This window comes from Zonotrichia leucophrys, chromosome 8, assembly GCF_028769735.1.
Source record: "Zonotrichia leucophrys gambelii isolate GWCS_2022_RI chromosome 8, RI_Zleu_2.0, whole genome shotgun sequence".
Lineage (NCBI taxonomy): Eukaryota > Metazoa > Chordata > Aves > Passeriformes > Passerellidae > Zonotrichia > Zonotrichia leucophrys.
Window position 1 is genome coordinate 3,375,085 of NC_088178.1, and position 220,877 is coordinate 3,595,961.

A 220,877-nucleotide genomic window follows, 5' to 3' on the forward strand; every position below is an offset into this window, starting at 1 on the left:
ACAATAAGGAAATTCTAAAGAAGTTATGATTATAATTAGGGCAACTCTAATGGGATTTTGTAGACTGTGATTGGCATCCCAAGCACAGCATCAGACAGAAAGTGGAATGTACAAGGGACAAATCTCCAGGACACCGTCAGAATTAGCAACTGCTTGGGTAATTGGAAAGCTCAATTTTATAAAATCCAGGAAACAAGATTAATTTATAAATCAGTTTATTTACAGAATTTGTTCTCTTAAAGTACATTTCAGTTACCAAAGATATTTACACTGGTGTACACAGGGACCATCCTGGTTATTTTACAGTTCTTAATTACAAAAAAACCTCCCCATCCCCTTCCACATCCTTGGATCTGTCTACTGTGCAAAGCTGCTGTGGATGTGAACATGAGCTGAAACTGGCCCAAACCCCAAGTTACCAGGTTATTTACACATACACAGTAAATGGGTTTCTTTCAGCATCTCCACAACACAGTACATGGGGAGACCGAGCCTCCCAAAAGGCGGCTTTGCAAATGTGTATCAAAAGGCTCTGCAAAATCAAGGAATAAAACCCCCTAGTAAATGCAGGTTAATTACAGTATTCCTTTTTCATCTGTATATAATTTTGAATTTAACACTTAAATTACAAATAAGTTCAATAGTTTGCTTTTCTCCATTTTAGTTGGTTTGTAAACACTTCAGATGCACTAAATACCTTGTAAGATTCAACTGTTTGTCTGCTGAAAAGTACTTTGTTTTCCTAATATTCTTAAGGTAGCAAAGAGATATGAAAGTTGGAACTGCACACAGTTCCTCGCAGAATAGTCACTTAAAAGGTCTCTGTCACTGTGCTACTTCTGCAGGTACACACTTATTCAAGTATTGCAGAAAGCTAAGGCCACTTTTTCAAGAAAGGAAAAGGAACAAGATGGGATTTTTCAATCCCTCATTCCACCTTGTGAGCAACAAGCCTTCTCTGAAAGGCAGAAGCACTGATACTCCAGGGCTCGGCTCACAGAGCATCCTGCTGTTACAGAGGTACCCACAAGCCTGGGCTTTCCCACTGGCTCTGAGACCCTTCCAGAGATGGAGCAGCATGTCCCCAGTGATGACAGCTGCTGCTGCCCCAAGCAGCTCAGGAGTCTCAGCAAAGTGTCCCAGCCTTCAATCTTCTTATGTGGTTACACCGAGATAACCAGGACGCAGAAATATCATCTTGTTCTTACAAAGGGAAGGTTGGGGAGAGAAGCAGAGAATTCAGCCTGTTTGTGGGACCCCAGGCTTCCCCATATCTCCTCACTAGCAGCCTGACCCAGCCTGACCCTTGCTTCATTGCAGTAATCATCAGTCCACAAGTACTCAACCCACTTGAGGTTTTGAACATACACTCAACTCAAAGCAACTCAACACACGTGAGGTATTGAGAAGGGAATTCACGTACGTTCAAGTCATTCTGGGGTTGCTCCTAGCAAGGATTGCTACCAAAAATAAATCAGTGATGTCTGCAAAGGAACAAAGCCATTACTTAGACACAGCTTGCTTCTGTCCAACACCTGTTAAAAACAGTTAGTGCTTCTGTGGAGGGTACTACAGCCAAAAGACAGCTGGCATATGGTCTCCAATGGGACCCCATGCCCTGACTGCACAACCTCCCCCCTCCTGCTGGACACACCAGAAACACCCCACGAGCCCCTCAGAGGAGCAAAAAGCCCTGGGGATGCAGGACAACCTTCTCAACACTGGTCACAGAATCTACAGAACAGAACCTGACCTGACGCTCCAGGTACAACTGACTCTGCAGGTCTGTGTCCTCTTTCCATAATTGCTACCTATAAAAATAGCAATCCTTGCTATTGAAAGAGATACACCCAGGAAAGGGAATCTGAGGTGGTGACCCAATCAGTGACACCATGCTGGTTAAATCTAGCAGCTTTAGTTTGCTTCTGTCTTAAGCATCCAAGGGTTTCCTGGTTCAGCATCATGACATTTTACATGAACAAATGAATCACTTGAGAAAAAAAGCTGAGCAATGCTCCACCAAGACTATTTGACTTCCAGCCAGCCAAAAGGCCCACTACTGAGGGACAGACATGCATATTCCCACTGGAGGTGTCCCTACCCACCATTACCTCCTCCTTGTTCTTCCACTCACAGAGCTCCCATGGATTTGGCTCACCACTAACTCATAATGAGGTGCTGGCAACACTACATCTGAGAATCTGTATGGACCTCTGGCAGATCCAACATTTCCCAGGGCTGTCCCTGAAGAATTACCAGCCGTGTGTCATTGTGCAAAATGCAAATATTCCAATGATAGCTTTCAAAAAATCCCAAACAATAAACAACCCAACCAAAAAAAAAAAAAAAAGGTGGAAAAGAGAAACCAAACTGGGGCATAGCAGAGGTATGCACAGCAGGAAGCCCAAGAACCAAGCAGATGAATGAAACAGTTGAGATGCCTGATGTGGGCTGCAGCATCTTTGGGGCACCTCTGAGGGCTTCAAAGTCTCTGTCTGCACTCCAGGGCCTGGAGAATCCGACTTCCCTCTGGGTCTTGTCCCAGGTTAGCAAACAGGGACATCCACTATTAAGGCATCAACGTCTGACCCCAGATTGTCCGTGTTCCTCCAAGAAAAACACAACAACAGGTCAGGAACCAGCACTCAGCAGAATGACACTGCAGATGAATCCAGCCAAATCAACCAAAATCAACCACATAGTATGGTGCAGAAGCTCTGGGAAAGGAAGGGAATAGAAAGAGCTGGGAATTTTCACACAGTTTTTCAGCTCAGCCCCCTCAACTCTCCATTGTCTCTGAACCAGGTGTTTTGGTTTTCAAGCTCCACTCCTAGACCTGTCTTTGCGTCCCAGCCTTGGTCACTGAGGTTTGGTTGTTCCTACCTTCACCCCCTGTATCTGCCTCATGAAGCTGGAGGTTTTGTGTGAAGAATATGGGGCTCTGGAAGTTTCTAAACCAGATGCTCTCTCAAGTTTGTCTGTCTCAAAACACAGGACAGTGCAGCCAACTGCACAGGACACTCTCCTGTAATCCACTTAATAAATTATCTGAAAATAAATAAAAAACCCACAAGCACAAAACATGCAGACAGTCAAGCACCAGACACTGCTTTCTTTGGTGAATACACTCTGTTCTCTAAATTGTTCAAGTAACAGCTTCTCCAATTTCATTAGGTGACAGTAAGGGAGAAAGCTGAGGGATTGAAGGCCAAATTTTTGTGAGGAAATATTTTCCACTCCTGCATGTCTCGTGCCTGAGAAAATCCTGAGTATCCATTCTCTGGGAGCAGCTGGTGCTCCAGGAAGAGAAGTGCTACACGGTAGGAGGAAAGTTGTCCACGGGCTCATCTTTCACGCTTGACATTAGGCAGGCTTTAGCTTGCTCTGCCTCAGAGCAAAGCAGCAAGAATTCTTTACTTGTAGGCAGGAAGAAACAGCATCTAATTTCCCTGGACTGGGCTGGCACCATGCTTGGTACCACATCACAGAAGAAAGATGAAAACCAGCTTCACAGAGAAGTGAATTAAATAGGCTCTGAAGCAGAAGGAACTGATGCACATTGTTAGGACTGCAGGAGAAGATGTGTTAGGATTATAACACTGTTCAGTATGGTAAGTCTCTGGTTATGACCAAAACCTGACCAAACTGTTGCTTCTCCAAATTACTCACATTTCTAAAGACAAGTTGAGTACTGATGGCTGACCACCATTCCAGCAAAACAGCCAACACCCCAACTTAACCCAAGCCTTTCAGGGAACAAACCAAACATGTCAAAGCCCCGGCTGGGGCCCTGGGCAGCTGCTGACAGTTATGAGACATAACTGCATTGGCACATGAACAGTCTTGAGCACTCCTCAAAGCAGCCTCAAGTGAGGGATCAGCTTGTTCCAAACAATAAATCTGGTGCAAGGTCTTGGCAGCCAGTTCAGGTTCTTTTCATCCATCTGAACTGCCTGGGAACCCCACGATGGAAGTCCAGCTGCAGCACATGCAGGGAGGAGAGCAGGTCAGGAGTCAGGGAGGCCTGTGACTCCATGGTTGCAGCTCTGAGCTCACTTCAGCACTGTCAGACAAGCAGCAGCCTCCTCTGTTTCTCGTTTATCTGGTTCAGTACATCAACAGTGTCTCTGATTAAGGCCTCGAAGATCCCATCTGCCAACTGCATCTTGACACACAGCTCATCCTCGTCGTAGTTCACCCACTGCGCCTCTTCCTCGTGGAGTTCCTGCACCTTGGAGGGGAGAAAAGCAATAGAAACATTACAATTCTGTTGCTTTAAAATAATATTGCCTGCAAAGTTCCAGAAAGAGTCCAAAGCAGAGTCTGTCTGTCAACAACATATCTGTCTTTGTAAGAGATTACAGGAAACGCTTGGAATAGCAAAACGAACACAGATCTGTTTGAACCAGGCTATTTCACTCTATGAATGTTTTCTACTTTTCATTCTAGCATCCATTTTAAAGGCTTTCATATTCCTGCACAAGTTTTTCACTTGAAAGGACTCAGCTAATGGGAAAGTCTTGGCCAAGAGCAGAAGGTCTATTAATTAATTAGTCCCTAAGTATGTTTTTGCAAGAAGCTGATTTTTTGTAGCTTAAACTGGTAAGAAGTAATGGAAAGGCCTTGAACAGGGCAAGGGTGAAAAGAAGAGATTTCACTGCAGTTCAGTTTATAAAGTAACAAGAAAACTTTAGGGAAACAACTAAAGTTGCTTCTGCATAGGAAGAATGCTTACATGTGTTATAAGACAGCATTACAACTCATTTGCACAGAACACTCCATGCTTCATTGCATTTGACAGCATTACTACAAATGGAATTTTGCACCAGTACATTCAAAGAGTACTTACTTCCTTCTATTACTAAATTGTTGACAAAGAAAATCCCCTTTTACTGCTCACTGACAAATAGGTGGTTTAGCATCAGAATGAAATATATAATTTCATTCAGCAAATCAAGTCTTATTGAGAGTCTCTCCAAACTGAACATCTTCAATTAAACTTATTAAAAATTTGTCTTACTGACCATTTCAATTAAACTTATTAAAAATTTGTCTTACTGACCATTTCAGTATCACAGACAAACCTACATGCACTCAATCATTTTAGAAAAGAAGGAATGAATGCAAACATCCCTTGTATTTAAAACGACAACAAAAACTTGTAACAAGATCTGTCTCTGCTCAGCTTCAGCAGAAACCTCCTCTGCCCATAAATCTTACACTCTGAACTCAAAATACATTTACAGTGTAGAAGTGGGGCAGACACCTACTCATTGCCAAACTAAGGTTAAACACACTGAAAAACCCACTAGCCCAGGATCAGTATGTAACAGTGTTGTTTTCTGAGACAGAACTTGCTGTGTGTTACACAGCAAGTGTAACACAGTGTGCCTCTTTCCCACACAGCTGTCAAGGAACAGGCACTAATGGCTTCATTAGGCTTGTTACTAATAAGGAAGAAGCAACACTCTTTGCAATCAAACTTGGAAGGAGTGCTGTAGGGGAAATATAATTTAAATGGTGGATAATTTGGTGTGGGTTTGTGTGGGGGTGAATGTCTGAAAGAGACTCCTGAACTCTCACAGAGAAAAGTGCTGCCTGTAACCTGTGTATGTGCTGGTTGAAAATTCTGATAAACAGCAGCATGTCCCAAGTCCTGCCATCAATAAAGAGGCAAAAGACAGAAGCAGCAATTTGCAGTCTGATCATGTGTTCTGTGTCTGCTTCATAGATTATTTAGATAAGGAAGAGGTCATGAAAAGAAGAGGGGATACTGTAAAAGGATTCCCTAAAAGCAGAAGTGATTTGGGAAAAAACAACAGGGGGCTCAAAGGGAGGGGATGAAAATGGCTGCTGCAGGAAAGATCTTGGAAATGAGGGAAGAGCCTGAAGATGAAGGAGGTGGGTGGAGACAAATGCCAGGGGATGCCCAGGGACCTCCACTGGTGACATCCAAGGCTGGTAACCTGGAGCAGCTGCATGACAGTGACTGATGGGATTTTCTGCCCAGCCCTCCCAGGCCAGCAGCCACTCCACTGCTGAAAAGTGAAGTCAAGACTTAGTTAAGGTAACGCTGAGGGTGGGGAAAGCCAGTGAGAAAAATAATCAAGCAGGTTAAAAGCTCTGATCTCACTGGCCTTGAACAAACCTCAATGTCCAGATCCACACTAAGGTGCTGTTTATTCTGTCTCCCTGACAACTGTGTGATGAGACAATTTCTTTACTGTGCTCAAGCAGTGAAAAGAGATACATGGAATAAAGAAGTAAAAGTAAATGAGAGAGGAGAAGGTACTTGATCCAGGCAGAGAAAGGCTGGATGTTTAACAGCACCAGAAGGAAAAACAGTATCAATGACTAATTTTCTCTTGCCTGTATCATTCCTCCCTCTCTCAGAGGCAGAGTGCACAATTTCCTTTGGCAGTAGCAGGACTTCCTCAAGCATACTTTTGGAAAGCTGTGAGAATGTGCAATCTGCAGCTGCAGGCAAGTCCTGTTTATAGTGCATTCAGAACACGTGTGGCAACTGCTGTGCTGCTCTGCAGCCCTGGCTGCAACATCTGAGCAGCTGTGACTCCTTTGTCTGGGAAAGGTTTGATCCATTTGTTGTGTTACCACAAACTGCTCCTAAGTAATTGAGACAGTTTCTTTAATAATGGACAACTATCATGGCTTGCACGGAAATGGACTTTGTCCTTTCTTCAGTACTTTGCACTTTTTTATGACAAAAGTACAACTTGACATGTTTGATACCAGGAAGCAAGATCTCTATACCAGAAAGAAACTGCATTTGGGTGAAGTCAGGAAAACTATAGTTTTAATTAATTCAATCTTAATGAAAACATAAAGAGCAATGAAATGCAGAAGGCTGTGTGGTATTTTTTTCTCTGTGTCCTTTTTTTTTTTTTTAATATGCACACTTTTTATGTTAAAAAAAAAACATTTAAAGAAGGGGGCATACACACAAAAGAAAAGCTAGGAGATAACATGGTCACATGATCCTGCTGGCAATGTCCCTAAAAAACCCCACATGAAGTAATATAATCAGAAGGAAATTTAGAGAGTGACTTAGCATGTTTTGATTTCTCAAGATTCCTGTTCAAAAGCAAGAATATCTCTAAAATAAACTACATTTAAGGAGTAAGGAGACTATTAGGGAGACTGAAAAGAATAAGCATCCAGATATAAAGTAGCATCCTGGCTGAAGGCCAGCAGGAGGAAGGCAGGCAGGTGCATTCTCACAGCCCTGTGCTCTCAGAGTGCCTGGAAACCTTCAGACACAGCAGACAAACAGCCTTTCACTCTTCTTACTGTGCACTCCCTTGGGTTTAGATCTGGGGAGCTGCAGCGGTGGCACCTCCAGCTTTCCAATTAAACCAGCTTGGTAGGAACAGTCCTGCTTTATTGCAGAGCTTCTGCACAGAGAGAAACATTTTGGCTGTTAAATCAACAGGTCAGAAGATCAAGCACTTTGCAGCACTCTGCTGGCAGGCTCCTCAGGTGTGAAAACCAAACACATAGGTTTGGCAGTGTCATGTGAGCTCTGCTTTCTCAAGCTCCACATAAAAGAGAAAGGGGCTGGCAGGGAAAGCAATGGCAGAGTTTGTTCTAGCCCCATGCAAACAGATCAGCACAGGCAGCTTTGGCTGAAGACCCAAGTGGAAAAAAAAGGAGTGGAAACAACCTATTGTCAGCACCTGAACTTAAATAAGGAGATATGAGGGTTCTTGCTGTAGTTTAAAAACAGGTTTTGAAAGATTCTGGCAGCCCTGATGTACCAAAATGTACATTTGACATTCTCCACAAAGCACAGACAGCACACATGTGATAAAGGAACAACATGGAGGGACAAAAAGGGAAGAAAGCAAATACTTAGACATTCCTTTAACTTGATTTTAAACAAAGTAGCTTTTCATAAATGTGAACTCCTGTGCTTGTTTATTGAAAGGCAAGATTTGCCTCAAATGTTAGTAACTGGAGCAAATATCCAGCATATCAGAGGGATCCCTGAAGAATCCCAATATAAATTCTTTTCTGAGGACAGAGATGCCTGATTGAAAAAAAAAGAATGCTGCAAAAAGGAGAAGAGGAAGATGTTCTTTTGTCACTGGCACTAAAACATGACTCACCACATTGGTGTCAATGCTGGGAAAGCACAGACCAAAGTGAAAATGTAACTAAAAGTGCAGCCATTGGAGGAAGCTGCAAAGCTCAAGACAGAGCAAGGAGGCAAAGGATGAATCCATCTTGTTCTCCCTTTTGTTCCCAGGAGTGTGATGGCCAACCTAGAGGTCCCAGTGTCACAGAGATCATCAGAGCTGCTTCTCCTGCTGCGCCCCTTCCCACAGGGATGAACCTTCCACTGGGAATTAAGTTGAATATGATAAACCCAGAACAGAGTATCCGGGCATAATCAGGAGAGAATAAGTTCAGGCAAACAGCCTGGCATTTGTTTCTGTGCTTGCAGAAGAAATAAAAGTCACACCCAGCTCCTGGGTCAGACAGAACTGGACAGCCAGGTGTGTTCAATCTCCTCAGTATCACTAAAATACACAGCTGTCTCAACAGAAAACTGTGAAGGGATGTTGTCGTTTTAAGGTTAATTTGACTTAAAATGGAAACAAAGAAACTGGGAAGAAAAACTGTGCTCTAAGTTTAAATGCAAGTAACAGAAGGCTAAGAACATTAATCTCTGTTTTAAAGAGATCATGTTTTATTTTAACAGTCATTGTCTTTACAAGCATCAAAAGAATGTGGGGGATCAATGAGCTCATATGTGTATTCGCATGACATCCCCTACACACTGCAGTGGTGTATACTGGCTACACCTTCACAAAAACTGAACTAAGTATTTTAAATTGTGATTTTCAAAGATGACTCTTTTAGACAGCACCTAAACCTACAAAAACAATCTCACTTTCTCTTTCAGGAAATTTCTCTCTTGTACTACTTGAACACAATTTCAACAAAATGTGAAGAATCCTAAACCTGGCCTCTCAGTTCAGGGCTACCCCATGAGCTGCTGGGAATAGGCAGCAGGTCTTGCACCTGTATTTCCTCTTCTGGCCTTGCATCTGGGTTACCACAGAACTCATGACCTTAAGCTGGGGTTGACTAGGAGACAGAGAAAGCTGTCCAATACTTCATATTTCACAGAGATTTTAATAAAATAGAGTTCAGTTTCTCTTGCCTTATCTCCTTAGGTTTTCAGTTAAAAGTTCCTCTGATAGTGGCTCACATCAAAGTATAAATTTGTAAGAAATGCCCCTGGGACTGCCTTATTCCTAAAGCATGGCATGCTGCAACCTTCACAGAGTTATTCCCAGTGTTCAGCTGAAGTTTTATTACCATATTCTTGTGAGAACAAAATAAAATTAAACACATTATTTATTAGGCCAAACTTGTCAAAGCTCCATTAATCTTTGAGGCCTGGCTCTGCATGTGAATCACAGACTGGATTGTCTGAACTTCAAACATCACCTGAAGAACTCTGCATGCCTTCAACTAGAAGGAATCTTTCTTTCTAGCTATGGTGCAAATACATTAGGAAGTTGGTACACATGCATAATAGCTGTAATATTAGTTCCCTTGGGGATCTAAACATAAAACTTTTCTGTGCATGCTTGAACAACCTCTATCTCCCTGAACCAAGAGTATCAGGATGTATTGGGATCTATAAATATATATTCTATTTACATACAATTAAACCCCTGTGTTGGAAACCCTGCAGTGATGGGCAATTAAAGACCACATGACCCACAAATCCAAATTACTCATATGTGCTCGTTGTGTGGAATCAATTCCAGGTGTAATTAAGTGAAGCAGTGTTAATGACGACTCATATTCCCAAGCAGAACCTTCACTATCATTACAGCCAATAAAGATGTTAACCAGGCAATACAAGACAACAAAATAACTTTCAAAAACTGTACACAGCCAGACATGCTCCATCTCAGGCAGTTTTAACACTGAACTGTCTCTGCCCCAGTGGCAGTTGCATTCACTAGTTTAATTACATTCTATTACTGTCTCAAATTAAATAATATTACTTCAAAATAAAAACATTTTATATTAAAGTAAGAGGAAAAACATATTCCCATCTCAAAGAAAAAATTTATTCTCAGTCAAATATTTCATTGTTTCCTTCAGGAAATTCATGCTTTAAACTTTTTGGGAGTGAGTGAATTTATACTGCAAACAAGTAGGCAGAATTAACTCAAATCACCTTCCCTCACTGGCACTGGACTTCTGACAGCTCATGTGCACTTTGTATTTTTTAAACAGCAAGACTGAATACTGAAAATACATTCATGTGCCACACTTCAGTCAGGTGGACAGTACCTGACAAGACTGTTTGTGTTCATCCACTTACCAGTATGTGATCCACCCGGTCTCGTTTCTTCCGCCCAAATTTCATCATCTTCTGCCAGTCTGTTTTGTGGTTAGGCTCCTTCCTCAGGCTGAACAGCTTCAGTACTTCAGCTGCAATGAAGTTCTACAGAACAGTAAAGGTGAGATTTATCACACTTGAGATAAGAAATTAAAGGTATGCACAAAGCAGCTCCCATAAAAAAGTCACACTATAGAATTCACATCAGCTTGGCAGGACAATTATTTAACCCAGAAGTGGGGGGGAAAACAAGACACCCACTGCTGCTTCAGCCTTGGAAACAGACACTTTCAGCACTACACAAACAGAGGATTCTGACAATTTATTTTATGGGAAAATATTAAAGAAAAGCAGGGTGGGAATTTGGTGTCCTTGTCCTGTGTCCCTGCTGTTCCCAGGCACATGCTTTTGAAAGTCTTCTCGACTGACAGAGTGATTTAGATACTATTTCTTTCTTTGCTTTGCTTTCCTAGACAGTTAAGATGCTGTATCTTCAGCAGGTTGATCAATATTTAGTCAACTGCCTCAATTTCAGAAGAAACAGTGCAGGTGGAAGCTTTCATTTGTGTCCTGATGAGCCATATGGAAGGTTCTTTGTGGAGGGCTTTAAGGGACACAGGTTTTTTCCCCAATGTCCAGCCCTGCAAGTTTAACCTAGGTCCAGCCAGGGTCTCGTTTGCCCCCAGGCTCAGTGATTTTGTCCTTCCTTGAGCACTACCACCAATACATAGAAGCCTCCTCTGGCTTGCCAAATATGACAATGCCCTCACCAGTCAAAGTCTGGGTTCCTCTGAGCAACTCCTGCTGTCCTCAGAGAGGTTGGTATAGGTGTGTGTGTGTGAGTGAAAAATCTAGCTCATCCCATTTGGCCCAACCCTACCGTTGGATCCATTCCAATTTAGCCATACAGAAATCTGCTACAGCAGCAGGCTGTCAGGATACCAATTTTATAAGATCAAGGTCATCCTGGCAGTTCTGCACAGAGGACTGAGGTTTAAAAACAACCAGCAGCAGTCATAAGGACAGGGAGTATCTGCTGAGTAAAAAAGGACCATTCTGACAAATTTTCTTTCCTCTTGCATCTCTTGCTGGATACACCTCTTATGATCTTTTAACACTCAGGTAAGTGGCAGTTTGGTGGTTTTCATCTTACTTTCCCTGCTCAACAAAGATTTCATCCTACCTTGATTTCATCCAGATCATTTGGATCTTTGACTCGGCGAAAATAAGCAGATGCGATCCTACATGGTTTCATCCAAATGGGCTGATTCAGATTAGGATCCTCAGCAAAGATTTCCCCAAAGATCTCTCTTGTTAAATCAAATACCACCTGAACAAAGGAAAAAGTAAAGGTTATGGCTTTTTTTGTCCATGATAAAATTTTGGAGGGCAAGACCAAATGCCTGAAGACCGTACCTTTCTATAAACCTGCTTGTTTATGGTGTCTGTGTCCTGCTCTTGGAGGGTACCACTGAGATCTGTTTTAAGGCTGCAGCTTTGAAGATCATGACCCAGCTCTTTCAGTTTCCAGAGCTCCTCAGCTGCTGCATGCACCATCCCTTCCACCTCCACTGCAGTGTGAGGGACCGCCAGGGCCTCCTCGCTCGGCTTGGTCGGCACTTTCTGCGGCTCTGCCGGGGGCAGCACTGCTGGTTCCTCAGCTTGCTTCTGCTGCAGCTTACCAGAACTCAGGCCATAGTCCTCATCAAACCAGTCCTGATCATCTCCCAGCACACTCAGGAACTCCCTGTTGAGCTCCAGCTCTGCCAGTCTCTTGGCAAGCTCCTCCTGGCCACTGGCACCAAACACGGGACTCTCCTGCGAATCAAGAGCCACAGAGTAAATAAATGCCAAAGTGCTGTCACACCCTTGTGTCCCTCAGCTTACATTTTTAAATGCTTTACTGATGTAGGTGGCAAGAAATGGCTACCAAAACAAGCCATGCACTGGGATACACAAAAACGTATGAGACACCTACAGAACATACAGGTAATCTCCACATCATCCAACAGAACCTGGGAGAACAACTGGTGCCACCCCACATTCCTGATTCAATCATCCCCAGCCAAAGGCACAATCAACTCTTAACATCAGTGCAAGATGTCTGCTACTCACCGGTCTGGGGCACATGTCTGGAGAGGAAAGCTCTTCTCTGTCATCTTCCAAATCAGAACTCAGGAAGAAGTTATTCAGTCCGTCTGGAATCTGCTTTTCCACCTGCTGGGGTGGAGTAGTGGCTTCCTCCTTCACATCACAGAGCTCCTGGTTGCTCAGCTGGATTTTCTCATTTTTGATCTTCTTTATTTGCTGTAACTGATTGACTGTGTCTTTCACAAAATCTCTCAGCAGACTGTCAGTCAGCAAACTGACCTTTTCCAGTTGGTCTTTTGACTTTTCTTCCTCTCTAAGAGGCAGGCTGAGCTGTGCTTCTAACTGGTTCTTTTCTTTTGTCAGCAAATCCAGCAGTGGGGTTGCAGGCTTCTCCACGACACCAGGAGAGAGATCATCTAACTTTTCAGCACATTCCTCTCCCAGTGTCTTCTGCCTCTCCAGTTTTTCAGAAAGGAAATCCGATACATCATCCACCTGAGCAGTGGAAATCTCATCCACAACACTAGCAGTGAGAGGAGTGTGTCCAGCCTCCTCTTTTACAGCATCCTTCAGGTAATTCACCACTGACTGTTCTTGGGCAAATGAACCAGTAGCTACAGAAATGTCTTTTATGCTGTTTGCTTTAGATGACAACTCCTCTTCAACCCTTTCCTCAGCTGAGGCTTCTGAAACAGCTGTGTCCACAGGAGCTTTATCCTGGGAATAGTTCTCTGTTGCATATCTGCTCTGGCTTTCAGCTTCTTTGCCAGGTTTAGAACTTTCTCTATCTTTCTGCTCAGCTTTGTGTTGCTTCTCCACTCTATCATCAAAGAATGAATCTTCATCATCCTTATTTGTGTCTAAGTGCCTATCAATACTTTCTGTAATGTGAGAGATTTTCTGAGGAGGAGCAAAAATACCATGCTTTTCTCTGCAATCAAAATACTTAATATCATCATAAGTTCCATTATTGTTCCCTTCAGGTTTATCCAACTCCACACCAGCCCAAAACCCTTTGGCAAATTTAGTGAGCCCTTTGAACCGCAGCGTTCCAGGCTGGACTTTACTCACAAGTACTCTGTCTCCAATGTTGAAATTGGACAAGCCATCTGCTTCCTCTGTGACTGAAGCTGAGGCCCACAGTGGTGAACAAGCAGGAGCCTGTTCTTGCTCCACATCTCTGCGTTCAGCATTTTTCAGCAGCTCTGTTGGGGACCTCAGTTCCAGCAGCCTGTCTGAGTGTGTGCTGCCAGAGCCAGACCTGTCACTGAGGCACTCGCTGATCTCGCCATCGCTGCCCAGGCTGGTGGATCTGCTCCGGCTGGCCTGCGTGTGCTGGGACTGCTCCCTCAGGGACTTCCCGTCAGCAGAGAGCAGGGATCCCTCAAAGTCATCTCTGTAGCGCTCCCCAGGCAGTGTTTCTTCAGATGAGGCTTGTTTTCTGGAAGAGGATCCTTCAAAGTCATCAGGGTATGATGGCTCTTTTTGACTCAAGAGCTGCTCAGAAAGCAGATCACCTTTTTCCTCTGCTGATTTGCTGAGTTTGTGAGAAGCCTCCTCTATGCTTGGGCCACTTACAGCATCTTTACTGGACTGTCTCTGTTCTAAGATTTCTTCTGTATCATGAAGACCTTCCACAGCTACATCTAACAGCTCCTTCTGAGAGAGTTTGTTTTCAGAGCAGTGATCCAGTGAACTCTCCCGTCCTTCATCTAACGTCAGCAAGACGTCAGAACTGTCCACAGGCTTAACATCAGAATCTCCATTCTCATATTCCTCTGACTTTATGTATTCCAGATCTTCTGTAATCTCAGATTCATGGCTAATGGTAGGACCAACACTGCATGCATTTACCACTTTGTTCACCGACTCAAGACTCCTGCTAATGTCTTTCATTTCTTTGAGACGATCTGAGGAATCACCAGATCCTGCTCTGGAACTCTTTGGTAACACTGAAGCCAAGGAAGCTGTTTCAGAAGGTTCTCCTGCATGGATAGCTGTCACAGCCACCTTCTTGGTGTGCACAGACACAGATCTCTCAGTCCTTGATGACACAGCATCTTGAAGGAAAATAAAAAGGGAATTTCAGCAGATTGTATAACCCATATTGTTTTATTGCAAACTGCAATCACAGGGAACTAAATTAATATCAAGTTTTATGTGTTAAAAGAAGATACAAACTGGTGCCTTGGAAACATATACTTCTGGCAGTTCTATGAACATGAGCAACTTCCATTCAGTTCCAGGGTTATAAAGCTTGCTTTCTACTTCTGTTCCTTTAACCAGCATCCCAAGGTAAGGACTCCGTTATTTGTTTGCAAGCCACAAATAGAATGAAGATTAGAACAGGAGATAATGAGATAATCATCAACTGCAAAACAGTGAAAAGTGTCTGAACTCAAGTGGTAAAGGAACAAGAAACAAAGTAAAAAGGCTGTCACTTAATTCTGGTTTCATATACACCTCAGAAAGAGTAAACTAAATACTGAATACACAGGGTATTCTGCAAAAGCAGAATCCTGCTGCATAAAACTCCAAAAAATACAGCTCCATCACTGTTGCTTTATGAAGTCTCCATCCTCTTTTAAAACCTCTTTGTGAATCAAGAAGGAAAAGGTTCAAGAATTTTAAAACAGTCAGTTTTCAAGATCTTAATCTGTAGTATGGATTCTTCCAGTTACCTACCTGCATGTTCTGAAACGGATTCCAAAGATGCTCTGGATCTCTCCGACTCAGTCAGTGATTTCCAGTTTTTAGCTGTCTCAGGCCTAAATTGGAAAAATCAAATTGCATGAATTACAGTTACACCAGAGGGTGATGTTTGGTTGGTTTTCTTAATAGATAAAAATAGAAATACAGGCATGTATAATTGAAACACCACATCAAAGTGGCATTACAATTATAACATAAGTAGTTTGCTTTGTCAACATACTATGACCTTAGAAAATGGGAATGGGGACAGAGGGGAGGCTGGAGAGTCCTGGAAACAATTTTTTTTTTAAAAAGACTAATCAAACTTTATCTCTTCCCAGAAAAAGATAAAAAGGAGAGAAAAAAGTTGGATTGTTTCTATTATTTTTTTCATTTGAATGCACTAAAATTGCACCATCTGCTGGAGAAAATGAACACTTAAAATACAGTAGGAAGTGCAAAAGATCAGTTGAATTCTCTGCCCTTTAAAACCTAAGATCTAAACCAGATTTAAGTTGCAAAGATGAACAGTTTGCCTCACACACTGCAGTGGACATAATGAGTGGCCAAAATGGAAAAAAATAAAGCATTCAGGCAAATAATCCACACACAGTATCTGGCAGAATTCCTGCACAACAGAAAATTATTATTCTAAAAAAAATTGAAAATAGAGCCTGAAAGGCTGGGCAGGAGAACAGGGAGGTACATAAGATTACAGACATGGTAAATCTTATCTGTTTTGGGTCTGGTGACAGCAGCAAAGAAGTCAATTGGATACTGCCAATGTCCAGTGCTTTAAGGCACAGCAGAGTTAGCAGCTTTCCTTGCATCTATGGTTTTGGCTAAAACAGTAATCAGTTCCAAAATAATCTCAAAAAAAAAACCAAAAAAAAAAAGGAAGGAAAAATCCCAGCTACCTATGGAGTGGTGGTGCCTTGATCTTAGGTTTTTCAGCAGCAGCTGAGGATGGAGTTTTGATCTGAGGTTTGGCTGTTGGTGATGCCTCCAGATCTTGGCTCAGCTCTGCTTCAGTCTTCTTGATAAACTCATCATAGGACTGCACATGGAAAACAATTCCAGCTGTTAATACACTACACCACAACTACAATTCAAAACCAAAACCTAGTAAGGGAATAAAGAATACACTCAGTTTCTCTATAAACCAATCTATTTAACTTTCCCAAAATCTACAGCTGCAATCCTAGAAATTTCAATATTTTACTTCCAAAACCAAATTCCATGAGCACTCATCTTTAATCCCAGCTAGGACAGTAACACATAACCCCCAGAATGCTGCTAGCAATCCATTACAGATACACATTTTAAAAGGAAATAGCATTTTTGCCTCAAGGCTCTGGCTCTGGATTGGAAATGGTTAAATAGCCAGGTTGGATGGGGCTTTGAGCAGCCTGGTCTAGTGGAAGGTGTCCCTGCTCATGGCAGGGGGACTGGAATGAAAGGATTTTCAAGGTCCTTTCCAACCCAAACTGTTCTGTGATTCTGTGTAATAGTCACACTTCTATCACAACAAGATGTCTTTCACAGCTGTTGATACAATATTTTGCCATCAAGATTTATCTAAGGCTAACAATCTGTTACTTTGCCCTTCTTTCTTCTATTCCTGACCTCAAGTTGTTTGATCAAACTGGCCTCCTGGGCCTTCAGTCTCTCCTTTTGTCTCTTTTTCTGCTCCTTTTTCAGCTGGTAAACCACAGATTTCCTTTTCCGTAGCTCATCCTTCAGGGCCCTGATGCGTCCTTCGATGTCACTCTGATCTGAGGTGGTTTCTGAAAAAGTTGTTTTTAGTCTTTACAAACTTGCACTTCACAAAACAATTCTGAACAAAGCAATAAACAGTCATTCAGTAATTACAAAATATAGTCAAAGAAAAATGTCAAAGAATGCAATGTCAACATATTATTTAACATCTTAAGGTGGGATTTCAGGTTCTAAACTACTATGTGCGAAAGATATAAAAAGGTGTTGCATGTTGCTTAATTTAAAAGACATGGTTAGGCTGTAACATAATACAGTAACTTGTTACCAAGTTTATTCACACCAACCACACATTTATGCTCTTCAACATTAGCTGCTTGTCATGTTGGGTATTGCAGAAATTAATTTTCTATGTATTTAAAAATACAACTTGGAGCTCCACACCAAAAATCTGAAAACACCAAGTATCTGAAACACAGGCTTACAATTATAATACAGAGTTTGAAGTTGCAGAGTGCCCTTCATTGATGAGAAAGTCACTTGGGACAGTGTACTTCAAACCAAGTATAAGTTTTGGGCCATTCAGATTTTCTGTCACCTAGACTAAATACATCCATGAATACAGAGCTGACTGGCCAACAGCTGGAAGGGAAGTCAACTTGAACAATGCAGAGATTGTCACTGTCCCCAGATACTCAGATCTACTCTCTGCATGGTAACCCAGTTCTACCAATAACTCAGCTCTAACAGCTTTCCTTATTTCCTCTTAGTCTCTCAGACTCTATAGTCAGACTGCCTCAGTCTCTCATTAGTTGTTTTTTTCCACCCACCTGACCATGTCCACTTGTTTCTTGCTTTAAATGTATACCAACATAGTGCAAAACAAGATCCTTGTCCCAGACTGCTGCTACCACAACTAACTATCAAAAACTCTTCAAAGTATTACCTGACACAGCCTTACTGGAGCTCCTCCCTGAGCTCATGTGCCCCTTCCTCTTTTATAGCTTCAGCTCCCAAAAGGAGGATTTTGGCTGGTTTGTCTTTCTAATGCTCAGTACCTCCTGTCCTGTTTTCTGGATGCTTATAAATGCTGATTACTTTACTTGGTAGTTTAGAAAGTCAGTTACCAATATGCTTTGGTCATCAACAGCTGACATTTCCCTAATCCATCTCCTCTCTGAACATAAAATGAAGGATTCCATTCTTAATAACAGCCAGTAAATGCAATCAAACTACTGTATTCTTTTTGCATTAACAACAATTTAAAGAATTTGAAAAAACCCAAACAAAAAGAATGGAATCTCACTTGCTAACCAGGAGCACTTTGTGATGCCTCTGTAATTAACAGCTCCTCCCTAACAGTAAGTGACCACTATGTAATTACAGCATTTCTTGATCAACTCACAAGGGAAAGATCTGCACATGCTTTCATCTTTGACAGCCTTGTCTACGCGTGCATCAGACTGACAGGGCAGTGACTTCACTGTTAGTCAGCAGGCTAGAACATTTGTCTCTTTACAATGGAATGATTTATTGTGAAACCAGTACCATCAGCTTCCCACCTCTTATACCTTTCTTTAGAATTTGAAGTCAAAGACTGTCAATATTTTGTTTTATACAAACTTATTTTTGTGATCACTGTTGACTGCTCTACATTTCATAATGGCTTCCTTATAAGACTGCTGAGTCAGAGCTTTAAAATAACTTTTATCAAGGTGCTGAAAGCTTCACTGTGTTGGAAACTGCTCTCCAAACAGAATCCCAACACAGATTACTCAGTGCAAATACGTAGGTGTTTCCCACAGTAAGTTACCAACCATCACAAACAACAGACAGTACACACAAGAGAATCTGCTAATTCTTTTTCCACTGAAGACTTACTATTAAAAATCCCAAGAAGGAAAATTTCTCATTTACCAAGAAGTATTTTGTGGGGCTCTATCAACTGCACTGTGGAAAACAAGATGTTCTAGAGACTAAAAGTGACTTCCCAGGTGAACAGAGTGGATGATGGTGACCCACTGGAGGGAGCTCAGGATCCCCTGCACTCCACATGACTGAGCACAGCAGAGAAAGGGCTCTGAACCACTTCACTCCCAGTATTCCTCCCCTCAGCATTTACTGGCAGGCAGCTTGGGTACTGGATAAAGGGTATAATGAGTCCATGCAGGAGATTTTATAGCTCTAAATGCCTCCTTAGGCCCTATTTTACTGCACACAGACCAAACCCTCCTCCACAAATAATTCTTTGATGCTTCTGTGTCCTGAAGCATCCATTGATTCTGCACATGGCAGACCAAAGGTCTCTCCCATATTGCCATGTAACAGAGTTGTTCTGCTTCTGGAGCTGGGTGTAGAAGGAAGAATTTTAAATCCTAGGATCACCTTAACTATTGACTCTTATCTTCTTCACAGGTGTTTGCAGAACCTGCACCACTTTCTAACAAGAGGATATAAAGTATAAACCTTCTTACATTAAGATCTTCTTCAGCTGGAGAGATCAAATTACATAATGGGAAAAATACTACCACCAACCCCAAGCCTTGGCAATTTCCAGGAATTTGTCTGCCTCTCCACACCTATGTCTGCATTTCAAGTTTGTTACAAGCAAAACTTTGAAAAAGCAACATAAACCCAAGTGAGTATTACACTTACCTGACTGTGTCATAGATAAAGATTCATCAGACCAGTTGTGAGAAGTCTGGTGGGACTTCACAGGTGAATGTAGCTGCCCTCCAGTTCTGTGGCTGCCTTTGCTGGAGTCTTGCTTTGATACAGATATGCTGCTTTTGGGAGGAGACTGAGAGAAGAACAGGATAAATAAGTAATTGCAGTTTGAAAGTAAAAGATCACTGTCATCAGGAGCCACTTAAAAGGAAAAAACAGCAGGACAAGAGGACATCTCAAACAGTGGTACCTATACAATAATCCTAAGAAAAATTTAATCCTTGCTAGAGAATAAAACAGTAATACCAAGAGCAGCAACAGCTGACTGCTTACTTTGAGCCCAGATTTCAATAAACCTGCTTAGACTACTCCACTACCACCTAAGTGAACTGACATGGCTCTGACTCACATGTGTTCAATACATTTGTGTCATCTGCAGCAATAGCAACTCCCAGTAAATAAACTAATAAAATTAACCACTTCAGGGAGAGGGTGCAAGACAACATTCTGAATCAGTGAAACACCAGAGCACTATTCTTTCTGAGGCCAGGCAAAAACTCAAGGAGCAAATTTCTTCTAAAATGCTGCTTAATGCTTCAACATTATCCTACAAACCTTGAACACACCTTGGACATAACCTCTGGCACACATTAAACATTTTATTACTATCTCCTCAGCAAATTTGTCAAGAAAGTATTTGTAATAAGTCTAGATAAGCAGTTCTTTTACCCCACAGACACTGAATTTTCTGTCTTATTGAGCACAGGGCAAAGTTATCAGGATGAAACTCATTAAAATTATCATCCAACTAGAAATAACAATTGGAATAGAACAATAAGGCAGAATTAAGCAGCAAGCAGACACAATCTGAAACCCAAAGGACTGTGTATGAGGTTACAGGTCTGCTTCTTCATCCTATAGCTACACTTTGGGATACATTACTTGCAAATAAGGCAAAGTGGAAAAACAGAGCATAGCTTCCATGGCCTCAAAGAATTTATAAAATGGCAACAAGCTAGCCCACAGCTAATTCACACTCTAAACTGGGTCAGTATTCCACCACTTAGCACTGCATACTTACGTGACATACGTAAAATGTTTTGCAAGAGTACACACAATTTTAAAAATATCTAAACTCTGTGTGGAAACAATATTTCCTCAAGACTTCAAAGCACATGTCTGATCTCAATGATTACTCACAGTAATGTGAAATGGTATCATAAACACAGAAAAGAGATTTAGTGAATAGTGTAATCTCTACTTTGACAGCTGGGATGGCTGTACTTGCCACTTCTCTGATAGTGTGTAGAGTACATAAGGCAGAACAGCTCACTCACCAGTTTGCCAGGTGATGTAGAGGACTTGAAATCTTCAGAATAAGCTATTTCTTCATTAATTGTACTCTGATCTGGGCTTTCTGGCTGTCCATGGCCCATGGGCTCTGAAGGGACAGACTCAGCAACCAGACTGCCAAGATCTTCTGGGATAGAGCTTTCACTATTCAGATGAGAGCAAGAAGGCACTGGAGACTCTTCCTCACTAGCTGTTTCTGAGATTCAGTGAGAGAAAAAACAAAGCACATCAGAACCATCTCATATGCAGAAGCTGAAGGCATATAAGGCTGAAGGCATAAGGTTGAAGGAAAACTTTCTATGCTGTCTGCAGATAAAGTAGTAACTGCTAGCAGTACATGTCAAACAAGCATTATTTCACTCACCTATAACTGGTGGTGAAATATTTAGCAAGAACAAGCCAGTTTACCAGAGAAGTATGATTTAAAACATGATTTGTGTTCAAGAAACAACTGGATGTGGCACTTAGTGCCCTGGTCTAGTTGACAAGGTGGTATCAGTAAGAGGTTGGACTTTATGATCTCACAAGGCTTTTTACAATCCAAATGATTCTGGGCATCTGTGAGAACTGCCCAACATTCTTAGTGATTGCTGAATATCTAAAATAAAGAGGTTTTCAGGATATTCTAACATTTTCCAGACAACACACCCTGAAAAGATTATTAGGGAAACCTGTCCTTCCAGTTGACCATACAGAAGCAAGAGGCACTATTAGTCTGAAGAAGTCATGGAAGAGCATATAATCTGCAGGCCAGATCTTGAATTTAGAATTGATTGCTTCCTTTACAGTAGTTGCAGAAAACATTTTAATGTTATGATTTCATCATGAGTCTCTCAAATGGCAACAAACAAAATAATAATTTGGGTTTTCAATATTCCTGTTTACTAAATTCTGCAGGAGTCATGGCATTACTGAGGCAGCCACGGAGAACTCTTCAGTGTTTGAGTAAAGGCTGGGGAGAAGGACTTCTCCTTCTGAAGCAGGGCTGTGCTCCAGTGTTTACTGGTAGATACAAACAGCTCTCACTTATTGATAAGAATTCAGCATTTGTGGAATTCACTGGAACTTACTGACCCATACACATATACACATATCACTTTTAAAATGTCTTACAGTGCCTAAAATCCACATCAAATGTAATAGGGCATTACTCTGAATTCCCTTTGTACACTCAAAGGATGTGCTGCTTACTTTCAGTAAAGTGGGGGAAAAAAGAAAAATAGATACGTTTTCAGAACAATCCCTGAGATCACTTTCTCTCACTGCAATTCTGTTCCCTGTGCTTCAGCATGATCCACTTAGAACTGTAAAGTTGTAGCTTCCAACATCTGGGAATTCAATTTTTCCTCACAATAGCATCATTTATACTAATTACATCCTAGTATACTTTACCACAGCTACACATTTCAAACAGGTGGCATTAACAACGGAGGGGAGAAAAAAATTCTTTCAATTTTTTGAAAACACAATGGTAAAGCAGCCCCTGACAGGAGTCATCCTCACCAATAATACTAAAGCTAACAAGCAGAGACACTTTGCTCACCCTGGGGGAAATGGTTTTAACGGAGTAAGTTCAGAAGACGACCAGCAAAAGATCATGTGTGGGAAATTCAGGACTCCTGGACAACTAACTAATATGATTAAGTAGAAGCTGTTTATTGTTTACATTGTGCACTTGTTTATGCATTCTAACTCTACTGCACAGGCTGATAATGTATTTCTGATTGGTGCCTTCGCTTGTTCACGTGTTTTGCATTCACTTCTCAAAATATGTGATTGGTTACAGTCCAGGTGCTTTGCTGCCCCCCATTATCGAGTTCTCGTGGTTTTGGAATTTGGTTTCTGAGCTTCTTCTTTCTTATTTTAGCACAGTTTATGTCTCAGTAACCTTGATGAATTCCAGAGGGCCTTGAGAAAATCCTGGTAAGAACAGCAACAAGTGAAATGGCTGGTGTACCTTGTAGTCTAAGTTGTTCAGATACATTGCTACAATCATGCCATACTGCAATATTTCTGCTTTGAAAGACAGAAATACAGTTTAAAAATTGTATATAGAAGTGACTGATGGGCTTATGCTGCACTGTTCACTTGGGAGGATACAAAGCAAAGGAGAAATACACATTTAACTATGGTGTGAAACAGGGAACAAAGTGCAGAAATTGAGATTCCAAGTGTCCAGATAACAACCAAAATAACAGAAGAGGAAACAACTGCAAACCTAAGCAATCCTTCACTCTTATCGTATGTGTCACTTCCCCCCAGTCCCCATTACCTTTGGGCTCAGCCCTCTGATCCCCCAGCTCTTTCTTGGCCATCTTGGTTTTGAGCAGCTCCTTGTCCCAGGCAGCCAGAGCCTGCTTCTCCATCCTGCGGATTTCGGCCTCCTCGGCGTCCAGGCGCCGCTTCCACTGCAGCAGCTCCTCCGCGTGCTGCCGCCGCTGCATCAGCTTCTGCTCCCGCTTGGTCAGGAACCTGCCGGGCACAGCACAGGACAGTGCCAAACCAGCCAGCAAACCTGAGCTCCCAGCACCCAGATACTCCATTGCCACCATTCCCACAACTGCAGTTCTTCAGTCCATTTTCTAGGATCATATCCACAATAATACATCTCCCAGACTTCTGATGTGCTGCTGCAAATACCCCACAAGTAGACAAGGGTTCTTTTCTCTGCAGGAAGTAATCTCTACATCATACTATAAAGAGGCTGTTTATATTTTAAAAAATCTTCAAAATCATTAAAATCCTACACACTAAACTAAATAGAAAAAAGTTCCCTATTTCAGGACATGAAATGTACCTATGGTATTAAACTGGAACCTTCTAGAAAGCTGCAACAATTTGAAAAATGAACTTTTCTTTTCTGCCAATCCCAGTGACAGAAAAATTGTAACCTCAGTTGCCCCATGGTTTTTTCCAAATATATTATAAGAGAAGATGATTCTATATGAAGAGTCCTCCTGGAGCTTTAATCCTTCTTCCTTTAAGCATCACCTCTATGGACTGGTACACTTGGAAGGTTAATTGTGAGCTGACAGCATCAAGAGAATAACCATGCCAGGCTGTTTCTTCCCAGCTACTAACATATCTAGCTGGTAGTTTCAGAAAAAATAAAAATTAAAGCTCATGCTGAAAATTTGTAGATATTTTCTTTCTGACAAAGAGCTCTTAAGTGATCCATGAAACCTTAGAATTGATAAAACTCTCACAGGATTTGGTAGGTATGAATAGGTTTGTGTGCACACCTTTGTTCTCTTTGCCAGCTCCTGTCTCATTTCTGAGCACTGAAGTAACCATAGCACTTCACCTTTCAGACAAGCAAGTTCAGCATCAATTGCACAGCACACACTTTCTCTGGCATGCCAAGTCTAGAGAAGAGTGTCTATCAACCTATTAATCTCCTCCACTGAAAGCTTTAAGATGCCACAGAATCACTCTGTAGAAAGTCTATAGTTTGCCACTGGTAGAGAAGTTGTGGTGCTATACAAGGCAGACTTCAAAGACTTGTGATACTTTGCTTTTTGCAAATGTCTTTATAATTTTCAAGCCATCCCAAGCACTTAGCATCAAAGTTTTTAAGCTGCAAAGCACATAATAATCTCATTTGTGCTTTTTAAATCTCTTGGGTTTCATAAAACCCTTTTATTTACAGAGTCTGGAATGGCCAAGTGACTAATGTGCAGGTCTTGCCTGCTAAGGGACATTTCTCATTTGCTCACTCAGTGTTTGTTCTGTTCCCTGGAAAAGTGAGCTGGCAGTTGATCAGAAAGGTTGAGATTCAGATAAGTCCTCCTCTAAGATAGATTCAGACAAAGGGAGCAAGTTATGACATGAAGAGAAAAGTTTCAAAGCCAGTTAGAGACGCTCACAATCTTCTTTCTGATGGCCAAAACAAGAGGAGGTGAAAAACAGAAGCACCTCAGAATCTCTGGAACATCTGTCACCTTCAAGCTGACAGATTCCATGATTTTGTGCATAATTTTATCCTTTCTATAGACAAACATCAAACATCATCCACACTTATGCAAAACTGACAGGCTGATGTCATTAACAGAGCAAACTACCAACAGCAATTGCATTACAAACATGACAGGGACAGTCATGATAATGCTGTGTCTTTCACCAGCACTATCAGACCTCTCCACTCTTACTCTCACACACACATCAGTTCCAATGAGTCCAGCAGATCATGCATGTGGAACTTGTTTTAGAGGTCATTATTACAATGACCTCAATGCAAAAAGCAACAACTTCTTCTTTCTTCACCTACTGTTTGATTTCATCAGGAAGTTTTGCAGTTTACCAGGTCCTGAGAGAGGCATATCAAGTTGAAATAAAATGCAGAGAAAGGCTGAAATAAATGGATTCAAAAGAGCAGGACTCCTTAAAAGCAGATGTCAAATGAATTAACCCAAAAGAGCACAAACAGGAGGAGAATTAATGAAATTGCCATGAAAATAATTACCACAGAAGAACTACTTAATAAGAAAGATAAATCAACAGAAGTGATGGGAGAGAAAGAAGATTCCAACAAAAAACCCACAAGAAGAGGAGAATCAAAGCAGCATGGCCAAAGATGCAGACCCTTTCATAACCCTGGGTTTTAAAGGCTAGAGCCACAAAAGAGCAGATGCATTGCCTTAATATTTACTGCAGTCTAGAGGGTTCCAGTTGCAACACCAAGCGTACACATTTATCCTCAAAAGCAGAAAAAAAAATTGCAAAAGCACATCTGGCATCTATGCAGCTGGAAATGTGGGGGAGCAATGAGGAAGCAGCAGCACTCAGATTACAGCAGCATGACTTCAAAGTCTGTTTCTCTGATGCTAACATCATACATTTTATCCATGCATTTCAAATATTAGTATTAACCTGCTGCTCTAAACTGTATTTGCACATTTTAAGGGATATTGATTGTAAGCCCAAACTGTGAGGTTTCAGCAGCTGAAGTAGGAACTGATTCTGAAGTAGGAACCAGACAGTGGGAGCAGAGTGAACTGTCTGTTTGCCACTCAGAACACAGCAGGAATAAGAGATTAGAATCCTGGGATGGTTTGGGTTGGAAGGGACATTAAAGACCATCTAGCTTCACTCCTCTACCACAGGCAGGGACTCCTTTTGCTAGACCAGGTTGCTCAAAGTTCCTGCTGACCTGAACACTTTCAGGGATGGGACAGGTTGCTGTGCCAGTGCTTCACCAACCTCACAGCAAAGAACTTCTTCCTTATATTTCATCTAGATCTACCTTCTCTCATCCTAAAAACATTACCCTTGCCCTATCACTACAGGCCCTGGTAAGTCTCTCTCTATTTTTCCTATAACCTCACTGTACATGCTGAAAAGGCACAGTAAGGTCTCCCTGGAGCCTTCCTTCTCCAGACTGAACAAGCCCAACTTTCTCAGCCTTTCTGCACAGGAAAGGTGTTCCCTCTCTTTCACTTTTTTGTGGATTCCTCTGGATCTGCAGGACAGATTCATGTCCTTCTCACACTGGAGACCCCAGACCTGGACACTGCACTGCAGGTGGGGTCTCACCAGAGTGGAGCACCACCTCCCTTGAGCTGCTGTTTTTCCATAAATAGAGTTGTTTTCCTGGGCTGCAGGTGCACACTGCAGAGTCAAACCCCATTTTTTGGCCAATCAGCATCTCCAAGTCCTTCTCTGAAGAACTGCTCTCAATCCATTCCCTCCCCAGGCTGAACTGATAGTGGGGATTGTCCTGACCCAGCTGCAGGGCCTTGCACCTTGTGGACCTCCATGAGGGTCACACTGGCTCACTCCTCAAGCTTGTCCAGGTCCCCCTGGATGGCACTCCTCCCCTCCAGCAAATCCCTGCACTGCTCAGCCTGGTGCTGAGGGTGGAGTGATCCCCCTGCCTATGTCAGTGGCAAAGATCTGCAAACAGAGAGGCAAGTGCCAACCATGTCCCCTGCTGAAGCACCTCTGCACTTTCTAGGACTGAACAGAGCATGCTCTATCAAAGAGTCTATCACTGGAGAAATATACAGTTACCTGACCAATTGGTTGTAGATATACAGCTGGAATTTGGGGTGGAGGTTGGGAAAACAGACACTGAGAGAGGCCCAGTGGTGAGACGTAAAGACAGAGAAGAAGTAGTGAACAGGAGAGCAGTGTCTACAAAATAAGGAGGAAGAGTTTAAAACTAAGATAGCAATTAAGGCAGAAAGAATGAGAAAAGGATAGCATCTGGCAAAGAACTTGAAAATTAATTGCATTTAACATTGTATAGTTAATACCCAACATCTGCAGTACAAAAACTATACACTGTTATGCAGAAGGTTATAGAACATACACTTGCAACACTTGGTTTTCTGTTAATTAAAGACAAGCTACTTTCACACTGCTGTATTTTTCTTTAAATTTTGGAGAGTTTTATTACTTTGATGCACAGGTACCAGTTAACTTATCTCAGTCTGACCTTTCTCATGGTATTCTCTCAAAAGAGTGTGTTATTGGTATTAAAGAGCATGCTGGTTTTGCAGTATCAACAATTTCCTGGTCTGAAACTTTAAACACATTTTCTTCACCTGGCGAAACCTCAGTAAAATTAGTTCTACAGTAAGGTAAGCACCAGTGAAAGAACAAAGAAAAAAGAGATGAAATAGTTTACTTTTAAAACATAGACAGCTCCAGATACACCTGCCATTCACATTATAGCTGCTAATTGGGATTTTTGGCAACAAACTTGATCTCAGAATACTCATATATTTCATCTGAAGTATTAACTGCAGAAAGATAATATCTATTGTTTAAAAAAACCCTACATAATTGAAAACAGCTCTGCTTAAAATGGTATTTCATAAAACTATTACCATTTTAAGCTAATTCCGAATGAATTATCAAATTTATAGAAAAATATCATGCTCCATTTAGCTCTACCAACTACAATGCAAGCTAAGAAGCACACTAAGGAAAAGCAAATGAAAATAAGCATTTTATTTGTTATTGCAAAAAATTATCATTAATGCTGCATATGCAAGGAAAGCCAGGGGAAAGTGGTTAATTCTCTTTGACAGAGCATGCTCCTGTTCACATGCAGGCTACACAGACTCATCAGTTAAAGTGAAAACAAAACTATCCATTCATTCCCCTTTTAGCACAAGACAAATATTAAAGCTGCCTCCTAAGTAAGGAAGCCAAAGGATTTCCACCTTGCTGTGGAGTACAGCAAATCCAGCATAGCAGGCTTTCCCTCAAGTTCCTTTTATTTATCATCCAGCTTCTTCCCTTGAGCCCCATTTCCCACCCTGATTCCCCTCAAATCCAGCTTGCTACCATTAAACCCCAAGCCAAACATCTTAATGCTATTTTATGTGGTTTACAAATCAAGACATTTAAAAAAAGCCTGCCAAGTCAGCAGTTTTTCAATCAATAAGCACTACCAAAACACCTGCCAAAGGTGTGCAAAAACTGTACAAGAGGGAAATCAAGTTTTAGAGAATCATTTCTGCTCACACAAAATACTTCCTCCTTTGAACATATACAACAATCCAAGTCTTAAAACCATAAAACTAAAAAAACACATGACCATATAGATCACACACAATTTCCACTTGTTCTGCCTAAAAGTTATTGTTCCATCTCAAATCTTGGCATCCAGCTTTTGAAAAGTATTCTCCAGGTGAGAAATATTTCCAACTACATAAAATAATAATCAAATCATGACTAAAATATTTTTAAAGGTAGAACATACTTGATATCTGCTGCTATCCCTTGTAATATATGTCTTTATGCAATTTTAAGTGTGGCTTAGGAATGAATGTATTTTGAAAAAATAAGATTTCAAGAACAATATTGACAAAGCCACTAGCTGATAAAAAAAAGCAAAGGAAGCCTTAAATATACAAATATATTTGTCATCTCTTTTAGTATTAATACTGTATCTCAAAAATCATAACCTACAGATTGTTTCGTATCACCATTTGAAATTTGTTGAACTTGTTTGTGGGGAAAAAATAGGATAAAGACCCTCTTTTAACAAAAAAATAAGATCAGAAGAGAAACATTTCTTGCTTGAAACCCTAGAAGTCAGCATGGCCTGCAACACACATGCTTTTCAAGTCTCTATCTTAAGTCATTTACCAGTCTCAAAATATACTTTGAGAATTTGCCACTATGATGATGGGGTGGTTTTCATACAATTTGGAATGCCATGAGTTTAGGTTTTAGAAATATGACACCTCAGAAACTTTTAATTATCACTGATTTTGGCTGTTCAGTTTATCAGATGCCACCAGAGGAGTCAGAATAAAACAGCAATCAGCTCAGGCTAGACACAAAGGCATGAAACTACAACAGGTTTTGAGTTTTCCCTGCTCACACCAAAGCCTCCCTTAGTGCTGTTGGGTTTTATTTTCATCACACTCAAATATATGCATGGGTGGGAAATGTGCTTCTCAAATGATTGCAGGCAAACAGGCTGCTAAGTGTGACAAGGCCAGCTGGCCTTTACATGGCACTGCTTGCTTTGGGATGTTTTATCCAGCTGTGCTGGAGCCTCAGGGAAAACACATCCCAAAGAGCACCCACAGGGACTGATGTGCAGTGACTGTCTTGGTTCTAAGAAGAATTGTTTAGGTTCTCAAAAGAATTGTTTAAGCTAAGACTATTTCTTGTGGCAACTGGCAGAAGCCAGACTTTCAATGAATCAGTCTCAAATAAGAATTTAGAACTCCAAACTAATGAGCACAAGCAGGTAAAGTGTTTGGGATGTTTCATGCACACAATGTAATTTCAACACCAAAAGGATGCAGAAACAATTATCTAAAACAACTTCATAGGCAAAATCAGAAGATTCATTTTAGGTTTTCAGACACAGGAACTGCACACAGATTTTGTTATTTCCTCTAGAGCATAACAAACATTTTCAACATTCTTCCAACCTATAAACCAAATATATTCTCAGTCACATACATATCATCTCCATTAATAAAAAAATATTTAAAGAGTTCATCCTAGTTGATTTTAATGCAATCAGAATTAAAATTCAGCAGCTGGATAGTTAGATAGAAATCACATACCTGAAAACCTCAGTGTCTTTCTGTGAGCCAGATCTGAAACTCAGTTACTAGTTTTTCCATAAGATGATTGCTGTTATAAATTACATTTCAACTCAAAAATTTGCACTGTAATTCCAGAGTCTCACTCCCTATATTTTTTCACTCTAAGTTTAAAGAGGAGATACAAAATACAGGCACCATTTTGACCATTTGACTTCAGGTCTCTAATTTCAAGAGAAACTCTGACAGGATGTGCTGTGAAGCCACAACCTGGCCTTATTTCTTGTACCTACAAACATTGACATCTCTTAACCTCATGTGCTTTTACCAACTCTATCAAGTACAAAGAATATTAAACCAAATCTTCTTCAATAAAACTTTGACCACATGGTCTGCCATAATGTTGGAATCATGCAAGAACTGTAGCCTTTAAATTATTATGTTCAAAGATTAATATAGTTTTATTCATGCTTCCAATCAGCTGTTTTTCAGGCAATTCAGACCAAGGTGTGATATTAACACCACCAATATTTCTGGTGGCTGTTTTTAGTGCAGATTTGGGCCAAACCAACTTGTTCCATTAAAATAGCAAACGTTTTTAAAAGAAAAAAAAAAAGATATAGTTACTTTTCATCCATTCTGCTGCGCATTTTTTTAAGTTTCTGCATTATGCTGCTGGTCTCACTGCTGGAGATGGAGATTGGGGAAGGGCTGCGTGTTTCTGCATCAGTTGGAAGTGGGCTGGAACCATTGCTCTGCTTGATGTCATCCTCACTGGGAAGCTCCTGCAATTAAAACAAAAAACCCCATTAAAAGTCTATTTCAAAATCCTTTATAAATTGTGTTAATTTTTGTTAATTTAGCTTGTAATTTCTAGATTACATGAAATACTGCTTCTGTCCACTTGCAGATTTAACTTCATAACCTCATTTTTGACACACAGCTTCTAGCACATCCTTTCTCTCCATAATTTAAGTTTACCCCTAACTCTATCCAGAACGACAACAACAACAAAAAAACAAAAAACCAAAACAAACCAAAACAAACAAAAAACCCCCCAAGAAAAACAAAACCAAAAAAACCCCACATAAACCAAAAAAATCACCAAACCCCAAAACAAAACAAAACAAAAAAACACACAAAAAAAAAACACCAAAACAAAAAGCCCCCCAAAGCAACAAACCAGAATTCAGCTACCCAAACAGGAAATCAACCTTTTCTACAGTACTGCTATTAAACTTTTGTCTTCTCAAAAGTTTGTAAGGAGGCAAGTAGAGGCAAGAAACTTAGCATAATTACATTAGCACACAGCAGGAAGTTTTGGGGTTAGTGCTTATACTTAGTACTTTGGGCCTGACAAATAATCAAACAGAAATCAAAGCCTGAGAGATCTAAGCATCAAAAAACTCACATTCCCAAAGTCATTAGTTCGGCTTGAGAAAGAACAAACACATCTACTGTTTTATAACTTCTCCAAAGGCATTTCCTTAAATGATGTTCTAAAGAAATGAAGCATAAATTGCTGAGATAAAGGGGGGAGATCACTTCAGGCAGACAAAACTTCCAAATGATAGGTCCAAACTGGTATCCCTCCATTCCTATAAACATGGTGAAGAGGAGAGACTCCAGTTTCTGTGCTCAACACTCACCAGCTTGTTTTCTCCTGCAGACTTCAGTTTTTCCTGCAGCTTCATCGTGGTCTGGCGGATTCGCTCGATTTCCGCCTGCTGCTTGAGGATGAGCTGCCTCTCCTTGCGAGCAGCCTTGTTTGCCTCCTGGAGACGTTTAATTTCTGCCTGTTAGGTGTAAAAATTCAGCATGAGAACACTGACAGACCTCTCTCAAGAACACACTCAAAGATGCCCCAGTGCCCTTGCTATGGGTTTGTCAGGACTGCAGTTACATGAGGAAGGAACCAGGCTGAACTTCAGTAGCAAAGAACTGGAGATCAATTAATCAGAGTCTCAATTATGAGATTACAGATGGAGAAGGACCCTTGAGAACAACGTGCTGAATATGATTGAAATGCAAATAAAAACTAACAGGTAAGAAATACTGCTGGTTCTCCATTTCTATATTAACAGTGTCTGAAACCTTTAAAGAGTACACATGGCTTTCAACAGGACTTTCCCAAAGGGCATCCCTTACCTTTTCCTGCTGTAATCTCAGCAGCAGTCCACGCTGCCTCTTTCGAATAGGAGGCATCTTATCATCCTCTCCCTTGTCTCTCAAATGCCTGCAAACAGATTGAAAGAAACAAGTATAAATAAAGTAATAAGACTGCTTTATAACAATAAATAATTGCTTTATAATAATAAATAATAATAAAGCAATATTTTAAAAGTGCACAATAAGCCTTTTACTCTTTAAAAGTGAAAAAAAAGTTTACTTTTCCTATTCTGCAGAAGAGTATATACCTTAATCCTTGGCATGCTCTCTGGTGGAATATTTTGCATTGTTTTACATGCACAGTAAAAAGGCCAGTGCAGGTAATAGGAGATCACAAAAGAATGGGCAGAAGCTCTGCAGAGGTAACACACTCACCATTTGAGAAACACAGAAGGAAGGGCACTTGGCTCACTATCTAATACTCCTATGTCAAATCCACAATAACAAGAAATTGTAAGAAAATGTCTGCTGAACAATGGTACTGTCACACAGAGAAAATTACTGATTAAATCTGGCCACTGCTGTTTACTAGTATCAGTGGGTACTTCAAGTGGACTTCAGGACAAAGCATATCTGAGACTGGGAACAAAGCACTAAGTACAACATGTATCCAGATTCACAAAATGTGCCTGAGTCAACTAAAATGACTTCAGGTAGACATCAAGCAAAGAAAGGTCAAACTGTTTGACAGTGTTACATCTTCCTGAATTAAGATGTGTAGAGGAATGGTTGGCAACTACCTCCTCCAACTGACAACAAACATCTGCTCTTCTACTGTTTCAGTGAAATTCTTAATCAAACCCCATTCAATGCAAATATCAAAGCACATTTATAAACTGAGTCCTGTTCTTCCCAAGTCCCAGTAAGAACTGCACAGAATACTGATGTCAGAAGATTAGTTCAACCATTAATACTTAATAAGGAGCAGTAAGGTGGAAACAAAGCCTTGAAAAGTAGAAAGGAAATGGTCAGTGAGCATTTTTGTATATTCAGAGCTGCCTTACTTTTTCTGGTGTTCCAGCCACGCCAGCTCAGCCTTGGTCTTCTCTTTGAGAGCCTTCTCCCGGAGCCGGAGCAGTGAGGACTGATGAGCTGCCCTCATTTCCTCCTCTTTCATGTACTGCCTCACCATCTCCATGGTAAACTTAGAGAAACTGTCTTGCCCCCCTGAGAACGGCATGCTTAGCTCCTAGAAGGAAAGATAAAGTTGGCACAAAATCACAGAAATGCCATGGCTTTTTTTCACTTACAAAGTGCGTGTCTGTGTGTGCATATACACAGATAAATAAAAATAGATGTAGGAAGGGAAGCTGGTTTTAATCTGAGCTTTGTGCAGACCAGCTATTTTTGCCCTATGTGACAGTTTTGGGAGGTCCCCACTCTGGCCAGAGAGATGAAACATCCTCCTGTATTTCCTAGCTGTGTGTTAGCATAGTTGGAGAACTTAATCCACTTTTAAAACCTACCTGAAAAAGTCACTCCTCCTAAGCCACAAGGTAGAGGCCTGGATGGATTGTTTCATAAGTCATCACACTTGTACAACAGTGACATACAGCATGATTCACACATCTCTGTTTTGAGATGCTCAGAGAATCACAGGGAGGAGAAGAACTCTCAACCCAGCAAACACAGCTAAGAACAGCTCACTTGAAGCTTATCAGCTTGACCATGTCAGCTGAGTTAATTTAATTTAACTTAAAACCTACCTTGATAGATGACAGAGCTGTTTTGTCTGGGGACACTTCCTCATCAGAATCATCACGAGTGCCTCGCTTCTTCTCCAGATTATTTCTGCGATGACTCTCAGAGGGCAGCAAAGACCGAAAAGATTTTTCTTCAATCTCATCTTCTGTCATGGACTCATCAAATTTCAGGGAATATTCTGTTGCAACAGAAGTGGAATCTGAGGGAGAAATCAGGGAAGCTGCTTTCCACTCAGTTTTGCACCACAAATGCAATTTTAGTCTGTCTCATCTCCCTGATGTTAGGGGGGTCAGAAAGACAGGGAGATAACTAATGTAGAAAAATGAGTGGTTAGGAAAGAGTGATTTTGAGTTAGAAAACATCTATTATCCAGCTTTGAAGGACCTAACAGATTTGTGCACACAGGTATAAACACATCTGGAGTTGCTGAAGCATTTGGCATTGTGCCTGCAGGTTCAGCACGTGAGCATGTGGCTAAGCCAACACAGCAGAATCTCAGAGGTTCCCATCTCACTGTGCCATTCTGTTACCTCTTCAGAGACCACAATTCACCTGGGGCTCAGCTTTCTTCACACACTTTCCCTCTTCACAGCACCACCCTCCCTCCCCACCTCCAGAGCCATCACACACCAGCAGCAGAGCCAACCTTTTTCATCTGGCAGGGACAAAACACTGTCACTGGGCAAGGAATCATCTGCAGCAGTGTGAGCCTGCTCCTCAATACTGCTGGCTGTCTTCTCACGACGGGCAAGCCTCTTCTCATTCTCCTTAGAAGATGGAACTGAAGGGCTCTCCTGGCGGCTGCTGGTACTACTGGGTTATCCAGAGAACATGTTTTTAAAAACACTTGGCACATTTTAAAATGTTTATGTTACATTACTGCTGTACGCACCACAATTAACATCACAACAATAAACAACATGCAGAGAGTTTGGTTTTGGTTTTAAAATGCAGTTTGGATATTTTAAAATTCCAAGTTTCATCAAATTATTGATTGTTGGTTTTATTCTAGCTTAAAATCCATGTGGTTGGAAGGTATGCACATCCTTTACCTGGCAGTGAGTAGTGATGATAAACAAATGCAAACAAATCTTCTTCCAGATTTTAGAAGAATGGGTAAGTTAGAAATTCTGTTTTAGAAGTTAGGGGAACTACAGAGGACAACATTTTTCCAGAGGACAACAAGATCAGAGAAGGGCTGTGAGAAACTTCAGGGCACCTAACTATATCACGTAAGTGAACAGGACACAAAAAGCTTCTTACCTCTGATCGTGAACCTTTGATCTTGAGGACTCAGAGTAACTATCAAACATTGGTGAGTATGTCTGTTTTGAGTCACCAGTCTCCTCTTTACCTTGTGATATGGCAGTAGATTCACATTTCCTGGAAATGAGAAGCATTTGGGGTCAATCTGCATTGTCTTAAATATAGGATTTTTCATGAGCTTTTATCAGTTTACTAGAAGTAGTAACAGCTAAAATTTCCTAAAGATTTCCTAAAGCTTAAACTAGGTTAAATCATCACACAAAACATGAAGATAATCTTTCTTTACTCTTTTTATGTACAGTTTCACAGAACCAGTTAATGTCACCTTTGGTGTGTGCACACTATGAAGGGCATAAAGATGGAATCCAAGCTCATTTGAAATGCTCACTCATTATGACATCTTAACATTTTCTGCAAAAATAGGTGAAGCAAAACCTAACAAATGCCATTTCCCCACTCCCAAGATGTGGAACATGAAGCCAAACCTGTTTGTATCAGCTCGGGCCCTCAGCTGCTTCATGAACTCTGAGTGGTGCTGCCGCTGGTGGTCAAACAAGGCGGGGCCGGGAGCAGCCGGGGCACTGACAGCGTCCCGTGCTGACTCTGTCACCTGAGCACAGCAAAAACATGGCACTACAGTCAGCTTAGCAGCATCAAAATGCTTCTGGAAGAGAGAATGATCATTCTGGCAGGCAATTTAGTGATTTGTAACAAAGGTGTAAGCCGTGAGGTTACAATGGTTTGTAACAACACATGTCACTTCTGGTGGTAAAGGTGCATACTGCTCTGTGAATGCATATTCCTCCATACTCCATTCCTTTACACACAATAAATTACAGTGTACAGTCAAAAATATTCCCAGCACATTGGGACAGGTGTTTCCACTGCTGCATTCCAGTTAAAACAAATGGCTGTTCAACTGAGTACCTGGAGTCATTTGTGAACGGAGATGGAAAAGCTACTCTGCTGGCCCACCCCATCAGCCTCTTCAGCACCTCTTAGACTACAAACTCCAGTCAAAACTTGATGAGGTTAAAACCCCACACAAAAATAAAAGCTGTCTTCTCTGCTTCATTTCCATTGTTTCTTAACTGGTTTCTACCCACTTTAGCTCTGAAAACTACAAATGTTTCCTTGTCTTTATTCAAGACTTCACTACCTACTCTCAATGACCAATACACTGCATCTATTTGAGGTGTCTGAGCTTTTCTGCTCCTTTAACCCATTCTTGTCTACTCAAATATTATTGAAACTTCACATATTTGGCAGAGCCCAGAACATGTACATCAGTATTATTCTACAATTCCATTACTCATCATAAAACCAGACTTGGTGAGCACCAACATGTGCACGAGCTGTGAAGAAACAGTTCTGTTCACACTCATCAGCTTTTTGCACTCAATCCCATAACTCTGACCCACAGTCACATTTTTAAACTGTGATGGACTAAAAGCAGTTCTTCATTACTGTATTCCTTACCCATGTTTGCAGCAGCTGCTACATACTGGAAACAAGAAGTATAAAAACTGATAAAAAAACCTGAAAACTAATAAATATTCTGTACAGCACAAGATGAACAAAGAGATTCAAAATGAGGAAACTTCAAACTCTGTACCAAGTCAAGAGTTTTGCTAAAGATTCTCCCTTCTCCTTTTTTTTTATTTTATTTGTTGTTGTTCTACCTTCAGCAGTAAGCAAAACTGCAATTCTCTGCGCTTTTCTAATTTAATTTGCACACAAAACAGATATAGGATCAATTCTTGATGGAGAGCGACTCTTACAAACTGAAGATGCTGTGTTAACTGTCATCAATCTGTCCTGAAGAACAAACTTCTTAACAGTTCATTAACTGGAAGATCACAAGAATATGGAACAGGGATTTAAAGCTGCTGATTGACTTCTAAGTAACGATGCCAGAGCAGCTCCTTTGAAGTCCTATCATTTGTCATGTTATGAAAGTGAAGAAGTTGTACCAAGAATGACACCAAACAGAAAATAACTTAAAAGGCAAAAAAGTAGTGCAATAGCTTTTCTCTCTCCCAGGGGCCTCACCTCACGGAGCTGCTGAGCTGCATCTGTAGAGAGCAGGGCAGGCTCTGCCTGTTTGGCTGCAGCCTTGCCCGGGGGCTCCTGCCCAGCCTCCTGCCGTGACTGCACCAGCTGCTGCAGGGACTCTGCATGGACCTAGGCAGGACACACACACAGGTCAGCTCTTCAGAATGGTCTGGCCATAGGAACTACACATTTATTTCTCAAAATCTGGCAGAAAAAACTTTGAAGCAGGCCATTGAGAGTTTCTTTTAATGTATTAAACCCTTTTGGCACTTTCATACGTTCACAGCTTCAAATTAAGAATACCTGTAGGCATGGATTTACTTACAACATTTTGCCTCTTACACACTCTGTATTTTTAAAGGGCAGTCCTACCTGGGCTGCCTTCTGCCTTGCCTCTTCCATTTGTCTCTGACTTTCTAGAGCTTCTTGTTCAGCCTTGATTTTCCAAAGAGCCAAGTCCCGTTCATGGCGCTGCTGTTGTGCCTAAGTTTTAACCATACAAGTTAAATACAAAGATGTGACTTGCTTCAGCCACTGTTTGCAACTAACATCTTAAAGATCTGAATCTACTCTTCTGGGTGTGTCTCTTCTGCTGGAAACAGAATTTTTAACCCACTGACCCTCTTCCTTTTTGAGGCAATGCACATTCCCCATACTCTACGACCACAGTGCAGAAAGGATTTAGGAAATCAATTAATTCAACAAACTAGAATAAACAATCTTGTCAACATAAGGAAACTTCAGCCAAAAATATTGTTTTTGTGGACTAAACAAGTCATCCAGCCCAAACAACTACACTGCATGGCACTGGAACTCAACATCAAACCCAGTAAACAATCATGCTTTTATCTGAGAGATATAACCAAAACAAGAAACACAACTAAAACAGTGATTCCAGCTAAGAGTATATTAATGACATGTATTCCAGAGTAGCTACTTCCTTGGTGTCAACTTAAGAAAGATAACAGATGTTCATCCTAAAAAATGGCCACTAGCAGAGATGCCCCATCATGCCCATTACGATTTCTCTGCACTGCTAACAAAAGCTTAACTTGCCCTAACTCGATAAATTTTTTTACAAACAAACAATAAAAGAAAAGAAGAGAAAGGTTCAGACAAAGAAGCATTCCCCCATTACCTTGAGAATGTGAGCCAAGGAAACGCTCTCCTGCTGGGCGAGGGAGATGCCGCGCACACGCTCCAGGTCCGAGAGCTGCCGCACGGACTCCTCGATGGCGCTCAGGTAGTTCAGCTCTGCCGACAGCCGGTGCTGCAGCCCCGCCGGGGAGAAGCGCATGCAGCCTGCAGGGCAACAAACACTGCTCACCCTCACACAGCCCGGGCTCCCACGCCAAACACTCAAGGAAAAATGCTCCAGCTGCACTGGCATCGTCATGGTGTGTAGTAAACCCCTCAGGTTTAGCCAGGGCCCCTTGGAGAATAGAATGCTGACACAGCGGCAAAGAAGTTTCCTGTCTCCAGGGACATCCGCCTTGTACCTTATCCCTATAGCCATCTAAGGCAATATTGTGTTAACCCTACTATTGGTCACTTATGGTCACTCTAACACCTTTGCCATTGGTCAGGATTGGATCCAGGCCAAGGGTATAAAAGTAGCATACTGTACCCCTACTAACTCGGAAGAAGAAGAGCTGAGACCCTTCACGGACCCCTACAATAAAGCCATACTCGTGGAACAGCCAGTGTCTTCTGCTTCTCCTCTCTCTACCATCTGCTGGAGCCTTAGGCCAAGGAAAAGCTACCTAGCAAGGAAAGCTGAAATCACAAGAGCTGCCTAATCACTAAGAGCTGAATATCTCCCTGCTTGCTAGGGGCTAACCCGTGGCCTTGGTCTGAGAGCGAGCTGGCTTCTAGCACCCAGTCCCCTTGGGGACTGAGCTCTGGAGCTGTAACAGTTTGCATAGGATAAGACCAAGCAAGGCTCATTTAATGGTGCAGTATTTTACAAACACTCACCGCTCGCTGAGGCTGCTCCTGCTGCAGACCTGCTGGTTCCCAGGCCCCCATCAGGGAAGGCCACGTTTGGCTTCAGCCCTGGGGCTGAACCTCCAGAAAAGCCAGCAGGTGACTTGACTCTTTCTGCTGTATTGCCTGCAGAATCCAACTGCAACATTTTCTGGGAGCCAGAAGATGGGGAAGAAGTTGGTGTCTTCTGGGGTCTTCCCTTGTCTGAGAAACTGACAGTGAAACAAAAACCAAAAGGAGTCAATAGTTCTCCTAGTCCAGCCACTTGATAAAATAAAGGAATAACCTTGTTCTTCCATTCCTACACACAAACAGATCCATGCAAAGGGCACAGTCTGTTCAGTTTGCATAGGCCCAGTCTATCTTCAGGAAATGGCCTGATGAGATGAGTTTAGTCCCTAAATCCCAGTACAGAGTTATGTTTCTAGAGCACCCTATTTTTCCCCAATTATTAAGCCTAGCTAGCACATACAAAAACATTAATTTTTTTAAAAAAATTAACATAGCATCTTCATGTTCTACACGACCAGACAAGCAGTTTCAGTGCTTCATGTCAGGAATCTGGCATGACAAAGTCAGGACGCAATCATCTGCACCTGCAGTTTAAAAAGTGAACAGTCTACATGGAAGCAACTGATTGTGACAAGCCACTGCCTTGAGTCTTAATCTCTCTCCTAAAATGCAATAGAGACCAAAACTTAACTTGAACAATTCTTAAGATACTGTGGTAACACTTTTTGAGAAACGACATTTCTTTTTTAAACAGAGAAAATGATACAGATGCTTCTTAAATTTACAATTTCAATTTTATTAGCCTGAAGAGGGTTAACAGTGGCTGTTTAAATCCTTTGGGAAGACATTCTCCTTTACTTGGCACATCTCAGGAGGCCAAAGGACCTTTCCAATCCAATCCTGGACGCCAGCAACAGTCACCAACAGAAGCCAATACCTCAGAACTGCTCTAAACCAACACAGAATGAGAGATCACTGATATTGTTTGATGCTTTTTAGAAAAAAAGTGTAGTGAAAACCAAGTGTTTCATAACCATCTTCACTGGACAATTAGCAGAAAAACTGCATTTTCAGCTAGACAAAATGAGGTTGCAACAGAAAACATGTTTCCCTCTTTTTTTAATGCATTCTTTTCCAAAGATGGGTTAATATCTGAAAAGGCAAAGACTTACAGAGCTGCATAGGCTTTGTGAGCATTAGCTGAACACAAGTACAGCCAAAATTGTCTGTGTATCTACTGAAAAAAGAAAGGTGACTGCACAGGTTGAATAAACCTTGACACATTCCTGACTGACCTTTTCTAAAAGAGGGAAACAAAAACTCTATTTCAATGCTTAAGGTACTGAACATGACAGGACATCAGGTTTCATATTTAAAATACAGGGAAGAAATGTTTTCTGCATGCACATCCTACTCACATTTGGTCATTTCTGTTACTTCCCTTTTGCATATCCCAAGACACAGTCAGTAACATTACCAAGCATCATTATATTTGCATAAAGTTTCATAACAATCCTGTTACCTCAGGAGGGAGTGTCCAGACAAGTTTTCCAGTGTGCTGTCTGTATCTGGGTTCTGCTCATGCTCTTTATTAGAAATTCTGCTACTCAGTAAGGATTTCTTAGCTTGTTGGGATCCCCTCTCTAATTCAGACAGTATTTTATCTTCTTCCACAGAAAAGTGGTGAGAACTTCCATTGAAAGCATCCAACCCTAAGAAACAACAATAGTGTCAAAAGTTTGTTTGGTTCTACTTGTGAATACCTTACCATCACAAGCCCCAAAAGAATGAATTTAGAAGTTTTTCCCCAACTAAAGAAGCCTTTGAGATAGAAGTCTATAAATCCAACAAACAAGAAATGTTGGCAAGAATTGGCAATGAATTCTCTTCTGTATGTTGTGTTCACTGCCAAAACTGTCAATCAGCTTTCATTCCAGTATAGTATCAGTTTAAATAAGGAAAATACACATTTGATCCTTTACTACTAATAACCAGAATACAGCCTAGCTTTTGAGGGCAAAGGTAAAGAATTTTGAAAAAATAGGAAGAGAGATAATTTAGAATCCCTAATCCTATTTTTGTCATGATTCTATTGGCTTAAACCTAGCTTTTTTTACCCATTGCTTATATACTACAGGTTCACCAAGCCTCAAGTTTCTTCATGCTTTTGTAATGTACAGCTTACCACAGAAACCAATGTATTTATTAATTTGTGCACTGGTGAAAACTAATGCATTCAGGCAAATTTGCTGTCCCCTTCACAAACATGGCCATCACTCAGAAGCCTATCTGCATTTTCTCAGCACAGAATCTAAGGATAGTTCCCACACAATATTAAAATTAACTTATTTATTAGAAGGCTGGCTTAGGAAAGGAAACTTTTCAATGCTGTTAACAATCTCTTGCTTATTCAACTTTAAATTACTGTGTTTCAAGGTCAGAGAATAACCAGAGTAAAAAAGAACCTAAGAAGGAATCACTGGAGGAATGAATAAGTCATTCTATCAGTATTAGATTACAGTTTCCAGATATGTAGTACTGCAATTTTCCTAACAAGAAAAGCCTTAATAAAAAAGGATCCTCCACAGCCAAATGTTGCACTTACTTTCCTTTTTCCCCCTCTTTCTGGAGGAAGCAGAGGAGCGAGAGGACGCCGCAGACCGGGGTCCAGATGAGTGCTGAGAGCCAAGGGGAGGCTCAAGGGGAGACTTCCTGCTGGGAATTTCCTCCTGAATGCTTGAATTGCTGCTGCCACCAACACTAGAAAGGAGCAGATTGTTGGTGATTAAGGATTTCCAGCTTCCATGTTACACTGTGCACTAGGAAACTACCACACTTTTGAATTAGAGACACTGCACTACTCAGCCCATCTGGAAAAGCATTGGTTTTGAGATTAAAAGCTGGGACAGCTAAGGCATTGGGAAGTTTGGTATGATATTGAACATACTGAAACATGCTTCCAATAATATGGAACACTAAAAGATGGATAACAAGTGCCCTCTCCAATTTTAACTCTTAAGGGCTATTTGACTCCATACTTGAACAACATAAGAATGACTCAAAATGTGACTGCATTTCAGATAATCTCTGGGCGTACAGATATCAGCTGCCAGAAATAAGAGCAATTTTCAATAAAGGATTACAAAAGGCTTGCAAAAAAGGGATGTCAATGCATCATACACTAAGTAATACCAGGAGAAGAAAGAAGTGTTAATCAGAAAGAATCATTCTCCATGTGCAAAGTGACATTTAACTTCTTTTCTTCTGAAGTATCACTGGCACAAACACACGTGTGGCCTCCTCCAAGGTGCCCAAAAGATATAAATATAGCTCATTACACAAAGGAGGGTCTTGGAAAATTCAGGAAGCCATGTAGTAGACATGGGGAGTCTAGGATCTACAGTCTTCAAATTTCAATCTGAACAAAAGCTTTTCAAAATTCTTACAGACAGTTTATGTATCCATTTCTAAGTAAGCACTGACAAATGCTTACTGAAAGCAATTAGAGATTTACCACAAAATTTTGAAGAAATAAAGGCATTTTCAGACTTAAAATAGCTTTTCTAATTTTTTTTAATTACAAGACTACCCAATTGAGCATTATTGCAGCCACACAAGTTAGAGAACTAATTTTCACCAGACTACAAAGGATCATAATCTTGTCTAAAGCTACCTGTCCAGGCTAAAGAACAGCAAAAATTAGGGAACAGGAATACTGGACTCTAGAAGAGAAATACTTGATTCCAACTGAACTATCTTGGCTGCTCTATTAACTGCAAGGTTCTAAGAAAGAACTTTAACACTTAAACTAGTATAGTACAGCACAGCAGAAAAGATTCCCAGCATATTATGAACCAAACCTTGTATTAACTATTTTCTCTTGAATTCTGCATTTTTATCTTTCTGGGAAGTCTAACACAGTTACCTGAGGTCACGTGAAATCTTTCTGTCTGTTAAGGTGCTGCTTCCCTGAGAGGAGGCAAAGTCATCCTGGTAAGAGGCCACGCTCTCGGGAGGGCTCATGGCAGGGAGCAGAGGGCGCAGCAGGGCACAGCCCCCGTTCAGCCTTTCTTCAAACACTGAGGTGTGCAGAGAGAGGGGAGAGGACAAGGATTGTAACAAATACAAACATGCATCAAGTAGTAATAGGAATTTAAATGCTCTCAACTGTGAGTTACAATGACTTCCTTTCTCCTCAGGAGAACAGCAGTACAGCTGTTGTAACACAATAGCAGTTTTAACACAACATCACAAGCACAGTCTTCCTATTTTTGTAAATTATCAAATTCTTTACTTCATTAACACACTCCAACCAAAACATTCTTGAAGAGCACTGTGCTTTAGAGTAGAGCCATCAGCAGAAAATTTCATGCAATCATCTTTAAAGAAAATAATATGAAGGTAAAAAAGAAGTGAGAAAAACTACAAGACAAAAATCAACTTCTTAGGAAACATTCCTCCTCAGAATGAGGAGTTCCAGGGTAGAGACAAAGTACTCAAAAAGAGGAAAAAAAATGTACAAAAAATGAAAATAAAAGAGCATTCTGCATGAGACAGTTGTAAATCATGTCTTACACAGATTCATGTTTGAGACCTCTGAATGCACATTCCTTAACTGTAAAGTATCAAGTGCATGGAGCAGTAGGACTGGGAAAATTCACAAGAGCTTTGAGAAATGCTTCCATTTTTACCTTTTCCATGAAGTTGGTAATTCTTTGCAAAGATGTTGATGACACTGTGGGGGCTTCCCTTTGCCAGCTCCTCCCAGGGCCCCTTGCTGTGTGTGTCACTTGTCTGAGTGAAAAGTGGGGAGTATCTCTCAGCTGCTTTCTGAAACTCCTTGATGGGCTCAAAAGCATTTCTCTCCCGAATGCAAAAATCCTTCTCTTTTAATGTCTCCAGCATCTTCAGTGGCAGCTGCTTCTGCTGGCCTCCTTCCTCTTCTGAGAGGTTTTCATCACTCAGGAGAGGCCCTTCACTGATGGAGTCAATGCTGGACTCGTGAGGAGTAGCAGCTTTGCCCAGAGGATATGCCTGGCTCTCACGCCCTGGGGAGTCCATCTGCCTCTTGGATAAATGTCCCAGCATCCCTTCATGCCTGTTAGCAGCAGGAGCCCTCAACCCAAGGCTGATTACATCAGTAAGAGGCCTGATGGTCTCAGGCAGCTTTTTGAACTCACTAAGGTTGCCTACCCCAGGAAGGCTGTCATCAAAGGCTGTATGAGACACGCAGGCACCCAACATCCTTTGAATTCTGGCTGAAAAAGTATTTTCATTTTCCTCCCTCACAGGAGGACTCACAGCCTTTGCCCACCGCCCCTCATCCTGGTTTTCTTGCATAAATTCTGAGTTCCACGTGGTACCATAGTTGATGCCAGCACCGGCCAACTTTTTGGCTTCAGTTTCAATCCTGCTAGAAAGGGAAGCAGCTGTAGCTTTCAAAGCTTCAAGGCGATCTAATTTGCTCTTATACTGGCTGGCAGAAGGTTTTACCAAGAGGTTTTCCTGTGCAGCAGATGAATTCATGTACAGCTGAGGCACCAGGGACCCCACAGGGGCAGAATGGCTCCTCCTGCCTGCCAACATTGCATCACACTCCTTTGACAGAAGGTCCATCTGCTCCAGACTCCAGGGCTGGGAACAAGGGCCTCCACTTGAGCCCAAGAGAGCTTGTGGGTGGGGGAGCTGAACTCTGGGGCTCAACCTGTCTGGCTGTACCCATGGAGGCTCCATCAGATCGCTCCTGAAATGAAAAGCCAACATTTAGTTGATGATTTACAAGAGTATTGATGTCTTAGATTAAAGCATTGTTGCCACAGATTTAATTTCAGGACAAAATACTTTTTGGTGGAATCAGAGGGGTGGGGAATGGGATAGTAAACACAATGTTATTTAGTAAAAAAACCAACAAACCAAACAACAGCACCTCCCAAATCTGAAATGCCATTGATGGTGTACTCTTTGTTTCGGGGTTTTTCACTGTTAGCTTCCTGGCTCCAAAAGGGAGAATTTTTTTTTCTCATCACCTGCCCATGTCCAGAATACCTCATAAGTCCCCCCAAAAAACTTATTTTCTGATTATTATGAGGATTTCTGAATACCTTAAGCAGTCCTGTGAGTCTCATCTCTCCTCTACTATGAGTAATTACATTTTTTCTTTATGATGTTACACTAACAGTATTCACCATATTGTTTATTTTATTCTATACATGGTAGTACATGGCATTCCTTGAACTGCTCCACAAAGGAAACAGGGCTCATTGCACTTCATAAGTCAGAGTACCCATACTGAAGCAAGTACACATTTAAGAAGCAGACATGATGTAGTTAAAAATGAAGACATTTGCACAACAGGGATATTAAGGATATCCAGGAAACTTCAGGATTTTTAGTTCCTTACATCTAAGTGGTTGGTCAGGCACCTTGACTTGCTATAAGAAAACTTTGATAATACACTGAACAATTCCAAATTGGGAAAGCTGCATGAAAAGAAAGAGGGAAAGGCTAGTTTCAAGAAGCAGAGGTGTTTGGTACTTCATAGAGAATAACTAATGGCTGAATCCGAGACAATATATCAAACAGCAACACTGAGCAAATCAAGTAAGAAAAATCAACAAATACATTCACATGATCTTGCACAATGGCAGAGGAAATAAGAGTGTCCCAATATGAAATACACATCCCACTGCTGTCAACAAAACATTATCAGCAACCACTATTCACTTTATCTATTTACACACTGGTAAATCAGCCATAGCCAAAATTTTCATATGGTTTCCTGCATCAGCTTCCTCTTTACTGCCAGGAAAATGCTGTAGTTGACATAAAGACAATTACTCTCACTGGAGCAGGAACTCAAGAGCCAAGGCTATTTTCCCCTCCCAGAGATGAAAGCAGGAGCACTTTGCTCTCTCCCCCAAGGCCCCATCTGCTCACCTCAGCAGCGGCAGCTGTGGTTCTGAAAGGGACATGTCACTGCTGGAGGATGCACTCGGAGGACGCTCCTGAGCCTTGTTTTCTTTGTCAGATTCCCCAGATGGTTGATAACCAGGTCTGGGCTAGAGATGAAGACAATCAGAAAAATGCATTTTCAAAAGTGTGTAAGAGTTTAGGAGCTCTTGCTTCATTACAATTGAGAGTGCTAATATCCAGAATTCAGCTTCTCTTTAAAATAGAAAGATGATTTTCAGTCAACTTTCTAGTAGGCCTTGCTGGGCCAAAAAAGAGCCACTAGCAAAGAGGCTGTACATTGAAATCACTCTGTTTAAGCAAAGCTACACATTTTGATTTGTTCTTTTTTCTTAACTGATAACCACCAGAACAGCACAAGTCCCAGCCTCCCTAAACATCCGAGCTCCTATTCCTGCAAACAACTGCAAGACCCTAAGTGAGTGAATCAGCTGTACCTGTGCTTCCTGCACTGTAGGCTGCTGAGGTGGCTCTTCTAAAAGTGTTCGCTCCAGCAGGAGTTTGGAATAGGTTTCCTGTAACCGTTTGGCTGCTGAAGGCTCAGGAGGAGGCACATTCTTCACTTTAGTGACAGCCTCCTTCTGCTTTCTGTAGAGCTCTTGGAGCCTTTTGTTCTTCTGTTCTGTTGCCTCCTTTTGTGCTTTCTTCTCTTCATTCTGCTTCTTCTTCCTCTCCTCCTGCTGCCTGATGATGTACTGCCGAACCTCATCGCTGTCGTAGTGGCGTTTCTTAGAGATCACCTGAGGCTCCTCACTGGCTGCTACCTTGTCTGGTTTCCTTTTGGTTGGACTGTGGCTCCTCAGAGTTCGAGTGGGCAAAACAGATTTTTGATTCTGCTTTTCCACATCTGTCTCTTGCTTTGTACTCATGGAATCCAACTGCAGGTCATCAAGAATCCCACGGATCTCCACGGGCAGGAAGTCCTTGTTTACAGAGGCATGATCTTCTTGGTTATCACCTGGAAGAGCAGCTTCCAGTTTTCTCAGATTGGTCTCAGACCGAACTTTACTTCTTGACCTTTCAGAACTTCTTGAAGAGCTTTTTCGGGTAACATCCAATCTAGAATCAGAACCTGTCCTTCCAATGCAGCCTGCTAAAGAATGAGATGTCAAATATGTCAGGTAACAATCAAATCTGGGAAACAGCTGCAAAAAGGAGGACGAGGGAGAAGTGCAGATCTCACTGTAAACAGGTCTTTGCTTCATCTGGTGCCACAATCTGAATGTGGCAGACTGAGCCCACACCCTTTCTACGCTCACCAGCCTCATCATCTCACAGGCATAAGCACAGCAGCTCCCAGCATGCCTTATTTGTCCTGTCTGAGATTCTGGATAAACTCTGAAAAAGGCTGGTGGAGGAATCAATGAATATTTATGATGCCCATGGATGACATTATACTGCATCTGGAAGAACCACAATCCCTGTTAAACTGGGACCATTAACCACAGCTTATGGGTTATGCACAGCACACTTTCAAAATTCATCTGGCCATCTACCCATTCCCTTCCCTACTGGTTTCAAGAACCAAAGACAGATTGCAGGTGGTCCATGTTTTTAGTTGCAGCTTATATCTCATCTTTTCCAGATACCCCAAGCACCCCTGCAGCACATATCACCCCTCAAGTCCCATGTGCAGGGGCCATGACACCAAAAATGTCCATAATGCACACAGGAACAGAGTTTATGCATGGTTGTGAGCAAAATTTTCCCCCCACCTCCCTCAAATTCCAGGTTAAAAATAGGAGCAATTTTGATAAGAAACTCCTATCTCAGAAGTCTGCTCTAGTCTGCAGACATGCAGTGTTATATAATAAAGAAACATGAAGTAAGTCCAGTGATAAAAGAACAACTCACCAGACTTGGCAGCTCTCTCTCGGCCTGTTCTGTCACTGGATACAGCTCTTCTGTCCTGTTCTATTCTGGGAGCTGGACCCAGGATCTTTTTTACCAGCTTTTGTCCTTCCCGCCAGGAGGATGCACTTATCACATAGCTTCCACCTTCAAAATAAAGAATAAATAAAAGCCAAGCTCCAGAGGATTTGCCAGGGTATCAGAAAGAAGCATCATTGCAGCCATTCATCATTTCTGTACCATTTAATTCTGCATTAGTGGTACAGCTGCAGTTACACAAACAGCCAGAATGTCCCAGAGTAACACCCAAAACACACTGCAGCACATTAAAGCCCTACAAAAACTGATTTTAAAGAGAAGAATGAGTTATGCAGGTATCAAATATACAAACAAACACTATAGGGACAGGGGTAATATTTCTAGAGCTGTTCACCACCACTGAAATATGGAAAATAAGAAATAAAAACATAAAAGCAACTAAATTGCTGTAATGAGAGGAACAGTAATAAAGGTGAGTTATTAAAATCCCTTAAGCTTCCTATCAAAACAATATTAGCTAAAACTCTGGAAAAAAAACCCAAAACTACTTGAAAGGCTTTTACAGATAATTAATTGGTGAGATATATGTCTTGTGAGGAGGTTAAAAAATATCAAACAGCAGATATTTTACACCAATGCTAACTCACTGTCCCTTAGCTGGGACTTCTGTTCCAGCACTGAAAACAGTTAAGAATAAACTCTATTAGTTGATACTTAATTCAAGGACAAAATACCTTGCAGGTGACAGAAACCCAATCAAAATGTTCTAGGATTATTTTATCATCCTACATATAATTAAATTATAACAACTGGTGATGGTGGCATCTTTACCTAATATTGGGTAGATTAAATGATAGGTTTTTCAACACACTAACTTCAATACTAATTTTTTTTTTTATTTTTAATAATGACCTGAAAATGGCTTTGGAGAAAAACACAGTATAAAAAAGAAAATTTATTTAGGTAATTCACATAATTAATGATCTGTAAATTAATCAGACCTTTCAGGGGTATTAATTGCCAGAAAAGCACCTAACTTGAATATATAATTTGCAGTTGATTTTTAACAATTCCATTTCAGGCTCTACCTCCAAGTGCTCTGCCTAAAGAGACCCAGGACTGCAGCATGAGATCACCACAGCCACACAAAAAAGGCACTGTACTGGGCCCAAGAGCACTTTGAGACAGGATACCAACAATGTCAAGTGAAATCCAGCACAGCAGAATAATTGTTTTGGCAATCCCAGTCCTCAGTTTCCAACCCCTTTTCTTGTTGTTATTTTAACCTAGAAGTCTGCAGCCCACTACTCAACCCTTTGCTAGCAGAACTCCTTGCCTGCATTGTAAATTAGCCAAGTATTTTATAAAAGAGCTGTCACTTGAAACATGTCACTACAAGCCTCTCTGAAACAGAGGCATCAGCCAAAGGGGCTCTCTGCAGAATTCACTGTTCTCCCTTAGCTCTGTGTGTGTTTAAAGAGCCAGGGTGCAGTGTCACCTTCCATCTCCAGTCCCTGTTTAACTCAAACATGCCAAGGGGGCAGAACATGAGCCATGGCTATTCATAGCCTTGGCCATGTAAGCACTTTCCTACTGCAGGGACTGGAGGAGGATGGACCAGCATGGACATGACACTTGGAGCTGGTTCTTGTCTTCCAGGGATTTCAGGCCATCATCTTCCATGGATTTAATCCATTATAACAGGAGTTGGCTTTGTACATAATGGAGGGGCTGGAGCTTACAGCTGTTGGCTCCCTCGAAGGCAGAGAGGATTTCCTCACAAGGGAAAGCAGGGGGGTGGGAACTGATCTCCCCTCCATGGTAACCAGCGACAGGACCTGAGGGAATGGCCTGAAGTTGGGTCAGGAGAGGGTTAGGTTGGATATTAGGAAAAGATTCTTCATTCACAGGGGGTTTGGGCACTGAACAGGCTCCCCAGGGAACTGGTCACAGTCCCAAGACTGATGGAGCTCGAGAAGGGTTTGGACAATGCTCTCAGGCGCAGGGTGGGATTGCTGGGGCTGTCCTGTGCTGCTCTCTCACTTGGAACTGTCATAAACACATAAGACAGCTGAATGTGATTCCTTAGGTAGGGACTGATCAGCACAGGAGGGAGTAAATCCATGCTTATCACTTGAAGCATTAGTATTCCTTACCAAAAATATTCACAAGCAGGATTTAGAGCATGCAGAAGCACATATTCACTCTCTAAAAATCCTTTGTAATAATTTTTAAAGCTGCTTTTTATTTCTACAAAATGTTTACAGATTATGGGTCACTGTACATAAGGAAAAACAGAATACCTTAAGAGGGGTTCAAAAGGTGCCTTAACTTGAATATATTTAAAGAAAAGAAATTGCTCGGTGTGTGATTGCAACCATAGCTACTCACTTTATAAGAAAACTAAAACCAACTATGAAACATATCTGCAAGTCCTCCTAATTCTTTTGCTGCCACTATCAAAGATTCACACTACTAGGAAACTAAGAAGCACTGTCAGAATTCCACATGTTTAATTTCATTTTCTTCTATAAGGTACTGCTCTACAGAAACCTGCTTGCATCATCTTCTCTAAATAATTAAATTTAAATTGTATTTAACAATCAGTGGAATTGTCAGACAACAGTGGGGAAAAAAATTATCAGTTGGTAAAAGAAATAAACATTTATTTAAAAATACCAAGATTTGGAAGGCTACTCAGGGAATGTGTGCTTACATTATTTCACCAACTGAAAAAGCCAGGAGTGGGTTAAGCCAGAACTGAAGGTGCAGAACAGCAATAACTATGGGAACAATAACCAGAGAAAAACCAGGAGCATCCTGTTCTCTGCTTCCCCACTGAGAAACCATCCCAGAGAACACCTTTGACAGCAGCCCCTCCTCACCTGACAGGAAAGCAACTCAGCAAGTGCCACTGGCACTGATTTTAGCCATGAGCCATGGCTCAGGCTTTAACCAGCTTCATCACAGCCCAGACACAGACAGGATCCAGGGCAGAGCTACTGCTTCTTTTTGTCCACACAGCCCTGACACATACCTGAGGATACCTCTCCCCACAAGAAACTCACACTCTGCAGCACTTTCCTCAAGCTGCACACAGCAAGTGGAAAGGCAAAAAATTAAAATAAACCACAAAAAAGGTGCCAACAACAAAACCACACACAACCCCCAATGCAGCACAGTGTACAAACTCACTACAACAGCACTGTCACACATCTAAGAAGGCTTTTAAAGAAATGCACTTCTGTTTTTCTTTCTTGAGACAAAACTCATCTCTGAGGGACATGTAACAATCCTCCCTCCACAGCAGAAATAGTCACCTTGTTTGGACTCTGGACTTGACAATCGTGTCAGTTTTTGCACTTTCCGCACTGGTCTTGTAGATTTCTTCTCTTTGTTTCGCTCACTAGATTTTCCTTTCACTGCTGCATCCTCTAAAAACAAACAAAAGCTGTTAAGTGATATCCCACAAGGGAGAACACAGAATAACAAGCTTATTTCAGCATTTGAAAAACCAGAACTCAGAGAAACACAAAAGAATTCACTGACTTTCCCAGATTATACACTCAGATCAATGACTTCCAGTCCAGCACTTTAAAATCCTCACAGAATTTTGAATCAAGGTCTGTTTACCTATGCCCTGGTAGGCAGTGAAGCCACAGCAAGGCCATAGAGATATTCACAAGGTTAGTTTTCAATACTAAAAGCAATGTTGTCAGTTTACATTAAACAGTCTCATTTTTGCATAGCAGTTAGGCTAAAGGATATTGTATGGACCCCAAGTTTCCAGTAATTTTGTCTTAAAGTTGTTCAGGATTTGCCATAGTAGAACAAAATTGCTGTAGTGGAGCAGGGTGGGAAGCAGCCTGTTCTTTCCTGGAGTCAGGAAAGGGCTGTTTGTTGCTAAAAGAGATGAAGACATTCTGTATGGTCTATGCTTACACATAAAAATCTTTTTCTTGGAAAGAAGAGCAGATATTAGAGATATAAGAGATTATTTCAGCACTAGAGAGCAAAGAACAGTTCTGATACAACTGACTGTACACACCCAAAACACCACATGGTGTAAATTTAATACAGAAGTAACACATGGGTAGATAATCTGACAACCTAAAAATACATTTACAGTACATATTATGTGTAGCACCAGCATTTGTTTACTAGCAATCAGATATTCAGTATAATCTTTTCAGCTCAGAAAGGAGACACGTTCCACAACAGCTGTTCTACACATGGCATCAGGACAGAAGTGTGGATCAACACACACACAGCTCCTTCCTTTTGTAGGCACTGGACACATGATCCAAATGCCTTTTAATTGGATCTCTTCAACAAAGCTTTTTTAAAAAAAACTTGAATTTCTATAAACAGCTTGTTATGCTTGCCAAAATTAAAATAAAAATGCTAGTGTAGTTAAAAGTCTGTGGAAATTTGGCATTAATTTCACAGACTGATGTGAACAGTGCAAAAATATTTGCAAAATAATTTTACTGGAAAGGAGCATCTCTTCTTTCTGAAGTATTTTTTATGAGTGATTCCATAAAAAGTCCTTGGTAACTTATTAAGTTGTACAAGGAAAAAAGACAAATTGGTTTATTACTACACAGATACCTACAGATTTAAATCTCAATGCATTTTCCTTCAGTCTTAAATGTTTTGAGCAAAGAGAAAAGTTATTCTTAATAAGTAAGCTCTTACTGCAAAACCAGAGGTTCTCTGGGGTTTTTATTTTCCATTCCCACCCATTTTATTCACCTGATCTCTGCCCCTCTCCCAGCTCAATCAGAGGCAATTCAAGCTCACAGCACTTCACTGTAACCAGCCCAGCAAATTAAAAAAGCACACTTGGGCATCCCACTCCAGCTCAGCAAAGAAAAGAGCTGCCAATGGTACTGCAGTTTTTCAGAGTGGAAGATGAATAAAGATTGTGTCTTGGAGCAGTACATTTGAAAACAGAAACCTAAAGTGGGTTTTGTCCTTTTAACCAGGAAATTGTACTCATTCATGCAAACATGTATAAAAAAGCAACAAAATTAAACAAAAGTTATTCTAATGGAGTTTTCTTTTTTCCTGTTTCAAAGAAATGCCATTACTTGGCATTCTTTTTGGTACTGTTTTTTTATTAGAAGTACTTGAATGAGAGAACTGGGAGAAGGACTAATTTTGTTGTTGTTTTAGTGTTCAGTAAATTATTCCTCCCGTGGAGAGAATTACAACATATCCAACACCCATTCCTTCCATTTTTTGTTCCCATGACTTTGTAGACTTGTACAAAATATATTTCTCTGCCTTTCAGAGAAAGTTTTGTGGCTTAATCAATTCTGCTTGTGGCTCACCTTTTAACTGGAGTGCAATATCTCTGTAAAGCTCCCGACCAATACGAAACTCGTCTGCGTGCCAGATCTTTCCATCTGGAGTGCGAATCCTTGTTTCAGCAGGATTGAACCCTGAAAGCAAAAGATCCAAGAGTTGAAAATAACTCCATTAAATGTAAATACAGCTTTGTTAGAGGGGAAGGGATGGGAAACTGCCAAGTAAAAAAGTAACCGTGTGAATATCTAATGCTAAATTAGAAGAAAGCAATATACCAGTCTGCCTCTTGCTCGCAGTTGAAAAACAGCAGAATTGGTGAGGAAAAGATTATTAAAATTGTGAAAAGTTTTTTCAATAAGCTCTGAGACAATAAAAAGATATTGCAATCAACCCAAACAGCGATACAGCAAGATTCTTTTTATAGTAATTCTAATAAGAGACAGGAAAAATTTCAAAGGAATTCCCATTTCTGTAATTTAACAAGAATTTCTTTTTACTTGTGATCTGTGATCAAACCATGCACCCTCAGATTGCCCAAAGAGAGGGTCCATGATTTGAAACGCTGCTCAGTGGATTGAGCTCGGCTCCCTCAGCCTGTACACGCAGCAGGGAGGGGATCTGCACCTCCGTACCTCTGTAAGATGGAGCAGCAGGCACAGCTGTCACCTTCCTGACCTTGGGAGTCACCGTGCTCTCCACGTTAGTGACCATGACAGGCTGCTCAGCATAGCCCAAGTGCTGCCCTCTGCCACTGAGCTCCTCAGAATGCTCCCACTGCTTTCGGATCCTCTCCTTCAGCTTCTCCAGCTTGGCATCGTGCTGCCGCTGCTTCAGGATTTCCAGCCTGTGAGCGCTGCAAATACTCGAGGCAGAAGGGGAAGACACTTTCAGTTCACTGTCCTGGGATGTGACACTCTGAGAAGCTCTAGTGCTACTCTCATCTCCCCTGGAGCCACTGGTTTTTTCTTCTTCCAGTCTTGACAGTGCTGCCAGCCTAGGAAAAGGCTCATTACTCTGCAAGGTGTTGGTGGTGGGTCGGCCATTGAGGTACCTCATAGCGGTCTCGTCTGCAGCATAAGGGATGAGGCTGTCAAAGGCTCTGTTGTGCCAATCCTGCTGGTCCTGCTCGTGTGCCAGACAAGCTGGGAGCTCACTCTTCCCTTCTGCTTCACTCAGCTCCAAGCAAGACAGCAGCTGCTCGGCCTCAAGCTGGCTAGAACTGTGGTAAGACAGAGAACTATATAAATCCCTGATGTAACAGAAGGGGGGAAAATTCACCGTCAGACACACAAATGTAGGACCCTAAAACTCAGCAATCAGCACATTCATCAACTAAATGAATTATTTCCCTCTACCCTGGCTCCACTTAAAGGCAAGTTCTTTTAAAGTCTGACCTCCTTATATTTAATAGTGTGAGTCAGATCAAACAGAGAGAGACTTCTGTTCAAAATTTCATTTGTTGCGCTCTCTGTCTGAAAAGAACTATATATAACGTTGAAGACTAGGAAATCAGCAAGCAGTAATATCACCCTTCAATTTAAAAGAGAAAAGCCTTAAATAACAAGTATAGGCTTAGAGAAGCATCATTAGTACATGAGCTATTCAATTAACAAAATTGACCCAAATCAGGGGTCAATTGACCCCTGTCACATGCAACAAGGAGGACCACCTCACAGCTGACTCAAGTAATGGAAAAAGAGACCAAAACTTAGATGTCAGGATAATAATCATGTCCTATGGCCCCTTCTGTGTTCTGTACCACTCTTGTTCCATGAGAAGCTGTTCTTATAGGAGTTTCTCACATTCACAAAAATGTGACTTTAGTACTAGCCCTAGTACTACTACTACTACTCTTACTCCACACTGTCTTGGTAACACATTTGGGAACATATGCTGAAGAACTAATGAAACAAAGCTGGAAAAGCATAAGGAAACAGTCTTCTTGGTTCTTATTACTGAAACTAAATACCTATCAAACCCATCAGGTCGCTAATGCCATACCACTTGATGATCCAGCCCCCTTTCAAAACAGTTGACTTTGAACTAATATTCACTAAATAAAAAATAAATTTGGAATATTTACTAAAAAGTTCAACAACACATGCTCTCATGTGGGTAGGCGATGGGAGGAAGCAAACCAATTTTTGAGGAGGTGTCAAAAACACCATTGTTAGCTTAAATCTAATCTGAGCATGTTTTTCTTCAATAGTCAGCTGTCCCAGCACTGACCTGTAGGAAGCCAATGGCTCACGGAATTCCACACGACTGCATTTCTTCACATTGCTCTCCAGCGTGGTTGCTCGAAGAGGACTGCGTGAGGATTTCTCCTTGCTTGATTTATTTTGGCTGGAGGACCTGGAACCTGAAGCAGAAAACAAAGAATGCTCTATGTATCCACCTCTGCAGAAAGAGAAAGCTCCTGAGGCTGAATCATTGACATTGTCTGTCTTGGGTTTGAGCAGCTCTCTCTTCCAACAAGCTGATTTCAACAACCACGAGCAAGGCAGGAAGTGCTTGAAACAATGACCACACTTAAAGAGAGACAATAATGCCTAAAGATTAATTAGAAGTAATTAAATCTCTGAAGTTGGCTGTGTTGCCACTAGAGGTCGATCTGTCTGTTCTTCAGTAGCACACTACCAGAATGCTCTTAGGATATAAAATGAGGGCTTATTTCCTATAAGCAAATGCTCTCCTTCAGTCAGATAACAGAAGCCTCAGATTTAGCAAATTTCCTGTCAGAGTGGGATAAGCACTGCGTGGGGCAAGTCCTGTCACCCCCTCTAACCAAAAGACTGGGATAGAACACTCACCTTCCTAAGCTCAGGGAAGGAAACATCAGTTTCTTCTGGGCAATTAGAGTTTCAGGAATAAAGAGCACAGGCAGGAGAGAAGCTGGGGGCAGGGAGAAGCCAAGCTTTCCCAGAATGCAGTGGCTTTATGCTGCCTTACACATTCTCTCCTCAATAATACATACCCTTCCTGCTGCTCTTCCTGCTGGCACTAGCAGTGGGCTTCTTGGCATCCATGACTGAATCAAACACAGCCGTGCTGCTGGGAGCTATTTCCAATTTGTTCTCTATGTGACGTAGCTACAATTGGAAGATAATGCAAATTAGAACACAGTTTTCTATTTTTAAGCTATATTTTTATTTCCCCCCAAACAAAAGAAGTTTTTCCTTTTTCACAACAAGTCAAATTGCAAGCAAGAGCAACTTCACAAGGCTGACATTGCAAAACTGTATGGTCTTATGGCCAGAAACTACTATTAAGTTTTGTTTAATAAGATTATCTAAATCAGGTTTTGTTGCATAGTTTTGTTCCCTTAAATGGGCTGTTTTGAAAAAATTAATAACATGCCATTCAGAGACTTAATGCTTGGCCTGAATAAAATATTAATTCCACTTGGAAAAAATTCTGTAATACTCCCTTATAAATGGAGCATGATAAAAATTCCACATGTAAAACCCCAAACTGATGCTCAGCTACTGAGAAAAAAGAGGGACATGGTTATGGGAAAGAGCTGAATTCCATGCAAACCCAAACTGCTTGGCCTCACTGAAGCCAGGTTTCAGACACTACTACATCATCTGATGCACCTAAGTTAATTCCCACAGAAATACAGCAACTGCAATGCTCAGAATGGAAAATTATTAAATACACTGGTGTTGCCCCAGTTTCTGACTGGTTTGAGTAAGCAGAGGAGAGGTATTTTCCCAAGTTTTCAGAAAAATGTGACATCCCCTCTCAGTTAAATAAAAAGGTATTAAGCTTGCTGTGGCAAAAGCTTCTCCTTGTGTGCAGAAAACTTTCCAAGATAAAGCAATGTTCAACATTTACATACTCCAATGGCTTTGTGCTATTACAGCTTGTTGAAGAGACAATCCCTGAGGAAAATATTTTGGTAAAAGCTTGTGTAGCCACTAACTGATTTGAAAATGAGTAAAAAAAAAAAAACAAACTAAACAATCCCAAAGGAACAAAAAAGAAAGTAAAAAAAGTACTTACAGCAGCCTTAGTCTGAGAAATAGAAGCCCATGCTGCAGTTAGATCTTCCAGGGCAGAAACAAAGAAATTAATTTCTCATTAGTACATGAAAAACAATGAAATAAAATGTTGCCTCAAAACAATTTTAATTCTCTTGCTAATCAAGTTATTTTCACAACACAGTTCCCACCTGTAAATCTCCTCCATGAAAGACTGTTTTCAGTCAAGGCTCATCTTAGCAAAGCTATAAAGCATTTAACGTAACATATTATGAGTTTACTAAGTTAGGTTGAATGCATGATGACCCCTGAAATCAAATCCACCACATTTAATAGAAGATGTTTATTAGATAAAATGAGGCTGGTTATCTACCCCAACATAAATACTTTCTATTTTTCTATTATACTACAGTTTAACTACCTTTTTTTTCCCCTTTCCATTTTCTTCTTCAGTAAACTAAGCATGAATACATGGTCACTGAAAGACTCTACTCAAAACCCAAGCTCCGAAGGGCAGAATTATGAACAGAAATCTTTCTGAACTGTACATCCTACAAACAAAACAGAAATAATGTTTGTGAACAAGCAGGGGGTACTAACCCAAGCCTTGTAATCTAAACAGACAGCACCTACTCCATAAGCAATTGAGCTCAGGAGGATGTAGTAGTGTTTTCCTCTATAAATATTTACTTCCTCAGTTCCCCTCTTTTGTTTCCTAATGGTTCTTACAATCTAATGGTTTATAAAACACAACATCCTCATGTCAGAACCATGGAGAGTAGTAGTAACAGCTGAAAGAAATAATCTTTTTCTCATAGCAAAAACCTGCCAATTTCATTTCAGGCAAAACACAACACCACAAAGGAAAAGGGTTAGAGAAGCAGCACAGAAACAACTTTGCTTTGACTTTAGAGATGGTGCTTCTTGTCCACAGAACAGTACAGCTTCAAAAAGTAGGCAATTTCAACAGAAACTGGATATACCACAGGAAATAATCAGCAATAATGTTCTCTTACAGATAAAATAATAATCTTTCTCTGCTTTCAAAACAACTTCTGGAGTCCAGTTTTGCCACACTGGAGATCATATGATTGACCTCGAAGCACAGGCTTAGCAAGCCACTCAGCTGCTCTACAGACAAGACCTTTCTCCCTTTCTGGGAAGGTTTTTTTCAGGGAAGTACTGTCATGTTCAAATTTTTCTGTCCCCTCCTTTCCTAAATTAGAGTAATCATAACAGTAAAAAGCTAAACAATTTCTCCAACTAAGGGAGACAAAAGTGCTGTAAAACTCATCCCAGCAGAGATGTACTGTTGCTTTTCAAGTGTCTTCACCACTCTGGAACTGAGCAACTGGCAGAGGCCCTTCCTCATTTCCTTCCAGAGCCAACAGTTCCCAATTTCTGCTCCTGCACTGCTCCTCCTCTACAGCACTTAAAAAAAGATAAATCTGTCTTTGTGCCATCTTGGCAACCATATCCCAGGCTGGCAAGTGCTAATGCAGATCAGCAAATACTCCAGAGATCAGAGTACAAAACTGCAATCTGCAAAAGGAAGCCACAGAACACATGCTCTTACTCCCAAACCGAGGCAGGAGAATGCTTTCTGGAACAATTCCCCAAAGTTTCAAATAACTCTTGACAAAATATCTCCCAAAACAAGGCAGCAGACCAGAGAAAACCCTCACCTCTGGTGGAATCCTTGCTTTGGTTATGCCTTGGATTTTGTAGAGGCACCTCATTAGACTTGCTGCTCCACATTGTGTCAATTTACCTAAAAAAAGAAAGAGTCCTGTAAGAATCAAAGAGATATAAAGTAAAAACAAATCTGTCTTGGTCTAAAGAGAACATAACCTTGATCATTATGATGAATGTCTACCTCATCTGATGACTTCAAACCTTCATCATGAACAAGGTCAGATAATCAGCATGAAATCACAGATGTGGTCACAGCTTCCTGCAGAAACCACCTAATTCCATGCATAAAGAAGGGTTTCACTTTGTTCTCTGTCATCAAGAAACATTAACTTGATAAAAGGAGGCCCAGAGGTTGATGCAATTTAGATCAGAGTAACAAGTATTGCAGCAAGTGTGAAGAATTCCACACTGGAATAGTGCACACACAGGCCTAACAGAGACAGCACCACATGGCTTGAACCTACAAATGCTTGGGGAAAATATCAACCCCACCAGGGAGAGAATGAATGGAAAAGGAAAAGGGACAGCAAAACTGCATGGCAGGACACCACAGCCAGGAAAAAAGACAAGCCTGGTGCCACCATTGCTTTCCTGTGAACTTTGAATTTAAGACTCACAGTGAATCTAAAATTAGCGTGAAGTCCCAGCCACTATCACCAAAGCAGTTTTTATGAAGGAAAAAAAGCAAAAAACCCCAAATAAAAAAAAGAACCCAGCACATGCTTACTGAGCTGTCTTCATAACACACTGACAACACTTCTGTTATGGAAAGAAACAATCAGGTGACCACAGAATTCCACAGGAAGTTCTAGACCTCTGAAGGAGTCATAAAAGCACATTTTCCTCTCTCTTCTTTCACAAACTCCCAGATGTAATTTTCCTTATTTTTTAATTACTGAAAATTTCTTTTGCTCTTACTTCTCTACACTGTGTGCCACATAAAAAAGCAATCAAATATAAAGATCAATCTTCTGGTAAAAGCAGACCAAAATTAACACTATCTACTACTTCCTGAAACAGATTTTTGCCCATATATTTTTTGATAAGGAATTTTATCATATATGGTTTTAAGGATACTCACAGTGACCAGCAGTAAAGTTTGGTCTAACATTTAGTCATAAATCCTGTATTTATAGCAGTAAGTTATCTCAAAAAATTCCTCTTATGCCCCAGGAAAAACTATCAATAATAAGAACACAGGTCTTCAAATGAACTTTAGTTGTGACTTTCTTTGATGAGTTCAAGTAAGTGTTTGAAAGAGTAAGGAAAAGGCATGAAAGCTTATATATGTAGGTACAGAAACCCAAGTCCACAATAATTCAGAAATTCTAGAAAAGAAGGTGGGTGTGTTAATTTTTAAGTATCCAATAGTTATGGGCATTAAGCCAAGTGTAGTTAGAAAATTCTGCTTCCAGGACAGGTGCTGAAGAGCTCATTGCTGCAGAACAGCACTTTGTGCCTCACATCATTCCTGCTGTAAATCACAGCACTGCCCTGCCCTGGAAATCATCCAGCTGATCCTCTCCATCACTGAGGAAAAGAGCTGTTGGGCTAGAAATGTAGAAAATAAATATTAATAAAAATGAGGGAATTTTCCATAGAGAACTGCTGAAAACACTGGATCATAGCAGTATCAGTTTCTTGGCCAAACACTCATGTAACAAAACCTACTCCATATGTAAATTTAATTGGATAACTTCTGGACAAGCAAACATCTATTAAAGGATTAAGTATCCATCTTCATGTAATTGCTAGGGATTCATTCTCATCATTAGAATTATTAGTATAGATAAGAAAACTTAATCAGGGACTATAATTGTTCTTTTTCTTTTACATGCACAAATATATACAGTTTATTTTAGGAAGCCATGCAAATGTAGAATTGCAACACACTCTATGTATCTATATGAGAAGTACCAGATTAAAAATCTGAAATTGCTTGTTAATAGCCTTCATCCCAACACTCTAAATTGCAGATATAAAATTGTAACACACTCTATGTATCTGTATGAGAAGTACCAGATTAAACAATCTGAAATTGCTTGTTAATAGCAATTTGCTAACACTCTAAGCTGCCAGTGCTTTACCTGAGCTGAACAGAACCCAGCTCTGGAGCTGTCTACAGTTTCAGCAAGGCAACACTGCAGAATTTCCAGTCCTGATGCAATCATAACTCTGAGGGTTTGGGGTTTAGCTGTCCCTCTCCCAAGCCTTTGGAAGGGTGGGAGAAATTTATGAGCTTTTCAAAACCTACATACAAATAAATTATGTTGATTCCCATAAACTTTGAATTCCTTCTAAAATAACTTCTCTCTATTGTTACAGCTGACATGAATAAGCAGCACCCTCTTAAAAAAAACTTAAATACTTTTACAATGGAATACCCTGCCTGTGCATAACATTCAACCAGACAGAGAAGATTCTTTAACGTTACCAAGAGTACAAAAAGGGATGGGGAATAAAAAAGAAATAAATCCAGACAGTTACCATGTCTGTTTATAGGACTTGCATGCAGGGTAATAGACCAGGTAAACACTAAAATACATTGAAATGAATATTGATCAGAGAATAATTCTAAGCAAAAAAATTATATATTTTCCATCAATACAGAAGTTGTCTTGAAGTCCCATGAATAACTTTTAGATAAAATACATAAAAGCTAAAATCATTCTGAAATGACTGCTTCAAAGAGATCTCGTTCTGCTAAACTAAATCACCATCTCTATTTAATACTGACCTTAAACAAAGAGACTGAGCTCAAAAGATGAAACACCAAAGAACTTCTGAGAAGACAGCACTGATGGCACAAGGTTATCTGCAGGCTGGATAAGGCTTTGAGAACCTTAAGGTTGTTGGAAAAAAGGTGGAAGACTGCAGAACCAACAGAACTGATGTGATGGCTATGGGAGACACAGACATCCCACACAGGCCCAGCCAGGGCTGCCCTGCCCAGCCCCTTGCTGGGTCAGCATTAAGATACAAACACCACTGTATTTTTTGTATAAGATACAAACACCACTGTATTTTTTGTATAAGATACAAACACCACTGTGTTCTGATGTTTCAACCCCACATCAAGTGCCCATCTCATTCTTTATTCACATGCCCAAAAAATAAATCAAAGTACACAAGAGAAGGCACAGCAGAGCTGCTACAGATGAGGCCCTAGGAGGAAACAAACAGGAAACAATATACTGCAAACTCCTGGAAGAAACTGCATGGGGGGATGGATACAGGACCTGACAACCACTCTCCTCTACAAACACTGCTCCTACAAGAAGACACTGAAGAGAACTGACAGATCAGAAAATGCATGAGAAAGCACCAGAAAGGAGGAAATGAAAACAAAGAGAAAACCACTGCCAGCATGTAAGAAAGGAACATGAGAAATCCACACATTTAATACTAAACATACCAAGGATGGCACTGAAAGGTACAACAGACAGCAAATCAAGGGGTCAACATTGTTAAGAGCACAACATTTAAAAAAAGAGTGGGAGATATGAAAGCAGATTATACTTAGCAAAGATATATAAAAATGTAGAAGAGATTAAAAACAAGACTGGGTAAAAGAGAAAGAAAATTGTGAGAGAAGCAGGATATAAAATGGAAGAGAATGAGAAAGCTAGGAAGGTGAGAGAAATGCAATGAACTTCTAAAGAACTGGCACAGAGAGCAGCAAAAAGGAAGAAAAGAAGCTTGTGTATTGGTCCAGTTGTGAAGTTTTCAAAGATCCTTGGTAAGGTTTTTTCCTTAGTAGCACAGACTTGGTAAGAAAAGGAAAGAGGAAACTCATGGCACTGAATCAAGGGAAGAGGAGAGGAAACTGAATTGTGCAGATTCAGAAAAGGAAGACAATGTGAGCAAGAGATCACCCACTGCTGTTTTCACTAATATTTTGTGGTTTTAGGGGAAAAAACCAAGTATGCACAGGGAACAGTATTCCTCAAGACTTTGTTTCTTATAAAAACACAAGGGATATTAAATGAAAGGGATAGCACAAAAGGAAATATGAAAGTTTGCTATGAGTATGGAATGAAACAAGTTATTAACATTGACTTCTTTGGGATATTCTCAAATGTTTTATCCACATAGTGACAGATTTTGCTACAAACTGAGTACACAGTGCACAAGGACAACATTTTATGCAGTTTAAGCAAAAATAATGCACCAATGCCAATAAAAGAAGCAATCTTTTCCTTTCTTTATGCCTCTTTGCCTTATTCAGGCAGAAAGTCAATGGGCTTATGTGGTAAAGCAAAGTGAGCAGGGAGTCTGGTACAGGCTGAAAGAATTCTGCCTGGTTTTTTGCTTTATTGGTTTTACCTCTGTCATACTGTAAACAGCACCCTCCATGCAGGAATGAGAAGGGGTGGAAACACTGGTGAACAGTGGGATCAGTCTCAGGAGCAAATGTGGGAAGCTGCTCCTGCCTTTGCCTCGAGGAGAGCAGAGGGACTGGGCAAAACAAGAACCATTCATTCTCTCATTGCCAGTGGAGCTCCAAGGCACCCTGACCAGCGTGTCCCAGTGCCCCCACACCTCACACACTGCACACTGCTCTGTGCAGGAAATGGGCACACACACAAATCATCATTTTCTCCTGTTTGCAAAAGCATTTTCAGTTTCCATGAATAAATACAAAGGTGACTTTTGAATCTTAAAGGAGCCTCTGGAGCTCCTGTCTGTGCAGCTAAAGCTCTGCACTGCTGGCAGAACAGACAAAGGTGCACAGGCACAGGCAGACCCAGCTGAACAAATTGTTTTGCTCAGTCCACTGAAAGTGATGGAAATTATATTTAAAGATGCCAGGAACACTTTCAGTGTCTTCTCAAATACCACAAAACACAATTTATTATGATATGCTTGAGTCTGGAATAAAAATAACCTTAACCTACTCGTTTTTCCAGAACCCAAGTCCTTACCATATTGCATTATCTCACTTAAATGAGAGTTAAAAATATCCATAACACACTGTTCTGAGACTTGTTTTGGTTATGTATATGGGCTTTAAAAATGTTTTTTGGTACAAGAGTGACATATTCTTTCTTTGGCCAGAGCATATTTTGAGCAAACTTTGCCTTTCAACGGTATCAGATGCAGGCAATGTGCTGACCTTCCTCAGGACTGAGGACAAATTCCAGCACAACAAACAACATGACATGTTTGTCCAAAAAGCTCCACATCTCCAGAATCCACAGCTGACCCTGCAGAATGAGGCAGGTCCTCCCTCCACCTTCTCCCAATGCTCATTTATACAATAAGCTTTCAAATGAAATGCCCAAAGAGCTGCTCTGAGTGATCTAATTTTAGATAATATTCAATATTTTGTCTTGTAATACAAGCAGTATATATACCAGAAGAACTCACATTCCAAATATCATTACTTTGGAAAATAATTAAAAGAAAACAAAAGCTTTATAAGTCAAATAAATGAAATAAAATTTGATCTGTCTTAAACTAGATAACAAGAAAACTTTAAGGATACTAAGGCAGTACAAAAAAAGAGCAATCAAGATACAGCACACACTTGCAGAGAGAAGAGCACTTAAAAAATTGCAAAGCATGTGTCACTACCTCTAGCTTTTAACCAGGAAGATAAATGATATAAACACACATCCATCAAATGTCAAAAAAACCCTGTAGAAAACACAAATATGCTTCCTGAGTTCTATGATTAAATCATTGGCACTAGTCAGCTACTAAATTTGCATCCAAACTATAGTGAAGATTTCTCTATAAATGAAACATTTCTGGATCTGATTCTTTCCAACTGTATGAGAATGGACATTTACCACATTCTTTTGCTATGAAAAGACGTGGCAACTTGCAAAAGTGATGAAGAAGTGATAAAAAAATAAAGCTGGCCCTAAAAAGGGACTAGTGGTTGTACTGAAATGGAATGTCTTCCTCTGCTGCACCACGTGCCAGGAGGCACTCTGAGGAAATCCACTGAAATGAATGTTGTGACAGCTAGTGTAACTTGAGTCATTGTTCATGAAGAAATCAGAGCACAGAGGCACAGAGAATGCATCCATTTATTAAGGAGATGCACACAAGGCTTTGCCTATCCATTCACAAGTTCTGTATTTTTTTGACTTCAAAGATCTTAGCATTTATGACAGAGAAGAAAACGCCCCAGTTCCTAGAACCAATAAAGTACTCCTGCATTTTCCTTCCTCAGCATCAAAACCAGACTTTGTTCACTCGTTCCACCTCCAGTGACCAGAAACTGCACATTAGAAGGTTTCAATTCTTGTAGCCCATAATAAATCCAGAATTTATTCCGCAGAATATGCTCAAATTCTTCAAGCTCTGTCTCATCTCACAAGGAACACCCCACTGTGAAGGAGCCTTCCAAGAACTTGCAGGCAATGCCCTCAGCCAGGTACAAGAACCAGACCTGCCAATTTTGGGGACAGCAGCTTCCCATGCCTCAACAGAACCATGAGCACAGAAGCAACTTCACCTGAGTCAACTGCAGCATGATTGCTATTTCCTTCCAAAGCAGACTAAAGCGCATGAAAACCTCAGGGAAAATGTTCCAAATGCCACTTTCTCACCTTTGATGCCTCTGCTCAGAACTGCACTCAGAAGGAGCATCTAAGAAGTGCCTCAATAACAACACAAGGAGTCAGAACAGCCCAAACACAAAAACCTCCCAACAAGCTGAACAGTGACCACCAGTTCTGTTTCTGACCTGGCATTACAAACGCAGATACCAGAACTCTGCTAAAAGAATTTTTCCTGATCTAGCTAAATGTAGCAATAAGATATTTTCTCATCTTTAAATAACACCATCCCTTTCAAAGTTTTTCTGTTTCAGTTTGAGAACTCCACCTGGTGCCTTGCCATGGATGTGACTTAGTGAGAAATTCTGCCATCACTGAGAAGTGCTCTTAGGAAGCTAAACCAGCCAGTATTCATGTTAGAATTCACTAAGTTTCAATTGACCTGGTATAATTGATTAGTTCATTTATTTGCTCCATTCTTTCTCTAGCATATTGACAAAGGTTTCACACTTAGGCATACAAGTAATTTTATTCTCAATGGAGCACTCCATTAAAGCCTATTATATCATTAGCACAATGATACACATCCATCTTCCAAGCACTTACATCTATGGATAAATTTTACACTTCTGGTGTAATCCAGCCACATGCTTAATATATTGACAGCACTGGGAAAGTTTTCTTTGTGCACTCAACCACCAAAGTCCTTCTGTTTTCATTACTGTATCACTACACCTGATCTTCTATTAACACTCATATTGATTTGAACAGCATGAATTAGTTTAAGTTCATCAATAGCAGAGTTAAACAGTTCTGCTGTACTGATAAAAAGGTGGCTCTCTGATGTCAGTTTTCAAGGTGGACTTGAGCAGATTTAGCAGCTCCACAGTGATGAAGGAATCCAAATATTCCTTGCTACTTTCTCTAGCAATCACGTCACTCTGTCATAGATGCAATGCTCACCTGACTGCATCACAGTTCAACTCACTAAACTGGCAGCAAAATAATAATTTTTCTTTTATAGTGACTTTTCTTTCAGTTTATCAGTTGCTGCCAGGACAGTCAAAGTGGGAGGAAAGAAGCAGCAGCACCATTCATGTTATGCTGTGCAGCTTCACCCACCTCCCAGAGAGGTAATACAGAACAGATCCAGTGCTGTGTGCACTGACCCTCCTGATTTCAAACCTAACTGGAATCACATTAATAGCACTGCAGCCTTGTCTGAGCACTTTAAGTCAATGGGACTAAACCCATTAATGACTTTATCCACAAGTCTGCTTGATACAAGGAAACTTTTTTAGCAGAAAGCAGCTGTATGTCTGGTAGAGGGGTGAAAGGAGACACCAAGTTCATCACATCCAAGTGAACAAAACCTTCAGTACAGATGTAGCAACTCCAAGATTAGATCCTTATCCATTTAAGGGATGCTTATGCTGTGGTGACAGAAATTGCCAACAAAGTTATTTCAAGAAAGAAAAGACATGATCCACATTGGGACTGGTTTATCAGGACAGTGTTCAAACCTCAGCCATGCACCAAAGCTTAGTAAAACAAACCCACGCAAACGAGATGCTCATAATTTTAAAATCACTTTCTCTCAGTCACCACCACACCCAGCCTAGGCAGCCTGCAAGGTGATCCATGCCAATCAGCAACCCAGCATCCTACAATGGTTTGGGTTGGAAGGGACTTTGAAGATCATTTAGTTCCAACTCCTGCCCATGGACACGTTCTGCTATCCCAGGTTCCTCCAAGCCCCATCCAATCCAGTCTGGAACACTTCCAGAGAAGGGGCAGCCACAGCTCTGTGAGCTCTGTGCCCCCTCACCACCCTCACAGGGCAGAATTTCTTCCCAGTGCCTAAGCTAAACCCAGTCTCTCAGTTTGAAGCAATTCCCTCTTGTCCCACCTCCATAGCTGCCAACAAAGAGTCCCTCTGGTTTCACTGTAGGTCCCTTCAGACACTGAGCATGCTGTGAGGTCTCCATGCAATCTTCTCAGCCTGTCTTCACAGGAGAGGTGCTCCAGTTCTCTTACCAACTTTGTGGCCTCCCCTGGACCTGCTCCAGCAGCTCCATGTCCTTCCTGCGCTGGGGACACCTGAGCTGTACACAGCTCCCCAGGTGAGGTTTCATGAGAGAGGACCAGAGGGGCACAATCACCTCTCTCCAGATGCTGCCCACACTCCTTTGGATGCAGGTGATTTCCACGGTGCCCTGGCCCCTTGCAGAAATGTTCCATTACTCCATAAATTAAGCTGCTCTGCTCAGCGGGAGCAGGATACCTTCTGTTTAAATAGCGTCACTCACAGAAACCGAAGCCTCCGACAGTTTACAGTGTTCACGTGGCCACACCCTCAGTTGTATCTAATTATCTCAAGCATTACCTAATGAAACTGTTGCAGCAACCAGAACTATAGCGAAGAGACAGCAAAACTTAGCCCGTCGGTGCAGACAGCCCGACTGAACACTGAGAACTTGCAGGCAAAGCTGTGAATCACTTACAGCTCCACACGTCGGTCCCACAAACACTTCTGGTCACTGTACTTTGAGTTTTCAAATCAGGAGAACAGCTGAAGCAGCTTAAGATGACAAAGCCCCCCTCCCTCCAGAACCGACCAGTCAAGTGCTAAATTTTCAATTTCAAGACAGTGGATTGTTCATCTACACAATGAAGCTGTTTGACAGACAAACCTCTACCTGCAAACTTACTCAACGTGCCAGGAGATGCTCAGCTGCTGAGCTACAGCTTACACCCAGAGACACAAACAATCAGAGAATCAGAAAATCGTCAAGGCTGGAAGACACCTTTAAGATCACCTCTGAGGATGGTAACTCCACCACCTCCCTGAGCAACCTATTCCAGTGCCTGACCGCCCCAACGATTCCACCAAACCTACACCGACAGCAGGCAATACACCACCCAAAACTGCATCCACAGGGGAAAAAAACCCAAAAGCCAACAAACCAAGCCAGTCATACCCGTCTGGAAGCCTTTCTGCCTCCGAGAGGCACAGAGAATGGCAGCGATGGAGTCCGAGAGCGCTCGGGGCAGCTGCTGCCGGGGATGTCAGCAGGACTTTGAGCGGGCACACACCGAGCGATGCCGCAATGCCGGGGCAGGACGCCCTGGCACGGCACACGCATTTAGCAAAGCGCACATTTAAACTTTAAAAGCGCCCTCCCGGTGCTCGGGGAGGCTCCGAGGGCAGCGGGGCCACCCCGGGCTGCGGTTCTGTTTGTCCGCGGAAACACCCGGGATCGGTGGTTTCCCCCACAACGCGAAAAGACAACAGCGAAACGGAGCACCCCAATCTTCTCCGTTCACCCGCCACCCCCCAGTACGCCAAGCAGCGGAAAACAAATTAAAACTAGAAAAAGAAAGACACTTAACGGGTGAAGCGGATGCCGCGGAAACGCCGGAGCCGGGCGGAGCGGCCGAGCCAAGTGACAGCCGGCAGCTCCTCGGGCCGGGCCCGCCCCGGCCCCACCTCGCCCGACGCCCCGGCGGGGCGGCACCGCCGGCCGAGCGCGGCCTGGGGCGGCGGCGCGGGCCGCTCCCGCCGCCTCCTCACCTGGTGGACGCCCGCTGCGCCGGCGGCAGGTCGCGGCACATCCCGCGGAGGGCGGGCGGAGGGAGGGCGGCCCGAGCCCGGTGCGCGGCCCGTCAGCGGCGGCTCAGCGCCGCCATTACCGGCCCGCAACTGACACGGAGCGGCGGCGGCGGCGGCGCATCGGGAACTCTCGCGAGAACCGGCCCGCCGGCCGCCGACCTTCCCAGCATGGCGCCGGCCCGCCGGGCCCCCTCAGCGCCCGCCGCCATGTTGGGTGCGGCGCGGTCGCCCTGCCCTGCCCTCCGTCGTTCTCCGGGATTTCCCTCGGAGCTTGTCTTGTTCCCCTCACAGTTGTACAGGCCTGACCTGCCGGGGCAGTCCCCTCGCGTTCCTTATGCAGAGCCCTGGGTGTTGGTGCAAGGCCAGGACTTGGCAGTGCTAATTAAACCCAGCGCTGATGCTGGCATTCCTGAAGCGGCTCCAGCCGAAACTAGGGCACCGCTTTTTAGTCATTTGTGTTCACAGCCTTCATCTTTAGAAAAATATTTTTTTTTTTGGTAAATGAAAGAGCCTCCAATTACACTCTCCCAAATTTAAATTTAAATAAACATTTGCAGAACTTCAGAGACATGACTGAGTTCCATGGGCTTCATTTCACTTTTATCACTCATTATAAACATGAATTAAGAATTTGTTAGTATACTGACTTCTAATGCATAGATTCCACCCTGAAGATGCATTAAAACCACCCACGCTTCAAAAATAGGTCTAAGATATTATCCAGCTCTAGCAAATTATTTCCACTGAAGAAAGAAAGTTATTAGAATAGGAAAAAAGAATTTCTTCCTACAGCTATTTTGGGAATGCTCCCTTCAGGGCCTGTCTACAACTTCCCCAGTCTGGTTTTCAGTCATTAGTGAGATTGCTTGGTGCCAAATTTCTTGGGGGAGCACGGGGGTGGAGAGTTATCAACCCCAAACACTAAAGGATCATGGTAACTACCATGATAACTACTTTTTTTTCTTTATTTTTTTCTTCCTTTTTTTTTTTTTTTCTTTACTTGACTAGAAAGGATTAATCTCTTTGTACATAGCCTCTCCTCTAGTAAATGGCCATCATTTTGCATGTAAATTATTCCAGTATGGGAACATCATAGGAAAATACCCCAAGTACTGAGAGATTACAGCTATGAAGTTTAGGTAATGCAGAATTTAATCACATTACAATTACAGGCTTCTCATTTAGCCTTAATTTAGGTCTTTTGCATATACAAGCTAATTACAGAGCACATTTTCCTGCATAAGCATACCTCCTTTGAAAGAAGAGGTAAACTCGAGATGTCAGTGGTTAAACCTTTGGAAATTATTTTTATTTCCAGCACTGTGCAAATTGGACTGGAAATGGTCAAAGTGCTCCTGAGGCACTTTTAAAATTTATTTTTATTTTATAATTATTTTGATTTTGCCAGCTGAGGGGAAAAAAATGTCTGAACATGGAAAGACAAGCACAGGTCCAGTGGGAAAGAGTGGCAAGTAGTGCCAAATTCCCTCCTGAGTTCTCAAAGAGCAAACTCGTTGCTCCCAAAAGCAGGAGACTGAAAGTAATAATAATAATAATAATAATAATGGCAATTTCAGTCAATGAAAACAATATTACTGCAATGCATGGGAGCCCTGATTGCAGACTAGGGCAAATGAAATTATTATATTCTCCATCATCACATAGTGTTTGCTTAAATTTACTGCTTAATATTGCTGGACTGGCAGCCTATTTAAATTATTCAGCACTTTCGTAATGTACTGCCTCTTTAATTATGCTTTTAAACAGAGTTTCTCTTTTCTGCTTGGAAGCAGTTAGTCTAGTTTCATGCTCCTCCTTCTTTCTCATCTCCAGGCAAACTAGGCATCACATTAGGATTTTCTCAAACATGGAAATCATTTGCTTTAAGTGGAATTAAAAGGCAGTGTTTGTATTCTGGTTTTGCTCCTGTTTGCTCTCTGTACCTGCCAGTGGGACCCAACTGGTTTGAGAGTGAATCTTTGTCACTTTCAAAGATTCTCTTGCAGTGAAGTGGAAAGCTCTGATGGCCAAACACCAGACACGAGGAGAGAAAGAAAAAGACATGAGATGCAGTCACCTTGTGAAATTCAGAAATAAAAAAAAGCTTTTACCTGCACACAGCCCCAGGTGGGAGGACAGGGATGGAACCCTCTGCAGCAGGACGAGCTCCCTACAGGGCAGAGCACGGCGGGGAACAGCAGCCCTGGTGCTGGATGGAGACACGCAGTGAGGGAAAAGCAAAGAGCCACATTCTCATCTTTCACTCACTCGCTCATTGCAGCTTTAAGAAAGAGGTTTGGAAAGTTTTCCACTCCACACTGTTCTTGCACACCCCTTCTAAAATTAGAAAGGGGCAGCTGGCTCCTGCAGCCCAGAGCCCCCAGACTCCCTCCCCCTTTTCCCTGATTGACGTGGCTCCCAAGAGCCATGCAGGAATTTGGGGAAGGGTGCTTCCACCTGTTGGACGTGGAATGAGATTTTCCAGGCACACAATTATAAATCCAACTGTCAGGAGCTGACAATAAAACAGGACACAGGACAGCTGTGAGGACTACAGGACACCCGCCCTCCCTGCTCTGTACTCCTACAACTTTGCAGTCCAGCTGACAGCAGAAACAATGCATGAAAAATTGTTCTCTTATGAATTAAAGGCATCACTTCAAGATTTCTTCCCACAGTTTTCCAACTGTACCACATGGTCCTAACACAGAATCTGGCAAGTTGTTCATGTTTCATTACACCCCTCCAAAATCAGATTATTTTTGCTAAATACAGCATGCTGACCATTGCACTGCAGGTGGTGCACATAGCTGTGTCCTGTACAGCAAATAATTTTATGCCTGCCTTAACATGGAGCTCTCACCTTTTGCATTCAGTTCAAGCTGGACTTTTTGTTCAAAACAAATATAATTTTCAAAAACAAGCATATGAAAGCCACAACTTATTTTTTAATTTAATTTGCAGAAAGAGTACGATTTTGTTCATGTGGGGAAAAAAAGGGGGGGAAAAAATTAATTCTTTTTTCCAAACCTGCTTAGCATGCTGCACACTCAGCACAGCATGACTCAGAGCAGGGTGTGAGAGGCAAGGTAGCAGCAGCTGGGCAGTGCTTTGTCCTGGCTCCCTTCCACAACAGCCCTGCTGAAGGCAGGAAGGTGTTCCCATCCTTCAGGTGACAGCAGGAGAGGGGCCACGCTCCCCCTTCCACCTGCAAGGGGCTCTCACCAACTGCAGCTCCATCTGCTCCCAGCCCAAGGAGCACTTTGACCACTTCCAGCCCCATTTGCAGAGTGCAGGAAATCTTGGCTGCAGCTTGGTGTGTAGCTGGTTCAGCCCTCCCCCAAAAGATCATGTTCTACTCAGAAGATTTTTTGCTAAAGGCCACAGAAGAAGGAAAATCCCCTTCTTGGTCTCAAGGCCAGATCTGGTGGTTTTGCTCTGTAAAACCACATTTTTTCTGTCACAAACTAATTTCCTGATCTGCTGACAGTCAGGGTCACTTCAACTTCACAAGTGAGATTTCTCTAGAAGGAGCCAAACTATTTTGCAGTTTGGAAAACATCAAATGGCTCCGTTTGCCCCAGGCAATGAAATAATTACACCAGGAGGATAGTAATCAGCTGCCTGGGAGGAACACAGACAGACATTACTCTTCACCTCTGGCTGAGTAGGAGTTGCTTGATGAGATCTGCATTAATTACCTGTGGATATTTAATGAGAGCCTTTTAAGGACAAAGCCACAATCAGCTACAGAAGGCCCTGCTGCTTCAAGAGCAGGGAGAGTCTTCTAATCCTGAGCCTTTTCCCCTCCTATGGAAGGACTATATAATCTTGTTTTTCATTTTTTTCAGACTAAGCAGCACAACATATTTAGAAGTACAGCTTTGTAGGCTTTCCCCACAGTTCACAACAACAACAACAAAAAGATTTTCCTTTGGCTAGAACAACATGAAGTCTTCAGTTTCCAGACACCTTCCTATTTTCTCTTGAACCAGGAATACAGCTCTTTAATACCTACAAGGAAGAGGAGTTTTAGAAACAGAAAATGACCTGTATTAAATATATTTTAATTGTATATGTGTGCAGTCTCCAACTTTGTCTTCTTTTTTGTGGTGGCCAGTTCTGATTTTTTTTTTTAAAGTTACTTCTCAGTAAGAGTGTCCCTCCCATCAGTTCACAGTGCCCTGGTTTGTACACCAAAAGTACAGAACATGCAGCAGGGAGTGGAACAAGGATGAAGTCATCCCTTTTGTCAGCTACTGACTCTTGTATGGGGCTAATGAAACAAGTGAACCATATCTTATCTTTCGTTCCAGCTGAAATCAGAGCTGGGGAATCAGGACAAGAACACCAAGTAAAGATAATTCACAGCCACTTCCTGACATATTCCCTGGCAGAAAAAAAGCCCTGATGTTATGAAATACATGCATCTGCATCCCAGTATCTGCCACTCCACTCAAGTTTCTTAAAAGTTCTGAATTTTGCAAAAGGTTGTATTTTAGGCATCTGTAGTTGGTCAAAGGTGAATGAGCAATTTAAACATGGGGGGAAAAAGGTGTGACCAATTAAAATTCAGTGGGCAAGTCTTAAAACAGCTTTATAAATCAAACAAGTATGTTTATTTTGAATCATTACTAAAATAGTTTACATAATATACAAACAAATATGCTATGAGGACAAATTTGAAAATGAGTCACAGTTGTTTTTTTTTAATAAAAAGCATTTGTCCAGTGAAATGTTCAAAATGTAAATGCCATCTTTTCCTTCCTGAGCTATTAAACATCCAGAACAACAGCACTTCCATGTCTTCTGACTGTTTTTATTTCTACCCATTAAAATAGGAAGCATTATCCATTGCTGGCTCTCAATAGTTAGAACAAATCCAGCTCTGCTTTAAGTGACCACAGCTCTGTGTCTCCCAAACTCTGCTCTTTTATTTGCTTTGGGTTTTGGTCAATTTCTCTTAACACCCCCAACCTTGCCTAGCAGAAAGAAGCCAGAAGCTCCAGCTCCTCAACAGGTTTTCCTGTTGAAATTGCTTTTGTTTTTATTTTTATTTTGCAACAGGACAGTTCAAAGGGCTTGTGAATGAAGGATGGGCCAAATCTCTCAGATGCTACACAAAAACATCCTATTAATTTGAGAGCATCTTCACACATTCCTTCATACTCAATAAAACCAAATGGACATGGACCAATAGCTCAGAGCATGAAGCAACAGCAATGAAATGGAAGTGCTGCTATTCTCTTTATTTTTTTACCCAAAGTATTTAACAATAGAAACAGGTACTTGTTGTGAGGAACTCCTGACATGAGAGAGTAAAAAACATTTTAAAAGCATGCTCTGCAAATCTGTTATTTGCTAGAAATTTATACAGCAAGCAGGCAGCAATACACAGATACAAGAAGTTATTTTTTTAGGATATCAAGTACCACAAATAAATAGATTCTCTCAATGCAAAAATAATGATCTTAGTAAAAGGAGAAATAAACTATGTCTTCCTAAAGTTTTGTTTGGAAGGGAGATAGTCTGTACATGGGGATGACATTTTATCACTTCCATCCAAATTTTACGACTTGCAAAACTTTGAAAAAGAGTAGAGAACTCCTGCAAGCAGCCAGGCAAAGAGGTACTGAGGAATTATTTAACTGACCTTACTACTGAATTTAAGCAACCTTTGTACCTCATCTTTTCTCTTTCCCCAGAACTGTTTGGGGCAGGCTCATGTAAGGAAGAAGAAATGCTTGCTGAAAGGTTCTCCACAGGTCACTTCTGCAAGTGGCCAGAGATAGCTGACACTTATGCTGTGATCCAATGGATCAGGAGGAAGCTTGTGCTTAGACTCACATCACTTAATCACCATTTTCAGTTTATTTCTTATGTTAGAAGTAAAGTAAGCAATTGTGGGAGATGAAGGTGATGGCTTTACATTGTTATTACCTTGTCAAATGTGACACCAGCTCTATGCACCACCAGAGGAGGATCCTCACAGCAAAGCCAACAGTGCTTCAACACGGGTTCAGAGGTTTGTGACTCTGAACTGAGGCACAGCAATGCTCAGCTCCAGGATACCAAGGCTGAATGCACCACTGAATACAATTTACCAACAAGTTCCTTGCTTACACCCTGTAGTTTACTTGGAGAAGTCCCAGTTGCTTTGACAGAAACAACTCTGCCAGCTGGTGGAAAGGCTCAGCACAGAAAGGACTGGTTTGCTGCTGCCTGAGCTCAGCAGCCACACCAAGTTCCTCCCTGCTCTGCCTTGCTACACACATTTTGTGTCTTCCTCCTTTCCCAAGTGCTCTCCAGCAACTTTTATGTGCACCCCTCTAGAGGGAGGCCCTTTTCAGGCCAAACAGGCAACACAAGATGAGATATCCGGCTCCACAGTCCACTCAGCTTATCTGTGTCCATGCCATTGTAAGAGCTGGGAACATCTGAGCTGGTGAACTTTGCCCAGAGGAAATCCCGGACTTTCTCCTCCACCTCTCGGAAGGTGAGGCTCTTTCTCAGCGACTGCTCATCCAGGAGAACTGTCAGCACCAGGGCCACGTCCTTAAACGCTGCGTTCTCATGGTCACAGTACTTGTAAAAGATCAGGGTGGAGCCTGCAGGCAGCGACTCAAATCGATGCACCACTGCCACCTTCTTGCCCTCACTGAAGCCAGAGCTGAGCTCTGTGTCCACCTCCAGCTTGACAATGTCACTGTCCAGCACGGCCTTGTCCACGCCGTCGATGCTGATGGTGGTGGCGTTCTGGGACGAGGCAAAAGCATTGGCAATCTCGTTGCTCAGGCACCTCAGGGCCTTCTCAGCTTCCTGGCCAGCTGTGAGCAGCAGGATAGCAGGCTCCAGATGCTCGTGGGAAGAGTTGAGACGTTTCTCCAGGGACACACGGGCTTTCCTCCACAGTCTGGGGTCCTGGCTTTGGTAAGTGTTTTTTAGTTTCTCCATCCGGGCCCGAAACTCTTGCAGAATTTCAGCATCTCTCCTTGAGGAGGTTCCACCTTGAATCCCACTCCACAGGATGTAAAGCAGTGGGACACAAATTAACAGAACCAGTAACAAAGTCCATATCTTGTGAAATCCATTCTGTGATTCGCTGTCTTCTATAGAGAGAGGGAGCAAACAAGAAGAAAATGTTTTAAAAGGCATCAGAAGTCAACAAGTGAAAGGAAAACAAGAGGAAACAGTGAAATGATCCCATTCTCAATACTGGGACAGTAGTTGAAGAGTATAGAAAAGATCTAGTTAAGAAAGGAAAGGAAACAGTGAAATTACTCAATTCCCAATACAGATACAGTAGTTGAAGAGCATAGAAAAGATGATCTAGTTAAAAAAAAAACAAACCACAAAACAGAGAACACAGTTTTGAACTCAAGCTACTTTGTGAAGTGACAACATTAAAAAAAAGAGCATTTTTACATATTCCCGCATTGACTGAGACTAAATTAGACCTTCTTCTGAAAAAGGAGCTCTTAAGTTCATCAATATTCCATTTACTTTAGTAAAATCCAAACTAAGAGCTTAAAATGGTTCTGAAAAAGGTCAAAGCTTCTTCCCTATTAATGGCCTGCAGAAAAGATCCTACAGAAAACCTGGCTGCACCAGAATGGTTCCTGTGTTATTTTTCTTTCCTATTCCCTTAGGATAAAAATAGTTCCTGCAGCAATTTTTGCATCTCAAACACTGGTGGTCAACACTATCAGAGAACGTTGTGGCCTTTGGATCAGTGAGCTTCACAAAGTACACACAGCAAACAATGTACATCAAATATCAGATATTTTGATTTGGTTTCATATTTGAACAGGTAAATTAACACTTGTTTCAGCACTGCAAGAAAAGGATTCTGTTCTCAGTAAAATGATTTACAAAATACACCAATCTTCCTGGAAACAGGAAGAACTGCATGACTCTTGTTCCCCTTTTACACCCCAACTTTTATCAGGAGAGCAACACAACAACAGTTAAATAACATCACACTAGCCCTGCCTCAGTCTTAATCTTGTAAACATTACAGACAAAAGACCTGAAATTCAGGTGAAAATGTTATCCATTATACAACCCTTCCTTCCTTCATGCTGATGCCACGTCCCAGCAAGCAAATCATCTGTTCTAGCAAGGACCTTCAGCTTAACACCAACTCCAGGAACTGAAACACTTGGAAAGGCATAAAAATGGTTAAATGTCACACAAGCATGAAACAGAAGTGAAAGCAGAAGTCTTACTTCTGGCCAAAGGCTGTGACTGCTTCTCTGTACTGGACTGATACCGAGATTTACTTCTGCCTGTTAAGAAATAAGAAAGGAACGTGAGAAGAACACTAAGACAACCATTATGACCCATCTTCCAGCAGGGAGTTGAAATCACCAAACTGCATTATTTTCAACAAAAACTTTTACATGCAAAATTCCACAGAGCTTACAGGAAGGGTAACAAAGCACCCTGTTGAACCAAACCCAGTCCTGCTAAGCTGGAGCAAAGGTGAGGCTGTCACCTCATCCCAGGTGGGGCAGGGTCAAGCTCAGGGTTTTCAGTTCATCATTCTCCCCACTGTGCTCAACAGAATCATCCTGAACAAGGAAAATGACACCTTCAGCACTGTCACCAGCCTGAGAAGTCTCACTCAAGTGTCAGAGCAAATCTCAATCTCTGCTCTTTGCCAAATGCCAGCTCCCAAGCCATCCTCACAACCTTGCCTAGAAAGCACAAGTCCCCAGCCTACCACAAATCACCCCCAAAGATTTTCAACACTTGAAGAATTATGCAAATAAAACTCCATTTCAAGTACAAGGTGATAAAATGGAAGAGATTTAACAAGCTGTTATTTTCTGCACAAGGATCCCATGTACCAATTAAGTTTCCTGATTTTGCTCAAGAATTTGAGAGGCATAAAAATGGAAACTTAATTAATGGACACACTAGATAAACAACATAATGGAAGACCTAAATAGAAAAAACAAAGCAAAATGTTAAATGCAGAGTCTTGTTTTCCCTCTCCATGTGGCTTGAGTTTGAGGCCTGCTTCATCAGTAGTCAGTTTCTTGGGATGAATTATGCCTTTAAAGCAAAGTGCAAGCTTTCAACTTCAAAATATACTTTTGGTCTATTTAAATGGGCTCAGACAGCAAAGTACAAGAGGCATTATCCATAAAGTGTTATGAACAATTTTCCCAAGAGACCAGTGTGAATATATACTGTGCAATTTTTGGTCAGCATGTTTTCTACATTTAGCCAGGTAATTAAAAAGACAGGACAATTTATGGCTCCTTGTTCAACAGCAACTGGTTCAAAGCTGAAGGCTCTTTAATATATAACCAAATCAGGACTGTCAATGGCACTATTGAGAATAAATTGAACAAACATGCCCTGCAGCAGTTATTTAAAGACACTGAAATAAACTCCATAACCTTGTTTCTGTATGAATGTAACTGCAGAAGGTGCTAAAAGCAGCTCTGCTTTAAGCTGGGGCTTAACTGGCTTAATGAACTGCCCTATTCTGTAATTTCAACCCCCCACCCCAAAAGGGCACAGCCATGGAGCTTGTCCTGGCTAAGCTTATCTCAATCTTCTAAGAGTTAACAGCTCAAAATCACCTCAATTCTGCAACACATCACAGTCCAGCTCTGTTTGCACAGAGCAGGTTTCATATTTAGGTGACAGCTGTAACTCATGCACTAAAGGAAAAAATAATTCAATTAACAGATCTTAATCTGCCTAAGAATTGTGCATTGTTTACAGCACAATTTGCACAAAGACCCAGTAAATTTTGTCTTGCTTAATTCAGAAAGTCTAACTTCTGCAGACAACTTAAAGATTTCAGAGTTTTCAGTGGTCTTCCAAAGTTCTTCACCCTACACATAACTAACAACTCCTGCAGCACCTGGAGAGGCACAGAAAAGTAAAACTACCAGACAAGATAGAACTCTTTATAAATTCATTTTTCAAAGGCATTTCACAGATGTGCAGCTACCACAAGATGAACTTCTCTTCCTGATGGCACCGTGGTTAAAAACAAAAAACAAAAACATACAACCAAAACAACAAAACCAAAAAGAAACAAGTACCCTGCAGGTTCTTCAGACTGAAATCTGATTTACAAAACTTAATTTATCTGTATCTATACCTGCTGAGGATAGAAACAAGGACCAAGATTTTACTAAGGATTCAGAATATTTTCTTTCAAGCACTCGTCCAACAGGAAGGGAGCAAAAAAAATTCCCCAAAAGGGAGTCATTAGATGAGCAGACTGGATTTTGCCTGCAAGGAAAAATGCTGCTCCTTTTCAAGAGTATAGGACAGTTAATTCAATCACAGCACAGCAAGCCACCACTTCTCAGGGAAAGGATAAAAGGGAAGGTTTGTGTACAAACTAACGTTTGCTGCCACCAAAAGGTAAATAAAGATTTTGTTCCCCTCCTCAGCTTACCCCACAAAGCCCCTACTCCATGCTCTGCACTTACTGTCCCATGAGTCAACTCCAGAAAGAAAAATGAAAGAGAAAGTGCAGCATTTTCTGTGGTCAGCAAGCTGAATAACCTCACAGAGAGGCTCTGACTGGAATATGCTGCCTTCTCCAGTTTCTGTCTGAATGTGCCTCCTGAGTGCATGCCCATCTTCCCAGACAGTGTCCCAGGGCACAAGAAAAGCCAGAAGCAGAGGAAAGGAAAATAACTCTGTCCTCTTCATCTAGTGACAGGGAAAGACTAGGTTCTCTTGTTTTACTTACTCTGTGGTGTAGAAGTCGAGAAGCACTCCTGATTTCTCTGAAGGAAGTCAGCCTTTATTTCTGAAAGCAAAGCACAAATGGAAGAGCTCAGTCCCCTCATCAGAGCTCAGAACAGGACAGCCACACATGCTTCTGGCTCTTTCTATGAAATCCTCAAGGCTAATCAGGAGGAGGAGGATATGCTGTGATGTCAAAGCAGCACAGCCTCTTGGGCCTCTCTGAAAGTTACTTTTATCTATTACAAAGGGCTTAATTTGGCCCTTCACCCCAAGGCTTTTGCCCACATGACAAATCATTCTTCTTATGGCTTCTTTTTTTTTTTTGTAACTTCCTTCTGTGGCTAAAAATAATCTCTTTTTTTTCTCATTTTATCTCCCCATTGCTTCTGCAATACACATGGAGAAAAATCTCAGAGCAATGAGCAAAGTGCTCCCTCACCTTGAAATTACTTGGTGTAGTCACTCCCCCTGCTGAAGTCAAAGATAATTCAGCTCTTTAGAACATGAAGAGTTTTAGTTTTTCTTTCCTGAGGCAATTAAAGATCCACTCTCATAAGTTCTTTGAAGCAGGGAAAAAACTTCTTTCTGTTTTGCTTTTGAAAAACCACACAGTTGGATATTTATCAAAGTTGAAATCTGCCTTTTCTTGAACTTTAGGGTATTTCACCCAAGCAGATTATCATCCTATTAACATCCAAAGTTTTACTTTGGCTCAGGCAGGAGTACACACTGAAACTTTATTTTTTTTTAAATAAACCTTTTTTCATCCATTCAGATTTCAACTCAAAAACTTCCCCCTTTTCTAAAAGAACTGAATGATTGTCATTTTAATACATTTAAGCAATCATTTGTTACACCATGGAAGAAGTGCTGATAAAAGCTGTTACCTTTTAATGATGCAGAAATGGTTGGTCTCTCAGTTCTGTTACCTTTTAATGATGCAGAAATGGTTGGTCTCTCAGTTCTGTTACCTTTTAATGATGCAGAAATGGTTGGTCTCTCAGTTCTGTTACTATCATGAACCTTTGCATTTTCCTTTACTGTATTCTCTTCAAAGTAAACTGTAGTCCCACCTGTCAGGAGCAAAAAAAAGAATAAAAAGAGGATTGGCAACATCATAAATCTGAAGGACCAAGTTGTAGTTTTGGAACATCCATGACCTAAATCAGTGATTTTCCAAGTTGTGAACTCCCAAAAATTACTCTCTTAAAATGCAACAAACAGCAACTAAAACTTGAAATGCTTATGGTAAATTTGAGTTCACTAGAAATACAGCTGTCTACACCACCCCATGCTTCTTAAAAATAAAATTAGGAGTTCTTGGCTTGAAAAATAGGAATACCAGGAGCCAAGAAATTCCTTATACTAAGGGATTGACTCTAAACAGCATGGGAGTATAGAGAGTTTTTTTCCACAGCTTTGGGCACTCCACTTACAAACAATAATTGTGCCGTCTTTCTTATGCAGCATTGGGCAGAGGGGAAAAGAGGCAGAAGCAAACACAGAAAATAAGTTCCCTTTTAATGGAGCCCAAGCCATCCTTTAGTTAGGGCTCATTCTCTCCTAATCCATAACAGCAACCCAATTTCACCCCTCAGGTAGGTGAGAAGAATATAAATCAACGTTTTTCTGCTCTCTGCCAAATTACAGAGCCTTTCAGCTGTGAAACCCAGCCTAGTTAATGTCACTAACTAGAAAGAGTAAACCCTGCAGGATATCAGAGGTCACAGAGCAAAGGTCAGGGCTGGGAAACCAAATGCAGGAAAGGATAAAGTGCAACCCCAGAACCAAGGGGCTGACCAGAAAACGCTCAGGTATGGAATAAAAAGCTGTAGAACAGTTGGGGAACATATATTGTGGCACAGCTATCAAGCATCAGCAAACAGCAAAGGGAAGAATACAATGTGTAATTTTTTTCTGACATTCACTCTGGGCCCTTTTACTCTTTAACCAGCTGGGGTTCAGTGGGTTTCTGTAGCTCTTGTACCACATGCCAAGGGCAATGCACAGCTTGCCACCTAGTGTTTGGTAATTTTATTTCAACTAAGCAAACAGCCTTTTTCTAATGTGCTCTGGCAGTTTCACACACCAGTGTATGTCAAACATACTAAGGAGAAAAACAAAACCACTAGACCCATCCAAACCACAAAAAATGGGAAAAAGCTGTAAGTTTTAAACTATGGTAAGTGCAACAGGTAAGTGTTTCCACATGGTTAATGGGGCCCTATGTTCCAAACCCATCTTAAAAAGCTGTTAAGTGACTGATTTCCCACAAAGATCCTCACCAAATTATTTTCAGGAATGCCAAACTACATATCCGTAATATTTCACTATGTACCCAGGTTTTACAATGAAAATCTCCCTAGTAATTGTGACCAGAAGATCAAAAATACCTATGAATCTAAGGAGGGCTACTCAGGCACTCCCTGCTCTTAATTCCTCTCCCCTTCTTGGCATCAGTCACTATTTTTTGTGTTACAGAGACTTCTAAGAAGTTGTAGAAAGAAAGGTCAATGTAAGACAACTTCCATGGAGATTGCTAGCACGCATCTTCAGCTCACTGATCTAGAGGCTGCCCTGATTCTAGGCAGGGGTTTTAGGCTTTTAAAACTCTGCAAGCTCTTCCTAAAGCTCTTAAAACTTTCCAGCTCCCCAGGCAAGTTGCCTAACCTGTATTTAAAACCTCTCAGCAGAGGCCAGGAGCCAGTTTCTCAGGGTGTGGTTTTGCTTCCATTCTGTTCTCAGGGAAGCAGAACAATTCTGCTCCCCCAACAACCCAGCCTGCTTATTGCCCTGCCTCACAGACCACCCCCTAAACTCTGCAGGAAAAGCAAAATACTGCACATCTACAGATGGGGGGGAAACTAATCCTCTGCTGCTATATAAACAATTAGAGTCTGTTATCATACTTTTACACCTGTTGTGCCTATAATCCACCACAGCTGCTAAGAGCTGGGGAGGGTGGGAGGGAGAGAAGCCTCATTTTTAGAGCCATCTAATTAAAAACCCAACCCTCAGCTGCATCTCCTGAAGCAGCACAGCCACGTTTAAAACACTGAGCCTATCATACCCTGTTAGCCACCATGTGGGAGCAAGAGCTTTTTTTCACAGACAAACCTCTGTACTTGCCTAAAGAAATACTCATACCCTTCCTCAAAACAAGATATTTTTTTTTTCCCTATGCCTCCTGGAAATTCTGCTTCTGGAGCAGAATACAGGCAGGCAATTCCTGGTGACAAAAACACAGATGGGAACGGAGAACTGTCTCAGGCTAGCCCAATGCATCCCTGAGCACTGTCACAGTCCAAAACAGAGAAAAGAGGAAGGAAATACAATTTATTCACAGCTTCCTAGTGGAATGACAGGCTAAAGCCACATGACTGTGTTACACTGAGTTAGCATGTTTCTATAGCTCGGAGAAAGACACAAGTTTCATCAACCAAAGCAACAAGTGGCTTCCACACAGTGCTAACACAGCAGCTTGTCCAGTCCAGCGCCCAGGAGCTGGTCCCAGAGCATCCGTGTGTTTCAAAGGAAGGAAAACTCCAGTTTTGCATTTCCTCATAAACAATGCTGCTCCCAGTAAGGAACACAGCCACTCAGGGATCGATTCCTGCAGCTTACCTTATTTAAATCCTGCCTTTCAAAACCAAGCAGTGTCAGTAAAATTTAAAAACTGTGGTAAGTACTGCTCCAAGTGATACACTGGGTAAAAACAGCCACCTGAGGGTTCCAGCGTGCCCTGCTGAAAAGGATCGCTCCTCCTCCCATCCCTGCTCTGTGGGGTAAGAGCTGGGATTTCCTCACCTACGCGCCACAGTAACACCTGCCGAGGAGTTAAACCCAATAATCCCCATTTCCCTGAGCGAGGGCCATCCCAGCCCCTCCGCAGCCCTGGGATCGGAGCCTACCTGGCGATCTGTACGCTTTTATAGGGGGCCGCGTCAGGGAGTCTGGGGTCCCGAAGTGATGCTCGTCCCCTGAAACGAGACACGGGTGAGGGGCACGGCCGGACACTCAGCTCAATCCCACCGGCCTGAGAGCCTTCCCGAAGCACCGGGCTCACCGGGAGCCCGCGGTCCCGTCCCAACACCCCCGGAGGGGAACCACAAGGCGCCCGCCCGCCCCGCTTCGCGCCGCCCTACCGCGTCCTCAACCACATGATCCACCTCGGGCCGCTGCGCCCGCCCGCGCCGCTCACCCTGCAGGCCCGCGCTGTCCACCTCGTCCCCGAGCTCCTCCGGCCGCGCCGCCGCCGCCGCCGCCAGCCGGGGGCTCTTCCGCCGCCGCTTCAGCCCGGAACCGTCCGGCGGAGCCAACCCGGGGCCGTCCGCCGGAGCCCCCTCCTCGTCGCCGCTGCTCACCATGCCGCCCGTCGCCGCGCCGCGCCGCTTGCCCCGGCCTCGTCCTCTACCCCGGCCTCTTCCCCGTCCGCCCGCCGCCGCCTGCTCGGGCCTAGAGCTGCCGCCTTCCCGCGGCGGCGGGGGCGGCTCCGCGGGCCTCACTTCCCGCGGGGCGGGACCCGCGTCCGCCGCTTCCGCCCGCGCCCGGAGCGGTCGCCGCGGCGTCACGTGGTAGCGCGGCCGGTCCGCCATGGCCCCGGCACCGCCCGCGGGGCCCGCGCCGGAGACCGGACCGGGATCGGGCCGGGCCCGGCGGGAGCGGCCCCTGCAACGCCCGCCCGGCGGCCCCGCGGCTGCTGCCCCCCAGTGAAAAAAATGCGGGACGGGCGCGGCCCCGGAGGGCAGTCCGGGCCCGGCGCCTTCACTCCCCTCCGCGGTATTTTCTGTGTGCGAACCGGTCGCGACAAAGCCGGGTATGCATTTCTCGGAGGCAGAAAAGTCTGTAAAATAAGCACAAATAGCTGAGTAGCAGAGAGGGGAAACTTGAGGTGCTTCGAGGGACATGAGATCCTGTGGCACTGATAACGTTGCACCACTCTGTTCATTAGTGTGGGAATCATTTTGGTGAATCAGATCTGGAATATCTCACTAGGCATTTCACTTTTCTTACCTGTTTGTTCCGATTAATTACTGGCAACAGGACTTTTAAAATGCGTTTGATTGCATTCTTGATAAAGCTTTTTTACCCAGGCATGTGATAAAACTGTAGTAAAAATGTGGTACAGTTCCCGTGACTGGAAGTTTTCAAGATGCAGTTTGATGGGACTACAAGGTCTCCTCTACACTCCCTCCCTAGCAACTCAAGACCAGCTTGGAAATGAGTTGCTAAGCAAATAGAGACCCTTTTACAAATTCAGAGAATCAAAATTGTTCTGCTTGGAAGGGACCTCTGGAGATCACCCAGTCCAACCCCCCAGCCAAGGCAGGGTCACCTGGAGCGGGTGACAGGAACACATCCAGGCGGGTTTGGAATGTCTCCAGAGAGAGAGACCCCATGCCCTCCCTGGGTAGCCTTTCCCAGTGAAGAAATTCTTCCTTCCGTTGAGGTGGAACTTCTTGTGGTTTAGTTTATGGCCACTGCTCCTTGTCCGGTCCCTGAGGAGAGCCTGGCACTTTGTGCAATCCAGCAGGAAGGCTGGGTGAGGGAAGTGCCATTCAGCCTCCACTCCTGTGTCTTCTCTGTACAAAGATTTCAAAACAAAAAATACCCTAAATTCTTTACTAGCACACCATAAATGTTGCAATTTCACCCAAAAGCAAGTGAATATTTGTGAAATAAGTTATACATATTTCCTACTGTACCAGCATTAAATATTGTCATTCTTTTCAGTCCTAAAAGCAGAACACACACATTGAGCATTGTTTTCTAAAGCAAAAGTGAAAGAAGGTGTAACAAATACCATATCAGGAAAAGAAAATCAACACAACAATGGCAAGATCCTTTTTCCTTTTTTGTAACTGTTTTGTGATGATGTCATGCCCTAGGCCAGCCAGCTAATTTTCCTGCCAAATGACTTTTTGGGAACCAGATTCTCAACCTGGAGAGGCTGAAATGACCCCCTGATTTTGTCACACACTTGCCACCAGTTTTGTGACACTTGTGCTTCCATGGAAAGGGCAGCCCCTCAGCCCCAAACACTGTGTTGAAGGGACTGGATGGCTTCAGGGACAGAGGGATAGAAAATACCTGGATTTCCATGAAGCCACCTGCAGCTCCTCCCTGCTGTTCCTTGGCTGTTCCTTACTGAGGGAGATCAAGTTGTGGTGTGAGACTGATGGCAGCCAGGAGCAGGGCCCTCAAGGTGACCTTGGCCCCTGTGAATCAGCCATGCTGACTTTTTCCTTCCTGCTTTTCCATTCTGGTTTTACAGCCTCTGCTGCACCTGGTGAGAGGTTGGTTGTGACAAGGGAATGTGCTGAGTCTGCCATGGCCACTGTCCCCTCCCAGGCTCTTTGGGTGACAGAGGAAGCCACTGTCAGAAATGAGGTGTAGTGGCCAGCACACCTCTCCTTCTCACCACCTTCCTGACATGAGCAGTGTCAGTGTTGATGCCTGTGCACATGCTGACACCTCGGGTAACATGGCACACACACTTTAGTGACCCCTCTGACACTGCCTCTGTGCTCCCTGGGCCAGCAAGTGTTCCTCCATACAGGAACAATTACTGTATATAAATATAGATATTATGAATATATAATATGTATATATATAAATAAAGAAGTATTTTTTCCTTCCCATTTGAACCCAACCTCTTACCTGTTTTACAAGTGCCTCCAATACTAGTGTGGCAGGGAAATTCAGTAAAATTGAAGTTTTTTAACAAATCAAACACGTTAGTCCCATCCACCCTGTCAGCCCTCTGTTCCCCAGACTGAGGAGTCCCAGCCACTCAGTGCCCCCTCCTTTCCAGCACTGCCTCATTTGCCTTTCCCTGTGTTTTGTCTCAGCCATTTGCTGCTGGGCTCCTCTGGGGATGCTGTGAAAAGGCAGCAAGCTGAGTTCCAGGGGCATTGCTGTCTCTGTTCTGCTGCTCCCTGTGCTGCTGCCTTTCCCCTGGAGTGCTTCATGCTGCTGCTTTCCATGAAACGTGTCCTGGGCAGGAATAGGGAAGGAGTTGGAACATTCCCATGCCTATACATGCCCCCGTGCAGGCACCACGAGTTAGAACAGGATTTTTTTGGGAAAAGCATTGCCTAAGTGAAGCCAAGGGCTGACTCACACATTCTCAGACCTTTCCCTGCTTTGCAGCCTCTCCCCACTTCTGGGGACGCTGGGTGGGCTCCGCATCCCTTTCCCCCAGGCTGATGCTGAAAACCCTCCATATCACATCCTCCCCAGCCTCCCTGCACTGGAAATGTGACATTTCCAGTCTGGGCTTTGCTACCTATGTGTTTGGGTTACCTTTCCTGTAGTACTTTTCCTAAATCAACTCTCAAACCAGTTCCCTCCTTTCACTATCATTTCCTTGCTTCAAATCAGCAACACTGTTACTGAACGCAGGAACCCGCCAGTCATGCAGAGCGCCTGAAAAGAGGCGCACAGCCACAGAGTCGCGGAAACACGGCCGAAAAAAGGAAGTTAATGTTTCCTGAAGGCTCCCGAGAATGACTGCGGGGAGGAAAACTACAGCTCCCAGCAGGCAGCCGGGAGCCAGGGAAGGGCAGGGTTCACCGTCACGTTTCCAGCGGAGCATTCAGGGTGTGCGCTGGTGCCCTGCCACCAAAGGGCCTCTGGGACGGAGGGCAAGGGGAAAGGCCAGCGCTGGCCTCTTCCTGTTGATCGCCGCCCTGACCGGCTCCGAACCTGCCTGGGTAAGCGGCCCCACTTTGTTCTGCTCATTTCCTTCTCCTACCGGAGCGTCAGCATCGGGAATAGGGAAGGGAGGGACGGGCGGCGGGGCAGCGACTGCACCCCCAGCCCCGAACCGTGTGTGGGGACACTGCTGGGGCCGAGGGGTCCCCCGGTGCCGAAAAGCTGCTGCTTTCGGAGGCTGGGCTGGAGATTCCTGTGCGGAAAACCGCACGGACCGCTCTCCAGCGAGGAAAGTTTCTTGGGAGTTTTCCAAGAAAGCCTGGGTGACACCGGCGAGCCCGGCTCCGTCAGTGCCCCGTCCCAAAGGGCTTTAGCCGGGGGAATCTTGGCTGGAGGCGTGCGGGGCTCGCTCAGGCTGCGGCTCCGGGTCCGCGGGGTGGTTCTGCCGCATCGCCTCCCGATCCCACACGCTGGAAGCAGGCAGGGGGAACGACAGCAGGAGCAGGGGCATCGCTCCGTGCCGGCCTGGCTGCGAGCTACCAGCCCCAAAAGCTGCCGGGGCAGCCTGCCGAGCCCCACACTCCGGCCTGGCGTCCGTGGGATGAGACAGCAGTGCCTCACCCCCCTGGCATGTCCCACGATAAATGCGGTTTGCATTAACCCCTGCTCGGACGGGAAGCAAAATAGCTGACAGCCCACGGGCTGAAGGTTCATATCCTCCCATGTTCACCTTGGGAATCACGGAGGAGGAGCCTCCCCCACCGTGATTCACGGTGTTTCTGCTTATCAGGTTTGTGGGCGTGTAGCTGGAATTGGCCGGAGCAGGACGGGATGGTGGCTGTGAGGAGGGCAGGACTCGGTCAGCCTCCGGAACAGCAGGGACACACAGCTCCCTATGAACGTCCGAGAAAGTGAAACCAAACCGTGCAGAAGGCAGAGCTCCGGGGGAAAAGGAAAATGGAAGAGAATCCGAGAGTGCATCTGCTTGGAGGTAAGTGAATCCTTTGCTTGCTCCATCTAGGAAAATCCCTTTGCTGCCAGTGACATGAGAAACCTGTGCAGAAGAAAAACAAACCAGTTAAAGAATCCCATCTTTTCCAGGCCAAGGAAAGCAAGTTGCCATCATTTTTTAAAGGGTGAAAGATGAACAAGTTACTTTCAGTTTTAGATTCTGATCTGTGACAGGTTTAGACTCTGTGTCCCAAGATGGCAGCACAAGGAATGCTGAAAAGATAGATCCAGACTGGAAGAGCTTTCTTCCCTACAACCTGGTGCTTCCCATCTACAAATGCTTAAATAATAAACCAGTTTTCCACCACCTCTGGTTGGAAAAACTGTGGAAGAGGCAGGGCAGGGAGTAGTTTGTGCCCAGCTTGAACAGCAGGATATCTCCAAGTTCCTCATGTTTCAGTTTCTACCGTGTACTTACATTCTGTGGGAGCTTTGTTATGACTAGTACCTATGAGTGTGTCAGTGATAAAGCGATGCCATCCCCAGCTCAGGTCTGTCCTAGATAGTCAGAAGTGTCACTGTAATAATCAGCAACAAAGAATGTAAAAATCATGTTCTGACAAGTGACAAGTGCAGCTTTTTCTCTGTTTTCAAATTAGAAGGGAGTTCCTCGCCCTTTTAATCAGTGTTTATTCTAATTATAGCCTAATCATTTATGTAGTGCTTGATCATTCATAAGCAATTTTTCACAAATAGTGCCTGAAATTTGAGCTGCACTTTGGTTTTGTGAGAGTCAGAATATGTCACAGATGCTGTTCAGTTGCAGGATCTCTCTATTGAATTATGCTCCAGTGTTTGTTTCTAATTAAATGTTGCCATAGCTCTTTGGGAGAGCAGCTCCAGCACAGAAAAACAGAGACAGAACATGAGCAGAATTATCATTTACATTCAGACAGATGCTTGAAGTGCATTGGCATAACTGTACTCAACAACAGCCTTAGGAATTCTTCAAATCCATCACTATCTGTGAAAATCCACTGTCTGTGGAAGATGTGGTAACATATTTTACCACTGAAGGAAGGAATTGCCTGCCCATCCCACCTAGGACACAAGCTGGGATTGAGTTAGCTTTAGCATGGCAGCTGTAAGGTCTGTGGCTTGGATTTGTGGGCTTAGAGAAAAAAATGTTGAAAACAGAGCAGTGTTTTGGCTTTTGATGAACACAGCATCAAGGCTTTCTGTCCCTGCCCAGCAAATACCCTGGGGTGGGGAGAAGGTTGAGCAGGGACCCAAGGTGGGAAAGGGGTTGTTGAACACAATACAGCATCATGCTTGGCAACAAAAAAATGGGACAAAGACAGAAAGGGAGAAAGGGGATGGCTTCCAAGGTGGCCATTGCTGGGAGACTGGCCTGGCATCAGTCTGCTTGCAGGAGGTGGTGAGTGATGCCTTTGCATCCTGATTCCCTCCTTCCCTTCACTCAACCCAAGAGTTTTCTCACCTCTGGTCACTCTGTTCTCTCCCATCTCACTGGGGGCAAACGTTTCTGCAGAGCCAGAACTGGGAGTTGTGTGGGTGGTGGTAAAGCACTGAGCATTCTTGACTCCTGTGTGGCTCACTGGGCTTGTGAACTCTGATCCCAACAGCTGGACCAGCCCAGGCTGAGGTGGGGAGCACAGCAGAGCATCCTGAGCACCAAAAGCCCACCAAGGAAACACCTGGGCACCAAGGGACAGGCAGGTTGCCTGAGACATCCTGCAAACCAGAGGAGGAGTCTGCAGTGTGTGAATCAGCTGCTGGTGGGGCAGAGACAACACTCCTGGGTTCAGCTGGTCCCACACTAGAGGAGAAATCTGCCCAGGAAATTGAAGTGCTGCCAGAAGAGTCTGACAAGACAAGAGAAGGTGTCTCAGAAAGACCCCTGGAAAAACAGGACTTGGATGAAGGTGAGTCTCTCCCCACCCTTGGGCCTGATAACCTGGGCCTTGCCTTAGAGGAGGCAGAGCAGGAGAAAGGGCTCCTGGTTCTTGGGCTAAAAGAGACGAAGTGCAGGTCTGTGAATTTTATTCCCCACAGCTGGGCTGGGCCATGAGAGTGTGGAAAGCAAAGGAGACAGCCCTGTCCACCAGGAACCACAGGAGCACGAGGAGACAACTGGGCAGTGTGAAAGTCTCTGCAAAGCAGAGGAAGATGCCTCATCTACAAGCAAGGCACGGAGCTCTGGCAGTGAAGTGACACATTTGGATGTGACTGGTGTGGAAGATGTCGCCAGGGGCCACTTGGCAGAGAAGAGCAGCAGTGCCACTGTCCCAGACTGGGAGCCAGAGGCACCCAGAGGGCAAGAAACACAGGAGAGCGAGTCCCAAGGCACATTAAGGAAAAGACCAAAAGGTGAGCTGGGGGCTGCACACTGTTGCTCTTCCACTTCCTATATTTCCCACTGGCACTAGAGCAATGGGATGAGATCTCTCATAGCCATTGTCACTTCCCTGGAGTTGTAAGGTATAAGAAATTATTTGGCTTCTCTCTTTCTCTTGCCTTTGGTTCCTGTTGTGCTGTGAAAGGCATGAAGCCACACTGCACTCTGCATTGTCTTTCTCCTTGCCCAGCCCCAGAGGAGAGAGCCAAGACTCAGGGCAGTATTAACCCAAAGCAGTGTTTCCTCCTCCTTTGCTTACTACAGCTCCATTTACCTGTTCCCTCAGCACTGAGTGGCACATTTCTTTTCTCCTGTTGCAGGGGACACAGCCCCAAAACCAGAGACTCTGTCCTCCCTGCAGAACATCACCACCCAAAACACAGAGCAGGAGAAGGCCAAAAAGTCCCTCCTGTGGAAAGGTGAGGAAAAGAAGCTTCCCTTGCATGTTACTCATCGACCAGAAGGCACTGATCCTCCAGGAGCAAGTAATAAAGCACATTTAATTACTCTTCTCTCTCGAGACCTTTCACAGCCTCTTCTGAGGGTTTGAAAGAAAAAACATCCCCTTAAATACAGGCTCAGTTCATGCCTATAGTGGCAGCTTCCCCTGCAGCTCTGCAGCCTCAAAAGCTGGCATATTGTGGTCATCATGCTGTGAGTGCCCTGGGATGCCCTGGCAGCTCTGGGGGGCTGCTGTGCTGAGGGTCCCTCTCCCCAGCCCTGGGGCTCTAAGCAGGAGCAATGATGCTGATCTGCATCAACACATTTCTCCTGTTAGAAGGAGACTCTGCTTTGCCTGGAGAGGGACACAAGGCATTGTGTCTGTTTTCTGAGCAGAAGCAGGGTGGCCTTTGTTCACTCATAGCATAGAGGAGGGCAGTGAAAGCAGCACTTTACCTGGGTCAGACACCTCCATATGTGGTGCTCTGAACAGCCACAAACCTAAAAAAAAAAAACAGAGAAAGGGGAAAAGAGGAAAGCTTGTGGGCAGCTGCAATTTCCTCAGGAAGGTTTGCACAATCCTTGCCCTCATCCCTGGAGCTGCAGCCTCCTCACCTGGCATATTGGAGTGGGACCTGCAGCCCTTTTCACCTTTCCTGACCAACTTGCTCCACTTTCCTAGTGCAGGGGGCAGCTCTGAGAGGGGAGAACTAGCCATTGTAGCCACTTTACAGCATGTCACTGCGGGTCACTTGGGACTGACTGCTGTTCCCCGTGTTGTGTCTCTCCCTGCTGCACAGGGCTTTTCATCCTGGGCCTCATAGTGCTGGGCTTCTGCATATTCTGCTTCGGCAGCCCCACCTCCAGCTCCCAGCAGCCCCGCAGGAACCCCACGCTGGAGGCCTTCCAGGCGCAGTTCGACCTGCTGCAGCTCAGCTTCCCGGGCCAGAGCCCCGAGCTGTGGCTGCGCGGGCGCAAGTTCCTGCGCAAGCACCTGAACGCGTCGCAGCCCTCGCAGCCGGCCATCATCATCCTCACGGCCGCGCGCCGCTCCGAGCGCACCCTGCGCTGCCTCAGCGCCCGCCTGGCCGACTGCTACGCGGCCGCCGTGCACGGCAGCACGGTGCACGTTGAGGGCGGCGGCAAGGCCGCGCTCCACAGCGACCTGGCCAAGCTGCAGGTGGACTCGGAGCTGAGCCAGGCGTTCCAGGCGGGCCGCCGGGCCGCCGTGGTTCACCGCTTCGAGCTGCTGCCCGCCGGCGCCACCCTCATCTTCTACAAGTACTGCGACCACGAGAGAGCCGCCTTCAAGGACGTGGCCCTGCTGCTGACGGTGCTGCTGGAGGAGGACGTGCTGGAGAGCCACATCAGCCTCCAGCAGGTGGAGGAGAGGGTCCGTGACTTCCTCTGGGCCAAGTTCACCGGCGCCAGGAGCCCCGGCTCCTACGACCGCATGGACTCGGACAAGCTGAGCGGGCTGTGGAGCCGCATCTCCCACCTGGTCCTGCCCATTCACCCCGTGCCGACCATCGAGGAGCGGGGCTGCTCTGCCAAAGCCTAGGGACAAAAGAGGCCAGAGCCCCGAGGAGGGTTGGGAACATGCTCCTGGCTGGCTCTGGTACAGGCAGAGGCACCACCGGTGTTTCGTCTCTTCAGTTTGTTCCTTGTAGGTTCCTGGGAACAGTTTGACAGGAACAAGTTGATCCAGGATATTTGGGCAGCTGAGTCCTGGAGGTGATACACACACTTCTTTCTGGGAGATGGGAACAGGGGGTGTTTTAGAGTTCCACAGGAGAACACTAACATGTGGGGAGGCAGGAGGGAAAACAGGACCTGGCAGGAACATTAGTGTATGGGGATGCAGGAGGGAAAACAGGACCTGGCAGGAACATCAGTGTATGGGGATGCAGGAGGGAAAACAGGACCTGGCAGGTAGCCTTTCTATCAAGAAAGAGACAAATAATGTTCACAATTAGTATGACAGAAAGATGCTGGGATTCAGCAGCTCTTTCATCTCTCCCTGCCCCTCAGCTTGCTGAAGTTGTGCACATCAGTCTCACAACATATTTTATCCAGGGAGCTGCTGGAACACAGAAAGGTCAAATTCCTCAAGGCCCAACATTTTGAAGGCATGCTTGAAAAAGAAATGCAGTTTGCCAGTCAGGGCTGTTACCTGTCAGCTCCAGTAGTGTCCCACTGGCACAGCCTGACTGACACCAGGCAAAGCCCAGATCCTCAGACAAACCTGCAATTCAGAGATCCCCTAAACATCAATTACCAGAAATTCCAGTTGTCAGCACTTGAACACTACCCTAATGGCAGGGATCCCAGGAGGGCATCCCACGTGCCAGAGAACAAGCTCCAGAACCAGAGAGCAGTGAAACTGCTGCCACTGTGATAGTGTGAAGCCTCAAGGGATTGCACAGGTGAAAAAGTGAATAATACAATGTAATTTAATGCTTGTCTCTCTAAAACAAGTCCCCTCAATCCCTTTGCCACACAGAGGCTGTGACTCCTCAGGCTGAAGCTTTGGTCCCACAAAACAGATTGTTCTGGATCTCTGGTCTGTGTGCAGGACTGGCAGCCTGTCCCAGCCTCTCCCCAGGTGACTTCTATTGATGAATGCAGATGTTAACATTGGTATTTCAAACCATGTAGGGTAGCACACCAGGTCCTTGCCCTCCAAGGGTACATTTGCCTCCCTGCCAGGCAGATGGAGCTCTGGCACCTCCCAAAGCAAGTAGGAGCAGAGCTGGGTTAGCTGGTAAAGACCAAATCTCTGCCATTAACACTAAAATTCCTTGACAAATTTTCTGTGCCTCCACTTCTGCATCCTAGGAAGAGAAATCCAAGTCCTGGAAGCACTGTGGTTTCCCCACACTGTGTTTTTGCAGTGCTGTGGGGCAGGGCAGCCAACTCAGGAGCACCTGGAGGGGCAGGTGCAGGTCACAGCATTTTTGATAAGCCAAGGGCAGCCCCAGGGACCAGCCCCACGTGCCTGTGCAGAAGGAGCAGCTGCAGCAGATGTGGCCTTGCAGAGCCAGGCTCTGTCCGAACAAGAACAAATCACAGCACCACAGTGTTCTTTAGCAGCTGCACATCAGGGTGCTCCTCACAGCAGCTGGACCCTGGTGTGGGATGCGTCTCCTGCCAACAGTGCCTTGCTCATCTGCCCCACCAAGGGCTCGGGGAGGTGCAGCCCTGCACCCCAAAAACTACAGCCTGTCTCTTCTTCCCCCCTGCCGTGTGCCTTGACCTGTCCCAGGACCTTAGTGGCCCTTAACTTGGAGGAGGGGACAAAGTGAAGGAAGAGGGAGGGTTATTTGTTCAAAGAACAGACTTTTTGGTTGGTTTGGGACATGAAGACAAGATACCACAAGGGTTTTTTTAACTGTTATAAACACTGGGCTAAATGTGAGAACCACCTGCTGGAGCCCATGGTTTGATACAAGATGCAGATTGCTTCCTCCTCTCCCTCTTTTCTATTGCTGTACACTACTTGGGTGAGAGAAATCACTGTATCCTGCTCTGCAGGGTGTGGATGTAAGGACCAGCAGAGCATTAATCATGCTATGCCAGTATTTTGGTGGAAATCTGTATTTTAATGTTCTCTCTCTCCATTTTGCATACTGTGTTTGCAATGCATAGCCCAGGTATGCAAAGGCTGAAAGTGTCACCCACCTGAGTTCTTCCAATACAGAGATATTTTTATGGCCTTCTAAAGACAAATATCTGCTTGCTTCTGGAACAGGATTTATATTTAAAAATAAATGGTGAGATTGTGAAAGAAGCCAGCAAAGTGAGACTGGAGTCTGACTTTTATGGAGTATTCCATTCTTTTTTCTCAGCTATTTTCATTAAGCTAAAGAGATCATCATATTAGGCAAAGTTTTCTTTAGGTCAGGGCTGTAGCTGTGCAAACAAAGTGAATATTTGCTTTTCCTGGAAAAACTCTTAACAACGTTTTTCTCAGTTGTTTGGGGCAGATATTTGCAGCTTTTTCAACTGAGGCAAAATTAAAAACAAACCCCCAAAGAGCTGCTGGATTCAACCCTGGCTGAAGTACACTGGGGTTTGCATAATATGTAATGATAATAAATGAAGCTGAAATCCACTGACAACTGAAATGTTTCAGAAACAGGAAAAGCAAATATTTCTCATTTCAACAGATTGGTTCCACTTGATATTCCACCACTTCAGCACGCTCAAACTTTTACTTTTGTGATAAATTACTTTGCCCAGCTCTAGCCTAAACAGAGAGAGCTTTGGAAAAGAAAGGATTTACCCTGTTAGTTTGGATTTTCTTCAGTTCCTGACAACAATAGCCATAACAATGGCACCTGCCTTCACATGGATGTCCATGTGATTGATTGCCAGAAGTAAACATCACCCATCTCCTGTTTGATGCCAGAGGAGATTTGGTCTTACACCACAGAGTTACATGAAAATCCAGTGTCCCCAGGTACAGCAATGCTGGTTTTTGATGCAAAAACCAGGCTGCTTTTTTAAGTCTTGCAAATGAATCCAAAACAGAATCCAAAGAGAGCAGCAGAACAAACTCAGAGGCAGAAAGGTGCACTGGTGGGGTTTTTTTGAGTCCCAATCTCTGCAGGAAAGGATGTTCAACAATCCTAAAAATCACCTTGAAAATTACACAGGACACAACTCAGGGGTAAAACCAGCCCTGGAAGGCCAGCCTGGTCTGCTCCACCAAAAAAATCAGTGCTGATTATCCTTGTGAACGTGCTGCTGTCCTGGAGCTGATGCAGCTTTGTCACCCTCAGCGTTTAAAGCCAAGTGGCCCAAGTGGTCAGGGACAGGGACATTCCTGCCACATCCCTCCTCACCTTTCTGCACCAGCACGGGCTGAAGTGGAAGAAGGCAGGGCACAAAGAGGAGGAGGAGGAGTGAACCCAGTTCAGCCACATCTCTCCTGAGAGCTCGTCTGCAGCTCAACCTTCCCCAGGGCTGCTCCCTCGGGGGCCACTTTCTGGCCCACAAAACCTCCATTGTAATTGAGATTTGCAGATATTGGGAGCTGGAAGCTGGTTTTATTTCCCACCTCAGCCTCTGCAGGGGAAGCAGCTGGACAAGGAATCACACAAAGGAGCTTGGCCTCAGCCTGTGGGACATGGGTCCATGAAAAGGCTCAAAGAATGCAGCTTAAAAGTGTGTTCCCCACAGAGGGAGGGGGCTAAGCCATGGCAGGCATCCCCCTGGCCTCTCCCTGTTGTAGCTGGACTGTGCAGTGGTGCTGAGGCTGAGGAGAGGCTCTGCACATCCCTCCTGAGGGCACTCAAGAGCCAGTGCAGAGGCACCAGGACAGCAGAGCACAAGGGATGGAAACAGCTCACACAGCTCACAGTCCTCTGAGGTCTGCTCCATCCCCTGGGAAACAAAAACCAGGATATGGCAACGTCCACAGGGCAGCAGACCTGGCCAGACAATGACAGCTTGAGCTGAAGGAAGCCCCTGATCTCTGTGTTAACAGAGCTGAATTCTCAGGGCTGCCCAGAGCAGTAGAAACAAGGATCAGCCACAGTCCCGGGCACAGCTTGTGTCTGCAGAGTGCCTGGACCACACAGGTTCCTCCTCACACAGGGAGAAAAGTCCAATTGCTCCTGCTCTGGGGCAAGCAGCAGGCTCCCTGCAGCAGGCTGGGCAGCAGCAGGAGCACACACAGGGCCAGTCCCACATGCATCTTTCTTAACTCTCAACCTCTATAATTATTATCCCAAGACTTTCCCCATGAGAAGGCAGCTGCTTACCTGTGACAGGTGAGTTGGGAGCAGAATGCATCAGCAGCCACAAACCATAGCTTCTCCATTCCAGAGGCCTGTGGTTCCCCTCTTGATTGTGTTTGGGAGATTTTTTGGGAACCTGTTGGCTGATGGAACCAAATCCAATGAAACAAGAGGCTGAAATAATCCCAGGAGACTTCTAGAGGCCAGGGGATGAGTGTGAATCAGTCCCAAACAGGATTGGCATCCTATGATGGAAAACTTATAGAGAGACAGCTGGGATGAAACCATGGGTGATAGCACAGGGGAGATCCTCAAACTCCTGAATCTTTAAACACTGCCTGGTGGCAGTTCAGACCTGCTCTCTGTTAGTAGGACATGTGAAACTGGAAAGCAACAAGGGGAAAGCCCCTTGTGATGCAAGCCCCTCTGTGCATGCAAGGCCACAGAGGCTGCTGCACAGGCCAGGCTCAGCCTGCTCACACACAACTTATCCCACAGCAGAACCAGCTGGCCCAATTGCAAAGCGGCAGCTTTACTTTATGGTCTGAATAAAGACAGCAGGAAAAAAAAAAACTTTATTGAGAGAATTGGATAGGAAATTAGTAGGAGGGTGAGAGTAAGTTGTGGTGGCTTTGTCAACAAGATTTAAGATGTATTTAATCAGTTGAATTACCAAACCTTTCCAGACACAGATTAATGTTGGGGGTGTCTCAAGACTACTTTATCTCCCATATCCTTGTTCCCACATTGGCTGAGAGTACTCAAAACCTCCTCTGCACCTCGAGGAAACAACCACACTGCCTGAACCCAGGATGTGAAATGGCAAGAGCAGCATTTTAAACACCATCCTTCTGCCTTCCACCCTGCACTTGTATCAGCCCTGTGAGCACGGGAGGCTCGGGAGTGATGAAAGGAGATGAAAGCAGGACTAGCAAGGAGGGTCAGGAGAGAGGGGCACGGAGGGGCCCTGGAGGGGAGAGCATTGGAGGCCACCTGGATTTGCCCTGTCAGGCTCCTGCAGAGCCTCACAGGCAGATCATCCTCTGCAAATCATCCGTGCTGCCTCCTCCTGCCTGCCAGGGCTCCTCTCGAACACGGCTTTGCACAGGGGCTGGAGAAGATCAAACGCTGAAACTGAGCTGAAACTGCTGAAACTCGCTCAGCTGGAGCCAGCCATCCCCTTTTCGTGCTTAGGCACAGCCTCTCCCACCACCTCCGTGCCCCTCCACAATTTTTCTTATCTGCGGGGCAGCAGCTGGCTCGGGAGGAACATGACACGGGGCTGCAGCAGGGCAGGACCGCCAGGAGCCCACTGAAGCTTTTGTCCCCTCCCTGCTTTTGGAGGCACAACCGCGTTCTTTGTCAGCGCTCCTCACCCTCATTTTCCCGGCTGGGTCAGAAGCAGATCGCGCCCTCCTCCCCTCCCCTCGCCCCTCTATGCCGGCAGACAGCTTTGATCAGGAGTGCCCCTGCTGACATCCCTGTCCTTCCCTCTCCTCCCTCCCTCCACCGGGAGGCTGAAACTCTCGCTGAGAGAGCGCTGAGGGCTCGATCGCCTCCCCGCACTAATTACAGCACATCTGGCAGGCAGCAGCCGGGCCGGGGACACCTGATGCCATTTCTGCACAGCCACGGATCGCGGCGGGCAGCTCCGGTGGGGCCGAGCTGTGCCACACGGTCACTGGCAGCATCCTGCCAAAAGCTGCCCTCTGACCACCAGCACGGCAACCCAGAAAGGAGAAGGCAAGAGACCAGAGAGCCTCTTCCAGTGCCTAAAGGGGCTCCAAAATAGCTGGAGAGGGAGGTTTTGTTCAGGGCATGGAGTGACAGGGCAAGGGGCAATGGGGTGAAACTGTCAGAGGGCAGGGTGAGATGGGATATTGGGAAGAAATTCTTCCCTGTGAGGGTGGTGAGGCCCTGGGACAGGGTGCTCAGGGAAGTTGTGGCTGCCCCATCCCCGGAAGGGCCAAGGCCAGGTTGGAGAGTGCTTGGAGCAGGGGAGGAATAAGATGGTCTTTAAAGTCCCTTCCAACCCAAACCATTGTAGGGATTCAAGCATCACCCAGCAAGAGCAGCTCCCCGTGTCCGGGGATGCTGTGCTCTGTCCTAGCACGGAGCTCAGGCTGCTCCAGCGCTGCTCCATGCCCTGGCAGGCAGAGTTTGCCTCCAGAGGGCAGGAAGGAGGAATCGGGCAGCAAAGGAGATTTGTGCGGGAGGAAACGAGCGGAGCGCTCCGCCCGAGAGCGAGGGGCAGCGCGGGAGGCTCCGCAGGGAGCTCTCGGGGGCTCGGGAAGGATCGCACGGAGCCCGAGAGAGCTCCGAGCAGGGAGCGGCAGGGCGGTGCGAGGGGCAGGCGGGGCGCGGCGGGGCCCGAGGAGCGCCCGGCCCCCATCCCATCCCCATCCCATCCCCATCCCCATCCCTCCATCCCTCCCCCGCCGAGCGGCCGCGCCGCGGGTCGCCGCCCGCCACCCGGCAGGTTGTAAAGTCATTAACTCCCCCAGCCATGCCGGGCCGCGCTCCGCGGGCCCCGCCGCGCCCGCAGCCGCCGCTGGTGGGGCCGCCGAGCCGCCTCCTCCTCCGCGGCAGCGGCAGCAGCAGCGCGGCATGGCCGCCGCTCCCCGCCGCCGCCTCCTCCTCCTCCTGCTGCTTCTGCTCCGCGCCGCCGCCCCCCTGGGCGATAAGGTAAGCGCCGAGCCTCCCCCCGCGCCCTCCCTCCCTCCTGCCTTCCTTCCCTCCCTTCCTTCCCTCCCTCCCCTCGGGGAGCGCGGCGGGGCAGGCACGGACGGAGCGGGGTCCCACGCGCGGCCCCTCGCCCGTCCTTCCCCGCGGGTTTCAGGTTCCCGGGATCCCCGCGCTTCCCTCCCTTGCACAGGCAAGGGGGGTTTGTCGCGTGTCCCCCAGGGTGACCCCGAGGAGCAGGCTTTGCCCGCTGGCCGTGCCCGGCACTAACAAAAGGCTGATGGGGGTGTGAGGATGCACCAAGGGGGTCCCAGCATCACCAGAGGGACCACGGGGGCGCGGCGCCTTTCCCTGCCTGGGGGTTCGCCCGGAGCTGCCCACCACGTCCATCCCTCCACGTTCGTCCCCAGCAGAAGGCTGGCTCAAATTTAGGGCTGGAAACAAACAGATTTCCCCCTTCCCTGTGTCCCCCGCCACCCCCAGCACGGCTTCAGGCAGCTGCTTTAACCATGGGGTGCCTGTCCAGGCATCAGCGCCCCGCGCTGCCCTCATCTCTCCTCGGCTCCACAAAGGAGCCCTCAGCCCGGCCCTCCTCCCGGGGCACTTGTTTCACCGAGACCCTGTGCCTGTCCCGTCTCGGTCCCGAGCCCCAGCCGGGGTGAGCGGCCCCGTTCCCGTGAAATCCGCGTTCCCGGCAGAAATGCCGGCTTCGCGGGGCGCCGGCACTGCCCCTGCCTGCACGGGTCACTGCCTGCATTGTGCCTCGGCGCTCCCGCTTCCTCGAGGGGAACCCGGCCGCATTTCTTTGCTGCCTAAGGAATTCTGCTCTGCTAAAGGAAGAGGGTTTTGGGTTGTGTTTCCCACCCCCAGACTCACGGCTGGGATAAAGCAATCCCACATGAGCCGTTTCAGACACAGAGAAGACCAGACACTGCAGATTTACTGGGGATAACTCAGGTTTGAGGAGCAGCAGTGTCTCCTGTTCTGGGGTTTGTCTTAATTTTGACGCTCAAGCGTCTCACTCCCACTTTGTTTTTACCTCCCTGCACATCTGCTGCCTGTTCTGTTTACCCTGAGCTGCAGGGCTAAGCCAGAAGCTTCAGGCAGAGCAAGCCAGGTCAGGCTAAACAGATGTGAAATCCTTCATTCGGGACCGACCGGGACGGATTCCTCCATCAACACGTGTGCCCTCCTGCCCCAGCAGCTGTGTTTGCACAAGGGCATCCCCAGGTGGGAGGAGGGCTCCCCGGGATAAACACACACCAGCTCTATCCTGAAAGCTTCCCTTGCTCCCCACAGAGCACTCTGATCACAGATGATGTGCTGTGAATTGTCCCGGTGGCTGGTACTGATTGTTGTGGGTCTCTACTACAAGGCAGCAAACAAAATGCTCACTGGGGAACTAACCTGTGGTTCCTCCTGCCCTCCCGTTGTCCATATAAAACATTTTACAAAGAGCGTCAGAAAACATCAATCCACAGTTTGGGCAAGCAGCTTCCGAACCAACTTCCTTCCTAACTCCATTCAATGCCTCTGCAGAACCTGGTGATAGACGCGTCTCATGTTCACTCCCTCCTCTCCCTGCGCAGTTTTCCATCCTTTCTAGCAGCTTGCCCCAGGATAACAGCGTTGTCCTGCTTGCAGGGAATGACCTGACTTGGACCCAGTGTTCTGCAATGACGTGCAGCACTTGCCTGTGAACTTTCTGCCATGGCAGGATTATGAACAGAACTTGCTAGTTTCTCCACTGACTTCTGTTCACTGGTTTTCTAATTTGCTTTTCATCTGTGCCTCATTCCATGGCCAGATTTTTGTTACTTATCTGCTGCAATTCCACATCCTTAACAAGCTTCCATTTTCCCACAGATTACTGTTCTTCCTGATCCCTTAAAAATTATTCTGCATTGCTTGTTTCACCTCAGATACCTGCCCCCATGAAAAACTCCTCAGATACCTTATTTCAGCTTTTCTAGGGAAAATTTGGGTTTGTGTCTGCTTCCAGTATTGCATCTCTCACACAGACTATTTAGTCTACACAAATAGTGTAAAACAATGACAGGCTGAGAAATAGCTTTATACAAACCCCAACATAATTGCAACTGCTATTGTTTTTTTCTCAGGGCTCTGGTGGAGTGTATCACCACAGCTTTAGTCAGAGAATGAGATGGGGAACCCAAACCAGGGGCGTTGAACACGGTCATTCATTCCCAGATAATAATCTGCCATTCATTCCAGGCATTCAGACATCTGAAGCTACTTAGTATTTCACTAAGTGGTGTGGTTTGCTGTAGAGAGAAGCCCTTCAGTAAAGGGATTGTGGAAATTTCTGGTAGAGGACATAGAGTTAACAGCCCCAGAAAAGGTCTGGGAAGAATTTATTTCATTTTCAGCTGCTGTTTTGAGTTGTCCTACACGCTCAGACAGGGCTGAGCAGAACATTTTACGACAGCTACTGTGCCCTTCAGTGGTGGCCCAGCCCTCAAGGCTGCAGAGAGAGCTTTTCCCCCAGCTCCTCTATTAAGGAGGCATGTTTGTGGTCTCTCTTCCCAGACAGCTTTTTTTCCAGGCTCTAATGAATCTCAAGATTAGGCACAACAATAAGCAACACGGGGGACTGGTAATTGCAGCCATTCCCAGGTCTCTGGGAAAGCCAGAGCAGCTCTGAGCTCATCCAGGGCATGACAGAGAGGCAGTGGAGAATTTATTTTATCCCTTTAAACTTCAGAAAGGCCGCCTGGAAATCCGATAGGATGTCAGGCCAGGCCCACCCTTGTGTGCAGGGCTGGAGCATTTGTTGCTTGTGGCGGCCTTTGTTTGGCAGGGGGGAGAGGGGAAGCAGCTGCTGGGCCTTGGCTTGGGCAGAAAGAGCTTTCAGTAGCTTGGAGAGTGGTGTTCCTGTGACACTGGCAAGAATGGAGAGAGGCATTTTATCCTGGAAAATTCCCTGCAGGTTGGGGTTCCCAGGGCAGCCCTGCCATCGCCTCCAGCTCAGGTGTGCAGGCACAGGAATTCCTTGGTCAGCCTCAGAGAGGAAAAGCTGCAGCTCTGCAACCACCAGGTGCCAAAGCACAGGAACCTCAGGGGAATTCTTGTGGGGAGCACCTGGCTGAGCTGGAATATGGTCTGTCTGTTCTAGGGATGGAAATTCCCATCACCTAAGCAATCATGTTTCCTTTAGGCAGAGCCCTGTGCATCTCCTGTGCTCTGGTGTTTCTAGCCTGCTCCTTTTCCATGATTCTGCAGCAGAGTGCAAATTAGAACAGCTCCAGCATCTCCCATAACCAAGACAGTGCAAAACAGTTTAAAATTCAGCCCCTTTTATTTCTTCCTCTGTGAGAAGTAGGTGGGTAGGGGGGTTCATTTGTCCAGAATTCACTCTTGGGATGAGTGAATTCTGTACAAATGAGAGGCTTGGGAAACTGAAGCTAGGAGTTAATCTAATCTGGAGTCTGTCCCACAGCCCTTAATTTATTATCTAGACTTTTGGAAAATGCATATATCTTCAATTAAAAACAAGAACCATTTGTGTGCTGTGGTCAATGCAGACTTATTTCTGACAATACAATAAATTCAGCACAGATTGGAACCAGCTGCCCCAGTACCTGAAATTCCCACTCCTAGTCCAGGCCTAGGACTCTGATGCAGTCAAGCCATAAGGGACATGGCCAAGGGGACAGCTCAGCATTGTCCTTGCTTACACAAGAAAATAAATGCTCCCAGGGAAGGTCTGGCAAGGGAGCTTGGTCATGGAAAACCTGAGAGCCAAATCAATCTACTTAAAAAGTGATTGATTCCTCCAGCACGGAGAGGAAGCAGGAGCAGGGATTATGGATATGGGAGAACACTTTCTATTAAAAGAACAAATCTCCCTGACCAGCATCTTCCAATAAATCTTCATCCTGTCACTGAGGTGCAGTGCAGAGATGTGTCCTATCCTATTTCTCACAGAAAGCAGCTCACAAAGGCAGGGAAGCTGACCTCCCCCAAACCTCAGCTGTGCCCCCACATCCCTGATCTCCTTGCACCCAGGCACAGCACCCCAAGAGCAGGAACCCTGGAAAGGAGCCTGCAGCTTCTCACCATTCCACACACACAAACCCTGCCTTGTGTCTGGGGTAGATCAGCAGAGCAGATTATTTCACTTCACCTGTTCTCCTCCTGCCCCTTCTCACCTGTTGGGATCACAACATTCTCAGGGCAGGACTGCCTTGTAGGTTACAGCTACTCATGGTTTTATCTGCTGTCCAGGCAGCCCATGTGCCTCATGGAAGGGCTGAGACACCAGCTTTGGTTTTTCCTCCAGCTATGGGAGAATCAATTTTGTGCTGAGCTCTCCACTCAGCCACCAGATAAATCACTGGAATTCTCCTTCCCGACAGCTGTGAAGAGCTCTTCCACCCCAGCCTTGAAATATGTGTCACAAAGCAGCATAGGAGTGGTCAGGGGAAGATTTTAGCTGAAAATCCCTCACAGTGAGAGACTTTTGGTTGATTTCCTTTCTAAGTGTGGAAGCTGCATGGTCAGAATTTCCATTTACAGTCTGATAATACACAGCGAGACAAAAATTCTCATAGGAAATTGGTTAAGATGATAGTTTGGAAGAACAGAAAAAGGTATTTTTGAAAACATGTCTGTTTCTTTTAATTTCACTTTCCTAATGAGCAGCTCAGCTGCTGGCCACAGCATTTGGTCCCTGTCAGCTCCAGCCAGAACACTGAAGTACAACAAAGAGTTTCGTTATCTTGTTTTTGAAATCAGCCATTGCAATCACTAGAGAGCAAAGCATCAGGTGACACAGTGCTTTTCTGCAGCAGTTGGCCATCAGAAAGAGGCACTGTGCACATTTCAACCATTTAAATTACAACTTAAAACTATTTGCATAAAGCAGCTGCATCTCCTCTGCCCAGAGGCTGCTCTGCTGGCAGGCTCTGAGCAAACACAAGTTCTCAGGCAGGAATTACACCACAAAAAGAAGAGCACTTTGGCTTTATTACACCCTGAAAGAGCATAAAAGCCAAGAGACAGCCCAAGCAGTGAGCAGAGCACATTTGGAGATGAGCAAACCCTGCAGAGTTTTCTCTCCCATCCATCAGTTCTGCTTTGCAGAGGGTTGTTTACAGCAGAACCAACTAAACCCAGCATGTTTTGCTAACAGCAGCACTGATACAACTTCCCTGAGCCCTTGCTTTAAGAAAGCACACTTCACACACACTGAGTATTAATTTTTGTCCATTAATATTTAAACACTTGGCATTTTAGCTGGATGAATCCCTTCCAGTCACTGTCCTGTGTTAAACTCAGGGCTGCACTCAACACTACTCACAGCTGTGTTTCACCAAACAGCAGTTTAGTTCTTGCACAGGCAAGTTTGCCAAAGTCCCTGGGAGCTTTTAGACCATCAGACACTAAACAGGAAAATACTGCCAGGAAAAAAACCCAACTAAACCATGGAATTGCTTACCTCCTGGGAATTGTGGGGGCACAGCCAGCAGCAGCCCACTGCAAGGACCCTCCTGGGGCCAGAGGTCTGCCAAATTTAAAGGCTGAGACCCAGCAAGGTGTGCTGGGAGAGGGAGCATTCCTCCTCTGAACATACTGGGGCTCGTGGGGAGAGGCTCTACTTCTGAAGCTCCCTTGAAAATGACTGGAGGATGAGGAGCTGGATCTGAGCTGCTTCAGTCACAAAGGGAAGGTTCTTCATGGAAATGCAGCTCTGAGGATTGACACCTGTGTTCTCCCAGCTTCCCTGCATGGCCAAGACCTGCAGCTCTTCCTCTTCTCTCCTGAGCCAGGTGTGAGCTGTGCTGGGAGTGATGCTGTGGGGCCAGGCTGCAGCTGCTGTTTCTGCCACACATGTCCAGCCCTACAGCTCTTCTCCATCCCATGAGACCCCAAGGCATCCTGCTTCCCATGCAGGACTCAGTCCTGGAGGGAAGTTTTAATTTTGAGATCCTGGTGTGGCCCCACAGGGCTCAGACCCTGAGTTTGTCCCACTGCTGGTTCCTCAGGGGGCGCCCAGGTGACAGCACCTTTGGTGGTGAGGGGTGCCAGGTGCTCCAGCTAACAATGCTCTGTTTCTGTCAGGACAGCAGTGAGGCAGCAGATGGAGCTGGCAGCTGGGATGAAGAGGTCACCAAGTGGTGGGGAGAGTGGAGCTCCTGGTCCACGTGCTCGCGCTCCTGTGGAGGGGGAGTCGCGTCCCGCGAGAGGCACTGCCTCACACAGAGGTGAGCTGGGGCCGTGGCCAGGGCAGTGGGGTGCCCCAGAGCTGTGCTGTGGGGCTGAACCCCCTGGGCTTGCAGGGCCAGCCGTTCCCTCCTCTGTGGCCCCTGGGAAAGGACGGCAGCTGCTGTGTGTGGGCAGTGGGGACAGGAGGAGCACGCTGCAGTGGGCAGGTGACAGGCTGCCCATGGCACCCACTCAGCTTGGCTTATCTGATGGGGAGCAAGGGGCTGCTCCTCTCTTGGAGTCCTGAAGATGACAGAATTATGGGCTGGCTCTGTTCCTCTTCTCTTTTCCCTCACAAACCTTCACTGCCATGGCTGCTGTGGCCAGTTCCTGTGCTCAGGCTGTGGGCACACACTGCCAGACACCTTATGGGGACTTGATTTACTGCTGGCAGCAGCCAGCTCAGCCACATCTCAGCAATTTCCCCTCTTTATTCCCTGCAGAGCTGGCAAGATTTGTCCCCTCTGTCATTTATCTGGCTGTCACCTGGAAGCATCTGCATTTGTCCCCTGCAGCTGTAACAGTGCTGGGATCAGTGGGAGTGGGGAGAGCAGGGGAACTGCAGCTGCCTGAACTTCTGCTCTCCTCTGGGCTACCTTGCCACCAACTCCCCCTCCTCCTGCTGGTCCTCTGGCAGCTCTGTGCCCTGCTGCCCAGGCTGTGGCTGTTAATGAGAGCAGGCACCCTGCAGCACAGCCAGCTTTCCCTTCTGCGTGAATGCACTCCTGAGCAGAGCAACTCAGACCAGGGCCCCCAGCCTGCCCTCCCTCCTGCAGCAAAAAACTCCTTTTTGGTGAGCTGGCTGGCAGCATGGTGAAGGTACAGATGTGCTGTGGGACCTTCCCTCTGCATGTCTCTGCTGCTGCTGCTCCTCTCCAGCACCCTGGGAAAGCAGTGGGGAACAGCACAGGGAGGGAGCCTGGGGCTGTCCTGCACCCCTACAGCCAGAGCAGCCCTTCTGCCCTTTGCCTGCCTCCAGATGAGAGATTTTTCTCTCCATGTGATGCCAGCTCTATCCTTGACTTCACAGCTGGGGAGGGAAGGGCTTGCTGTGGTGTTTTAGTCCAGGGATCAAATTTAATTAAAAAAAAAAAAAAGAGAAATCCCAGCCCAAAGGTTTTTGCAGCTTTAAGGTGAATGGCTTAAGTGTGAGAGCCAGGTATGGCCACGAAATAATTTCTGCCTGAATCTGCAGGAAGTCTCTGCCTGTGAAAGGCATAGCACTTTTGAGGTCATCCTGCAAATTCAGGCTCTGCCTGTGTCATGTAAAGCACTGCTTTGGAGGGACAGCTGCTGTACCTCCAGCCAGGCCAGCCTGAATCTGCTTGTGGTGTTCTTGTAGCCTCAGTTCCCAATGCTGTTTACACATTGTCTGCTGCAGGTCTTTACACACTGCCTAAATTATTTTGCATATCATTACAGCATTGCCTTAACCTGTGCTCTCAGCCACTCTCCATATATCTGCACAGCTTTCAAGAATTATTTCTGTCTTTGCATCAGTATCTCCTGGAGAGCTCACAATGGCCAGAGTGAAAGATTCCAGTGTTGAGAAATTGCTATGGTTTTGGCTCATCACCTGTACCAAGCCTTCTCTGATCATCTGTTGGGGTGGCCAGTCCCCCTGGCTATTGCAGAGTGGATTAGTGGATTCTGTGCACAGACTCTCTGCCTGTTGCACACTGGATTCTGAAATCACCTCCCCCAGTCACTGCAAGTCCTGGGCACATCCATAGGAGGGATGGACCATCAGGTTCTGTTGTCTTTTGGTCACATCAGTCCTTCTGGAGTTCAGAGCTGAAGGACACAGGGGTGCCAATACTGCAATTGCTCCCTGTCTGCTCAACCTACCCCAAAACAAACCCAGCCTAAAGTCACATCCCCCCTTAAAGCACTGAAGATGTGTTTCAGAGGAGATGTTGGCCAGTCTAGATCCAGAAAGTTCTGGTGAAACACTTGCCTTGTTCCTCCCACTTAAGTCAGGCCTGACTCCTGTGTCATCCTCAGTGCCTGGGTATTCACAGACCTCCAGCTCATGTCAGGAAACTTCTGCTTTTCAGGCTCCAGATGCCCCAGGGAACAAACAGCACCATGTGTGTTGGTCAAGCCAAGCACTACCAACTGTGCCAGCAGCAGGTGGGAACCACTTCCAGTCCTGCCTGGTCCTTACTGGGGGTGTGGGACTCAGGGGGTCCTACTTGGGGCTGCAAAATCACCAGCACTGGGGGGGGGATTGGTCCCTCAGGATGGAGAGAAGGGATATGATCCTCTCCTGGGGTGGTGGATGGTGTGTCTGAGGATGTGGGAGATGGGCTCTGTTCTTTGGGACTGGGAGATGGGACAAAAGGATGTAAAAGCATATTTGTTGTTGGGTGAGGGGAGGGATGAAGTTTTTCCAGTGTGCTTTTCTTGCTGCTGCTTTTCCCATTGCTGGGAGGAATTTTTGCAGGGCTGTTAAATGCAGCTGTTTGAGAGGCCCTTGGCAATGAAGGCCTGGCCTTTCTGCCTCTCTTAGGGGACCTCCAAGCCCATCACCACTTCCTTCCAGGGCGGACAGGGCATTTTCATCCTGCAAGGATGGAGCAGCTGTCACAAGAATGGCTGTGAGATAGATAGGGAGCTTTTTGATTGCATTTATTCCCTCCATAGCCCTGCCCAGCCAACACAGCAAGCTTCAAGCAGCAGCAGTGCTCCAGCTTCAATGCCAAAGCCTTTGGGAAGCACTATTACCACTGGATGCCCCTCTATCCAGGTGGGTTTCATAACTTCACACCAGGGGTGAGGGTTAGAAAACACCCACAGGATCTTCTTGGGCACAGAAAAGTAAAGTCCTAGGGGACAAGGGATGGATGCTCTGGGTTGCTCTGAACAGGTTGCTCATCCATTTCCCACACAGTGACTTCACATGGGTGTCCAGTTGGCCCTTGAAGCCCAGACTGAGTTCACCTGAGATATTACCCTGTTTCTGGACTCACCTGTTTTTCCATTAGCTGCCAAGGGGACATGGAACATCTGCAGCTGCTCAGGTGAACAGGGCAGAGCTGGCCACCAGCCCACAGAGTCAGTGCCCCTCTAACAACCCTGGTTTTATTCTTTTATGTGCATTTATGTGTGGCCTGGGATCTGCTGGTGCACATTCCCATGTTGGGCACAGTGATGGCACTACAAGGGCATGGCAGGAAGAGGGTTTGCCAGCAGGAAATATTTCTGCTTGGCACAGTCCCCAGTGCAGCCTCACACTGTGACCCCTTCGCTGCTGTAAAATCCGTGGCCTTGGGGTGTCCTTGCAAGTGGCAGGAACATCCAGGGTGGCATCAAACCATCAGCAGGGACAAGGGGAAGGTCCCCCTTGAGCTGCCTGGTGACCCTGTGCCTCTGTCCCTGCAGATGACTACACCAGCATCTCCAACAAGCCCTGCGACCTGCAGTGCACCACCCGCAGTGGAGAGAGGCAGCTGATGGCCCGAGCACAGGATGGGACCTCCTGCAAGGACAGGACCTACCAAGGGGTCTGCATCAATGGGAAGTGTGAGGTGAGGCCCTGGCAGGAAGCAGTAGAGAAATTGGGATTTCACTTGCATGGCTGGACCTCCTGGTCAGCACAAAGCGAGGGGAATGGAAACAGAGGCCTCACATTGGATTCATTCATTACAACCCCCCAGAAGAGCACTCAGGGGAAGACCCTGCCCCTGTGGAGATAAGCTGGCCCAGGAAACCCTCTCTTGTTTTGTGCTTTGCAGCCAGTTGGGTGCGATGGGAGCCTGTACTCGGCCCGGACCATGGACAGATGCAGGGTGTGTGGAGGGGACGGCAGCACTTGCCACCGTGTCTCGGGCACCTTCCGAAAGGCAATCTCACAGATAGGTACTCCCTGCTACCAGTCTGGAGACTTCACCTGCTGCTTCTCACCACCAGCTGGCATGGAGGGGGACTGGCTTGAACGTGGGTAGGAGCTTTCCCAGCTGCTTGGTGGAAAGAGTTGAGGTGTGCCACCAGCCCTGCTTAAACGCCTGTGTTTTGTCCTTCTCACTTAATCATCAGAGGAGAGTGGTTTGATGTGCTCTATATTAGGCTGGTAAGGTTTCCCTTCACCTGTTTAGAATAGGAAGCAGCTGGGGATCTATTTGTTCCTATTGATTTTGGCATCTCGCCCACCTCAGATAATGTGAAGAGATCAATGAATCTTCTTTTATTTGTGCTACGTGTTCATCTGAAACCTAAGCTATGATGAGGGTCACAGCATTTTTTCAACCTGCATTTAATCTCCTGCTTTCCCCAGCCCTGTGGCTGGCACAGCTGAGGGACAGACCCCTCTGAAATAGGGCTGAGGTTCCCTGCAGCCTGGTGGCCCTGTCCTCCAACCACAGCAGGAATGGACTGTGGTATGCTCATTAGTAATTAATGAACTGTGGTTTGAGGATGTTTTGGAACAACATTTCACACTGATGTTGTTTCACTAGTTTGCCTCACTCCCTGCAAACAGCAGCCTAGAAAAGCACTCAGGCCCCTTTCCAGGGCAGGGGTAATGGTCTTACCCCTTGCAGCAGTATGGGAAAAGTTTTGGGCTCCCATTCCAGCCCTCATAATATCTTACAGAACAGACAGGACCTGCGTTTCCAGCGGGAAAGACAAACTGCCAAACCATGCAACTTTAAAAGCCTCTTATTTCCTCTCCCTTTAAAGGTCAACTTTTATGTTACTCCTGAGACAAATTCCATGGAGTCAGGAGCTGAGGGGACCTATGCTCTTTTTCCACCCTCTGTTCAGCATCAGCCCTGATCACTACTAAGCTTTTTTTCTGTGCTCTTGCCAGAAAGAGTGTGAAAGCATCCACACCCCCAAAGCCAGACTGTTTCCTTGTGCAGTTCCTTCCCGACTCCAAGCCCAGCAGTGCTCAGACTGACATCTGTAATGGTGATCTGTTAATGGGATTGCAGAGATCTGGGATGAGAGCTCACAGACTGGTGCAATGTGCATTTAGGTCCTTGGCACCCTGCTCCTGAAGGGCAGTGCTGCCTCCCTACAAACACACTCGTCCCATGAGCTGCTTTTCCCACCCAGACCTTTTTATTCTGCCCTGGGAGTCTCCTCATGCTCTGTTCTGTTCCTCAGGTTATGTGTTCATCACCAACATCCCTGCTGGTGCCACAGACATCCTCATCATCGAGCGCAGGAAAACAGAAAACATCCTGGGTGAGCACAGGAGCTGATGGGTGTGGAGACCCCAGTTCAGCTGCCTGGGAGCTGGGAGGAGGCTGTCTGCACTCCCACCTATGCTGTGAGAGAGCATTTCCTCCAGGGCAGCTACATGGGTGCTTCATCTCTCCAAAAACCAAGGCCACCACATCTCCAGTGCCAGGAGAGATCTTTGGAACCCAAGCTGGCTATGGGCAGGGCCTGGGGTTCTGTTTCTGCTGGGCTTTCCTCATTCATGGGCTCTTTGCTCTCCTTAGTGCCAGAGCTCTGCAGAATGTCCCATTTGTCTGTTTTCTCTCTCTTTGAAGCACTTGCTGATGAATCTGGACATTTCTTCTTCAACGGCAACTCTGCCATTGACAACCCTCAGAACTTCAGGGTGGCCGGCACCGTCTTCAAGTACCGGCGGCCCTCGAGCCTGAACTCGGATGGGCTGGAGTACATCATAGCTCATGGGCCCACCAACCAGTCTCTGAATGCCATGGTATGTGGGGAACCAGCCTTAGGGTTTCCTGCTTCCCTCAGATAACAGGGGTATAACCTGGTTCCCAAGCCAAACCTGGGTGTAGGTGGGTTGAGGAAGCCAGGCAGGTGGGTGGGAGCTTTCTTTTTGGATTTATGAGGATGCTGTCTTCTCTTAACAACCATCACCAAACAGATGTGGCTAGAAAAGGCTTTTGGGAAATTCATACCCTTAAAATAAAAACAGTTTTGTTTTCTTTCCCCATTTCCTCCAGTACTATAACTTTAATGGGAAAATGCCTCACATAACTTACGACTACACAGTGCCACGGACACCGCCCCTCCGAACTGCAGCCCCTGCTCTTGCCAGGCCTCTCTACCACCACCTACCAGGGACCAGCCAGAGCCATCCCATTCCAGCCAACTCCAGAGCTGCCCAGACAGACTTCAATGCCACGTGGCTCTCCCTGTCACCAGAAGACACCAGTGAACAGCTTCCTCTAAGGGAAGGGCAAGAAGATTTAGACTTTGGTCCCCCACACTTCTTCCAGACCAACTCCACTAGTCAGACCCAGGACTGGGGCTGGGAACAAAGTGAAGAGAAGGAGAAGTACGACTTTCAGATCAGACAGGTCTACCATGCAAACACAGCAGGAGAGGAAGAGGAGGAGGAAGCAGCAGCAGTTGGTGGAGAAACAGAGTTGGGTTGGTTGCTTTGTTTGTCCTTCCCCCGTTGTATTGAGTGGAAGCAGACATTCTGCAGTGGTCTTCTTGAAATCTGAGGTGCCTTTAGCATCAGGGTGAACAGGAGAGAAGGATGGTAAATAGTGGGATGGAAACTGTCAGGGAGCAGGAGGAGCTCAGGTCTGTAGGCCAGTAGCTCTGTGAGGAAAGGGGAGGCTGAGAGAGGAAGGCCACAGGGAGGAGGTGTTAGGTCATAGGTTGGACTTGATGATCTCAAAGGTCTTTTCTAATCTGGGTTCATTCTGTGGTTCTGTGATCCTGTAATATGGATTAGGCAGAGCACTCACTTGGGGCCTGAGCTTGGCAGGTAGGGCAGTGACAGCAACAGGGCCTGGCAACAGTCCAGTGATCATCACTGGACAAGTCAAATCTGAGACTTCTCTAGGAGAGCCATACAACAATTCAGGATAAGAACACATGCAGCACTGTGCCCCCAATACCAAAGGCCCAGACTGGAGCTTAAATGGGGCTCCAGAGTAGTGGGTGGACAGAGTAAGGGCTTGGCTGAGGTAATTAAAGCCTGCTGATGCTCCCTGGTAGAAATCTTTTGATTTTTAGGCTGAACACTGAATGTTTTTTGCCTAAAGTACAAGCCATCCCATATAGTTAAAGCTTGTATCTTAATTCCAGCTCTCAGGTTCAACCAAATCTCCATCAGCACAGCTGTGCCCTACAGCATGAGGAGGCCCGAGCTGTCGGAGAAGAGCCGTGGGACGTCCTCCAGGCTCCGTCTCTTCAGGCGCCTCTGCCACCGAGACCCCCACAACGCCGCCTTCTGCAGGGAGCTGCAGCCCCTGGCAGCCAGGCTGGCCCCCAGGAACGCCACGGCCAGGCTCTGGCCCCACTGGCCACAGGGCCTCCACAGAGCCCTGGCTCGCAAGAACTCGCTGGAGGAGCTGAAGGTGGAGGTGCTTGCTGGGAGCCAGGGGGAAGCAGCCAACTCCAGCACGATGGCATCTGCGCAGAGCCCTCTGCTCGGGGCCAGCCCCACCGCCAACAGCAGCCAGGCAGAGCCCCTGCGAGCCCCTGGCACTGAAAGGTGGCACCTGATTTCCTGGGCATGGTTGGCTGGGGAGGGAGGGCAAGCCAGTCCCCTGCTGTCCCTGATGTCTCCACTCACCAGTGTCTATCCATGGAAGCTGCTGTAGGTGCTTCCTCCAGACTGATTGTTACAACTGGCCCGACACAGAGCTCCTGGAATATATTTCAGGGTCCATTTAAATGGTGCTGAAGGACCTGGTGTGGCTGTAAACAAAGCCAAGAATCTACAGGATGCCACATATCCATCATGTCCCTTCCTGTCCTATTTTTCTGGGCACATAAGCTTCTGTAAACATCTGTCAGGAGACTGAGGACCAGCTTTTAAATATTTCTGACAAGGCACATATGAACTCTCCCCACTACATTATATGAGAGGAACCTTGCTTGAGCTTCTCTTTCCAACTCAAATCATGCCTCAAGGTGAGGTACAAGCTGAGGCTGAGGGCACCCCATGGTTGGCAAGCCATGATATAACAAAGACTCACTATGAATGATGCTTCCTCCTTGCTAGTTGAATTCAGGAGGTGGATCAAGGCTTTGCACTCTCTGTTCATCAGTGATTTGCCATGCCCAAGGTGGGGGAAATGGAAAGCAGAAACACTGGCTTTCTTTCCACCTTCAAAGACAGCAAGGAGGAATTTCCCTATATTTCATGTTTGCAGCAATTTTTTTCATTTTTAGCTCACACCACTTCCTTTTTCCACAGCAATGAGTTTGATGTGAGCCCCGTGGGCCACGATGACATCAGCCTGGCTGACATGTATCGCTGGAAAGTCTCAGCTTATGCCCCCTGCAGCTCCACCTGCACTTCAGGTAGGTTTGGCTTCATCAAGTGAGGTGCTTTTGGGCTGCTGAGGGAGAGAATCCTGGTGTTTCTTTATATGACAGGGAGAGTTTCAGATGCAGTGAGCACTCCAGCTGTTCAGTGCTGCTGGGAGGAGGCTCTTGGCTCTGATGGAGCACGGCTGAGGGTGTTGCTGGCCCAGCAGGTATCAGCACCTCCTATGCCATGTGTGTGCGCTACGATGGAGTGGAAGTGGATGAATCCTACTGTGACGCCCTGACCCGACCAGAACCCACCCATGAATTTTGCACAGGGAGAGACTGCCAGCCTAGGTGAGTGGGAGTGACATCAGCTGTCCACAGGAGATACCTTTCTAAGGATCACCTTCTGCTCAAGGCATACAGCCATTTTTGGGCTGAAAGGTCTCCTTAAACTAACAAGACCTCATATCCCCTTGTAAGCAAAAAGAGGGGAAGAATTTGGGACCCTGCTAAAGGCCAGCACCACATTTACTCATGAACAGACGTGATGAGCAAAGCCACAGCAGCAGCTGCTGTGTGAGGGAGCCCTGGGTGTGTAACCTGTGTTTCTGCCACCCCATGCCCCTGGTCCCCCTTACGTGGTGTTCCTTTGTGCTTCCTCTGCTCGTGGAGGTGGGAGACCAGCCGGTGGAGCGAGTGCTCGCGGACCTGCGGCGAGGGCTCCCAGTACCGCACCGTGCGCTGCTGGAAGATGCTGGCACCGGGCTTTGACAGCTCCGTGTACGATGATCTGTGCGAGGCAGCGGGGCTGGCCAGGCCCATGGAGAGGAAAGCCTGCAAGAACAAGGCCTGTGGGCCCCAGTGGGAGCTCTCCGAGTGGTCCGAGGTAGGCTTTGCTCCCAGAGCTGAGCAGCCAGGGCTGGGGGGGCTGGAGGAAGGTGGCTTGCAAGTGTTGGGTGCTGAGGAAGCCCCTGGCCAACTGCACCCTGGTTCTCCACAAAGAGTGCCTTTATCTGTAGCTGGACTTTGCAGACAAAGTCCATTGCAAAACATTTTTTCTAAGGTAACTTCTAAAGCAGGACAGTGACCAAGTGAAAGCCCTGCCAGCAAGAAGCTTCCTCTTCTGGAGGATTCAAACTGAGGGACAATTGGAAAACTACCATGGAGATACAAAAAAACTAAAAGTCCACTGCAGTCCCTTTGACTGACTGCTCTGGTTGTGGCCCAGTGACTTTAAACAGCAGTTTAGGCATCAGCCCATTGATGTGTGGGAGCTCTGAGTCCCAAAAAAAATAAGCAGCAAAGGTAGAGGTGGACACAGAGGCAGACACTTTTTTCTGTCCCTGGGGCCCTTCCCCTCCCTCCTACAGCAGCAGGAGGAAAACAGGAGGCGGCACAGCCGCTTCCCCACCTTGCTCCGTGCTGACTCTCTGTGTTCCTTGCAGTGCTCGGCGCGGTGCGGCGCGGCCGGGACCATGAAACGCGAGGTGCGCTGCTCCGTGGAAGCTCCGCTGTGCGATGAGTCCCGCAGGCCCAGCAGCGAGAGGGAGTGCACGGGCCCGCCCTGCGACCGCCGCTGGACCGCCTCCGACTGGGGCCCGGTGAGTGCGGCCGGGCCGCGGCCTGGCACCCAGCGCTGGGCTGCAGGCGGGGAGCGCCTGGGCAGACCTGCTGCACATCTCTGTCGGCTCTCCCCGGGCAGGGCCAAGCTACAGAAACTAAAATAACCCTTGGTTTTCGCTCTCCTTGCTGTGTATTTTGGTTAACTGTGAGCTGGGCTCTAGTCAATAATTTGGGAAGCTCACGGTACCTGGAGAATGGAAGAGCCTTACTACATGAACATCTGAAGCCCCTTGGGATCCAGTGCAACAGTCCCAGTGTCAGGGCTGGACTCAACTCTGCAGGCACCCCCAACCCTGCCCTGTCCAATTCCCTGCTTTCTGATGTGTCTAAATGCCTTTTGCTCTCCAAGTGCTCAGGTTCGTGTGGCGAGGGGCGCATGAGCCGCTTCATCGCGTGTCGCAACCTGGAGGGCAAGGTGATCTCCAGCTCGCAGTGTGACCCGGCCACCAAGCCCCTGGCTGTCCACCCGTGTGGAGACAAGAACTGCCCTGCACACTGGCTGGAGCAGGAGTGGGAGCAGGTAAAGCCAAGCTCTGTGTCCTCAGAGCTCCTTTCCACCCCGTATCCCACAGGATGCGGTGGGAGCTTGGTTCCCTTGGCAGAGCACGGCTGTACCTCCAGGCATGGATCTGTATCCTTGTCCCAGCTCCTTTGAGAAAGAGGGAAGGAGCAGTGAATATCCCAGCTTGTCCCTGCCATACCCTGTAAGAACCCCAAAGTTCGTGGCATTTGCTGCCTTCCCAAGGAGCTCCACGGGAGGGCAGCAATACCTTGAGGAAACTGCTCCCACCTGGCTGCTCAGTAAAGCTGTGTTCACTCACCCCCAGAGGACACGAGTTTCTCATCAGCAAAGAGAAATTCTAAACAAAACCGGCTTAGTCTCTGATAAGTAGTAGCTGGAGGTAAACCTGAACCACAACGCAGATCCTGTGCTGGAACTCACATCCAGACCATAACAGTGTACTTGCTTCAGGGATTACACTCCAGTGAACGTGGTCCAGGTGCTCTGTTCCCCTCAACACTCAGGCTCTGCACATCTTTTTACTTTTTTTCTGTTGCTCAAGGCCAAAAGACTTCATGCTTCCCAAAACATGCTGATCCAAATCCCAGAGTATCCAATGAAACACACTGAGTCAGTTGTGAGGCTTGGGCTTTTTCTTTGAAATCTTGAGCAAAACAGGGATCCACATAGCACTAAGGAAGAAGGTTTCTAGGAAATGTGGGAAGCAGCCAAGCTCTCCTCCCTCCAATCATGGCTAAGCCTCTCTTCTCACTTTGCTCCCTTTATAGCTGCTGACTGCATTCAGCTGAGCCTCCTCCAGCACCAGTAACAAGCACAGGCTGGTTAAACCTGGCGGTTCTGTAGCCCTCCCTGTGGGTCACACACAGTCCTGAAGTGCCATTTTCAGCTGTGACCTGGCTGTGAAACTCATGAGAGCTCTGAAAGACCAGCTGAGCTCTCCACCTTTGCTCATGCCAGCTTCTTTGCTGTGTTTCTCCACTGATGAGCTCTGAGCTTTCAGGATGACTAAGGGCAGCTGCAAGCCAGTTGTGCTGGCCCTGCTGTGGTGAAAAAAAGACTCAAAGCAGTGAAATCTCAAATTGGCAACTGCCTGCATGGGCATCAGGGAGCAGATCCTGCCTCCTGCTGCTTTTCCTGGTGGTGTCCTGAGGGAGAGAGCCCTCCCAGCTCAGCCTGCACAGCTCTGGGTTCAGCAGTGCTTGTCTGTGCACATCACCTGCACTGCACCACTTGGGTCCCCTTGGGCCCACAGAAAGCTTGGCAGGACTCCAAGATGTAGGTTGCTACATGCATTTGCTATCTGGATTTTCAGAGCAGAGCTACACATAAAATAAGACAGGAACAGCCTCTTGCAGTCTTAGCTCTGCTCCAGGCGCCCTGTGGTAGCTGCTCTCGAGGCCAGCCAAGGTGAGCTCAGCTGAACACTAATTACCAGCATCTGTCCCTGCTCCTGTGGCCTGGGCAGCACTTCCTCTGTCAGACTGGTGTTAGCACAGGCATTAAGCCTTCCTTCTGAGCAGAATGCCCTGTTGCCTGAAGCTGGAGCACCATTTGTCACCAGGCTGCTCTGTTCCCTCGCAGTGTGACGCCAGCTGTGGGCGAGGGGTGAAGACCCGGCTGGTGCTGTGCGTGGGCCTGGAGAACGGGCTGTACAGGGAGTACCCTGAGAAACGCTGTGAGACCTCTCCAAAGCCTGAGGAACAAGCTGTCTGCTTCAGGAGGCCGTGTTCAACGTGGTTCACCACCTCCTGGTCCCAGGTAGGGCTGGGGGTGGTGGGGAAGGGGAAGGGGGGTCCTCGGAGCCCTGGTTGGTGGAGCAGGACCTGTGCTGAGGCTCTCTGGCGGCCTGCTCTGCCAAGGATCTTAGTCTGGATGGGACCCCAAGTTCTGCTCTTCTGCAGAACAGGCAGCTTGATGAGAGACTGGCACACACAGGCTGGAGAAAATCTTGCAGCATGGGGGTTATTGCCTCAAGAAGAGCATCCACCACACTCCAAGCATTCAGGATAATAATGTCTCCTCTACTTCCAGAAGTCTATGTTTTGTCTTTTCCTCTTTCCCTTAATAGTAACTGGTGAACATTTAGGGTATGGGAAGACTGGGGAGCTGTGTCTGGCTTATAGCAGCCATTTTCTCCATTTTCTGTCACAGCATCAATGCTCCAAACAAAAATGGAGCTGCATTCAATTCTGAGCTGCAGCAAAGAGATAAAAAGCAAACTCTCTCTTGTTCTGCCCCAACCCCAACTCAGGGATGCTTTCCTCCAGCAAAAAGAAAAAGGGAGAGTAAGTTTGAGATCAGTGTGGCATCTGACCCAAACTTCCTCGAGAACAGCATCCAAAGCAGGGATTGGGAGACCTCAGTAGGGCAAAGAACTTGGGAGCTGTAGAAAACCAGAAAATGCCTCTCATGCTCTCTCTGCTGTTTCTTGACCCCGGCAGTGCAGCAAGACGTGCGGTGCTGGCGTGCGCCTGCGGGAGGTGAAATGCTACCAGGGGGAGGCGCTGGCTCAGGGCTGTGACCCCGCGGCCAAGCCAGAGGCCAGGCAGATGTGCCAACTCCAGCCCTGCCCCACGGAGGCACCAGGTACGTCCGGGAGGGCAGGGAGGTGGAGGAGCCCATGGCTTTGTCCCTGATGTCCATGCTGGGGAAGCACATCTCCTTTGTAACCCCTTCTGTGTGTGCTTCTGCTCCCCAGAAGATGCCTGTGAAGACAAAGCGACGGCCAACTGCGTGCTGGTGCTGAAGGTGAAGCTGTGCTCACACTGGTACTACAGGAAGGCCTGCTGCTGGTCCTGTCGCCTCAAGTCATCCTGAGCACTGCCAGGCCCTACTTTCCTTCCAAGTCCAGGGGCAGCAGCCCCCTCAAGCCAGACTTTCCACCTGAAGCCACCCCACTTGGCCTGATGTGGAGCCAGTCCCTGTAGAGCAGCCTGCTCAGCGAGGAAGGATTTTTATGACTTAGTCATCACTGTTCCCTCTCCACCGAGAGGGTTTTACACAAGACAAACCATCAGTGCCTAGAAAGCTACTGAGGAGTGAGTTGGGAGAGCCTGTCCCTGCTGTCACCGTGTCCAAGGGCACCAAGGCCAGCCTGCAGCAGGGCAGGGACGGCAGCATCCCTCTGCTCTGCCCTGCAGGCTTCCTACTACAAGGGCAACTGCCAAAACACACCGAAAAATTCTCACAATAAAGAGATAAACTATAAAACTGTGGATTTGGGATGCATGTGCCTAGGCCAGAGCTAAGGGAGGAGCAGGGCACACAAGAGGAGCAGGAGCAGGAAGGGTGGGGAGGAAAAACCCTTGCACCAGTAGAGCTTCCAGGCAGCACTGGATAAAGCCCTTTTGGTGTTGCCTGCCAAAAGAACAGAAACCACTTCTGGTTTGTATTTCAAAGTCCTCATTTATTTCTGACATTGAATTTGGACCCATAGCTGAGCAACAAAGACAGAGAATAGTAACAGGAGGAATCTGAAGTGGAAAAAAACCTGGGATCCCTGCCCCTACCCCATCCTGTTCTTCCACCAGCTCCCAAACCCTCTAATTCTCAGCTGCATCCCCCGTGTTTTCAGCCCTGCCAGACTCACCCATTTCCCTGTAGCCATGCCAGACCCAGGGTGTGTGTTGGCTGCAAGGCCAACCCTCATCTTGGCCATCTGGCTGCTCTGGAACTGCCTCCCCAGCCTTGGCGCCTGTTAGCCCGTGACAGGTCACGCTTAATTTGCTTGTGACGAAGATGACAGTGGAGTGGCCTTCCTTCAACCACAAGGGTGACCCCCAGAAGTGTGTTACCCCCACCCTCTGGAGGTCATGGCACTGCCATGGTGCTGGAAAGCCTTTCTGTGTGTGCCAAGAGGTAGAGTTGGATGCCGGGAGCCGCCGTGTCCATGTGCTCTGTGCCCGCCAAGGGGACGGCATCCAGAGACCACGGGGCTGTCTGGCAGGGACCATGCTGGGACACATTAACTTCTCCTGGCTCCCAGCACGATGAGACCTAGCTGAGCAGATGCTCTAGTGGCAAAGAATGGGATTTATCAAGTTAGCCAAGATTTTCTTCCAGTTACAGACCATGTTTTCAGGGAGGAGCACTGGCTAGATGGGAGGCAGGAGCTGCAGACTATTGACCAGTGGGATCCAGAGAGCTTTGCTGCTGGTAACTTTCATCTTCCCTCCTGCCTGCCCTTAGTGTCAGAGGACATTAAAACCTGCTATCACTATTTGGAGAATGGACAGAGACTCTGAAAGCAATGCAGCCAGACAGAGTCTCCAGATAATGGAAATGCAATGTCTTTTTGGGCTGGAGGTGGGGGAGATGGTGCATAACATTTGCTCAGAAGTGTGTGTAAAATGCAGGCTGGGGCAAGGTGTTTGGTTACAAGGACCATCACCATGTTTTGTGATGTTTTGGCTGCTTTCTTCAGAGAACTGCCAAGGCATGGGCAGGTCCAATGTGTACATCAGCCTGGTAAAGTGGATATTTGAGGCTGGTGCACTGTGTGCCTCTGTGCTGAGACCTACTTTTTCTGTGTGTGAGCGGGGAGGTCAAGTCCAAATCCTTTTGTGAGCAGTGGGATCATTTCTAAATTGCAGTGGTGAAAATAAAATCCCACCACTCACGTTTCTGAGCAGTCCTACCCTATATTGCAAAGGCATGGCAAGGGTTTCCTGTCACTGCCTCCAACAGCATCCGCAGGGATCACTGCTGTCCCCGTCCCTCCTCCCTGCCGTGAATGGGAAGTGCTCAGCAGAGCAGTCCTGCACTGGTTGCTATGGAAGTGCCTGGGAATGATGGAGATGTCCCTTTAGTAATTTTTCACCTAATTTGATTTATGGAGGAAGAAGAAACTTTCCCACATTCATTTTTGCAGAAAGGCAGAGTCACTGGCTGTCACTGCCGGCTGCAGTGCCTGTGAACCCACGTTCACAACATGTTCAAGACACATTCGGGTCTTGCACCCTCTTCTTCGAGAAGCAAAAGCAGGGGGACCCCAACCACCTGAACATCATTCTCCAGTGGGAGTGCCCTGCAAAGAAGGCATGAGCCAGTGGGCTCTGCTGTTGCTGTCAAAAGCAAAATCCATCCTAAAGCCAACCTTTCTCTGGCTGTCGGAGCTGTCAGGGTGGGGCTTTGAAAGCTGAAGGTGACCAAAACTGTGGTTATTTAGGAATTCAATTCTTCCCATAAGTAAAATCTTGCCATATTCATGGGTCCAAGTTAAAATTGTTCCTAAGAAAGCTTGTGAAGAGTAGAAGAGGTGGGGGCTTAGGCCGCAGAAGGACTGGCCTGTGCCTGTTAGCGTGGGTGAGCTCTTTTGCAAGGAACTTTGCCTCCCCCGGCAGTGACCTAAATTCATGTCCCGAACTTCTTCAGCACGTGCAAAGACCGAAGCAGGTGGGAGACGGTGCCCTATCTTACACTTGAACAGAAAAGCAAACTGCTAGCGGCAGCTGACGCAGCACGAGGGGAGCAGGACGACCTGGATCTTCCCTTCTTCACTTCCCCACGGCTGAGGAGTGCTGCCATGCCCTGCTGGGCACTGGGATTCACGGGGATGGCAGCTGGCCCTGGATGATCAGCCCATTGCTCCGTGTGCCATCACCTCAGCTGGCTGCATGGGGACACCGAAGGCCTCACTGGGCTCAGGGAGCCGGGGGTAATTAGATTAGGTTGTACTGTACATAGCCCTCGTTAGACAAGTCCCTTTGGGAGAGAGAGTAGATAATAATGACACTTATGATGGGTTCGGAGGTGGCCGGTTCAGCGTTGCCCTTTGAGGTCTCACTCGCCTTCTGGCCCGGCCGTGCTGGGCGCCTCAGCAGGGCCGCGCTGGCCTCGGGCTGGGCTGCGGGCTCCTCTCCTCAAAACCAAGTGAAAAGCCCCTTCCCTGGAGCGGTGCCAGCCGGGGACACCCTGTGCTAGTGGCAATGGTGACTACACCTCCGTGCTGATGGCCCGCGGGTTCGGGAAGCTGTCGCGGAGGAGGCCGTGGCGGCTCACCGTGTAGCTTTGCAGGGAGGCCATGTTGAGGGGCGGCCCCATCTCCTTGTAGCACGCGGGGGTGTAGGCCACCCTCTCGCCGCCGTTGCGCACCATGTCGGCAGTCCGGATGTAAAAGGGGGAGCCGTAGGGAGAGCACGTCGGGCAGTAGGTGTGAGCCCCGTGCTGGTTGAGCTCGCCGGGCGGCGGCGCGGGGCTGCCCTGCCCGTCCACCATGCGGGAGCTGCAGGCGTTGCACATGACGAGGTGCGAGTGCGCGGGCAGGTCGGGCTCTTCCTCCTCCTCCTCCTCCTCTTCCTCCTCCTCTTCCTCATCGGAGTCATTTTTCTTGCAGCAGTAGTACTGCAGGAGAGGGAAGGGCTTGTGTGAGGGGAAGCGGAGCAGCCGGTGGGGCGGCCCTGCCGCATCCCTGCTGCCCTCATCCCCCTGCCGGAGGAACCCTCCGGGGCCTCTCGCTGACCTGCTCCATCATTCCTGCGTCCTGGGAAGCGGCAGAAGCCAGACAAAACCTGGATCTGAGCGTGCTGCAGTAGGCACCTGCTGGGGAACTCACCCTCATCCCCCTGTGAGGTTTGCAAGGGGAAGGTATTTCATCCCGCCGGCTGCAAACTGCTCCAAGTAAGCGCTGTGCTTTTCATCACACGGGCATTGCTGCATGGCACAGACTTCACATTAACTTTTAAAGAGCAGGAGGTTGTAGCTAGCCGTTGTTGAAAGCCTCCTCGGTTAATTTACAAGGGGAAAAAAATTATATAAAAATCTCCATCTGGTATTGCAAACCCAGCCAAGCCTGTACCTCAATTAGCAAGTGCTGCAGAGCCTCAAAAGCCTCAGGGCAGTACCCCCCACACCTAGGGGAGGGAAGGACATCACTGCAGCATCCCTCGGGGGATAGGAGGTTTCAACTCCCTGCCATCATAGGCAAAAAAAAAACCCAAAAAACATCCAGACCCTTCCTGCAGCAGCACCTTGGCTCGGGGAGCACAGAATCCTAAAATATCTCGAGCTGGAAGGACAGAGTCCAACTCCTGGCCCTGCACAGGACAGCCCAAAAATTACACCATGTACCTCAGAGCATTGGTACTTGGAGCTCAGTCCAAGTACTTCTTAAGCCCTGGGAGGCTTGGGGCTGTCACCAGTGCCCTGGGGAGCCTGTTCCAGTGCAAGGTGGGGGTGGCAAGGCAGAGGACACTCACCTGTAGCCTACAGTAGCAAAGCACAGCGATGATGCACAGTAGGATCACCGTCGCTAGGATTCCCCCGGTGATAACAACAGTTCCCGCTGTCATCCGACCGATTCTCCATCAAACTCTGCAAGGCAGGGACACAAAACTCACCTTTCCTGGTTTTGTCATCACATCATGGACGTGAGCCCCACAAGCCATCACAAAATATTGCATCCTCACTCCCCTCTCCCCAACTGGAAAAGCATCATCCAATATTATCCTTCTCTTAGTGAGAGGACACCTGAGATGCAGCATCACATCCCCTCACTGTTATTGCTGCTCTGGCTTGGGGTCTTTGTCAAACACCCACTGGCAAAACCTCACCCTTACTGAGCCAAAAGGGATGATTTCCACCCTCCTAGCAAAAAATCCAATTTCTGCTTCAAAATGCAGGAACAGACCTGGACTTTTCACCAAGCAAAGCCAAAGGGGAGCCTCTGAACTCCACAACAGTCTGAGCCCAAAAATGGCACCCTGGCTGCCTGTCAGGCACTTAGCAAGCAGCCCCCACCCCATTCCCATGCCATGGCACCCAGGGGATACTCACGTTCAGTGACGGAGGCGTTGGACCTGCAAGAAGTGGAGGGAGAGGTTAGACACGGGCTGACAGCTCCCCTTGCACCTGCCTGCCTTTCCCCATTTCCCAAGAATTTGCCTTGATCTGGGATGTGCAGGAGGCCCTGCTTCACCCCCCTGTCATTTTCTCTAATTTGAAGCAGGGAAAGGAGGCATTTCCCAAGCCCTACAGGAACAGGGCGCAGGCCTGGCTTAGTCAGCACTTGGCCTTTTCCGCTTTAAAATTTATTACAAAGGAGGCGGATGCATCATTGTGCTGATGTTTTAGGTGCCGCTGGGAAACGAAATCTCTCCTCCATCCCCTCCAGGAGCCCCAGCATCCCCCTCCATCCCTCCCCAGGGACACTTACCCAGAAAAGGACAGGCAGGATGTCACAGTCACACTGGCCCCGGGCCGGACAGTGGGGTCAGGCAGCACCACATGGCCACAGGGAGACTCAACAGCCCTGGGAGGGAGAACAAGGAGAAAAACTCCACTGTCAGCTCATCCTCCTTCCCAAAGGGGCTGCCCAGTGTCTCCATCCCCACCAATACCACCTCTGTTATCACAGTGGGGCTAAATAAATTGAGTTTTTTTTAAGGAGGCTGTCAGGAAAGGTGGGTGCTGCAGAGTGGGTAAAGCAAACTGCCAGGAAAGGATGATGCCATGCCCCAAATCTGCCATTTCACCAAAACTGGGGACTTGTAGCAAGAAGTGTGTGAAAAACACCAATCACTTGTTTTTAAAATTTTAAAAGCTTAATAGTAATAAAATTGTTATATAAATAGTAATATAATTGGAGTAATAAAAATTTGGACAATTAGGATTAGGACAATACATGACAATAAAAACAAAGAGTTACAGACAGTCTGGGTACCTTTTCTGGGCAAAATAAGCCTGAAAAAGGACCCACATTAACAGAGAATTAATCCTTAAAAGCAACAGCCTGTTGCATATTCATACACCTCATACATGATGCATAAATTCCATTCAAACACAGGATTCTGTCTGGTCAGTGTCAGCTTCTTCCTCTGAATCCTGACTACGTCTTCAGGGCTGAGTGAGGCAGGAAGAACTTGATAAGAGGGCAATAAATTCTTTTTCTCTGAAAGATTTAGGTGTCCTGAGGCTGCTATCTCAGTGTGAGTCCTCTCTTAAAAAAAGTATCTTACATAGCATAGTTTCTATTTCAACATTATGTTATAACCTAAAACTATATTTAACACACTACTTGACAAAATTAATACAGCATCACTCTCTAACATAACACATATAATATTCATTTGAATATTTGAGAAAAGCCAATAATAAAATACACATTTTTCACAAGTGGGTGCAGCCATGGCCCCATCACCCCCGCCGACAGCAGCGCAGCCACATTTCATTACTGGCCCCCGTGTCCCTCTGTGCCTCGTGCAGAGCAGGGATAATTGATAGGGCCCAAGTGCCAGCCCTTTGCAGCTGAGGAGATCTAATTACCCGCTCACCACGCGGCCCTAATTGACAGAGAGAGGTGGCAGCTTCCAGGAGACACCTTCCCAACTCTGCCCCAGCAGGCACAGTGTGGAACCCTCCTCCCCAAAAATCACCCACCCTCCTCGCTCTGCTGTGGGGGTTTGCACATCCTGCCTGCCACAAATTGATTTTCAGCTCGTGGGAAGTTCCTGTAGGAAGCCAAAAGGGGGGCACGCATTGGATTTCCTCCTTGAGCCGCTCTCACACACGAAACAAAGGAAAAAAAAAACCCCAAAGAAATCAATATGTCCATAACCCAGCTAACATCACCATCCATCAGGAGACCCAGCACAGAGCTAATAATAGAGACCAACACACTCAGCTCCTGCTCCCTGTTACCAAACTGTACCCTGAACCACTGCCAGGAGTGTGAGGGGACACACAGGGAGCCTTTGGTGCAGTTGTCACCTCCCCAGGTGCCCTCCTTAACAGGGGAAAGGTGGCAGAGGGTGGCTGAAAATGGCAAACGCTGACCTTTGATGACCCCGAGACGGACACGCCGCAAGCTGGGCGGTGATGGATGATGCAGGCAGCTGTTCACATCCAGAAAACTTCATTTCATGGGAGCTGTGATTTGATTTAGAGCTCAGAGAGCAGCATCCAATTAGCCCGAGGATTGGAGTGAGCAGGCAGGGCTGGAGAATGACCCTGGGTAAGGAGGGACCAGCCTTGGGGTAATTTTGGTCACCTCTGAGGCACTCGGGTCTCAGATGGTGGCTGGGCTTCCTCATGCCCCATCTCTGGTGTTCCCATTTCTGGGAATGCTGGGGCCAGCATTTCACCAGCCCCGCTCAGCAACTGAGCTCTTCCTTATTAAAAAAGTGAATGTTAGACAAAGGCAAAAATGAAAATGAAGCACAAGAGAAGTGCTGCCTTTCCTCTTCTCTTAGGAGGGTTTTTTTTAAGAGGAGGAAGTCCCTGCCCTTCTCCCCTTCCCCAAACCCAGCCCACCAGTAGCCCAGAATTCATTTCCTACCATGTTTGTGCCTACAAAATAGCTTTCTCTAGCCCACAGCTCTCTCCTGCATGGATGAAGGAGAGATGAAAACCTCCCAGGGAAGGAGCAAGAGCCTCAGTCTCAGGAGTAAGTGGAGTTTTTGTAATTCCCAAATTTTTGTAATTCCCAACAATTTGGGAATTGCAAATTATGTCCAGAAAGGGGCAGGACAACTACAGCAGCCTTTTCACATATCTGCCACCAGGAACCAGCCCATACCCCTTTTCCATCCACCCTTCCCAAACAGATCCCAACCTGCTGGGAAAGGAGCATTTTGGGCTCCACTGGCTCAGCTCCACACAGCCCCACCACTCCACCCCAATAAAGGGATCCTGTAAATCCTAGGCTGCACTGTGAGCTGAGGTGTCCTGGAGTGGGATAGGACACAGAGGCATCCCAGGGGGATGCACAAATCCAATTCCCCGAGGTACAGTCCCATTTCCCCTTCTGGCTTAAAAAGGGAGCTGAGAGTTGTTTAAATATTTCAATATCCCGGGTCGAGCAGATGCCTTGGCACTCGCTGCTCAGCCGCTCCCGGGTGCCTCGGGACGGGCACAGGGACCCTGTGGCACACAAATAATCTGAAAAACACCAGGATTTATGGGAGCAGGGCTGCGTTACCGCACTCCTGCCTTTCGGGACGGATGGGAGCGGTGTCACTGTCCCCGGCTCGGGGGTGGGCGGAGGGCGGGTCCGTGGTTCTGGGCAGAGCTGGCTGTACAGATACGTTTGCTTTAATTGATGTCGCCTCACGGCTCAAAGTTAGCGCCTGAAAAGTGACTCTGGGAACGAGAGGCATCTCAGGCTTCTGTATTTATTCTCCTTAATGCCGTCCACAGCGGATTTACAAGGTTTGCAAGTCCATGGTGAGGTTTTTGCCAGCCAGCATCACTCCCAGCCCAGCTGTGACACTGCCATCCTCACTCACCCCGGGTGTCCCCACAGCCTCTGTCATCCCTGCCTCTCACAGGGGTCAAGCACTCCCACCACAGCTCAGGAGCAGGTTCAGGATGGGGCAGGGCTTGGTTATACACGAACAACATCATGCCAAACCTTGCCACAAGTCCTGCCCCAACCCAAGCTCTGCTCTCCTGGTTTTGCTCTGCAGCTCACGAGATAATTCAATGAAATGTCTGCCTGGTAAATTAGCCCAGCCGCTGCCTCACCAGAGTCATCTCCCAGGGCCTAATTGGAAAAAACCAGCATCAGGGGCTGCCTTTTCGAAACAGATTATGGCAGCAGGCAACAGGGCAGCTCCCAGGCAGCTGCGACCTGCCCCACACAGACCCAGCCCAGCGAGATGCAGGGGGATCAACCCTGTGCTGCAAACCCCAGCCTTGGGGCAGGATGGGTGCTCAGGCAAGGCTGAGGTCCCCCCCAAACTCCCTGCATGTCGGGTGCTCTGTACTGCAAAACATGAGGGGACAAACCAATCCATGGGGGGCAGAACCAAGGAGACCCCACCACACAAACGAGCTGAGCCAAAGGAAATCTTACCCAGAGCAATGGCAATGTGGTGGGATGCAGCTGGCAGCCCCCCAGGAGCCTCCCTCTGGTCCCAGTGCTCATCCCCAGGCTCCCTGCCCAGGTGCCAAACCCCTGGGTCACTGTGGAGCCAAATCAGCTGAACCTGCTGCTGGTTCTGCTGGAGTTACACTGGAGTCTGGGCCAGTCTGCAGACAGAAATCACAGCAGCAGGGAGGAAAACTTTCATTTCTGCCTGCTGCAGAGAACTCCAAATAAGGTATTTCCCAGCAGAAAAGGTGTTTTGTGTGACCCATTTCCTGCCCAAGGCTTTTTCCTGCTGCGATGCCTTTGGTGCTTGAGCCACGTGGGGTTTTCCCAGCAGTTTTGCTGCAGCCAACACCCTGCTACCACAAGGGCAGCCAGGTTGCAGAGGTGACACTGTCCCCCAGCTGAGGCTCCAGTGACTCACAGTCAGTCATCAAAACCAACAATTCTGTGCCCTGCTGCAAGTCTGCCCTTGCTTTCCCTCCACCACTTGGACCAGCTCCCCAAGGCTCCTCACTGCCTCTTCCCAGCCCAGGGATGGAAAATGCCAAGGATGTGAACCAGCCCTTTTCTTGCAAAAGCTTTGTGGAAAAGGCAAGATATTAATCTCAATTTTTAAAAAAATCAAACACCTTCAATGGTGGAAGCTGCCAGGCAGACCCCAGCTCCCAGGTGTGCAGAAGGGCTGCACTCCTGCTGTAACACTGTGCTCCTGACCCTCTCAGCCTGGGAGATCCCTTCTTCTGGCCATCAAACTCGACCAAAAACCACCTTCTTGCCCACCCAGGTTCACTGCCTCCCACACCACGCCTCACCCTGCCCTGTGGGAGCCCAGGAGAACTTCCAAACCAACAGCAATTTGTCTCTACATCCACAAAGGACCAAGCATCCCCCTCTGATCTCTGACCAGGTGTGTGAAGCCCTGGCACAGGGCTGGCACCAGCCATGGTCCCATCCTGGGACCAGCTGGCACATCCGCATTCCTCTCCCTGGGAGACCTCCCAGCACTCCTCAGACTCCTGGAGGAAGGGCAGCTTTGCAGGCTGGGACGTCTCAGGCACGGATTATCCTGGTATCTCGTTACTTGGGCATCTCATCTGCCCTTTATCTCCTTAAGCGACTATTCAGATCCCGTCTCGCCTGCCTGAGTGGATTAACTGCAGCCGTGGGTACCATGGAGGGGCACAGAAGGGACTGTCACCCCAGCCTGTCCCCGAAAACACACACAGACACCAACCCCGTGGGCTACACCTGCATCAAGGCAAGTCTCTATATAATTACAGCCCCATTTGCAGCTCCTCCTCACTGCAGGGCGGCTTAAAACCCAGGGCTGGAGGATGGCAGCTCCCTCCTCACCCCCACACGTCTCCTGCCCGCTGTGTTTGCTCAGCCCGGAGCCAGGCTGGGTGGATGCAGTCCCGGGAAGGGTGGTGAGAAGCCCCAGACACAGGGAAGGTGTCAGACTGGGCAGCCCAGAGCAGGATGCAGGATGGGAATATCCACAGGGCTCATCCCCCGGGGCAGCTCCTGGCAAAAGCCCCGTGTGGCCGAGGCCAGCAACGCGTGCTCCCAAAATAACCAGGGACAAAACCAGTGGCATGAAGCCAGGGCACACAGAGAAAGGCTTTTGAGATTATCCTGCACGTCAGATCCCCACGGGCAGCACCTGGCCAGCGTCCCTGCTGCAGGCACCGTCCCTCCCAGCACCCGCACGGCCCCGTGGGTGAGGAGCAGCTGCAGCAGCCGGCAGGAGAGAGAGCCAGGACGCTGAGTGTGGCCCAGGTGAGACTGACCTGCGCCAAAAAGCTGCAGAATTTTCCTACACGTGTGCTAAAGGCTTGGGACTTTGCCTATGGCCACAGCCTGAGGAGAGCCAGAGCCCGGGCTGGATCCTGCTGCACTGTGGATCCCCGGAGGGCACAGATCTGGAGAGCAAGGACATGGATCTTACTTGCACCCCATGTTTCCTCTGTCACAGTGGGTGCTTACAACATCCAGCAAAAGACATGGATCCTTGTGAGACTGAAAAGGAGCAGGAAGGGTTATTTGCTTCCACCCTGATGCCAGCACCTTGCACATCCCATGACTGATTTAACCCTGTGGAAGGCACCAACACAGCACAGGTATTCCCCAGCATCAGCCAGCACTCCCAGTGCTCTCCCCAGCAGTGTGATGGAGCCAGCCTCCCACCAAGGATGCTCCCTGTTCATTCCCAGCCCTGGACAGGTCTCTCCAGCATCTCATTGCTTCAAGATGAAACCTTCAACCTCACACACCACTGAGATCTTCCCATCAGGGCAAGGACATGAAGACCTCAGCCAAATCCCTCCATTCCCTGAGGGCTGCAAACACACTCTGTGGATCTTCTCCCTGGTTTGATTGTCTTGCTCCTACTCCACAGGAAGGTGCATGCTCTGCTCTCCAGTGGGGGTGATTCCACCAGGACTCAGGGACACCAAACACATCTTCATCCCAGGCACAGTGGAAGAGGAGCATCAATCCCAGGAGCATTGTTCAGAGAAGCCCCACAGAGCATTCCCAACAGGATCCAGCCAAGCAGAGCAGTGAGTTTCCCTCCAAATATATTTTTTTTCATTAAGTCAGTTTCTCAGCAGCTTTCTCTGAAACAACCTCTAGGATTCTCGTCCAAGGCCCCACTTCATTGTCACCCTTCTTGCCCTGGACATCAATGCCATCTCACCCTTCCCACCATTCCCATGACAACTCTTTCCCCAGTTTCCCAGTTCCCACACGGATCTGTCCTTGCTGCCCTATCCCATTTCCTCCCAGCCTGCCACATGAAACACAACTTGTGCAAAACCTTTCCATGGAGCAGCAGCAAGCTCTGCTCCTGAAAGCAAAGCCCAGGGGAGAAGCTCTGGATGAGGCTGGAGCCTCTGTAATCCCATCAGCTCCAGCCCCCTGGCACGGCACACCGGGGCGGATCCCTTGTGCCGCTGCGGGCGTCACCCAATTTACGTGTTTTGCTAAAATAAAACACAAAATAAATTCTCTGTCTCGCCCCCTGGGTTTAACCCCTGCCCTCCCACAGCCTGGGGACTGGTGGCTGAAACAGTGACAGGTGTTTGAAGGGTGCTGCTCCTCTGGGGCATGCACGGGATGTCCCTCTGTGTCCTGCCCTCCTGCCGGCGAGTGTGCCAGCTAGACAGCCCTGTGGAGGGATTCAATTAGCATAGACATCATTAGGGGTAATTGCACTGTTTACCAGTTAAGAGGAATGACAGGAGATGAGCCTTGTGTTTGCCCATAAGGTGAGGGGCCACCACCACCCCTCTTGGCTCAGGAGGTCTGTAAACCCCACTTACATTACAGTTAGGAAAACTATATGGATGCCTATGGGTGAATCACTGCACTTTCCCTTTCACATTTTGCTGCTTGTCTCACAATCATCTCCATCCAGCCATGGGGCCAGCTGAGATCTCTCCCAGCTGCCTGCCAGATCAAGGTAAGGTTAAACAGGACCTGGCCATCCACATCTCTAACAAACCAGGTACATCTCTGCCCACCTCCAGCTGGCCAGGTGCCCTTTGGCACCAGCGAATAAACAACCCCCCAGATCACAGCTCCTCCAACAAAAAACCCAACCCTAGGGCTGGTTATAGTCCAATCCTGCTCTCACAGTAGCTGCTAATCTGCATGGTGCTTGGGAAATGTCTTTTTTTCCAAGGGAAAGGGAGAAGGAGGGTGCCAGCCCAGGGGAGGAAGGCACGGGGAAGGGCAGCCTCTTCCTCTGCATGATGCAAGACCTGCTGCTCCGACTGTCAGCATCCCCCCAGCATGTTTGCTTGGAGTAGAAACAGAGATTTATTTTAATGACTCATTAAAGCCTAATTGCATTCAGGCAGCAATACAGAGAGAGGAGCCTCCCACGTGCACCAGTACTACAGGCAGGAGGGCTCTCGGAGCCTCCCCGAAAGCACAAGGCAGACAGGCTGTCTCTTTTTGGGGCCAGACATCAGGGCCAGCTGCTGGCTCTGCAAGTGAGGCTTTGTGATCAGGATCCAAAAAACAACCCAGAAAACTCTCTGATCTTCTCTTCATTTGCCTCTGTCTGCCCAATGTGGCAGCTGCTACCAGCTGCTCTTGCCTGAGCTCTGGGGAGGAGACGTGACTTGCCCAGAGCCTGGGTGCCCAGAGCTTGGATGCCCAGAGCTTGGATGCACAGAGCTTGGATGCCCATCTCCAGGGCCTCTGGGTGACCATTTTCTAGCCTTGGGAACACAAATGTTTGTAACTTCCTCTGGGCTTCCAAGGAAGCATAACAGGAGCAGGGTGGGATTTGCATGGGAGCCACTGCAGGACACCCCAGCAGAGAGAGGGCCATGGCACAGGGATGAGCAGCTCCTCCCATCCTGAGGGCACCACGAAGTGGCTGTGCTGAAAACCAGCCAGCCTGGAGGGGAGCCAGCCCAAACCCCACCACGGGCAATCCAGGGAATTTGACACCAGCCACAGGGAGCCCATGTACCCCATCCTTCCCAGTGGGATTGCAGACCCAGGGACAGCCATGCCACCCATGGGAACAGGAGCTTACAGCCCCTCTGACCTCCAGAGATCCCCATCCACAGGACACATGCTGGAAAGCCCCTCCTGCCCTTCTCACCAGAGTGAATCCACTGATATCAACCTGAAGGTCTCTGCTCCTGGAAAGTTGCCCCTTGCAGGGATGGGAAAGCCATGGATTCCCTTTCCTGCTCTGCAGTTCAGACACCCCAGTGCCCACAATGATGCTGACAGTGTGCTGTGGGAGGACAGCCCATCTGGAAACAGACACCCTGTGGGAGGGACAGGGTCACCCAGCCACAGCTCTGCTTCCCAAGCCACCAGGAATCCATCTCAGAGACAGCCCATCCATCGGGATCCTGGAGCACAGCCCCATGGCTGCACACACCAGGGAAAGCTCTGGGGTCAAGCACAGGGCACAGCACCCGACTCAAACCCCACTGTTTGTGGTAAATCCAAGTGGAGTCATTCCAGGATCAGTTCCAGGACTGACTTTTCCATAAAGCTTTGGGAAAAGCTCACCTGCAGTTGCTACTCACACTCCTTTCACCCCCTGCACCCAGGCAGAGCAAGGAGCCACAATGCAGCCAGGCACGGGCCAGCCCTGCAGAGCTAAACTCTTTGCTGGATTTCAGACCTTTTTTTTTTTTTTTCCCTTGTTGATTTATCACCCAGCAGGGCTACAGACCCATCCATCACTCAGGATGCTCCACCTCAGCATCCCATCAGGCAGGAGTGGGGCTGGCCGGGGTGGTCACGCACACACAGCCACACACACCCAGTGAGAGGGAAAACCCAACGTGGAGCCTCTAAATGTCTCCTGCAAATGAAGTGTGAAACTCGTTTTCAAGAAAACGAGGGTAACAGAGCCACGATAAATATTTCATCCTGGTGGGAAAGCAGCGACAGGGAAGGTTAGGAGGGCAGAGATGCCAGGAGGGATAGGGGGCAGCAGGGATGGAGGATGGAGGGGGAGAGGTTGGAGGCAGCCGGGGCAGGGAACAAAGGGAACACCACAGCCTGACCTTATTTCTGTTTGCCACTTGCCCTGGGGGCTGTCAGATTTGAGGCATGACCACAAAGCAGCTCCCAGAAATAGGAGCATATCTCCTATTGTGCCCATGGCTAAGCTGGGTGATCCTGCACCAGCTGGGAGCAGCTCAATGCTCCATCCTGACTCTTCCCAGCAGACACACACAGCTCCCAGCTCTCCATGCTCTCCATGTCAGTCCATGCACCCAAAATGCCCCATGCAAAATGGCTGGAGGATGCTCTGCATTTCTCCACAGAGGAGGGTTTGCCAAGTGGAAAATCCTTCACAGCTGATTTCCACCCTGCAAATGGTCTTTTGGGCTGGAACAGTGCAGGGCTGGGCTGTCCCTCCTAAGCAGGTCTCTGGAGCTGGCTGCCCTCAGGCCTGTGGCCAGGCTGAAATCCAGCACTTTGGAAAGAGATGGACAAGGATTTCACATCCCAGCAGAGATGGTGCTGGAATAGGATCAGACTCTGATATTCACCATCACATCCAGAATGGCAGCCTATTGATGCTCTCCCCTCTTGGACTTTCAACAGGTGAAAAAGTCCTTGCTAGGAAAAGCCTTTTCTCCTAACCCCTGGCAAAGCCTGGGTTAGAACCCTTTCGATCCTGCAGGAACAAAGCTGAATGCCAACCAGTATCCTTCAGCATCACAGGGAATTCTGAGGCTTAGGGAAGCAAGGGGCAAAGCTGGGGAAGGGGGAAAAACCAGTCCCAGAAACACAAGCCTCCATCAGGGTGGAATATTCCGCCACCCCTTAGAAAATCTCTCTGCTGGAGAGACAATCAATAGTACACAAATGAAATACAGCTGAAAACACTAAATGTTTCCACATGCCCTTTTGGAGGGAATAAAATCCTCCAGGATAACCTTAAGAGAAAACAAAAGCCAGGCAAATAGCTCAAGCACAGGTCTCCTTTAATTACTGCAGCCCAGTGAGAGATAAAACAGAGATCCTTCAGAATAAACAAAAGGATTTGATTTCCTCCACTTCAGCAAAGGCAGCCACCATTTCTCTGGAGAGGTTTGGTGGTGAGCTTGGGGATTTGATGGGCTGACATGTCCTTGATGAATGGCAAATCTTTGGGCCCCAGGAGAGGGAGCAGGAGGCTAAGCCCCTGGCTTGGGACTTCCAAAACTTCCAGTGGCTACAAAGAAGTAGGCTTAGAAATGGGAAAACTCTGTCCTACCCACCCGAGCTGCCATCAGAGTTCACGGGCACTGAACAAACCCAGCAGAGCTCTAAGTTGGACCACACAACCCTGACAAAACGAGTCAGGATCTCGCAGGGCACCAGAGCCCCGGAGCTTTGCCCAGACGAAGCGGTGGCGCAGGGAGCCGGAGCAGCCCCGGGATGCGGGGAGCAGGATGATGCTGGCAGCATCCCACCCGAGCATCCCAGCCCGTTGTGCTCGGCGCCCCCCATCCCTCGGGTTTCCCCCTTCCCATCGCAGCCCCCGTCCCTGGCAGAGCCTTTCCCTGGCCCCGATGCCCCTGGAGAGCCGCGGGGTGCCCGAGCCCTACCTGGGCAGCAGCGGCGGGTCCGGAGCGCGGCGGCGGCGGCGGCTGGGGCGGGGACGGGCCGGGACGGCGGGGGAGGGCCGGGGGAAGAGGAGGAGGGCAAGAGCAATAACAGCGGGAATAATAAATAATAGGAGGAAGAATAATCACCGGAGCGGCGGAGCGGGAGCGCCCAGGCGGGTCCGGCAGCGGGGGAGGAGTTTGTCGGGGCCGGAGCTGCCGCCCCCAGCACCGCCCCCGGCCCCACGGTAGGGGAAAGAGGGGGGACACCCGCTGAACACACACAAAGCCTGATCCTCTCCCGGGGGAACACACACCCACAGCACCCTCGAACTCTTGGGTACCTTCAGGCTACCCCCAAAGCCAAGCCCTGCAGCACCCCGGTCGCTGTCAAAACAGCAACATCCCCATGCCCACGTCCTGCAGCACCCCAGGCACCCCAAAGCCACTCTTGCAGTGCCCTGAGCACCCCCATCCCTAACAGTGTCTCCTGATGTCACCGCTGCCTCGGCCCCATGCTGGGTGTCCAGAGGCTCTGGCTTGATCCCTTCACCATGTCCCAGCTACTATTCCACCTCTGCAAACAGCCAGGATAAAAACACATCACACACCATGGCCACAGAGATGAGCCAGGCCCAGAGGTGGGGATGCCAAGCCTGTCCACCATTTTCCAGACAGAACAACCTCCCCTCCCTGTGAGTCCCTGTAAAACACATCTCTCTCAGCAGACACTGGCTCCCCAGTGTGAGGCCAGAGGCACTGCTGCCTTTGCTGCAAGCTCAGCCCATTGCTGGTGCCCCAAGCCCATGCTGGCACTGGGAAGCCACACACACACAAACAGTATTGTCCCCAGCAAGAGTTTCCAGCTGCTGAGAAGCTTTGAAGCTCCAAAGCAAGAGTTTAAGCTGGAGAAGGTACAGCTTGCAGTTGGCATTGCCTTTGGAAGCAGAGAGCTGCTCACTGCTGCGAGCTACGATAAAGATAATTGAATCTCATGCCTTGCACCACAAGCTGACCGCTGTGAGTGTGAGGATTGCTGTGCCAGGAGAACATGTGTTTGCCTGTTCCTCTCTCATTCTGGTCTCAACAAGGCACAAAAGCCATGGCAAGGCAGTGCAGCTTAGTGGGATCAATGCAGACCCTCTGCTACAGCGAGGCAAACTCTCCTGTGCTTCAGTTCCTAAGGACAAGACACCACTGATACTTTTCCTCCCTGCAGAGCAAGCTATAAAGCCGGGCAGAAAACACCACTCACCTTCTCCTCTCTCACCTTGCCATCCATCAGGGCATCCTGCTGGGCACGGATTGCTCCCTCTGTTCTTGCAGCCCAGCCCTTGCAGCTGCTGGTGCTGATGCCAGGAGCCCGAGCCGCTGATTGCTGCCCGGGATCCAGCAGCAGAGCTGAGGCAGGAGGAAATGAACGCTCGTTTGGATGCAGAGGGCTCTGTGCCTCCAGCAAAAGGGCAGGATGAATTATGAAATGCAAAGGCCAGATAAGTGGATCCTGCCACAGCACTCACCCTCTGTGCCTGCTGGCTGTGGGGTGCAGGGCTGCTGTGGGATGCAGGGCTGCGTGGCACACACAAACACCTGCACTCAGCCCGGCCAGGGACAGCCTCCCTGCTCCCCTGCTGGTGGGGGAATCCACATCATGCACTCCAGCCCACCAGAGGGCTGGCAAACACAGAGGAGCACAGCGAGTGTTCCTGCGCAGGGTAGGAGAGATGCATTTTCCCGTTAGCTGGAGGGGTGGGAATTAGAGACATCCAGGCGAGGCCAGGAAAAGTGACAAAGTCATTTCCTGGGCTGCTCTGGGCAGGATGCAAGGAGGTGATGACAGCCCAGGCTGCAGGGAGAGCCACTTCTCCCCTCAGCAAGCGCTGCCAGGGCCACGGGAGGCATTATTACAGCTAATTCAGGAACTGACATCTCGCCATTTCCATGGCTGGACATGGAAAAGAGTTTCTTTGGGCTTAAGGACCCACTTGGCGTACACAGAGATGAGACTGCCCAGATCCAGATGATGCTCCCCATCAGCCCTGTGGCTCTGGCCCAAAGCTGGCAGGCACTGCAGGAGATCACAGCAAAGCCAGTGGGAAGCAGCATCGCTCCAGCGAGCAGGTTATCAGCTCGCCTGATTCCTATGCCGGTCTCATTTTTTTCCCCCTCAAGCTGTCTTTCCTATTGTTGTTACATTATTTTTTAAAGCAATGCATGGGTGACCAAACAGAACAGAGAAGGTGGGATTCCCACTTTGTGGTGGCTGGCAAAAGCTCAGAAACGGGAGCGCCAGATGCTCCGCAACAGGGAAGAAAATTAAAGCTGAAGTTTTTGTTTTCAGTCGATGTGGTTTTAAATAAAACACATGGTTTGGGAGGCTCAGCTGGCATGTTCAGAGTGTTTGAGGTTAGTACTACTGGCAAATCAAGCAGCAGTTTGATATAAAATACTTGTCAAGTTTTAATTTCAGTTTGTTTGGGGGCAATAGCAACACAGAGCACCTGCAAAGCATCCTGCCTTGTTGGCATCTGGGGATCAGCTGCTGCCAGGCCCCAGGTACACAGGTACCCTGGCAATAGAGGGATCATGAGCCTGCCAGACCCTCACCCTCTGCTACCCTCAGATGTTGCAGTACCCACATGCACAATTGACTTTAAACCTTGTAAGTGTCGCTGCTAATCCTGATTCAGCACGGGAAGTTCTTGTGGGTTTTATGAAATTCTATCTTTCCCATGCTGGAAAGGATTTCACTGACTAGTTTTAAAACAAAACCATAAAATACTTTTGGTTCCTTCTGGGTTTTTCTCTGTTATAAAAAAATCTAAGCCCCCAGACTTCTCTTTCCACACCCTTATTCATGAGGATGAATATTCAGGTAAACAACTCAGTGAATCCTTAATTTAGGTGCTTCTTCCACAACATCTGCACATGCAAACCCACGAGATGCCCAGGTGTGTGCACAGAGCCCCAGCCCTGCTGCAGAGCCCTGCTCCTGGGTGCCCTTGCCTTGGTACCCCTCACCCCCTGCACTCCAGCACATCAATCATGTCCTTCCTGTTCAGGCCAGCATTTCCACCAGCCCAGAATGCTGATGCTGGAGGATGCTCAGGAGCTGAACCTGCAGCTGCTGGCAGGAGAATTTATTTCGTTCTGTGCTAGATCTTGCTTTTATTTTCATTTTAGCAGAACCCAAGGCTGCTGTATCAATCAGAAAAAGCCTGACAGTGCCAAATTCTGTCCTCACCTGCATCTAGCCTGCTCCTCACATGTTTCAAACTCTCTAGTTGCCTTGTGCATTCAACATCAGGGCTTCTGGGCTGAAAATGGAGGATTAACACATGGAAAGGTCCTCAGGAATCAGGCAGAGCATGTTTCTGCATTTCTGATTGGGGGATGAGTGTATGCATAGGTTACAGTGTCTTATCACGATCCTGTGCTATCCTCACCCCTCACTGGACCTTCATCCCTCTCATCCCCACCCAGGAGCATTTGGCCACAGGCTCCCAAGCCTGCCTGCTCACTGGGGAGAGTTAATAATGCCCAGCTTGCCCCTGCACAGCACATTTCCCACGCCAGATGTGCCTTCATTAGCCATGGTGCACCTCGGTGGGTTCACTTTGGCCTGCGCAAACACTGGCAAACGAGCTCAGCCACACAAGGAGCACCCAGCACCTGCCTTATCTGAGGGATGTGCCCATCCTGCAGCCCAGGGATCACACACAGCCAGGCACCAGTGTCACACGGAGGTCTCTGTGTGGCTGCACTCCCCCCAGGTCTGATGTGTTTGGGGGATGCAGAGACCCCCTAATGCCAGTGGGTGGGGGAAAGATGTGCTGTGGCTGCTGAATGGGCAGATGGTTGTTTTCCCCCAGGAGCTGGTGAAGGGAGCCTGCATTGCCCAGAAGAGAATCTTTTTCCATCACTGTCACAGACATCTTTTTTGAAAAATCCTTTCTTTAGGATTTTACCTCCTGAGAAGCTGGGAGGCTTCAGGAACAAAATGTAAACATTGATTATCTGCTGCTGTGGAATGCAACAGGTGCATCTGTGATTGGTCTCATGTGGTTGTTTCTAATTAATAGCCAATCACAGTCAGCTGGCTCAGACAGTGAGTCCTAGCCACAAACCTTTGTTATCATTCTTTGCTATTCTATTCTTAGCCAGCCTTCTGATGAAATCCTTCCTTCTATTCTTTTAGTATGGTTTTAATGTAATATATATAATAAAATAATAAATCAAGCCTTCTGAATCAAGCCTCATCTCTTCCCTCACCCAAGAGCCCCTGTGAACACTATCACACATCACTGCAGACATCTAGGAACTGCAGCCTGGTGTCAGGACCAGGGCTGCCCACACTGCTCAGGGACACTCAGGGCACACAGGGCTGCCCATCCCTCTGAGCTGCAGGAGAGACAGAACGAGCCTTGGCTAATATGGTTAGCCAACAGTTATGTTTTCTCCTTCCCAAAGATAAATATCATTAAAGCTCAGGCTGGAGTGTTTTACTTCCAGAGCTGCAGTGATGTTCCCCCGGGGTAGGGGTTTACAGCTTGGGGCTGTGATTAGGCAGCAGGATGGTATTAACCCCTAGCATGCCCAGAGCATCAGCCTGGGAGCAAGAGCTGCTTCCCCTCTTCAGCTGGCTCAGTCTTCCCCTCCCAGGGGCATGGGAAGAAGCTCAAAAGTCCAGGAGGATCAAGGGACAGGATTTAAAGCTGTGGAGGGTAAATCTGAGTACTTCACCTGTGTGCTCCTCGACCCTGCCAGGAGCTAAGGATGCACCTTACCTTACCTTGAAATGGTTCAGATGTGGGGAAAATATCCCATATTACATTTTGGACTCTTCAGTCTAAAACTGGGATGTTTGCCCTGAGCTGAGCAAACACATCCCTCCAGGTTCATTCTCCCCAGGAGACACAGAGTGAGCCACACAAAGGGAGCAGGCTCCCTCACATGGGGCCTGGGCAAGTTGGGATAAAAAAGGGGGAAGGGACAGCACCACCAGCTCTATCCATTGGGACAGCTCTGAGAATGGTGGTGCCTGTAGAAAACCTGGAAAAATTAAAAAACCTGTTGATTTTCACCCTCCTTGCCCAGCACATGTGAGGAGGGAGGGTTTTCCCCAGCCAACACAGGGATCCCATGGGTGTCGCAGACATCTTTTCATGAAAATCCTTTCATTAGGATTTTTTCCTATTGAGAAGCTGAGAGGCTTCAGGAACAAAATGTAAACAATGGTTATCTGCTGCTGTGGAATGCAACAGGTGCATCTGTGATTGGCCCATGTTGGATGTTTATAATTAATGGCCAATTACAGCCCAGCTAGCTCGGCTCTCTGTCTGAGCCACAAACCTTTGTTATTCATTCCATTCTATTCTTAGCTTAGCCAGCCTTCTGAGAACCTTTTCTTCTATTCTTTTAGTATGGTTTTACTGTAATATATATAAAAAAATAATAAATCAAGTCTTCTGAAACATGGAGTCAGATCCTCATCTCTTCCCTCATCCAAAGACCCCTGTGACCAGTGTCACACATGGGGAAAGTGCTGATGCCCTTTCCATCACTGGTGGACACAGCTCTGGCATGAGACACAGCTTTCCTTTTGCTTACCCACAAACATGAAGCCTAAATATTTGATGGATCTGAACCACTTTTCCAGGCTCCAGGAAGGAAATGCCCCACCTAGGGGGCAACCTGGGGTTTTCCAGCAAGGAGGTTTTACCGTGCTCCAGTGCCCCCTGGGTAGGGGAGATGGGCTGCAGGGAGGTGAGGCTCTCCTGAGAGCCAGGGATTTCCTTGGTGCATCGATTGCTGAAGGGTCTCTGTGCCTGCCAAGCCACAGCCCTGCTTGTCTTGGCAGAGGCCCATCAATCACTGTGGGCACAGACACAGCACTGGCTTGGTAGGGAAAACATGCCCAGTGGGATTTGTGGTTCGTGTGGCTCCAAGCTGGCCAGGCACAGGGAAAAGCCCATCCCAGCCTCAAAAGGGGGAGTTTGGGTGGTGCTTAGAGCAGAAAATTAACTCCTTGCAGCCAAGCATGGCCTTACCACACATACACCAAGCACCTCTCCAGGGTCATGGGAACACAAGCTCCATGGTTTGGTTGGAACATCCTCCCAGGGACCATCCATGTGACAGGGCAGCACAGGGCAAAGCCACAGGGAAGAAGTCAGGCTGATACTGGCAAGCTTCAGGAGCCATCAGTGAGGAGCAAGGGGTGCAGTGGTGCTACCCCAACCCCAACCAGCACCCCTAAGCCCCAGCACAGGTCAGGGCTAAGACCTCCACTGGAAGGATTCCTCCCCTCTTTAGGGAGCAGAGCCCTCTCCAACCTTCCTGGCTGCACAGGAGCCTTTCAAAGTCACACCCTGGCCATAATCAAGACAGCAGTGCCTGCCCAAACCCTGGCACTGGCTGCTCCTTGCTGTGGGCTGCCAAGCCTGGCTCGGCTCTCCTTTGGCACAGGTGAGAGGGAGATCAGGGAAGATTGAGCCATTTACCCCAATGACCACCCAGACATTCCCCAGGAGCCTGTATGGCTCTGGCTCTGCATTCCCACCTTCCCTGCCCTTCCTCATGTTCGGTGGCCAGGACAGAGATGAGGGACAGCACCTTCTCCTCACCCTGCTGAGCAGTGCAGCCCAGTTTGTGGGGCTGGGAAGGACTCTCAGCCCCAGCTCCCGGCCCAGCAGCTCCCCCTCCGCATGCAGCAGCAGGGCAGGGATACTCGGCCCCGCACGCAGCCCGGCCATGGCCACACGTGTGCGGCAGCAGCAGCGGGGGGAGGTCGGCCCCGGGTCAGCCGAATGCAGCTGGAGCAGTGCGTGGGCTGAGGCTGCAGCACCGAGAGCTTCAGAGCACCTTCAGTGCCCGGGGAGTGGCTCTTACTGCCATCCCAGCTCCTCTCCATCCTGCTCCCAAAGCGGCCAGGCCACCTCAATGAGCTGGTCTCACTTGCAGCCCCTTCCTGTGTCTGGAAGTGCTGGGGAGAACAGTGGGGGCAGCCACGGCCCCTAAAGCATCCCTGGCTCCCCGGCCTCTAAAGCATCCCTGGCTCCCCGGCCCCTGCTCGCTCCAGCATAGCCTGGACTTGTCCTCATTTCAGGCTGGGCAAACACAGCCCAGCCCCAGAGGTAGGGAGATGATGCCAAACCTCCTAATGGAGCTTGACAGCAGTGGGATTAAAAGCACAAGTGAGATCACAACCCCTCTGCAATCAGCTGCTGCCCTGCAAGAGCTGAATCAGAAAAGAAACCTCCTGGCAGCAGGAGGGGATGAGGAGCTGCCCACGCAGGGTGAGGGCAGCAGGGGCCAGGGGGAACCTCGTCCATCCCAAGCCCTCTTCACTTGCCCTGCCAACTCACTGTCAGTAGGAAGGAGCCAATCTTCCCCTCCTGCAGCATCACCAGGAAAGGGTTTCACCAGCAGCAGCCCCAGTTCCAAGTGGTCCTAAATTTGGAGGCAGAACAGCCCACACCATCTGCCCCCCTTCTTCTTGCTGCCTGTAAGGTCAAAGCATTCCACATCTTCCACAAGGAGCTCCCTCCTTTCTCCCTCTCCTTTGAATGCTGTGCTTGGAGTGGTGCCACTGACACTGGAAACACCTGAGCAGCCAGGTCCAAGATGGAGAGAAGACAGGAGAGCTCACCTGGATGCGAGGGGTGCTCAGGAGGACACCTACAGCCCTGTTTCTGTGGGACAGGGGGTGCACAAATCCTTGGAAACAGCACCAAACCCCAGAGCACAGCCCTGGTCCAACCAAAAGGCAGCACTGACCCATTTCCCACCGAGGGATGCTCCAGCAGAATTGCTGCCCTGTTTCCTTCCCATTCCTTCCTGCCATAGGAATATCTTGGCATTTCCCCCAATGCCACCCAAAGGGGCCTTTGCAGAGATGCAGTGGTGGCCAGCTTGCATGAGCCATCCAGGGATGTCCTCCAAAAGGCCAGCAAGGCACAAGCACTGTCCCCATCTCTGCTCATCTGAAACTCTCCTGCCTGGCAGTCATTTTATCCCAGCAAAATGCAAGGCAAAACCAGGGCTTTTTACTGCAAGAAAAAGGGAGCCACTCCAGGGACTGGTGGGAAGAGCTGATGGGTCTTGGCACAGCGCTCAGGCTGAAAAGCTCCAGCTCCAAACTTTATTTTGCAGTGACCTGTACCAAGATTTGGCTTTTCCCTTTTTCTGGCCAAATGGAAAGAAAAAGAAAGCCTTCCAGGTCAGAGGAAAGACAAGCATTTACTCGTGGGTCAAGTGAAACAATCTGATGCAGGGTTGAATGCACTTTTATCCTCCCCAAACAAGGAAAAGATTCAATTTCCATCTCAAAAAAAAAAAAAACCCAACAAAAAACCCCATCTAAAAATAAAACCACAAATGTTTTTAGGGTCAGAAGCACTCAATTTTGGTTTTCAAGCCCAGATGATTTTCTCGACTGAACCCCACGTTGCAAAGCATGGCTTGACTCAGAAGTGCAGAGGGGTGGGGTGAGGCATCGGTTTGGAAAATGCCACCCTCGCTGAGATGGCACAGCCACAGCAGGGCCAGCCGGGGACCACCCGTGTGCCCGGAGGGGAACCCGAGCTCCGGGGAGGGAGGGAAGGAAGGAGGGAAGGAAGGAAGGAAGGAAGGAGGGAGGGAGGGAGGGACGGAGGTGTTTGGCCACCTCTGCCGCTCGTTGCTCACCCAAAGCGAGCTGTCACTTCCCATCCTCCTCGCCAGGCAAACCCTTCCTGACATCCCGTTTAAAACTCAAAGTACCCGATTACCACTGCAGCCAGGCAGCTGGGAGAAACTCTTCCATAAACACTCTCCCAAAAAACAAAATCCCTGCCTGGAGCACCGCTGCTCACCCTTCCCAGACCCACCAGGGCTACCTGGGTCACTCTTGAGGTGGCTGTGCTGTCACATGCGTGGCCCCAGGCACAGGAACACCACATTTCCAGCCCCTCTTCCCACCAGCGCCACCGGCCCCATAGCTCCCTCCACCTGCCAGGCTGACCCCGAGCCTCCCGTCCCCCAGTCCATTAGCAAATCCCCGGAGCACACATCGTGCTGCTGTTCGGCTTAACCCCAGCTTTTAGGGAGAGCTGCAGAGCTGCGGTGCCTTTCAATTTTTAATCTCCTCTAAACATTTTGGTCCTCTCCCCAGGGACTCGGAGTTGATCACCGCTGCTGGCAGCACAGCTGTGGGGAAGGGGGAAACCAGGGGCAAAGGAGGGGAAAGCAGCTCCACCCCAGGCTCCTTTGGAGGAGCAGGATCCCTTTACCTGCCCACCATGGGATGAGGGAGATCCACACCAGGCTCCCCAGTGCCCCATGGAGATACTCCACAAGGAGGAGGAAGGAAGAGCACCCTCATTCTTCCATCAGACACCTCTGTGGGTCTGGCTTCCCCAAAAATTGACAAGAAGGTTTATCCCAGTGCGGGGCACAGCCACCCCTCCTTCCCCACCACCTGGCACTGGCACGCAGCAGTGCCCAAGAGCAAGGATATGAATGCAGCATCACTTTCCAGTCCCTGAGGTATCTTTGTTCTTTTTTCCACTGCCTTAGGCAACAAATGTACAAACAGGGACCTGCTGGGCATGAGGAATGTGAGCTGAACTGCTCTGGGAAGGGAGATGCCAGCACACAGCTGGGAAGAGCAGCTCAGAGCACCCAGAGCAGGGGAGCAGCTCCAGGTGGGTTTTCTGTCCCTCAGGTGCTGGGGGCAGGGGGGTCCAGGCTCAGGGTTAAGGTTCACATCTTCACCTTTTATCTTGATTGAAAGTGCATGGAAAACTAACCATGCACTAGCAGACATGTGAATGGCAAAGCCTCAAAGAAAAAAGAAATCCTGATCAGCATGAGTAAAGGTACATGGAATAGCAGCAAAGCCCTGCAGCCCACCTTCAGCAGGTACTCAGGGTGCAAAAAGAGTGATATGCACAGAATATGCTCCCTCCATACTCAAACTGGCAGGTTTGGGAGTTCCCAAAGCACAGGGATACTGTTTGACACTTGCTGGCTCCCTCCCACAAATTTGCTGCCACCTTTCTGCACACATGTAAGCTCCCAGTACCCACACAGCACCTTCCAGTCCCCATGGCATCTCCCCATTCTCCATTTCCTGGGACAGCACTTTGGGGACCCATCCCCAAAGCTCCCAGTTGTGTGCCCAGGCAGCCTGGGGGCAGGGAGTGGGACAGAGGCAGCTCCTGAGGGGCACAGGGACCTGCCCACTGAGCAGGATGTTCCTCAGCTCCTCACCTCCCTCACCCCCGGAGGAGTTGGAGGCTGCAGGGAGCTGAGCTCTGAGCACTGGCCTCGGCTGCCACCTAGCAGTGACCCAGCAGCAGCAGGGACACACTGACAGCTCTGCTGAGATCAGGCTCCTGCTGCAGCCCAGGGAGGTGGCAGGTTGGGGTTTGGGACAATCCTGCACCATCTGGAATTTTAGGACATGGCAGCCCACTCAGGGCCACAGGCCCCTGTCACAAACCCCAGCCATTTTCCGTGGGACACAAAACTCAGCACCCCAGTTTGCAGGAGGCACTTGGCACTGAGTGAAAGGAGGGTCTGGGGATCTTCTCAGGGCACCCCACCGTGGCCCCAGGTGTCACATCCCTGAAACCAAAAGGGGGCTCTGCAGCACAGGGTGAGCTGTGAGCAAGCCCAGTGATGAATGACAAAAATGTGCAGTGAGTGCCCCAACCCAGACGTGGCAGCAGAGAAGTCAGGAAACCTCTGAAGCTGCCCACAGGGTTGGACAGCCCCTGCTCCTCAGCATTCTCCTTCCATCTCCTTCATTAGCTTTCCCAGCAGCTGCTTTCTAACCAGCCACAGAGTTTTGGTTTTTAGCTGTTTCACATCCCAAACCACCCTTAAATGCTGGAGGGAAAAAAAAAAAAAAGTGAAAGAATAATACAATGGCTTGGTTGGAAGAGATCTTTAAAGATCAACTAGTCCAATCCACAAATGTCTTATGCTGGGCTTTTACTCATTCCAGTATTGCTGCTAGTATAACTCAGCTTTTCTTGGTTTGCAGAGGAAGATACCCCTGGCATGGTTCAGGTGGGCACAGAATGGCCCCTGAAGATGTGAGGAACACTCCAGGTACCAGCAAAGCAGCTGGATGCCAGCATTCCTAACCAGGGCACTTCTGTTTGCCCAGCTTTTCTCTGCATTAACACCCTTTAGGATCACTTGCCACAAGCAAGGAGCTACACAAAAATGGTCAAGCTTCAGGCTCTCTCTCACTGCATTCCTCACAGATTTTATTCAATTTCTTTAAGGTGAGATTCCTGACACTTTGTACACATGACATCCAACAAATCCCAGCATCTTCTTCTTGGGGAAGGAGGTTTCTTCAGCTCTCCTCACTGCAAGGAGTGTGCAGAGCAGCCACTGCATTAAAAACCAAAATCACATCCCCACACAATGTCAAAAGAGCTCATGCACTGAAGGAAGGAGGGATGGGCAGCCAATTTCCCTCTCTTAAACTTAAAGGATACATAACACAATGTGACACTTGGATGTTCTCCTGAACCATTATATTAAAGAGCAGTAACTCAGTACACCACTGGTACAACAAAAACTTTTACCTGAAAGCAAAACTAACATTTATCACACATGCTGGGCACACCTGAGATATCACAATCCAGGTTTTTTCAAGGATTAAACGTTTCTGAACAAAAAAAAAAAAAAAAAAAAAAACAAACCAAAAAAACCCTGACAGCAGGGTCATACAGAGAGCTGTGCTGCTCCAGACAGCCTTCCTTGGCAGCAGCTCCAGCTTGTCCCCTCCCATCACACCTTCCTTCTCAGGCTGGGCAGCCACTGAAGCAGGGAAGTGGCCAATCATGCAGCTGCAGAGAGCAGGGCAGGAGGGACACACAGCTCCTGAGGTGGCCCTGGGTCACAGAGCCCAGAGCATGGCAGAGGCCAACCATGAGACTCCTGGGAAGGTGTTGGTCTTCATGTTTGCTTCATCTGCATAAAGGAACACAGAAAAGAAAGATCAAAGCTACACAAGCAAATCCAAGAGCTCCAGTGTAGACTGAAATCCTTTTAGCCTGGACCTCACCAGGCCATGGAAAGAAGATTTGCTATTGCACACCTGTTTGATGAGTCTGACATGGGAGGACCCCTCTCCTCCTGCTGCTCCACCTCCACTTCCCCAGAGGTGGGAAATGAGATGTGAATTCAGTAGGCTTTGTCTAGGGAACTCTAGAGAGAAAGTTCCAAGGCATAAACAGCCACTGCCTTTGGCAAGGGACTTAATCCACCTTGTAAACTGAGCAACTCCTGTATGGGTGGTGTAAATTCTTCCTTCACTTGGAAGATGGAAGACAAGCACCCACACAGGGAACTCACAGGGTTTACAAAATGCTATGGTTGGGAGACTGGGAGATTCAGTATGAAATGAACACTGGAGTGGAGAAACTTCTGCATGCAAGCAGCAGAAAGCCCAGAAGAGAGAACAAAACCCAACAATGACAGAACTAACCCTCAATTCATTTTGCTCCCATTACACAACCAGAAATCCATTTTGCTGCACAAAGGTCAACCCAATACATGGCATCCAGCTGTTTATTATTGTGGCATCTCCAGCCCACAGAAACACCAACATTTCCATCTGTTCCAGCAGCACCAGCCTCAGGATACCCAAGAGGGGCTGCAAACTCACAGCACAGTAACAGATTGCTCAACTTTCTGCCAGCCCATTTTGACTGATGAATCTGTTCATAGTGTCAAGGGGGCACAGCATGAATGGTCCAACAGTGGGATGGACAGTTCATAAAGTTGGGCCCTGCTGGAAAAACTTTCTATCTGATCTGGGTCATTTTGTCTCATTTCTGCTGGTTGCCTGGAGTAAATAAAGGAGGTGTAAAGGTTTTTCACTGACTTGACTAAGACAGCAGACACTGAGGACTCTCCAAGAGAATGAGATGTCTGCAAATATATGTAAAGAAAATAAATTTGAGAGGGTGCAATTATTGCACACTCAGCTCATTAGCTGCCCTGATCTTAATGATCTCTCAAAATTTACAAAGAAGTGGAAGGTCAGCAAATGGATAATTAAAAAACCGGAACAACAAGACTACACAACAATAATCCCCTGGCCAAAGGGCAGCTTTTCCTCCACAGCAAGCTGGAAAGAGCCACAGATTATTCCAAGACACAAGGCATTCTATCTCAGCAAAGAATTAACAGCTGTCTCATCTCTCAGCAGCCCCACGCAGAACCAGTGATGGCAATGACAGAGGGAGTTCCTGCAAGGAGGCAGGAGCTGAGTCAGAGGAAGCCCCTCTGCATTTTTGCTAAAGAATTCAAATTAAATGTACATTTCAGGGCTGCTCACTCATGTCTCAGCCACAGATGGGAGCTGATGTTTGTATTTTTTAGCTCAGTATGGAGGAGCAAACTAGTGAAATGAGAGACAAGCAGCAATTCAACCCCAGCTGTTCAAAAACTGGGTACTTGCTGTCTAGGCTGCTTCAGCTGTCAGGGCACAAGGGGGCTGTGAGGCACTCCTGCAGCAGCAAGGATGGCTGGGCAGCAGGAATTCAGTGCTGACAGCATGCCAAGACAGGCATCACTAGAGCCCAATTAGCCAACTACTCAGCTGGATACCAGCAGCCCACTGAAAACCTCTGCTTAACAGGCAGGAAAAAATATCAGTGTTAGGACAAGGCTACAAGATGATTTTTATCTCTTCTTGCCACCCACACCATTCCCACTGAGGGCCAGGATGCATTTACATTCCTCTAGTCTCCAAATCACCACCTGTGGCTGACATTTATGGATCTTGCTTTAGGCAGCTAGGCAAGGAGCTCTCCAGATTCCTGCATTTGAAACACAAACTCAAGAGTTGCAGTCTTCCCCACATTACCTTCTTCCAAACACACACAGTAACAGGATGCTTTGTGTCTTTCAGCTCATTTGATAAACTGACAGAGCAAGGACATTAATATCCAAGACACAGCTTACACAGAGTTTCTCTAGCACAGAAACCTTAAAAATCCTGGGAAAAAACCTAGAGAAAATGAGTACTTTACAAGTTACTAGCATTAGACTTGCTTTTACTGCTCTTTCAGAGCAGTGTCAGAAACAGCCCCAGAGCAGCCCCACTGCTGAACACTTCAACATTGGCTTGACAGGTGTTTTGCTGCCTGTAGTAAAATGTCTCATGAAAATACTACAGTTTAAATAACACAGAAAAGGGGAGAGATCACCTGTAGACAAGTGCTCCTGGTGTTTCAATGGTACTGCCCTGGACTGCACTCAAGACCTGGGGTTTACTCCCTGCTTAAGCTCTCTGTTCAGCAGCTGATCAAACTGTTCAATAGCCAAGGGCTTCCCTTTGAGCATGCTCTGAAACCCCAGGTGGAAAGCACACACTTATGCTTTACATTCACCCTTAGAGTTATTTTGTTAACAAAGCTGTGGTTGTTCAGAACCTCTTCCCCAGCAACAACCAGGACTGCAAATCCCTTTCAGGTCAGCTTAGGATGAGCAAAACCCTTTACTGCAAATATTCACCATGGCACTTGTGGACTTTCCCTGCATTTACAGACTACTGCCCTGAATTATTGCACATCCTTTGCCAAACCCCAGAGATCTAAGAGGAAAACACACTGCTGAGCCCTGGAGCTGATTTCATGGAATGACAGCTGTGCCAAACTCTCACCTGGTCACAGCTCAGCCCCATTCAGCTTCAAGGTTGCTGCTTCACTGTCTGCATCTCGAGATTGCTGCTGCAAGCGAAGGTCTGGCTCCACCACCTCAGCATTCCTCTGCTTTCCACTGGGCTGAACATACAAGGCTGAGGGATTCAGTTCCTCAAACTCCTAGAACAAATAAAAAACACACCACAACAGTAAAGAAACTTCTCACTGTAACTACCACAGAGAATAAAAGGATGCTGCAAATCTCTAACAGGTCAGAAATGGGTGAAGGTGCACAACACCCAAGAGTTAGCTCCAAATTCTTGCAGAAATGGCTTTATTAAGAAAATCAACTCCTCTCTTGTCAGCAAGCAGCAAAATTTCTCAGCAATGCCCCTCTCCTCCAAAATTGGGCCTACACATAAAAAAAAATACCATCACAAAATCTAATCTGCCAGAACATGCATTCTGCATCTGCTGAATAAAACAGATTCACTCCAGGCTGTAATACTCAGCTTTCTGCTGAAATACAGAATCATGGCAGTACCTTTGCAAGGGTTAGCTCAGTAAGAACTGTGTGGATTATGCAGAGACATGCAAACAATGCCACAGGTAAGCCCAAAGCACAAATGATCTGGCTTACAACTGGTGTGACAACAGGCAATTACAATGGTTATGCCATCCAGCACTGCACATTTCAATGGCAGAATATGAGTTTGTAAACCAAAACCATTTCCATATCAACTTTTAATCCACTGCTAGAAGATGGGCTGAAAACAGTTTGTTCTACTAAACAGAACATCTCTGCTGTACCATCAGACTCCACCTTAACCAAAAAGCAAGCTCTCCACATAGAGTTGGACACTGGGATGCAGCCACAAAATGAAAAGCTACAGCAAAGCAGGGAATACCAGTTTTGCTCTTCACAAAACCACTTGCTTCAAGGTAAGAATCTTCTCATTAAGAATCTTCCCAGGCAGCCAAGCAGGGATCCTTCCCTTCCCCTTCCTTTCAGCAGCACTCTCCTCCCTCCTCACCTGGGAAGGGATGTTCTCCCCACAGACATCAGCATATCCCATATCCCTGAGGACAGAGTGGAAGTAGACATCCTCCTTGGTGGATGTGTCACACAGGAAGAGGTACAGAACACCATCCACGTATTCATCCACCACGCCCACGAGCTCCTTGAAGCGACAGAGGTGCTTGAACAGGAGAATTGCAGCACTGGACCACGTACCCTGAAGAGGAAACAGTGTAAAGGCACCATAAGCAGACCAAAATCCACCACTTGAGACTTGTCCTCGTGGTGGGCACTTGTCAAAAGCCAGCTGAGCTAGCCCAGGCCAGTGACAAATACAGGAAGCAGGCAGACAAGCATGAAACTAAACCAAACTATCCAAAGCCTGCAATTCTCATTACCCTGGGAATGCCCTTTCACCCTAAATACCTACTTCCAAACACAGCTCCATGGCATTCACCAGTGATTTTATCCCAATTGCCTAAAATACAGTTGTTTGTAGGGTTTTCTTTTCTAATTCCTGGAATCACAACATTAAAATCACAACATTTACAAACATTGAAAGTATTAAAAGTCAGTAAGGTGCTGCTAAGCCTCACCACAAGCAAAACTGTGATTAACCCTCAAAACCCAGTGGAAATAACTTTTTAAAAGCAACATCCTTAAAAACACACAGAGGCAGCAACTCTGCTCACATGCTTTCCTTCAGAGATTGTATTTCTCAGGCTTCCTGACCAAGAAGTTTTCCATCACAGAAAAATTTTCTTATGACCTCTGTAACTCTGGCTGTGCTAACTGCATCTAACCAACTCACTTAAAGCTCTGTTACAGAATAAGTTTTTAAAACAGAGGGTTGGAGCTACCAAGGCTTGGGGAACTACTGGCAGGGAGAGGAAAATGTTTGCTGTGCTGCTTCACAGTAGCCATCTGTTTCTGCAGGAATGTAATCAAGAATGCTCTGATGGCAAGGAAAGCACTGAAAGGGTGATTGCTTGTAGAGCAGACACCCAGCACACTCTGCTGAATGTCACAGCACTAATTCTGCTGTAAATATCAACAGAACCTGACTCCCTCCAAATGAAGGAGAAAAAGACAACCTCTACTTGATAACTCCTCTACAGATGGCAAGAAACAAAACTGCATGTGGACACCTACCTCCACAGGTTTTACCCATGCCAAGGAACACGGGATGGCCTGAGCAGGGAGCTTCAAGTAGTGCCACCTGAAATACAAAGCAAAACCATTAGAGCAAAAGCAGGAATCAACCAGCAGAACTTCCTCCTCTTCTGGGTCTTACTACCAGTTTAGGAATGCCAAAGCAATTTCAGAAAACACTCCATTCCCAGAGAATGGGCACAGCAAAAGCAGCAATAACAACTGGTCCCTAATTCATTCCCTGGCCCAAGCACATTCCCATCAAAATCCCTTGTGGAGACAAAGTTACAAACAGAGAACCATTAATTTTGAACTAAATAATGCCAACAGCCAGGCATGAGGAGAGGCAAATGAGGGGGAAGACACAAATATGGAAAATATTCAAAAACCATCTCAGCATGGTCCTGGGCAGCCCCACTGCAGCAGGGAGCTTGGACAGGACGACCTCCAGAAACCTAATCCAAGCTAATCCAATCCAATCCAGCTGTTCTGTGATTCTGCTGCCCATGGGTAATTCACTTACTTGAGGAATCTCAGCCAAGACTTCTGGACAATCTGGAGGTGTCCATAGTCTGCATAGAACACCTCCACCTCCTGGTCGTTGATCACACGGTGGATGATGACACGGTACCACCACTTGGAGACCATGACACAGCACAGCTGCCCAGGCCTCACTGCAGACTCAGGCATGATGTATTTATCAGAAGCAACTTTGTGTGAGTAAACATGTCTGCAAAAGATGACAGTGAGAAATCAGCCTCAGGAGATGAACAAGGACCAAAAGAATTCTGACTTTAAAAAGTCCCCATGACATGAATTTCCAGGAGTTGTTTTAATAGACTCTTTATATCTCTGTTCTGCCACACTTAAACTGAAATGGGAATTAAATTGCAACCCCAATCTTTCAACATTTGAACAATACTCTTGGGGTCCAACAAAAAGTTAGTTAATGGGGATTAATGAGAGGCTAAACACAGACATCCTCATCATTACTTTTTTCCCATTACCTTGACACATCAGCATTTCTCATGAACCAGGTTCTGCAGCACTGGCCCAGGTGCAGTGTTGGAGGTGGAAGTGAAAGCCTTAACTGAGCACATTAGCAACAGCTGCTCAGACAAGGCAGGAACCCTCCAAGCTCCTTTCCAGACCCCTTCCAGGCTTACAGAGCTCAGAGCTGCTAGGACACAGACAAACCACAGCCACTGCTGGTGACCACATTTATTGCCTGCTAGTTAAAAGGATGCACATTTTGAGCAGTGTTTCAGGACAGCATCTCTGTAAGTCAGGAAGCCAGCAGAGACCATCACCAATGCTGGGTGCCCTGCTCCCTCAGCACAACCACTGCCACAGCATGCTCCCACCTCATCTCAAACATCAGATCCTGCAGTTTATAGGACGCTTCTGTGCTGCAGACGTGGATGTAGAACTGGCTGGGAGAGACGATGAACTCCACAATGACTCCCACCAAGCACCTGCTCTTCAGAGGAGGCAAACTGCACAGGCTCCTGTCCTGAACAGCATCTGGAGGGATTTCTGGGGCCGCTGGAAACTGCTCCAGACCTTGATGCTACAAGGGGATAAGGGGGAGGTGGCACTCAGATGTCTCATCAAGCACTGAACACACATAATTGGCCTTTTCATTCATTTAAAAAATAGTTCTGCTTTCCTGGGGACTTGTGAATTACTGAATATCAGAGAATCACAACAAACTGGGCAAACTTGGATGAAAACTTCCCCTGTGATAGAAACAATCATTTTCACACTCTTTCTTTCTTCCCTCCAGTGTTAAGAGGGGTGCAACAAAAATACCTTGCTCACACTCCTGCAAGGAATAAAGGAGAGGAATTGAAGTCAGGTCACATATTTAGACAAAAGCATTTTTTTGCCTGAAAAGCAAAACAAAATCAAACCCCAAACCCAACCCACCTCTTTGATGGATTTTACTGAAAAGGTATTGTTTCTATATTCCATGACCATGAAAAAGCACATGACTGAACCAGCAAAACCATCTGAAAATGATTCTGAAGTGACAGAAGACATGAATACATCCCACTTTCACACCAGAGCTACTTCTCAAAGACAAAACCAGTCAAAATCTACAATTTCTATTCTTTTCTCACTTTAGACACATTTGTACAAGTGAGCTCTTTGAACAGCTTTCAATTTTTCATTATTCTAACTGCTGAAAACATTATTTCACTTGAAGTAGTATGGATGGGAGCCTCAATCCAACATCAGCTACTCTCACTGCCTCAAGAGCTTTCCTTTGTGCCAGCAGACAGCACTTCTCCAATGATTAAAGTCAAAACCACTTCAATTTTACTTATTGTGAGCACAGTACAAATTACCACTGCATCAAACATCAGGCAAGGTGTGGGCAATTCATATTCCAGCACACTCCCTGTTGCTTATTTCTAAATTCAGCTGCAAACAATGGGGTTTTGCAATAGTGGCTCTCTTTAATCACTTTGTAAAGGTGCAGATCACAGAATCATAGAATATTCTGAGTTAGAAGGCACCCACAAGGATCAAAGTCCAGCTCCTGGAGCTGCAATGCACCACCCCAAGAATCCGACCACGTGCCTGAGAGGATTTTCCACATGTTTCTTGAATTCTGCCTTGGTGCTGTGACCACTTCCCTGGTGTCTCCTTCTGCAGACTGAGTAAAGCCTTCCATTTTTTTGGAGCTAGAAATTTTGACTAAAACCTTTGAGTTAAACAGTGAGTTATCATTTTTGAGTCTAGGGGCAACTGAGGGAATTCTGGTCTGAGCAGCAGCATCACCTCTAAAAACCCCTTCCAATTTCACAGATTTCTCCTTACAAATTTCACAAATTTCCTCTGTGAATGGTGGCATTTTAAGTGTCAATTTTGCTCTGATAAAGCTCTTCAGGTCAGATTGTTAAGGGCACACATGAGCTTTATATGCTTGCTCACATATTGTGACAACAGATATTTCTTTGAAAGACTTAGGGGATGTGCACTTGAGAAGAAGCTCACAAAATGCACCAAAGCTATAAAGAGATAAAGCAAGTGTAAAATCAGGCTTTGTAAGAGGTATGGCTTGCAAGAGAGGCTGACTCCTTGCTCCAAGCTGGACTGGCAGCTGCCAAGAGTGGAGTGGGTGACCCTTCTCCTTCTGCCATGGCAGCAAGAAAAAGCTCCTGGGAGCAGCAGCTCTGTCTCCTTTATCCTCCTTGGAGCTGAGCAGATGGACTCAGCCCTTGTGCCCCATCTGACCCTGAAAACACTTCCAGGACACCTGGCAGCAGGGCAGGGATCAGGTTGCATCTTTCCCCTCTACCTTGCAGCATCCTGATGAACAAATGTCCACCGCACACCCAAGCAAACACATTCCAAACTGCTTTCCTCCTCTTGAGAGCTTTTTCAAACCAAAACAGCACACTTGTTGTTTCATAGCAATGAGTTGTACAAACATCTTGCAAATCTTGTCTTGACAGGATCTTTAAATGGTCTGCAATACCTAGGAACAAAAATCTGGGGCTACCTAGACCATATCCCCTCTTTCATTGCCTTCACACAATCAGACTTGTGGTTTGACCCAGGGAAATTTCCTGTGGACCTCATCACACCAAACTAAAATCTCTTTAAAGGATCAGAACAGGCTGCCAAAAATCTCACAAGTGCTACACAAAGTCCAACTCCTAGCTCCAGGCTTCCAAGCTCATTAGAACACAAAACACCAAAGTCAGGAAGAACCCTTGGGATTCTTTCCCTACCTCTAAGCTCCAATTGTACAGCTGGGTATAGCCACAAGACAAGCTTGGCAGAGGAAACAACTCTAAGCAGGAGGATTTTCCTGAGAAAAAGAAGCCCTAAAGATGCTCAAAAGAAAAAAAAAATAAAGAAGGGACAAACAGATTCTGCCAAAAAGATTTGGCAGTTCAAAGCCTCTGCACCGCTATTCTCCAGCCCCTTCTAAAACCACACTGCTAAACAAAACAAAATAATGAGAATTTCCTACCAAATAGCAGACTTGAGACTGAGGAATCAAAGTCACTGAGGAACATTCCCCAGCTCTGTCAACAGCAGCAGGGGAAATCTCACACAACTGGTGTCACAACAAAGTTATCAAAGTCCAGTTACAAGTAACTACATCAAAAGGTATCACCACTCTTGTAAGCCAGCAAGATAACACTTAACTGGCCTGGATGATCTGACAGACCTCAAGATCAGCAGAACACCAGAAAAAGACTGACTCTGGATGGCACATAAAGCTATCCACCAGGTCACTGTGAGTCTGGCTGCCTCCAGAGACATCTAAAACAAATGTCTGGAAGCAGCCGTGCCTCAACAATGCAAACTCAACAGAAACAACGAGAGTAAAAAGAGAATCACCCCTGGAAACGGACATGAAAAATCTGCAGATCATTTGTCCAGCCACTTACCTGTTTGAGGTGATCACCCAAATCTTCTGCTGGTGTTTGCACTGGCTCTGAATCCATCAGAGTTGCTGCCTGGATGCAGCTCTTTGTCTCACAGGTGGGCTCCAAAGAAGGCACCTCAGCTGCAGATGCTGCTGCAAAGACAATAATTTGGTGTTATTCTTTGTTGGGCTGATACAGTGTTGCAGATTAAGCAGAAAGGGAAAACATAAAAAATGGAAGTCTGAAAGCATTAGTGTTGTTTTCCTCAATACTTGTAGCATTCACAGTCAACACATTAATGAGGATTCACTGTGTCAGCAAGTTAAAATAAGAATCCTTCAGAATCCTCTTGTAAGCAAGCTGAAGGTTAAAATCCATTGCTAGAGTAATGTTAAAATATATTTTCCCTGGAAAAGCTGTGAATTTGGGAGGAACTGTATGTGATTATCCACCCTCTCCCATAAGCTTTATGGGAATGATGAGGGCATCTGCAGTCCTGTCTCTTTCAGGCCAGTGCTAAACCTTCAGTCTCAAAAAGTGCATGGCAAAAGCTTTAGCAGCCTGCAGAGCAGACATTGAGAAGATCCTTTTTCACCCTCCACCTGGAATGACTGGAAATCCCTACACAGACATTCAGCAAGTCCATACTCTGAGTGGGCTAATCAGCCCTCCTTTCACCCCACACCACAAAACAGTGCCAAAAACCTTCCTGGAAATTCTCTGCTACCAAGACAACTGCTTGGTAATTGTGACAGCTGCTTCTGCAGCACTCAACAGCCCTTCTGTGCCAAAGCCCAGGGGAATCACGACTTCTGCAGCAACTGGAAATGCAGAAACAGAAACTTGAAATGCAATTGCTTGGCCACAGCACTTGGAAGAGCTGGGGGCTTTCATTTAAACACAGCACCTCACCTTGCAGCACCTCCTCTTCCTGAGGCTCACCTTGAGGCCCCTTTTCCTCCTGAGCCTCACCTTGAGGCCCCTTTTCCTCCTCAGCTTCACTCCGAGGCATCTCCTCTTCCTCAGCCTCACTTGGAGGCACCACTTGCTGCTCTATCTTGCTTGCCAAGTACTTCCTCAGGACCAGCAAGGAACCTGCCTTTGTTTGCTCAACAGCAATGGAATCAGACATGCTCCTGAGGGCCTCAAACACGGACAGAAATCCGTACTGCCTGTACTGGAACGCCCGGCCAAAGCGTCTGAGGAAAGCCTTGTCCAAGTCTGCCAGCAGGAGTGGTGAGGAGCTCAGCAGGTCCTGCAGCTCAGCCTTCACCACTGCTGGCAGGACAGGAGTCCCAGCACTCAGGGCATGGAAACTCTGTGGATTTTTAGAGTACTTAGTGGGAAAAGTAGAATTTGCCTTCGTGGCGGTTTTCTTTGATGTCTTGCGTGTCTTTACTTTCTGGTTGGCAACCAGCCTGGCAATCCCTTTGGTGGAGTCATCTGCAATGGCTGCAACAGAAAGAAATAAACAGACAACCAGAACAATGAACCATTAAAAGCTCTACACTGGCAAAGCTCCTCTTCATCCTTTCTTTTCTCCCCTCCACACCCCTTCCAGAAGCACCTGACTCCTTCAAAAGCAATCACACTAAACCATGGCTGATTTCCAGCAACCTCGCCCTCTGCAGACTGGACTGAACTATTTTTAAAAGCCAGCAACCAGTTTGCACCCTCATCCCTGGAAATTCAGACCAGGCAGGAAGGCAGGTCAAATTCTTGGATGCAGGATCACAAACAAAAACCAAGCTGCTGAGCGTTTTGCTGGGAAAGCAGAATCACAGTAAACTCTCTCTACAGAGCACACCCTGCTCAAAGATCTCCCTGGAGAACAGCCCAGGTCTTTTCCAAGCCTCTAAACAACTTTTTCTTGTGTTACTGTAGCGCTCAAAAAGCCTCCAACAATTTCACCCTTCCCAATCAACTCCTGGCAATTGCCATTTGTTGTCACAACTCTTCCCCAAAGAAAAAGAAAATGAAAAATGTTCTTTGATACAGGCTAAGTTTCCTGTGGGGTCAGGTACAGAAACCTTCACAGCTTCTCTCAAGAGGCCCCATCCCTGGTTTTGGCTCCTGCTGTAGCTTGCATTTACAGGAAAAACTGATACTTATCAGTTCTAGTGTACACATAAGGAAATGTTATGTCAGTTTCTAAACCAAGTGCAGAGTGAAAAAGTGTACAAAAATAACTAGAAGCATGGGTGACTTTTTTAGGAGGGAAGAACACCAAAGTCTTAAAAGACAGATCAAAATACAAGAAGAAATAGCAAAGACAAAAAATTAACCAGAATCGTATGAGAAACAGATGAACAGATATGCACATGTGAACCTCGCTTCATTCCAGTATGAGGCTCCAAACAACTCCCCCACCCATTTGGAAACAAAAACTCACCTTTGAGGATTAAAGAACCATTCTTGGAAGAACAGATCTGGACAACTTCAGGCATTTGTGTCACCAGCTCCAGGGTGGACTTGAATCCCAGGTCATGCAGAGGGAGAGGTTTGCAGACCATGGCCATGTACTGCTCCTCCAGCTGCTCCGGCGTCAAGCCCGCCTTGGCAGCGATCAGCATGGCCCTCACCTCCTTCTTCAGCACCTCCATCAGCTGTGCCTGCTGCTTCGACGCCTCCGTACTAAAGGGGAACACAAGCAAGAGATGACAACTTGTACCACAGCTGCTCGTAATCACATAGAATTTTAGCTTTTCCCACTTAGTCCCTGAAAGTTGGCAGCAGGTTCACGAACAACTCCTGAATTCACCTGCCAGCACCCCTGGAGTTTAATGCACCCTTAACCCACTGCCAGCACAGACACCCGGCACGTCCACAATGCTGCCCGAGGACACCCCACCCACAGCCAGTGCTCCTCGCAGGAACCCCTGTGACCCCCAGCGCGGGGATTCGCCCCTCAGGGCCTCTGTCCCCACAGACATCCCCGCTCCCCTCAGCCCATGCCGGCACCCCCGTGCCCACACGCACGGCGCCATCGCTGCGGCCTGCCCGTGCGCCTGCGCGGCGCCTTTCCCGCCTTTGGGGAGCGAGGGCGGGGCGGGGCCGCTCCTCGCCCCCTCACGCCGGCCGGGGCCGCCATTGCTGCGCCGCTGAGGGGGAGCGGCCGGCACCGCCCTCGGCGCTGAGGTGGGATGGGCTTTCCGAGGCAGGGGAAAGCCCATCCCACCTCGGCCGGTGGAAGTTGCTCCTGTCTTCTTCAAAAAGAAAAAAAAAAAACCCAAAAAGAGAAAACCAAATTATTGGAGAAGATCTCTGAGATGATCGTGTTCGACCCAACACCACGACGTCAGCCAGACCGGAGCACCGAGTGTTATGTCCAGTCTTTCCTTAAACACCTTCAGGTGATGTCCCCACAACCCTGGGCAGCTGGGCAGCCTGTTGCAATGTCTAACTACTCCTTGCTGTGAAGAAATTGCACCGAGTGTTATGTCCAGTCTTTCCTTAAACACCTTCAGCCCGCTCCATTGTCTAACCACTCCTTGACGTGAAGAAAATTCTCCCTAGTTCAACTCAAACCTCTCCAGGTGCAGCTGGAGACTGTGTCCCCTTGTCCTATCTCTGATGGCCTGACCTGGCTACACCCTGCCGTGATTGTGGTTGTAGAGGGTGGTAAGGTCTCCCCTGAGCCTCCTTTTCTCCAGACTGAGCTCCCCACAGCTCCCTCAGCTACCTCTCATCAGACTTGTGCTCCAGACCCTTCCCCACCTCCACTGCCCTTCTCTGGCCTTGCTCCAGAACCTCCATGTCCTACTGTTATTAAGAAGAGTCTTGTATTTTGTAAGAGGAGTCTTGTAAGGAGTCTTTATGGGGTTTTTTGTCCCATCTAAGAGGAAAATCCACAATGGGGACACAAAAAGCATGTTAGGAAAGAGCCACACACTGAACCGGACCAGTTCCTTCAACATAACAATATTTAAAACCAGATGTGGTTATTAAGAGGAGTCTTGTATTTTTTTAGTCCTTCTGAGAGGAAGACCCACAGAGCAGACATTGACTTTCCAGAGGTCACAGACTGTAGTTAAAGAGCGGTGCAATGGCTGTTTCCTAAGGGCTCACAGAAATCTGAGAAACCCCCTCAACTGCACAGCTGATTTCCACACGGGAGTACTTTTCAGACTAAAACAGGAGCTGAACCTGTGAATTTTGGGACACCCATCAGCATGTGCTCTCAAAAAAAAAATCTCCTCATTTCAAAAGACAGCAACGAAACATCTGCCAGGCATGGTGGAGTCAGGACCCACTGGTTGAATAAAATATCAGACAAAACCATCATGTTGCAGGCTTGGGGGTGTTAAACGTGCCAGGGTGCTTTTGACAAGACACCCATTGGAATCCAGAACCAGACCTGAGCTGCCTTTTGCTGTTGCTGCTTAAAACATCACCTGCCTTTTCAGCAGCTGGACACCACCTCTGCCAGTCCCATGTTAGCCAAGTGATAAACACAAAGTGAAAAAGGGTTCTGAAGCACTTCCAAAGAATACATACTGTATAAAATTATTAATTACACCCCATTTACACCCAACTTTTCTCTGCCTTTACCTCTTTCCATCCATCACTTCTCTGGTGACCTGCTGACACAGCACCCAGCCCAGCAGAGAAAGCAGGCAGCTGCTGCTCCTGCCCTCCCTGCCTGCAATATCCTGACTCCAGGTGGAGCACAAGTCTCCAATAAAACAGGAATCTGTGGAAAAACAAGATCAGCACCTCCCCAGCTGTCTTCCAGCTGCCTCCAGCCACTCCTCCGCAGCAGGGACTGGAATCCCTGAGCTCAGCCTTGCCCTGCTTTGTGTCCCAGGTGTGTCTTTCTGTCTAGAGTCTAATTTCTAGCCAGGTGCTGATTTCTTTCATAGTTGGTGACTTTTTAGTGCTTCTTCCACATATTTCTGCAGATGTCAACACAGGCTGAGCAGCATGAAAAGAGAAAGCTCCTGTGTTTGCTCTGCCATGCTCCTGCTGTGGAAAACTAGGGAGGCATTTAGGCACCAACTGTTTTGGCAATTTACAATTCAACAGCTCTAACTCTGTGATGGCTCCCGTATTAATATGAGGAAAGCTGGGAATCACCCATTGAGGAAAGCTGGGGCCAGTTACTTTCCCTCCTTGCTAAAATGTGACCCTCTAGAGAGGGAGGTTGCTGCCAATGTCCCCTCACAGTGCCAGCCAAGGGGCTTCTGGAGAGCAGAGCAGTGTGAGATGGTACTCACCCAAACATTCACCACAACACCCTCTCCAACCACTCCTGAGTAAGCCACTGGCCTCACCAGCAAAGGCTTTCCACCCTGGTGTCTATTCTGGGCCACTCTCACCTTTTGGTATCTTTGGGGCCACGTGCCTGACAGTTACTTTTAGGTTGCTTTTCAACAGCTTTGCAGAAACTATCTACTAAAAATCACCGGAATACTTCTGATTGCATTTGATTTCCAAAAGCATAGATGCCAACAGAATATCCTCCTGGCATCCACCCTGTCCAGGTCTAACTTTCCTTGCCATCAGTGCATGATGAGAGCAGAGCAGCTGGAAGCAGCTTGCTCACTTCACTGTCCATTATGCCTGACAAGCCTGTGATGAGTTTGCAATGAGGCTCCTTGGTGTGGCACCTCCCCTTCTCTCCTCCCCTGCCTGCAGCAATAAATTTGAGCGGGTCTCCATCCCTATCCCTGCCGAGGAGCACACAGGGATGGGGATGGAGAAGAGGTCCCGGAGCTCGTCCAGGGAGCCCCACAGAAGGCGCAGAGAGTCCCCGGCTGCGCGGGGCAAACGGGAGAAGAGGGAGAGCAGCAGAGAGGCTGGCAAAGGGAAGGGAGATGTGAAGCAGGAGAAGGCCAAGGAGACCAAGAGCACTGCTGGGAGCGATGGTAGGGTGCACACCTCCACCGTGGTGGACGTGGATGATGTGGTGTCTGAGGAAGAAATGGAGGCAATGGCGTTGCTGGATAGTGAGCAGCAAGAGGAAGGTATGGCTTAAAGAAGGGAAGGGGTTGGAAAACTCTGGGCTCTTTGGTGCTGCGTGGGTCTCAGTGTGACTCTGCTCTGGTGGGTGTCATCACACCCACCTTACACAGGCGTGGTTATCCTGAGGACAGGACATGGGAGACTCCAGCTAGCCTCCCAGCCAGCTTCTGCAGCCTTATTAGCACCATCCAGCAAAGCAGTGAACCTGGATACAAGCACTGACATTCCCAGCATCCTTCATGCTTCAGCCTGCTACTCCCCAGTTCTGTTCATGCTCTGGTCTCTTCCTTTCCTTGCTTGGCCTCCTTTGGGTGCATGGCATTGCCTTACTGGCAGCTCATAGCCCAAAGGACCTGGCTGCAGGGAAGAACTGCCCTTGAGGTGCACACTTCCCCTCACCTGCTGGATAACCTTTAAGAGCAGCTCCTCTCCACATGTTTGTTAGGCACATTCCCAGCCTGCTACAATAGAAGGGAGCATTGTGATCCTTTTGGCAATGTAACTGGGCCTGTTTGGTCCCAGCATCACCACAGGCATGGCAGATGTTCATTACAAGAGGCAGCACCTCTTGTGCCCTTCCCTGCTAGCCCCTCTGCTGCCCCAGAGTGCCACAAAGGTTCAGACTTGCTCCTGACTCCCTGGGAACAAGATTTTCACAGCTTCATCCTTCTGCCTCCATTACAGGGATTACAGCTACTGGGCAGTGCTTAGGTGCTCTAGTGACTACACAGATTCTTGGGATCTGAGGCTCCCTCAGGACCTGGTGGTTCTATAAAATATTTCAAAGGCAGAGGAGCAGGGATGGAAGGGTTGGAAGGGATTAAAAATGGGAAGGGTGCTAACTTCACAGTTGGAAGTCCTGATCCACTCTCTGGTTCCATGTGTTTTCATGCCATACCTGTCAGTTTTCCCCTCAGACAGGAGCACAACAAAGGGCAGCCAGAGGAAGATGTCCCACACTCACTTTGAGGAGATGTAGAAAGTAGTAATAATCTGGGCTGACCATGCCAGTCACCCTGGGGTGACTTCTTAGAACACAGGAAGATTTTACTGGCACCAGAGGCGTCATCCCACTGCATTAGGGAGCTGGGATGCAACTAAAATCCTATTCCAAAACAACCTGAAATACTCTGATAGAGAAGGGCACCTCAGGCTGTGCATGTTTAAAGTCTCTCTTATTTACAATCTTTGTCTTTAGCTCATCTTTCCAGATAAACTTCAGGGATGCCAGCTCAGCAGAGCTGCCCATTCCAAGCCTTTCAACCCTGCTTTGTAACCCCAATGCTTCAAGATAAAGTCTGCAACCATGGAGAAGCATGGCTCAACTTTTGTAACTAAAGCAGAGACAAAATCTGTCCATCCAGCCTTGCTACTCCTGGCAATGTGGAGCAGAGAGTGTTCCTTAACTCACCTCCAGAGAGAGCCAAGTGGTTCATTCACAATGAGTCCAGGCAGAGGACAGCAGTGAAGCTGATGTGTGCAGGCACTTGTCAGGCTCTCAGTATTTTGGGAGCAGTCCCATTCTAACACACTGTTGTTGGGTTTCTCCCTAGGTGTAAAGTCTCCTGGTCTGGGTGTCTGTGAGTGGCTTTTGACCATCTTCTCTTTCCTGTTCATCATACTGACCTTCCCCATTTCTGTCTGGTTCTGCATGAAGGTGAGAATTGCCATGGGGCCTCTCAGGCTTTGGTGTCTGATCTGGATGTCACACACTGATTTAGCCTGTGTTGGACATGAGCATAAAGGAGTTTTTGGTATAAGGCCCCTATTTATACATCTTCAACTCATTAATTTTGATTTGTCCTTTATCACATGTTGCTACAGCACAGGGGTCCAACCATTGCCTATCAAATATTCCTGCTGAAATACCAGCAGGACGGAAAACTTGCCATTTTTTTAAAACAAATTGCAAGTGTATTTAATTTCAGACACATCTCTCAGCCTACCTAGCCCAGACATGGCTCTATTACAGCAGCAGGGTAAATAGGCTTTAAATTCAAAATTTTAAGAGAGATTGATCTCTCAGTTAATAGCAGATTTTCCCTCTTCCTCTCATTTTTATTCAGGTTTATAGCATGGCTACAAGTAGGCACTTGTAGGCATTTTGATTCCCACTTCTCAGGAAATTTCACATTTGTCTTGTTATCAACAAGAATGTCAATATTACTGCTCAGCTCTTAGGATGAGCACTTTTGCCTTGGAGGGAAACAAACAATGTGAAACATTTTAACTTGGGTTATTTAAGTTTGGCCAGGCTATAAGGAAGCAAAATGCTGGATCCTCTTGGGAAACTCTGGGTGGGTCTACCATGGGCTGCTCTCACCAGATCTGTCCCAAGGGCTGCTGATATTCCAGGCTGACCAGCAGTTCTGGGCAAAGGATGAAGTGACTCAGTGACAGGTGATGCCTCAAGCACTGCAATCCTCCCTTTGCAGGGTTTTCCAGAATAAACTTCCTGCCGTGCTGGTGAGGCTGCTTTCCCCAGTCCCACTTCTTCCTCTCCAGCGTGGCTTTGTGTCCCTCTGCAGGTGGTGCGGGAGTATGAGAGAGCCATTGTTTTCCGGCTGGGGCACCTCCTTCCTGGCAGAGCCAAAGGACCCGGTGAGGTGTTTACTGAGCTCCCCCCAGCCCCTCTGCTCCTCTTCTGCATGCCTTAGCAGAGCTCACATGCTGGTGCCCTCCAAGCAGACATGGCCAGGCAGGAAATTTGATGGATTTTGTTCCCTGCCTTTTAAGGGCCAGTAGTTTCTGATGGTGTTTCCATCGCAGAAAGAGCCTGAAAAGTATTGCTGTTCTTTTGTATTTCTGCATGCTGAACCCTCTCCTGTTCTGCAAAACAGAAGAGGTAATTTTTGTGGTTCTGATGATGAACCTGCTGTCTTTCTCTTCCTCCCACAGGCCTTTTCTTTTTCCTTCCCTGTTTGGACACCTATCACAAGATAGACCTCCGCCTCAAAACTCTAGAGATCCCCTTCCATCAGGTATGGCTGACACACCCTCTCTATATTGATTTTGGAATGTTAAATCTTATGCTTCCAAGATGTTAAATCTTATTCCTCCTTGCAAAGAAAAATTTCAAAAAACGTCTCAAAGTAACCTCTAGTTTACCCAAGATCAGTACTGACTGAGCAGAGGCGGAAGCTACAAAGACAACCATTCAGCCATTCTTCATCATTCTCTCAGTTGTGCTTTTCTGTGCTACCTTAGAGCTGCCAGAACCAGCTCCATCTCCCCTAATGTCTTTACTTAGGTGGTGACCAAAGACATGGTTACTTTGGAGATAGATGCTGTCTGCTACTACCGGTTGGAAAACGCCTCTCTGCTCCTCACCACGCTGACCAGCATCTCCAGTGCCATCCAGCTGCTGGTGCAGACCACCAGCAAGCGCCTCCTGGCACACCAAGCCTTCTCTGAGCTTCTGCTGGAGAGGAAGAACATCAGCCAGGAGATAAAGGTGCTTCTGTGGGGAGGGAGAGGCAAAGCAAGGGGTGAATTGAGGCTCCAAAAGAAGCTCAGGTGGCCGGTCCCTCAGAGTCAGACAATGGTTTGAAGAAGGCTTCCACACTTGGAATCAGTGTGGGCTTCAGTTATCACCCCAAACCTCTGGGGTTCACACAAATGGGAAGTGAGGGCAGTAATTTTATTTCTGAGGGCCTTGCCCAGTAGCACACTGAACCTGATAAATCTGCCTTACAGTCCTGCAATTAAATCCCTGCCCTGTCTTGCTCCCTGTAAGGGGCCTAGGCCAGGGCTGCTGTTCTCCCCTTGCTCTAAAAATATTTGTCTTCATAGGTGGCTTTGGATGCGGTCACAGGCTGCTGGGGGATCAAAGTGGAGAGAATAGAAATGTAGGTAGGAAATGCTGGTGGAAGGGAATTGTCTCTCCCTTTGCAAGCACCTGTCCTGTGCTGCTTGCTGTTGCCTGCTCCTCTTCCTCCTCTGGCTCTGGCTCTCTCCCTGCAGGTGTTCTGCACAAGGTAGAGCCTCATCTCTTGCCTTCCTATTTTCCCTGCCCTCTTCAGCCTCTGCCTCATGTAAAATTTCCACATCTGTTCTTTCTCCTGCCCTGACAGCCAGAGCAGGATCCTTAGCTGGGATCTCATCAGCCTTTCACTGCTGCTGCAGGCAGAGTTTGCACCCAATTCTGGTAGCCCAAAAGGCACTGAACTCTCCATGTCACACTCTAGATCAAGGGCCTTGGGGGCTCAGCACTGGTAGGGATGGGCTCATCACACAAGTCTGTGCAGAAAGGGGGGACTCACTGATAACACAGAGAGGGACATGGAAGAGAGAGCCAAGCAGTGAATGAATAAATCTGTGAACAGAACATTCCTGTGCTGTCTTGAGAGCTGTTTCCTTGTGGAGTCTCTGCTGCCTCACAAAGAGTGAGCTTAAACTATGAGCCTCAGAGACACAAGGAGATCTCCTTGCTGGCTGCTGGTCACTAGAAAACCAGGCTGAAAGAGAAGGTTGGGAGTGGAGATAGAAGGCTAAAGTGAGACACACAAAGAGGGACACCCAGGGGCAAAGAATATGAACGAGCTGCTCTGCAGAGACTGACTGAGCCCATCCCAAGGCTCAGACTGACCATGCAGTGCTGCCAGGAGAGCCAGGAGCCCAGCTAATGCCTGTCTTTACTGCCACAGCAACAACGTGCAGCTGCCTGCTGAGCTCCGGCAGTCCCTGGCTGTGGAAGCAGAGGCCCAGAGACAGGCCAAAGTGCGGGTATGCCACCATCTGAACACTTCTCATCTCCTTCCAAAGCATTCCTCCTCCCTTTCCCACCTCTGCTTTGAGGTCCCTGTGTGTGCCACACAGGCACACAGCTCTGGGTTGAGATGTTTCCTTTAATTCCTGAGCAAGAGCTGAGTCTAACAAGGGGAGCTCAGTTGTGACCTCTGATGGGCCTGGTGAAAACATGCCAGACATGAGCTTCCAGACTTCTGGTAAAGCAAGAGGTTAGGACATGCTGTGATCTTCAAGGAGCAGGAATGTTATAATCACACTGACCCCAAAAATTTCATCATCCAACCTTCCTCTGTACCAAGCAGTCTGTGCCCTCTCACTCCCAGGCTCACAGAACCTTCCTTCTTCCCCTGCTTGGCAGGTGATTGCTGCAGAGGGGGAGAAGGCTGCTTCCGAGTCCCTGCGCATGGCAGCTGAGATCCTGTCCAGTGCTCCAGCTGCTGCTCAGCTCCGTTATCTCCATGCACTGCACTCCCTCACCACAGAGAAACCTGCTGCTTTCATCTTGCCCTTGCCTCTGGATGCCATGAACCTGGTCTCTCCTGCTACCCACAGCTCTCCAGCTGTGAGCAGCCTCCTTACAGACGCCACAAAGCTCGCAGAAAATCCAAAAGACAAGAAGGACTCACCCATGCTCTGAGAGAAATGGTTCCCACCTTGCTCCTGCTCAGAAAGGAGCAAGAAGGCTGGCCCACCATCAGGTTCTGACCTGGAGGCAGGAGGGAAAGCAGCACAGGCCTGCAATATAAAGTGGATTGTACACGGAAAAAGCCTCTACTTGTTTTGGAAAAGAAAAAATGTGGTGTGCAAGGAGCAGGCCTGGCAAGTGTGTGAGCAGGGGGTTGAGGGAAGTGGGATGTCATCCCTTCCCCTCCACAGAGCCAGATGCACCTTGACATGTTACAGCCTGGCTCCCAGGGTGTGATCCATCTTGCCCCATCACCTTGAAAGGAAGGACCAACCTTCCCCTATGTCCTTACATGCCTCCCATCCACAAACCAAACATCCAGGCAGGTGGGAGTGGGAGCACGACAATCCGTGGGGGAACAGCAGTCAGGCAGGGTGCTGGGTGCTGCCATCCTGTAAGGAGGGAAAGAGCTGGTTCCTTGTGGTGCCCTGGATATGGGATTTCAGTAACCACCCACATACATCCCCACAACCAAGGCGTTTAGCCCTAGTTCTGAAGGAGGATGAAAAGGAATCAGGGGGGAGAGGGCAGCCTTTAAATCTTGGTGCTTCCCTGCCGGGCACATCTGCTGTGCGGGGGAAAGGCTGTGCTGCTGCTCGCTTCCACAGGGTGGTGAGGCAGGACAACGTCTGAGCTCCTGGGCGCTTAAAAACATCAGGGTGAGGTGACCTGTTTAACAACGCCCCCTGGGCTGACAAGGGGAATCCGGCCCCGCTGGCTGAGAGCCTCGGGAGCGGTAACACCTTTGCCTGCCTGCAGCTGCCTTGGTAATTTTCACACACGGAGAACAGACAGAGTTCTCAAAAATCCTAGAAGCTACAAAACTCCTATGTATCTTTCCTGCCTACGGCTGTTTTAAATGGCCAGGAACCTACAGTCCTTTCCCTTGGCAAAAATCTGGAGCACTGTCAAAGGAAATATCCCTGCACTCAGATTTTCTGATCCTAGGGCCCTTTATGTGGACATCAGCTCTGCTCCTGCCCTTTTACTTGACCTACAGCATCTCCCCTTGCTTCAAAGCAGATCTCCCTGCACAGCCATTCCCAGCACCACTGTTCTGCTGTTGGTGTCCTGTACAGGTCAAGAGAGAGGGCACTTTCTTGCCTTTCTCTTAATTGCCCCACATTGTTGGTCATGATGCCCGTGCCTAGCAGGGGATACTCAGCCAGTCTCTCACTCTTGAATTTTCATTTATTCACAGCTCTTTGCCTGCTGGCAACTCTAACTGCTCCCATGACTGCTCCACAGTCTACAAATATTTGCCAGCATTTTTACAGCGAGGACACCTGGCCAACCAGCCCTCTTACAAGTGGCTGGGAAATGGGAAAAATCCACCTCTGAACTCGGCACAGACCACACAAGCACCTGACCTGCAGGTGTAACCTCCCACTTACATAGTTTGCCACTGTAACCCTCCCAGGGGAGGGGGCAGCAGGATCACTGTGGCTCCTGCTGGTGTGGCTGTGGTACATCCCAGTGATGTATCTGCTTATGGAAAATTAGCTCTGGGAAGTTGAACAGCTCTGGCATCTTCCACTGGGGAGCATGAGCCGTGCAGTTACTCCTCTAAAGCTGGTTCTGGTGATTTCTCATGCTGCTGGAATAAGCCCTTCTTTCCCAGACTCAAGGACATAAGGGCAGAAGGGCATAACACTACAGAGTGAGCTGCAGCCTATCCTTTCTCTGGACACTTCTTTGGCTGCATTTCTAACTCTGTGTAAAATGGTCCATCCCCACCAAGATTATTGGCACAGGAAAGACCAACAGCTTTACAGATAAAGTCTCAAAGGAACAACACTTAGCCCAAGAACTGATGTCAGGAGACACACAGCACTACGTCAGGGCACACCCATCACCCTGTTTGCACTTGTATCTGCAGAATGCAAGATACCAAAGCCAGGCATGGGTTTTTCAAACATGTCACTTTCTTACAGAAAGGCAAATTATAGCTAAGAGCATCCTCAGTTCCAAAAAGCATGCCTTGTTCCAGCAGGATCTTCTCTCTTTTACACGTACAGAGCCAGGAGAAATTGCCATTTTACCACCAGGAAATACTATGCTCAAAAGCCTTGCAGTAGGAAAACCTAGTTTAAAAATGTACTTAAGGATTAGTGATAGAAGAAGTTTCCAAGAGAGAATTTACTCTGAGGGAGTTGGCAGGTGCTGTCTGAGCCGATGTGATTCCTGACAGTTTCACTGCCTGCTCTTCCCAGCTGAGAATGGGTCAAATTGCAGTCATCCTAATTCTTGTACATCTTCCTCCTAATCAGTCAGACAGCTGGTAGCTGAATCATCTGAAGCTCAGAGGATGAAGAGGGTGCCCACTAACAGATACATAACCAGGCCATGCTGGCACTGAGGTAAAAAACCCCCTGGATGTGAGAGGGAAGAGGTGCAAACAACTTGCTTGCATGATCCAACAGGGATGAGACAGAATGAAATAAAGCAGCAAGAAGAGATTGATGAGTGCCAACAGCAGGGTCACAGGCAAGAGAGGTGTGTTGACTAGAAATTTGAAATAGCAATTGTTTTACAAGGATGAAAAAATACAGAACTGTAGGAGGAGGCAGAGGACAGGCAAGACACTTGTGGAAGTAGCAGAGGCAGGAAGAAGAACAGCATAAATGCCAAAATGGCAGAGACATATCAGGGTAGTAAGTAAGGAGTAACAGCAGCAGATCAGGGTGAAATGCTACTGGGAATGGGCACTAAGACACTACTCAGTCATTGCTGGTCTTCAGTGTTTGCTTTTTCTGAATCCCTTCTACCCAGAGGTAGAAGCTTTGGGGCTTGAGCAGGCCATGACGTCTGAGATATTTCTTGGAAATTTTTCAGGAAGAAAAAACAGCAAGCCAAAGCCATTAAAAATACAGCAGAGTTAAAATATGCCCAAGGTATCACATCCTTAACAAACAAGTTAGCCCCTCCTCCCATTTGAGGTCAAAGGGACGATACACTAAAGGACTAAGGGAAGAAATTTTAATTACCACTCTTTCTCCTTCTCCACATTTAAATCTTGTGGATCTAGTTAAGAAAAACACAAGGAAATGCTTTCATGCCTAATAAACTTGTGACCTAAGGAACTCACTGCCACACCATGTGGGCAAGAACAGTAGGTAAGCAGTGTTCAAATACCTCCTAGAGAAAGCAAGAGTGTCATGCTATAAACACAAAAGATCTGTGGCCTCTGGAACATAATTTCTTTCTAATCCAAAATCAGTGATCCTTAACTGATCTTCTTGACTGTCACAGGGAGAACTCACTCACAAGGAACATGATGCCAATTACAGTGATCTCAAAATCAAAATTAGTTTCTCTCCAAACCAGACCATGCTCAGCAGTTTTTTCTGCCCTGATCTAGAATCATGTTAAAAGCCTCTTTGCTTGACCACTGACAGAGTTGAGACAAAACCCCAGGATGTGTCCAGCTGAGGAGGGTTCTGCATTAGGGTTAGATGAGTGAGGTGTCCTCAAAGATTGCTTTAGTCTCCAAATCTGGAAAAAGGTTCAGAATATTGATTATCCTGACTTTGCCTTTCCTTGTTTGTTGCTTTTTGGATGCCTTCCTTGTCTTTCTCCAGCTTGCTCTCTAGCTCTTTATTCCCTGCAGAGCTTCTTCCTGCTTCTCTTCAAGACCTCCAAATCTTTCCTCTGCATTCTGAGCACGGATCTGTTTCTTTGAAACACTGAAGCAAAGTCAATGCAAAACCATGAAATCTAAGGAGCTGCTGTCAGGAGACCCAAGAGAAAGATCTGGAGAGCTGAAGAGTCCAGTGGGATTGGCTGACTCTATAAAACATGCTTATGGTTTCTTACATTGTTAAAAGAGCTACAGGATTTTATGGCACATCTATGTAAACCTTGCAAATGTAATTAATTATAAAACTCAGTGTTTGCTAGCAGAGGGTGAGATGCTGATCTTCACTGTGAGAGGATAAAAGTAGAGCAGAGTCAGTTCTATTAGCAGGGTTAATGGGATGGGGTTTCCCTGGTTAATGCAATCTCAGACAAAATGAGCACCTGCCTGAAATGAAACCCTGCCCTGCTCAAGCCTCCAGCACAGGACCAGAGCTCAGAGCAGCTGCACTTGCAGACATTCCAGGGCTGCCAGGACTTCAAAGTCTTCCTGAGAAAAGGAAGTGGAGGGCTTGTTGGCAGTCACCTCCCTCTGGTTGGAAAGGGAAAAACCTTTTTTTAAGTGAACGTGAAACCAACAATGACACATTTCATCAGCTGCATGTGCCCGGTTTGATGCTCAGTTCACAGTCCCAACCCAGGCAAGAGTTCTGTGTCAGCAAAACATGGAAAACCAGAGGCCAGGTCAGGCAGTGAATGCATCTTGGCATTAAAAACAAACTAAGATCCTTTTCTGATGCATATATGAAAATCTCACTGGCTCATAGTCTTGGAATCCTAGTGCAATCACTGGGTTATAGAGGTTGGAGATGGCTGTAGCTCAACCAGGAGCAAAAGAAACTCCTAACACTCACCAAAATGTTTGGAGAACAGAAAGAAGCAGCTCCTTACAGGGTCCAACAGGCATAAGTCAGCTTTCAACTATGATTTTTCAGTAAAAGTAACTGTTAAGAAGGTCCTGCTCTAAGCCTTGGAAGGTAATTGTGATTTCCAGGGATTCATTTCTGTAAAACAAATCAAGTTCCATAAAGAAATGCTCCTGCATCTTCCACTGGTATGCAGAGATGTTGCCCTTGGTCAGATAATTCATACCAGCACCTGGCTGCTGCTGAGAGAGAAAAAGAAATAAGAGAAAAGGAAAAAAGAAAAAAAGTAGGAGATACCACTGGCCTAGTGGCATTCAGGGCAGTTGTAGGGCCACATGTCACATCACACACTGTGAGTAATAAATAAAAATGTCCTGCTGTGAAGTAGCACATTGCATCTACTACAGTCACCTGCATAACAGCAGCTTCCTCTTTTCCTTTTAATCTTTCTTTCTCTGTTACAGATTTACTATTGCTGTTGGCATCTTCACCTTCAAGCTCTTCTTGAATTGAAGAAATTATAGTCCTTAAAGTCCCCGAGGTTCAGCTTTAGTTGCAATTCCTGCACTATCAGAGTCAGGTTAGTGATGTGCTCCATTTGTCCATGCAAATAACCTAGGCAAAGCCAGCTGGTGTCTGAGTTTCTCTTGCACCTATCTAGACTTAAACTCCAGCCACCTAGGGAGTACTGGGTACAGATATTTCTAAACACAAATGAATAGGCTAATTACTTAACATTACATCAGCAGCAGGAAAAAGAGAGGCAGCATGAGAGCTTCAGCACTGGCTGTACACTAGAGTCAAGAATAACATCACTCTGACTTGGGAATGACTTCAGAACCAATGGGAACAAATTGTCCTAGACAATAAATCTAATTCCATTTCCTTGTCATCTGAATGTAACCTGCTTTTTCATGAAAGCAGACTATTGCCAGGCCAGCCCTCTATACAATGCAGCTCATTGTCACATGCAGTCTCAAACATCCTTCCACATAAGGAGTTAAATCAGAAGCTCAATCTGATCTCCTAGGTGAGGCAACCACCAGGATTACAGCAAAAGTCCACCTCAGTGGGTGAAGCAAAAGCCATCATGCACCATGGAGAGCTGATCTAGCAGGGTGGCAAAACTGAGACACTCACAGGACAAGCAGTCTGCTGTCACATCACAGCACATCCACCAGCCACAGGATCAGTTTTCTGTGCAGCTCAGTCACCTCCACAAAGAATCAGAGCAAACCTAAACCCACTAATGAACAACTGGTCTTGCCAAGTAATCTGAAGTCAGTGTATTTCACGTAAATCCATGTCCTAAGTCATTCAATTTGCAAACTGATCCAATGACAGAAACATTTATTTTTACCATTTTTTCCTTCCTTCCTAATATTAATTACAAACACATCTTTTCCCACTACTACCCTTCTCCCAGTTCTTGTTTAGGATCATATGCTGCTTATCAGCCACGTGGTGTGTTCTCATGTCCACAATTCAGCAACAAACCAAAAATCACACACTACACTGCAACCCTAGGAGAAACACTCCCTAGGAATCTACAGCCCTAGGAGTAGGAAGTTAAACCACAGAGAGCCAGCAGGCCCAGCTGCTCTCTGAACAGGAAACAGCAGTGTTATTCCAGAGGAAATGCTTACTAAGGGTGAAACAATAAATATGTGCTTGTGCACTGTGCAGGAGACCTTGCAGCTACTTTTAGAGGAGCTCTCCTCTGCTCCTTTGGCTGGCAGACAAAAACCACAACTCAAACAGGAAAGAAAGTGTCAAGAGAAACAAGTGCTCTTCACAACTGTGCTCTGGCCAGAGGGAGGCAAAAGGAAAGACTGGATAGTAGATAGAAAGCTCTTCTCCCTAGCAACTGGAGTCTTGTGCTTCCTTTTTCAGGAAGAACATCATTAATTCAAAAATGAAACCCATTGCTGAATCATCTGACAAAAAAAATCCCTAGGTACCACCAAAGGAAGCCACAAATCCAGAAGCAAAGTGACCTCCAGACCTGAAGGATCTCCTGTCTCAAAGATATCTTTTGCTTCCCAGCAAAACCCCCCAGTATATTTAAGCACAGCATATGCTGGAAACCTGACACAGGCTTTTTTGTTAATGCTCGAGTTGTGGGCAAACCTGGCATTCACAAGGAATCTTGCACATACACATTATGGATGTGCTCTGCAAATGATTTATTTCTTGATGTTATTTACCAAAGACAATGGAGCACCATGGAGAAGAATATGCCCCCACATATCTGACTCTGTATGAATCACTCATTTTGGTGGGTTTTTTCTCAAATGTCAAGATTTCCAAAGCAGGTGGCAGTTCTGGGGGAGATGGGGGTGTTCCAGGAAGGATATTGAAATCTCCAACTGTTTCCACAGGTGTTGCCAAACCAAAGCAAATGAGAGGCAGTCACCAATCACTTTGCTGATCACGTTTATCCCACTGCACCAGGGGCCTCACAAAAGGACATTTTTCAGGTGTAGTTTTCTGTACAAGGCCAGCCCAGATCCAATTAACACCTGTGTCTTATAGGAAGTGTGGTTTATCATCACTCTCAGCTTCCTGCAATGGGCTGGAGCCTGTACAGCTCCTCACTGCATCCACCTGGGCCAGTCAGGCAGGAATTTTGTGATAAAATGCTGGGAGCTTGGCTTTGTGCACGCCAGGACCTCACTTCAACTTTCACACCTTGAATACTTCTACCCAGTGCTGTTAAAAACCCTAGCTGTGCCTGCAGGGGAAGAAAATACAACCTTTAATTAGAATTCCTTCAGCCAACAAAAATAAAACTGGATTCTGTGAGGGATGCCAAGAGGGATGAACAGCCTATGTGGGAACTGGCTACGCTCAGGATTAAGAATGAGCTGTTTAATAAACTCTGGATACACAGCAAGCTGGAAGAAAATAGGCTTGATGTAAAGGCCTGACTTCTTGTCTTGGCAGATTTGGCTCCCTCATTGCACAAAGGCTTAATGTAATTCTTTTTAAAAGAGCCTTGCAGTCACAATCACATTCTTCAATGATGCAGGTGATGCAGATGTGCAAAATGCCTGGATGAGGCAGTAAATTACTTATTCATTCAATTATCTAGCCATGCTGATGGATATTCCTGTTTCTTGGGGAATATGCTTAAGATGTAACAATAGCCAATGTTTAACTTTAGGTAAAGTCCTGGGGAGGTCTTGGTCTCCGTGACATCTTGTAGCAAAGTTGGCACATTAAGCACATGGTAGTAAGGACAATTTTATATTTCAATGATTTTGATGCATGGTTTGGTTTCCCCTCTGCACAGCTGTGAAGTAGGGCTGGTTAAATTCTCTGGTTTGGGAGAAATGTAATGAAACAGAGTTGGGATGTCCAGACTGGTAACAAATTGAGTCATTTACCCTCTGTAGGATGGAACTTTTTAGAATGCACAGTGGGAGCTCCACAACCAGGAGAATCTCTTTAAGAAGAGATCAAGGAAGACTGAACACAAGCTCAGATCTCAAGCCAAACCTTATAAATTTCCCATAAGTACTTTCTTACATGTCCTTTCTAAAACAATCTCATCTGTCATTGTTCTCTCTCCCTCTCCCATCCTTGTCATCAAAACATTTGTATTTCTGTCACATGCTGCTTGAGACCAGGTAATTGGATCATGGAAGATAATAAATACTTCAGGTAACTCAGTGCTCTTGTCTTACAGGACAAAATTACATGGTTCTCAGTATTGTCTATTACCTATTCCTTATAATCTCTCTCATTTTCACTGTTTCTTACCAAAGAGCCACGGAAAGAGAAAGGATACCTTGTGTTTCCTGCTGAAAGGCCATTCATTACGTTACAATGCAAAAATGCACCCAGGCCATTCAAAACTCCTTGCCTTGTATGGATCAAGAGAATACCTTGCCTGTGGCCCAGCTCCCAAAGTCTTTGTGACAATGAGCTAAGATTTCTTTTTCTGGGCTCCACAAGCTGAAGCAATTTTGGATCAGATATCCATGCTGTGCCTGTGCTCAGACCATGGCTAACTATGACAATCTGCTGGTGTCTGGTCAATTCTGGCCCCATTCCTTCATCTTGCTCTCCCTTTCTTAGGACAACAACTTATTTCTTTCCTTTAGCTGTCTCATCTCCTTTTGTTGGCTGAAATATGGCATGTAGCATGAGCTAATGCAGGGAAAAGGACAGGATAACCCTAAGTGAAAGAATAAGAAGACAATATGAGAAGCAGCTCAGCAAACCTGAGTAACACATGTGCAATATAGTTTTAGCCTGAATAAAGGAAATAAGATTATTAAAATAAACCAGCAGAGATGAAACAGTTTGGATATCAGGAACAAGTCAAGGTCTTGCACAGGCAAAGGTTGAGAAGGTTAGTTGCATATTACTCAACAATTGTTTGTTATCTTGCACAGTAGATGATAAATTTGATAAAGATAAGTAGATGATAAAGATGATAAACAAAGAAAACATTTATTGACATACTTTATTATCAGGATAATTCAGTATCTAAATGAAGATAACTTTGCATTACTGATAAGGTTAAAAAAATATTACCCTCAGAGAGTGCTGTTTGGTTAATGATCTTCAAAGTGATGTTTTACTCTACATTTTAAATATCCATTCTTTCCTTTTATTTTCTTTTCCATAAATCATCCACATATTCACAAACCACACACTCTTCCGCTGAACATATGACTTTCCTGTCTCATATCTGCACTGATGTTCTTTGCACTGGATCATATTTAAAATTACAGGAATTCTTTTCACCTGTGACTGCAAATCAAGTTTCTTGGAGTTTATCACTGGAATGCTCTTGATTCTCAGCACATATCTGGGGGTCATACTTTAGCTTTGGAAAAGGCCAGTACACATTATATGAACTGGTCCTATATTACCTATATACTTCCCTGACATCTCAAAGTAAAGACTGAGCTGCAAAATTGGTCATGCCTTACCTTTCCTTCTACTGGATTCCCAGTAATTTACATGCCCTTTGGTTTGTTTCTTCCAGGGCAGGCTGCCATGGAGACAATGCCTCCCTACTGCTCTGGGTCTGCTTTTAGCATCTGAAAGAAGAGCTCAAGCCTGCTGTGCCCCCAAAAGCTGGAGCAGCCTTTGGCTGTGACAGAAAGATGATGGAAATCAGGTAAGAGAAGTATGAGGAATCCATGAGCATAAAGATGCCACAGTGAGTAGGTAGCACAATAAATTGAAAATCTGCTGGTGACAGTTCTGAGCATTTCTACAGATTAATGTAATTTATCAGTCACCAGAGATTTTGATCAGATAGTGCTCAAATGAGACTGAGTTTAATGCACTGCCTGAACGATGGCATTGGTCAATCATAATTTCTTATGTGGAGACTCTTGAGCTTCTGCACAAAAGGTTTGAGCTGAAGTGGTTTTGTTCACACTGGTGATGAACTTAGATGCTCTGTGGGCTTCAACTAACACAGGTCAAACACTGCCTGTGTTAGTTCAACCCCCAAAATCTTGCATTTATTCACTCCTTGATTTCATCCAGTGCCTTTTCATCATCAGACAGTAGCTAAAGCAGAGGGAAAGAAGGGATGAGAGCTGAGGAAAAACTCTGTTAGTAGTCAAGGACTCTTCCAAGGACGTGGCAGCCACAGCTTCTCTGGGCAACCTGTGCCAGTGCCTCACCACCCTCACAGGGAAGAACAACTTTCTAATATCTAACCTGAACCTACTGTTTTTCAGTTTGAAGCCACTCTGCTTTTACCTTTCCCACTACATGATTCAGAACCTGACAGAAACAATCTACATCTGAAAGCAGATGGAAACAGCCAACCCTGGACTGTGCCAGGGAAGTTGATGAGTTTTAGGATCAGGGTAACTCTGGGACACGTGTATGAGGCTGTTCCTTCTCCCAGCTAGTGATATCTTACCCAGAGAAAGAGCTGAATGACAGCACTATGGGATTAAGTGTGACTCTGCAGCAAACCACGCACCAGTCTGCACTCAGCCTGAGCCTTACAGCCAAGGCTCCCTCCCTTGGGTCAAGAAAGATGGATGAGATCATGTTTTTTAGGCAGATTAAGCTTGCACTGCCCGTGCTTGGCCCAAGAGCATTTTTCAGTCTGCTGCCAATGCCCTATTGCCTACAAACCAAACCATTCCTCCTCTCCTAGCACCGTTAAACATTGCTTATGTACAAAGAAGTGTAAAGCTGTTTCCTGCTAAGTCAATTAAAGCCAGGAGAGCTTCTTTTCTTAATCATGGATCACAGAGCATCCCTGCCAGCCTGGCATCCTTTGGAAGGATGGTTCTAAGAAATTGTCATTTAGCAACTCTTTTGTTTATTAATCCCAAAATGTCTTTCCCTCAGATCTCTTGGCCCACAGTCCAACAGGTCTGTCCATCCAGCCATCAGGCAGCACAGCCACCTACCAGAAGAGACCAAGGGAGAGACCTTGCTGTGTGTTCCCAGCTCTGTCTTTGCACTGCCCTGGGCTCCTTATCCCTTCTTTGCCTACCTTCCAGCAGCCATCAAACTGACAGGGTGGTCTGTCATGTACCTGAATTTGCTCCAGTGATTAGGATAATGCCAAAGCTGATCTTGCACTTGCAGGCAGCTCTGCACACAAGGCACACGTGGCTGTCACTGTTGAGCAAGAAACGTGTCAGGGAGTGGGAGAGGTCAGGGTGACCGCCTAAACAAGCTCTGTGTTGTTATTTCTTGAGGCTAAAGAAACCAGCATGGACAAAACCTCAGCAAGGGACTGACACAGCACAGGGTGTTACTGAGCATGTTTGCAGGGAGTGGAAGGTAGCACTTCAAATCTGAGTCAAATGGTGTGGTCAGCAAAGTGATGCAATATAGGATAAACTTATCTTAGGAGGTCAGCAAACTTTTTGTCCAGGGAACAAACACATGCCCTAAAGAAGACAATCCTACACAGAAGAAAGACAGGAGATGGAAACACTCACCCCAAAACCCCCTGAGGCTCTGGTGGTTTGTGGGGACTGTAAGTACCCTGGGCTGTGCAGAGAAGCACTAGTACAGGTCAGGCTTTGGGAACCTCCTCTGGAACAAAATGATTCTCCAGACAGAAAGAAAACCCTGATGTGGTTTAGCACCCTGGAGGTATCCCTCAGCCTGGGGATCTCTAGAGAATAACACATCAGAACCACTTCAGCAGCATTTACTCTGCTGGTAAAAAGAGAGAGCAAAACTGATGATAAAATGTAGGGCTGAGAAAATCTGAGGCAAAATTCCTGGTCCCTTACCCCAAAGCAGCATCTAAACCACAGGCAGGATCTAAACCACAGGCAGCTAATCCCATGTTTAGTGGTTGTTAGGTCTTTGGTGAGGCCTAGGACAAGGAGATAAAGCTCCAGGTGCATGGACACCAAGGAATATTCTAAATCAACTTCAGTCTGTGTCTGTAAAGCCATTTTCCTTTTGGTGGACTGCTAGCAGTCAGCTTCCTGCAGAGCTGGAGTGCCCTAAAACACCAGCAATTGCATAAATAAAGGCAAAATGTAATGCAGGGAAAGATCCCAATACTAAGTGGATGCTGTAAGGATGGAGAGTCAGATGCAGAACCCCACAGCCTCCAGCCCAGAGCTACCTGACAGGTCCTCACCTTCTGGCTCCTCTCATCTTCCTTCCATTGCCTTTTGGTCCAGGAACAGGCACTCCACTTGTAGGCATTGTGAATAGATTGGTTTTTTTTAATGCTTAGCCAAGAAAATCTGCAGTCATGAATCCAGTAGCAGAATTAATGTAGTAATGGTCCAGATGTGGAATTAAACCCACATTTGTACTTCATAGGGTTAGGTGTTTTTTTTTTTTTGCTATTATTTATTGTGGAAACCCCCCTTACACCAGACACTGTGCATCTGTTCAGGAGCCCCCAGTGCTTTGCTGTACCCTCCAAGGGGGGACTTGCTTGGTTTCCACCTACAAACTGCCTAAAGCACAACAGCTTTTTCATAGACCTTACTTGGCCAGAGATTTAATATATTTAATAGTATTTGTCACCAATTAATAATCTTACCACTTCTTCTTACTAATGAAAAAGAAATACATTTCCATTAGTCTCATAATTTCCATGAATTCTCTTCTGAAGCCTTTCTCCCTCACTCACCTTGTCAATTGTGTAAGTTTTTATAAATGCTTCTGCTATGAAGCATTTATAAGCATTCTCCTTATCAGCTTTATCTCTACTGTGGGTTTAAATTACATTAATTACATTTCTTTGCTTTCAGATACATGTTTGTGGGTGTAGGTATAATCTACGAGTAGCCCTGACAGGTAGTTTCTTGTCTTGTTGTGCAAATGGTTCCTTGGAAAGAAAATACAAAAAATTGCAAAAAAAAACTTGACAGAAGTTTTGTTTTCTATCTCGTGCCTCTTTGGCAGTACTTGATATTCCCACCAGAAAGAATGGGAAGATTAATGGCCTTGTTCTGTAGCTGTTACAGCTTAAGGACACAGACAGGACTTTGGAGCATGTGGTACACAGCTGGAAAAGTATCACATTAAATTCTTGGCTCACAAACCCTTTTTCAGGCCCAAAGTAAAGGCAGAAGTCACCAACATGATACACATTTGGCAGCTGCTCCAAATTGATCAAGAAAGGTGAGAAACTCTGGTCTGTTCCTGGAGCTATTGACTCCTTCCCTGTGCTCCTGTCCTGCACCTCAAGGATATCCTTTCCCCTCTCAGTGATGATGCAAAGTTTAGAAAACCCCAACTTTCCTTCTCACCTGGTATTTTACCTTGGACACTTCATAGAGGTTTCCAGGATCTCAGGAAGGGCTTGTGTAAAAGTTTCTCCCCACACACCCAACCAAGATCTCTCCTCTACCATGCTGTGACCATGCCTGGTGCCTCCAAGCCTGGGTCAGCCATGGCATTAATGTCTCCATCCCTCTCCTTGGAAAGAAAGACACAGCCCCACCCAGGACACAGCTGTGGGCACAGGCAGCTTTGGCTTCCCTTCCTTCACCTCCTCTCCTGGGAAAGGTGGCTGCTGTGGAAACCCCACATATCTTACTCTGCTCCCAGTCCCATCCTCTGTGCCCTCTTGTAACTCCCCCCAAAACAGGCACCTCAGAGAAAAAAACAGGCCAAAGCCATTTCTTTTCCTGCCCTAACAGCAAAATAGTTTTTAGCTGCTGTAATACAGTAGATTATAAACAGCTCTTGTACCTGACAGAACATGTACAGGTTAGATCATGGAACAGCTGGTGCCAGCTCCAGGGCTAATGATGGGGTGTCCCCTGTCACAGGCAGGGACAGGACACCGAGGCTGGGGTGTCCCCTGTCACAGGCAGGGACATCCCACCAAGGCATGAAAACCCCAGGATGCGTTTTGATGGAGCAACATTGATTTTCATCAGGTTATTGAGCAAGAAGCTGCAGCTGTACTGGCTGCCATTCCAAAGCTGGAGGCTTCCCACCTCACAGCTCAGGGAGTTACCATGGAAGCAAGCTGCACAGTTCTTGTGTTGGAAAGAACCACAGAAAACAGAATATATTATATTACATTATATTAAGAGCTTGTAAAGGGCAGGTTGGGAACCTTCACATCCTCACCACTGACCAGAACGTTGCACTGTTCTGGTCAAGTGCTCTGGCACTTGCAGTCTAAGAAACTCAAACGTGGTGTAATTGACTTTTAATTAAATAAGCAATGTGCAAAAGACTTAGTATTTCCCCTCCAGCACTCTTGAGAAAAATGAAAATAAGCCCACATTTAAAAGCAATTAAAAAACCCCACAAAATTGAAAGTAAACCAAATTGTTAATGCCTGACAGCATGGTTGCCAGATGCCTTGATCTACAAGGCTGAAAACCTCAACTTGTCAAAACTAAGACTAGTTCCAACAGCTGAGCATCCCTTTCTGGTTGCCTTTAGCTTGCCAGATGCTCAAGCCCTCGGGCTTCAAACAGTGATGATGCTGACACAGTAAATGCTGATATTCCTTCTGGGCACACAACAGTGCCAGGTGTGAGGGAAACACCAAAACAGGGCACAAAGTGCCATCCTTTGGTCTCTTTTTGAAAACACTGAAACTGTATCAAGACCTGCCATGGGTTTCAAGATAGCAAACCAAGTCCCAAATCCATCCCACCCTCTTTGAGTGCAGTAACCTCTGTAAGTGTTCTGAGCACCAAACAAAAAAGAATTGGACTGAATCTCAACCTGTTCTTTGTCATCCTGTACAGGTGACAAAGCTGTTTGGCCAAAAGGTGTTTTTTTGTATTTTTGACTGTTTTCTCAATAGTTGTTCCAGAACTCCTATTCTCTCCTCCCACAAAAGGTATGGTGAAAGATTTCAGATTACTCAGTCTGAATGGTGATAAAGTAATCCATTTAATTCTCAGGACTTTCATATATGAATACTGTAAAATTTGAGCATATAGTTCCTCTGAAATTACTTCAACGGTTTCATCAAACAATTTTTTGCAGGAAGTGTTGTCAGAGGAGAACCTCACACAGAAACACTATTTGGCAAATTTGACCTGGTACAATGTCCTTTCTCAAGAGCACGATTCCTTCCTACTGAAGACTTGGAGGAGTTGAAGTATTCCCTAGCTTTCATGAAATTACTTCTGACTGAACTTAGTGAAAGCAGAGGCCCAAAGGAGAGTGTGAAGTGGCTTGGGAGACAAGTCCACCAATGGTCCCAATACTGCTGGTATGAAATACCCAGGGCTGTAGGTAGTAAGGATATGCTGTTCTCCATTGGCAGTTTCTGACAACATTTGAGTAATTCTAACATATTTGTCACCAAAGTTCTGGTGTCTCTATCAAGTGGCCCTTTTCACCACAGTTAAGGTGTGTCCATCAGGTGACCCTGTCTCCAATAATGGGAACTACAGTTCCAGTCCAACTGGAGTGATCTGTCCCCAGGCACTCTGCAAGCTCCCTGCTCTGTTTAGCACCTGACAGAACAAGGCAGCTGAAGGAACTCTGACAGATTCATTGCTGTGGAAACACCAAACTCACACAGGGTCCCTGTCTTTACTGGTGTGGGTGGGAGGATGTGCTACCTCCTCACCAAGAGGGCAGTACCCAGGAGGCTGATCTCCACCTGAAGCCCCCTCTGGTGTCAGGGCAGACACAGGCAGGTGACAAAGCAGCTCTGGGCCAATCCCCAGCAGCACTAAAACTTCTCCAATACACATGGACAAGGTGTGCTGGCACACTGAACTGCACATGGCCATTTCAAACAAGATCATGCTCTGTACCTGTAAAGTTGATCCCATTTTCTTAGAGTTTGGTCATATTATTTCAAGTTTTTCTTAGTAAAGAAACCCTTAAGAACCTGTGTACCTTAAAGCACCTGCCAAATCAAAGCAAAAGCTCTTTTACAAGTTAATCATGTTAAAAGAACTGATTACCTAGAACAGGAGAAAGGAAGAACAAGAAGAAAAAGAACTCCTCAAGTCACAAGGGCCTTCAGAGAACAAAAATGCTGTAAGGCAGTTGGAACTAAATGAATACAGAGAAACATTTTTGGTGTAAAAAGTCATATAAAGACTGCACACACCATGCCCTGCTTCTGAACCTGCCTCAGCACGGTGACAATCCCTCTTCCTCTGCCCATTTATATCTGTTGGCATACACAGGATGCAGCTTGAAGCCAGCCAGGAAACCTTTGGCCATCTTCAGAGCAAGGAGGTAAACACCCTGTGGCTCTGCCACTTGTGCATGTCACAGTGGCAGGCAGGAGCATGAAGAACAGAAGTTTTGTAGACATCCCATTACCAAAAAGGAGAAAAAAAATTGCAAATGATGGCTAAGAAAGATGGACGGATACCAACAATGAGCTACCAGCAAATCTGACTAGCTTGCCTCTTGTCCAGAAAAGCAGCAACTTGGGGGGGATCCCTGGATGAGTAGGATTCCAGTAGACTCCACCTTCAGCTCAATGTTTCACTGGCATGGAAATGGCTCAAAGTGGGACAGCATGTTATAGATGCTGCCTTTGAAGTCTGTTGCAATCCAGGTCAACTGGTTTGCTCCAGCAATGTTTAAAAAAATTACAGTTTCTCCCCAATAATGAAGAGGCCCAACTTCCCTTAGAAAAAGTCTGTAGTAAGTTAGATCATTGGTCCAAGTACTTGGAGGACACCTCTGTTTTTCTGTGATGTCATGGCCAGAGCACCCCATTTTCACATCTTCACAAGACAGGACCATGAGCGTGGCTTTAAATAGTCCAGGAATGTGGGCTGCAAAACATGGAGAGGCAGTAGATTAGTCACAAGCCCACAGCACCAGCTGTGGTACAAGCTGCTGAAATCAAGCTTCTCTAACAGGAAAGATCAAACCACATTTCTGCACCCTAAAACCCTGCTCTTGCCTTCACTAAGCAGGTGACAAAGTGTAAGTGCAGCCATAAGTTCTGTTACATCAGGCAAACACTGTGCCTAGTAGCCTGCTGTATCAAGAAGGCAAGTAATTAATGATGGCAAACTCTTAACTGAGGAGAATCAAACTTAAAATAGAGGCTGCCAAAGGATACCTCTGGTTAAAACTGAAATCACCTGGGACAGCAAGAAGTTCTGTCTAGAATAGAATCTGGTACCAAGAAAATGAGTTAGAGAAAACAGCACCTAAACCCCAAATTATCTACAGGTAACCACTTCTCACCACCACCCACTCTAGCCTGGGAGAGGCACAACAGGCACAGTTTTTGTGGGCCTTCTACAAAATTTCTCCTCAATTCACTGGCCAAGTGCTGCAGTTCCATTGCCACACCCTAAATGAGGTCTGGCATATCCTCAGAAATGGGGTAGCACCACCCTCAGTTCCAAGCAGTGAAATCCTACCAAGCACAGAAGGACCATTACTGAACACACTTCTGCTGGGCAGCTCTAGGCTAAATAACTCCTAAAGAATGGATGTAGCACACTGCCAGAAAGGCTCATGCCCTTTAACTTCCACTCTTCCTGCACAGCAAGACAGGACAGCCTCTCCCAGAGCTGTTATCCAGGGGAACAAGCAGGCACTCACGTTTTCCACGGGGCAGTACTGGCGGGCGTACCACTCCTGGCTGTAGAGGCAGATGATGACTCCTTGGCCCAGGAACAGGGAGGTCCACATGATCACATTCCAGAAGGGCCCTTTCCGACTGTCGTTCAGAGTGAAGTTGAAGACCACTGAAAAGGGGAGGAATGAGAAGAATTATTCAGAAACAAATTTAAGATTCAAGAATCAAAGATCACCTGATTTTACTGGGATCTTCCCCTCCTTTCACTTCATCTCTGGATCAACAAGGCTACTGCATGAAAATCTGATTATGCTTGGCAATAGAGCAAATACTCTGAGCTGATTCTCACATTTACTTCCAGTAACTTTGCCAACAAGCTGTGTGCCTCTGGGGAATCAACATTATTTCTCTTACACTGGTCACCAAGGCATGGCAGAGGTGGCCTAGAGTTTATTAGAGCCCTCTAAAACACAAAGAAATCCAAGAGCTCTGACTTCTAAATGGGCTCTTCTGTTAGATTACACTCTTTTCTGACCCAGAGATGGGGTAACAGAGGTGTTTTAAAAACTTTTATTCTATTTTCAGTCTCATGAGAAGGGTGAGACAAAACAGATATTATAATTCATGCCATCATAAATCCATTTCCCACACTCTTCCTCACTGCAGTAGTGAACTAACTAATAGTTTCCTTATACTGTGAACAGGGGAAGACTGACAAGCTGCTGACACACAGTGATTCAACTACAGCTTGGCAAAGAGGAAGCAGTGCTGTTAAACTCTGTGCAGTGTCACAGGAACAGCAGTGTATAACACAGATCCCTCTTCCTCATCACCAAGACCTTGATCATCTAAGCCCCAAGCTTCCAAATCCTCTGTGGGTACAGAGGTGTGGATCTCCTGAGCTGCAAAAATCCATTCACAAAGCTTGGACTCACAATTGCAACCCTTGGGCAACAATACTGTGTGTTAGTGCTGAGGGAACAGCTGGCATCATTATCAAAAGCACAAAGCATGCTTCTCTAAAAAAAGCCACAAACCCCACAGCCACTCCCACACTCTCCTCCTTGGAGCTTACCTCCAAAGCATGAAAACAGGCAGAAGAGAACTGGATAGAAGAAGCCAAAGCAGATGCTGAGGACATACTCGTGCACAGCAGCTGACACGGTGAAGACAGACAGCATGGCTGCTGCTCTGAACTTCTTCCCAAAAAACTGGGAGAGACAAGAATGCCAAGTATTAGGAGCTACTCTGCTGTGGTTTTTGTTTGGTTGTTGCAACACAGTGAATTTTCTTCCCTGAGCTAAGAAGGTTCTCCTCCAGCCAAGAGGCACGTGTGAAATGCCAAGTGCTTTACAGAGCACCTTGGGCTTTAGGTGTTTCTCTTCAGGTACATTTCTGCATTAGTGCTTGTGCTGAGCCCACTCATTAAATACCTCCCACAGCTCATGGAAACAGTGCAACATGGGTTCTGACTGCTCAGGCAGTCTCTGCATTCCTACATCTCAGCCCCACGTTTTGCACACATTAACGATGTGGAAATGAGTAATGGATCTCTCTAAAAGCACAGTGGCTCCCCACAACAGCTGACATGAAACATTTTTATGCCTCTAAACATTTTTATGCTTCTGCATCTTGACAAATGTACCATTTTGCCCAGTAGTTGCATGTTTAATTAACAAAAGAATATATCAGCTTGTTACTCACCCAAAGGAAGTCCCTGTAGGCATAGTAATAGAGCCAGTCATGTACCACCACATTCCAGGTTCTGTAGTAGTTTGCATAGGATGTGGAATTCCACCAGTCCTGAAAGCACAATGGAAAGACTATAAATCTAATTAAACATAAAACATTCTAGAGGGCTTTTCTAGGATCTCAAATTGAAATATATTCAGCAAAATAATACCAATTTGACCAAACTTTCCATCACACTTCCAACATTCTACTTGGAGTATCAAAGTCTGGTTTTACCCCAAACTGCAGTGGCTGATATGATAAAAGAACAAAAAGAAGGCTAATGGAGCTATTAGGTAGGTCTGTTGGCTGCTTCTGTTTGTGCACAGGGTATTATTTCACCTTAAAGCAACTCAGACTGCCAACAGAAACCAAATCTCTTCTACAGCACAGCTACAAACTTAAACCATAACAGCATAAACCAAGCAAAATCCCATGGTTGCTTTGTTTGGTAAAACAATCTTCAGTTTCCTCCTTTTTTTTTTTTTCATGATGACAATGACTTTCAGAAGCTTTATAAACTGCAGCTCCTGCTTCTCACCTTGTAGAACATCCTGTCTGCAAAGCGCAGCATCTCGGCAAACGCGTTCAGCCAACAGTGGAGGAACGCAAAGAACACCAGGAAGAGAATCAGGACACCTGGAAACAAGGAACAGCCACACCAGTTTGGCAGTGTTTGCTCTCAGCCACAAGCAAGAGCACCCAACACAGTCAAAAACTTTCTTATAGGCAGTGACAGAGATGAGCTCTACCCTTTTGTACATGTAGCACAACAATATTTCAGTTACCATACTAGGCCCTGCTCTCCCCAGAAGGCAACAGCAAGGCTGCCCCAGAGCCTGCAGCTCAATTTGAAGAGTTAAATTCAAAGCTTTTCTTTTGTATTGCTGATTTTGAAGTTTTACCCCTTAATGCTGCAGTCTGCCCACAAGATCTCCTTTGTTGATCTCTGCCTGTCATGAATGCATCTCAAATGAAGCACTTCTCCCTTCCCCAAAGATGAAAGTAGTCACTCATGGATCTGGGCCTTACCTGGCAGGATGGAGTTGAAGATACAGAGGACCAGCCCTCGAAGGTTGAAGGTTTCCTGACTGCTGTTGCGAAACAGAGGAATGCAGAGTCTCACAAAGATGTAGTAGGCATAGAAAAGTGAGCCAAGCACCTGGAACAAAAATACCCCAAAACCTGGCTTCATAACAGGAACACACAATTAACACATCACCACTTGCCAGCTCTAGGAGAGAATGGCAGCTGCCAACACAAGCCAAAATAATTTATTTTACATTGCTGCCAATAAAGCTCCCCAAGGATCCAGGCAGAAAGAAAGCCACAGCAATCCCTGGAGTATGCTGAACAGCCAGCAGCAAAATCAACTTCTCTTTTCTACTACAGCAGCTGTCAGTTTTCCCCAGTCCTATCAAGTCACAGGTTTTGACCAAAGTGGGGAAAATACCCTTGATCTGCATCCAAGGTAAGGGCAGAAATAATTGAAAAATACTTACTGTAGTTAAATCTAATATTAAAGCTTATTTTTATTTTATTCCAAAGTTGACATTTACAGGCCAAAGCACCTCAGGCTTTCTCTGACTCATGAACTGATGTTGTGGATGTTGAGGTCAAAATGCCAGTGTTGAAATACTTGGATGTAAGGCAGGTGCTGTCCTCCTCTTTGTCCAACAGCAAGCAGCCAAAGGCCTGTTCATGCTGCCTTTTTTTAATTCATTGTTTTGCTTTTTAAAACACAAATGCATTGTGTTACAGCCAAAGTTTCAGTCACACAAATCCATTACTTGGAAACACATCCACAAGAAGCTACTGGAGCTCATGGCCACAAATGTGAAGAATCAGTCAATCTTGAACTCAAATAAGCACTGGGGATTTGGACCCCAGGCCTCATTATTTCAAAATTGCTTTGAATAATTGCAGAGAACAAGCTGTGCCCTTGCACTACAACCAGAGTGAAGAAAGAGGGCATGGGTATTGATCTACACACAGGTTTTTTTTAACTGTAAGCTTGTTTAAGCAAATATTTTAATTTTTTTTCTTTTTTTGGCACAACCATTAGTGCAGCAAGATCACAGTTTGTTAGTCAATGAAAAGTATTCTTTATTGGTACGGCCATGCCAAGTGGAGTGATTTAATGCCAAAGAGAGCTGTTGGGCAACACATCCTAGATGATCTCCAAGAGTGTATTCTGCAGAAAGCTGCACCACTCACCTGTGCAAATTTGGTAGCTACATAGCCCCATCTTATTGTGGGATTCCTAGAAGGAAGAACAGGATATCACAGTTAAATAGGACCTCAAAGCAGCAAGCCCCTCCCTTCAATTACTTGAAGGATTTTACAATTTTACTGATGTATTCTCTGAAAAAAAAATAGCTTCTGAATTCCAGAATTCTTAATCTCCTGACGCCCAAGGGATGTCTGCCCAAATTGCTGGTTCCCCACTTTCAACTACAGCAGAACTCCAGCAATTCCATAAATGGGAAGGTATCTGGAGGGCAGCACTGTACAGTTCTGTAGGAGGTGGGAATCTGCAGACAGTTGTGTGAAGGACTGCTGATTTCACACAGCCAAAGTGTCACCCAGCAATGCACAGAAGAGTCTGGGAGTTCCCACTCATAAAGGCTTCAGCCTCAAACTCAGAGACAGGGCTGCTTATTAGCACCACATAAACACACAGGTTCCTATTGCAGGAACTGTCTATCACTACATGACCTGTAGCAAGTTCTTAATTAGTTCAACTTCAAGTGAGTTTCCCAAAGAAATAAAAGCAGAACTCCATGAGCAAGTTCTGCCCTTGCCAGCTTAACCACATCTTTGTGAAAGCTCCAACTCATAAATTGATCACACCCAGGGGTGCTTAATGTTGGCTTCAGTTTTCAGTCTGCTTTAGTGTTCTGTTGTTGCTCACATTACCTGGGATAGTTATCTCTGTAGATGAGGGTGGGAGCAAAGAGGAAGTACAGGTACTGAGAAATTCTGGGAATATGTACTGTGCCTGGGAAGAGGGGGAAATAAAAAACAAAAGCAATCTTTTTACTGACAGTTCCGTTTTACTGACAGTTCAGTCTCCCCCAAAAAACAGAACGCTTCTCACCTCAGAAACCTCAGTCTGGAACTAAAACTACAGGATTTGCAGAGAATAAAACAAACTGGACCTTTGAGATGGTGTGCATGAAGGACAGTTAGCAAGTGAGGGTAACCAAACTATCTGCTAACACCTTGGTATCACATTTCCTGTCCTATCAACACGTGGGTTCAGTCCAGTCAGCTCTAGCAGGCCTTGCTTAAAAGATCTTTTGTTCTATGATTGCTGTCATTTCAGCTACAGCACTGAGCTGGAGGTCTGCAGGCAACATCTAGACAACTTTTACTCCAAAAAGCAGAAATAGGGAATCCTGGAGAACAAAGATTTAAGATCCAGAGAGGACTTAGACATGAACTACAGTCTAACTCGTTGTCTAATACAACTGAAAACAAATGAAAAGGTTCAGGCTGAAATTATGATGCAAAACCTTCAACCTCCCCATCCAAAGTCACCAATTCAAATCCCACCTCTCCAGCTCACAGCAATGGAAGGAAAGCTAGAGCTGGCTATATAAAATGGAGCAGGGCAAGTTACTCACCAGACTTGTCCTTCACTGAGGACAGGACTCGGGGTACGTTCTCCCGGATGAAGGAATGAGCCTTCATAACAAGACGAACCTGCAAGGCCAAGAGAAGAGCAGCTCAGTGCTTTCATTTTCACAACCTTCCAGTGAAGCCTGGATCCAGCATTTTACAGCAACACCTTCAGCATCTTGGTTTCTTTCCCATTTACAAGCAAAGGGCTGCTTCCTCCACCCACAAGCCTGTTTAACCGACATGAACACCAAACTCTGCAAGGGGAAACATGCAGCAGCAACTATGGCTCAGGAGAGTCCAAACACATCTCATCTACACTTGCAGGACCACCACATCCACAAGGACTGTGAATAACACCAGCAAGTCACTAATCAGCCAACATTAACTTCAAATGGAAGGGAAACCCCTCTCCATTTCAGCAGGCCAGGATGTTTCAGAGTCTAGGTGTGTCCTTGAAGTTACGTGTGTGGAACAGCAATTATCACTACCTGGGTATAAGGTGGTGCTCCACATAAACAGTCCACAACTGTCAAGCAGGTTTTTCTTTTAATTTTGTTTTAATACTGAAGAACCAAAAGTAGGGCCAGTACAAAGTTAATTTTTAAAACTCATCCCTGACCATCCTTATTTTAACCTGATGGAATGACCAGACCTCCACTCTTGCACTTTTCTGTTCCCCTCCACAAAAAAAATTCCACTTCCAAACAAGTCCTGATTACAGAGACAAGACACTTGCTTCTTGAGAACAGAAATGCCAACAGGAATCACTTCCTGACCATATACTTGCCTTTTTGGGTTTTGTTTTTTAAAGAGGAACATGACAGCTTCCTTGTGGACTATGGCACAACATGTTCTTAAAATTGGTTTTAAGCACTTAGGCATCCACAAGACAACCAGAAACAAATGGAATTTCAGTAAAACCCACAGTAAAATCTTAAATATTGGGTAAAAACCCACAAATGGTTTCCAGGTCAAAATGAAGTCTATTCTCTACTCTTTCTTATTAGACTTGCTGCATGTAACTGTCCTCAAGTCTCAGAGATGCTGCATCCACAGCCTTGGCTTAATTTAATGAATAAAAACAACATTTGACTTCTTTCCACTTTGACAATAAAATGCAATTCAATGTATCCTAGGGTCCAGAGGATGCAGGGTAGGGACTCACCTGCTCCAGGATTACAATGAAGCGGGAAGCTGGAGGCAGGGCATAGGCTACAGCAACATAGGTTGGTCCAAACCCAAGCCCAGCTATTTGGAAGAGTGTGAACAGCATCCCATAGAAGAAAGAGTGCATTGCACGATGGGAGGAACTGGAATAGCCTTGGGCCCACCACACAAAAAGGTTGTATGGAACAACTACTGTGGCACTGAACATGCACAGCCAAGTACAGAAGACAACTGGGAACTTCCCAAAAACGAAGACCAGGAGATCAAATCCAAGGACCAGCCTAGAAGGCACAAGGAAAGAGACATTTTTTGAGCATCCATTCTTTGATTAGAAATACTTCTACTCCACTAAGTGGCCACAAAACACAAAGCTTCCAGATCATAACTGGTTGACAGTCTGGATAGAAGTGACCACGGCAGTTTCAGCTCAGGGCTGTCTGTGGCAGCTTCAAGGGACCACACTCAAGTATCCCAGAAACTAAGAGAAGGACTGATGCCACCAGTGCTGGCAGGCACAGCTTACCTTCAAATCCCACAGGGTTTAAGCACATCTCTAAGATCAGCATGTGCTTTAAGAGCAGGCTCAAGCTCATCCCTCCCAAGAACAAGCGCGTGACTGAACAATCCACTGCTGGATGAGGGTCCACCAGAGCTTTTGGGGAACACCCCCAGGACATCATCACTACTGCACTGGAACTCAGCTCTTCCCAGGGGTTTAAGCCTAAAGAGGCTTTTCCCCTGTCTCCATAGTCATGGGGTATTTTAACATCCAGCACTCAAAGCTAGTTTAATCCTTTTCTGTGGGCATTCCACACATATTCAGTTTAGAAGTTCTCCAAAAGGATCAGGGTCATTAGAAGGTCAGTCCAAATAAGAGCAACTGGTGTGCACCAGGTGCTTTAGTCCATTAATCAAGCTTAAAACATAAGGACATAAACAAAAGGTTGATCAACTTCACTGCCTCTCACACTTCCTCAGAGCTTACTCCTACAATAAGCTCTTCTAAACTAAGACCAGAAGACAACAGAACAGAATACACCAACAAAAGTTATTCCTTCTCAGGTGGAGGCTCAATTGCAAACTGGATCCAAATTATCTAGCTAAGACCACAGATATTATTTTTAAAGTAGTAAGGGTATCCAGCCCTAGCTGATTTTAAGGTAAATACCCATTATCCCTCAATGTCCATACACAAGTAAGTTATGATCAGCTAAACAACATTCAATAGCACACAAGCCTGTTCTTATACCCAGACTAAAGGGACAATGATTATAAACAAGATACAGTTCTGGTTTTGTACACTGAAGAGCAGATAATCAGCAAGATAAACATGTAATCCTACTTGTGTACATGAGATACAGCTTGCCAAAATATTATTTAAGCAACAAGTGAGGAAAGCAGTCTTTCACAATCTTAATTCACAACTGGCTACCTGCAAAGCACTATCTTAGCAGAGGCTCTGCCAACATCCTTGAGATTTTTCCCCAGGAAAAACAAAGTTCTATTTTTATTTGAGTACAAGTACAATGTTCCAGAACTGTCATTTTTAAACAGAGGAAGGACTGCTGAAGTATTTAATTTTTTTTTAAGCAGAGTCCTTCTTCGAGCAACACAAGCAGCTGAAAGCTGCTGTCTCATTAAAGATACTCAACCAAAGCATTCCACATTCCCTTTTGCCAGCCTCGTGATGAACTAAGCACGTTAGGCTGAGCTGTGGGGCCACAACTCTCATGAAACACATCAGTTAGCAGTGTTTTCCTAATATCCAGATTTGCAATTTGGAATGGTCATACCCTCTCAACAGGAACTCCAGCACATATTGTAAGTATGCCAACGTAAAACCTACGCTTGCAGCAACACCCCAAGGAGGATTCCCCCTTCTTTCTGCACCATTCTGCAGTTTCATGTGCCTCTGGCACTCTGGAAGAGCTATTCCCAGCCCTCATCCCTGTCTTTCCAAGGCATCCTTACCTTCCTTCATCAATGAAGTCTACTAGAAGCGTACTGAGGATGAAGACGATGAGAAGGGCGATGAACATGTGGTAGATTGTCGTGATGTGACTCACTTCAAACAGCTCACTGAGGGAGACACCAGAGTTAAGGTACAGCTGGGGTGCCACAGACACAGACACTTCCCCAGCTTACCCTCAGACAAAGGATAATTAGCCACAATCCCAGTGGTACTGAGATGGCTGTAATTAAGGTTGATATTTGCAAGATGTAGTACAGATATTTTAGGAAGAGAGAAGCTTGAACAGATTAATCCCCATGGATTGGAACATAAGACTGCGGGTGGTGGCAGGGAAAGTACCTCAAAGCACAGGCTCATTAGCTTGCTATCAAGGGAATTTGCAGTGAATTTGATGAAATTACTTTGATGAAGTTAAGTTACTCACTCCAAGAGGGACCTCCTGGCAGTAAAGATTTTCCCGTGTTCTGGAGGGGCCCTCGAATTCCTGCAAGCAAAGAATATTTGTTTGACATTTGAGCCAAAAAAGGAAATAAAGCTTCCATGAAACACAACCTTGTTATAGCAACAGCTTAAAAGGAACTTACTTAGCTTTGTGCAGTTCCTTCTCTGCACAGGAAGCTGGGAAAAGGGAGGCTGCAGATGAGGAATCCAGGAGTGCCGATTTTGCCACCAAGCTGTTCACAAACTCTGTGAAGTGACTGTCCACCTCCTTCATGAAAGCTGGCTTCAGTTGCTGACAGAGTAAAAAACACAGCAGCAAACTGTTAACTTGCTGGATACATTTTCATAAAATCTTTATATTCCTTTTTATCCTGGAGCAGGACAGAGCAAGGCATCAAGAAAACATTTCTGTATCGTGTACCAACAGTTGGAGCCTACTTGGATAACCTGGGCCAGTTCACACACCTCAGGCCAGAGGACTTTGATTAACATTTATCTTCTCCATCAGATTCAACACAGAATTGCTCTGGCCTTTTAGAAGACTTATCAGAGTCCTGAGAATTTAGTTCCTTAATGTTTAACCCCCAAAATGGGGAGCCAAGTGATGAAGCAGAGCTGAGAGCCAACCCCTGAGCTCCTGAACACTCTGCCAGCCAGCCATCACCTTCAGCACAGGCAAAAGGCAAGTCTCAAGAAATTATTTAAAATCTAATTGCACATCATGTTTTGTTTTCTTAATGCAAGTGTTTACTAGCCATGTTTGTCTGACCATCCTTTGCCTGGGATTTTTCCAGTTTGCCTCCAGATTCAAGGTGCAAGTCTTCCTACATGACATCCCAGATCAGAATTCCCAACTTCTATTTACTTTCTCATCTTGAAGGTTGAAAAGGGAAAGAAACCTATTTTCAAGGAGCTTTCTGGAGGAGAGAGGGTTGTGTGGAGACCTCACAGCACCTGCCAAAGTCTGCAGGGGACCTACAGGGAAGTTGGAGAAGGACTCTTCATGAGGAACTGCAGTGACAGGACAAGGGATGATGGCTTCAAACTGGCAGAGGGTAAGTTTAAATCAGATATTTGGAAAAAAATCTTCCCTGTGAGGTGGTGAGGCCCTGGCACAGGGTCCCTGGAAGTGCCCATGCTAAACAAAGCATTATTCATTCCCATCAAAAAATATGTATTTTTTGAGTAGTGTCTCCCCATTTTTAGCCTAATCTCTCCTCAAGTGAGGCTTTAGCAATGATATTTCCTTAAAGTACCTCTTCCCTTTGGCTGGCACTCTGCTGAGATTGCCTCCTCCTAACACAGCCCTCCAGGGCTGATACCAGCACGTGCATGTTTGCATTGGGAGAGCAGGACATGAGTTCTTAAAGGATTAAATCAAATACAAAGCAGAGTACAGACCCTACAGTAATTGTAACTAACTGTAATTACAAACCAAAAACCCTTGAAAGAATGCTATGCCATCAAAAGCAGAAGTTAGCCAATAATAAAAAATTGATGGCAAATTAGAAAGTTGAGGGAAGCAGCCTTTTACTTATAAAGCTGCAACAGTTCCCCAGAACTTTACTCATTCTAACAGATTTAGTAATTTTTGGCACTGACACCTGACAGCCCTGACCTAGTGAAGAACACACCATTCTCAGCTCCTTTTGGAATAAATAAAGGACTGGACTTTCAGACTGCAGATGCTTGAGTAACCCCCAGCTCAGCTCCTACAAATCCCATTTGACCAGGCTTTTCACAAGTCAAGCATCTGCCCTGAATTTAGATACCCATCACAGAAAAGGCAAACTGCAATCCAAGCCTCTGTTCAGTGGCTCCCACAACAAAAGGGCCCAGCACTCCAAGAATTCTCAGGTATTTTTTTCCCCACAGCCTTGAGACAACTGAAATAAATCTGCAAGCTGCATAACTCAAAGCTTAAAATCTGAACTTTGTGTTTTGGGAGAAAATTCAGCAATTAAAACACCACTGATTTTCTAGGATTCTCTTTGTGGGTAAGAAAACTTTCTATGAATCGTGTCTCAAAGCTGGTAACCAGAAAATTAAAAAAAGGAACAAGAGACACTCCTGGAGAAAGAAATCCAAGGTCAAGTTGTCCCCTTGCAAGCAGCTGGTGCTCCCTGGAACTTCCAAAGCTACTTGTGCTTCTCCTGCAAACACCCACTGCCAACAGTGATTAGCAACGACTGCTCTGTCTGCAGAGAAGTTACCAGGCTTGATCTCCTGTTCTCAGGAAGGATAAACAGGATAATACAACATCCAAAATAAAATTCTGAGCTGACTGCCCCTCTAAAGGGCTGAATTTAAGGAGTTTCAGCAAAAAAAACCACCAGCACACCTTTTGCAGAAGGCTATTTAAATACACCTTAGTTATACCTGTTATAAATGCCACACCACCTAAAAAGGTAGGGAGAAAAAGAAAAAAAACAGTGAAACAGGAAAATATCTCAAAGGTGCAAGGTATTTTTCTCTGTCTTCTAACTATCCACTCCCTACTATTCATGTCAAGCTGGCACAATTAGATTACTTCAGCTTTACCACAGAATTTTCTGCAATAAAATGATGCAAGAGTGCAGGGCAATTTGCCCTGAAGAACACGGGTGCCACAAAACAATGGTTAACAAGGAGGGTGCAGTTCATCCTTAGCCAATTTCATTTCATTTGGGCATAAATCACCTTAATATAACTTAAGACAAAGGCAGCCCACACAGATGCAGATGGTGCCAGAAACAACCAGTGCTATTTTCTATGAGGATATTGTTCACTGACTAAAAGAATGAGACCAGAGCTCAGGAAGGTCAGGGCAGCAGCAGCTGTGGGGTGCAGGCTCCATGCTGCCCTTTATTCAATGGACAGCAGGGCACAGAGCATTTTAAAGGCTCAGTATGCAAGCAGGCTGGCTAATCATCACACTGCCAAAAGTTAGTGGTAAGGCAATTTCCATTTTATTGACAGGTTTCAAAGTTCATTCTTATCTTTGGACTTCAACCTATTGGGGTCAAATCAGACAGAACCCCATTACATAAGATCATCCCTCTTGTGCTAAGTGGGACAGAGAAAGAGGGCTGGGGAAAAGTCACTGCACTCAATCTAGGACTGAATAGGGCTATTTGTGTTCCAGGACTAGTGACTCTCCAAAAGACTTCCAGGGTCAATTGTCCTGCTCCCCACCACAAGCAAGTATTGTGCTTACCTCAGCTTCTGCTATGAGCTGCATTTTCCTCGTTATCACGTGGTCCACATCAACCCAGCCTAAGGAAGGAAAGCAAATATTCAGTCTTTTTTTGTTGCATGTCTGAAACCACAAAAGCACAGCACACAGTAGTTCAGACACCAATTTTTCAACAGCATTTCTGACTTCTAATAGGGTCCCACTAAACTCAAATCAAAGCTGCAGGAAGTTCATAAACTGCAACCACATATTTTAGAACAACAGCACTGTAAGGCAGTCAACAGCTGAAAACATGCTGGATTTTATTTTTCATCAACAACTCTGCAAATATTCCCAAGGTCCCTAAACATATTCAGCCTTGAAGCAGCAATCAGAATGACCCTTAGAAGGTCATTTCCAAGTGTGCTGATTTTTTATCAGGGCTTTATCTTAAGCAGACATAAGCTTAGTTTGTCTGGAGGCCTCTGCATTGCCAACAGACAAGGCAGTCAGCCACAGCTATTAGTAAAATACCATGATCAGCTCTAAGACAGGCTAAATGGCAATTTGGACAGTTATCCTCTGCTCAAACCTGGCTATTCCCACTGCTTTTATCCCCCTGGAGAAGTGCTAGGTATCACTGTGACTGTACTCCTTAATTAAGTAAAGAGTCAGGTTTAACATGCCATCAATATAATCTGACTTTTGTCATTACTAACACCATTGGCCAATAGGTAAAGCCTCAAATGCCACCTTTCTTTCACATTAAAAACTACACATCTGAGATGCCTCTGACATCAAGAGGAACAACACCCACAGGTCAGACATTTCAGACTAGTTGTGTTTTAGGAGAAGCACCAGCTGATGTTTCACTTCTCCAATAACAACAACACAGAAGATAAAGTTACTTAAAACAGAGAGTCTTGCACATGAAGGAAAATCAAGATTGAAGCAGCAGCATCCACACCCCTAAAATACCAGTCAGAGTGAAAAGATAGCAGCAAACCTGGCCTTGTTCTTATCCTTTGGCATTTATAGCTGCAGCACCACCTTACACACCAACACACAGCCAGCATTACAACTTGCATGTTTGGTTTCTAAGACAACATTACCACTTTTAGAAAAAGAAGGTACTGAAGTGATTCCCTAATAAGATTCCAGAGCAGCATGAGCCATCAGATTTGCTGTAGAGGTGCCAAAGTTGTGCTGCTGTGAGACAAGAAAACAGACTGAGAGCACTAGCACAGTGCATAACGTGGCCTCTACACACAAAGCAGTTTCGTTTTCAGAGCAGGAAATGCTTCTGTGCTGCTCAGGAGCCTGTCAGCTTGTTTGAGCAACTGGCTTTAAGTATTTTAGGTAGGCCTGCTTGAGAGGTGACTCCAATTCCAGTACTGGAAGAGAGTACAACAACACAAGGAACTTTATCTTCAGTGCAGCTAAGATCAGTTGTTAGCATTAATTCCCCTTCCCAACAATCAACCAGGAATTTTGGTTTTTGTCTGTCTGCAGGAATTTTGGTTTTTTCCTATCTGCTACACAAGCTGTAGATTAAGGACAGACCAGCAACAACTGCCTATCACTTAGCAGACTTCTGATGTAACAACAAACAAGGAAACTGCTTAACACCATTGATTTTGGCTGCATCCAAGATCCACTTTTACAAAAATAGAACTCCTGGTTGCTAAGCATCTCACCTCCATGACAAAAATAAAAAACAACCAAACACCTCAGCATTTAAGCTCATTGTGCTGTTACATTTGCAGAACAACAGCAGCTTGGAAAACAATTTGAGAAGAATGTAAGATACCAGTGACCCACTCACCTCATGCACTTTGCTGGTCTCAAATAGATTCACCTCCCAATATATTTAAAAAAAAAATAGTTTCACAAGCAGCAGAACTGTATCTCCTTCAGATGTTCTCAGGGGCTCTACTCCCTCACTGTGCCACTCCACAATTGTATTCCTGGCCCACTCCTTCTATTAGTACTATGGGAAGAACTACCTTGTGCTGACCTGCTAGAAAGCAGAACAGAGCTGCTGAGCTCGAAGAACAACTAACCTTTCCCTTCAAAAAACTAAGAATTTGTGTCCCTTACCCAGCTGCCAATCTTCAAGATGATATCAAGTTTGCTTGAAGCCACCCAACAACAACCAAAGAGAACAGTACACATGGGAGTAAAGGAATTGCATTATCTCCTTTTAAAGATAAGCTAAAAATAAAATAACCAGTTCTTGGACCATATATTTCCTGTCAGATCTTGCCTTTGAAGCCTCAGTCATTAAAAACTCACATTAAAAACTACCCAGGCACAGCTCACTTTGGAAATAAAACACCCTTGCAGACTACAAGGCCTTAAAACTGGGTATAGCTTTACATATACCAAATGTCCAGCTTTAATGGCTGTACAAGAAATGAGGACAATCTCTGACCTGCTGATGCTGTAATTGCTAAATTGGAATTTCAAGTGTCCTCCTGTCACTCTAGTTGGCCTCATACTAGTGTGCATGCAGAGAAAAGATTAGAAATAGGTTTTAAAATCAAGATCTCCATGGCTTCAGTCAGAGCAACTCATAGGACAAAGTAAACTCACCTGTGAGATTGTCTCTCTCAACACAAAATCTTCTGTAGCAGAAAACTCACCCCAAACCAACCCATTCTGCTGCATTGCATCAGCCCATAAACCCAGCAGTGTCACAAGGCAGATACCAGGGAAAAAGCACATCATCTTTAATCACTCAACTTCCCTTGCACAAGACACCACTTATGTTCTGTCAGGTCACTGGAGAAGAGATTCATCACGTGATTTTGAGTCTAAAAGGAAATTTGCACTGCTGAGAAGTCCAAATCTTCACTTTCTTTTGACCCTGCAAAGGAAGCCTGGATCCCTCTGTATCACTTTGGGATTGCAACAGCATTATAGAAAAATGGACTCAAGGCTGCACTATACAAGGAAGCATATCTTTGCATTTAAAAGAAGTTGAGTTATGCCTTAAGAAGACAAAAAAATATATTTAAAGTCATGAGAAAGTTGTCTTGAAGACTGGTATCAAATAGTGGCCAATTTCAGAGGAGGCTTAAGCAGGGCTTGCTGTGGAAGAGCTTTGTTCACAGGGAGAAATTTTTTTATTTAATGGTCTTTGGTTCCCTTCCCATCAGCAAGGACATTAACAAGATCTTTAGAGGCCCACTGGTCTTGAGCTTGATCCTTTTAGAATGTGACTCCTCTGTACAGACCGAATTCCAAGCAGGTTCCAAAGTCAGAAGAAAAAAAATCACAGAACAATTTAATTGTAAGCTTTGTTTCTCTTTGAAAACCAAGCCAATAAAAAAAAATCACCTGAAGATTGAGAAAGCTTCTTAATTGTTGAGAAGTTGAGCAACTAAAATTTCACAAGATTGACAAAGTGCCTCTTCTAAAGGATCTTCTTGTCCCTTTTTCAACCCACTCTTGCACATCTTACAGATAAGTGACATTTGAAATGGGTAGAGCAGAGAATCACTCACATGATGTTGGGGCTGCAGCCTGGGATCCAAAATAAACCAGCTTTGTCATTTCTTGATAAGACAACTTCCCATTCAAGAAGTTAAAGCAACACAAGAAGAAGGATTTCATTATTGTCAGTCACCTGGATTTAAAGGCTCCCTCTCCAAAAACACTGAAGATGTTATCAGAAGCAAAGCAATATTAAAGCCAATCTAGTTCAGGGCTACTGTAAAGAGGGGAGGAGTTCCATATTGCTACAATACAACACACATTAATAATTTGAGCTAATGAGCCTTAATTCTTACTTATGGTAATTTATTTGGCTACTCAGCAATTAAAGGCAAGTTATGAGTAGACTCAGATGATCTGTTTAAAGAATTCACAGGCCACAGGTCACTGCACTGCTGGGCAAGCATTTAGCTAAAAATTCAGTTCTGCAGGGACATGGAACCCAAACAGCCTCTCCACTAGGAAAATCAGCATTCTCTGTATTATGCACCATGTCCCAGGCTCTTCACAAGACACTGCTGAGCCTTCACCCAAACCACAGGTTCCAAAACATGACAGCCCCTAGAATGATGAGAATCCACCTAGACAAAACAGCTTTTTGATCTATCTCCCAGAAACACATCCCAGATACTCGATTCAAGCAGCTGAAGCCACAAGAAGCAGCCTGTTGAAACACTGAACACTCATTGCTGTGAGTCATACAGCAAAGGCTGAATCTCTTTGCAAATTGCTCCCCCTTGGAGAGCTCTGTCCTCCTCCATCCCTCTGCAGGCACACAATTTGTGCATCACCATGAACTTTTGCACCAGGGATGATCAATAGTAACCTCACTGAAGATAACAGCCCTTTTCTAAGATCAGCATTACCAGCCAGGCTTACTCACAGCAAACAGATATGCCACCAGCTTGTTTGCAGATCAGCCTCCAGAGACACTTCCAGCCCTTGCCTGATATCTGGGCAAACAAGAACAGACTCCAAATCCACCTTTTTACTGCTCTGAACACACTATCTGAGCATTTTAGAGGCACTCATGTGCACACTTATGATCCATGTCCTCTCTAGCCTTTTAAGATCTGTCCATTCCAGGTGACTGGTACAGTCTGATACCAATATCCCATTAGGCAGAGCAGTTTTCTGTTTCTTTATGTATCTCCTGCTGAAAACATATAAGACTAATCTTATTAAGGAAGCCTGGCTTTTGACAGGGGATTATTGCCACCTAGATCATCTGCTGACTCTAAGCCAAGACCAAATTAGTTGTTTAATTACAACTCTGGAGCTAATTCAACAAAGAGAAATGATGTAGAAGACTGAAGTTCAGCTACGCTATCAAAGTGAAATTGCAGGCTGAATAATTACAAGATAGAAACAAATTAAGGCACAGAAGAAATCTTCTGGCAATCTCCAAGTTATGAGTATTTCCACACTTCTATAAAATTGGGTATACCTGAGTAAAAACTATTTGAATCTTAGAACCCAAACAATGTGACAGTCTTCAAAAGCACTGCAAGAAAAAAAAATAACCTCAACTGTACAAAAAGAAGAGTCAGACCTACTGTAGCTCTAAAGCCAATACATGTATTAAAATTATCCCTCTAAGCAATTTCAGATCAGCCAAAGGATTTGAGTTTTAATAAAGAAAGGATTAAGGGCCCAAAAGTTTCTGTAGACTTCTGGAAAAAAGTCAGCTGGCCCTTGACACCTGCACTCTTACTGTAGAAAGCAGATTGCGTTTGCTATAACCAGAGAGGATCAAGGGTGGGTAATCACGTTAAAGGTTTAGTTTTTCTATGGCAATAACTGCCACAAACATGCTACATATTCACTTCTGTACATTCTTGGCCTGGCTAGAAGCCCTTGATTGCAAACAAACATGCATTTTGTCTAAAATTCCTCACAACACCCAGCATGAGGTTGTTACAATACAAAAAAGCTGTTGCCAGACAGCAGACCATTAGCCTCACAGTGCCTTTGTGCCCATCAGCACTAATGCCTTAGAAACAGCTATTCAGGAGAGAATGGCCAGGACAAAAGAAAGAGAAAAAACATCTATGCCTGCTTCTCCTGAGAAATCCTCCCACCTCAGCCATGAAAGTCCTACCTAGTTACACAGGCACCCTGGAGTACCTGAAGAGGCCACTGTCTGCAGCTCAGCAACACTTCAGCTTCATAAACCTTCAACCTTCGGGTCACAGAGCTGCTGATTCAACTCCCCTGTTCAGAGGAATTCCTGACCAGAGGGATGCATCTTTCTCCCATGCCTCAAGGCATCAGATTCCTACCTCCCTGTGTTACTCCTGTTGTCACCAACCCTGAGCTAAGAAACACTTTGTGACACCTCTGCTCAACTGGCAGCAACCTTGGCAGGCGAGATGCGCTCAGGTCTTGACTAACCAGGATTCCTCCCTGCTGTCCTTCAGTGCAGTTTGTGTGGGATTTAAACCACACTGCACTGTTCCAAGCCAACCCACCAGGCACATGGACACTTGCAAGAGATCAACCCCAAGATGTTGGTTTGCTCCACACTCACAGCATCTCACCTGCAGTGAGGTTTTGTCACATCTCAGAGGTGTTAAAATGAACGGCCTGTAAAGACAGACACACCCACCCATCAAGTCCTAATTATCACTGCTCTATTTATTACTTACCCTTCATTTATTACAATTAAGGAGTTTCCACACATGAAAAGGTTAAAGTGGTAGAACTCTACTCCCAAGCCCAGCATCACTGGATTCCAGTAGCCACCAACTCCCTGCAATTTCCTAATACAGCCCCATTTGATCCAGTAAAATTATGTGCCACCAAAATCTTAAAATCACAGTTCTCCAAGCAGTTTGTAGGATGGCTTTCTCTCCAATGCATTTTATTTTTGATAAGAAATCTCACTTGCCCTAAACTTAAACATGTTCCAACTTCCATTTCAGTTGAAAAAAGTACTATTGAAATTGTGATGAGATCCAGAAGCATATCAGTGGGAATTATCTCCTTGAGTCACTGGCACCAGGATTTTGGATCTTGTACTCACATGGCACATTGTGATAACCTACTTTAGCTTTTTGCTTAATCTATCTCACAAAGAGAAAGGAAACAAGCTGCAGTTTCATCTCTAACCTCCTTATCATGGGCTGGAATATGGTCCAGCATAAACCAGGAATTACAGAGGGTCACACTCACAGTGCCACACAACTGTCCCTGCAACCCAAGGGACAGGGCAGGGCAGCTTTGACCCTTCCACAAAGCCAACTTTAGGCCACATAACTTCTAAGGTGACCACAAAACAAATGAACAGACACAGCAGTGCATTGTTCAGTTTTCTGGCAGCCAAGATTTAGTCGGAATGAACCTGACATGAAGGGAATCCCTTAGTGCACCCTACCTCCACCTGTCAGGTGGACACAGCACCTTAGCCTGATGTGTTAAAGACCATTTCCTTCCACCTTGAGAAGCCACATACTTAAAGGTTGTAAAGGAAGTGAGATGAAGTCCCAAAACAGCATTTACCAGGATTACTCAAAAGTGTTGCCAGGAGGCATTTGCACCATTTACAGCACTAATGAATCTCTTCCTCCTGTGACAGTTAATGACTGAGATCCCTGCAAGCACTGCAGTGCACAGCTCCTGAGGGAAAGCTCTGCAGGACAGCACCCCAAATAACCCACACCTGCTGAAGGGGTGCAGCTGGGACACAGGGAGCTCCACCTTCAGCCCTCCCACAGACAGAAAAACAGAAATGAAGGAGCAAAGAGGCACAGCCATGAGTAAAAAGGGCACCTTAAAGGAAATCACATGCCAGAGATGCAACCAGTGCTGAGCCACTGAGTCTCACCATTGCTTGAGTTTTGAAAGGACCTCTCACTCTCAGGTCTCCTCTGTGTTTCTTCATTCTCAGGGGTCTTGGAGGCTGCAGTGGAGCCAGCCTGGCGCTTCCTTACACAATCATCACCTGCCATGGTTACCTAGCTAGATCAGAAAAAGAGAGAAATAATGAATGACAAAAATCTCATTTATTGTTCAAGAATATATTTACATAAAGTTGGACTTTCTTCCCTTCATTGTGAATTCGGAGCAAGGATGAAGGAAATTCAGCATATGCTTGAATCAGTCATTTACTGTTGATCACACTTCCTTTCCCTTACCACAAGGGGTACAGGAACAAAGTAACCAAGTAAGTTCCCCTACCAAAACAACCAAAACATCTCCTTACATTACCCTCTTTTCCCTACAGATTTTAAAACTACTTAAAATAACTTAAGCTTTTGCAAAATCTTTAAAATGACAAAAAGCCCTCGCGATTCTTTCTGACAGCCAGGTGGACACCAAGACTTGTCTTCCACGAGCTGTGGCAGGTTTCCTTTGTGGAATCACCTGCAATATTTGAGCTGAGCCAAGCCCCTTCCTTGTCAAGTTCTCAGCTGCTGCTGCTAGAGCAGCTTCCTCAATGGATCCTTGTAGTTCTGCTTGACCAGACAATGGTTGTGTTGCAAACCAAGGAGAAACAGGAAGAGAATCAGGTTTGAACTACACCAGTTCCAATGACAAAGGTCACTGCTGGGGACAGAGCTGCCAGCAGGGAGCACCTGAAGCACCACATGCAGGTTGAAAACAGAATTTTCAGCTAATGAGAAATGGACAAAAAGACTCTAAATTGGTCACAAAGTGCTATCCCAGAACACTGTCCATAAAATTCATCTCAAGAACCTATTGGCAATGTAGCTACAACTAGGGACAATTTGCAGATTTTTTTCCAGAAAACCTCACAGGCATGTATGTAACCACATTTTCAAGCTTGATATATTTTTTCATCTTGGCACAAAGTGTGCAGCAGATGTGTTTAGCTGCTAGTGAACAGCATACGTGCACCAGCACATATGAGCTGTTACAGACAGGCCAGGAAAACTCAGGAACTGGTGAAAAAACAAATTAAGGATGGATTACCTCAGAATAAGGAGGCTGGCATGTCTGCAAAAGGGAAATAAAACTATGACCAGAGCTTTTCAGAACTCAACTTCCTGTGTTTGTCCCTCCAATAGGAGTCTCCTGTTCTCCTTTCAGACTACACAGCATACAGTGGAGAAAGACCAGCCGCCACCAAACAACAAATCAATAACTGGGCAAGTTTTCCAGCTCAAACAGAGGACCAGAAGTTTAACTCTTGTCTCAGGACACTTTTCAGCTCCTTCTTGAAGAGGTTAGGAAGGCATTCCTTCCTTACCCGTGCAAAGTAGTTTCAGCATCTAACTGAAAGCTTAACAGAAAGGAGTTAAAAATAACCAATCTCGGGATGGGGGGAAGGAAAAGTCATGTGCGGCATGAACTTTAAAACAATTAAAGAGTTAATAATTCAGATAGGCTAAGTATCATAGCACAGCCTTTTTCACACCGCAACACCGAAATCTGCTAGGGAAAATCTCTGAAAACAAACATTTTCCTAGTGTAGTTCCCATATGAACAGAGGTGCAGCATTACTGTACCTAAGCAATTATCAGCACATCAGAGCCTAAAGGACATCAGCCCTTCCCGCCCAGCTCTGCTAGAACCGAAACATTCAAGACACAATGCCAGGATAACTCCAAGATGTTCACCGCCCCCCTCACAAGAGGAAATCGCTCCTCACAATAGTAAACACTCTGAGGCCATCCACAACTGCAGATGAAGTTTGTAAAGCCACAAACCTATAAAAGATTTCCGAGCAGAAACTCCCGGATTTCACTGGCACCTGATTTACGGTGCTCGCAAAGGGCTCAGAGACCTTGAGCTTCTCCGCCTTCCCTTTGGACAAACTGATAATTAATCAGAAGATGCCTTGGGAGAAAAGCAACACTTTACAGTTCATCTCTGCATTTCAAAAGGCTCGGTGAGGAACAGCTAAGAATCACGGAATGGTTTAGGCAGAAAGGGACCTCCAAGATCATCTCATTCCAAACCCCTGCATCCAATGCTAATCACACTAGACAACAACCTTATCCCAAAGAGTTTCATCTCTTTAAAGTTTTCCTTCGAAAACTCCTGGCCCTCGGGCATAGCCGCAACCCGCAGACCCCAACCCTCGGTCCCTGCAGAGCGAACAGGACAGCGACCAAACCAAAGTTAAGGTCACCCCACAGCTCATCCGCAAGGCGCACGACAGCCGGCAGGAAAAGGGTTTGCGGACACCGCTGGGAGCTGCCCAAAGCGCTGCCGAGGCTCCGAGCCAGCCCCTGCCCCGCTACCTCCCCGCACACCCCCGCGCCTCCGCCTAGCCCCAGCCCTAAACGGTTGCGGGAGCTGCTTTCCCCGGGGGCGGGGCGGCGCGGACACGTTCCCGTGGCCGGTGCCGCGGTCGGAGCGGCCGCCAGCCCGCGGAGCGTCACCTCAGGGGCGGCCGAGCCGCTGCCGCCGCCTCCTCCGCCGTTCCGCTCCGCTCGTCCCCGCGCCCGCAGCCGCCTCTTCCCGGGGCTCGCGCACGTCACGGCGCAGGGGGCGGGGCGAGCGGCGGCACCGCCCTTTGGCCGAGGAGGCGGCTCCGCGGGGGCGGGGCGGGAGGCGCGCGCCGGGTGGGGGGATTGGGGGGGGCGGCACGTGAGGCGCACGTGGGGCGCGCCCCCCCCGCCCCCCCATTCCCCTCAGCTTCCCGCCAACCCCCCCAACCCCCTCAGGTATCGCCGCCTGCTCCCGGCGCTCCTCAGGCGGGAAGTTGAGTGAGGGAAGAGACGCCAAAAATGTGGTGACCCTGCCTTGAGGGTGAGGGAACACCAAGGTTGGTAAAAGCTCGCAATTCAAAGGGGCCGCAGTAATCAAAGTTGTATCACTAACCTACACACTTGACTTGGAAATTGGTACGCTGGTACCTGACCGGCTATAGGAACAGTGGGTTCTGGATAAAGTAGTTGGGAGTGGGTTTTGGATAAAGGGGTAAGGGAAAAGGAACGAGAGAGAGAAAGAGATTAATTAAAGAGAGAGAGAAAAAGAAAAAGAGATCACTAGTTCTGGTTCTGGCCTCAAGCCAGCTGAGGGAATGTCAGTCCTGGCTCCAGGGTGTCGATCCCAGCTGTGACCACCCAGCCCAAGGTCCAGGTAGCAAAGACCTGTCCTCGCCCTGAGGCCCCCCCTCCACTCCCCACACCCCAGGCACAAGGAAAACTTATTTAAAGGAACCAGGAGGACACTGAAGTCAAGGCTGGGAGGTCCCAGTGCTGTTATCTGTCCTTGTCCTTCAGCAGGAACACACAGGTTGTTCAACAAGTGCTTCCCCCAGGCTCAGCACAAACGTGTGTCCTACCCTCTGAGGTTTTTCTAAATGGTAGCCAGGGTAAGTATTTTTACAGGGGAGTAAAAATGGAGTGCCCCCCAATTTGAGTCATCCCCCAAGAAGTGCTGTTCCGTGTCAAGGGGGTGTTCTCCCTCACAAATGTTGCCCTGAGGAGTGGAAGCTCAGCTCTACAGTTTGGGGGAGCTGAGAGCGGGTTTGGGTGGAGACCTCTCATTTAAGTCCCAGCTGTGCTCCACAGGGACAAAAACTGGGACAAAGGCTGCTCCAGAGGGCCGAAAATGGGCCAAAGGCTGAGGTTTGTACCTTGCTTTCTCTCTCTCCCCAGACAGACACAGGCTCGTGATGGAGGGTGAGTCACAGAACACGTCACCAGCAAACAAACTCTAGTAACCTCCTGTGAGCTGCATTTCACACTGCAAATGGGAAAGTTTTCCCAAAGCGAGGGGAATTTATCCACTAATCTCTTACTGGCAAGTACACACTCTCCTCTTCCTCCTCACGACATCAGGGCTGTGCTGTGCACGATATGCCCCCAGGTGCACCTTGAAAGGTCACCTCAAAACAAGGTACAAAGTTACAATGCACTAATAAAACATTGCTGTCACTTTTGACAGGTGTGTCAGACCTGTTACTAAAATTTTTTTTGATTAACACACACCTCAGACACACATTTAAATTGTAGCTGCTGAAACTTTCAGAAGTTGTTTCAAATATCTGTGGGGACTCTTGAGCAGAGCCACTGAGTGAAAAAGTCTGAAACTGATTTATTTTGCAATGTGTGTTCACGCTATTATCCCATCACTCAGCTTTCATGCTGCTTAATAAGAAAATTCTTAAAAATGAAAAGGAAAACCTAAAAGCCTTATCATTGCTGAAATGCAATGGGTGAGAGCAGCAGGAATTTTCACATAAACTCATCCCTGTTCTTAAGAAGTCAACTTTAACACAGTGCTGCTTACAGATACTTTCAGGTCAGGCTGTATGTGATCTGTGGTGCCCTCACTCCAAATGTGCTGTGCCAGCTATTTACAATGAACTTGTGGGGCCAGCATTGGCTGGGCAAGCAAGTGTAAACAAAATAAAAATCAAAACCAACAGAATACTCAAGGTACAAAAATATCCTAAGGTTCAACAACTTCTTGTTGAAACTGTTTCATCCAATTCCTAAAAGCCTGACTCTGGGTGGTAGAAAAATGGGGTTACTTTAATAGAAAGAAAAGTGCAGCTACCCTTCAGAATAAATTTGCTTTGGTTATTTTGCCCCAAAGAGGCTGTACAGAGGCGCCACCAGATTTTATTGGCAGCTCTTGACAAATCTGTCAGGCCTGTGACAAGCCCTGAGCTCCCTCCCTGCTCTCTGGGATTTTCCCTGGAAGAGCTTTTTCACAGCCTTCCTTCCCTTCTCTTTGGAGGCTGTTTGCCTGCAGCTCCCCGAAAAACCAAGTGCCTGCTCTCCTTCCCTTCCTTCCCACTATTTACAGGCAGCTGGGAGAAGGCTCTGCCTCCTCTGCTTCCTGCCACTCACGCCCATCACCTGCTATTGTCTTTGCCACTCCAAATTGCTGCGTTGTTTCATCAGCGGCATCATTTACCCCGCTTGTCACCACGGTGCTTGTAATCCTGATTTTCTGGAGTGTGGTACATGAATCCTCATTGCCTTGCTCAATGATTGCCCAAGCACAGCAGTTCTGAGCACTCCTGCCTGAATCACCGCGTGGTCGTTCCCATTGTTGACACGGGAACCTTGGCTCTGATACCCCAATTTCCTCCCTCAGCTCCACTGGCTTTCACCTTCCCAGCTCCAGGCAGCAGCTTGACTTTAGCAGCACTGCTTGTTTCTTTATTTTCCTTTCCTTTCCACAATGCTCTCAGGCACAAGGTGTGATTTTTAGGGATCTCCTGTGCAGGGCCAGGAGTTGGACTCAATGATGCTTCTACCTCATGACATTCTCTTTCCTTCTCTTTATTTCTTTCCTGGGTCCTCCTGTCATTTTCTGGCACTACTGGAAAATAGATGTGATTAATACTGCCTGCTTTTAATTCTGAGTCACTCTAATTTATTTTCTATTTTAAGAATTTTGGTATCAGTCAGCCTAGGGAGTGAGCAGCTGTGGCTCTTTCTGCTGCCCACATTTATTGACCAGGATGATTAATCCTTTAAAACTCCTATCTTAGCTTTAAAATCAGTCACTTGAGATCCTCAATGGCTTTCACACATGCCAGCAGATCCTACAATTAACCCTTGCAAAGTGTGGTTTAGAATTTCCCCACGTGCAGGGAACATCCTGATAGATAAATGAAGGAGCTCCCTCAAGTGGTGAAAAATATTGTTACCTGTTCCACTTAAATGTTTTCCTTTGAAAAACATTAAGAAAAGGACAGCAATGTCAGATTTAGAATGCAAAGCCAGTTATAAATACATCATTGAATGAGCTTCCATTTTTACATAACCAGAAATAATGGTGTGCATGTTAGACTGAGGCCAGAACTCGGTCAGGCAAGTGCTACAGTTAGAAAGGAAATAGTTCAAGAACCTGTGGAGGACTTCAGCCTGATCTGATAATGCATGACTGAATTTTGGCAGGAAAGCCAAAAAGTAGCTCCAGCAGATATCATATTTTTGAGGATGCCTGAAGTGTTTATAAATCATAAAGTTTGCTTTTTAAAAACTCCAGCTCAACTTTCACAGTTTCTGCTATCATCATGTCAAGATTTTGTCCATAAATAGCCTTGCTCCTGTGTGAGGCATAGAGTTTTCAAAATATTTGGTGTGAGAGATTCAGATCAGCAAACTTTGTGGAAAAGGCAGAAGCAGCAGCAGCTACACTCACTTTCCAAGCCACAAAGGTGCTGGTTTTGCTGGCAGATGAAAGAAAGAAATGCCCCCATCTCTCTCAGCAGAGGGCAGTGGTAACCTTACTCAGAATCACATTGCTTGTTGCTACTGAACTGAAATCATCCTTGGGAAAAAAAAAAAAAAAAAGAAAGAAAAAGAAAGTGAAGCCCTACTGCAAACCATCGTGGCTTCCTCTCCCAGCCAGGAATTCAAGTGATGAACTTGCCATGACCAAGCAGGAGGTGCAACAGCCAATTTCATTGCTGTGATTCCATTGCTGAAAGGGAAACCTGCATTGTTTTTTTTTTGAGGAGTAATTAATCTGGCCTTTCCCTACCATTTTAGGTAATAGAATGGATCTTGCCAGCTGGGATGGTGTAATAGCTGGGGTTATATTTGTTTAAGTTGAGGAGGTTATTTCTTCAGTATGTTTAAAAAGGAGGTGATCCTTCTAGTCTGGCTAAACATCAAATTATGAGAGGTATTGAACCTGTATAAATACTGTCTCACCCCACTAAGCTGAACTGTGCTCTCTGAAGCTGTTCTTTACCCTCTCTGCCACACCAGCTTTCTCCTTCTGCTGGTCTCAGAAACAACTTCACCTGGGTCCCAACCACATTATACAACATCATTGTTCTCCTTGTGTCACCAGCTCAACCCAGCCTCAGATTTATTCTGCAGCATACTCTGCTGCTTATTAAAAATGCATGAAAATATTGAACTGCCTCAGTGAGAGGGTCTCTGAAGTTGTTTCAGCAGGAATACATGGAATTAAATGTGCAGTCAACCCTGGAAGGGTGACTTCAGAGAGATGCATTCCAGAACAAACAGATCTAGTTACCAGTATTGACTCTCCTGCATATAATGACTTTCTAAATATTTTTGTGGAAACAGGGCACTGAACTTGGCCAGCATCTCCTTCCCACTCCTACAGCAGCAACTGTCCATGCTCCTTGTGACTCCACAGACTGCCAGCTGTGTTGCACACCTGGGACCCTTCCTTGTGAAGGTCAGACATTTTATATCTAATTTAAAGATGGCTTACTGCTCTTGTGGTACTCTCTGCCTCTCCATTTTTCATAAGCATGTGCATCCTTTCTCTTTTCCTAAATAAATACAAACCAGTTTGCTATTGCTCTCCCCACAGCTGCTGAGGTGGAGAAAACAGTGTATGCCAGTATTTTGTATCAATTCCTTGTCTGCCATTTATTTGGTACAAATGTGCTGACTGCTGATGGACATGGAAGAGAATCCTTATGGAATGAGAGATCCAGGATGATTCCCAAGACAGCTCTTTGCAGGTAATCATGCAGTTCTACCTGTTCTGTACTTTGCAAAGTGCAAGTTCTGGGGACAAATAACTTTTTGTTTGCAGTAATCAAGTGGGAAAGATGTGAGACAAAACCCACTGATTTGCTATGGTGAGACTGGATCAGCCTTTTTGGGTATGAGATCCTCGGGGTCATCAAGGAGAGACCTGCAGAGAAATGTCAAGCAGGGAATGTCACATGGGGAGCACCATGGAGAAGTCCAAGAGCATTGAAAAGGCAGCTAGAATCAGAATGCCAAAAGTGATTGATGAAAAAAGTATAAGGACAGGGGGAAAAAAATAATCCCCATCAGAACCAGGATATATTTCTCAGAGGAAAACAAATATCTCCATTAAGCCACAAAAGATTGACTCTCTGCTGTAAACTACGAAAGAAAACAGGTTTTTACTCTCAGTGTCAGACATTTCCTCTTTTCCACCTTGTTTTAATCTCTGCAAAAATAGATGACATGTACCAAAAGTCGTCCCAAGCAGGACACATTTCTAAATCTGCCCAGCCAGCTCTTTGGTTGTCTCCATGGCAATGAGGCAGCACATCCTGCTGCTCTCCCTTCTGTGAGTGCCTTTCCCAAGTTTGACACGGACTGACAACACTGTGCCTTTGTAGCTCCCCTGCCAAAAACCTCCCTTTTCTTTGCTCAAGCCCTGTCCCATCTGTTCCTTCCTGCTTCTCCCTGAGTTTAGAAACACCTGGCTAGAGGGGAATCCATCCATTGCTTCTCTGCTGCAATGATTCAGGCCAAGGAGGGACTGGAGAGGGCAGTGCTTTCCTGCTTGGGAAGAAGTTTTGGATGATGGTAAGGGAGAACACTGCAGGGGCCAGGAGCATAAACAAAGCAGAAGGAAGGAAAACCCAGAATAGTCTCCCAAAAGAATCTCACTGAAACTTGGCACCACGGGCCATAGCAACAAATAGAGCAGTAAAGAATGTACAGCCTTGGTACAAGGCAGTGCTTATTGAAGGAGATGACAAGCGTGAAGGAACACTTCCAAACCTCTGAATTCAGATAGATCTGTGTCACAGCTGAGTCTCTGGCAACTCTCAGCAGCATTTTGCTGAAAGTGGAGAAAATAGGAGTTACAAAGCTGAAAGAGGCATTTTTGCTATCAGCTGAAGACTGGCAGATATGGGAGGTTCTAACAGAACTACACCAGGAGGTGAAGCAATCTGCAGGGCTTGCTGCAGTTGATCTGCCTTGGGCTGAGTTGATGTGGTTACAAAAACATCTTTGTGCTCAGCACTATTCCGTTGTTGGCCTAGTGCCTTGAGGCTTACAAGCTTTGGAAATATGGATGAGGAGATGAAAACTTGAGCTTGTTTAAAGGATTTAAATCTGAAGATGGCAGGCCCAGGAGAGGGATTCTGAGTTCAGGCATGTAGGTCATGCAAGAGAGGTCTTGTCTTCACCAAAAAGTTAATGTGAAATATAGTAAAAGTGTTCCTGTTAGTTCAATCCTTGCCCACACAAAAAATCCCTCATTGCAAAAAGTGGCTGGAGAGACATAAATTGACAAAGCAACCAGAGAACAAGGTAAACCTTGAGTGAATTCACTTCCTCCTTTACCACTGCTGTTTCTCTACAGTAGGGACCCACACTAAGGACCACCATCAAATCATCCAGCAGTGCTCACTCCCCACAGTTTTCCCACTTGTGCTTTCCTTAGGGGCTGCTGACTCTGCTCTCTATTTGTGAGCTTCCCCCAGCTCCAAAAGGCCTCCAGTGTCCTCAGTACAAGTCCCCACCTTCAGCACAGAAATCTTGGGTTTATTATTCTGCAACTGTGTCTAGCAAGACCTCAGCTTCCTGTTGCCTGCTGATCAGACACCAAGTTATGGAAGAATCTCTGGCATGATGCTACTGTAGTCTATGATTTTCAGAGCAAGGATCCAGGCTGAAAGCTTTCTGGTGACATTCCAAGTAAGCTGTCATGAGAAGAGAATCCAACACCCAAGACCTCAGTGCTTAGGGAAAATCAGAGGGTTTCATCTACTCCGAAGAAAAGATTAGAACTATAAATGCTAACTCAGTAACTCCCCAGGAATGAGCATGTGCCATGCTGAGACTGAATGCATCATTAGCAATTCCCTGGGGCCGGATGTCTATTTCAGACTGCACACTATAACAGCTCCAGGGAACATACAACCAGGGGATGCTGATAATTTCACAGTTTCTGCTTCCCTGTGAGGCAGAAAATAGAAGTGCTCTGAAGCTCTTTCCCAGGAACACAGAAGTAACGTTTTCCAAAGCCATCAAAAGCAGAGGAAGATAGGTGTGTTCTCTGCAATCTGGGAGAGAGGGAAACAGAATAATCTGCTGCTCTGGCTGCTGAAGGAGGCTCTTGGCTGATCAGCAAGCTGTGTGGACTGAAGCTATGGAATATGTAGAAAAAAGACTGTAGGAAAGATTTTGGGGAGGCGTGTAACGTTGGCTCAGGTAGATGGATATCTCAGAAGCACATGGGGTCCACAGTGGGTTCACACCACACCAGTGCCTCCCCTCACAGCACAGATTAAATGCTTCTAGTACATTCATGCCAGGATGACAGTGGAGGCACAACCACCACTAAAGACGGCTTCAAGCATCTGCAGCTCTTTATTATTCTACAGCACAACCTTTTACACTCTTCATCTTACATGCATCACACCTCTGTGCCCTCTGCACGCCTGGCACTCCATGTCTCATTACCTTTAATGCTGTTCACCTGCCTGTCACAGCTGTAGCCCATTAGGGATGAGGCTCGGCCACAGCCCCACTCCCAGTTACCACAAACTGTGTACCTACAGCACATTCACACTTTATCACAGTGGGGAAAACTTCCAGGACAGATGACTCAAGGTAATTTGGTAGTGTGACTGCATCCTCAGAAAGAGCAGACAAAAAGGGAAAGGCAGACAGCCAGGCGGTCTCTAGCACGCTGAGGTCAAATTCCCCTTTCTGTCACTCTCGGCTCTGGGAAAGCTGAGGACGACTGAGAGGTACCAGCCATGCTCTGGTGTCTGCTGGCAGAGATGGGCAAGGCCCCAGGCAGACTGAAACACAGCTCCTGTGAGCACAACCATGCAATCTCTGCCATCAGAAAGATGATGCCCTGGTTTTAGGGATGCTCCTGAATGTCTCAACTTCTCTGCATAGTTTGGATTGCACAGTAAATGCCTCGGCTGCATGGGATGTGCTGTTGGCTCTGGGGAGGCATTATTTCAGGTTGGCTGCAGCTGGGAGTATGTAGCATGACTTCAGGCCTCATTAGATGCACACTTGACAAGTTTTCTGCACTAACATAAAGGGAAGAAAGGTTTCCTTAACAAAACAAGGCTTGTACAGTTGTCCTGTGTGTATGAGGAAGGGCGTGTCTGTCTTTCTGCCCCAGCTGTCTTTTTTCTCCCAGTAACTTTTGAACTTCTTGGCCAGTTTTATGCAAATTGGATTGAGAGATGAAGGTTCAAGAAATATTCAGTTCCAATGGCTTTTGTAAAAAATGCAACCTAGTTAGGGGACAGAGTCTTAATTAACACCCCGAATGGAGGAAACTTTTTTTGGAACAGGAATTTCAGCTGGCAGCAATCGCTAGTCCAGTCTCCTGCTGAAAGCACAGCCAGCTTCAAAGTCAGATGAGGCTGCTCAGGACCTCATTTTGCAAACCTCTGAGGTGTCAGGAATCTACTCTGGACCTCAGCTTCACAAAACAAATATACTGAGAGCAACACCTTTGGCTCTGCCAGACAGAGAATTCATTTCCCCCTCTTTTAAAGGAGGTATAGAAGTGGCAGCCCATGGTAAAGCCTGTGACAATCCCCACACCAGCCATAAGGCTCTGCTTATGTTAAATATATTTAAGCAGCAGCTACTTACTTTATTTTGGCATTGTTTGGTAGTTAATGATTCCAAGTACAAAGGTCAGGCTGAGAGACACAAGGCTTTGTGTATCCCATTGTTTGATTTACCAGAAGCTACAAGGGAAGGAGTGCTGCTCTGTATGAGTGGGAACTACAAGCTACACATCCAGCCTGACAAGCTAATGAGAACAAGTCATTCATTAACAGGAGACTTGCTGCTAGGCAAACACACACAGCTGGTATGGGAGAAGAATTTGGATGTGAAATGAGACAGTGTAGTTGGTTTTTTTATAAGACATTTCCTATTTCAGCAAGTTTACAGTCTAAATAAAGACCACACAGAACACATTAAGCGCCTGATCAGAGTAAAATTTGGGCTTATGTCTTTTCTAAAAGGTTTGGTAATGAGCAGAGAGGCAGAATTTGCAAGGAAAATGGAAATATTTGCATGTTTAACAGAAGGAACAAGTTTTAGATTTAAGTGAGATTTGATTATAAACGTAAATCCTGCTCTCTTGAGTACCAGTCTATTCTGTACACACACACACAAATGCATTCACAGAAGCATCTTACAAAACTCTGGTGCCTTCTCCTGCTTCAGTGCCTACTATTATTTCTTTTTTTTTTTTGAGTTTCACACTAGTAAGCATTTTTTACAGGATCAACATTAAAGTCAGAAACTGCAAAGCATAGCTATGTAATAACTGTTTGAGGAAGGAACACAGTGTCATTTATTTGAAAGATAAAGTAAGCATTTACAATTCTTGCATAATCAAATGAAAAAGCTTGTCAAGGAAGAATCTCTCCAGACTTTGTGGAATGAAACAATAACAACATTTGAGAGCATACTCTGACTTTCAAAGTGATTTAACTGTTTAGGAACATTGCACAGAGCATGACACCATCCATGGCCAGAGCAAGGCTGGATCCCTGCCATCCTAAATGTGTAACACAGAACAGCAATCCTGCAAAAAGCTGTATCCTCAGGCTTCCTTATGAGATCAAAGGTTACATTCACAAGTGTCTAGAACTGAAAGCAATACTAGGAGTGCAGTCACTGTGGGATTCCTTATTGTAACAAAGGCATCTTCTGAAGATGGGGTTTTCAGCACAACTCAGAAAAGGGAAGTGAAGGTACTGGGGAAGATGGAGGGGAAGGAGATATTAGGGGAGAAACAAGAAGCAAAGAACATGGAGAGGAAGCACTGCTGGCTCCAGACTCTAATGATCTTTTCCAGCCTAAATGGCTCTGATTCTAATTCCATCTTATTTTAGCTTCACATCTTGTTTTTGATGTATCTTTATTTTGTTTTGGACTGCCACAGAGGTTATGCTGATGGAAAGCCAGCACAGCAGCCATCAGAGGAATCTATGCTGGGACAAGGCTGCTCTCCAAGGCACTGGTGGAGGAACTGCAGCACAGCAGTGCTCTGAAGCATTTGCTATCACTTAACTAAATGTCAGCTCTCTGGATACAAATCTCTCACTGAGAGGAAACAGAAAACACATGAAGAAAAGCTTCCATCTGCAAATCAAGAGAACCCCCTCACTGTCCAATGAGCTGCTAAGATTTTAAATTAGGAATCATAAAAAAATAGGCTCCTAAACATAAATTAAGGCAGTGCTAGAACTCTGGTGGCAAAACATTCCTATTGACCCACCTGCAGCTGAATGCCTAAAAGCCTGAATCATCATCAGCACAGTCGAGGGACCTCACATTACCTCAGCAAATGTACTTTATCACTGATCATTGTGCAAGCTTAGTACTAATTTGCAATTCCCAGCAGATGCAGAGACTTGTCATCATTTTTGTTTGGTAGAGGCAACATGTTCCACAGAAAAAGGCAAACAAACAACATTCTTAATGTTCTTATTAGCATACTCTTCTACAGCCTTTGGTGCCTGGAACAGATGCTTGGGAAGGGTGGTGCAGCTGTAGAACTTAGAAAAATATATTGGACAGAAAAGAAATTCCTGAAGAAGTCCTATAATCTCCTTAATTCCATCTCTCCCCACCTCTGGCTCCACTCTGCTGGAGGCTGTGAGAGGTTATGTGTGGTACCCTGATGGGTACAGCCCCTGCAGAACCTCAGCAGGGGTAATGTGCTGCTGCTGACAGCTGACAGATACATGCACAAGCTCCACAGCTCTGATCCGTGAGGCTGCTTAGTTACCCAGCATAGCTAACCCCAAAACACAGGGCCAAATAAAGGAAGAATGGGGATGCCTGAGATGCTGTGGTGAGCTGGCTGTCTCTACACACTCATCTTTTCCACTACAACACCGTGTGCCCAGTCCCTTTCCCCTATGCATGGAGCCCTTCCTTTGCTGGCATCAATGTTTGTGGCAGTGTCAGAAGAATGGTTTGAATGAAGACAATGCTGAAGCAGCAGAAAAGACAGACAAAAGGCTGCTTCCACAGAGGAGGAGGATGATTTGGGTGGTGGGATACACATTTGTGAGAGTGTGTACGTGTAGTTTTTTTTTATCTAGGGTGGAAGAGAGTTATTGACAGAGGAAATTTCATCTGCCAAGGGCTGCATGTGAACCCTTCTGTACTGTTGGGCAAAAACTTCCCCAGAAAGCTTTTCTCTTCACAGACTCTCACTGAACAAGCATGAGAGTACCCCAAGCCATCCTGCATGCACTGTACATAAATGCTAATTTAAATCATAATAGCGATTCAAAATAACTTTTAAGACAACACTGAAACACTATCTATTGTGCCAGGACAGATCTGGGCAGACATTTTAAGAGCTGTCAGTCAGAGATGAAAGGCTGAGCGTTTGAACAGGTTACACCAAGAAACAACACCCTCCTTTGATACAACTCAGCACTTCCAAGCTTTCAACATTTACTGCAGAGTAACTAACCTTGTGTTACAGAGCCTTTATCAGATTCTTAAATCTCCCTTTTTGGTTTTAAAGCCTTTCCCCAGTACCCCATGGTGACTGAACCCCAGAAGCCAGGTGGCTGCCTGGTATCAGGTGGGTGCAGCCTGGAGGGGTAGAGGGACACAGAGCAGCACTGCCCTGGGCTGTGTGGGGAGCAGTACCCATTGCCTTGCTGACACCCCAGGAGAGCTCCACAACTTGTTCTGGCACTGAATAAAGGCACAGAAATCTTGATGTACACAAATATCCCTCAATCAGGCTTCTGCTGTTCTACTCACTTAGCAAATACCTTAACTAATACATCTGCATCTTAAATACCCATCAAATATTTCACACACATCTGTTTCTCTGTACAGCCTTGGTAGACAGAAGGTCTATGATCAGGAAGAAGAGCAAAGATTACTGCTGGAATTAATTTTTAAGCTGCCACCAGCATCCTTCTAGCTAATTTTTCCTAAGTTCCAAATAGAATCTACCCAGTTAACACTCAGGCTCAGGAGCCCCCAGTTTGTCCACAGGCTCCTTCTGGCACAGAACCCACACTTCAGGCAGAGGACAGTTAGACTGTCATGCACAGTATGACGTAAGACTGCTCAGCCAGCAACTTTTTTGAGTGCGTGATTTTTGGAGCACACTGTGGATGAGGAGCAAATGCATTGTCAGTGCTTGTAAGAAGCTTTAAGAAATGGATATACCATTAATATTTAAAGTCAGTTCAGAAGTGTTTCTAGAAATATCACATTTCTTCTCAGGCACATGACTGTAACCTCAGTGCTGCCTTGGTCCTTTTTACCCCTTACTTGAACAGCTCATGAATGGCAGATTGACTGGAAACCCAAAATCACCAGGACAGCAACTGTTACTGATGCCTCACTAACACATGGTGCCAGACCTCTTCCCAAGAAATTACCCTTGAAAAACAACCTGTTCCTGATGCTTCATGAGGCTGATAAAAATAGATGGCATTGGTGCAGGTTTTACCTCTTGGCTTTGCATGGTTAATAACCATGACACTCTGTGAAGTAAATACTTATTTTAGCCTCCATTTAAACAACAAGGAATGGTGTGGCTGTCATCAGTAACTCAGCAGCACGGAGTCCTTTTCAGTTTGGGGAGTTTCTTGTTTATATCCCCATTGCTCTTCTAGCAGGGACCAGAAGAGCTGTCACCAACCAGGGCATCCCCTGTTTATATGACAAAGTTGATGAGGGGATCAGTGGACCAAGTGGGGTGTTGTTATTATAGTGTTGTTATCATATTTCTAGAGTCCCATACCTTCTGGGTGGTTTTCTCACAAGCAGCTCTTCACAGCAGTGTTGTCCCTGCTGCTTCACCAGAGCTCCTCCAAGGCTCTCCCTGACTGGCCAGCCCACCCCTTTTATCCCAGTTATCTTCATTAGCCACAGCTGCCACCCAATTAAGGACATCACAGCTGCAGCCCATTTAGAACAACTAGCACTGGGGCAAGGCCACTTATACAATACATAGATTTTACTAGGACTCCTACTACAGTGGGGCACAGTCTGAGGGTCTCGCTTGTTTAGCACACATCAAAAATTGGCTGGAGCTCTGGGTTTGCTTTTTCTACAGGGTACAGCATGATCTTTAAAAACTATTATACAGCAGCAAAACCTCCATGCTGCTACCCTCTTCTTGCAACAGGCCTTCTTAAAAAGGCTCTGCCTGACCCCAACCCCTTGTGTGTCAGACAAGTTTCCTGCAGTTGGACATTAATGTAACCCACAGCAAGCTGTTCTATGAGCAGAAGGTGCTGGGAGAGAAAATGAGGGATTTCATGAGATCTGAGGAATAAGAACACTGCTTAAATCCAATTCTCCTTGGTGCACTTGAATAGAACAGTCTCTTGGTACTTGTATATTCTTT

At 46.2% G+C, this 220,877-nt stretch overlaps 8 protein-coding genes across 28 annotated transcripts; 3 read left to right on the top strand and 5 right to left on the bottom strand.

Annotated features, from left to right (window-relative positions):
- Window positions 1-204: 204 nt before the first annotated feature.
- On the bottom strand, window positions 205-69,175 carry CEP350 (centrosomal protein 350). Of its 8 annotated transcripts, XM_064719352.1 has the most exons (40): window positions 69,054-69,175; window positions 58,958-59,043; window positions 57,295-57,338; window positions 56,264-56,378; window positions 55,516-55,648; window positions 54,338-54,505; window positions 53,919-54,148; window positions 53,310-53,420; window positions 51,294-51,407; window positions 47,938-48,081; window positions 46,521-47,176; window positions 46,051-46,172; window positions 43,806-44,857; window positions 43,040-43,193; window positions 41,720-41,874; window positions 40,637-40,826; window positions 39,094-39,314; window positions 38,255-38,418; window positions 37,489-37,599; window positions 37,114-37,245; window positions 35,547-35,671; window positions 35,059-35,178; window positions 34,442-34,608; window positions 33,798-33,994; window positions 33,096-33,280; window positions 32,071-32,158; window positions 31,572-31,718; window positions 30,550-30,707; window positions 26,915-27,037; window positions 23,178-23,377; window positions 20,890-21,101; window positions 19,541-19,685; window positions 16,796-16,956; window positions 16,087-16,226; window positions 15,164-15,246; window positions 12,503-14,538; window positions 11,804-12,205; window positions 11,571-11,717; window positions 10,370-10,492; window positions 205-4,231 (listed from the first exon to the last, which is right to left on the bottom strand). In XM_064719352.1, exons 2-40 carry the CDS (start codon window positions 59,028-59,030, stop codon window positions 4,067-4,069), a joined length of 9,213 nt encoding a protein of 3,070 aa, XP_064575422.1. In that variant the 5' UTR covers window positions 59,031-59,043; window positions 69,054-69,175; the 3' UTR covers window positions 205-4,066. The 8 variants fall into 8 exon arrangements, with proteins under 8 accessions (XP_064575422.1, XP_064575417.1, XP_064575418.1 ...); XM_064719347.1 differs by having other exon boundaries at window positions 46,521-47,173; window positions 53,919-54,505; XM_064719348.1 differs by having other exon boundaries at window positions 34,442-34,605; window positions 53,919-54,505.
- A 4,513-nt stretch (window positions 69,176-73,688) lies between these two features.
- LOC135451191 (torsin-1A-interacting protein 1-like) lies at window positions 73,689-84,445 on the bottom strand. The gene is made up of 6 exons (XM_064720140.1): window positions 84,022-84,445; window positions 83,732-83,800; window positions 80,792-80,893; window positions 79,822-79,881; window positions 77,321-77,380; window positions 73,689-76,201 (listed from the first exon to the last, which is right to left on the bottom strand). The coding sequence occupies exons 1-6, from the start codon at window positions 84,413-84,415 to the stop codon at window positions 75,408-75,410; spliced, it is 1,479 nt and encodes a 492-aa protein (XP_064576210.1). The 5' UTR covers window positions 84,416-84,445; the 3' UTR covers window positions 73,689-75,407.
- Window positions 84,446-87,375: 2,930 nt separating this feature from the next.
- Window positions 87,376-92,925, top strand: TOR1AIP2 (torsin 1A interacting protein 2). Of its 2 annotated transcripts, none has more exons than XM_064720131.1 (6): window positions 87,376-87,535; window positions 88,267-88,467; window positions 90,074-90,373; window positions 90,504-90,818; window positions 91,167-91,331; window positions 92,088-92,925. In XM_064720131.1, exons 2-6 carry the CDS (start codon window positions 88,434-88,436, stop codon window positions 92,846-92,848), a joined length of 1,575 nt encoding a protein of 524 aa, XP_064576201.1. In that variant the 5' UTR covers window positions 87,376-87,535; window positions 88,267-88,433; the 3' UTR covers window positions 92,849-92,925. The 2 variants fall into 2 exon arrangements, with proteins under 2 accessions (XP_064576201.1, XP_064576202.1); XM_064720132.1 differs by having other exon boundaries at window positions 87,379-87,535; window positions 91,167-91,265.
- Window positions 92,926-99,638: 6,713 nt separating this feature from the next.
- Window positions 99,639-119,737, top strand: LOC135450931 (ADAMTS-like protein 2). 2 transcript variants are annotated; one of them, XM_064719599.1, is made up of 18 exons: window positions 99,639-99,716; window positions 105,798-105,940; window positions 107,999-108,074; window positions 108,588-108,690; window positions 109,326-109,471; window positions 109,679-109,802; window positions 111,051-111,131; window positions 111,443-111,618; window positions 111,872-112,301; window positions 112,971-113,379; window positions 114,088-114,194; window positions 114,371-114,497; window positions 114,819-115,032; window positions 115,592-115,747; window positions 116,119-116,289; window positions 117,874-118,050; window positions 118,734-118,878; window positions 118,991-119,737. In XM_064719599.1, the coding sequence occupies exons 1-18, from the start codon at window positions 99,639-99,641 to the stop codon at window positions 119,107-119,109; spliced, it is 2,982 nt and encodes a 993-aa protein (XP_064575669.1). In that variant the 3' UTR covers window positions 119,110-119,737. The 2 variants fall into 2 exon arrangements, with proteins under 2 accessions (XP_064575669.1, XP_064575670.1); XM_064719600.1 differs by having other exon boundaries at window positions 118,994-119,737.
- Window positions 119,474-136,641, bottom strand: LOC135450932 (protein FAM163A-like). 4 transcript variants are annotated; one of them, XM_064719604.1, is made up of 5 exons: window positions 136,451-136,641; window positions 124,445-124,540; window positions 124,066-124,088; window positions 123,489-123,603; window positions 119,474-122,634 (listed from the first exon to the last, which is right to left on the bottom strand). In XM_064719604.1, exons 4-5 carry the CDS (start codon window positions 123,579-123,581, stop codon window positions 122,227-122,229), a joined length of 501 nt encoding a protein of 166 aa, XP_064575674.1. In that variant the 5' UTR covers window positions 123,582-123,603; window positions 124,066-124,088; window positions 124,445-124,540; window positions 136,451-136,641; the 3' UTR covers window positions 119,474-122,226. The 4 variants fall into 4 exon arrangements, with proteins under 4 accessions (XP_064575674.1, XP_064575671.1, XP_064575675.1 ...); XM_064719601.1 differs by having other exon boundaries at window positions 136,436-136,641; XM_064719605.1 differs by lacking the exon at window positions 136,451-136,641 and adding an exon at window positions 135,331-135,371.
- A 9,783-nt stretch (window positions 136,642-146,424) lies between these two features.
- On the bottom strand, window positions 146,425-159,439 carry TDRD5 (tudor domain containing 5). Of its 7 annotated transcripts, none has more exons than XM_064719779.1 (10): window positions 159,378-159,439; window positions 158,791-159,032; window positions 157,371-157,850; window positions 156,420-156,547; window positions 153,372-153,577; window positions 152,531-152,737; window positions 152,008-152,074; window positions 150,872-151,072; window positions 149,858-150,017; window positions 146,425-147,156 (listed from the first exon to the last, which is right to left on the bottom strand). In XM_064719779.1, the coding sequence occupies exons 1-9, from the start codon at window positions 159,383-159,385 to the stop codon at window positions 149,862-149,864; spliced, it is 1,695 nt and encodes a 564-aa protein (XP_064575849.1). In that variant the 5' UTR covers window positions 159,386-159,439; the 3' UTR covers window positions 146,425-147,156; window positions 149,858-149,861. The 7 variants fall into 7 exon arrangements, with proteins under 7 accessions (XP_064575849.1, XP_064575848.1, XP_064575846.1 ...); XM_064719778.1 differs by having other exon boundaries at window positions 156,420-156,550; XM_064719776.1 differs by having other exon boundaries at window positions 157,341-157,850.
- Window positions 159,440-162,087: 2,648 nt separating this feature from the next.
- NPHS2 (NPHS2 stomatin family member, podocin) lies at window positions 162,088-167,748 on the top strand. The gene is made up of 8 exons (XM_064719939.1): window positions 162,088-162,364; window positions 163,916-164,019; window positions 164,891-164,963; window positions 165,261-165,343; window positions 165,613-165,816; window positions 166,155-166,210; window positions 167,009-167,087; window positions 167,470-167,748. The coding sequence occupies exons 1-8, from the start codon at window positions 162,088-162,090 to the stop codon at window positions 167,746-167,748; spliced, it is 1,155 nt and encodes a 384-aa protein (XP_064576009.1).
- Window positions 167,749-181,793: 14,045 nt separating this feature from the next.
- Window positions 181,794-220,336, bottom strand: SOAT1 (sterol O-acyltransferase 1). 3 transcript variants are annotated; one of them, XM_064719860.1, is made up of 16 exons: window positions 220,269-220,336; window positions 204,676-204,809; window positions 197,394-197,452; window positions 194,341-194,489; window positions 194,181-194,240; window positions 193,756-193,863; window positions 191,783-192,065; window positions 190,620-190,698; window positions 189,910-189,991; window positions 189,208-189,253; window positions 188,023-188,152; window positions 187,532-187,629; window positions 186,964-187,062; window positions 186,335-186,470; window positions 185,283-185,428; window positions 181,794-184,498 (listed from the first exon to the last, which is right to left on the bottom strand). In XM_064719860.1, exons 2-16 carry the CDS (start codon window positions 204,797-204,799, stop codon window positions 184,442-184,444), a joined length of 1,656 nt encoding a protein of 551 aa, XP_064575930.1. In that variant the 5' UTR covers window positions 204,800-204,809; window positions 220,269-220,336; the 3' UTR covers window positions 181,794-184,441. The 3 variants fall into 3 exon arrangements, with proteins under 3 accessions (XP_064575930.1, XP_064575929.1, XP_064575932.1); XM_064719859.1 differs by lacking the exon at window positions 220,269-220,336 and adding an exon at window positions 207,200-207,322; XM_064719862.1 differs by lacking the exon at window positions 220,269-220,336 and adding an exon at window positions 207,200-207,235 and having other exon boundaries at window positions 204,676-204,805.
- Window positions 220,337-220,877: the final 541 nt, after the last annotated feature.

What these genes read in the sequence shown, in the direction of transcription:
- TOR1AIP2 (XM_064720131.1), top strand. Translation starts at nt 88,434, where the DNA reads ATGGAAGAGAATCCGAGAGTGCATCTGCTTGGAG. An exon ending in GAGAGTGCATCTGCTTGGAG is followed by an intron (nt 88,468 to 90,073) that starts GTAAGTGAATCC and finishes TGATCCCAACAG; the next exon opens with CTGGACCAGCCCAGGCTGAG. An exon ending in CACTGATCCTCCAGGAGCAA is followed by an intron (nt 91,332 to 92,087) that starts GTAATAAAGCAC and finishes CCTGCTGCACAG; the next exon opens with GGCTTTTCATCCTGGGCCTC.
- SOAT1 (XM_064719860.1), bottom strand. Translation starts at nt 204,799, where the DNA reads ATGGCAGGTGATGATTGTGTAAGGAAGCGCCAGGCTGGCTCCACTGCA. An exon ending in TAGCTACCAAATTTGCACAG is followed by an intron (nt 188,153 to 189,207) that starts GTGAGTGGTGCA and finishes TTTTTGTTCCAG; the next exon opens with GTGCTTGGCTCACTTTTCTA. An exon ending in CCTACAGGGACTTCCTTTGG is followed by an intron (nt 186,471 to 186,963) that starts GTGAGTAACAAG and finishes TGTCTCTCCCAG; the next exon opens with TTTTTTGGGAAGAAGTTCAG.
- TDRD5 (XM_064719772.1), bottom strand. An exon ending in TCTTGGCTGAGATTCCTCAA is followed by an intron (nt 152,075 to 152,530) that starts GTAAGTGAATTA and finishes TTTGTATTTCAG; the next exon opens with GTGGCACTACTTGAAGCTCC. An exon ending in GGGAGAACATCCCTTCCCAG is followed by an intron (nt 150,018 to 150,871) that starts GTGAGGAGGGAG and finishes TATTTGTTCTAG; the next exon opens with GAGTTTGAGGAACTGAATCC.
- CEP350 (XM_064719344.1), bottom strand. Translation starts at nt 59,030, where the DNA reads ATGTGGAGCAGCAAGTCTAATGAGGTGCCTCTACAAAATCCAAGGCAT. An exon ending in CAGCTCAGCAGCTCCGTGAG is followed by an intron (nt 35,672 to 37,113) that starts GTGAGGCCCCTG and finishes TGCTGTGCTCAG; the next exon opens with GTGACAGAGTCAGCACGGGA. An exon ending in GCCCGAGCTGATACAAACAG is followed by an intron (nt 35,179 to 35,546) that starts GTTTGGCTTCAT and finishes TCTCATTTCCAG; the next exon opens with GAAATGTGAATCTACTGCCA.
- LOC135450931 (XM_064719599.1), top strand. Translation starts at nt 99,639, where the DNA reads ATGGCCGCCGCTCCCCGCCGCCGCCTCCTCCTCCTCCTGCTGCTTCTG. An exon ending in AAAGGCAATCTCACAGATAG is followed by an intron (nt 109,803 to 111,050) that starts GTACTCCCTGCT and finishes TCTGTTCCTCAG; the next exon opens with GTTATGTGTTCATCACCAAC. An exon ending in GGGAGAGACTGCCAGCCTAG is followed by an intron (nt 114,498 to 114,818) that starts GTGAGTGGGAGT and finishes CTGCTCGTGGAG; the next exon opens with GTGGGAGACCAGCCGGTGGA.
- NPHS2 (XM_064719939.1), top strand. Translation starts at nt 162,088, where the DNA reads ATGGGGATGGAGAAGAGGTCCCGGAGCTCGTCCAGGGAGCCCCACAGA. An exon ending in TAGTGAGCAGCAAGAGGAAG is followed by an intron (nt 162,365 to 163,915) that starts GTATGGCTTAAA and finishes GTTTCTCCCTAG; the next exon opens with GTGTAAAGTCTCCTGGTCTG. An exon ending in AGAGACAGGCCAAAGTGCGG is followed by an intron (nt 167,088 to 167,469) that starts GTATGCCACCAT and finishes CCTGCTTGGCAG; the next exon opens with GTGATTGCTGCAGAGGGGGA.
- LOC135451191 (XM_064720140.1), bottom strand. Translation starts at nt 84,415, where the DNA reads ATGGCGGACCGGCCGCGCTACCACGTGACGCCGCGGCGACCGCTCCGG. An exon ending in CATTTCTGCATCATTAAAAG is followed by an intron (nt 79,882 to 80,791) that starts GTAACAGAACTG and finishes CTTTGCTTTCAG; the next exon opens with AAATAAAGGCTGACTTCCTT. An exon ending in GTCACAGCCTTTGGCCAGAA is followed by an intron (nt 76,202 to 77,320) that starts GTAAGACTTCTG and finishes CTCTCTCTATAG; the next exon opens with AAGACAGCGAATCACAGAAT.
- LOC135450932 (XM_064719604.1), bottom strand. Translation starts at nt 123,581, where the DNA reads ATGACAGCGGGAACTGTTGTTATCACCGGGGGAATCCTAGCGACGGTG. An exon ending in TTTGCTACTGTAGGCTACAG is followed by an intron (nt 122,635 to 123,488) that starts GTGAGTGTCCTC and finishes CCTCTCCTGCAG; the next exon opens with TACTACTGCTGCAAGAAAAA.